The sequence below is a fragment of the Cetorhinus maximus genome, chromosome 6 (genome assembly GCF_964194155.1).
Source record: "Cetorhinus maximus chromosome 6, sCetMax3.hap1.1, whole genome shotgun sequence".
Classification (NCBI taxonomy): domain Eukaryota; kingdom Metazoa; phylum Chordata; class Chondrichthyes; order Lamniformes; family Cetorhinidae; genus Cetorhinus; species Cetorhinus maximus.
In genome coordinates this window covers 96,366,121-96,654,478 of record NC_135884.1, presented here as the reverse complement: position 1 = coordinate 96,654,478, position 288,358 = coordinate 96,366,121, and the positions used below count along the sequence as shown (strand labels likewise).

Genomic DNA, 288,358 nt, shown 5'->3' with positions numbered 1-288,358 from the left:
ATTGGTAGGGTGGTAAATAGTGAGGAGGATGGCCGTAAACTGCAGCAGGATATCAATGGACTGGTCTGGTGGGCAGAGCAGTGGCAAATGGAATTCTACCTGGAAAAATGTGAGGTAATGCACTTGGAAAGGGCTAACAAGGCAAGGGATTATGCAATGAATGGTTGGACCCTGGAAAGTACTGAAGATCAGAGGGACATTGGTGTACACATCCACAAATCCCTGAGGGTAGCAGGGAAGGTAGATATGGTGGTTAAGAAGGCATATGGGATACTCACCTTTATTAGCCGAGGCGTAGAAAAGAAGAGCAGGCAGGTTATGCTGAAACTGTATAAAACACTGTTAGGCCACAACAGGAGTATGGTGTGCATTTCTGGTCACCACATTATAGGAAGGATGTGATTTCACTGGGGTCGGTGCAGAGGAGAATTACCAGGATGCTGCCTGGGCTGGAGGGTCTGAGCTATGAGGAAAGATTGGATAGGCTGGGATCGTTTTCCTTGGAGCAGCGAAGGTTGAGAAGGGACCTGATAAAGGTGTATAAGGTTATGAGGGGCATAGATTGGATAAGAAGGCACTTTTTCTTTTACTAGAGGGGTCAATAACCAGGGGGCATAGATTTAAGGTAAGAGGTAGAAGGCTAAGAGGGGAGTTGAGGAGAAATTTTTTCACCCGGAGGATGGCGGGAGTCTGGAATTCACTGCCTGAAAGGGTGGTTGAGTCAGAAACTCTCGTAACATTTAAGAAGTATTTAAATATTCACTTGCATTGCCATAGCCTCCAGGGCTATGGGCCAAACGCTGGAAAATGGGATTAGTGTAGTCAGATCTTTGTTGACCGGCGAGGGCACGATGAGTCGATTGGCCTCCTTCTGTGCTTTAAATGTCTATGAGTCTATAATCACTGTGGTGAAATGATGAGGCTCCCCATTCACATAAAGGCAATATCCCCATTTGCTAAAAAATGCTACACCAAGTCTCCAATCTTCCTTGTCTCCTCATCCTCCCTTCTCTCCTGCTGTGACTGTACTGAATGAAGTCCTCAAGGTGCATGTGCCCATAGCATTATCCAGCTTTGTAATTTTCTTTCTAATTTAGTAATTATCAATCTGGTCTGTGCTACATGTTGTATGACTGACAACTTGTGTCCTGGGAATGAACCATGGTAGACCTGGGCATAATACAAACATCGCATCACTTGTCACTTTAAGGGTGCTGTTGTCAGATCATATATCATTACTGGGATAGGGGTTACAGGGTCTAGTAATAGTTTGTTGGGGAGAATTAGGGCCAAACAGCAGCATGAGGGGGTGGGGAGAGGGGGGGCACACTGGATAAGAGTGTTGGGAGGAATACTGAAGTGAATCCAACAAAACAGGAACTAGAAGTCCAAGCTAGAGATTTGAGAACACAGCAAAAGAGTCCTGCAAGCTAGGAATAGTGTAGAGGAGATTAGGGATGGATAGCAGGCCAGAGTCTGATGGTCACAATTGTTGATGGGTGATGGAATCTAGCAGTAATGGAGGCAATGGGGATGTAGGGGAGAAGAAGGGAGAGCAAACCCTGTAAGGTGATTAGGTGGTCAATAAGAGGAATGGAATCAAAACTGCCCTCAAATCGAGTAAGATTTGGTCCAGGGCCATAGATTACCCAAAAAGTGGGGGGAGGGGTTGAGGAGCCAGAAGTGATTGAAACTAGTTTACTGTGAAGTGACAGGTTAAGTACAACACAATCAGAATAGACATAGATATACGACCTATGATAGGCGAGAGGGTTTACCACTTTTGGATCGGATGGGCGAAACAGCTCAATCTCTGCTGCCTGCTGAAGCCATCTCTTCCACACTATTAGGCTGATCAAGGTTTAAGCTGAAGTTAGCATTAATCCACCCTAAAGAATATCTTCCCTTTCGTCCATGTTTTTCACTTCAGTGCCCGTTTATATTTTAGTTTTGGGGCTGGTGGTTGTCTCACTTGTTCAGTTAAGTCTTCCATTCAATTGTCCAATTACCTGGGAATAAGTGTCCAAGATGGAACCCTCCTGGCCTAGTCTCAACCCTCTGAGTTCATCTCTTGCTTATCTCTTTAACAGGATATTTTGCTACCTTCTTCCAGGCAGTTTGTATTAGACATGTGGACATATCCCCTCCACCCAAATACTTATCAAATACTTTGCGTAACTATGTTTACGCAAAGCTCTGTGCCTAGAATTATGTCCTGTGCTGCCTGTGTCTTTGTCAGCTCTGCCAGACCTGTAGAATCTTTCTTAATAAGGGTGACAGGGAGAGAGAAAGGGAACTTTCAGGTCACTGTTTGGTTCTGCAATGATGCAGACTAGAGGAAACAGTGCTCATGGCATGAGGGCACCTTGCAAACCTGGGCAAGGAAACCTCTGCTGATTCCCACCTACCATCCTCCCTTCAGCTGATGAATCAGTACACCCCCCATGTTGAATGCCACTGAGGATGGTAAGGGCACAGAATGTAGTTTGGGCGGGGGATTTCAGATTTCCATCACTAAAAGTGGCTTGGTGGTACCACTACTGATCAAGCTGGCTGAGTCCTGAAGGGTATAGCTACTAGGCTGAGTCTGCAGCAGGTGGTGAAGGATCCAACAAGAGGGAAAAACATACTTGATCTCATCCTCACCAACCTGCCTGCTGCAGATGCATCTGTCCATGACAATATCAGTAGGAGTGACCACTGCACAGTCATTGTGGAAATGAAGTCCCACCTTCAGACTGAGTATACCCTTCATTGTTTCGTGTGGCACTACCACCATGCTAAATGGGATAGATTTCAAACAGATCTAGCAACTCAAAACTGGGCATCCATGAGGCACTGTGGGCCATCAGCAGCAGCAGAAGTGTACTCAACCACGATTTGTAACCTCATGGCCCAGCATATCCCCCATTCTACCATTACCACCAAGACAGGGGATCAACCCTGGTTCAATGAAGAGTGCAGGAGGGCATGCCAGGAGCAGCACCAGGCATACCGAAAAATGAGGTGTCAACCTGGTGAAGCTAGAACAGAGGACTACTTGCGTGCCAAACAGCATACGCAGCAAGTGATAGACAGAGCTAAGCAATCCCACAACCAGCGGATCAGATCTAAACTCTGCAGTCCTGCCACATCCAGTCGTGAAGGTGGTGAACAATTAAACAACTCACTGGAGGAGGAGGCTTCACAAAAATCCCCATCCTCAATGATGGGGGAGCCCAGCACATCAGTGCAAATGATAAGGCTGAAGCATTTGCTACAATCTTCAGCCAGAAGTGCCAAGTGGATGATTCATTTCAGCCTCCTCCGGAGGTCCCCAGCATCACAGATGCCAGACTTCAGCCAATTCAATTCACTCCGTGTGATAGCAAGATACTACAAAGGCTATGGGCTCTAACCAAATGCTGACAAAAGTACTGAGGACTTGTGCTCCAGAACTATTAAAACTACTAAATTAAAAACAAATGATGAGGAAGATGCTCCATTTAGTCTAACATCTGGGTTTAAATTATGAAAAGGCGTCAAAAATTAAAGAGTTAATAGAAAATAAATGGAACAGAAATCCAGTGTGTGGTTTTATAATCTGACGCATGACTTACATGACTCTCAGTCAGCACTATTTAATGGAAACCCAAAGTCTCAGCAGAGCAACACACATACACTCTGCCTTCTGTCATAGGAGCTTTCAACAGGAACTAAAAGTGGGTCAGAGAAAACAGATCACGGGGAGCAGGCAGTTCGCACTTACATCAAAAATGCTTTTATTGTGCTTTTTGTTATGTAAGGTGAAAACTAGATTTACACCTTTGCAAAAATATCAACAATGCTCCTATTTCCAATAAATGCTCTTTGTAAAACTTACACAAGAGGGAGTAAGCACTTTTAACAGTGTTAAGTCATATTTGCAGAGATAAGTGTGTCGTTGGCCACAGCTGTTAGAGAAATTATAAAGACGCTGTAAACTGTCACACACTGAGGAGTCATTCCATGATCCAATTTACAGCTTCACGCGCTAAAGAGTCTCAATTACACATTTTATAATAGTTCCATGTCTTTCCTCTAATAATTTACAAAATGTACATTTACATATCATATTCTACCCTGTGCTCCATCTGGAATCACATTTAGAGACCCACTCACAGCAGAAACAGTCTGACTTCATTTTGCACAAAGCCCGGAAACACTGAAACTAGGATTGCACTTTTTAAAATAAAAATAAAAAATACATTGCAGTCCTTTGTAGAATTGGAATCAGTTTGCCACAATTTGGGGACCTTCAGGAATCAAAGAAGCAAAGAAGGTTTTGAAAAACACCCAGGCTTTATTCGCAAACGTGGTCCTATCCACCTCAGCCTCTGGAGCCAGAGGGGCCTCTGCGATTTCATTGCTTCCAGAGTTACTCACTCCTTCAAGATCTTGATCTGGTGTCCCGCTCTAAAATTCACACACCAAACAGATCAGATTAGTATTCAAGAAGTATTTCACATATGTAAAATTTGACAACGAGCCACATATTAGGACAGAGAGCCAGGTTACAAGAAGTGTCTTAAAAGTGCGCGCCCGAGAGAGAGAGAGAGGGGGAGAGAGAGCGAGCGCGTGTGGAGTGGAGGGGTTAGGGGAGGGAAGCTTTAGGGTCTAGGCAGCTGAAGGCATGGCTGTCAGTGGTGATGCAAAAAGAGCCAGGGACGCAGAAGGGACCAGATTGGAGGAAAATTGAGTTCTTGGAGGGTTGGAGGAAGTTACATAAATAGGGAGGGCGAGGCCATAGAAGAACTTAAAAAAGATGCAGTGACCACACTTGAAGCAGGGAGTATCTTGGCCATTAGGGACTGGGCACTAACCAGATTTATTTAGACAGGTTCAGTATCAGCAAAGGGAGCCTGAAGTCATCATGATGATAGCAGGATTACAAAAAATATAACATAGGAAGTGATGTAAGCTGTATAATAAGTACTGTAAGTTTCGATCTCTTGTTCTGCCACACGCTTTACATAGAGATACATAGAATACACTGGTTTGTAAGGTACAGTAGGAACATTGAGTGGACAATGGTGAATTGACAGCCCTTTTTACACCCCACCTGATTTCCCTTCTGAATGGAGTAGGCCATTCAGCCCATTGAACCTGCTCTGCCATTCAAAAAGAACATGGCTGATCATCTACCTCTTATGCCATTTTTTCCCACTGTTGAGTGTTTAGTTGACACTTTTTAAAGGGCAGATTTGGTTTTTCGAAAGTCCTCCGACTGTCGTCAATCTATTCCTGATGAGTAGATGGCCTGGAGATTTGCTCCAAGCCCTCCACGAACATGACTCGGCAAAGAGCACCTTGGCCCTCTCAGCCAGTGCCTGGAATGACTGGCACCCGGAATTCCCCTTTCCCTTCAGTGGGTGCACTCTGTATTCCCCACAACTGTAGTAAGCAACTGTCTTAACAAAGCCAGTGGATGGACTTTATTTGAACTCTGATCACCTGTCTGTATTACCATCTCCATATCCTCTATCCAAATAAACCAGGTGTAAATTCCACTGACCTCTTCTTGCACAATATCTTGGTGGTCCTGATTATCTTGGAGTTCTTGGTTTACGTGATTCAGATCAGCTGCTTCTGCTGGTGCGTCGGCATTTGGTATTGGCTGTATTGGTGCTGGATGCCTGAATGGGAACCAACCAGCACGATGCCTGCAAGGGAAAGCACAGGATACACATTCAGTTATCAAGCAAACAGGAAAGCACACAGCCCCCAGGAAGAAGGGCTGTTCGACAGCACAGCATTTAGTCAGCAATAAGTTACCATGACAGTGCAACAAAACTGAATACAAACTGGCAGAATAATCTGCTGGATGGTGTATGGATCTGAATGGTAACCAGACCATCTGTTTTCAACGGGAATTGGGAGGTTCAATAATGAAGTGCACCATTTGGTGTGGTATGAGCCAGACAGATCAGCATGCTGCTGTTCTAGGTGGATTTAGTTAAACCTCAGCAGAGGCAGCACAGAGATGCCACTGTTTCTGCATCTCTGGCCAAGGCTGTAGTGAGTTAATAACTAACAGGTGTCTTATTCCCTATCACAATCCCCCACCGGAAGCTTCATGTGGGGAACTTTAACCTTTTAGTTAGTGGGCATGAGCAAATCGGCAGTTTGTTCTATAATACTTTGTTGGAGAAGAGAAATCAGATGGGGTGTAAAAAGGGCTGTCAATTCACCATTGTCCACCCAAAATATCCTGACCCACACACTGCCATGTGTTGGTAAGTCAGCTGTGGGCAAAATTGAGCTTGTTTCATTCTCCCAAAGTTGAACAGCTTGCCAACATGGAAATCAATTAACTTTGCAACTACTTGCTCCCTATGGAGACTTTCCAGATATGGTAGCAAGGTAAAAAGGCATTAAGTCACCTTAGAAAAAGATTCTAGCAAAGTCTGTTCAAAATGATATATCTTTGCGATTCTTTTCCATACAGTTGATTTTAAGTAGATAAGATGTGGCAGGATTAGGGTAATTAAAACATTAAATAGCATAAACAAGGTGGATGTAAGCCAGCCATTTTACTTCAGCTATTAGTAACACAAAAATAGGGAACTTGAAAACAGCACTGAAACTAGTAAGCCTTAAATAAGATTAAAGACTAGAAGGAAACTCAACAGAACAGAATGCAGGCAGTAATTAGAGCTCCCCTATATGCAGTGTTTAGCACTGACCTCAGCAGTATGGATGAATTCTGTTTAATGATCTACTGGACTTTGCAGCTTTTAGTTTACTGAACCCTGACCCTTCTAGCCACAGCTCACTGAGATACGTCAAAGAGAACACAAAGTAAACAGGACAAACAAGCCAATTTAAACAAGCCACGTCATCGAATAAAGCTCTCTGTACTCCAACTCTCCAAGCTCTTATCGACGCTATTCCAGTTACTTCTGACATTCTCAGCTGTAAATTCCTCTAGAGAGAATTCTCTCTCCACTCCATACAACCCACACCAGCTTTCATCGTGTTAAAGAGTATTTCACAGGGCACCACTGCTTCATCGGGAAGGCAAACAGGGGCCAGAAGTTGGGACAATTACTCAAGGCTGCTCCATTCCCTTCCCATCAGTTTACTACAGACGGGATTTGTGAACTGTAGGGGTGTCATGGGTTCTGCAGAACAGGCAGGAAAGTGGAGTTGAGGCCAAGATCAGATCAGCCATGATCTTATTGAATGGTGGAGCTGGCTGGAGGGGCTGAATGGCCTACTCCCTGTTCTTTATGCTCTTAACAGCATTGACAAGGCATTGGTTGCCTAGTTACTCTCCAGGTAGAGAAGGAGGGAGTGGGGATGATGGGAGTGGTAGGAGCTAATAATTGAAACAAAAATACAAAGCTATTACGAACATAATTAACAATAACCAAACATTGTGTTAGGTTGTAAATCTACAATGATCTCTGGAAATCATGCTATTTTTAGAAATTAACCAATTGTTTTTAAAGATGATGCAGTTTAAAGAATCACTGTGGCCTGGTTCAATGTTTCCCAAGCCAATTGTCAAAGTTAGTAACAGGTGAAGGATGTAAATAATGTAGTCAGCACTGCAATGGCATCAAACATAGGTTTGCCAACTGTGACTGGACATATTCCTGGAGGAGTTATTATAAGGTTTCACACCTCCAACTGCCCTGGCCAGTCAAACAGCCTTCCCCTGACCCCTAGTGTTACCATAACTAATAAATTAAAGAGCTCAGAGAAAATGCCCCAGTTACTTTTTTTGCTACATTGCCAGGAAATGAAACTTTAACTCTTGGAGATTTCAGCTCTGGAGAGTTGATAACCTGACCACTCGTTTAGATAGGGTGTGTGAAAGAGAGCAAACTCCTTTCAAGGCACTGTGGAATACTCACAGGTATATCAGCAGAATGGCGCTCACCACTAACACCACACGGCTCAGGGATGAGTAGAAGTACACAATGCTGAGGAAAAAGCAGGCACGGGCAGCCAAGTAAAGCCAATCCAGCCAATCGCGGTTCAGCTCGTCATCATCATCCATCACTGGGCCTCCTTGAGCGTTCATCCGGAGGTTCTGGTTCGCTGGTGGGTTGTTGAGTTGAGGCAGGGGGGCGTTCCGATCTGCCGGAAGGTTGACCAGCGGGGGCTGGTTGGGTAGTGCTGGAGGCGTCCCTGGGGCAACCACCGGATGTTGCTGGGAGTTGGTGGCAGCAGCGGCAGCAGCAGCAACCGCAGCTTGACTGGAAAAGAAAACAATAAAATTCAGAAATAAATCCAATAATACCTGACTTGCTTTGTTACTGGGTGGATATTGACAGCACTGTACAGGAACAGACAATTGGTCAAGGGTTACAGAGAAACCCGAAGAGTTTTATTAGCCCCATGAGAATATTTCTGGCCACTAATTAACTGAAGGGATGATTGACATTGATATTTATTTTAAAAAGGAACTAGGAGATCTCCCTAAGCATTGGTTATTGGCATCTCGAGGCGTGCTAGCCTAAGTATAATGATTGAATGGTTACAGAACAAGGGGTCATTTGGCCCGCTGTATCCATTCCGCTCACTGCAAGAGCAACTAAGTCCCAGCACTCACTATCCCACCCCCAACCCCATAACCCTGCAAATTTCTTCTTTTCACATGCTTACCCAGTTCTCTTTTCAAAGTCATGAATGAATCTGCCTCCACCGCACTCTCAGGCAGTACATTCCAGGTCTAAACCACTCACTGCATAAAAAGTTTTCTCCCTCATGTCGCTGTTGCTTCTTTTGCCAATCATCTTCAACCCTGGTTCTTAACCCTTCTGCCAACGGGACCAGTTTCTCCTGGTCTGCTCTGTCCAGACCCCCTCATGATTTTGAGCATCTCTATCAGATCTCCTCTCAACGTTCTCTTCTCTAGGGAGATCAGCCTCAGCTTCTGGTGAAGAGTCATAAGGATTCGAAATGTGAACTGTATTCCTCTCCACAGATGCTGTCAGACCTGCTGAGTTTTTCCAGGTATTTTTGTTTTTGTTTCAGCCTCAGCTTCTCCAATCTAACCACATAACTGAAGTCCCCACATGGGTACTCTCCAGTGGTTGGAGGTTGGGTGTCAGATAGACTCAAATGAAACTGTGTTGTTTCCACCCAGGTTTCTACCATCAGCTCATTCAGCAGAGCTTCAAGGGCAGATGTGGACATAGGAACAAGAGTCAGTCATTCAGCGTATACTGTTGTACTATAATTCTATTTAATCACATTTGATCCAATCCCTCCACCAAGTAAAAACCTATTTAAGGATGTAGTTGCACTGGAGGTGGTTGAAAGAAGGTTCACTAGATTGATTCCAGAGATGCAGGCCTTGTCTTATGAGGAGAGATTGAGCAGTTTAGGCCTATACTCACTAGAGTTTTGAGGATGAGAGGAGATCTAATTGAGGTATATAAGATGCTAAAGGGGACAGACAAAATAGACATGGATCTTTCCCCTTGTGGGGCATTCTAGAACGAGAGGCCATAGTTTTAGGCTAAGGGGTGGTAGATTTAAATCAGAGATGAGGAGGAATTACTTTTCTCAAAGGGTCGCGAATCCGTGGAATTCACTAGCTCAGAGTGCAGTGGATGCCGGGATGCTGAATAAACTTAAGGAGGAGATCAACAGATTTTTAATTAGTAATGGGTTGAACGGTTATGGGGTGAGGGCAGGAAATTGGAGTTGAGGCCAAAATGAGATCAGCCATGATCGTAATGAATGGCGGGGTAGGCTCGAGGGGCTGAATTGCCTACTCCTGCTCCTAGTTCTTATGTTCTTATCTAGACCTTGAAGACTTCAATTGACCGATAATCCCCAGCCTTTTGGGGAAGAGTATTCCAGATTGCTTTTATCTGTTGCGTGTGAAAGTGCTTTCTGATTTGACTCCTGAAAGGCTGCCTCTCTAATTTTAAGATTGTTGCTCTTTGTTTTGAGAAAGCAGAGCAGTGAAAGACATGAAAACTCTTTCGTCACATTTACCATACACTGCGGTGTATACGTCGACCTGATGTATAAGACAACTCCATTTTCCAGCCCCAAAAATCATGGTTTTGCATTGGCAGTCTTCCTCAATCTTTCATTCCACAAATGGATGTTTTACTTCCCGGTACCTTGAAACTGGGCACAAGGGATCAAGCAGGTGAATAGGCTGTGTTGTGAAGACATGCCCACTTTTTGGATTGGATACCGGGGACATTTCAAACTGGCAACCATTCACACCCAAGCTGGCTGTTCACTTTTATACTCAGTGTGCAAGTCAACCCCCGTTTGTGGAGGGAATTTGTGACTTAAAAGTCAAGTTATACGCCAACATCTATAGTAAAGGGATGGGGATGAGTAAAGGGAAGTGGAAAAATATGGTGACAAAAATTCTGAATGCTGATGGCAAGACGCTAAAGACCCAATAGCTTAGCAGCAGCTTTTGCCAATGCTGAAGGAGGAGAGGATGAAGAAGTGACAGCAGTGGCAGATTTACCATGAAACAAACAGGGGGCCACAAAACTGAACACCAGACAGATCTAGCATACACTAGATTCTACAGAAATATGCTTCATAGTGTAACCATAAATACAAACAAAATGTTTCCATGCCCAATGAACTAGTGCCTGAATAATAGTTACAAAATTAGAATATAACCATTTATCCAATGTTACACAGGACTACTTGCATGCCAAACAGCATAAGCAGCAAGTGACAGACAGAGCTAAGCGATCTCACAACCAGCGGATCAGATATAAGCTCTGCACTCCTGCCACATCCAGTTGTGAATGCTGGTGGACAACTAAATAACACACTGGAGGAGGAGGCTCCACAAATATCCCCATCCTTAATGATGGGGGAGCCCAGCACATCAGTGCAAAAGACAAAGCAAAAACAGAATTACCTGGAAAAACTCAGCAGGTCTGGCAGCATCGGCGGAGAAGAAATCAGTTAACGTTTTGAGCCTTCATGGCTCTTCGGGGCCATGAAGGCTCGAAACGTTAACTGATTTCTTCTCCGCCGATGCTGCCAGACCTGCTGAGTTTTTCCAGGTAATTCTGTTTTTGTTTTGGATTTCCAGCATCTGCAGTAGCTTTTAGCTTTTTGTTTTTATCAAAAGACAAAGCATTTGCTACAATCTTCAGTCAGAATTGCCGAGTGGATGATCCATCTCGGTCTCCTCCGGAGGTCTCCAGCATCACAGATGCCAGTCGTCAGCCAGTTCGACTCACTCCACGTGATATCAAGAAATGACTGAAGGCACTGGATACTGCAAAGGCTATGGGCCCTGACAACATTCCGGCAATATAGTACTGAAGACTTGTGCTCCAGAACATGCTGCACTCCTGGCCAAGCTGTTCCAGCACAGCTACAACACTGGCATCTACCCGGCTATGTGGAAAATTGTCCAGGTATGTCCTGTACACAAAAAACAGGACAAATCCAACCCAGCCAATTACCGCCCCATCAGTCTACTCTCCATCATCAGTAAAGTAATGGAAGGGGTCATCAACAATGCTATCAAGTGGCATTTGCTTAGCAATAACCTGCTCACTGACGCCCAGTTTGGGTTCCGCCAGAGCCACTCAGCTCCTGACCTCATTACAGCCTTGGTTCAAACATGGACAAAAGAGCTGAACTCCCGAGGTGAGGTGAGAGTGACTGCCCTTGACATCGAGGCCGCATTTGACTGAGTGTGGCATCAAGGAGCCCTGGCAAAACTGGAGTCAACAGGAATCAGAGGGAAAACTTGCCACTGGTTGGAGTCATATCTAGCACAAAGGAAGACGGTTGTGGTTGTTGGAGGTCAGTCATCTCAGCTCTAGGACATCACTTCAAGAGTTCCTCAGGGTAGTGTCCTCAGCCAAATCATCTTCAGCTGCTTCATCAATGCTTCCTTCCACCATAAGGTCAGAAGTGGGCACGTTCAGCACCACTCACGACTCTTCAGATACTGAAGCAGTCCATGTCCAAATGCAGCAAGACCTGGACAATATCCAGGCTTGGGCTGACAAGTAACAAGTAACATTCGTGTCAGGCAATGACCATCTCCAACAAGAGATAATCTAACCATCGCTCCTTGACATTCAATGGCATTACCATCACTGAATTCCCCACTATTAACATCCTGGGGGTTAGCATTGACCAGGAACTGAACTGGACTAGCCATATAAATACTGTGGCTACAAGAGTAGGTCAGGGGCTAGGAATCCTGCGACGAGTAACTCACTTCCTGACTCCCCAAAGCCTGTCCACCATCTACAAGGCACAAGTCAGGAGTGTGATGGATACTCTCCACTTGCCTGGATGAATATAGCTCCCACACACTCAGGAAGCTTGACACCATCCAGGACAAAGTAGTCCGCTTGATTGGCACCCCATCCACAAACATTCATTCCCTCCACCACCGATGCACGGTAGCAGCAGTGTGTACCATCTATAAGATGCACTGCAGGAATTCACCAAGGCTCCTTAGACAGCATCTTCCAAACTCACAACCACTACCACCTAGAAGGACAAAGGCAGATGGGTGGGAACAGCACCATCTGAAAGTTCCCCTTCAAGTCACTCACCATCCTGACTTGGAAATAAATTGCTGTTCCTTCACTGTTGCTGGGTCAAAATCCTGGAACTCCCTCCCTAACAGCACTGTGGGTGTACCTACACCACATGGACTGCAGCGGTTCAAGAAAGCAGCTCACCACCACCTTCTCAAAGGCAACTAAGGATAGGCCACAAATGCTGGCCCAGTCAACAAAGCCCACATCCCATGAACGAATAAAAAAAAAATATTTGCAAGACTGAGTAAAATTTCCTTGGGATCTAACGGCCGATGTGAAAGATACAAATGAGTACAGAAACGCTATACAAAGCGATCAGTACAGCATGTGAAACAAAATTGAGAAACTGAACCCGATATCTCATGAAATACAACATGATCCTGTGTAAAAGATATGGAGGATCTGGAAAGAGACTGACAAACTTTCATGATCACATACGTAATATACATAAAAATGCGTGCTTTAGAAAACCTGATTTGAATTGAAACGGTCATAATTCCGAGAAGAATAACAACTAATTTATCAAAAATATTTGTACAGCAAATCCCTGGGAGATGTGGAAACTTTTACTATTCTCATTTTTTTGAGAGTGCAATTGATACTAATTATAACCATCTTTATACTAGTTAGAGAAACATTGGCTACCCTCGACTAAATATTTAACTTTCCAATATTGACAGTCCTTGTCCAACACTTCAAAGCTGAATAAACCATTCAAAATATTTTTGTTCACTGTATCACATAGTGGTTACACATCAATTCCACCGAAAAATACCTGCGTCAAAAGTGTGTGAGGGGGTTCAGTCAGCACTAGCTGCAGCTTTGACTGAGTTGCTACACTCAGAGTGAACTTACGTCCCAGACTGTGGTACATTCTATTCCAATGCTGACGGCTCCCTACTACTAGCAGGTTCAGTTTACTAAGAATTTCAATTCCATTCTGCTCTGTTTGCACAAGAGACGCAGGGGAGAAATTAAAACTAACTGTCCCATTATTTGAGTTGGATTCCATGTTCAATCTAAGTCTGATATACATTTTGGTCTCTTACTTTAAAGTATTCATTACTCAGATGCAAGTTGCTCTAAACATGTCACTGCTATCAATAGAAATGGAAAAATAATTCCCTAATTGAAGTCAAATGAACTGAAAATATAACAGTCCATAATATGCATTAAAAGCAATTTTGACAAAGTAAATAAACCCTTTCAATTTTCACTCTGTGTAATCCCATGAAGGCTGAATTTGAATAAGATACACCCATTTTCCCCTAAATGGATTTTGATCTATACCCGAGTTGTGGAAACGATTCGGGGATAAGATGCATTTTATCATGCATTTGCCTTCTACAACGTGCAGAAAATGTTCTTTAAATTACTGGCAAAAGCAGGATTTTACAATCCAATCTTATTATTTTCGAAAATTAAAGTGAACAGTTTCACACAAGTCTCAATTCGAACTGTAACTGGAGTATTAACCAGCTGTAAAATATTCTTGGCATGTTTACTGTCACCAACAACAATGGACAAAAGTTGGTAAATGCAATATGATGGATTTAAAATTAAACGAACAACGCAAAATATCTACTAAGTGATCATTCCACAAAATTAAATAAACCATTTCAATATTCACTTCATACAATCCCAATGAATCACAAAGTTAAGGAAAAATATTCCTGTTTTCTATAAAGTGATTTTGTTCAGCACTGGATTAGTGGAAAAAATTTATTCAGTAATATATCATTTGCGCTTCTAACAGTTCTTTGATTTACAAGCCATGTTCTTTAAACTAACTATAAAATAAGGTGTTTAGTATCCAAACACTTATCTAAACTAAAGGAAGATGATTCACAGGATCATATGTCATTTACCGTGTAAAGTGTCCGATAACAGCATAGGATGTTTCCCTGCCAGTAAACTGTTAACAGTAACTTGAGATTGATAATTAGAGATTAATTTTCAGGCGCCTCGAAAATAAAGCTACACACAAGGCTCCACTAACTCTAAATCCGCCACTGAGGGACAGGCAAGCATTTAGCCAATGGAAACCCGAAGTGCAGTCATGAACTAGCAGTCAGACAGGATTAACCTCTTTTCTGCTCCATGCCATGACCTCCATAGAACTTCCAGCATGCCTGAAGGAGAAGACAACAGATAGGAGGCCATAGCTGGCACTGACTCTGCCAGCCCTTTGCTGCATGCTAGCTGCAGGTGTGCAAGAAGCAAATGCTACAGCTCTATATCTGGCTCCATGTTGGTTCAAAATCAGTGAAGACAATATTCATGATTATCACCAAGGAGGTGCATCAGTGGCTGCTGATATAACTATATAACTGCTGGTCTCTTCTTGGATGAGGCCAGTCAGGCTTTCTAACCAGCTGGACATGCCTGTTTTCATCCAGATACTAAAAACAGCACATATCGTAATTGGGGTGGGAGAGGGGTGCTGAACTTTCAGATATCTTAGTGCTGCCAACGTTTCCTATCTCTTTGAGAATAGGAACCTCTGACTGGACTAATCACCTGCCAAAGGCAGGGAGAGGGCCTGTTCCCTTTTATCTGCAGAGGCGTGTGCAGGTACTAGTAGGAGCTTTCTCCCATTGGTTCTGTTGCTGCTGCAGCATTTCCCTACAGTCAAAGAAATTTGTTGTGGGAAGTGAGGCATTTCAATGCAATGGCACAGTGTTCCCAAACTGTAAACTTTTTGAATATTAATAATGCTAAATAACCTTCACTTACTTTCAAATTTCAAGTCAAGAGACATCTAAAATACAATAACTCATCAAGTAATGGGCATACTGGGTGTGAGATTATTTGGCTACATTCGCCATGGGGCAATCTCTCCATTAACGAATGGCAGTACATACAAGAATAGAAAGAGCATCATTCATTGCTTGTAAACATAACCAATCGATGGTCGTAATATTGTAGCAAAACTGGAAAAAGGTGCAGTGTGATCCAGGAATTACCCCAAGAAAACCCCTTCACATTTAAAGATAACCTGCAGAACAAGTTAAATACTTACTATTGCATATAATACTGCCTTGCGTACATCTGCTGGAGCCAAACGATTTGCTGAGAGCTGTACAGATTGTATGCAGCTAGGCCAGACATTCCCACTGGTCTCTGGGGCACTTCTCCTGCAGGCCTTTCAATGACAAATTGAAGACCAATTAAAATACATATTAAATGAAGAAAAACATCAAGTCTGTGATGAAGGAGACTCTCTTCATACTTACCAGACACCATATGCCCAAGGGAAGGATGCAGGCCCTCTGTGACGGAGGCCATCTGCAGCTGCTGTAGTGGGAACAGTGAGGGTTTCCTGGCCAGAGGCTCTAGGCGTAGCTTCTTCCTGCTTACAGGAACAAGAGAGAAAAAGAAAAGTCAACCTGCTACTCAGGCCTAGTAGAGAGTGCATGGGGAAAAATGAGCAGTGGACAGACGAACAAGCTGATGTCAATCAAACTTACTGTCTGACATTTTCTTTATTTCGTCCTTTAAATGCACTTGGGAAAAGTTAGTTTTGACCTATTCCCAGCACAGCAATAACTCACAGCTACAGCTCTGTGACAGTCTTTCCACTTTGCTCATTTTTTCCTCTAATCAGCAATCTATGGCTTACACTTTCCAATACCAAGAGTAGATATGCTAGAGTCTTTTTGTTGTATTTTTTTTTATATTTGTTCATGGGACATTGCCGTCGCTGGCTAGGCCAGCATTTATTGCCCATCCCTAATCGCCCCGAGGGCATTTAAGAGTCAACATATACGCCAGACAAGGACGACAGATTTCCCCCATTAAGGACATGAGTGAACCAGATGGGTTTTTATGATAATCGACTACGGTTTCATGGTCATCATCAGATTATTCCAGATTTTTATTGAATAAATACAGTCCTGCCATGGTGGGATTTGAACCCTGGTCCCCAGAACATTACCCTGGGTCTCTGGATTATTAGCCCGGTGACAATGCCACTACGCCATCACCTCCCCAGTATCTGCCCAATGTTCCATTTGACCCCAAAATGGAAGCAATTCACATCCCTGGACAAAACAATTGGTTTTAGGCTGAACGCTCGTTAAAGGCTTTGGCTCCGTCTCCTCAGCCACAAGCCTCAATAGGGCAAAATTTTATCTTGGGCTATAGCAGCCTGTTTTGCGCTTTGATTGATTTTCTACTCCATCAAAGTCAGCAGGCAGGCTACCTGTTACTTACCCACAATGAATGGGCGTCGTACCCCAATAACACTGACTAAATCCATTCACAAAAACTTAGATTTATTCAATTCCAATGCACAAGGTGTCAATTAAAAATTAAATAGTAGGATCCAGAATGGCAATAACTTCCAATTAGATTCCTCCTCTGTGGGATTTTAGCAGAAGACCGAAAGCAATTAGGATATAAATAACCTGCTCTCAGCTCATGACACAGCTGGGCATTTTGCATTACAAGTATGCAAATCTTCAGAGCAGGGGACAACATTTGTTGAAAATAAGTTTGTGTACTTTGCACTGCACCTGCTCTCATCCTGTGGGTGGCTTTCATGACTGTTCGAAGCAGAAAGTGAGAAGCTTCACACTCGTCTGACTGCATTTCTCCGTGATATATCTCAATAGTTAATCCTTTTCCTCCATAGCATAGTAACATACCGCTTTAAAAATACTCTTTGTACCTCAGTGCTACACTGTTCAACTCCCATAAGAATTGAACAGTTTCACCCTCAATACACTAAAAAATATAAAGCTGCAACACAGAACCACAGTCCTTAATCTTTTATTTCCATTTTATGTGTGTGGATCTATATTTAGGCATACATATCAAGTGCTGATGTTAACAAACATTCTGCTGCTTTGAAGTACGAGAAAAAAAATGACCCAAGCACTTCAAGGAGAAAGAGAGTAATTCCTGTTAAACTTTTGTGGAAGGTAAAAGAGGGAACAGAGGGTTTGGTCAAAGAGGTGGGTTTTCAGGTGGCTCTGAAAGGCAAACAGAGAAGCAGAAGTTTACAGGGGCAGTCCAGAGAGTCCCAGCACCTGAAGACTCTGCCACCAATAGTACAGAAAAAGCAAACTTGCTTGTATATAGTGCCTCTCACATCTCAGGACAGCCCAAAGTGCTTTACAGACAATTAACTGCTTCAAGAGTGAGTCACTACTTGTTTGAAAGGTAAACGTGGCAGTCAATTTGCATGCAGCAGGTGCCCACAAACACCAATGAGATAATGATAGTTAATGTGAATTAGTGCTGTTGGTCAAGGGATAAATGTAGACCAGGACACTGCGAGAAATAACCCTGTCCTTCAAATACTGTCAGGGTATCTTTTCCATCCACCTGAGGGGGCCTCTGTTGAATGTCCAAATCATTGAGATAGTGCAGTTCTGTACTGAAATGTCAGCCTAGATTACATGCTGAAGTCTCTGGAACTGGTTTTGAACTATCAAAGTCAGAAGCAGGAGGTGAAGAAAGGAAATTCAGACTGAAGGACGGTCGCAGAGGTCCTAATATCACCAGAGTAAGTGGCTTAGAGGAGTTACTAAAACTATATAGTTAGAGGGTGGTACCACACTGCCAACTCAGTCTCTTTCTCAGTTAATAATTCACCAATGCACACATTTTGCATCCATAACTTGCGAACCCAACATTATCCTCTACCCCATCCTCATTATATAAATTGTGGAATGGGAAGAACTGCACAAGAGGCCTCAGTGGGGCCATTTGTTCACTCGCTCTTTGATCATTTACCAAAGATCAGCTGAAGTATTAACAAGAAACTAATTAACTTCTGGTTCAGATTAGAGGAACGTGAGCTCGGCACCAAATCAAAAGACACATCAACACCGTTAGTGAGTCATGGAGGAGGTGGAATGGATAATGATCTTCTTTGATGCCCAGCTTCCTACACAAGAATGAGCAATCTGCAGTTCTTTGCTCAGTTTAAAGCTTCTAGTTTGCAGTTACTGTGGCAGTTTTTTGGTTTGTACAACAGTATGTGACTTACATTTTATTCAACTGAGTATCAAGCTAAACAAATGCCACAATTCCCTTGGTCTTGATCTCAGAGGATGTTGGTCATATTCCCATTTGCAGTGATGCAGCCTTATAAAGCTCCCCATGCTATACAGTGTGCATGCAGGTGCGTACTTCCCCTGCTTCTTCCCTTTTACCTTCACATTTGCTGCCTGTGTAGATTCAGATCCACTTCTCAAGTTACAGACCAGGTGAAGGGTGTGGTATTGGTCGCTCTGCAGGAGACAAATGAGAGAGGCAAGACAATTAGCACATGACCCACTCTAGGTATTTCTGGATTTCTGGCAGCAGCTGATTGGCAAGGCCTCCAAGGAATGCCCTTTAACTTGTGTATTTGGATTTATATTTCCCCAATGCCGTCAGTGTAAAGAAATATTTATTCTAAATCAAGACCCTTTAGCTTTTTTATGTAAAGAAACAATTTTGCTGAGGAAGAATTTTGTAAGTAACTAATATCTGAATATCACCATTGAAAAGGGAGACACCAACTTGTTAACATAGTTCGATTGAAGTCTTTAGTTTACTTCAGCTGGTACCAGGTGATGTTGTAACCCATTCCTGAGATATGTGTCCATGAATTCAATCATAAAGGTAAAAACCAGTGCTTATATAATAATGCATAGCTTATATATATATATATATAGTTTCAGCACATGGCTGTTGTAAACTGGGGAAGTTGCATGACCAGCTTAACTGAGAATAACCAGCAGTTACTTGTTTAGCATTACAGCTCACAAGCCTTTCATCCCTGGTACCTGGGAATAAATCCAGCCCAGAGATGAAAATCTCCTCTAATCAGATATGAGCTTGGGTCAATTCAAACAACATTCTTAGTAACCCTGAGACCATAGCATAATTCATTGCTGAGTGGCAACTCCAATTAGAAGGGTCATAGGCCTTTGCAAGACTCATTAGTGCTGCAGGGGATTGTAGCTAGAATTAAAGCTCTCTGCTAGGGAACTTTACTCTGCCTAATCTGTGCTGTAGCTGACCTGCGAGTACTGCACTTTATCCCTATTGCCACATTTAGTGTCAAAGTGTTGCACTGACATCATCACCCTGATAAGCAATAGATATTCAACCAAATCACACTAACTTAATGACAGTACTTCAATGAAACAACACAGTCCTGTGTCCCCACTCTCTATATGACTTCACACTATTGAGTAAATGCACACACATTACAAGGATTGAGAGAGGAACCAACTTGCATTCTTATAGCACCCTTTCATGATATCAGGATGTTTCAAAGTGCTTTACAGCCAATGAAGCACTTTTTGAAGTGTAATCAATCTTTTAATGCAGGAAATGCAACAGTCAACTTTTTTTGTTATTCTTTCATGGGATGTGGGCATCACTGGCTAGACCAGCATTTGTTGCCCACCCCTAATTACCCTCATAAAGGTGGCGATGAGCTGCCTTCTCGAACCGCTGCAGTCCATCTGCTGTAGGTGCACCAACGGTGTTGTTAGGGAGTTCCTGGATTTTTGATCCCGCAACAGTGAAGGAACAATGATATATTTCCAAGTCAGGATGGTGTGTGGCTTTGGGGGGAAACTTGCAGGTGGTGGTGTTCCCATGTATCTGCTACCCTTGTCCTTCCAGGTGGTAGTGGTTGTGGGTTTGGAAGGCGCTATTAAAGAACCTTGGTGAGTTGCTGCAATGCATCTTGTATATGGTACACACTGCTGCCACTGTGCGTCGGTGGTGGAGGGAGTGAATGTTTTAAATTGGCGGATGGGATATCGATCAAACAGGCTGCTTTGTCCTGGATGGTGTTGGAGATGCACTCATCCAGGCAAGTGGACAGTATTCCATCACTCTCCTGACTTGTGCCTTGTGGATGGTGGGCATTCTTTGGGGAGACAGGAGTCGAGTTTCGTGCACGCCTAAGATAAATCATCAGATGTGTTTGAATGATATCGGCTGAGGGCCAAATATTACCATGGAATCGTTTACATCTGAGAGAGCTTAACATCTCACGTGAAAGATGGCACCTTCAACAGTGCAGCACTCCCTTAGCACTGCGCTGGAGTATCAACCTAAAATACAGGTATGTGCTGTAATGGGACTTGAACCTGCAATCTCCTGACTTATAGGTACAAGTGCTACCAACTGAGCCAATGCAGATATAAATTTAAGAACATAAGAATAGGAACAGGACTAAGAGTAGGCCATATGGCCCCTTGAACCTGCTCTGCCATTCAATACGATCATGGCTGATCTGATCTTAGCCTTGACTCCACTTTCCTGCCTGTTCTCCATCACCCTCAACTTCCCTATAGTTCAAGCATCAGTCTTTCTTAAATATATTTAATTACCTAGTCCCCACAGATCCCTGGGGTAGAGAATTCCAAAGACTCATGACCCTCAGGGAAGAAATTCCTCTTCATCAGTCTTAAATGGTGACACCTTTTTCTGAAACTGTAGCCCCTAGTCCTAGAGGAGGAACACCCTCTCAGCACCCACTCTGTCAAGCCCCCTCAGAATCTTATATTTCATCAAGATCATCTGAAGACCTTTTCAGGGAGAGAGAAAGTTCTCACTCTTCTATCCCCATTAATTGCACACATTAAATCAATAAATAATTCCAAAAATCAGGCCGAACTCAACAGTTTTTGTGTTTAACTGAAAAATGCCAATATTAAATTATTTTCAGCCACACAAGCTGTTTATTGTGTGAGAAATATTTTGTTGCTTTCTTGCCTCTACTAGGGGCACACAGCACTGACCTTGCGTAGCACATCCCTCAGTAAAAGGTGGTCAGGCAGCAGCTTTCCTGAATAAATCAGCCGTTGCTCGGATTCAGCCTGAAAAAACAAACACAGGCAGTAGGTGATCAGTCACAGACACATTTGGCACTGGATGTGTGGAGTTCTTTCAATCCTCCTGACATTTCAATGGCACTCCTTTTATTCAAACTGCCATAAGCAAAGTGGTCTTGGATTGGCTCCGGATCTTATCTGGATGTGGCATACTGTGCCATAGCATAACAAATAACATTTACTTGTACAACAAGTGTCACTGTGCTTCAAAGTTACTTGCTTTCAACAAAGCACTTTTGAGACACTTCTGGGAGAAGTGCATAAGTGCTATATGAATGTAACTTTTACTCTTTAGGACAAATCAGCCAGAAAGCTGCAAGAGATTCTGGGGAACCTAAACAGTGATCGACGAGTGCTAACACAGCCATTGCTGCCTTAGGCTATCTTTATATGGTGCCTCAAACAGACAGACTGTCTTGTATCTATAATTGCACCACACCAGTCTCAGGGAAATGTAAAAGTGCTTCAGACAAGTTATTTTTCTGAACTGCAGTGAATGGCATTAGGCAAACACAGCTGCCAGTCTCTGGTCATTTATCTCCTTGCTGTTTGTCAATTCTTGATGTGCAGTCAATTTTTGGTTATTTCGTTGTGTTCATTGAGGGAGGAATGTTAGTTGGGGCACTAGGAAAACTCCCTGCCACAGTTGACTTGAAGAAGTATCTGAAGCATTAGAGTTGATGTTTCACTGATGAAAAGCAGCCACTGCTGTTAGCATCAGATTCGGTGTGCGTAACTTGCTTTGTTTGTATCTTAATGTATTCATTAAAAAATGTTTCAATTGCTTTAGTGATTCAGCAGGCTGTTTTCAATTTCTACTAACTATCTCTCTTTCTAACATACAGGGCCTGGTTGGTAAATAATGTTAGTTAAAATCACAAGAGTGCACTCTATGGAATTCTGCCCAACCTCCTCCCCCGAGTCATACAAACAACAGTGACACAAAGCCTGCTAATGTCACAGAAGTAGGGTTGACACTATTCCACCTGGCACAGTGTAGCAACAGTATCACATTCAGTTCCAGCTGTCTAGAACCTCTATCTGAAAGTATGTGTTTGAAGTAACATCTGCTTTCGACTGTTCTTACAAATAGATAAGTGCACTGAAGGCAGTTGGAAGACCATGCTGTATATGAAAGGGGAAATTTTTAAAGAAGTGGCTGAATATTATGAAGCATGTTACAATGAAGCATATAAACTGACCCAGAACGTTACAGAGCAGAAACTGGGCTGTCAGCCCATCAGATCTGTGGCACTGTCTTTATCCGTGAGCCAGCTACTCCAATTCCACCCTCCTGGCATGCTTGTTTTCCACACTAATATCTCAGTATTATCTGATTCTTTTTTAATAAGGTCCACAGACTGTGTTTTAACAATGGCTTGTAGTGAAGAATGCTACATTCCAAGCACCAGGCCATTTATTGTCAAGTGTGCTGTTTATACCTCAGCTATTCATTGATATCCACAGCTTTCAGCCAGCACACAGTGGGGACTACTCAATATTTGTTGTCTGGGAGAAAAGAGTTTTAAAACAGTTTTAAAAGGCTATCTTGGTTTGTGTTATGATGTGTCCATTGGCTCAGTTTAAACATTTGCCTTGCTGGGGAGGGCACAAATAATGCAGAACATTGGATTATTACACTGGGGGATAATGACTCAGTGTTCTCACTGGGAAGTGTAATGGTGAGCATGGAAAACCTCCACATTGTGCTCACTTGCCTATAATAACAAAACACACAATTACAGATTTTGTCTTCCCACAATCTGGGTTGTTTCTGGACAAAGCATCTACATCATGTCAGGCTAAGGTACCAATGGCTACATGTCTGCCACTGACTGTGCAACAATTTGAGGTGACGTGTTATGGGAATCATAAGGTGGGAACTTAAGCTAGTTGTCTTCAATGTTATGAGTTCGCCTAGGTTGTTTCTGAAGAAAGCAGGAAATGAGCCCAATGTTAGCATTGCCGATTTTACCCAGTGATGTAATCAACAAAGAGGAAGCCCAGTCATAATACTGTTGCTATTACCAGTAAAGCGAGTATGACATTAATTGAGCCACAATAGTGAGCTAGCCCAATGTTGGCACTGTAGGTATTACCAGTAATGTGAGAACACATTTTAACCCATGTAAAAAAGAGAATAATCTGTTATAAAAATGAATAAACAGTGAACACCTGCTTGATTCTCTGGCAACAATGACCATTTGCAGGTGACTACTTATCAACTCGGAGACAGCTGAGGGAATGGGCTAAGGTAGGAGTGAGTAGTATTATTTCTCGACTCTCAGATTAACTTAGGGGTTGGGAGAGGGGTCAGGGACATTTTATAGATTATTTTAAAATATTGCGGTGGAAACAAAAACTTTTTAAAAAAATAACCTCCAAAATTAAAAATAGAAATCTATTTCTAATATATCATTGGATGATATTAAGATATCATTGAATGTGATTGTATATTTTAAAGAAAGATTTTTAAAATCACTGACATTCAGCAATGCATAAAATGTGTAGCTGCTTCACATCTCTGGGCTTGAAAGCAAACTAAACCAATGCAAAGCCATCTAAGTTTTTATTTTAACATAATACATGCAAAAGTCTAGAAAAATTAGTTTTACTCAGACCAACTTTCACTGTAAGAGTGCATCAACTGATTAGACATTTCAGTCCCTTTGGTCCCAGGATATGAAACCTGTGTGAAAAGCTCCCAGTTCCTCTCAGCCGACCACATTCTTACTGACATAGATAAGTCTGCCGGGTAATGTGGTCTTAAGATAACAGCATCTCTTTTGAAAGGATATAATTTGTTGACGTTAAGTCAGTGTTGCCCATTGTATTCAGAGCAGAGAGAGGTAACAGTTTTCAGACTGAATGTTCTTGAAACAGATTCCACCTGATCCCCACTTTAAGGACTTACTGCTATACCTTACCAATTGGAAAAGGGCAGACTGTTTCAGCTCAAGTGTCTGCAATGCTAACTTGTGATTTGTACTTCCAAGCTTTTCAGATCCGTGGCAGCAAATATAACATTGCTATACTACTGTTACAGCTTTCCAAAACTTACATTTACAATTAGTTTTCCCTTTCTCCCTTCTCTTTCTCTCTGTTGAATGTGTCGGCTCCTGGAGCCCTCCAGTACTTCACCCAAATATCTTGTGCTTGATTGTCAACAGGCTATTGGGCTGTATAGTGCATCACAGCTATTCTGTCATCGTTTGAAGACTGGACATGTCCACTTCCAGAAGGGGGAGCTACACTGACCAGAAGGTGAGCTTGGGAGCGACATGTCCTCTTTCACCCAAAGACACTGAAGCCAATCAAAAATTTACTCGTATCACTTTGCTGGGACGCACCAAAGATGGGAATGCACCTTGTGATACATGTGTAAAAGTTGAATCTGACTGTACTTATGTGATGGTGATTTTGAAATGTTCTGTTAGATATTTTATGAATAAAGTATATTTTTCAACAAAAAAAAGCACCAAAGATTGGGAATTAAACCTGGGATTTTTCCGTGTGCTTCATCTGCTTATTGCCTGAAGCAGAGCTATCATAGGAACTTCAAAATACAAATAAAGAGGCAATGGCTGTGCATAAAGTAACAATTATTTCTTGTTTAAGGGGCAGATGCCAAATTAGGCAAATCAGCTTCTGTTCCATATTAGCATTCCCAAGGTTCAGAGAGCTGGATATTGGGAGTCGTAAAAATTGTACCCAGTGACTCTAGGATGCCCAAGAATTGTTAAATGTCAGTGTTCCTTACATTTCAGAGGGGAGATCACTGTACCAGATTGTGATCAGTTCTGCGATCAGTTATGAATCACAGTACAGTGGGCAGGTCAAAATTTGGGATCTAAACTCATCCTAAAGTAATGAAGGCTCTTAGCTTCTACACACAATCCTCATTTCAAAGAGGGTTCAGGGTATCTAGTGTAGAGTTAACTACATTTGGGAAAATTATACATGTATCTGATTTAAAAAAATCAAGTTGGGCATTTTCTGGAATTCAGAGATCATTTTAGAATCTATAGTCAATTGGAAGAAAAGCAAAAAACAAACTCTTGAACATATAGTTGCTGTAAACTGTATTTAACGTTCACTAAAGTTAGTACTGTTCCACCCCCACCCTGTATCATTTTGAGTGGTGGATAAGAAACTAGAACAAGTCAACTCTCTCTCTCGCTCCCCCAACGCCAGTTTCTGCTTTAGATTCCGTAGCTTGCTGGGAACGTGTCGTACAGGATTGGCCAAGGTGCACGAAGCTGAGACAGCCCCTGCTGGATCGCCGCCAAAAGGTTCGGTACTTGGCTGCTTTGCCCTGTTTGAATGTCTGGGGGCCTTAAAAGTTTGGGAAGAGCGGCTGTGAAGTGCCAGCTGAATCCCCACTGTCAGCCGCGGGTCTACAAGTTGACAGGAACATTGAACAAAACTTTACAGGGACGACCAAGATTTCCACATAAGCAATAAACTGGGCTCCCAGTCCCTGGCATTAAAGGCGCACGGGTTAAATGCGCCGGCCACAAGCTCGGTCAACTCTTTTAGTTCACTTACCGGGTGACTCGGGTACTTATCGCTCAGGTCGGTTTTCAGTCTCTTCACGGTCCAGCCCAGCTCCGCCTGGACCTTCTGGTCCTCGTACCGTTGGTTGGGCGCCTTAATGAGCAAGGTCACCGTCTCCTCGGCCGTCCCCATGACTCGGCTGGCGGGGCTGCTTTCTCTTCAATCCGAACAACCTTCCCAGCGACGCAAGAGCTCGCTCAGCCTCCAGGAAATACTCGGCGGGGCTGAGAGCAGCAGGATGAGCATAAACAGGAGTCCTTACCGCGAGGGGAGAGGGAGGGAGAGGGGAGGCTGGTCAAACTCTCTTTCCGATGGGGAGTCGAAGCTAGGCTGTGGGGCAAGTCCGGCAGCTCCGGCTCGAAGCAACTTTTCCTCTCCCTTTACTTTGAAGCGACTTCTCTTGTTTTCGTGTCGGCCCGTCCTCCGCTGCCAAAACCAGCGTGTGGCTGCCGGCGATTGGTCGACAGGAGGAGCGACGTGGAGCTCGGAGAAAAACACACACACAAAGTGCAGACAGGAGGGAGGGAGGAATCCCCGCCTTCTCTGCGGGGCTCAGTCACCCCGGGCCGGCCGGGCCGCCCAGCCCAGCGGCTGATGCAATGTCCGCTTCAGCTCAATCACAGGCTGGCCCGGGGAGAGGGCAGCAACAGCATCTCTCCCACCCCAGCACACCCCCTACCGCCCCCAGCACACCCCCTACCGCCCCCAGCACACCCCCTACCGCCCCCCCCCACCCCAGCACACCCCCTACCGCCCCCCCCCACCCCAGCACACCCCCTACCGCCCCCCCCCACCCCAGCACACCCCCTACCGCCCCCCCCCACCCCAGCACACCCCCTACCGCCCCCAGCACACCCCCTACCGCCCCCAGCACACCCCCTACCGCCCCCAGCACACCCCCTACCGCCCCCCCCACCCCGGCACACCCCCTACCGCCCCCCCCCACCCCAGCACACCCCCTACCGCCCCCCCCACCCCAGCACACCCCCTACCGCCCCCCCCACCCCAGCACACCCCCTACCGCCCCCCCCCCCACCCCAGCACACCCCCTACCGCCCCCCCACCTCCCCCCCCAGCACACCCCCTACCGCCCCCTCACCCCAGCACAACCCACCCCCTCCCCCCCCAGCACACCCCCCTCCACCCCCCCAGCACACCGCCCTTCTCTCCCCAACACCCCAAACACACACCTCCCCCACAACACACCCCCCAACACATACACACCCCCCAACATCCCCCCACACACACACATCCCCCCCAACACACCCCCCTCCCCCCAACACAAACCACCCCCCAACACACACACATGCCCACACACCCCCACACACACCCCCACACACACCCCCCTCCAACACATCCCCCCCACACAGACGCCCCTCCAACACAACTCCCCCAACAAACACCCCCAACACACCCCACACACACACACTCCCCCCCCCCAAACACACCCCCTTCCCCCAACACACACACACCCCCAACATACCCCACACACACACCCCTCCCCAACACAAACCCCCGCAACACATACAACCCCCAACAAACACCCCCCCCACACACACACACACCCCCAACACACCCCCCCTCCAACACGCCCCCCCACACACACACCCCACCAATGACCCCCAACACACCCCCTCCCCCACACACCCCCCCAACACACACAACCCCCAACACACATACACCCAACACACCCCCACACACACCCCTCCAAAACACACCCCTCCAACACACACCCCCAACACACACACCCCCCCACACATACACCCCCCCAACACAACCCCCCAACACACACACACATCCCCAAACAAACATACACACCCCCAACACACTCCTCCACACACACACCCTTCCCCCCAACACACCCCCCTCCCCAACACACAACCCCCCCCCAAAACACACACACACATACCCACAACGCCCCCAACATACCGCCCACCCCCCACACACACATATCCCCCCCAACACACACACACAACCCCCAACACACACACCCAACCCCCCAACACATTCATCCCCAACACACATACAACTCCCAACACACCCCCCCCCCACATACACACACCCCCCTCCAACACGCACCCCCCACACACACGCTCCACCAACACCCCCCCCAACACACTCCCTCCCCGCAACACGCCCCCCAACACACACACACACAAACCCCAACACACACACCCCCCAACACACACACACACCCAACACACATACACGTCCCCCCACACACACCCACACCCCGACACCCACCCCCGACACCCACCCCCAACACACCCCCTTCCCCCCAACACACCCCCCTCCCCAACACACAATCCCCCCCAACACACACACACACACACACACCCCCCCCAACACATCCACCCCCAACACACCCCCTTCCCCCCAACACACAACCCCCCCCAACACACATACACACCCCGCCAACACACATCCCCCCCAACACACGCACACACACACCCACCCCCAACACACCCCCTTCCCCCCAACACACCCCCCTCGCCAACACACAACCCCCCCAACACACATCCCCCCCGACACACATCCCCCCCAACACACACATACACACCACCCCAACACACATACACGCCCCCCCAACACACACACATCCCAACACACACACCCCCACACACACGCCCCCCCAACACAACCCCCCAACACACACACCCCCCACACACAATCACACCCCCAACACACACCCGCTTCCCCAACACACCCCCCTCCCCAACATACCCCCCTCCCCAACACACAACCCCCCCAACACACACACACACACATACCCACACCCCCCCCAACACCCCGCCCCACACACACACAGACCCCGCCAACACACATCCCCCCCAACACACATACAACCTCCAACACACACACACACACACACATACCCACACCCCTCCAACACCCCCCAACACACACAACCTCCAACACACACACCCACCAACACTCACACACACCCCCCCAACACACATACACGCCCCTCCAACACACACACACCCCCACACACCCCCCCCTCCAACACCCCCCCACACACACACGCCCCCCCAACACAACCCCCCCACACACATACACATCTCCAACACACACCCCCCACACACACCCCCCTCCCCCCAACACACCCCCCTCCCCAACACACAACCCCCCCAACACACACACACCCCAACACACCCCCCCCCACACACAGACACCCCGCCAACACACATCCCCCCCCAACACACACACACACACAACCAACACACATACACGCCCCTCCAACAGATACACCCCCACACACACACCCCACACACCCGCCCCCCCAACACAACTCCCCCACACACATACACATCCCCAACACACCCTCCCCACACACCCCCCTCCACCCAACACACACCCCCCTCCCCCCACACACACCCCTCCCCCAACACGCACCCCGCCCAACACACACCCCCGCAACATACACACACACAACCCCCAACACACACACCCCGCCAACACACACACCTCCCACACACACCCCCCCCACACACACATCCCCCAACACACACACCCCTCCCCACACACACACACCCCTCCCCCCACACACAAACCCTCCCCCCACACACACACCCCTCCCCACACACACACCCTTCCCCACACACACACCCCTCCCCACACACACACACCCCAACACACACACACACCAACACACACACACACACACCCTATGCACACACACACCCCCTACACACACACACACCCCTCCCCACACACACACACACACACCCACACCAACGCACATGCACACCCCAACACACACCCCCTCCAACACATCCTCCCACACACACACACAGCCCCCACACACACACCCCCCAACACACACACCCCTACATACACACACCCCCAACACACATCCCCCCAAAACACACACACACACCCTCACACACACACACACACCCACCCCCAACACACCCCCTTCTCCCCCACACACCCCCCTCCCCAACACACACACACATACACACACCCCCACACACACCCAACCCCAACACACCCCCTTCCCCCCAACACATCCCCCTCCCCAACACACATTCCCCCGAACACAGCCCCCCCACACACACAACCCCCTCCAACCCTCCCCCCCCACACCCCCTCCCCCCCCACACCCCCTCCCCCCCAACACACCCCCTCACCCCCAACACACCACCTCCCCCAACACACCCCCCCAACATACACACCCCCCCAACACACCCCCCAACACACCCCCCAACACACACACCCCCCAACACACACACACACCCCAACACACATACACGCTCCCCAACACACACACACACACACCCCCAACACACCCCCTTCCCCCCAACACACCCCCCTCCCCAACACACATCGCCCTCAACATACACACAACCCCCCCCCCCACACACACCCACGCCCCCCCCAACACAACCCCCCAACACACACACACCCCCACACACATACACGCCCCCTTCCCCCAACACACCCCCCTCCCCACAACACAGCCCCCTCCCCAACACACACACCCACACACATACACACCACCACACACCCCCAACACCCCCCCCCACCCCCAACAACCCCCCCACACACACATAGCCCACCAACACACATCCCCCCCAACACACACACACACACAACCCCAAACACACATACTCAACTCCCCAACACACTCACCCCACAACACACACCCCACAACACACACACACCCCCCACACACAAACCCCCCACACATCACCCCAACACCCCCCCCACACACACGCACACCCCCCACACATCCTACTAACATACCCACACACACACACACACCCACACACACACCCCCATCCCCAACACACCCCCACTCCCCAACACACACCCCCTCCCCCAACACACACACACACACTCCCAACACACACACCCCCCCAACACACACCCCCCTCCCCCCCACACACCCACACACACCCCCCCACACACACCCCACCCGCACACACACCCACCGCCCCCAACACACACCCCGCCCAACACATACCCCCGCAACACACACACACACACACACACAACCCCCAACACACACCCGCCCCCATGCACACACACACCCCCCCACACACACCCCTCCCCAACACACACACATACACACACTCCCCAACACACACGTACACCCCAACACACACCCCCTCCAACACATCCCCCCCCACACACACACAGCCCCCACATACACAGCCCCCACACACCCCCCAACACACAACACACACACCCCACACACACACCCCTACATACACACACCCCCAACACACATCCCCCCAACACACACACACACACCCCAACAAACATACATGCCCCCCAACACACACATACCCCCCCCCACACACCCCCACACCCACCCCCAACACAAACCCTTCCCCCAACACACCCCGCTCCCCAACACACAACCCCCCAACACACACACATACACACCCCGCCAAAACACATCCCCCCCAACACACACACCCCCACACACACACAACCACACACCCCAACACACACCCCCCTCCAACACCCCCCCCACACACACGCCCCCCCAATACAACCCCCCAACACACACACACACCCTGCCAACACACATCCCCCCAACACACACACACACAACCCCCCAACACACTTACCCTCCAACACACACCCCCCAACACACATACAACCCCCAACACACACACCACCCCCACACACACACACCCCAACACACGCTCCCCTCCAACACGTCCCCCCCACACACATACACACCCCCAACACCCCCCCACACACACCCCCCACCACACACCCCCCCCAACACACACCCCCCCAACACACCCCCCTCCCCAACACATACACACCCCACACACCCCCAACACACATTCCCCCCAACACACACACACACACACACAACCCCCAACACACATACTCAACCCCCCAACATACTCAGCCCCAACACACACCCCCCAACACACACACCCTCAACACATCGCCCCAACACACCCCCCACACACACACGCACACCCTCCACACATCCCACTAACACACCCCCCCTCACACACACACACCCAAACACACACCCAATCCCCAACACAACCCCACTCCCCAACGCACACCCCACTCCCCCACACACTCCCAACACGCACATACACCGCCCAACACACACACACACAGCCCGCACCCACCCCCCCTCTCACCCCACCCACCCACACGCCCCCTCTCACCCCACCCACCACCCACACGCCCCCCTCACCCCACCCACCCACCACCCACCCCCACGCCCCCTCTCACCTCACCCACCCACCACTCCATCTCACCCCACCCACCCACCCACCACCTCATCTCACCCCACCCACCCACCCACCACCCCCACTCTCCCACCCACCACCCCCACTCTCCCCCATCCACCCCCCCCCACGCCCCCTCTCCCCCCACCCACGCCCCTCTCCCCCCACCCACGCCCATGCCCCCTCTCCCTCCCCCCCTCCCTCCCTCCCCCCCTCCCCTCTGTTCCCCCCCACTCCCCCCCAGATGCCTAGGACACTGTTCTCGGAATCCCTGCAATGAATTCCCACGATCATTGACAGTTAGTGACCCTTCATCATTGGTTGAAAGCAGCCATTAAAAAAATGTTGATTCTGTTTTCACATCGGGTTACTTTGTAGAGAAGTGTGTGTTTGGTTTCCACCATAATTTATGTTTCCCAACCATTAACTTGTAAGCAGGGGTGGGGGCATGTGGTTTATAATGACGCCAACGGCCTTCAGGGAAAAAAAGGGACAACGGGTGGGGAAAGCAGATGAGAAATGAGACTTTTACAAAGAAAAGAGAGCAAGTCACCCGAAAAAAACAAAGTTTTCATCACAGCAGTGGGATCAAAGGAAACGTAGGTTCAAGAGAGATTAAAGAAAGAACAAGATTTGAGGTTAAACAAAATGACACAATAGAACAGGACTGTAAAGATGTTGGGGGGTGGGGGAGGGGGGAGAACTGGGGTTTGTCAAAAGAGCAACATTGAAAAAAACAAGAAAAAGTGAACACTACACCATGATGTCTGTGGGGGAGGGGGGGTGAAGTGGGGGAGGGGGGAACCGACTTTAAAATGCAAATAGTCTGTCATCGGAAAAGTTGCTGCTCGACTTTATAATGATGCAATGGGACTGGAAGGACCATATCATGTGATCTTCCCCAGCCCATGATTGGAAAGAATATTTGCAAAGATTGGTGTCACAGTGCTACCTAGTGGGAGGTTCAGCTCGGAGAACTAAATGAGCATTGGAATAACCTGGAAAATTGGGGAGTTGCAGAAAACGCATACCAAAATTATGACTCACAAAGTAAGGGTGACAAACAGGAACAGTATGCTCGCTGCATTTTAATATGTTATAGATAACTGTGATTTGTTTAAAATTGACAAATGGAAGAAAAAAAGTCACTTTTCAGCTGAAATCTCATTTTGCAATCTGATGCTCCAGATGGAATAATACGAGACAATAAGCCATCACTTCACCCCTGGGAATGGTAGGAGTTTGCTTAACAGAGTTTTCAGTCATATCACTAGAAGAAAGACAAGAGTATGCAATTATAGAACACCTTTCATCAGTTCCGGATGTCCCTGGATGTTTCACAGTCCATGAAATATTTTGAAGCATAGTCGCTCTCATAATTGGTTGGAAGTGCACACAGTAAATTCCCACAAACAGCAATTAAATAAATGACCAGATAATCTGTTTCGGTTTTGGTGGGTTGGTTGATAAACATTGTTCAAGACACCAGTGTAAAGACACTATTCTTCCTTGTAATGTCCCATGGGATCTTTTATGTTGATTTGAAAGGGCAGATTTAGCATCTCACCCAGAAGTCGACACCTCCAACAGTGCCACACTCCCTCAGTGCTGCACTGGAGTGTCAGCCTGTACTATGCATTCCAGTCTCTGGAGTGGCCTTCAAAACAACTGAGCCAAGGCCGATACCACAGAGAAAGAGAAGTTACCAGCGTGTAATCAAATGGCAACTGAATCTTAGCAAAAACGTAACAGCAGGCAGATATCAGATTCTGCTTTGTAATAAGAAAGGTTGAAATTTATTAGCAAAGATCAGCAAAGGTGGGAATTTGGGTAATGTAAATAGTACAAGTGGAGCAGTTTAGGTAATGCCCAGCCAAAAGAACTACAGTCACAGCACCAGAGGCAATAACATGGAGAACCATCAGCCAGAATGAAAACAATCACAGCATATCTAACCTAATGGTAAAGGCTACTTTCAACATCGTAAACAACAAATCTGGCACCCGTACAAAAGAAGGCTAGTAGAAACCAAATAATACCAATTTTATGCTCCAGTGACTTTAAGTGTCTTCAAAATGTTCATACAGAGGAGTGGAAATTGGATGCTGATCTGGGTGAGCTGTGCATGTTGCCCGCAGCTAATGAGAATTGTGGCAGGACCACAGTAATTTGGCTGACCAGCCTCACTAGGATTGCACCAGTCAGCAGTGGGCACCTATTGTTATCCCATGAGCTGGTCATGGAGTGGGGGAGGGAATTTGTTTCAGTAGCATGTGCTTTTAATGTTGAGCCAGTAGAAGCACTATGGTAAGTAAACTCACTGTCCTGGTGGCAGCCTTCTCTGGTTCCATTAAGGCTTAGTCACTGTGTGCCTGAAACACTGACTTTGGTAGGAATGGTGTCTCAAGCAGTCGGTCACAATCCAATTTCACAAAATGTCTGGAACAGGGTATAAAACAAACAATAAAGCTGGTGAAGGAGAGGAATTGTTTGGGTCCAAGCTAAGAAAACCTGGTAGTGAATATACACCCATGGTTCTTGGTAAGGTGGTGGTGATGCAAATTTTATCGCAGCGCTTTTTACTTCCGACAGCAGAAAGGTGGGAGATAATTTACCTTGGAACTACCCTTGTGTGTCTATGAATAGTGTACCACAAGACTAACAGTTAGCCTTTAAATACAGTATATTTCACCATCAGAGAGGCTTTACATATCTGGCTAAAACTAATTATTAACAAGTAAGATAATATATAAAAAGTAGTAAGAGACAGCTAGATAATCAATGCACTAACACTTGAAAATCAATAAATTACAATTGATTGGCAAAGAAAGGATTATGTATCCTTCCCCAGACAAGCAGTTGCCTCTCACCATTACATGGGAATTTTTTCTATGGAATGCAGAGAAGCAATTGTAAAGCAAGGTGGAATTTGTGGGAACTTACCCAGCCAACCGTCAGCTGTGAGCTTCCCAAGAGACTCAAAGCTTCCTTTAATGTTTGGTTGGGATTGCTCACGACAAAAAGTAAAGAGATGCAAGGGATAAAAATAAAACAGCAAATTGATTAACATTTTTAATGCTCACTCGCTTGGAAAAGTTTCACCAACTGTTTATGAATTGGTCAGTGGAGACTATCAGTATTTTCTGAATTGCAAGACAGAATCTCCAAATCTAAACAAAACATCCACTTGGCAAAATGCAGTAATTAAATCCACTCTGTGACGATTTTATTTCAATAGTGATGCTTTTGAAGAGCTTTAACCATGTGATTATCACATGTAAGCTTCCAATGAGAAGGCTGCAGGATTTGGACTCGAAGATGTAACATTAAGCAATCTCCCACGTTGGCAGCAGTGCAGTGTTTGACTGGATATTGTACTGAATTCTTAACTTTTCCTGCAGGGGTTTTGATTCCGGGCCCATGTTAGTTATCCCTTGCTGTCATTCTCCATTGAAGGAGTCATCCCGCACAGCACTGAAGTGAACCTGAGATGTGGTTATGAAATTAGCACGTGTATTTGTTGTTGTTGTGGAGTTTATATATTTAAAGAAATGCATAAGAGCTCGTATTCTTTTGAAAGGCCTCAAGAGAACCCATGCCAAGTTAGACCAGACCTAAGTCTCAATGAGGCTTTCTGAATGTCCCCCACCTTCACTATAGTGCAGTAATTCATCCTGAAGTAGATCAATCTCCTTCTCCAGTTGAAGTGGCTCCAGTGGGTGATGAAAATTTTTATTCAAAATTAATTTTTCTTGGACTCATTTTGGCCTTTAGAGAACTCTGCTGTGCCACGGCAGATGGTGGAATTTGAATTCAATAAAAATCTGGAATTAAAAGTCCAATGATGACCATGAAGCCATTGTCGATTGTTGAAAAAACCCATCTGGTTCACTAATGTCTTTTAGGGAAGGAAATCTGTTGTCCTCACCTGGTCTGGCCTACATGTGACTCCAGACCACAGCAGTGTGGTTGACTCTTAAATGCCCTCTGAAATGGCCTAGCAAGCCAGTCAGTTGTATCAAACTGCTACAAAGTCTCAATAAAGGAATGAAACTGGACGGGCCACTGGAAATGGCAACAGCAAACCCAGCCCTGTCAACCTTGCAAAGTCTTCCTTACTAACATCTGGGGGCTAGTGCCAAAATTGGGAGAGCTGTCTCACTGACTAGTCAAGCAACAGCCTGACATTGTCATCCTCATGGAATCATACCTTACAGATAATATCCCATACTCCACCATCATCATCCCTGGGTATGTCCTGTCCCACTGGCAGGACAGACCCAGCAGAGGTGACGGCACAGTGGTATACAGTTGGGAGGGAGTTGCCCTGGGAGTCCTCACCATTGACTCCGGACTCCATGAAGTCTCATGGCGTCAGGTCAAACATAGGTAAGGAAACCTCCTGCTGATTACCACATACCGCCCTCCCTCAGCTAATGAATCAGTGCTCCCCTATGTTGAACATCACTTGGAGGAAGCACTGAGGGTGGCAAGGGTGCAGAATGTTCTCTGACTGGGGGACTTCAATGTCCATCACCAAGAGTGGCTCGGTAGCACCACTATTAACAGAGCTGGCCAAGTCCTAAATGACATAGCTGCTAGATTGGAACTACAGCAGGTGGTGAGGGAACCAACAAGAGGGGAAAACATACTTGACTTCATCCTCACCAACCTGCCTGCTGCAGATGCATCTGTCCATGACAGTATCAGTAGGAGTGACCAGCGCACAGTCGTTGTAGAGACAAAGTCCCGCCTCCACATTAAGGGTACCCTCCATCGTGTTGCATGGCATTACCACTGTGCCCTGGTTCAATGAAGAGTGCAGGAGGGCATGCCAGGAGCAGCACCAGGCATACCAAAAAATGAGGTGTCAACCTGGTGAAGCTTTAAAACAGGACTACTTGCATGCCAAACAGCATAAGCAGCAAGTGATAGACAGAGGTAAGTGATCCCACAACCAACGGATCAGATCTAAGCTCTGCAGTCCTGCCACATCCAGTCATGAATGGTGGTGGACAATTAAACAACTCACTGGAGGAGGTGGCTCCACAAATATCCCCATTCTCAATGATGGAGGAGCCCAGCACAGCATTGCAAAAGATAAGGCTGAAGCATTCGCAACAATCTTCAGCCAGAAGTGCCAAGTGGATGATCCATATCGGCCTCCTCTGGAGGTCCCCAGCATCATAGATGCCAGTCTTCAGCCAGTTTGATTCACTCCACGTGATATCAAGAAATGACTGAAGGCACTGGATACTGCAAAGGCTATGGGCCCTGACAATATTCCGGCAATAGTACTGAAGACTTGTGCTCCAGAACTTGCCACGCCCCTAGCCAAGCTGTTCCAGTACAGCTACAACACTGGCATCTACCCGGCTATGTGGAAAATTGCTCAGGTATGTCCTGTACACAAAAAGCACGAGAAATCCAACCTGGCCAATTACCGCCCATCAGTCTATTCCCCATCATCAGTAAAGTAATGGAAGGGGTCCCCAACAGAGCTAACAAGCGACACTTGCTTAGCAGTAACCTGCTCACTAATGCCCAGTTTGGGTTCCGCCAGGGCCACTCAGCTCCTGACCTCGTTACAGCCTTGATTCAAACATGGACAAAAGAGCTGAACTCCCGAGGTGAGGTGAGAGTGACTGCTCTTGACATCAAGGCAGCATTTGACTGGGTGTGGCATCAAGGAGCCCTAGCAAAACTGGAGTCAATGGGAATCCAGGGGAAAACTCTCCACTGGTTGGAGTCATACCTAGCGCAAAGGAAGATGATTGTGGTTGTTGGAGGTCAGTCATCTCAGCTCCAGGACATCACTGCAGGAGTTCCTCAGGGTAGTGTCCTAGGCCCAACCACCTTCAGCTGCTTTATCAATGACCTTCCTTCCATCATAAGGTCAGAAGTGGGGATGTTCGCTGATGATTACACAATGTTCAGCATCATTTGTGACTCCTCAGATACTGAAGCAGTCCATGTCCAAATGCAGCAAGACCTGGACAAAATCCAGGCTTGGGCTGACAAGTGGCAAGTAACATTCGCGCCACACAAGTGTCGGGCAATGACCATCCCCAACAAGAGAGAATCCAACCATCGCCCCTTGATGTTCAATGGCATTACCATCACTGAATCCCTCATTATCAACATCCTAGGGGTTACCATTGACCAGAAACTGAACTGGGCTAGCCATATAAATACTGTGGCTACAAGCGAAGGTCAGAGGCTGGGAATCGTGCGATGAGTAACTCACCTCCTGACTCCCCAAAGCCTGTTCACCATCTACAAGGCACAAGTCAGGAGTGTGATGGAATGCTCCCCACTTGCCTGGATGAGTGCAGCTCCTACAACACTGAAGAAGCTTGACACCATCCAGGACAAAGCAGTCCGCTTGATTGGCACCACATCCACAAACATTCACTCCCTCCACCACCAACGCAGAGTAGCAGAAGTGTGTACCATCTACAAGGAATTCACCAAGGCTCCTTCGACAGCACCTTCCAAACACACAACCACTATCACCTTGAAGGACAAGGGCAGCAGATAGATGGGAACACCACCATCTGGAAGTCACTCTCCATCCTGACTTGGAAATATATCACTATTCCTTCACTGTCGCTGGGTCAAAATCCTGGAACTCCCTCCCTAACAGCACTGTGGGTGTACCTACACCACACGGACTGCAGTAGTTCAAGAAGGCAGCTCACAACCACCTTCTCAAAGGGAACTAGGGATGGGCAATAAATGCTGGCCCAGCCAGCAAAGCCCACATCCCATGAAGGAATTTTAAAAAATGGAGCGATGGACCAGCTGGGGTAGTGTTAGGTTCTAGTGGCCCACCCCAGCTGGATAAGGTCCTGTCCCTGTGATTTGGTATGGGATATCTTACTTTAGGTGAGGGTACTGTTTCACTGCACTTACCCCAATAGCCAGGAGCCCCTGATAGCTCCAGAGCTTTTGGTGTATCTCATTTAATAACTGTGCAGCTTCTTTAGCCCTATTTTTTAGATCCTGTGTAAATTTAAAGTAATGAAAAGGAAGAAATGTCATCTGGATATAAACAGTAACATATGCATACACATAAAAAGAGAATTAAACAACAGAAAGGTCTATTTCATCTTGTAATGGTTAATCATATTCACACATGGGAATTAGTTTCATTTGCTTACGTTACAGAGTTTACATGCCACGTTCAAAGGTTAATCTCCACAAAGATACCGGCCGCTGATTCCGTTTTTCAACCCAAGGTTGAACGTGGCCAATGTATTCAGATTCTGAGCTTTTGACTGACCTTTTCCAGATGGTTTGTGGAGGTACAGTGCTGATAAGCTCTAAGACCAAGCACCCCCCAGGGCTGACCAAACCCTATCCATCAATGTATTGTTATGTATTGTGTGACCTTATAAGGCAGTTATGCTTTAAACTGTCTATTTTAATTTAAGGTAAAACAGAAAGTCCTGGAATAGGGGACAGTGATCATATTGAACTCTGCCTGGAGAGAAGCCCATGTGATTTTGTCATGGGGACAGATGCCCAGACCAAAATTCATAGAAACTCAAGTGCCACCTTGACACAAAAGAGGGGCAGCTGGTCTTGCTGGACACAGACTATCAGACTCAGGAAGACAGAGAGACTTGGAAAAGAAAACTGAAAATAGCTGCTGCCCTGCTAAGCAGAAGGAAAGACTGTTTTTGCGTTAACCACCAAGCAGAATGCTGCTGAGAATGGATTCCCTGTTTGAAGAGTCGAGGCTCATAGAGATTTAAAGACCAAGGAGTCACCAGAAGCTCCCTTGTTGCTGGTGGTTCTTAAGAATTTGAGTCAAGGGAGTTTTAAAAGGAGACTGGAAGACTCGCCTTGGTGTGGCAGGGAGAACAGACCCTGTTAGAAAGCCAGAAGAAGTTTGTGACTTTATCTACAAGGCTTCATATCTGCTGAGAGTGTGGAGTAGTGTAAATGTGGCGTAGGGTTTTAAGTTGTGTAATTAGTTAATGGGGAAAGTACCTTCTCTGTAGTTTAATGTATTAGTTGCCTACTAATTAATGTTTAGTCTATACTGATTTAAGTTTGTTTGTAACAATAAAAGTCTTAAAACATGAAATCTTGTACGATTATTTGTTGGTTGCTGGGAAATTCATATCTTTTAAAAAGTTATTGGGCTCCACAGGGATCGTAACAGTAAGTGGAACAACAGTTAATCTTTTGAATTTTTCAGCTCTACTGGAGCAGCAGTAAAACAGGCGAGTCTCAGAGCTGGCAGAATTGTGGCTGATTAAACACTAATACAAGTAAAACACTGCAGATGCTGGAAATCTGAAATAAAAACAGAAAATGCTGGGAATATTCAGCAGGTCAGTCAGAATCTGCAGAGGGAAACAGAGTTAATGTTTCTGGTCGATAACCTCTGATGAAAGTTCATCTACCTAAAACATTAACTCTGTTTCTCTCTCCGCAGATGTTGCCTGACCTACTGAGTATTTCCAGCATTTACTGTTTTAATTTGTGACCGATAAACATTGGTAGTGATGGGGTGGGGAGGAACATAAATGGAACAGGCAGTTGTAAATTTTGTTAGATAGGATTGTTGGTTAAAGGGAACCAATTCTACCAAAATAAACAGTGTCTATTGTGCCTGAGTTTAGCTGTACACTTTATTTTTGGGTTAAAATAGTAAAAATATCTGTAATGTTGCCTTTAAATAACAAGATGATGAGTTTTTGCACATAGTGTCTGTGAAAATGTACCAATGAACTGATTACTACTCAAAAGAAAACCAAGTAAATACACTGATATACTAGATGGTGAGTAATGTAGAAGACATTCTGTGGTGTTTTGGTTATTGGATGAGGGTAAAAAGGAAATGCTGATAGGAAGTTTGAAAAGCATTTTGTTGGATTTCCAGAAGGCATTCGATAAAGTGCCCCATCAAAGGTTATTGCAGAAAATAAAAGTTCATGGTGTAGGGAGTAACATATTAGCATGGATAGAAGATTGGCTGGCTAACAAGAAGCAGAGAGTAGGCATAAATGGGTCTTTTTCAGGTTGGCAAGATGTAACGAGTGGTGTGCCTTAGGGATCAGTGTTGGGACCTCAGCTGTTTACAATTTATATAAATGACTTGGATGAATGGGATGATTGCCAAATTTGCTGATGACACAAAGATAGGTAGGAAAGTAAGCTGTGAAGAGGACATAAGGAGGCTACAAAAATATAGATAGGTTAAGTGAGTGGGCAAGGAGTATAATGTGGGAAAATATGAAATTGTCCATTTTGGTAGGAAGAATAAAAAAGCTTATTATCTAAAGGTGAGAAATTGCAGAGCTCTGAGATGCAGAGGGATCTGGGTATCTAAGTGCATGAATGGCAAAAGACTAGTATGCAGGTACAGCAGGTAACTAGGGAAGCTAATAGAATGTTATCATTTATTGTGAGGGGAATTGAATACAAAAGTAGGGAGGTTATGCTTCAGTTATATAGGGCACTAGTGAAACTATATATGGAGTACTGTGTACAGTATTGGTCACCTTATTTAAGGAAGGATATAAATGCGTTGGAAGCAGTTCAGAGAAGGTTTATCAGAGTAATACCTGGAATGGACGGGTTATCTTATGAGGAAAGGTTGGATAGGCTAGGCTTGTATCTGCTGGCGTTTACAAGAGTAAGAGGTGATTCGATTGAAACGTATAAAATCCTGAGGGGTCTTGACAAGGTGGATGTGGAGAGTATGTTTCCTCTTGTGGGAGTATCTAGAACCAGGGGTCATGGTTTAAAAATAAGGGGTTGCCCATTTAAAACAGAGATGAGGCAAAACTTTTTCACTTAGAGGGTCATGAGTCTTTGGAACTCTTCCTGAAAAGGTGATGGAAGCAGAGTCTTTGAATATTTTTAAGGAGAGGTGGAATAGAATCTTGATAAGCAAGGGGGTGATGGTTTATCGAGGTATGCGGGATGCAGATTTGAGGTTACTATCAGATCAGCATGATCTTATTAAATGGTGGAGCAGGCTTGACGGGCCGAATAACCTACTCCTTGTTTGTATGTTCATCGTGATATTTGAGCAAGCTAAACCTAAACAGCAGGCATGAGGAGAAGGCAAATAGTCAATTCATTTCTCATTTCATTCATTCAGCGGGTAGCTCTCTCACCTCTAAGGTGGATTCAAGTCCCACTTCAGAGACAGACACAAAAATCTAGGCTGACACTGCCAGGCAGTCCTGAGGGAAAGGTGCATTACTGTAAATTCTATCTTTTATTTGAGGCCCTGTCTGCTCTGTCAGTTGGATGTTATTTCAAAGGAACACAGGGGAGTTATCCCTGATGTTTTGGAAAATATTTCTCTCTCAATCAAAATCACCAAAACAGATAATCTGGCTGTTATCACATTGTTGGCTGTGGGAGTTTGCTGTGCACAAATTGGCTGCCATTTCCTACAACAGTCACCGCACTTCAATAGTACTTCATTGGCTGTAAAGTGCTCTGGGACATACTGTGGTCATGGAAGGTGCTATATAAATCCAAGTCTTCCTTTTTTTAAATTAATTGTACTGCCTCTTGGAACATTGTGGTTGTGGTGTTTTGAATAACAATTCATGTGATTGTCTAGATGCAGATCTGTAAGATGCAAAATTTTGCAAGATCCCAAGTGGACAGTGAGTTCTCTCGCGAATGCAATTAATCAGATGTGACAAAGCAAAATAGTTGCATTAGTATGTACCTCACAGGATCTAATTAGATAGCTGTTCTCAAAGTACAACTGTGAAATTCATTATAATATGGGATTCTTTATAATTATGCGCATCTCAGCAGTGTTTATTACCAGGTGAAGAGACACAGAGCCAATTAAAGCACAATATGACAATTCATTCTTTTTTAAAAATCTGTGTTCAGTTTTGTTCCATTACGGCCACTGCAGAGTAATTGCAGCCCACACAGGATCAAATACTTCTGCTTTTCATTCAGTTAAATGTTTTTGACTAACTGAATTCTTTCATTTGATAGTTTAAAATTTCCAAATTTCTTTATCATTCTGCACTTTGCAAATGTTCTGCCTTCACATTTTCTTACATCAACTTGACTCTTGCAAATACACTGGACTCCTCAGAAATGATTTTCGCCGATCAGGAGTTATGTGGATTTTCTGACACTGTGTTCACTGAAACTTTAAGTTGTGACAGACATTTGTTGGGATACCAAATTTTTCAACCATGACCTGACTGAAGAGCAGAACTGGTTTGAGGGGCTGAATGGCTCACTCCTGTTCCTATGTTCCGCACAGTTCTAATCTGGGAGCTGGTTGAAATTCCTGAACCTATGCCATTGGTAATTAAGTGTAGTTTAGGCTGAAATCATAGATAAGTATTTTCCTTGTATACATTATACATTAACAGGAATATGAATAATAAAAAATGATAGAATAAAATTTAATAGAAGGGAATACAATAGCTGCAGATTGAAAATCATTTGAGACAGAGGGAGGGTGAAGCTTGTTAAATAAGCATGCGCTGTCACAGGTCTTTTCTTTCCTTGGCTATTTTTGTGCTACATTTTCATAAGAACAGTAGGTTATTCGACCCCTTGAGTCTGTTCTGGCATTCAGTTAGATCAGGGTTGACTACCTCAACTCCATTTTAGGTGCCTGGTTTTCCATTTTTATTTCATATTTCACTCCTGGATTTAATTTCAGTATTTTTTTTGTGTGTTCAATCAAATAACAGTATTAAAGGGAATAGACTGGTATATCCCAGTAGGTGGTGCTGTTGACCCTATGCAGTTACTCAAAGGAGGGTCGGGTAACAAGGACATCAGAGCAGGGAGCTGGCATTAGTAGGAAATCATTTCAAAGCTTTCAGGTCTGGGAATAAATTTATTTCTCGAAATTATTATTAAAGGTTTTCTTTGTTTAGACACCAAAGCTTATCATTCAATTATTAGGTGCAACACCAAGATTTGCCATACAGTAATTGGGCAGTCTCAACTCCTTCAGGACCATTACAGCTGATGGACAGAATGAATTTGAGATAAACTGTGTTCCCAGGGGTTAAAGGACATCATATTCACACATGATTCCAATCAGGACCCCAATCGCCCAACTCTCCATGTACAAAAGGTGGGCATGTCCACTAATCCATCTGTCACACAAAATGAGATCAACAGCTTTCTCCTTGCTTCATTTTCCCAGTGAGAACATTTAGCCATGGATATAAGGCAGATAGGCAGCCCCATTAAGCAGATATGTTTTACTGCCTACACAATTCAAGACAGGAATATATACAATTCACTGAAACCAATAAAAAAAAAGCCAGATCACTTAGAATGTGTTAGGACACGTGCAGTGTCAAACCTACCATACTGGGGGATAACAGAAAAAAGAAACTGAAATCCATAGGGAATTTGTTTTCTAATGAGTGACATTAATGGGTCTTGGGAACAAGCTTTAGCTTTCTGGAGCATCGACTGCTCTTCACCTCCAGCCTCAGCAAAGACTGAGGATTGAAATGCCTACTGGCTCTTTCCAAAGGCAGTTACAATTATTAACCCTTACCTTTCTTTTAAAAGTCAGCTAATTGCTCATTTTTGATAGGGACATTAAACTACTTCCAAAACCATGAATAATTCTGGCTGACCCCGGAAAAACGCATGCCACCAGCACAGTGCCCTGATGGCGAGAGTGGGACTTTTCTTGGGCCATTTAGGAATAAATGCCACTCACTCCCCCAGCAGAAGATGTACCCCAATATTTCCTATCTTGTGAGTCTCAGTGAGCAAATGTCCAAGAGTGAACCAACAACAGTCCTGTACGTAGTAATCCCATCATTTTAGATAAGGTGACTGAGTCATGCATGTAAAGCAGGCATAATATAGGAACAGGAGTAGGCCATTCAACCCTCTTGCACCATTCAATTAGATCATGACTGAACTGTAACGATCTTGTTTGGTCCTGGAACCCTTAAATACCCAGGTTTAACAAAAATCTATAGGAACAGGAAAACCCCCTATAATCAGGAAATTAGTGGCTTATTATTATGTGTGCGAGCTAGTGTGTGCCCTCCATTCAACCTCTCCCATCAGGAAAATGTTAACATTACCCTCTCCACATAATATCCCGGGCCAGAACCTCTTCCAATTAATATTACTTTCAGTGTTAAAGTCATTACCCACATGTCACTCTGGAATTAGTGATCCTCTGACTCTCTCAATTGTTTTGGAACTTCCAAAGAGTTGCAATTTCAAATATTATGCTTTTGTTAACTTTCCTGGTGAGGAACACCCAACAACTCTTGGGAAAACGGAAGTGATTGAAATAATAAATGGATATAATAAATTAAAGAAGGATTGCTGTGAGGCATGTTCTTATTGCCCAAGAATCACAAGTCATCAGGCAAGGTACTCCTCTTAAGGAATGGTTTGCATATGTTAAGGTTGAATATTTCAGTTTTATTGAAACTCCCAGCCTTGCTTCACTTCCACTTGGCTGATCTGGCTATTTATCCGTTCTCCAGTCTTGATGGATCTCCTTAAGCCTCTTTTTTTATAAAGTGGAGCTGTGCTGTTCCGGATAATGACTATTTCAGGGGCGTTTATCTTGAGTGAAGATCAGATGCAAAGTCCCAGCACCTACATTCCAGGACTTGTTTAAAAGGGCAACCCAACTATGATTAGAGGCCCATTAATACAGTAAACTCCTAATTGGTTCCAACCAAACTGAAGCCAAGAATATAGCAGCATTGAGTCAAGTCCCAGCATCCCTGTAGTTGAATTGGCTAATTTCAAGGCAGGACATATAATTGCTTGGACTCTTTGGATTTATTTAGTCATTGGATAATCTCATTGACCAATCGGGAGAGCCCGCCTGCTAATTTCAAAATAATAATGAGTTACATACAGCACTGCACAAAAGCATCAGTGCTGCAAAAGCACTTAGAATCACAGTATAATAGAATGGCTACAACACAGGAGACCATTCAGCTCATCATGTCCATGCCAGATCTTTGCAAGAGCAACTCACCTAACCCTGCTACCCTCACCTTTTCCCCGTAGCCCTGCAATTTTTTCTCCTCAGGTAAGTTACCAAATTGTCTTCTGAAAGCCTCAATTAAATGTGCCTCCACCATACTCTCAGGCAGTACATTGCAGATCCTAAGCACTCGCTGCTTAAAAACATTTTTTTCTAATATTGTTGCTGCCAATCACCTTAAATAGGAGATAAATAGAACAGCCCATTTCTTCAACCTATCCATGCAACTGGAGTTCCTCATCCATGGAACCATTCTCATGAATCTTTTCTGCACTCTCTCTATTGACTTCACAGCCTTGAAAAATAAATGTCTCAGAATCTTTGAACATTCAGTGTAAACCCCCAGATGGACTAGCTTCATTCAGTTCAATCTAACTCTCCATATTGTACAATCTTGGACATAATGAAAATTGGGCCAAGAAATAAACTTTGATTGGTATTGTTCATTTTTCTGATTTACCATCTTTCACTTTTGTGAGTTTTGTAAGTTGATCAAATATGCATGCATTTTAAAGGCACTATGCAACCTAATTTCAAAATGGTAACAGTTGTCACAATTACCACCACCCTATGCCATTCTCCCCATGACAGCAGCCAAAAGTCATGCACTAGTGAATTTCCCTCATAGTCTTAACAAAACAATAAAAAGTTTAACAATTTTTTTCACAGGATTGGTTCAAGACTAATAATGTAGATGGTACACACTGCTGCCACCGTGCATCGGTGTTGGAGGGAGTGAATGTCTAAGGTGCTGGATGGGTTGTGGATCAAGTAGACTGCTTTGACTGGATCGTGTCCTGGAAACTTCTTGAATGTTGTTGGAGTTGCACTCATCCACTTAACTGGAGAGTATTCCATCACACTCCTGACTTGTGCCTTGTAGATGGTGGAAAGGCTTTGGGGAGTCAGCAGTTGAGTTACTCGCCACAGGACTTCCAGCCTCTGACCTGCTCTTGTAGCCATGGTATTTATACGGTTGGTCCAGTTCAGTTTTTGAAGTCAAGGGTAACCCCCCCAGGATGAAGGTTAAAGGGGGGTTCAGCAATGGTAATGCCACTGAATGTCAAGAGGAGATGGTTAGATTCTCTCTCATTGGACATAGTCCTTGCCTGGCATTTATCAGCCCAAGCATGAATGTTCTCCAGGTTTTGCTGCATATGGACACGGAGTGCTTCGGTATCTTAGGAGTCGCAAATTCACAGAATTTTAATGACATAGGAGGCCATTCGGCCCATTGTGTCTGCACTGGCCCTCCAAATGAGCATTATGACCTAGTGCCATTGCCCTGCATTTCCCCGCACCCCTGCATATTGATTCTACTCAAATAATCATCTAATGCCCTCTTGAATGCCTCGATTGAACCTGCCTCCATCACACTTCAAGGCAGTGCATTCCAGACCCGAACCACTCGTTGTGCAATGAAGTTTTTTCTCACTTCATATTTGCTTCTTTTGCAAATCACTTTAAATCTGTGTCTTCTCATTCTTGATCCTTTTACAAGCGGGAACAGTTTCTCTCTATCTACTCTGTCCATCTCCTCATGATTTTGAGCATCTCTATCTTAGCCACCTTCTCTCCAAGAAAAACATTCCCAACTTCTCCAATCTATTCTCATAACTGAAGTTTCTCATCCCTGGAACCATTCTTGGAAACGTCTTCTGCACTCTCTCCAACATCCTTCCTATAGTGTGGTGCCCAGAACTGTACACAATACTCCAGCTGAGGTCTAACGAGTACCTTATATAAATTCAGCATAACCTCCCTACTCTTGTATTCTTTGCCACTATTAACAAAGCCCAGGATACTATGTGCTTTATTACCTGCTCTCTCCACCTGTCCTGCCACCTTCAATGATCTATGCACATATACACCCAGGCCTTTCTGCTCCTGCACTCCCTTCAAAATTTCACTCCTTATTTTATATTGTCTGTCCATGTTCTTCCTACCAAATTGTGCTGAACATTGTACATCATCCGCGAGCATCCCCATTTATGATGGAGGGAAGGTCATTGGTGAAGCAGCTGAAGATGGTTGGGCTTAGGGCACTACCCTGAGGAACTCCTGCAGTGATGTCCTGGAGCTGAGATGATTGACCTCCAATGACCACAACCATCATTCCTTTGTGCTAGGTATGACTTCAATTAGTGGAGAGTTTTCCCCTGATTCCCATTGGCTCCAGTTTTGCTAGGGCTCCTTGATCCCACATTTGGTCAAATGTGGCCTTGATGTCAAGGGCAGTCATTCACTCCCCCACCTCACCTCAGGAGTTCAGCTCTCTTGGCCATGTTTGGACTGAGTCTGTAAGGAGGTCAGGAGCCAAGTGATCCTGGCGGAACCCAAACTGAGTGTTAGTAAGCATAATAAAAACAGAATTACCTGGAAAAACTCAGCAAGTCTGGCAGCATCGGCGGAGAAGAAATCAGTCAACGTTTCGAGCCCTCATGGCCCTTCAGCAGAACTGAAGCATAGTTTCAACAAGGGAGAAATATAAATTGGTTTAAGGTGGGTGGGGGGGAAGAGACACATTGAGGGTGTGGTGTGAGCAGATAATCAAAAGATGTCAGAGACAAAAGGGTCAAAGAGGTGTTGAAGGTGGTGGTCTTTGTCTGAGAAAAGTGCTAATTAAGAATGCAAGACAGGATATTCAAAGTACAGCTCTAGTGGGGGTGGGGTGGAAAGACTAAAGGTTTTAGTTTTAGATTTAAAAATAATGGAAATAGGTGGGGAAAGAAGAATCTATATAAATTATTGAAAAAAAAGGCGGGTGGGGGGGGGAAAAGAAACGGGGTGGGGATGGGGGGAGGGGGGTTTAAGATCTAAAGTTGTTGAATTCAATATTCAGCCCAGAAGGCTGTAAAGTGCCTAGTCGGAAGATGAGGTGCTGTTCCTCCAGTTTGCGTTGGGCTTCACTGGAACAATGCAGCAAGCCAAGGACAGTCTGTCCTTGGCTTGCTGCATTGTTCCAGTGAAGCCCAACGCAAACTGGAGGAACAGCACCTCATCTTCCGACTAGGCACTTTACAGCCTTCTGGGCTGAATATTGAATTCAACAACTTTAGATCTTAAACCCCCCTCCCCCCATCCCCACCCCGTTTCTTTTCCCCCCCCCACCCGCCTTTTTTTTCAATAATTTATATAGATTCTTCTTTCCCCACCTATTTCCATTATTTTTAAATCTAAAACTAAAACCTTTAGTCTTTCCACCCCACCCCCACTAGAGCTGTACTTTGAATATCCTGTCTTGCATTCTTAATTAGCACTTTTCTCAGACAAAGACCACCACCTTCAACACCTCTTTGACCCTTTTGTCTCTGACATCTTTTGATTATCTGCTCACACCACACCCTCAATGTGTCTCTTCCCCCCCACCCACCTTAAACCAATTTATATTTCTCCCTTGTTGAAACTATGCTTCAGTTCTGCTGAAGGGCCATGAGGGCTCGAAACGTTGACTGATTTCTTCTCCGCTGATGCTGCCAGACTTGCTGAGTTTTTCCAGGTAATTCTGTTTTTATTTTGTTTTGGATTTCCAGCATCCGCAGTAGCTTTTAGCTTTTTGTTTTTATCTTTGTGTTAGTAAGCATGTTATTGCTGAAGCAATTGCTTATTAGCAGCCCAGCTCAGGGGCTGCTTTCTAAACATGGCCTTCAGTTACGATGCCTCTTGCAAGCCCCCTATCCCTCCCACTTCACCAAAGATACTAGTGTGCCAAGACCTGTCACACATATGTGTGCCTCAGGGGGAAAAGGCATGCAGGGACATGGCTGCTCATTATCAGCCCATGCCATGTTGGCAATGCACACACCAACAGTGAGGCCACTCAGTCTTCATACTGCAAACCCACAACCAGAGTTGTCAATGCCAATCTCACTCGCCCCTACCCAGCATCAATCAGATCCAGCTAATGTTATGCAGTACACGAGGTGAGCATACAGGCTAACCATATGTAATCCCATGCCAGAGTGTCAGAGGACAGCCTCAGTTGAATGCTATTAACAACTCCCAGGTTTAGTAACCAGGACCTGGAGCTCCTGGCCCAGGCTGCCAATGGGAAGCAGGATATTATGTATCCAGCTGGGAGGAAACTATCCCTAGCCGATAACAGAGAGCCTGGCTGGAAATCGCAGATATCATGAGCACCTTGAGACACCACAGGTATACTTGGATCCAGTGCCATAAGTGCTTTGGCAAAGTGAATGGTTCCTTCAGTATACCCAGAGATGGCCATTTGCTGGCATTGCATTGTAGCTGGTGCACACAGGGCACATGCTTCTCTGCTACCTCGGAGGACTATGTGCAAAGACACTTTTTCAGCGCCTACTACTTTATGGTTTCACAACTGTTGCCAGTAGCCACAGTATGAGCAGCCTTTCTCCATGCTGTGAATTATATTCCTCTGCCCCTTTTCCTCACAGAAGAGGGAACATAATACCAGGGAGATAACCTGGGTCACAGATGGGACACCACTATTGAAAATAATTAGGGCCGTGGGGGAGAGGGTGTTGGGGATTGCGAGGGTAACCTGTCAGCACAGCATTGGATATGGCTAGTCATCCATTCCAGGTGCACATGGCCAAGGGGAAGGCACATGCAGCATAGTGTGGTGCTGGAGATGTGGGTGAAGGAGTTGCTGGGGTGGTAGTACCTGGGGGAGGCAGTAGGCAGGGAAGGGGGTGGCATGAATGGGTGCAGACATTGGCCTTGTGCCATGTGTAGTTTCATTGCATGCTGAGCAATGGGTGGTGTGGTACAGCCCACAGGGTGCCCAAGGCTAACTTTTATTATCTCATGTCTCTCACAGACACCCACCCCCATGAGCCAAGTCATTCCTCAAGCATGAGGAGGAGGAAGAGATGTCTGATGATCCAGCATCACATCAAACTAGCATATCATCAACCAGCGCAGATACCAGCAACTTGTGCGCATTTAGAGTCTGTCACTGGGTGAGGAGCAACAGTACCAGAATGCAGGAGGTGTCTGAGTCAGCGGTATCTGTGCAACGAGCGAACATTGTCCCTTCACCACTGACCACAAAATGCGGGTCATTGACACTGCTTCTCTCCACAGATGCTGCCTGACCTGAGTATTTTCAGCATTTTGTGTCTTTATATCAGCTTTAATAAAGAACTGGCTCAAAACTCGTGGCACGTGGCACCCATACCAATAGTTGGAAAAAGCTCAACGCTTCAATAGCACGAGCAAAACTCTTTCCCTTTGCATGCTTTTGGTGGTTAGTGGAGTGTCCACCAGTGGTGGTCTGACGGTTGGAAAGATTCCTCCAAAGGAATTGATCCTGTAGAAAACCAGTTCAAACTGATCTCCCTCTAAAGTCCCATCTCAGCTTCTCACATTAAATAAGCCAAGGGCAGAATAGAAAGATGATTAAGGATTTTTAAAACATCAATCCATTCTCAGATTTTAAAAAAATATTAGAATCACTGGTGAGGTGCACCAATAAAACAATCATTTATTCAACGTACATGATTTTTAGCAGAACCTTAATAGTGTTCAATAATGAATAAAAATAATTTCAAACTTTTGAGATCTGCAATTATTCCAATCCTGGGATAGAACTGCACAAGCATTCTATCTCGGAGATGGAGCGGTTTCTCTGTTGCTACGGATTGTATGGTTGTTAGATGGACCAGTTATCTGCGACTTTCTAACATGTCATATTGCTATCCTTGGTATACATGTCAAATTCTGCCAATTGCTCTTTCTAGATTCTTTCACTGTTGAGTAATGGCCCACAAACACACAATAAACATTCTTGGTAGTATAATATATTCAAAATATCCATGCTTTACAATTGTCATTGGGATTAGCAATACTATTGATTTGGTTGGGTGATACATCATGTAATGTATTAGATGAACACAGGTGGGCTGACTTTTGGTTTGTTTGTGTTAAAATTACTTCTCCATTAAGTAGAGATTTTACAACAATGACTTATATTTATATAGCACCTTTAATGTAAGAAAACATCCTAAGGCACTTCACAGGAGCATTATAAAACAAGTATGATACCAAGCAATATAAGGAGATATTAGGTCAGATGACCAAAAGCTTGGTCAAAGAGGTAGGTTCTGAGGCGTGTCTTAAAGGAGAAAAGTGAGGTAGAGAGGCGGAGAGATGTAGGGAGGGGATTCCAGAGCTTGGGGCCTAGGTAACTGAAGGCACGGCTGCCAATGGTGGAGCAGTTAAAATTGGAGATGTTCAAGAGGCAAGAATTATATAAGCACAGATATTGCAAAAGTTTGTGGAACTAGAGGAGATTACAGAGATAGGAAGTGGCAAAGTCATGGGTGAATTTGAAAACAAGGATAAGAATTTTAAAATCCAGGTGTTGCTTGACCGGGAGCCAATGTAGGTCAGTAAGCAGGGGATGATAGGGGAACAGGACATGCTGCAAGTTAAGAAAGGGGCATGACCTCGAGTTTACAGAGGGTAGAATGTGGGAGACCAATAAGGTGGTGTGTGTTGGAATAGTCAAATCTAGAGGTAACAAAGGCATGAATGATGGTTTCAGCAGCAGATGAGCTGAGACAGGAGTGAAGTCTGACGATATTACGGAGGCAGTCCCTTCACTGTTGCTGGATCAAAATCCTGGAACTTCCTCCCTAACAGCACTGTTGGTGTATCTAAACCAGAGGGACTGCAGTTGTTCAAGAAGGCAGCTCACCATCACCTTCTCAAAGGCAATTAGGGATAGGCAATAAATGCTGGCCTAGCCAACGATGCCCACATTCCGTAAATGAAGAAAAAACAAAAATATAGGAGATCGGAGCTCATCTCGGTCAAATAGGACACCAAGGTTATGAAAATACTAGAATCTCATTCTGTTGCCAGGGAGTGGGATGGAATTGGTATTTAGGGAATGGAGTTTGGAGCGGGAACTGAAAACAATAGCTTCAGTCTTCCCAATATTTAATTGGAGGAAACTTCTGCTTATCCAGTCCTGGATATTGGATAAAAAGTCTGATAATTTAGCACTAGTGGAGGAGTTGACAAAGCTGATGTTGAGGTAGAACAGGGTGTCGATGTACTTGATAATTAACACTGTACTTTTGCATGATGTCGCCAATGGCAACATGTAGATGAGAAATAGGAGAGAGCCAAGAATAGATCCTTGGGACAGGAGAGGTAATGATGAAGGAGCAGGAGCAGGAGCCATTGCAAGTGAAACTCTAGCTATGCTCAATTAGATAAGAACAGAGCCATGTGAAAACAGCCCTAGCCAGCTGGACGACAATGGGGAGTGTTGGAGGAGGGTGGTGTGGTCAACCATGTCAAAGACTGTAGACAGGATGATAAGGGACAATTTACCTTTGGCACAATCACATGGTTATCTAAAAAGTGTAAAATCACATCCTGTCAGCTTTGTTCAGTTGTTCTCCTTTCTTGGTTGTTTTCTCTTATGCTGGTCTTATATTCTCAAGTCACCCAACTCACACTTTCAGATCCTTAAACTAACAGATATACAAAACTTGATACAGCTTAACAGTTTTATTTCCAACATGCTATCGATTTTGTTGTGTTAAGTGTTTGTGCAAGTATTCAGTTCAAGTGCGTGTTAAAGTGAATAAATGAACAGTCCGTGAGCCAATGTCATTGACAGTAGAAGGTCAGGACATTTTGCTGGTTTCCTCTGATTAAGAGGACAGGGGCACGCAAGTCCTGAGAAAGTATCTCCAGCCACGCCAGGTACAGTGTGCTTGGGCATTTATCCTTTCTTGCAACAGGCATTGTACTGAAAAAAAATAAGGAACAACACAATATCACATTTCATTCAATAGAAACCCAACAATGTAAAATAGTAAATGTGCTCTTTTTGAGAATTCCAGGACCTCAAACATGTAGCCAGCACTAATTTGGTTAATGTAACTTAAATATGGAATCTCACCATAGTTATTCATTCTTTTTTTTCAGATCAAATCATTATGAATTATTATTTTAATTTTAATTTACTTGAAAGTTCCCAGTTGTATGAGAAGGATTTTACAGACCCAAAAGCAACACATGACTGATAAAGAACTGTAGCTATGATTTTTTTTATTCATTCATGGGATGTGGGCTTCGCTGGCTGGGCCAGCATACATTGCCCATCCCTAATTGCCTTTGCGCAGGTGGCAGTGAGCTCCTTTCTTGAACCGCTGCAGTCCATGCAGTGTAGATACACCCACAGTGCTGTTAAGGAGGGAGTTCCAGGATTTTGACCCAGCAACAGTGAAGGAACAGCGATACATTTCCAAGTCAGGGTGGTGAGTGACTTGGCGGGAACTTCCAGGTGGTGGCGTTCCCATGTGTCTGCTGCCCTTGTCCTAGATGGTAGCGGTTGTGGGTTTGGAAGATGCTGTCTAAGGAGCCTCGGTGAGTTTCTGCAGTGCATCTTGTAGATGGTACACACTGCTGCCACTGTTCGTTTGTGGATGGGGTGCCAGTCAAGTGGGCTGCTTTGACCTGGATGGTGTCAAGCTTCCTGAGTGTTGATGGAGCTGCACTCATCCAGGCAAGTGGGGAGTATTCCATCATACTCATGACTTTTGCCTTGTAGATGGTGGACAGGCTTTGGAGAGTCAGGAGGTGAGTTACTTCCTGCAGAATCCCCAGCCTCTGACCTGCTCTTGTAGCCACAGTATTTATATGGCTAGTCCAGTTCAGTTTCTGGTCAATGGTAACCCCCAGGATGTTGATAGCGGGGGATTCAGTGATGGTAATGCCATTGAATGTCAAGGGGCGATGGTTAGATTCTCTCTTGTTGGAGATGGTCATTGCCTGGCACTTTGAGGATAGATTGGAGAGGTTGGGACTGTTTTCCTTGGAGAAAAGGAAGCTGAGAGGAGAATTGATAAAGGTATTCAAGATCCTGAAGGTAAATAGTGAGAAACTGTTCCAAATCAAGACAGCGTCAAGAACTAGAGGGCGCGGATTCAAAATAATTGGCAAAAGGGGAGTAAATGTGATGTGAGGAAGAATATTTTCATCCTGGTTGGAGTCTGGAATTAACTTCCTGAGAGAGTGGTGGAGGCAGGTTCGATCAAGGTATTCAAAAGGGAATTGGATTGCTGTTTGAAAAGAAAGAACGTGCAAGGCTACAGGGTTAAGGCAGGGGAGTGGGACTAGGTAGAATGCTCATTCAGGGAGCCAGTGCAGACTTGATGGGCCAAATGACCTCTTCCTTCACTGTAAAGATTCTGAGGAGGAAGGGGAAAGTAGGCAATTTTGTGTGGCAGGGAAGATGTATCTCAGTCAATGGTACTTCCACAGCCAATACTTACAGTGAGTGGTAGACACCTTTTAAACAAGCCTTGGTCAGGGATTTTTGGGGAACATAACCTGACGTAATAGAGCAGATAATTTGAAGGAAAATGGAAACAATCATAACCCTAGCTCCGGGGAAAGGCCAAGAGAAGCATGGATAGAAACAGATGGTACCACTTTATCACTTGTTTTGCTGAGCAGCTGAAAACTTCATCAAGCTATAGGTAAATTATTTTATATTTTCCTGCCATTTCAATTCTATTTTTCAAACAAAGGTTTTTACATCTATAATAACTTCATACAATTTATTCAAATCCATGCATGTATATTAGGTTCACAAAATGCATGTATAATTGTACTCTCATAACTTATGAAGCCTGTTTTTCATGTTGTGTACCAGCGTTTTTTTTTCAAACATTCTCGTTAATTGGGATAATATCAGACACAACTAGTTTGGAAATATGACTGTGACTGATAACTTAATGGAGCTGAGCTGATATCAGTATAGATAATTATTAACTCTGTTTCAATAATCATGTTAGTTCAACCTTGTGCGTTATAATTTTGCTCGCTAATGCACTGGACTCAGTAACTCTACGCTTCAACAAAAATATTTAAATAACTAACTGACATAAAAAGCAAAATTGGTGTCAAAGTTGATCAGAATTCTTAACTGTTTCCACCCTCCCCCTTAAAAGAGGTCCAACATGCTGTTTAATTATGCAAATTTTTGAATGGTTTATTTCAAATATCCTCATTGTTCTAGAAGCTTTGATCTGAGAAATACAAATTAATTGCACTGCAGATATGGCAGCCTTCAGGACCCATGACAAAATCAATCAACCCACAGGGTAAGCAGCAACATCACAGCAGCAGCCATGAAGCAAGGCCAGAAATGGCAGATATCCACTGAGATTATTAATTTGATGCTTTTTAATGACAGGCAATGAATACTCTTGTAAATATGTATTATAAGTAGAACTTAGAGGAGAATTTTGAAATAAAATTCAATCCTTTCATAAAGTATCTAGCTACATTTGATAAATAAAATATAGTAATTAAATGTTCTAGTATGCAAATCTGACTGACTGGACACATTGCAGCACAGAGAAATTAAGGGACAAAAATAGTCAAAGATAGAGATCACAGAGAACTGGTTTCATACTTACACAACTATAAGCGCAGCATCACGGGAGTAATCCAATAAGATCTCATTCAGTCTCACCTGTCGGAGTGACTGCAGAGAAAACAATTACATTATGAAGCTCTCCCTGAACAATTATTTTCTCAAGGATTTTAATTCTATGCTTCCAGTTTAGCAGAAGCATAACCTTGATCTATGAGTATAATGGATACATAAATAAATCAAAGTGGAAAAATGTTGATGGTACATAATAGTATACAAGTCCTATTGCTGAGCTTGTTTAATTTGTTACACTGTTATATCTTGTTACCAAGCTAGGGCAAAACTTAGTGGTGATGCACGTATACACACCCATTATAACATCATGATATCCATACGCCAGAACATTATGACTATACGGTAAAATATATTTATAATTACATTCCAACATACTTTTCTGAGAGGAGATTGATCTGGGTTTCTGCATCAATATTGTCTAACTACTATCAAACTGATCCCTAAGCCATTCCAGTCCACAATCATTCTGGCATGAACACAACCCCAGCATATCCAGTCACCTTTGAATGAGCACCAGTAACTGAACAGAGTATCCAGCCTGATTTTTACATACTTTTGTGTTGCTATTCTTAATCTCCTCATCTGAGATCTTCCAAGGACAATCTTTCCTCAGCTCATTAACAACGGCTTCATCCTTGAAACCATCATTCAGTCTGTAGGGAGCGATCAGATCCTCGAACCTCTTTAAACTACAACGTTTGGGGGGTGGGGCGGGGGGAGAGAAATGAAAGAATGACTTATAAAATCAAAGAGCTGTAACTAGAATCACTAGCACTCTATGTTGCAGAGAGTTATAAAAACTACAAGAATTGTGCTGAAATATTCCTTACTGTTCAGGATGTGGTTTCTGGTTGATGTCTGGTAGGACATGGACCTCATGGAAACCAAGGCGGAACTTGCTTAAGAGAGTAATCATCCTAAAACATTAACAATTAACATTAACAATTGTTAATCCAGTATCTTCATCTGCTGATGTGAAAATTGTAGAATTTTCTTTTTAATCTTGGCAATGAGACCTGACCTAGGAGTGACTGACACCAATATTAAGGACCTTAAAGTAGGGACCAATCCACTTTCCAGTACTAATCTCCCGCACTCATTTTAAGGAGTACAAAATTAAACATCAAAATAATGTATTTTGAAAAAGTGATAAAGCTTGTAGATGCTGGTTCCATTCGATTTTTGATGACAGTTAATTACTCATAAAGTGTCTTGTGACAAACAGCAATAGCCTTTCTTCTGAAAAACGCTGAAAAGTAGTAGAGGCTGAGGGTTATAGTCCGGTGAGAATTGACTCAATACAATTTCAGCAAATGTCTGATTAGAAATACATGGAGCTAAAACCATAAATATATCTACATAATGATGAGTGCCAAAGTAAAGCAATGAGGACACAGTGATACACCATTTGATTTTGAATTGTATTCTATAACATGCCTGCTAGTGCAATTGTACTTAGGGTTATTTTGCTTTTTTGTAATATATTTAGTGGATAGGCCATAAAATTACTGTTTCATTCACAGAGAGGGTAAAGGCACTAGTAATCCAGAGTTATGAGTTCAAATTCCACCATGGCAGCTGGGGAACTTAAATTCAATCAATTTTAAAAATCTGTGATAAATAACTATTATCAGTAATGATGGCCATGAAACTACCAGATTCTTGTAACAACCCGTCTGGTTCGCTAATGTCCTTTAGGGAAGGAAATCTGCCATCCTTATCCAGCATGGCCGATATGCGACTCCAAATCCACAGCAACGTGATTGCCTCTTGACTGCCTTCTGAAATGGCCTAGCAAGCCATTCAATTGCCACCATCATGTACTCAAGGGCAATTAGGGATGGGCAACAAATGTTGGTCTTGCCAGCAGCTGGCACATCCATGATTTAATAATCTCACATCCATCACCATAAAACTCAGACAGTAATCTTGTGAAGAGCAGACCGTGTCTTCAGAAGGTTTGCATGGTGGTCACTCAAATCAATGCTATCATAGCTAGACAACAGGCACAAAATAATCCAGATGCAGGTGTACTTACGCCTTTCTCTCCTCATCCATACGATTGATCTGACCTCCCACAAATACACGAACCTTGCAACTGCGCCACCTCTTCTTGCGAGTGAGCAAATATGGGATTAAGAGGGTGAGGCCTACAGCAATGAGAAACAAAGATTAGTATGGCGACAGTGACCTTGGCTTCACATTTTGAGGTATCCTGGAATACTCAGTTGCAGCTCCATTCACTGCCCCACCGCAGTCATGTTGTTTAAGTGCCAATCATGATCGTGCTGTATTTCCGCACGACAGGAAAGGAGATCAGATGGAGATTTCGCAAACACTTCTGAGAGGCCAGTTCAGAACATCATTGATGGTGAAACAGGTTATCAGCCTATCTTAGAAACAGGTATTTCACCTCCCTCCAGGCCATGGCCAGTGTATGACCTAGGCCTGGAGGGATTAAGGAGGATAGGTCAAAAACAATTTAGAACATCACTATCTGTTGCTCATAAATATTTAAACAAAGCAAATTAATACAGGCATATGAAGACAAAGGCAGGGGTGGTGGGTGGGGGGGTGGGGGGTGGAAATCACCCAATCCATCACACTCAGCCCATACAGAAATGGTACAACCATGTAAAGCAGTGACCCACCTCCCTAATTGCACAGTCTCAATGTGAGAGACAAAAGACACTTGGCGGGGGGTGGTGGGGAGGAATGAGACAGATAAGAACATAAAATCTAGGAGCAGGAGTAGGCAATTCAGCCCCTTGAGCCTGCCCCGCCATTCATCATGATAATGGCTGATCTCATTTTGGCCTCAACTCCAAATTCCCGCCGTCTCTCCATAACCTATAAGAACATAAGAACTATAAGAGCGATAACTCTGGGAACTGTCTAACTCACTAAGATAGTAAAGCAAAGCTCCAGGAGAACACAATTACCCACTCCATGAAAGAAAGACTTGCATTTATATCAGATATTTTAAACCTGAGGATGTCCCAAAGCACATTACAATCAGTGAAGTGTTTTTTGAAGTGTAGTCATTGTTGTAATGGAGCCAATTTGTGCACAGCAAGCTCCCACAAATAGCAACATGATAATGAGCAGATAATGTTTTTGTAATATTGATCGAGGGGTAAATATTGGCCAGGACACACAGATAACTCTCCTGCTCTTCTTCGAATTAGTGTCATGGGATCTTTTGCAGCCACCTTAGATAGCAGACAGGGCCTTAGTTTAACACCTCATCTGAAAGACCGCATCTCTGACAGTGCAGCATTCCTTTAGTACTGCACTAGAGCATCAGGCTACGTATTTGTGCTCAAGTCTCTGGACTGAGAATTGAATCCATGACCTTGCAACTCAGAGGTGGCAATGCTACCAGCTGAACCATGGCTACCTTGTAACCACCAGTGGCATCAAGCAACAAAGAAAGCTAAATCAGGTGGATATCAATGATGTTGTTGATCTTCCTCCCTCAGTTGTCTAACACCTCATCTGAATCCCCTTCTCCAAGTTCTAGGCATAATTCTCAATTAAGAACAGGAAAACAGTTGATGGTGGATGAAAATTTGAAACTATGTAATATGGAGAAAATTGGCTACAAAGTAGGTGGAAATTAATTATAATGTTGTTCCTGGTGGAAGATTCATGATAGCGTTAAAAGAGATGAGTCAATCTTCTACAACACAGCTCATGGTGAGTCCTCTCCACTGTGGTTCTTGCCTGTCTACCTTTGTGTCCTTTGATCTCTCCGTATCTTTGTCTCACCCAATCTCTGCCTCAGCTGATGTATCTCTCAATTTGAATCTACTTCCATCCAGGCAGTAAGACTGCAACGCTGGCTGTACTCTGTAACTGTACCTAGCAGTAGTGCTAGGCCTGCTACATGACGAAGACCACAACAGCGAATAGGATGGGCTATGCCATTGAAGGGAGACCCACAGATATGACAGGAAATGATGGGCAAGTCACATCTTAACTTTAGAAAATCCCATTGTTGATGTTTAACTTTCTCTAGGATAGGGTGGGCAGCATACATATCAATTTTAATATATTGTACTCGATGACCTCTCTATAGATAACGTTAAAGAATTTATCTCATTATATTCTAAGCATTTGCAGTTGCAAAGGGCTACAAAACAGAAGATAATAAACAAATATACAACTCCTCCTTCTGTTATTTATGAACAATTCTGAATATTACCTCCATCATCAAAGAGCCAGTAGATGTCAATGGTCTTTTTGCCTTGCTCCAACTGGAAGATGGTACTGGCCTGTTGCGCAACAACAACAGCACTGGAGTCCACTGATTAAAAATAGACAGCAATGTTTTTTTTTACAAAATAGAATGAGCAAGTGGCAGAAGTATCATTCAGTTCAAACCAAAACAATCCCAGTGTGCTGCCATAATAAAAACTTCCAGTTCTGAAGGAGAGTCATATTGGACTTGAAGCATTGTTTCCTGTTCCTCTCCCCACAGATGCTGCCAGACCTGCTGAGATTTTCCAGCATTTTGTGTTTTCATTTCAGATCTCTAGCACCTGCAGTATTTTGCTTTTATCCCAGTAAGCTGCCATTGTTTGGTTATGAATTCCCATTCAAGATGGCTTCAGTTATTACAGATATATTTTCCCTTCAACTTTCTCCATTCTTTCCTTAAAGGCTGAGATTATAGTTGGATATGGTTTTGAGAGTGCCAGAAATCTTGACCTACTTCATGTGAGCACTGAGAGGAAGAAAGGTCACAGACTTAATAGGCAGAATCTAATGTTGGTGACAGAGAACCCGCCCGCCAGCTGGAAAACCAGCGGGAACCAAGTGTCACTTTTCTCCAGGAGGCACGACGCTATTCTAAGGCGATCAGGCACTTACCTGGGCAGCATCAGACCTTGCATTGAATTAGGCCCTGAGTAAAATGGAAATCCCGCCCCCAAAAGCTGCTGACCAATCAGAGGTTCGTAGCTCTCCTGTACTGGCAGCGCCACAGGGAATGGTGGCCACTGCCGGTATTGCACTCTAGGGGGGATTGTCATTGGATTCCTGGAGAGAGGCAAGTGTGGGCAGAGAGGGGGGATGCCTGCGAAAGGGTGAGAAGTGAGAGGGGTTAAAAGCAAGGGCACGAGGGGTGACTTTCTGCAGCCCCCATCTCGATGCAGGGTCCCTAATTGGGCACAGAGTGTCTGAGAATGAAGAACCCTCCCTAGTAGGCCACACTGACAGTGTGCTGAGTTGTCTTCCTGGATGGAAAGTTCCCACCCGCTGCTGGTTAAATATCAGCGGCGGTGGGTTAAGGCTCTTAAATTGCTACTTAAGGACCTCCAGGCTGGAAGGCTGCCCTCAACCCTTCCCATCCGGTGCTTAATCAGGTGAGTCGAGAAGGCAGCTGGGTGTCCATCTTCACCCTCTCACCACCGTGGCCCCCCCCGCCACCGAGCTTGCTTCCAGTGGGGGGATGGTGTATAAAGTTTCACCCTTAACTCGGTTTCTCCCTCCTGCCAGACCTGAGTATTCGCAACATTTTCTGCTTTTATTTCAGATTCCCAACTTCTGCAATATTTTGCTTTCGTATTTGTGATAAAGGTTGGATACTCCACCCACATCTCCATTGTAAAAAAGCAGAAGCATGGAAACAGCATGGCATAAACAGAATAATTCAGCAATGATTACACTAACAATGCACATTAAAAATGTAAATAACATCATCAATGCAAATTTACATCCTTCATTTATCATGTTTAAGTTATTGCAAGACAATTAATCTTTCACATTTTATGTTTTACTGCACTATATTTTGACTACTATATTATATAGTCTAACAATATAACTCACATGTGCCTTTAACCCCATTTCCTATAGTTTTCTCATCTTCATTTTCTTCAAATACAGCATTAAACATGGACGGTGAAGATAAAGAACCAAATCCATGTCAGGTTGGCAAACTGCATCATCAGCAGAAGAATCTAAAAACTCTGATTATTTTTACTCAGAAACCTACAGGAAGGGCCTGAAGGGCCAAGGCCTATAATGCAGGACACCACCAAGGTTAGAGAAAAGAAGGGACAGAGAAGTAAAAATTGGGTACTACTAAGCTTGTGTATGTCTGTAAATTGTTGGTAATCAAAAGATGGTATTGAATTCTATGAAAGAATGGCTTAGAGTATAAGGATAACATAGTGTCTTGATTTTAGCAGTGGTGATGATACAAGAATGAGAAAAATAGTAGTGTATTTTCAGCCTAGAATAGGCGAGAGAGAAATTCAGAGGAGCAGAGACCATATTAGTATGGAGAAACAATATAAAATGTGAAGCTTAGATAATTCTATGTTTTAAATTCCGCCTTCTCTTCATCCATTATTCAGCTTATGGGGTTTTAATTGTAGATTCAACAATGCAGATAAAAAGGCAAATAATAAATATCAGTATGGTGGATGTGAGTAGGGAAGTGGTCAGAACCTTCACTGGAAATTAGAGAAGTAGGTGTCTCAAATGCAGAACGCCCCTTAAAGTGACATTGGCTGTTGAAGGTGGTCAGTGAAACAATTAGAATATTAGATGAAGAATGAGATCTGAGATTAAAAAGGATTGGAATTAGGATTGATGGAACAGAAGAAGGGCAGGATCGTGTCTGAGGCAGTAGGAGAGTCTAAAGGATGTGTGACAAACACCAGGGACAGTTAGTCAGAAAGAGAATAGAAAGAATTAAGAGAGGATAATAGGGAAAGAGAAGCATAAAAGAGAGAAATATGGAATGGGAAGGGTAAGAGAGACAGGAGCAGAAAATGGACAGAGTAACAATGAAAGAGAAAATGTGGGGAAATATAAGAGCCAGAGATACAGAAAGGGGAATCCAAGATGGATAGATTTTGTTGTACAGGGCTTTGGTGAGATCACACCTGGAGTTTTGATCACCATACTAAGGGAAGGATACACTTGCCTTAGATGGGGGTGCAATGAAGGTTCACTAGACTGATTCCTGGGATGAAAGTGTTGCCTTTTAGAAAAATGAGAGGTGATTTCATTCAAACATATAAAATTGGAGGGGGCTGCAGAGGGTAAGTGTTGAAAGGCTGTTTTCTCCTGGCTGAAGAGTCTGGAATAGGGAGCTTGGTATCAGGTTAAGGGGTTGGTCCTTTAGGACCGAGTAGAAATTTCTTCACACAGAAGGTTGCGAATATTTAGAACACTCTACCCCAATAGAGTTGTGGACGCTCAGTTACTGAGTATATTCAAGGCTGAGATTAATAGTTTTGGACTCCAAGGGAACCAAATAATACAGGAATCTGACAGGAAAATGGAGTTCAGGTTGACGATCAGGCACGATCTTAGTGAATGGCAAAGCGGGCTCGAGGGGCCATATGGTCCACTCCTGCTCCTATTAAGTTTCATTGCACAGTGGTCATACTGTACATGTCATTGAGGAATTAATGAAACTCAATGCATGAGGATGCACAGACTCTGGGCCCTGAGCCCTAAATACATATTATCTGTGTTGAAATGTCTGTCATATACTCACCATGTGCCTGCATCATTCTTGAAATGTTTAGGCCATGCTTCATTCTCATCATGCATACACCATAATTAAAGTCGAAAGAGTCGCTATAATTCAAATACAAATTTTAAACATAGCAGCAGGAAATGTCAAGTAAATACAAAAGGTAGCTTTAGAGTCAGAAAGGTCACTTGGACTCTTTTGATCTCTAAGGCGATGAGGAACCTTCCAGATTATTATTATTTTTTTTGGTACAAATTGGCCCTGGGGTTTTATCTGGTTTTCCACCTCTCCCAAGAGGTTACATGGCTCTGAGTGGAGTGGCAAGTGTATAATAATATGATGCACAAGGCATCACTGTTGTGTGCAACAGTTTGGATGGACCAGTGGGTCTTTTCCTGTACGTCATTTCTAGATTTGATTTTATGCCTGTTGGATTAGGCTCATTAACCCTATACCATGTAGACTCGAGTAATAGTCAATCTCATGTAAAAGTTGATCCCCGAGTTTTCGATAAAAAAACCTTAATTTTCCATATACCTCCCTTTAAAGTTGACCCCTGACTTTCCAAGGACACACTGCTGTGACTCAGCTCACTGCCCCACTCTGTGCTCAGAGTGACACAGCAGAGGCAAGGTTTTGAAGGAGTTTTCTGATCTTTCTGCATCGGTGCTAGATCACAGGGTGAAACTATCCCACTGTGATATCCAAGAACTTCATTAAAATTTAATTTCTCATTGACATGACAGAGGTAAGGTTGGAACAAACTGCAGGGTCAGTGTGCACCAGCCCAAAAGGTACCTGTGCGGAGTATGTTCTCGTGTGGGACTTGATAGGGTGGATACCCAGAGAATATTTCTTGTGGGGGAGATTAAAACTAGGGGACCTAGTTTAAGAATGAGAGGTCTCCCTTTTAAGACAAAGATTAGGAGAATATTTTTCCTCTCAGAGGGTCGCTAGCATGTGGAATTCTCTTCCCCAGACAGCAGTGGAGGCTAGGCATTTAAATTTATTCAAGGCTGAATTAGATAGCATTTTGATAGACAAGGGAGTCAAGGGTTATAGGGGGCAGACAGGAAGGTGGATCTGAGACCACAACCAGATCGGCTGTGATCTATCGAGTGGCAGAGCAGGCTCAAAGGGCCAAATGGCCTACTCCTAAGTCCTATGTAGACAGCTGGTTGTGTGAGCATTGGAGTTGAAAGTATGCCCCTCGAAAACATTACCCTTGTAAAAGTCGACCCTTTTTAACTCTTTGCCTAAAAAATGGGTCTTAAAAATTTGACTTTTACAGGAGTATATATGGTGATTCCATTTACTAAATACAAAACAGAATCCTTTCACATTATTAATTATTAACAGCGTTGCCCCTTTAAGGAGAGGTACTTGGTTACATCACCATGGGGCTAAACTTTATCTGATTTTACATTCCATTTGGTCATTCTGAAATAGAACCCTTTCTTATTGTCCGAGATAGCATCTTTACATATGCACTGTTTATAAGGACAGAAACACTGTACCACGATGATATTGTTAATAACTTCCAATCAACCATTGTTAGGAAATAGAGACAGTTTAAGTAAGTTATGTGTGTATTTGTGGGTGTTAGGGATGAATTTTAGCTTTAACGTTTAAGTTTGATTTGTATTTCTGTATGTGTGTGTTAGGAAAAGGTCAAGTTGCGTTTTAGTTTCACTTTAAAAGGTGCTTACATTTCTAAATGAGTTTTACTACTCTTAAAAGAAGTTAAAGCAAACACAAGACTAGAAAAAAAAACAGTGTTGTTGACTAAGCAACAGGGGTCCAGAGAGGCAGGCCTCACCCACACACACGGAGAAAAACTAGACGAAGCAGTTTTGAGTTCAGTTTGAAGATAGCTGCCAGGAAAGACTGGACACTGGGAGAGGGAACTACAGAGAGAGTTGATTTCCCAAAAGAACCGAAAGATACCAAGGCCAAAGGAGTGAGACAGAAAACAGGAGAAAGCCCCAAGCAGACCTTCTAGTCAAAGGAAGGACAGGAACCTAGAAAAAGTCCTGTTAAGTAAGTTAAGAGTGAGGGGCAGAGAGAAAGGCTCCAAGCTTCAAGTTAAAAAGACGAAGGCTGCAGGAAGCAGATTTAAAGGGAGAACAGCTTGTGAGAAGCCAGAAGGTCCAAAGAGGCAACTGAAGGTCTGTAACTCTTTGCTATTGGCATGTGAAGCAGTGGTGTACTGCTGACGGCTGAGTCGGTGAGAGAGAGTGCGTGGAAGAAAGCTTGAATGCATGTGATGACCCAGGGGAGATGAACATCGGAAGGAGAGTTTGAAACCCTGGAGGTGGGCTTTTGTGGAAGGTGTCTGAAAGAAAGCGTCGGCTTGGGAGAAGATTCCAAAGCAACTTCTTGGTGTGTGGAGATTGGAAACCCTCATGTGAAAGATGGAGTTCAGTGTGACAAGCGTCTGGGGGCAGTTGAGGAGAGATCCATAGCATCTGTTTGGGGTGGCATCTGTCACTTGGTTTCGGAGTGTGGTGTATCTGACCATAGGCCGCCTATTGGTTTACATGGACCGCGTACTTACTGAGAATATTATAGCATAAGATAGCTTTTGTAACATGTATTATCCTTTCAAATCTATATAATCTGTAAAGTATAGTTGTGGGTGAAGGAATATTGTAATAGAGTTCATCTTTTCTTGTTAAAAGAATGTTTTATTCATTTGTTAGAAGTTCATCAGCTGACTCCTGTGATTCTGTTCATTAGCCACTCACCATGTATCTAAACAAACAAATAAAAGTTAGGATCTAGGTCAAGCCGGGTTCCACCCTGGGATCAGACTTGTCCAGTAGTAACATCAGCTAGGATCATATCACCACGCTGACAGAAAATTGACTGTATGGAGTCTCCCTCCTTCAAGTATTAATTGCTGCAGATTTTTAAAAATGGCAAACCTAATTTTTAAAAAAACTTTTCCTTCCTGTGTCTCTTTCTTAATCTCTTTCTTTCCCTCTCTATTTCTCAAACTAAACGTCCTTCTCAATCTTCCTGTTTATCAATCTGATTGGTTAAGGAGACACACAGTTGCTTGCCCTATTCACTCATGTCCCAGGTGCCTTTGAAATCTTAAGATTCAAGAGCAAGTTTAATTAACTAATGGTGTGGGGGAGATGGTGGTATAGTGGTAATGTCACTTGACTAGTGATATAGCGGCCCAGGCTGATAGTCTGGAGACATGGGTTCAAATCCCACCACGGCAGTTGGTGGAATTTAAATCCAATTAAGAAATCTGATTTACTAATGTCCTTTAGGGAGGAAGTCTACTGTCCTTACCTGGTCTGGCATACAGGTGACTCCAGACCTGCTCAGTTGGGGAAAAAAAAGCTGAATAGTAGTTTTAGCCTGTAGACAGTTGTCTCTTTTTTCATTTTCTTTAGTGACAGAAAACTGTGGTGGACCTCACACATAAGAACATATGAAATAGGAACAAGAGTAGACCATTCGGCCCCTCGAGCCTCCTCCGTAGTTCAATAAGATCATGGCTGATCTTCTTGTGTTTTGATTTTCACATTCCCATCTAACCCTGATAACCTTTGATTCCTTTACCTACCAAGAATCTATCTACCTCTACCTTAAAAATATTCAATGACCCCTTCTGAGGTGGAGAATTCCAAAGTCACACAACCCTCTCCAGCAAGCATTTACTACAATTCAGGGTTACCTATGCTCACCCATAATCAGTGGGTAGCAAAGATACAAGTTTCAGTTCATGATACAGTGTATAGTTTAGCCTTGCATGTGTTGGGAAAAGCCCAAAATATAACATCCTACAAATCAGAATACGATGAAACTTGTTAAAATTATAACACTTTGAAAAATAAATTCTCATTATCAATAGTACTTAAAGTCTAAAGTTACCTCCTTTTACAATTATTTGCCTTTTACTAAAGTAGTACAGAGTTGTTGGTTACTCACTAGATGATGCCAATGTAATTTTCCACATTCTGTGGATGATCAGATTGCCAATTCCTTTTAAATCCCATCACAAGTACGTTGGGCTTCATTCTCCCAAGACCTACAGCCTATTAAACATGTAATGTGATTTATTTTAATATATATGAACATTCTTACATGGTGGGGAAAAATAAGAGTTAATTTAAACAAAAAGAATTACATTTTTTGTAATAATAGTGAAACAGTCAGCCTCACCTCGAGTACTGAGTAAAACCAACAGCAAATTCTGACATCCGCGCGTATGCAGTTAAAAACAGGAATCTGGATTTTTTTTTAGTTTTCTGTAGCAATTTGGTACAACTGAGTGGCTTGCTAGGGCAGTTAAGAGTCAACCACATTGCTGGGGATTTGGAGTCACATGTAGGTCAGACCAGGTAAGGACAGCAGATTTACTTTTCTAAAGGATATTAGTGAACCAGATGGGTTTTTATGGCAATCCAATAGTTTCATGAGACTAGCTTTAAATTCAATTAATTAATAAATCTGTAATTAAAATTCCACCAGCTGCTGTGGTAGGAATTGAACTTGTCCAGTAACATCACCATGACGCCACCATCCAAATGCTGGGCTTCCAAGAATTTTCACATACAATGAAAGAATTAAAAAAAAGTTTTGACAGAGATACTCTAATCTTCCAGAGAGGGCGCCATAGCAATCTTTGCAGATTAAGTCAAAGCACAAACTATTCAGCCACTATTCTTGCCATGAGGATCAACGAAAAAGTTAAGTCTTACTTATCAGGCGTAACTGAGCTTTTAACATTGTACTACGTCATAATTATTCTTGAACAACCTCTCTGGCCTTGAAAAATGAATCCTATAAGTATGAAGTGTCATTCCCTCAGTAGAGCATTTAACAACTGCAAATTTAAAAAAACTTCTTTTTTGTTTTAAAGTTTAATTTCTCATATTTAAGTTTCACCTTTACTCTTGTGTGTATTTCCCAGTCTTTATTTTGCCTCCTGTACAAAGACTCAAATGTGATGTATATTCTCGGTTTTCTATTTCTAACTTTGCCCTCTGTGAGGATTCTTTGAAGTGATTAGCTGATCTTCTGCCTGCCCTGCTCCTGGACATCATGAATCCTTTGTAGAAGGTGTCAAATTCAAACTGATGTCAGAATAGATGAAGTCTGCATTCTGGAGCCTCTTAAATCTTTGTGAGCAGCTTTTTCTAAGGTCAGCGGAGGAGCCATCCTTCATCACTAACAGCAAAATTTGGTCCCATATGTTTGAAGATCATAAGTTATTCATACTGCAGTTGAAGTATTAAGCATAAAATAGCTCACACGGGACTGTTGCAGAAAAGCCATGATTTTTAAAATGGCAGCAAACATTCACAAATGGAAGTATAAGAAAGGTGGTTTGCACTGTGGCACAGTTGGATCATTTTGCATTTTTCAATTAGAAGGCATGCATAGAGTGCAGGATGATGTTCTTTTCTACCTCTTTCTCAATCCTCTTTACCTTCTACCATTCCTCAACCTAAGAATTTGCAAATAGACTATTCCAGGCCTCTGCTAAAAGTCCTATTCAGCTAGCTTGAGATTTCAACAAAGTATTAAGATGGACATCATCATATAGCATGTGAAATATCTGCTTTGATTCTTTAATTTTCACGCTTCTCATTTATTTATTTTTATTTTCCTGGGCAGGATTTTTCACATGGTTGGGGGTGGGGGGGAAGGGTGGTTTCCTGCCTTGCCACTGAAAAAGTCAGCAGGAAATGCACCCCTGCCTCTGACAGCTGTTCTGCAGCTACATAACAGCCTGTGGAGCATTAATTGGCTGAAGGCAGGACTTCTGCTCACATTTTGGGAGGAAGCCCTGCCTCAGAGCCCATTGGTCACCTGCTGGGACTACATCCAGTCCCAGCGAAGTGAAGCTAGGATCTGGATGAAAGGTGAATAGTGGAAGGTGTCTCAGTGGGGCCAGGGCTGGACAGGAAACAGCCCCCTAATTGGCCTCAATCAGAGCCTCAATTAGAGGGAGGGCCTCCCTAGGCCTCACCCGCCCTCCTGCAAGGTCAGGGGAGGGCGGATAGGCAGTGAGAAGGACACCTGCAGAATTTTACACATGCTGCCCCATCTGTAGACCGACCAGCAGAAGACCATAAAACTCTGCTCTTCGTTTCTTTTTTGACCATATATGTCTCTCTCTGTTGTTAACTTAATTTGAATGAATACAACTACATGCTCAATGGGGACAGATTTACCAATACTGTTCAGCAAAGTGAAGCCACTCGATATCCCATAACTGATTTTCTCTATGCTGATTGAGGCAAGGTTTAACCTTGATCCTTGGTGAATATAATCTAAATGAGTTTTAGAGCAGTTTCATTCTTCCTGAGTAGTTTCATTCTTGCTGAGTAGTACGGATACAGTCTTTTACCATTTGTTTGAAAGTAACTTTTTCTCAGTCAGTGGCAATAGGAGAACCATACCATTATTAAAGCAGATTTTTCCCAATGTGGGATTGAATACTGTAAATGACACAATAAGATATTGATAATTTTGTGCATACATTAAACACATAAAATACCCGAGGGAATTCTGGTCATCTATTTTAATTTGTTCTTGTGAAGAATCATCTTGATCTTTATTTTGTGCCACACTTCAACTCTGCGCCCCTGCCTCACCTCTGCTCTGCACCCCCGCCTCGCCTCTGCTCTGTTCTTCACCCCAACTTGCCTCGGCTCTGCTCTTCGCCCCCATGTCATTTCTGCCCTGTACCTTTCACATGTCATGCTTTTACCTGCATTAGCATTTGTGTTCCACTTCGTAAATCATTTGCAGCCACACTTGTATAAAAGGATTTGATCTTCCTCTTGGTCAACCACTTGATGTGTCCATTTGAGGATATCTCAGACACCTTTTCCTTGTGAGGACCCTTGGATTAAATATGGCATAATTAGACATGAAACTTATTGCTCCTCAGTGTATTTAATCGTTAGCAGTTCCAATGATTAAGCAGACTGAATAAGGGCAATTTGGTTTCCAAATGAATATCAGGTCCCCAAAGTTACACAAAACATATTGAAACTGTTCAGAAAACCAAGCAGTCTGGGTTTCTTTCCTGGAGACCTAGAGTCTCCCCTTATCAATTTCAGAGGCAGAGTGGCAGCCTGGTACCAGAGGGAAATTCCTCCATCCTGCTATCAGCCTAGACCCTCACAGAAATTCCAGACACCAGACACAGCCACATCCAACCATATCCTCCCCTCTTCTGACCACCCCATCCCATGTTCACTGCCAACAAAACTCTAATCTCGAGACATGTGGCATACAGCAACAGCAGAACTCCCAAGGTAATAGCATTGCATGTCAACAAGCAAAATTTACAGCTGCATCAAACTGCAAACCAGTATTTTTAAGTTGTTAAATGTGTCGATTTTCGGTACTGTGCTCCCAATTTGGACAGCCCATAATTCCTGTGCAGGAACTGCATAGCGCAAGAACAGGCCAAAATCCATGTCAATGTAGATATCCCATGTGTGCCAGGAGATAATACAGTCTAAGGTAAGGTCAGCTGTTCTTTTTTAGTTCTGCGCACACATAGCTATTATAGAAGATCTTAAAAAGGAACAGCTAAAGAGAGTGTGCAGCAGAATATTTATAAGTTAAACATATGGACTCTTAGTAAGGTCTCCCAAATAGCTTATTTTTACAAGGAAAGGTCACTACTGCACATTTTTCTAGAAAATGAAGCTTAAACTCCAAAGTTTCAATCACACTCACGATTAGCACATTACCGCACACCATCAAACTGTGGTTTTTGGTGACAGTCCCCACAAAATCTACCAATGCTGGACGAAAGTTAGGAGGACCAGTAAGAACCAAGCACTGAGGCCTGGAAAAAAAAAGAGAGATTTATGTTAAGGAAAATAGCATAGCTTGATTGGGACACAATCAAAACTGAGGGGGCCAGAAAATAACACACTGTGTATTTATTATGTAAGAAGCAGACTAAATACCCAAAATAAATGGACACGAACTAAATACTTGTCAATAGGTACACAACTAATTTACAACACAGTCATACTCAACAAAAGAATGTGAGATATTCAGCAGGATTATGACAAGAGATTCAACAGCATTAAACAGATTGGAGCAAGTATAACACAGTTTCTTATGATTATATAGTATGTCAAGCAGGCACTTTGTTTGAATTCTTGACTGCCAGTCAAACAGCCATTTTACCCCACTACAATATTTTTATAACTAATAAACAAACAGAAATGAAAAAAAAACAAACACTCTTTTTAGTGCCCATGATTGTTCTTCAATGTTGCTTACGGCAGTGTCTGGGAGATCAATCTTTAATTCATGCTCATTCCAGGGTAATGCTGGAGGATTGGCAATCCTAGTATCTGCCAATTACCCTGATGATCTTTACTTTCTACATGAATGCCACCAGTGTGATATGTGAATTATTTTGTCTGTGTATGGAATAAGAGAAATTAATAGATACCAACGCCTGAATCAGTGGGAAGGTTGAAGCTGAGATGACCTTCTAAGTTTGGTGACCAATTCCTGCTTAACTGAGCTTTAAGGTGGACAACAGTAAACTTGAAGAGGCAGCACCCTCTATGCTTGCATGAATTCAATTTTCTTGACTAAAAATCAATTGGCTCCTCTTCTGTTTAATTTAATGCAGAATCATTCTTCTGCCTGTTGTGAAATTATTTGTGAGGAATTGCTGATGATCCCTTGATGAGAGAAATAAATTATGCGCTGTGACTACCTGCTGCAAATCATGTGGTTATTTGTACATTACCTGTAATTTTTAATGTGATCATCCACTTCATTCAGCCCCACACAATAGGAGAGGGCCATGTTATAGGAACCAGCTTGAACGGATGACCCCCAATTTACAGCTGAAAGGGGAAAATAGGAGATATACAGAAAACACATTCATTATTTGTCTAAATATTTCTTCTGAAATCCCATTATGGGTTGGATTCTTCTCTGGTTTTAAATGGAAGAATATATTAATAATTGAAGCTCCTCATATAAAACTTGAATGGGACTACACTTCAACGAAGAATCAAACGCTAATATAAATACTTGAACACAATTCACCATTGACACAGCAGCTAAGTCCATCATTCAGGTAGCAAGAAAGAAAAAAACTTGCATTTATATTGCGCTTTTTTGCATGTCTCAGGATTTCTCAGAACACCTGATATACAGGGCTTTGAAATGAGCTGTTGTTGTATGTAGGCAACCTTCAGAAAAAGCCATAGTGTGCTTTTATTTATATGTGCTACCCAACCACAAAAGAATACTAAAAAATACTGGAAGCCGCTCCAGAATTCAGAGATATATCCAAATAAGTGAACACCTAATTAGTGTTAAATTGTATTAGTCTTTGGTGTAAAACAGAATGCAGTAATAATACTTACACTGGCAGCTTCCCTATTACTTACCAGGCTTTTTGTACAATGCATAAGCCAGAAGGAAGCCAACAATTCCAATAGCTATGAGGGCTGCCCACCACGTCAGCAAGAACATGATAACCACGGAAATGACTGCACAAAACAGGGAGGCCCACTTGTTGTAATATCTGAATGAAGGTCTCCAACCTTTTGAAAACAAAGCAAAATCTATAATTTAAAAGTGACGAGAGTGACTGGTACTCAGTGGATGTCATCTGTACGGCTAAACTGTATGGCTAGATATTTACTGACCATACAGATCTCTCTAGAGTGTCGTTGCTGCTCTAACTCTTACCAGGGAGATGGTGGTGTAGTGGTAATGTCACTGGACTAGTAACAAAGAGAACCAGGCTAATGGTCTGAGGACATCAGTTCACCACTCAGTTCAAGGGAAACAAGGGATGGGCAACAAATGCTGCCCTTGTCAGTGACACCCACATCCCATGAAAGAATAAATAAAAAGTCTGAAATCTACAGGAACATTTCCAACATTTTTTTTTTCTTTATTCTTGAACTGAGTGGTTTGCTAGGCCATTTCAGAGGGCAGTTAAGAGTCAACCACATTGTTGAGGTCACCTGTAGACCAAGCCAGGTAAGGATGGCAGATTTCTTTCCCCAAAGGACATTAGTGAATCAATGGGTTTTACAACAATCGATGATAGCCTCAGTGATGGTGACCATGAAACTAACTTTCAGATTCTATTAATTGAATTCAAATTCTACCAGTTGTTGAGGTGGGATTTGAACCAATGTCCTCACAGCATTAGCCTGAGCCTCTGGATTACTAGTCCAGTGTCATTACCACAATGCCACCGTCTCCCCCAGATTTATATTAACTGGGACATGATTAAAATAATTCTGAAAGGTGGTATTCTCTTACAACAATATGTACATAGTGCAGTAAAATACACAGTACTGGGAATATACATAGATTATAAGCAAAGAGAAAATTATTGATGAAAATATAACTTGCAGACCATAGAGGGAAAAGTTTACCTACAGGAACAATTATAATCCATTGACAGAAAACTCATGTGATTGTAAGAATATTGTGCTTCTGGAGCGCTCTCTCTCTCTCTCTCTCTCTCTCTATTTTAGCTGTGATTTTTGTGAAATGTTAGTTTTTTTAAATGGTATTCATTTCTTCCTCCAAATGTTTAGTTTTTTTAAAAAATATGTATCAAAAACCCACATTTTCTCTTAAGAGCTCAGGAATAATTATGGTTTCTGAACCACAAATGCTTTGGCTAGATCACACAGTCAGTGAGCAACCAGAGGAAGGAAATGGAAGGCTGTGATGCTCAAAGTACATGAGAACCAAAATGGCATATAAGAAACCAGAAAATTGATGAAGGAAGGGCACTATATTAGCACAACAAAAATAAAAATATCTGGAAAAACTCAGCAGGTCTGGCAGCATCTGCCGAGAGGAACACAGTTAACGTTTCGAGTCCGTATGACTCTTTGCACACTGTTTATCTCCGATTTCCAACATATCTTTGTTCTTGATACCTATCTTGATGTCAGAAATAATGACCAAATCCAAAATGAAACTTCTTGAGAAATAGAAAATGAAAACTTGCCTGGGGAGTTGGTAACTGAAGCATGGAAGCAGCTAAAATTGATGAGGGCGTATGAGCACAGGAAAAAGTTGGAGATGATGGGAGCAATCATATTCAGTTCCGCTGCATGTAAAAGAACATAACACTGGTTACAGGTGCTTTCTGCCTGTTGATACAGGACTTTTAGGATCCATTGTCTGTTGTCTGTATAATATATAGGAATATTGTATAATTTCCTTGAATCACAGCTGTATTGTTCTTGTGTCATGACATGACACAACTGAGGACTTTGATCATAACTGTGGTGTGTTTATTCTGGGAACTTGTCTCTCCAACCTATTGTCTTGATAGACATTTCCATAGCGCCAGTCTCTCTGTAGAACCTTCGTGGCTCTGCAGAACTTTGCAGCAAGTAACAGCTTGAAAATAAGATGCAAATATGTAACCTCTGGCCATTATATACAGTAATTGTTCTTCTAGAATGCTTGCCTTACAAAAATCTATTGATTCCTATAACAGCTTAAAATATATGCACACCAACCACAACTTCAAATCTGAGAGTAAATTAAATTAAAAAGCACACAATTTTTTATAAAGTATGTTATTAGGTACTTTTGTTCAAAGTTAAGTAATTTGGAATTCCATATTCACTTTTCACATTTTGAACTCAACAAATGTTGCTACAATTGCCTATGTCACCTGATGCAGGTATAACTTAGTGCAGGTACAGTTTTAGGCCTCACCAATCTAAGGTCAGAAAAGACATTATGAGCTACTTACCAATGAGAACGAAACCAACAGCAATGACATAGGTGAGGAAGTAACTGTAAATGGGCTCATTGTTCTTTCCAAAGCCCTTTCCAAAAAAGCCAATACCAGGGTAAAGATTATCTTTGCACAAACACTGTCGCGAGACAAAGGTGAAAAATATTGGTTCAATTGAACCACCTACTTTCACATAATAAATAACTTAGAATATTTGTACTGTTGATAGATATTATAGCACAAGAACCTTCACTCCATGATGTTCACTAATCCAGTATATGGAAAATAGCAGAATATAAAACTGGGAGTGAAATACAAGTTTGGGACCTCACAGGGTCAAGTAAAAGTAAAAAAGTGCTTATAAACATTATCCCAGCCCCTGAAATGGTTTGGAGTCTTAACTCACAACATGGTATGTAATGTATAAAATAGAACTCGATTTTAAAGCATCTCCATTTTAAAAAAAATAAAAGTTCCAGAGCTTCATAGCAGTTTGGGGCATCGCAATGCAAGGCTGTGTAATAATGTTTATTGAAGGATGTTCTATTCCTTTGTCTACCAGAAACTAATTCACTGTGGGCTACAGTAGAGGGCTGAAAATTGCATCAATGGTTTTGCACCAATAAGCCATATAGTTTGTGTGCATTTGGTATTATTTAAGTCAAAATATGTTTACAGTGTTATAAAAGTCAGGGTTAAGAACACGGAACATGATAGGTGCTGCAGAAAACAATGAGAATGAAATTGGTTTTGGGCCGTAGCATAGAGCGGGCAATAGTGAATAGGCAGCCCGTTTTGTATTCTGCCCAATTTTCTTTTCTGAATGGTAAGGAAAACAGGTGGAGTAAGACAAGCAGCTGGTTCACTATCACCTGGTCATGCCACCAGCCAAGGAAAATTTCACCCCCAACGTTCCTTTATACTGGGTTTTATTTATTTCCCAGAAGAATAGAAACCAGTACCTAAGTAGACCTTTTTCCCATTCCAATTTGATAGTACTAGACCAGTGCTACCCTGTACATTATAGCAATAACAACTTGCATTTATATAATGCTTGACAAACCTGATCAAACTATCCTTAAATACCCTCTCTAATACAGAAAGGTTAGACAGTCATCGCATGCTTAAGTGTGCTAAAAAGCATGCATATTAATGCAGGGAACAATGTTTCACATTATCTCTACAAGTTAATATTTGGAGAGGAAAATAGTTGCTTATAGGAAGTGTCTAATGTGACAAAACTAACTTTCATCAATCACCTCCACAATTCTAATTGAACAACATTACTGAGATGCACCACAGCGAAATTAACTATGGCGGTTAATTAGCTTGAGGAATAATACCTGGAAGACTTTGGGTGCAGACACGAGGCAGGCAAGAGCCGAGGAAAGGGTAGCTCCAAAGATCCCAGCTGTAATCAAAGGGGCAAATCCAGAAACTAGACTCATGGTCTTGGAAAAAAAAGGGGGAAAATATTTTTGTTACTTCATCAAATACTGGAATGACAGTACTCTCTTACAAGTTGTATTAATTTTAAACGAGATGGAAAATAACCATAGCGCATCACTCACTGAGTGTAGAACTGCACATGTGCTATAGGTCCGATTGAAAATAACCACAGCACAACACTCACTGCAGGTGTGAAACTGCAGATGTGTTCCAGATATGACAATGGCGGAATTGTCTGCCAGTAGTTTCTTGGCTGAGAAGTACAGTAGCAATTGTAAGATAAAGGTAGAGAGACTGCAAAGGGATTTGGACAGGTTAAGCGAGTGGGAAAAAATTTGGAAGGTAGAGTATAACATGGGTAAATGTGAACTTGTCCGTCTTGGCAGAAAGAATAGAAAAGCACCATACTATTTAAATGGAGAGAGATTGCAAAATTTGGTGGTAGAGCGGGATCTGGGTGTCCTGGTACATGAATCATAAAGTTAGTATTCAGGTACAGCAAGTGAGTAGGAAGGCAGATGGAATATTGGCATTTATTGCAAGAGGAATGGAATATAAAAGTGGGGAAGTTTCACTGCAGCTATATATGCCCTTGGTGAGACCACATCTGGAATACTGTGTACAGTTTTAGTCTCCTTATTTGAAAACAGATATAAATTGCTTTAGAAGCAGTTCAGAAAAGGTTCACTTGACTCATTCTGGAATGAGGGGCTTATCTTGTGAAGAAAAGCTGAACAGGTTAGGCCTATTTGAAGTTTAGAAGAATGAGAGATGAATTGATTGAAACATATAAGATATTGAGTTGACTGGATAGGGTGGATACCAGGAGGATGTTTCCTCTTGTGGGAACTCCAAGACATAGTAATAAGAGGCCTCCCTTTTAAGACAGAGATGAGGCAAAATTTTTTCTCTGAGGGTCATTACAGTGTGGAATTCTCTTCCCCAGAAAGTAGTGGAGACCGGGTCTTTAAATTTATTCAAGGCAGAGTTAGATAGATTTTTGTTAGGAGTCAAAGGTTATGGGGCACAGACAGGAAAGTGGAATTGACACCACAACCAGGTCAACCATGATCTTATTGACTGGAGGAGCAGGCTCGAAGGGCCAAATGACCTACACCTGCTCCTAAGTCTTATGTTCCTATCGCAGCAAAACTCTTCAGTCTCTACATATGTCTGTTGAGTTAAAACAAAGGAAGCTTTCAGGATTGATGTCCATCATTGTGCAATATGATTTCCTAATATATAATCCAGAAGGCAAAGGAGCCGATTGAGAGCAGAGTGGGATTAAAGGCACAACAGTATATCAGACCCCAGGCCAGCAGGAGCTGAAGTGGAGCAAGTCAATACAGGCAGAAATTTAGTCAAGTCAGTGCGGAAATGAATGACCGGCAGAACCAAAGGAAACTCATCAGTAAGGACGGTAAGTATTGAGGTAAGTATCTAAAATAAACTAGAATAATCAAAACTGGTTTAGCAAAAGTGAGATTAAGTTTTAAACATTAAGCTTGTTTATAAAGTCTTATATTTTATTTCTGATAGTTTAGTTGATAGTCTAATAAATAGTGACATGGCAGGGCACTTCCATCCTGTCAGATGCACATCCTGCTCCATTTGTGAACCATTGGACACTTCTTGTGCCCTGGACAACCGCGTGGGCAGGAAGAGCTCAAGCTCTGTCTTTTGGAGGTTGAACTGAAGTTGGTGTCACTACAGCATATCTGGGAGGCTGAGAGCTATGTGGATAGCACGTTTCTGGATGTGGTCACGCTGCAGCTTAATGGAATGGGCAACTGCCAGGCAGTCAAGGTGGACCAAGCAGATAGTGCAGGAAGCTGAGTGCATCGCGCTCTCTAACTAGTAGTTAGCTCTGAACACTGAGAGTGATGTTTCCTCTGCGGAGTGCAGCCAGAGCCAAGTCCACAGTGCCACAGGTGGTTCAACTGTACAGGAGGACAGGAGGAAGATTGTGACAGCAATAGTGATACTGGATCTAATGGTTAGGGGAGCAGACATGTGTTTCTGCAGCTGCAAGCATGATTCCAAGATGGTGTGCTGCCTCCCTGGCACTAGAGTCAAGGATGTCGCTGAGTGGCTGCAGGGCACTCTGATGAGGGGTAGGGTGAACAGCCAGAAGTCACGGTCCATATTGGTATCAACAACATAGGTAGAAAGAGATATGAGGTGTACAAGACGTAGTAATCCCCAGTGCTTCCAGTGCCATATGCTGGTGGGTACAGGAATAGGTGAATAGAGTGGATGAATGCATGGTGAACAGATAGTGCAGGAGAGAGGGTTTCAGACTTTTGAGACATTGGGACCAGTTCAGGGGGAGGTAGGACTAGTACAGGATGGATGGGTTGCATCTCGCCAGGGCCAGGACCAATGTACTGGTAGGACAGTTTGCTAGTGCTGCTGGGAAGGTTTTAAATTATCTCAGCAGGGGGTGGGAAGGAAGCTGTAGCATTAGAAAGAAAAAACAAGTTGCACAAGGATTGAGAGAGACAAACAGGTCAGAGTAAGAAATAGCATGAAATTAAATGGGGTCAGAGTAAGGAGAAATGCAATTAGGTTTACAGTGCATTTGTGTAACTGCATGAAGCATGGTAATTAAGGTTAATGAGTTGCAGGCACAAATGACCACACAGGAATATAATATTGTAGCAATACCGGAGACCTGGCTCAAAAAGGGCAAGATTTGGCGCTAAATATCTTGGATACAAGGTGTTCAAGTGAGTGAAGGGGAGAAAGAAGGAGTGGCAAAATTGATTAAGGAAAGCATTACAGTGCTGGAGAGAGGGAGAGGGTGGCCTAACGGGGTCAAAGACAGAATCTACTTGGTTTGAGTAAGAAATCATCGAGATGTCAGTACACTACTGGCTGTATTCTATACACCACCAACTAGTGGAAAAGGTATAGGTGAGTAAATTTACAAGGAAATTACAGAGAGCTGCAAGAATTCCTGAACAGTGATAATGGTAGGCTCTAATTATTCTAATCTAAATTGGAATAGTAATAGTGTCAAGGGAAGAAATGAGGAAGAGTTTCTGAAGTGTGTTCAGGAGAATTTTCTTTATCAATACTTTTCCAGCCCAACTTGGAAGGAGGCATTGCTGGATCTGGTTCTTGGGAATGAGGTGGGTTAAGTGGATCAAGAGTCAGTTGGGGAACATTTAGGGAACAATGTCATAGATTCAAAATGTTTAGATTGGCTGTGGAAAAGAACAAAGAGTGATCTAGGGTAAAAAATACCTAATTGGGGGTGTACCAATTTCCAGGGTAAATTGGAATCAAAGATTGGCAGGCAAAACTGTAACGGAACAATGGATTGCCTTTAGAGAAGAGATAGTTCAGTGCAGTAGAGGTACATTCCCACAAGGGGGAAAGACAGAGGAAAACCAGAGCTCCCTAAATGACAAAAGAGATAGAGAGTAAGATTAAATTTTTAAAAAGAGTGCGTTTTTGTGCATGAAAGATGTCAGGTTGATAAAACAAATGGGAACCAGGTTGAATGTAGAAAGTTCGAGGCGGGGGGGGTTGGGGGTGGGGGGGGGGGGGGGTGGGGCGAGAATGTAAAAGAAAGTTACAGAAACAAAGGGAGAGTATGAGAAAACATAGGCAGCTAACATGAAAGTGAATCCAAAAGTTTTCAATAGGCATGTGACTAGTAAAAGGTTAGGAGGAGGAGGGGTGCAGGGGCTGTTTAGGGGTAAAAAGAAGATCTGTACATTGAGGCAGGGAGCATGGCTGAGGCACTAACAGAGTACTTTGCACCTGTCTTTACCAAGGAGGAAGATGCTGCCAAAGTCACAGCGAAAGAGGAAATAGTTGAGATACTGGATGGGCTAAAAATTGATAAAGAGGAGGTAATTGAAAAGCTGGCTATACTTATAGTTGATAAGCCACCAGAACTAAATGGGATGCAGAAGATGCTGGGATGCAGAGGATGTTGAGGGAAGTACAGGAAGAAATTGCAGAGGCAATGGCTATAATCTTAATAGGAGGGTGGTGCCAGAGGATCCAAGAATTACAAATGTTAAACATTTTTTTGAACAAACGTGTAATGATATATCCAGCATCTATAGGGCAGTCAGTTTAACTTCAGCATGAGAATACTTTCAGAAAAGATAAAGCAGGACAAAATTAACAACTGATTGTGCAAATGTGAATAAATTACGGAAAGCCAGCATGGATTTGTTAAAGGAAAATTGTGTTTAACTAATTTGAGGTAGTATAAAGGCTTGTGAAGGGCAAAGAGGTTTCAGTAGTATACATTGAATTCCAAAAGACATTTGATAAAAGTGCCACATAATAGGCCTGGCAGAAAAGTTGAAGTCCTTGGAATAAAAAGAGGACATTAGCAGCATGGATATAAAGTTGGCTGAATGACAGGAAACAGCGAGCAGAAATGGTTGTTTTTGGTTTGGAGGAAGATACATAGTGGGGTTGCCCAGGGGTCAGCATTAGGACCCCTGTTTTTCTTGATATATTTTAATGGTCTACTTGGGTGTGCAGGGCGTAACTTCGAAATTAGCAAACAACGCTAAACTTGGAAGTACTGTGAACTGTCAGGAGGATAGTAATAGATTTCAAGAGGATATAGACAGGCTGGTGAAATGGGTGGACATGTGACAGATGAAATTTAATGCAGAGGAATGTGAAGTGATACATTTTGGTAGGAAGAGTGAGGAGAGGCAATATTAAACATTGGAGAAAAGATTCACAAGAATGGTTCCAGGGATGGGAAACTTCAGTTACATGGGTAGATTGGAGAAGCTGGGGTTGTTCTCCTTAAAGAATATAAGGTTCAGAGGAGATTTTATAGAGGTGTACAAAATCATGAGAGGTCTGAACAGAGTAGGGAGAACTTGTTCCCATTGGTGAAAGGGTCAAAAACCAGAGAGTAAAAATTTAAAGTGATTGGCAAAAGACACAGCAATTGTTTACAATCTGGAATGCACTGCCCGACAGGGTGGTGGAGGCAGATTCAGTTGTGGCTTACAAAAGGGAATTGGATGAGCACCTGAAGGCAAAAGAATTGCAGGGCTATGGGGAAAGGGCAAGAAAATGGGTCTTGCAGAGACTTAATGGGCTGCATGGCCTCCTTATGTACAATTACCATTCTATGATTAACTGAACTCCAGGGATGAAAGTCTGATTATCTTTAGAGCATAGAATTTCAACAGGACAAACTTTTTCCCATTCACTACCATGCATAGAATTCAAAACTCCCAGAATACTCCCATATATTTCAAAAGTTCAGAGATCCAATGCATCAACCCTTATTCGCATTCAATGCTATTACACACAATTCCAACATGTCAAACCATTGCCTTTGCACAGCATGTACAGTTCCAATGTATCACACTAGCTCCCATTTACTCCTGTTTTAGAGAATTTGAACAGACTCCTTTGCACTCTTTGGGCAGAAATTTCCCCCTGTCGGGGGGGAAGTTGATGGGCGGGCGCAGCGCCATTTTATGTGGGCAGGCCAATTATGGCCAGCCCAGCATGACGTCTGCAGGGAAGCGCTATGTGCTCCCTGTGTTTGTGGTGGTGGGGGTGGGGGGGAAGAGAATCCCAAAATTGAGTGTGCGCTCTTTCGCACATGTGCACAAAGGAGCGGAGTCATCTTGCTGAGGCTAAGTGCAGTTTCAGGGAGAGTGCCTCTACTTTTAAAAATATTAAAAATAGAAAAAAAAATTCCCTTACATGTCCCCTCATGTGACAATGTCACATGAGTTGGGACATGTTCATAATTTCAAAAAAAACTTTATTAAAATTTTTAAAACCCCACATGAAACCTCATCCCGCCTGTGGATGAGGTTTCATGTTTTTTCTAGTTGCCACCAACCTTAGGGTTGGACGGGCAGGTCCACTAATTACTTTAATTGATCTGTCAATGGCCTCAATTAGCCATTGACAGGTCGGCAGGCGTGCAGCTGATTTTGCTGTGCTCCTGCCTTCCTGAAAATTTAAATGGGTGTGGTGACGTCGGGAGTTCTGCCCGACATCATCCTGCGCATCATTTTACACGCATCAGCGATGGTAAAATCCTGCCCTTTATTTCCCATTCTAGAGTTTTTAAAGCAAAGCCTGCCATTTAAAAAACAAAACTGCTGTTCCAAGTGTTTTTACCTGGTAGTAGTTAATAAGTCCATATTTACAAGTACCAGCCTGAGTGCATTCGGTGAAGTTCCATCCATAATCACAGGCAAGGCCCTCACAATCCATTGACCCAATTGGAATGCTGTCATTCACACTTCCAGAGGCATCACGTATCATACAAGATCCTAAAATGGAGGGTGGAAGGAGCTATATTAAAGATGTATTTAATGAATTTCTAAACAGTACCATATCCTCGCCAAAGACACTAATTTTAAGGATGGTGCATGAGAAGCAGTTATCTCTCATGTTGGAGGGGAAGGGCAGAGTTCCTCCCAGAACCATTTTTAGTGCTTTTGGCAGTATTAGTGAGTGCCAAGACACACTCACGCAGAATCAAGATTGCAGCACAGGTTCCGAAAGTGTCAGATCTGTAGTATAAAGATTTGAAAGGTCATCTATACACAGTCACACACTGTGGTCACAATGTTTCTTCCCTCTCGTCACCAAAGATGGAATTCTGTGGGATACAAAACATGTGACTGATCGAAGATCTCTGTATTGCTGCTGATGTCAATGACGGCACACTTCTATGTCGTTTACCATTTGTACAATAATCAGGCATGCATTTGTGCAGCTTTACAAATCCACATCTCCATTTATTAAAAAAATCTCACAGCAAAGAACGAGCACAAATATAATTACTCTGAAGCAAAACAAACGCTAGAAAATTGGCATATGAAGTCTCTTGAAGTGTCATCATGCCATAGTGGCATTTACAAACATAATGACCAGAATCTTCCGTTCAGGGTCAGAACCCCTATTTCAGACCCTGATCAGAAAAAAAACTTACACATTGCCCTGAGAAATCAGAGGAAGGTAAAGGTTCTGATGAGGACCCTGTAGAACTCAGTCAGTGCAGGAAACATTGAAGGGAGCAGCGGAGAGAATCTGCTCAGAAACCACATCCCTTTATATGGCACCAGCTGCCGTATTCTGTAAGTAAAGAGTTTAAATGCCCCAAAGCTCCTTTGAAAGGCTACGGAGGGAAATAGGTAGGTAAGGGGATAGGATGGATCAGGGGATAGGGTGGGTGAGGTTAAGGGGATGCGTTGGCAGGTAGGTAGGGTGGCAGGTGGTTGAGTGGGTAGGTGGTTTAGGGGGTAATCTGGTTGGGTTGGGAGGAGTTGTCAGGTCGGGTTGGGAGGGGTTGTCAGGTCAGGAGCTGGTCAGGTCGGGTTGGGGGGCAGGGTCTTGTTGGTTGGTGAATCGGGGGTTGGTTAGTGAGAGTGATTGGGAAGTTCAGTTACCCAGGAGTTAACCAGATTATTTTCTGTCTAACATTTCCTGAGTAATTATCCAGGTAAATAAGTTGGAACTGTCTCAGAGTTGGAGTTTTTTTTCAGAGGGTCCCGGGGAGCAAGGGAATTGCCCATCAGAGTTCAAATTTCCTGGGCAAGTCCCACGGAGTCCTTGTGCTGAGACTTTCGAGGGGTCCTGTAGCACATCTTCCAGGTACGTCCGGCCTCTGACCATCTGGAGATCGGAAGATCTGGGCCATTGTTGTGTTATGCTGCCTTTCTTTCTTATAAAACATGCAACACTGACCTTAAAACATTTATTTAGCTTTAACTGTTGATTTGGTGTATAGCATGGTGTAAGACTGGAAATATTCCATTCTGAGAAACAAAATGTTTCAAATTGCTTTCCTCATGCATCAGAGCTGAATGCATTTGTGTAACATTCTTTTATCATTATTTTAACGTGTAAATTCATTTCAACAGGTTAACACCTGCTAAAACTTTCAACAAAGGAATATTACCGTAAACATGTTAAGTGTTCCTATACTCATATCAGTTGATCTTTTCTAGGTTTGTGCTAGTTTAGTTTAATTGATAACACTCTTACCTCTAAGTTGGTAGGTCATGGATTCAAGCCCTACTCTCTGCATCATTGGAGAAGCCAATTTTTGATTAAAATGTTAAATGGAGGCCTTGTCTGCACATTCATCTGGGCATAAAGGTTCCTTTTGCACTATACACAGTGAGGTTTCCCAGTGCCCTGGCCAACATTTTTGCCTTAACCCATACAACGAAGGTGGATAAGCTAATCATTGAACCAATTGCTGTTTGAGAGATTTATGTGCAAAATAGCTGCTTGCTCACAAACAGAAACTCTGCACTGTAAATGTAATCAATTGTATGTGAAGTGATTGGAGATATTTATGGGAGCTAAGTAAATACAACCTTTTTCTTGTATTGATGACTATTGCTTGCTATTAGGGATAAGCACTTGATAAATGGCAATGATATTCAATTCAACACAGAAACCTGGAAACAAATTATTTGAAATAAGCAACATTAAAGCCGAAAGGGTAGGTTATATTATTTTTATAGGTCAGGAGAGACTTGTAGAGCTGCATAGCAATGTGGTAGTGATAAATAGTAATTGCTCTGTATAACTTACCAATGGTAGCAGAGATTACAAGGTAGGAAAAGGCTGTCCAAAAAATGGCCGACAAGGTTCCCTTCGGAATGGATACAGCAGGATCCTATAAGTGCAATGCAATAGGAATGAGGCCATCAATACACAAGGAGGTTACTAACTACAGGCAGAATAAGACATTCACCTGATGAGTTAATAGTCATAGGTATTTAATTTCCCATTTCTTCTATTATTCACTTGTGGGATGTGGGCATCATTGGCAAAGCCAGCATTTATTGCTCTTGAGAAGGTGGTGCACGTACGGCCTTCTTGAACTGCTGGAGTCTTTGTAAGATATTGTAATGCTATTAGGCAGGAAGTTCTAAGATTTTTAACTAGCAGCAGTGAAAGAATGGAGATATATTTCCAAGTCAGGTTAGTGTGTAACTTGGAGGGAAACTTGGAATGATGCTCCCTTGCATCTGATGCCCTTGCCCTTCCTGGTAGAGGTCACAGGTTTGGGAGGTGCTGTCGAAGAGGCATTGCTGGAATGCATCTTGTATATGGTGCACACTGCAGCCACAGCTGAGGGAGTAAACCCATTATTTGTTCTTTTGACCTAATTAATTTTTCGTGTACATTTAAGCAAAATGAATTCAGAATGTAAATCATATATCTTCCTGGTATTCAATTCTGATGTTGATCATAAAGTCATATACAAGTTAGAGTGATTTCCCTAACCATCTAAAGACAGCAATACTAGGAGCACAGATTCCATCTTTCACAGTAGCTGGAGGATACTAGTTTCTGACTTAGTTTTATGGAGCTGAAAAATGGACTTGTGGACCTACCACAAAAAGGCCAACTGAAGAAACAACTAAACATGCTTCTGGAGGAAGAGCAAGCGATGTCTTAAAAAGGTGAGATGAGGAGGTTGATATTAACCAAAAAGGAACATGCTCCTTTGGCCAAACTACTTTTACCAACTCCTAAGCTTCTTTTAGGCTCTACGTTCTAAAAGTTAAAGTCACCCACCCTGGCTGTGTTTATTGAGTCAGGCAAGAACAGGCTTCATGAGCTTTACATCAATTTCTTATATTTCCAAAATGGAGTAAATATTTTGATTGAGATAGTCAGTCCTAGGCCAGATGAAAATTTCAGAACAAAGGCATAATTTTCCCATTACAATTAGAGTTAGACTTGGACTTGGTTTCTAGTTTGAGGAGCTACGGTAAGACTAGGTCTAACTGGCTTGAAAATCCAACGTAAAAGATTGATTCTCTCATGCTTCCAATGAACCTCATCTCCAACTTTGACTTCCCAAACCTTTTATCCCCTTTAGTGTTACTCTCCCAAAAAAGTTTGTTCATTCAATGAAGACATATTTTACACCCCCAATTTTGATTGGGTCAGGCGACCATTTTACACCCATCCAATTTTAAGCATTGCCCCAAATTCAAAACTAATTGATGGAGTTTTTAATACTGGCATAGAGGGACAAGAGAATTTCATTTTCCACATTAGCATTCATCACTTGATAAAGTGAAACAAATAAACTTGGAAATAAGTTGATCGACAGCTTTATAAATCCCTCATTTGCTCTCCAGTAATATTAACAAATTACATTATCAAGTATATGACAGGACCTAATCGTGTTGTCTTGTTACATGATGCAGGGGGAAGATTCTACACAAATACCTGGTCCATGCCGCTTCTGACCCAGAAGTTTAACCAAAAAACAAATAACAAGAAAAAAAACCCATTAAAATGCACCGTTATCTTTCTTCATAATACTTGGGAACATTTGTTAATTAAAATTATTAGAGCTCCTTTTAAAACACAAAAGCCTGAAATACGCTCCTTCATTCAGGAATCATTTAACATTATCATCTCCTACTAAATATATTTTCCTATAGTTGGGAATGTAGGTGAAGGCATTGCTACAAGTGCAAGTGGGAGTTCCTTGATTTATATCTGCACTGACTTCACAGCATTGAAATGAAAAGAAAAGATACTCATGGATTTATGTATTCATTCAGTGTTTGAATTACCTTCAAGTCACCAGAGATGTTTGCACCTGCCAGGATGCCAGTTGCTGAGGGAAAGAAAATGGAAAACATGCCAAAGAACGATGCATCATCACCTCGCCAGTTAGGCAAAAGGTTTTGGGCAAATATATCAGCTGTAAAGCAAAATCAGCACCAGAGTGAACAGTGGGGTTGGGCACCATTGTATGAACTAAACCATTCACCACACACCTGCATCCAACAAATACATGACCATGCTATAGGTGCTGCAATCAATTGTAAAACAATCTAAGCAAACTCGGTTGCTATAGCTTGAAGTTACTAATGTGACAACAATGCATAGCAGACTATTCATTTAATGCATCTTGATAGAAAAACATTTTAACAAGCATCAATGTTTCTTATATTGGTCAACACTACTTTATTCTGCGGTGCCTCTTGTTTTCTCTTCCACATGAGGAGTGAATAGAGAGAATTGTGTTTAATATCGTATCTGATTTCAGTCAAATTCATCAAAGGGTTCTAGTGTAAGAATAGAAGATTTAAATTAAAACCTTAAAAAGTTATACTGTTAACCCCTCACCATGCCTCTCCTCTCTCAAAGGCACCTACTCATGTTGAAGTAAAGTTTCATGGATTCAGGCTGCCCGACTGGCAAGTCCTGAAATTTGAGCTTAGATAGTGACATTGCCAGAGTATTCATCCCTGAGGAATCAAACTCAAACCGGTCCTCACTCAATAGCCATGCGTTCCCATTTTCCAGCAGAGGTCATTTGACAGCAGTTAGGAACAGGAAACAGCTCTGATTTTCCCATTCCCTAATCCAGGGCATGAAGGTCAGTTAAAACCTTCCACATTGAACACTAAATCTGCTGAACAATGGGGAGGAGAGGAAGTCTGTTCTCCACTGTGCCACAAGGCTCCTCAATAAATTGACCATTTTTATTTAGAGGAAATAATTAAAAGTGGTTTGGCATTAAGAAAATGTAGCTGGAAAATAAGGTGAGAAACATAAGTACACACCTCTATAACTAAAGAAGCCTTTGGCCTGTTTTTCTTTTGAAGCTGGGATAATGGTGCCCACGATGTAGTTTGCAAAGGAAATCATGATCACAAAGAAGAAGCCAACCTGTGCCTGTCAAAAAGAAAAAGAGAAAAGGGTATTCTTTGCAGCAGAATGGAAAATCACAGCATTGTTTCTTTCTGCTCCTGTTTATTTCTGTTATTTCCCATGCAAACTGCTAACCACTAAGTGGATCCATTGGGTCTTTACAACACCACTGATACGATGGGATGGAGAGTCAATTACGTAGAGGAATCAAACAATGCTAAATTTACACTTCCTTTCCCTCCCTAGGTGAAATCTATTGCTTCAACACAGACTGCATCTAGCAGCTCTGACAAGAACAATGAGATGTACAGAGTTACAAAAATATTTTTATTTTCTTGTATTGAATCTTATTTGAGAAAAAAAAGAACAGAATCTGAAAATAAGGTTCAATGAATAACCATGTTTATGGTGTCCCACCACAGCTTTCGAGGCCTTCAAACATTCTAACATCTTGGATCTACTCTGTAGAATTCTTTCCCTAAATACTCAGACTTTGTTCCTCAACCACAATGTGAGAAACCTTCTCAAAACCTGCAACTTTGACTATCACCTCCCTACTCTTCTCCTGTGTGAAGCACCTTGGAATGTTTTAAACATTAAATGCACCTTATAAATGCATATTGTGTTATGTCAAGAGTAATAACCCTGCTGAGTTTAGTCCAGTAGCCTTAGTTTAAACCTTATTTTAGCCTTTGTTCTATCCCCAGAAGCTCAAGAATCCCTTCTGTCCTACCCACCAGATCAGCAACAACTTTTGGATTCAAGTCGAACTAAGTTTACAAAGGGTAGAGATGCACATGGATGAAAGGGAAGATATCTCTCTGATTCTGTGAGATGTTTCTATCACATTCCTATTGCTCACCTATACCTGTAAAACTAATGCTGTTATCCCTAAAATTCAGAAGTAATACTCCATGTATTTCTAGCATCAAACTGGCAATGTCCATGGTCTCTAAGCTTTCAATGGGAGGACATTTACACAAGTAGTACTTGATAGCAATTATAATTTAAACCAACATTGGTCATCTTAGTGTTTTGGCACTTTGCACTGGTTGCTGGCTCCAAGGACCATACTATTACTGTTGTTGGACATGGGTTTGCAACTGTGATCCCACAAAAGTAAGGTTCCTGAATTCTGCCAGGGAAATTGTCAAGCATTGCTCAAGAATTTTTTTGTGGGGAGGGAAGAAAATTTGAAATGGATCAGTCACAACAGAGGTCTTTCACCTACCTCATCACAGCCAGCTAGGAAGCTGCAAAGATAGGGGGAACATTTGCTTACCACCCAAAACATGGGGGGTACGGTATGGTGCATGGGAGTGGGTGGCATAATAGGGAAAAGAGTATATTAAAAATCAAGTACAAATTAGTGGTAAATACTACCAGAGTCTGCAAAATTAAAGTAAAATTAAGGTGGATCTACAACACTTCTTGAATTGAATACAAAGGCTCAAATTTTATGTAATTTTACAGCTTCTGTGTCTTTACCTTTGCTTCCCATTCCATTCCAGCTAGTGAAATCCCAAGTAGCACGGTTACTGTTATGACTCCAATAATCCGGATATCATTTGTGGGATCCACAATTGTTGCATTGTACTCCTGTGGAAATGTTAATGTACTTAGATTAACAGGAGTTCTGCATGAAGTCACATTAAATCACAACAAAAATGAGAATATGCATTCGGGTCTTGAAGGCTACTGGAACTACACAGCTCCAATGAACATATTGTCATTATACATACATGCACAGTAGCAGCAGTGGACACCATCTACAAGATGCACTGCAGGAATTCACCAAGGCTTCTTCGACAGCACCCTCTAAACCCAAGACCACTACCATTTAGAAGGACAAGGGCAGCAGATAGATGGGAACACCGCCCCTTGAAAGTTCCCCTCCAAGTCACTCACCATCCTGACTTGGAAATATATCGCCGTTCCTTCACTGTTGCTGGGTCAAAATCCTGGAACTCCCTTCCTAACAGCATTGTGGGTTAACCTACACCACATGGGCTGCAGCAGTTCAAGAAGGTAACTCACCATCACCTTCGTAAGGGCAATTAGGAATGGACAATAAATGCTGGCCCAGCCATCGAAGCCCACATCCTGTGAATGAATAAAAAAAAACTCTCTTCCTCATCAGAAAAGCTATTCTTGGGGCTGCTAACAGCAGAGGCATCAGGGTCCCCTCACCCAGGAATAGCATAGTCCTGTAAAATGCTTTTTGCAACAGGTTAAGCTCAACATTGATCATGTGTAACACAACTGGCCAAATTCAGATTGGTTTCGTCCTGTGGGGTAAATAGGCCAATCACAAACAGATCATAACATATTCACATATGATGTTGTACTGACAAAGTCATTGAATGTTTGTGATTCTAACAATGAATTCTATTAGAAAAATAATGCAGAAACAGACCAGTTAAAAATCACACTCATCATGCTTATTGTCAACGTTTGTCATCTCACTCTGAAAACTGCTGTTATGCAAAGGCTAGTACTGACAGGTTCAGAAAACTGGTCGTTAAGCTAATCATTGGGGCTTGTCTGAAGCACACATTATTTTATATGATTTTTGGATAATTGCTGGCACCAGATAATGAAGAATTTCCAAACTAGTCAGCATTTTATGACTTATCTAGCAATTGATAAAAAAATAAATTGACAATAAATCAATTTAAATTAAACAGATAAGGCAGCTACTTCATTATTTTGTGAATTAGATTTTAATATAGTTCATAATAAAAGATTAACTCATTTATTAGATTTTTCATTCATTCATAGTCAAGGATTCTGCATGCATCTCACTTTGTTGTTGAGTATACAGAGGTTTGTTATTCTTGTTGCCACCAGCCCTTTAATTCTGGATAATCTTTGCAAATTAAGGAATGTGCTGGAATGTTGCAGGTTATCAAGTTAATACCGGTGCACTCATGACAGAACCTCAAGACTGCTTGCAGCTGATCTGCCCTTGACCTGTGACCTCTGACAGCCTTTCTGCTCAATGTGTCTCAAGGGTTTCATTCATAACCCAGATAGCTCTGAAATGTTGACAAAGATGAAATTTACCATCATTCCATCTCCTCCTGTTGTTTTCTGGCAAAAGAAAGCAAAGAAAGGCTATGAGGCAGGGCTATCCCAGCATCCAATACCAACAAAAGGACTCTTAAGAAATAAGATGTGTAATTTTAATGGTGTGTTTGGTCCAATGATATTCCTTACTCCTCACCTTTGAGGGAGTGCCAGGACTTCACTGAGGAACTGCCTATGGTGGAAAATTTGGAACCTGACATGGAAATCATGAATGCTGACCAGCATCCTATCAATCTGTGTCACACTGTGCTCGAGCATTCTTGAGAATGAACCTTAACAAGGCATTGATTGGTATTCACGGCTCTTGCAAAAAGATACTGTGACAATAATTTGAAATGAATCTAACTTACAATGAGCAGGTCTCTCACGGTCTCAGCAAAGCCAACAGTATGCATAGAAACTGCAACCGCATTTGCAAAAGCAAAGATGAGACCAATGGAACCTCCAAGCTCCGGTCCAAGGCTCCGAGAGATGAGGAAATATGTACCACCTGAACAGCAACACAGGAATGAAAGCCAGTTTACTGTAAGCACAGGCCGTGAAAATGTACAGTACAAAAACAAAGGACTCTTCAACGGGACCTGATTCAAAAAATAGATTCCCTACAATTACTGATTTAGTCTTGGGGAAATGTTAGCAAATGCCCTCGGTTTGTGATTTGGACTAGTTACACCGAGTCTTGTGTTTAATTTAACCAGGAGCTGCAATTTGTTTCACTTCTGCTGGCCCTGTCTACAATGTGTTCCTTTCTTACATTTCAGTTCAAAAAACAGAGAAATCTTGCCAAATGCAATTGGAACAAGAAAAAGCTGGTTACGCCTCATATTTATGTAAGACAGGATGGGTTGTTTGGACCTTTTATAAAACATGTTCTAGTGAAGCCAGATCTAATCGCCACCATCTCCATCTGCTCGCCCGCCACCCACCACCCCACCTCCCCCACTCCCCCAAACCACTACTGCTCTGAACGCTTGGCTTTCTAGGCTCACTGCCCCACCCAATACTCTCTCCAAGCTCATCTCGTCTTTGAGACCCACCCTTTGCTGACTATCTATTTCTCTTCATGCCACCACCCCAGCCCTCTCCCCTTCACCAACCCATGCTAGCTGACATTGTAAATAATTCCCTCGTCGGGTATTGCCCAACTCACTTCACAACTATCACTGCTGCCCCGATGTCTCAATAAAACTACCCTCAACCCCTTTGTCTTTGCAAACAGACAAAGGACCCATCACCAACTTATCTTTCCTCTTCAAAATCCTTGGAAGTATTGTTACTTCCCAAATCTGTGCCCATTTGTCCTGTAACTCCTTGTTTTAGTCCCTCCAATCAGGTTTCCATCCTAACCACAGCACAAAACTGCCCCTAACCAAAGTCAAAAATGTCATTCACAGAGTGTTACTTTGGTATCTTATCCCATCTCATTCTTCTCAACTTCTCTGTAGCCTTTGACATGGTCAACTATAGCACCCTGGATAAAAGGGTTAAATTATGAGGACAGGTTTCATTGACTAGGCTTGCATTCACTGAAAATAAAATAAGGGATGATCTAATTTAGGTGATTAAGATTATTTAAGAGTTTTGAGGAGTTAGATAAAGAGAACTTATTTTCTCTGGTGGGATAGTCCAGTAGCAAGGGATATAAAGATAAAATTGGAGTCAGGCCATTTAAGAGTGATGTCAGATAGTACCTCTTCAGGCAGTGGAAATCTGAAAATTCTCTCCTAAAGCGCTGTTGAGGCACCAGGGGCAATTGAAAATTTCAAAACTGAGATTGATACACTACTGTTTGGCAAGGGTGAAAAAGGTCGCAGAATAAAGGATGGTAGATGGGGTTAAGATATAGATCAGCAATGATCTCATTGAATGGCAGAACAGGCTCAAGGGTTGAATGATAGGCCTGCCCCTATCCTCTGCCAACGCCACTCCTCCACCATCCAGTTTTTGGACTGCTTTCCCTTCAATCCACTCTCACTTTTCCGATCACAACAGGGCATCTCCAGCAATAGCTTATTTCCCAGCTCTTGAAATATTACTTACAGAATTGTCTCCTCCATCCCTTGTCTTCAGTCTCATGGTAGACATGGAATCTGTTTCTATATGTACAGTGATGACATCCAATTCTACCTCTCACTAACTGCCAAGTCTCCACCATTGCCTCAGTGTTATGCTACTTGTCCAACATCTAATCTTGGATGAACTCCAATTTCCCTCAATTAAACATTTGGAAGACATAAGCCATTATCTTGGGCCTTCCCCAGAAACTTTGAACTTTTGCCAATAACTGCACACCCTCCCAGCCACTATCTTTGGCTGAACTAGATTATTTACAACTTCTGCATCCTATTCAACCCAAGTTGAGTTTCTAACTCTATATCCCCTCCATCACAAAGATCCCCTATTTCCACCTCTGCAATCCGCCTCTGCATCTATGACAGACCAGCTGGAAAAAAAATAAAGAACTGCATTTATAAAGCATTTAGTTATGCCCTTAGAGAATGAGGTTGGGGAAACAATAATGGGGAACCAGGAAATGGCAGAGGAGTTGAATAAATACTTTGCATCAGTCTTCACGATAGAAGATGCTAAGAGCATACCAAAAATACTAAATAATCATGGGGCAAAAGGTGGAGAGGAAATAAATACAATAACTATCACTAGAGAAAAAGTACTAGGGAAACTAATGTGGCTAAAGGCCGATAAGTCACCTGGATCTGATGGGTTGCATCCTAGAATAAAGGAAATAGCTGCAGAGATAGTGGATGCACTGGTAGGAATCTTCCAAGAATCCTTAGATGCTGGAAAAGTCCCAGAGGATTGGAAAACTGCCAATGTAATACTCTTATTCAAAAAGGGAGGGAGACAAAAAACAGGTAACAATAGGCCAGTTAGCTTAACATCTGTCATTGGGAAAATGTTGGAGTCTATTATAAAGGATGTAATAGCAGAGCATTTAGAAATGCATAATCTAATCAAGCAGAGTCAGAGTCATGAAGGGGAAATCATGCCTGACAAATTTATTAGAATTCTTTGAGGAGGTAACAAGCAGGATAGATAAAGGGGAACCAGTAGATGTAATATATTTGGATTTCCAAAAGGCGTTCGATAAGGTACCACACATAAGGCTACTTAATAAGATAAGAGCCCATGGAGTTGGGGGTAGTATATTAGCATGGATAGAGGATTGGCTAACTAATAGAAGACAGAGAGTTGGGATATGAGGAGTATTTTCAAGATGGCAACCTGTAACTAGTGGAGTGCCGCAGGGATCAGTGCTGGGGCCACAATTATTTACAACATATATTAATGACTTGGATGAGGGAAGTGAATGTACTATCGCCAAGTTTGTGGATGACACAAAAATAGGTGGGAAGGCAAGTGGTGAGGATGACATAAAGAGTCTGCAGAGGAATATGGACAGGCTAAGTGAGTGGGAAAAACATGGCAGATGGAATATAATGTAGGAAAATGTGAGGTTATGCACTTTGGCAGGAAGAAGAGGAGCTGAATATTATTTAAATGGGGAATGACTGAAGAAAGCTGCAGCACAGGGGGATTTGAGGGTCCTCATGCATGAATCCCAAAAAGCTAGCATACAAGTTCTGCAGGTAATAGGTAAGGAAAATGGAATGTTGGCCTTCATTTCAAAGGGAATGGAGTATAAAAATAGGGAAGTCTTGCTGAAACTATACAAGGCATTAGTTAGACCACACCTAGAATACTGCGAATATCTAAGGAAATTATCTAAGGAAAGATATACTGGCATTGGAGGCAGTCTTGAGAAGGTTCACTAGATTGATCCCGGGGAGGGAGGGATTTTCTTATGAGGAGAGGTTGAGGAGGCCGGGCCTGGGCCTGGGCCTGTACTCATTGGAGTTTAAAATAATGAGAGGCGACCTTATTGAAACATATAAGATTCTTAGGGGGCTTGACAGGGTAGATGCTGAGAGGTTGTTTCCCCTGGTGGCAAAGTCTAGGACCAGAGGGCATAATCTCAGAGTAAGGGGGCACCCACTTAAAACAGAGATGAGGAGAAATTTCTTCTCTCAGAGGGTAGTGAATCTGTGGAATTCTTTACCGCAGAGGGCTGTAGAGGCTGGGCTGTTAAGTATATTCAAGGCTGAGATAAGACAGATTTTTAATCAGTAAGGGAATCAAGGGTTATGGGGGAAAAGGCAGGAAAGTGGAGTAGAGGTTTATCAGTTCAGCCATGATCTCATTGAATGGTGGAGCAGACTCAATGGGTCAAATGACCTACTTCTGTTTCTATGTCTTACAGCAATTTTCATGACCATCAGATGTTTCAAAGTGCTTTATAGCCAATGAAATGCTTTTGAAGTGTAGTCACTGCTAAAATGTAGGAAATGCAGCAGCCAAGTTGTGCACTGCAAACTCCCATAAACAGCAACATGGTCATGATCAGCTAATCTGATTTTGTGATGTTGATTGAGGGATAAATATTGACCAGGAACAGTGGGGGAGAACTCCTCTGCTCTTTTTCAAAATAGTGCCATAGGATCTTTAACATCCACATCAACAGGCAGATGTGGCCTCTGTTCAATTTCTCATCCAAAGACAGCACCTCTGACAGTGCAGTACTCCCTCAGTACTGCACTGGAGTGTCAGGCTTGAGTTTTGTGCTCAAGCCTGAAGTGGGACTTAACCCAGAACCTTGAGGCTCAGAGCTGAGAGTGCTATCAACTGAGACATGACTTGACACAACTGCCAGTGATACACTCATCCATGCCTTTAACTATTAAAATGGTCTCCCATCATACATCTTGCATAAACTTCAGCTTAATCAAAACTCTTCTGTCCATACCCTATCCCGCAATAAATCTTACTCACCCATCAACTCCTTTCCTTGCTGGCCTATGTTAACTTCAAGTTCGAAAGAACAGGCATAGACAATGCAAGGTTCAGGTGAATGAAACAATAGTAAGTAGTGTGAGGAAGCAAGAACCAAAGAATACCTGATTTGACTTTGCCATTTGTAGATATTGCTGATACGGATAGACCTGTAATGCTGGTTACAATTACGGACATGATGATGATTAACCATGTTAATGCTGTAACGGAAGTGAACAAAACCAAAATTATTAGTGTTTTCACCACCACTGGGAAATACTCAGTACTTCGTACTTCAATGTTTATGTGACTATGTATCTAGAATGAGAAAAGGTCATCAGGCCCATAAATGCTCAGTGCATGCTTTGACTGATTCCCCAATTGTGTGTGTGAGAAATATGAACTATTGTAAGAGAGATCACTCCACACTACAAAATTTTGGGTACAAAACAATATCTTTATTTTGTGCCAAGGCTAATATATTAAGCTCTTGCTTTATACGCAAGTTATTATCCCTTATTGAGTCACAGCCGCGGAAGAGGCTGATTGGGTAAAATGAAGTAAGATGGTAGGAGTCTCAGCACAGACCAGTTGGGCAGAATGGCCTGTTTCTGTGCTGTAAATTCTATGTAAGGTTTCTATCTTACAAGAAATACTTATGTCCATGGATTTCTACCGATGTCAATAAGAAAATAAAAATTCTCGTCAATCTTCAAAAAAGAAGCTGTGATGAGGCCACACGAATTTTAACCCAACGACAGAACAAGGAGGAAAAAAAATCCTTTCGATCCAATGCAAGATGAGATTATTCATTCAAACTAAACAGCTAATTTAGGAAATAATTTAGGAAAAGCTGTGTAGGATGCAGGAAAATTAACATCATAAATTGTGGCAATGCAGAGCTATTTACATGCAGTTCAGTTGACTTAAATAGCAATCAATGCTGTAAATTAAATAGGGAATGTGAATCAAACAGGGGCCCCAGCAGCCGATATAACAACTGAAATAGATGAAGGTTGCTGATTCAGCGATCAGCTTCTTGCTGTTTTGGGCACAGCATGGAAGCAGGATGTGAGAAGTAGCTAGGAGATCGTTTTTGACAAAACAACTGACGTTAACCCCCTTGTCTACAATATAATGACATGGGTTGTCTTGGAGATGGCCATGACCCTGTCTCTCCCAACTTTTGCTCTGTCTTTTTTTTAAAAAGCTTGTTCTCAGCATGTGAACGGTCCTGACAAGATGCATTTATTGTCCATCTCTAGTTGGCCAGAGTAGGTAACGATGGGCCTCTCCTCGAAGAGGGTGGAGCTTTTGAGGTGAAGGAGCTCCGACAAAAATACAATGGCTTTGTTAGGCATGGATAATTCAACCTCGCCTGTCAAAAAGCTGCTGCGGTAGAGTGGCCAACAACCAACATACCCTGATTAACCACATCCATGCCATCTTAACATAGGGCAGGTCCTTACAAACCCAGCATCGTCTCTACATGCCCAAGTCATCAGAGAACCAAATGCAGCTGCCATGCAGCACAGCAACCTGAAACTAGGTTCCAATTCCTTGAAAGAGTGCTGCAATATCAATCCATGAGAAGGATGCCATGGAGTGGCACAGAGAATAACCCTCCTAAGCTACAGCCTCATGCAGCACTAGCGCTAATTCTGTAGCACTTGACTCGCTGTTTGAGGGCTATGTCACTTGTCTGCACTTTTTCTTTTCTCCTCATTTTCTCCAGTCACTTCTTAACTTTCCTTACAGCCCTGGCAAAAGTTGCTAATGGATTCAGGCTTTTATCAACTGATTATCATACACCTCCTAATTGTCCCTTTAAATCTTATCTAAATTACATTTTCCACTTGCACCACTATTGCATTTTTAGCACATGTCTTATACTTGGAGCTAAATACACAATAACATAGCTATAGTGAGATAGCCTCAAAGTTGGTAAAAATAACTACATCCATTTTTGTCATTGCAAACACCATTTAAAACCAGTGTATGCAGGGACATGACAGCTGAGCTCAGTCCTGCCCTGCCTTCTCCAAACATATGCATATTTTATCTGTGCAGTTTCTAAATTATAATCAGTAGAGGGGATCGTAACTGATTTTTCCCTCCTAAGTGCAAGGTCACTGAGGCTAAAGTTAGCTAACTCAAAGAGCAGGGACCATTACTAGCTCAGTGGTGCACCACCCAATTTATTTACCCACTGACTTTCCAGGAGGACATTCTTTTTACAATGTTTTGTGTACAAAGTGAATTATACTCAGTAGTGCTCACATCACAGTACCTACTCCAGATTTCTTCTCTTTAATTTTTTTACGTACTAAAATACTGCTCACCAAGTTGTATTGTTTTAATCTTTTTCTTCATTGGTACAGTAAATTCAAATTTTCATACAGTTAACTGCTTTATAATGAACACCGAAATATTACATATTTTGAAGTTCACAAATGTACCCTTACCTATTCCAGCTTGTGCAGTAATCCATGACAATCGCAAATACAAAATAACTCCCCAGATATTTAACATGCATCGAATCTGGGTAAATGGAAAGACAAACAATAATTACGTTGCATGTATTAAGGAAGGCATCACCTATTAAAGGAGAAGCCTCCTTTAGTGGATAACTGATTTCAGTGTAAAGCTCTTTGAATTATTGAATCATATAATGGCCCTCTCCATGCAACTCTATAAGAGCTACCCAGCTGATCCCACTTCCCTGCCTTTTCCCGTGGCCCTGTAAATTTCTCTTCAGATATTTATCCTATTCCATTTTAAAAGCCACATTTGAATGTACCTGCGTCAAACCCTCAGGCAGTGCATTCTCTAACCATTCGCTACATAAAATAGCTTTTCATGCTGCAGATGTTTCTTTTGCCAATCACCTTAAATCAGTGTCCTCTAGTTCTCAAATAAAAACAGAAAGTGCTGGAAAAACTCAGCAGGTCTGGCAGCATCTGTGGAGAGAGAAGCAAAGTTAACGTTTCAGGTCCAATATGACTCTTCTTTGGAACATTGTTTGAGAACTCAGGTTCTCAACCCTTCCACCAATAAGGACAGTTTCTCTCTCTTTCTCCACTCTTTACAGACCTCTCAGGATTTTGAACACCTCTATCAAATATCCTCTCAAACTTCTCTTCTCCAAAGAGTGGAACTCAAGAAGTTAGGTGAGAGTGACTGTCCTTAACATCAAGGTAGCATTTGACCGAGTGTGGCATCAAGGAACTCTAGCAGAACTGAAGTCAATAGGAATCAGCGGGGGAAAACTCTCCACTGATTGGAGCCAAACCTAGGAGGTCAATCATCTCAGTCTGAAGGCATTGCTGCATGAGTTCCTCAGGGTACTGTCCTGGGCCAAACCATCTTCAGATACTTCATTAATGACTTTTCCTCCATCATAAGGTCAGAAGTAGGGATGTTCACTGATAATTGCACAATGTTGAGCACCATTTGCAATTCCTTAGATACTGAAGCAGTCCGTGTCTATATGCAGCAAGACCTGGACTACATTCAGGCTTGGGCTGATTAGTGGCAAGTAACATTCATGCCACATAAGTGCTAGACAATGACCATCTACAGCAAGAGAAAATCTAGCTATTTCCCCATAACATTCAGTGACATTACCATCTCTGAATCCCCCACTGCCAACATCCTGTGGTTACTACTGACCAGAAAGAGAACTGGAACCTGTCATATATACTGGGGCTACCCGAGCAGGTCAGAGGCTGGGAATTCTGGGGAGAGTAACTCCCTCCCGACTGCCCAAAGCCTGTTCACCATCTACAAGGCAGAAGTCAGGAGTGTGATGGAATACTCTCCACTTGCCTGAATGAGCGCAGTTCCAACACAACTCCAGAAACTCAACACGATCCAGGACAAAGCAGCCAACTTGATTGACACCCCATCCACCACCTTAAACATTCACTCCCTCCACCATCAAAGCAGCAATGCATACAAGATGCACTGCAGCAACTCACCAAGGCTCCTTCAACAGCACCTTCCAAACCAATGGCCTTTACCACTTAGGAGGACAAGGGCAGCACCACCACCTGCAAGTTCTCTTCCAAGCCACGCACCATCCTGACTTCGAGCTATATTGCTATTCCTTCACTGTTGTTGGGTCAAAATCCTGGAACTTCCTTCCTAACAGCACTGTGGGTGTACCTACACCACAGGGACTGTAGTGATTTAAGGCGGCAGCCCACCACCACCTTCTCAAGGTCAATTAGGGATAGGCAATTAATGCTGGCCTAGCCAGCAACACCCAGGTCCCGTGAACGAATAAATATAAGAATGATGAGAACAGCATCAGCTTTGTCAATATATCTTCATAACTAGAGTCTCACATCCCCAGAACCATTCTTGTAAAGCTTTTCTGCACCCTTTACAACGCCTTCACATCCTTCCTATACTGTGTTGCCCAGAATTGGGCACAATACTTCAACTGAGGCTGAGCCAATGTTTTATACAGGTTCATCATAACCTCCTTGTTTTTGTATTCTATGCCTCTATTTATAAAGCCCATATGCCTTATTAACCACTTTCTCAACCTGCCCTGCCACCCTCAATGATTTGTGTACATACAGGTATACCTGCAGGTCCCTTTGTTCCTGCACCTCCTTTAGAATTGCACCCTTTAGCTTATATTGCCTCTCCTCATTCGTTCTACCAAAATTCTCCTATTAAATTTCATCTGCCACATTCCACCAGTCTGTCCATATCATCTGGAAGTCTATCGCTATCCTCCTCGGAGTTCACAATACTTCCAGGTTGTGTCATTTGCAAAATCTGAAATTGTGTCCTGCGCAGCAAGTCCAGGTCATTAATACAGATCAAGAAAAACAGTCGTCCAAATACTGACCCCTAGGCAACCACACTATATACCTTCCTCCTGTTCTGAAAGTAATGTTCACCACTACTTTGTTTCTCTTATGTCTCTTGTTCTCATATGTCTCTCACAAACTTGATTCCTTTATTAATTTTCAGTATACAACTTGCCTCAGAGAAAGGATATTTCACAATCCTAAATGGAGTGCAATTTATTCAGAATGGATTTGCTCAATGAGTCATCAGTAAATGCAGCCATCAGAGAAGAATGTATTTATTGGGTTTCTATCAACATGGAAAAACAGACCTAACACCAAGAACAAGTAAGATGCTCACTGAGAATACTCAGAATGCCAATACTCAACTGTGGTGAGGCCTAGTCTGAAATTATTCCCCCAACGGCACAAAATTAGTGGGGAGGCACCATGAGGACACTTGGCTCTTCAGCATAAGGAGGGGGCAACTGACAAGAAAAAACCCTCAGACATCCCCTACATTTCCAAGGGTAAAGATTTATGATGAATGACAAGTAATTTTTGTTTTATTCATTCATGGGATGGTTGCATTGCTGGCAAGATCAGCATTTATTGCCCATCTTGAGCAGGTGGTGGTGAGCCAACTTCTTGAGCCGCTGTAGTCCATGTGGTGTAGGTACACCCACAGTGCTGCAGAGAAGGGGTTCCAGGATGTTGATCCAGCAAGTGGAGGAGCAGCAATATAGTTTCAAGTCAGGATGGTGTGTGGCTTCGAGGGGAACATGCTGGTGTTGCCCTTGTAGGTGAGAGAGGTCACTGGGTTGGAAGGTGCTATCACAGGAACCTGTAGTGCATCCTGTAGATGGTACACACTGCTGCCACTGAAAGTTTAAAGTGGTGGATGGGGTGCCGATAAAGCAGGCTGCTTTGCTCTGGATGGTGCTGAGCTTGAATGTTGTTGGAGCTGCGCTCATTCTGGCAAGTGGAGAGTATTCCATCACACTCCTCAACATCAACATCCTGGGGGTTACCATTGATCAGAAATTGAACTTGATTAGTTGAATAAATACTGTGGCTACAAGAGCAGTTCAGAGACTAGGAAACCTGTGGCGAGTAACTCATCTCCTGACTCCCCAAAGCCTGTCCACCATCTACAAGGCACAAGTCAGGAGTACGATGGAATACACTCCACTTGCCTGGATGAGTGCAGCTTCAACAACACTCAAGAAGCTTGACACCATCCAGGGCAAAGCAGCCCCATTGATTGGCACCCCTTCCACAAACATTCACTCCCTCCACCACCGACAAACAGTGGCAAGTGTGTACCAACTACAAGATGCACTGCAGGAACTCACCAAGGCTCCTTAGGCAGTACCTTCCAAACCCACGACTGCTACCATCTAGGAGGATAAGGGCAGCAGATACATGGGAGTGCCACCACCTGTAAGTTCCCCTCCAAGCCACTCACCATCCTGACTTGGAAATATATCGCTGTTCCTTCATCGTCGCTTGGTCAAAATCCTGGAACTCCCTCCCTAACAGCAATGTGGATGTACCTACACCACATGGACTGCAGCGGTTCAAGAAGGCAGCTCACCACCACCTTCTCGAGGGCAATTAGGGATGGACAATAAACGCTGGCCTAGCCAGCAAAGCCCACATCCCGTAATTGAATAAAAACACTTCTGACTTGTGCCTTATAGATGGTGGACAGACCTTGGGGAGTCAGCAGATGAGCTATGCGCTGCAAAATTCCAAGCCTCTGACCCGCTCTTGTAGCCACTGGCTGGTCTAGTTAAATTTCTAGTCAATGGTAACCCCCCAGGATGTGGATGATGGGAGGTTCCGCAATAGCAATGTCTTTGAATGTCAAATGGAGGTGGCTAGTTTCTCCCTTGTCAGAGATGGTTATTGCCTGGCACTTGTGTGGCATGAATGTTACTTGCCACTTCAGCCCAAGCCTAAATGTTGTCCAGGTGTTGCTGCATAAGGTGCCACATAAATGTTACTACACAAAATAAGAGTTCATGCTTTTAGGGGTAACATTAATAGGGTTAGAGGACTGGCTAACTAATAGGAAACAGAGTCGGGATAAATGGATCATTTTTAGATTGGCGAAATGTAACTAATGGGGTGCCACAGGGGTCACTGCTGGGGCCTCAACTATTTATATCATATATTATATTAATGACTTGGATGAAGGGGCTGGGTGAACTGTAGCCAAATTTGCTGACAATACAAAGATAGGTAGGAAAGCAAATTGTGTGGAGGTTACAAAGAGTCTGTAAAGGGATATAGGTAGGTTAAGTGAGTGGGCAAATTTTGGCAGGTGGAATATAATGTGGGAAAATGTGAGGTTGTCAACTTCAGCAGAAAGCATAGAAAAGCAGAATATTATTTAAATGGAGAGACACTACAGAATGGTGTGGTATCGAGAGATGTGGGTATCCTCATACATTATTTACAAAATGTTTGTATGCAGGTAGAGCAAGTAATTAGGAAGGCAATGTTGGTTTTTCTTGCAAGGAGGATGGTGTATGAAAGTAATGAAGTCTTGTTACAACTGTACAGGGCATTGATGAGACTGCACCTAAAGTCTAAAGTACTGTGCACAGTTTTGGTTTCCTTTTTTAAAAGATACACTTGCATTGGAAGCAGTTCAGAGAAGGTTCACTGGGCTGATTCCCGGGATGAGGGGGTTGTCTTATGAGGAAAGGTTGAGCAGGTTGAGTTTAGAAGCATTAGAGTTTAGAAGAATGAGAGGCAATCTTATTGAAACATAAGATTCTGAGGGGACTTGACCAGGTAGATGCTGAGAGGATGTTTCTCCTTGTGGGGAATCTAGAACTAGGGGGCACAGTTTTAAAGTAAAGGCTCTCCCATTTAAGATGGAGAGGACTCTCTTCTCTCAGAGGATCGTTAATCTTTGGAATTCTCTTCCCCCGAGAGCAATGGAGGCTGGGTCATTGAGTATATTCAAGGCTACTTTAGGCAGATTTTTGATCTATAAGGGAGTCAAGGGTTATGGGGGACAGACAGGTAGTGGAGTTCAAGCCACAATCAGATCAACCATGATCTCTTGAATGGTGGAGCAGGATTGAGGGGCCAAATGGCCTACTCCAGCTCCTATTTCTTATATTCCTATGTCCATATAGGCACAGACCGCTTTAGTATCTGTGGAGCTGTGAATGATACTGAATGCTGTGCAATCATCAGCAAACATCCCCACTTTTGACTTAATGATGTAGGGAAAGTCATTGATGAAGCAGTTGAACATGGTTGGGCCTAGGACACTGTCCTGAGGAACTCCTGAAGCTAGGGCTGAGAAGATTGGTCACCAAGAGCCACAGCTACCTTCCTTTGTGCTAGGTATGATTCTAAACCAGCAGAAAGCCTTCCCCAGATTCCCATTGACTTCACTTTATCTAGGGCTCCCTGGTGTCACTCAGTCAATTGCTGCCCAATGTCAAGGGCAAATGTAACTTGCCACTTATCAGCCCAAATATGAATGTTGTCCAGTTCTTGCTGCATGCAGGCATGGACTGCTTCATTAATTTTTATCTACACCTGTTTAAAGATATTCCAAAAAAAAAATCCTGTCTTCTTTTACAGTTTAGAGATAATTTTTCAGATTTCTCCTATTAATGGGCATATTAAGTAATGGTTGATTATTCCATCGTAACATTTATCAACTGTATAAAATGTGCTCTGGTGTCATCAAGACAGTGAAATTACTTGCTGTGGAATATTGGCCACACAAAACTAATTGGCAGTCAAGAAAAATTGTTCTAGAACAGATAACCCCTCAGTGCATTTTTTTTATCTACGATAGTGGCGTAGAAAATAAGTTAGACATACCATAACACCTTTTATCCAGCCAAATCGGACAGGTTCTTCTGCAAGTTTATTGCCGTTCAATTGTACCTCCCTTTCTTCTTTGCCAAGTTCATCATCAGGTCTATTCTCATACAATGGGGGTGGATATTGTCCCATATCCTGAAAGATTATACAATAACTTCAATAATACAGTAACATGAATTAACAGTGCACATTCAGTAGAGAAGTGTAAGCACAGAAATCTGCTGAAAAAAAAAATTCTGCATCCAGCCTATACATTAAAAAAACAAAAAAAGCAGCAAAGGCTGAAAATCAGAAACATGACCAGAAAATGCTGTCCTGAGAGGGTTGCAACCCAAAATATTAACTTGTTTCTTTTCAAATTGCTCCTGAACCTGCCATGTATTTCCAGCATTGTGTTTTTACTCTCATTTATACAACTGCATGGTATCAAATTACTCTCCGCTCATATGATGATAACTTATTTAGAAGTACACACTCTCCGTTTCTAGGATAGATACAAGGCAGCCACCTGTCAAGGTCATGTTCATGGCTCTCTTCATAACTCATTCTCTGACTCGCTATTTGGATGGCTGCTCTCCAGTCATTCACACCTCATCTAGACACATCTTTTGTTTCTTTACTTTACCCATTACCATTCCCTTTGGCTTTTGTACCATGAACCCTTTTGTCATTTAATCTCTCCTGTCCTCCACCCTTATCACAACCCTTTCCTTTTGTTCTTCCTCTCCCCTTGCTCTTGTTCAAAGCCTATTACATTTCTATCTTTCCTCAGTTCTGATGAAAGGTCATTGGCCTGAAACATTAACTCTGTTTCTCTCTCCACAGATGCTGCCAGGCCTAAGTGTTTCAAGCATTTTCTGTTTTTATTGCAATAAGTATGTTGGCCAAAATTCCTTTAAATTAAGATGAAGCACGATAAGATGGGAATATGGATCTCTCATTGGAAATTTCCTTTAATTGGTTATCGTGACACTAGATCAGAAATCTGCAAGATAACTCAAATAAGAGGATTTCTTTCAATTTGTTATAGAATAAAAAAAAAGTTTTTTTTTAATAAATGAAAGAACATGCATTTATCTAGTGTCTTTCACATCCCCAGGTGTCCTTCACAACCAATAAATTACTTTTGAAATAATGTCACTATTGAAAAGCAAACACAGCAGCCAGTTAGTGCACAGCAAGGTACAAAATCAGCAATGACTAGCTGATCTGTGCTTGTGGTGTTGGATTTTATGAAAGCTAACACTTCTTCAATGGTCACAGAGATCCCATTTTCCCTGTTTCCTTTGCCAAAAGCTATCAGTATGAATCTCGTTCTCCGCTGTTGGAGCTGGACATTACTGCTAACTTCTAGAATTTGCATGCAGACCATTATAATGGCTACAGTTTAAAAAGCTTAACTTGTTTCCAGACAGTCAGAACCATGTTTACATTATGATCTTCCCAGAAACCAGATCACAGAGCCCCCTCCCCACAGTCAGAAATGTAAACATTAGTCTTCCTTTTTTTTCTAACACAAGTTCTGTTTGTTGTGTGTGTTCCAATTCTCTAAGGGTTCTGTCTTTGATAAAACTGATAATTTTGCCCTTCAATCTGTTGGGTAAAAAGAAGAGGGAGTTTGGGCTGGGTATGTTTGAATCGAGAAGCTGGTAAGAGAGTTGAGGTGAGACGCCAGAATAGCACCGGAATTAGGATGATTGATAGAGAAACAGTTTTTAAAATTTAAGAAAACTATTCTAAACCATACTTATAGCAACAGCCGTCACTGGATAACAGTCTAAGATCAGTAGCCATGCACCTCTACATGATCAGAAAAGAATTGGCGAACTGACCAGTGAAACTCGGACGTCTGCACTACACTAGAAATACAACTTTTCAACGGAGTATAACGGGACCTGGAAATCTGAATGACTGATGATTGGAAGACTAGCATTTGATTAAAAGAGTCACAATTTACACAATTATATATTTAAAAGAAGATGGAAGAGTGTTAAAGGATCCCAAAGCCAAGTGGAGGGGCAGAAAAGCTTAAAATAAACCTCAATTTAAAGGTGGGCTTTAAGAAAGTGGACAAAAAAGTTTGAAGCTCGTGAATTAAAGATGAATTGAAAAATTAGAAAACTATATTGAAGGAAGCGTTTTAAAATGTTAAAAGGAGAAAGTTAGAATGAACTAGATGTTGACAGTCTTGAAGAAACACCCTGCAGCTGAGTGTTTGGATAATCTACTTTGGAACGGAGATCCGACCCAAGACTGAAGAAAATGAGATGGACAGGTTTTAGCGGGGCTGGAAGTTGCTCAGCTGGGGAGACCCTTACCATGATGTAGCAACGGAGGTCTGCCAGGGTGGGTCTGTTTTTCTTCTCCTGCCCAGCCATGTGGGTGTTAGCATAATGTTCATAACTAGGCACTGCATCGAGGGTGTTATAGCCGAAGGTTCTCAGGTAAAAGGTGCTGCTTTGGGTCAGGTTGCTGGCGCTCAGGCTGTCGTAGGTGGGCTCGGGCTGGCAATAGATGCTCTTTGTGTCCTCTTCATCGCCGGTTAGGGTGCTGATGGTGAACCGGCCGTGAGAAATGCCTCTGCTATCCGAGCTAGGAACCTGCACTGGGCTCTCGCAGATTGTGGGAACTGCCATTGAATCCGCTCCCAGCTCTGGGCTAATGAAGGAATCGGAAGGATTCCCAACTGAAGCTGAATTGCAAGGTTTTTATATGATATAGAGGAACCGGTGCGGACCGACAGTGGACGGAAATTAAACCGGCCCCACAGGGCAGTCGCGGCTGGAGAAAGCCAGAAGATATAAAGTTTATTACAAAAGTCAGCTGCAATTTTCGATCATTAATCTGATAAACATCTTTTACATCGTCAAGAAAGCCATTAATGGGCGATTGGTGTTTAAACTTGATTTGCTCCAACTACTTCAGGGAAGAGGGGGGAATAACTGCATTTACCGCCTAAGGATATGAAAGCAATTGTGGAAGAAATCCAGAGGTGACTCTCTCCACCCCTGCCCCGTTATTAAAACACGTTCGATAAAACTTGTGTAGAGAGGCAAAGATAGACGAAACCGCGAGTACCACTGGAGTGCCTTTCGGGATGCGGTCAGGGTTAGGGAGGAGAGGACGTTGACTGGAGACGACATTCAATCATTTCTGCCAGGCATTGTGCAAGTGGACACTGAGGGCAGAATCAGATTCACCTGTATTCACATTACCACCATACCCCCAATTCCATGAATAACTCAACACCCATAGGGCAACTGACCAATTATCATGGGATGGACTATGCCTGTGGAACAGCACCCAAATATGTTATTTTAAAGAATTAAAATTATTCCACTTCCTAATTAACCCAATTATTTAGAAGTTTCCAGATTATCTTAAATGTATTTCACTCATGTTTCTTCAGATCTAACAGGATAAGCATTGACACAGCTTGTAAGAAATCAAAAACGTATAAAGAGGGAAGAAAAAAAATCTAAGTGTGCTGATTGGGTTCACACTTAATGTTTTCATGAACATGTGTTTGATCTTGGTTGGATTGTTTTAATGAAATGATTCATGAGTATAGCTTTTCTAAAGGCTGACCTTTATTGCTTTATGGCTAGTTTGAGTACTTTTCCCTACTCTGGAAGGCCAGTTAGAAGAGATAAGCACAAGAATCTATTATATCTCATAAATACTGAACGAGAGCTAATTTACATGGGAACAATGTGAAAACAAACCCTGTAACCTGTGCAATTTTCCTTTGGGAAGTCAGAATTAACTGATTTTATGCATTCAATGCTGCAGCATTTTTGCACTACATTTTCAATTGAAATGAAGTAGTGGTAATATTTCCTGTGGATTGATTACATAGGCATTCTATTTCCTTCAAGTTCTGCATTATTATGTTAAGCCAATAATAATAACATTTCATAATAAAAATATAGTCTGACTTTTTCCTCAGCTGGACCTAGTAAATCTAAACAAAAATCTTTAAAATACTTATGAAACATTGAAATTTAATTCTTACAGGCACCCCATCCCAAATTACTTTATAACATTAGCTATCAAATAAACCTGAAAAAAAGTGTTAATGATTCAACAACATTCTACTATTTACACAGGAGAATAGTTTCAATTCATTCTTCGGAGGGGAGTATCCCAACTCCCTTAAGGTGGTGGTGGTGAGTTGCTTTCTTGAACCACTGCAGCTCCTGTGCTGTAGATATACCCACAGTGCTGTTAGAGGTGTTCCAGAATTTTGACCTAGCAACAGTGAAGGAACTAAGTGCATACTTTCAAGCCAAGATGGTATATGGCTTAGAGGGGAACTTGCAGGATGTGGTTTTCTCATGCACCTGTTGCCCTATTCTCCTAGGTAGTAGACGTCACAGGTTTGAAAGGCATCGTCAAAGAATATTTGTTTCAGGATACTGCGAAATTAAAGAAAAAACAATCAGGTTCACATGTTACAGTGCAGAGCTGATAGTATCCAATTCTCACCATCTCTAGAGTAGCCACAGATACTTTATCAAATATATTTTCAAGTTGATTTGGATTCATATAACAAGAATTTATTTGCACTACTTGATTAAAAATTATAAATATTTGCTCACTTTCATTTATTAGCAAGTCCAAATTCATATTTTTGGTATAGTTTTATCTCTGATAACATTTGGTATGGTATGACCATCTGCTACTTTCTACCATATACAAATAAGTAAACAAAAAATCATCAGCTTTCAAAAGCAGGCCAGCACAGCCAACTTTAAATATATTTGAATAGACTGCCACATCATTTCAAACTTATAACTTGAATGTTTAGATGTAAATAAATCTAAAGATAAAGGTAGGTTTTTGCTAGATTATGGGGGAAATGTGCTTTGTGAATGCAGAAGGACTACAGTACATCGGAAACATTCTCACCAGAGGGATATATTTTGGGGGGGGGGGGGGGGGGGGGGGCAGGTTGTGGAGTAGCAGGGGGAATGCAGGAAGAGACTAGGATATATGGAAACATTTCCCCCAGAGGAAGGGGGGAGCCACAAACGTTAATAATGCAAATACTGCTGAACAAGGAGAGGACAATCAATTTATTATTTCCGACTAGCTCATTAAAAGTAAAAAGTTTATTATTATTAAGCAGTTTATTATTTTACATAAGATTGAATGTAATGGACTTTCGTTTTGACAGGAAGGGTAGAGGAAGTGAAGATAGCACAGAAAGAAATAGGCAACTTAAAGATTTTCAAGTAAACAGCATAATTATTTGCCGGCACACAAATTGCTTGATGCAATGAACATCTAGCCTTCCTGAACATCTTGTTGGGCCAAGGACCCTTGCTACAGATTTCAAAATGCTGCTCCACGCAGTTATCATTCTATGATTTCCATCTACACTATATTGCACTTCAACTGATCAAGTGCTGCTGGCCTTTCCTCTTGTCCACTTTAGCTCATTGGCTTCCCACCAGACTGAAAGGAGGCCAATAAAGAAAGCCACTGCAATAATCTCCAATTTTTCTGCCCTGTGTAAGAAACCTGGCTTCTGTTCACTTTCCTCTTTATAAAAATTGAGATGGGTAATCGCAGCCTTGAAATTGTGGCCTATTGCTCTCTAAAGAAGGGATTCATTGCGTCACTTTACACTCTGCAGACATGTTGCCAATTTTTCTTTTAAAAATAAATTGTCCAATTGCGTAAATAGAACGTAGTGATTTCCACTTACCCATCTGTCGTGATACACGGATTATTTTCAAAGCGATAGATCTTGCATTGAAGACAGTGGTATGACGCAACCCTGGTGTTGTGAAATAGCCGGATCGTAGCAGTTGCTTTTTACCGGCCTGATTCACAACACCAGCTGCTGCACCAATACCGAGTTCTGACTGATAGCGGCACATCAGCCAGCCTGCTTGGCATTTCTGTGAATCTCTTCCATGGTTGCTATAAAACTGAGTTATATAACGTACAATTTATGCAATTAAAATTCATCTGCTCATTTAAAAAACAGCAAAGAACTTTCTCTAAAGTTCTAACATTACAATCAAACACTTTCCTGTAAATACCTAAAATACACCAGCATAATTAAAGATAAAAGCAGTGTTCAGTTAAAAGTCTTTAGCTTGTGAGATCCAACTCACAGCTTGATTTAATGGTCTCCAACACCAGTTCTGTTTTACGTAGGCTTTCCTCTTATCTTGAAAGGTTCAAAGCAAGTCATTTGTAATGATACTAAATAGAAAGATCTCCTTGCCAGATAACTTACTTAGATAAACTTATATAAGTTTATACAGTGAGTTACAGCACTGTACAAGTCAGGAAAATTCCAGGTTTGATTTCCAGCTCGAGTTAGTGGAATTTGGGTGAAGCCCTGGTAGATGCAAAATTGTTCTTGGTACCATAGCTTGGAGGGCGGAGGCATGGGCAGATTAGTCATGCTTTCTGCTCCTATTATCTACCTAGTGACTCCTGCTATAGGGGCACAATAGAATGAGATGACTTGTTTTGAGTCCTCATACAATGAGCTACCAAATTCCATTATCCCTACAGGAAATTACATTGCTAAAGATGGTGGAAGGGATTGGTGCCAAGCTCCAAATGGCCATTCTTGTACAGTTCGCATCTAAACATAAATATAATAGTGACATTAAGACTGTTCCTCTCCAATCAGAGGGGAAATGAGGAGAAATCTTTTTTAGTATTTTGTTTTTGCATTGAGCTATGATTCTCCAGAATGCACTATGGAAAGGGTGGTTCAAGGGAATTGGATATATATTTTAATAATAAGAATTTGTCAGGTCATGGGGAATATGCAGGGGATTGGGACTAATTTGATAACTTTCAAATTGCTGAATAGGCATGAGGGGCTGAATGGCTTCTTTGCATGCCAAAAGATTCTTTGAGCAGGAATGATATTCAATTGCACCATTGCACTTTACATCAATAAGTCAAGCTGTAATTCCTAAAGAAAATCTGCTCTCAACACAAGGCAGATTAATGCATACGTGAAACTTTGGTGTAGAGAAACATCAGCGAGTCCATTTGACAGCAAAGTAATTTCATATCCAACTTACCCAAGGAGGCTATTTATTTATTTTTAAAATAGCCAGAACTGCAGTGACCAGTTTTGATGAACAAATTCTATGGTAGATAATCCCATTTCTTTCTCCTAACAATTGGCCACAGTTAATTGTCACACAAGAAGCACACAACAGATGAAGACCTATTTGGGGAACATTTTTGTTGTTGTGTGTAATTCAATAAAATGAATCACAGCCTCTTTATATTGTGATACCAAAGTTCAAAGAACAGATCTGTGATTTCGCCCTTATTTGACCTCTAGGGATTCAAATGAATAAAGACAAGCATTAAGCAGGAAAGATAATTTTATTTCCAATTTGAAAAATACAAAAAGAATTCTGAATATAAAAATCTATTACTACACCACTGGATTGCCACACCAGTGGGTAAACTCCCCACAACTTTGTCAGTTCATGAGGACCTCCATCTGCACCAGGCGTGCATTAGTGTCGCCAGCCATCCTATATGGTATCATTCCAGCAAACGTTATCAGGGCACGTGCCTGGCTTCTGAGTTGCTGTAAAGAAACCCAACAAAAAAAAAGTTAGAGATACTCCGTCAAGGCATCGGCAAAAAGGGTTTCCAAATGAAACAAGCAGCTGCTACAAGATGGGCTTCTAAAGATATTGCAAACACAGTTAACAGATTCAATTAAAAGGAAGTTTTACAATTCACAAAAATTATATGTGCAGCAAGAATTATTTATAAGCTGTTATTTCTCGTGTTCTCTTAAAATGACATTTAACCTGCTCTCTGCTTCCCTGTGTTGGTATGCAAGCATCAATGGGCTGCTGGATTTATGGCACATGTTCCACACACATTGCCAATCTGAGCTGTGGAAAGATACCAAACAGAGGTGTATACCCACATAAAAGGTCAAAATCAACCTGGGCACTCCTGTACTTTCTCCTAAGAGTGATTAGAAGCCTGGGAAAGGTGATTGTTCTTCTTCGCACTAAGGGAATGATGCATGGTTTTGGACAGGGAGAAAGGAATGAAACATTTAAATTTGAAAACACAACCCTAAGTTTGTTTTCTGTAATCTGGACAAACATTAAAGGCAACAATATAGTCAGGTGAAGTTTTGTATGAATCCGACATCTGGCAAAAAAATTGCATGCACAGAATAACAGCACTATTTGCAATTTTTATGCATTAAAGTATATTTTTCATATATTATATAAAAAACATATTATTTAAGATTTCTTAAAATTATTTCAATTTTGCACATATTGTGAATCTATTCTCTCTGTGAGTGCCCAACATCAACTTTATTCTTTGGATCTACAAATTCTGTTCAATTTCTAACTTTGTCTCACCAAAATTTCAGCCTCCATCCAGTTCTTTTGTGAATCATTAAGTTTACAAAAGCATATTCTATAACCCCTATGAAAGCTAAAGTTTGACAGCTTTCCATTACATCATTTAAGGTTTTCTGATTATTCATTAATCAGTTGACCCAATTTAGCATGTTTCAACAGCTCGAATAGACAGTAAAGTCTCTAACGACAACATGTTGCCAAATATAATCTTACCGAGTCTCTATCCTCCATCACATGCTGAGGTCTGGCTGGGGTGGCTGGGCTTGTGCCCTTCAATCTCTTATACTGGGTGAACAGAATATTCATGGTGGCAAGCAGCACTTCAGACAAGTTGTGTCTAATCTGTGTAGAACAGATTTGTTTATTAGTATTGCCATTAGTTGCTGCCCAATCTCCCCTTATCTCCTGTCTCTTGGGCAAGTAGACTAGACAGATGACAATGGCAGACACTCCAGGTTTTCTTGCAAGCAAAAATCTTCCGTTTTCCATAATGGAAATAATACTGGACATTAAAATGGTAAAAGCTTTCTCACATCCACAGACTATTTTAATGGCCAACCTTGATTGAGAGCTTGTTGTAACACTAGAAGCAGTGGATCAAAAGAATAGAAGAGTGAGCTATAAAGCTCTTTACCATAGAGTGCTACAGCACAGAAATATGACATTCATCCCATCCGCAATAGTCTTTGGAAGAGCTATCCAATTAGTCCCACTCCCCTGCCCTTTTCCCTCATTGCTGTGCAACTTGTTCCCCAAGTATTTATCTAATTTCCTTTCGAACGTTATTAAATTTGCTTTCACCATCCTTTCAGACATTCTGCCAAACAAGATAATGCTTTTTAAAAAAGAACTGCCCTTAGTGTATATTTTGATTATATTAAATATCCACCACTCGGCTCCAACCTCTCAAGAAAGGCCCCTTCAGTAACAATTTAATTTTTCCCCAAACAGCCGTTGATTTCCAAGAGGAAAGCCTAAATTTATTCTGTACAGGGACCTTATAGCTAGCAGTCTGAAGAATTTCATCCTGGATTTAGTGTGCCTCAAAACAGAATACAAAGCAGGCTAACCCATGCTACCCAGTCACAATTATTGCAACCTTTTAATACTCCAGTCATCAGAAGGTAGAGTCTCTGAGACAGAAAAGAATATAATTAAAATCTATGCTATGTTAAATTTTGCATCTTTTCAAAGTAGCACATAGAGTGCTACAGAAATTTGATCTTTGAATTTACTGTACTAGAAGCCTCTGGAATTATACACTCAATGACAGGCCAGAATTTTCACACCTTATGAAGGAACATGCACAATTACATTAAAGCAAGCTATCCCCAGTTAGAAAGCTTCTTACCTCATCACTGAAATTTCTGAAAGCTGCCACTCTCTCCTCAACACTCTCCTGACTGAGAGGCACAAGTTTCAGTCTCTCCATTACCTATGTGGGAAAAGGAGGCAATACAATTAGGCAGACCACCAAGAACTTTAAAAATCAAATACAATAATGTTGATTTTTAATTGAGAGGCTTGGAGGAAGGCCCATAATACAGGACATTTGAGGCTGAAATTAGTGGGTGGGAAGATCAGATAATCAAGTAATGGTTAAATGTTGCCAAGCTTGCGTTTTAAATGCCTGATAATTATAAGAGGAAAGGAAGATCAACAAAAAGCGTTCCTGTTACGATTTAGAACAAAAATAGGCCCATCAAGTTATCCTGATCAACATTACAGAAAATGTAAGTTTAAACTTGACAGCATGACAGTTTGTTGAATTGTCCAGTACTTAGAGAAGAGCAGCAAGTTACTGCTGCCCTACTTAGAGTTCTGTTGAAACCACTCCCTAACCAATGTTTGCACCACTGTCTTAGGACAGAAACAGCTTCTCAAGATAAACCTTTAGACATGACAGGAACCAGATTGGTTTAGTGAAGGGGAAGAAAAAAAAGAAAGACTTGCATTTATTTTATATAGTCTTCTTCACAATCACCAGGCATCTGAAATACTTTATAGCCAAATGAAGTACTTTTTGAAATGTAGTAACTGTTGTAATGTAGGAATGTTTACCATCATTTAATGAAGTGAAAACATAAGTAACTCACATCAATTGCTCTGTCAATATTGCCAGAATGGTATTCATCAAAAAAGGTAATTAGGTCCAGCAAAAGGTAGAAAGTGCTGTCAACTGATTTTTCTGCAGCAACTCCCCGATTCCGATACCTGCTCAAAAAGCAAAATGTTATCCTAAGGAACCGTTGTCTGGACGTTAGTGACACTGATTTCTTTATTTCATGGATCACTCCTGTGCTATCAATGCCATCTGACCTTGTTTAAATTCTCCAAGGATTCCTTGCCTCTAACAGCAACAACTTATATTTATATAATACTTTTAACATTAACCCCGGGTGCTTCAAAGGAGATTTCTAAAATATAAACACTGAGCCACATAAGGAGATATTAGGACCGATGCTGGTCAGAGAGGCAGGTTTTAAGGAACACCTTAGAGGAGGAAAGAGAGGCAGAGAGATTTATGGAGGGAATTCCAGAATTCCTGATGGCACAGCCACCAATAGAGGAGTAGTTAAAATAAGGGACACTCAAGAATGCAGAATTGGAGGATCATAGGTAGCTTGGAGGGTTGTGGGACTGGAGGAGATCAGAGATAGGGCACGGAGCCCTATGGAGGGATTTGAGAAAACCGATGACACTTTTAAAATCTTGTTTGACTGAGAGCTAATGTAGGTCAGGGAGCAAAGGGGTGATGGGTAAATGGGGCTTGGTACAAGTTAGTACACCTGCAACAGAGTTATGGATGAACTCAATTTTACAGAGAGCATAATGTGGAAGGCTGGCCATCAGCGTGTTGAAATAATCAAGTCTACAGGTAACAAAAAGATGGATGAGAGTTTTAATAGCAGATACACAGATGGAGCGGTGGAATTGGATGATGTTACGGAGGTAAAAGCTAGCAGTTTTAGTGATGGTAAGGAAATGTGGCCAGCAGCTCATTGAGGTTACATTCAAATCAGCCATGATCTTATTGAATGACGCAGCAGGCTTGAGGGGCCGAATGGCCTACTCCTGCTCCTAATTCGTATGTTTGTATATATGTTCCAGGTCAAATGACACAAAGGTTGCAAAGTCTGGTTCAGCCTCAGACAGTTGCTCTGGAGAGGGATGGAGTCAGTAGCTAGGACCAAAGACAATGTTGGTATAGTTAGAGGAAACATTTGCTCATCCAGTACTGGATGTCAGATAACCAGTCTGTCAATTTAGAGACAGAGGAGAGGTCAAGAGAGGTGGTGATGAGGTAAAATTTGGTATCAACAGTATAGATGAAGGAAGTGATGCTGTGTTTTCAGACGACATTGCCAAGGGGCAGCACGTCCATAAGAAATAAAAGTGGGCCAAGGGTAGATCTTTGGGCACACCAGAGTCAAGGAGGTGGGAGTTGGAAATTATTGCAAATGATTCTCTGGTTACAACTTCATGTGTAAGAGTGGAACTAGTGCAGTCCTACCCAGCTGGATGAAGATGGAGAGGCACTGGAGGAGGCTGGTATGGTCAAATGTCAAAGGCTGCAGATAGGTTGAGAAGGACAAGGAAAGATAGTTTGCCTTTGTCACTGTTACATAGGATGTCATTTGTGACTTTGATAAGAGCCATCTTTGTGGCGTGGTGAGGCATAAAACCTGACTGGAGAGATTCAAACATGGAATTCCAGGAAAAATGGGCAATGATCTGGGAGGAGATAACCATTTAAGGACTTGAGGGGAAAGGGAGATTGGAGACTGGATGGTAGTTTACAAAAGCAAAATAGTCTCAAGGCTTGGTAACTTCCTACAACCATCATATATCTCTCGGTCCTTCTGTTCCTCCGACTCTGGCCTCTCCTGCCAAGCAGCCATACTTTCAGACACTCAGACTTCTACTCTAGAATTTTCTCCACTAAATTCTTCTGCCTCATGTTCCTTTAAGTCCTACTATTAACCCACCTTTCTAACCAAGCCTTTGATTGCTCTAATATCTCTTCCTTTGGTTCAGAGTCTTTTTTTCCCCTCTTGTATCTCAGAAGTGTCTCAATCTGTAGGTATTTATCCAACTTAAAGAAAAAGATGTTTTCATCCTGCTGGCCTCTGTCCACCTTCCAAAATTTAGATTGTCCAGAATGGCATGGCCTGCTTCTACTCTAGCATATCCACCAATGCAGGTCATGACAAGTTCCATCATTTCCAACAAATCAATTTCAGGATTCTTATTTTCAAATTTCCCCACCAGTTAACTTCACCCAGAGTGGAATCCACCCCCCCGCCATACCTCACTTATTGCACCCTCCACTCCATCACTGGGGGCTGATCTATCAGTTAATAAAAATAACGAACCTGGAATTATATTGTGCCTTTTAAAACCTCTTACAGCCAATTAAGTATTTTTTGGAGCATGGTCACTGTTGTAATGTAGGACACAGAGCCAATTGCACATAGCTAGCCCCCATGCACAGCAATGTGAACAATAGGCTTCTAGTCTCTTGAATTATCTAAAACTATTTTATGCTCTGTGTCACAAAACTATTGGAGATGTTTTTCTTTATGCAATGAACACTATGGAAATTAAAGATTTTTTGGAAAAATTAATGGACTATATTTTCTGCACGACACAGAAATAGTTCAATATCCCAACAATCACTGATATGAATTGTTTGAAAAATGACAACCACTAATGTGTAATTTACTGGAATCTTTCAAGATCCAGAATTGTTTGCCAATTAGCTTCACCACCAAGCCAATATATATTATCCAAGCAGTGCATTTTACTGACCGTTTCACTTGCTCTGAAGGCGTCTATATTGATGAGTCAGAAAAACAATGTGACATTTCCTTCTAATCACCTTGTTTTTAAAAAATATCCATTCTTAGCCATTTTAAATCAGATAAGTTTTAAACAGCTGAAAACTCAGTTCAAATTATGCTTATGAGCTGCTTGAGATAATTAAACCCAACTGAACAAACATGCAATGCATTTTCAATGGGACTACTGAGTGCGAGTTATGACGCATTGGTAAATAATTAACAGCCGATTTTTAAATAAGGCATTTTCCATTACCTCGATATAGGAGTTAAGATAAAGGCAAAAACACTGGCAGAACCTACAGCTCTTACCTCTCAGCTACTGAAAGTGCCATGTTTTTCAATCGTTCTTTGTTAGACTGGGGTGCACTGATTTGTGGTATCACAGGACTCAACAGTTTGTTCATCAGCTCCAGGACCTTGTCTGGGTTCTGCAGGGGGTTCGTTAATGAAGTATTAGCATACCGATTAAAATATTCTGTACATACAAAATCTTGATACATGTTTCTGCACTATAGATTGATCAGGTTTTCTGAGCTGTATCTGCCACAGAGATAAATTTCCTGCACGGAAAATAAAAGACAAGGGCTTAGGTGATTATCTACATTGTTGTGATGATGTGGAATTATGAAGTTTCCAATCTTGAGATTAGAGCCACAGACCCCAATGCCTTACATAATTGTGCCTCATAGCTTTCATTGGAACTTTAGATATCATGGGGTGTATTTTCACTTCTACTGCCTAGTTGAAATCAGGGACAGAAGTTTGGCTGCCCTCTTTCATTTCCATTGATCAATGAAGATCGATCAGGTCATCCACTATTGCTGCTTTTCTACTTGATGCAGGTGAAAATTCTCTCCTATCAGTCATAGTTCATCATTTTGAAAACAAAAGTCTACAGAGTTTACACTAACATCCCTTACAATAGCAAAAGAAGAATTTGGATGTAAACTGCTGGCACTGATGGATAAAGTGAGCCATTCTTTACTGGCTGAGCAGCAAAACGGTTTCAGAATTACGATTTTTAATTTTATTTCCCACTTCCTTGGGCGTCTCATCGTTTGACATTTGTAAAGTGAGAAGGAGAGAGCAAACTGGCCTCGGGTTTCTTGACATCAGTTAGAAAGAGGTGCAAGGATGATTTATGATAATTCTCCCATCTTGTGGGAGTATCTGGCCTCTGCTCTACCATCCCACAAGAGTCACATGGAAGATTGTGAGCTGGGTGAGTGGACAAGTGCAGACACAAAACTACATTCTACTATCCTTTGGCACACTGCATTGGGCTCCAACAGATTCTGCTGTTCAAGTAGGACTGACATGTGTTTAACAACCTCCTGGGTCCTACTGCAGAAACGTAAAGCATGCTTTCAAGGAGGGAGGGAGGCAGAAAACAGGAAACTATAGGCCAGTTAGCTTGACGCCTGTTGTGGGGAGGGTGTTAGAATCGATCATTAAGGAGGTTATAACTGGGCACTTATAAAAACTCAAGGTAATCAGGAGGAGTCGGCATGGTTTTGTGAAAGAGAAATGATGTTTAACCAATTTATTGGAGTTCTTCGAAGGAGTAACATGCGCTGTGGATAAAGGGAAGCCTGTAGATATACTATGCTTGGATTTCCAGAAGGCATTTGATAAGGTGCCACATCAAAGGTTATTGCGGAAAATAAAAGCTCATGGTGTAGGGGGTAACATTAGCATGGATAGAAGATTGGCTAGCTGGCAGAAAACAGAGTATGCATAAATGGGCCTTTTTCTGATTGGCAGGATGTGATGAGTGGAGTCCCACAGGGGTCTGTGCTGGGCCTCAAATTTTTACAATTTACATCAATGGCTTAGATGAGGGTAGCGAAGGCATGGTAGCTAAATTTGCAGATGACACAAAGATAGGTTGCAGATGGATATAGATAGGTTGAGTGGGTGGGCAAAAATCTGGCAGATGGAGTATAATGAGGAAAATTGTGAAGCTGTTCACTTTGGCAGGAAGAATAAAAAGTCAGAGTATTACTTAAATGGAGAACGACTGCAGAATTCCGAGGTGCAGAGGGATCTAGGTGTTCTCACGCATGAGTCACAAAAAATTAGTTTGCAGGAACAACACATAATCAAGGCGGCTAATGGAATGCTACCCTTTATTACGAGAGGAATTGAATATAAAAGTAAGGGTGTTATACTTCAGCTATACAGGGCATTGGTGAGTCCACATCTTGGATACTGTGTGTAGTTTTGGTCTCCTTATTTATGGTAGGATGTAAATGCGTTGGAGGCAGTTGAGAGGAGGTTTACGAGATTGATACCTGGAAAGAGTGGGTTGTCTTATGAGAAAAAGTTGGACAGACTGGGCTTGTTTCCATTGAGTTTAGAAGAGTGAGGGGTGACTTGATTGAAGTATATAAGATCCTGAACAGTCTCGACAAGGAAAGGAAGTCTCCTCTTGTACATGAGTCTAGAACTAGGAGGCGGGGTCAGCTTTTTAGGACAGAGATGAGGAGAAATTTTTTCTCAGGGTTGTGCGACTTTGCAACACACTGCCTCAGCAGGTGGTGGAGGTGGGGTCATTGAATATCTTTAAGGTGGAGGCAGATAGATTCTTGTTAAACAAGGGAATCAAAGGTTATCGTGGGTAGATGGGGATGTGGGATATGAAACACAAACAGATCAGCCATGATCTTATTGAATGACGGAGCAGGCTCAAGGGGCTGAATGGTCGACTTCTGCTCCTATTTTGTATATTCTCATTTCACTATAAGTCACAAAGAAGGATTGCAGACATCTGTAAACAACTGAAAAGGCCCTCATTATAGTAATGTGTTCTGACTCACTGAAATTGTGGGCTCAGTACTTTAATACTTTATTAAAGCTGTAGGCATCTTCCTGTGAAAGGCGTTGAAACCCTGTAATAAACGTATAGCTTTACTAGCCGAAGGAAATGAAAGGCTTTTTGAAAACTATCGTACCAACATTCAGGCAGATAGTTGTTTAGTAGTACAGAACTTGAGTATTGCTGAAAAAAAGAGACATGCCAAAGCTTTTCATCTTGTGCTCTTCAGGACACTTCACAAGAATACCAATACAGGGGAAAGGCAACAATTTATACTGTATATGAAGAGTATGCTGATTGGTTGTCAAGTGGCCTCCAATTGGTAGAAGCGTTGCCATGGAGAATGCAGTTAACTGATAGTTAACTGCCAAGCATTGTTTGAAATTTAAACCAGGCAGCTTTACCCTGATTGGTCAAGGCATTGTCCTGATGAATGAGTCAGCGAATGTCTGTCACTTATTTAGTTAAGCTGAAACAGGCGCAATGTATGTACATACCCTTTCTGCCTGCAAAGAACAGGGCCTTGTGTATTAATATGTGTAGCTTCAATATTACGGGATTTCAAATGACCTGTCTGACATTCACACGCAGCGCGAATGTCTTTCGCCATTGCAAGGCCTTAAGGCTGTCTTGCCCACATATTTGTCCTTGGCTTGCTGCATTGTTCCAGTGAAGCCCAACGCAAACTGGAGGAACAGCACCTCATCTTCCGACTAGGCACTTTACAGCCTTCCGGACTGAATATTGAATTCAGCAACTTTAGATCTTGAACTCCCTCCTCCATCCCCACCCCCTTTCTGTTTCTTCACCCTCCCTTTTGTTTTTTCCAATAATTTATATAGATTTTTCTTTTCCCACCTATTTCCATTATTTTAAATCTATACCTTTAATGCCCGGTTAGTCTTTCCACCCCACCCCCACTAGAGCTGTACCTTGCGTGTCCTGCCATCCATTCTTAATTAGCACATTCGTTTAGATAATATCACCACCTTCAACACCTCTTTGTTCCTTTGTCTGTGACATCTTTTGATTATCTGCTCCTATCACTGCTTGTTTGTCCCTACAGCCACGCACCCCCCCAACTTCTCTCCCCCCACCTTAAACCAGCTTATATTTCACCCCTCTCCTAATATTACTCAGTTCTGTTGAAGGGTCATGAGGACTCGAAACGTCAACTCTTTTCTTCTCCGCCGATGCTGCCAGGCCTGCTGAGTTTTTCCAGGTAATTCTGTTTTTGTTTTACACATCAGTAAACCTGACAAAGGGACAGGAATAGTCATCCTTAACAAGTGTGACTATGTCAACAAAAGGCATGCCATTCTTAATGACAGATCCAAATTCGGATGCATTCAACCGGCTACTCAACATGACCGGACAGCCTTGCTCAAAAGTAAGCCAAAAAATGCTTGCAGGGCTTGTGCAATCCCGCAATACGCATGTGCTAGATCAGCTAGGCACACTTCCAAGGATTCAGCGTCTTCAGTGGATGCTGGTTTATGACAGGATAGTTGGGAGTAGAGGAGTTTGAACTCAGCAAATACCCCTTCTTGTTTGATTTGCGATGAAGACAGACCAAAATTGAAACCATGCGCAAGATCAAGTTCCTTACTTTCCAAGAGTATGTGGTCAGAGAGGTTTGTTACGTGTTTAGTGGCATCATTAATTGCATTGCCAAACTGTTTCTGCTTAAGCGAGTTTATGGTGCAGACCTGTTTTAAACAGGTATTATTTATGGTACAGTCATCTACTGAAGCAACATAGTGGCATAAATGGATCAAATTGAAAAATGAAACAAATTTGCACACCTCAGACCAAGTGCAGCTCACTTGAGATCCGCCAGAGGGTTCTCTACCACGGACTACCACAAGAATACCTTCACTGGTCAATATATGCATTGGGGTTCTTACAGTTCCACACACTATAAGATTGGTCTTATCGGCAACCTTGTAAATAGGGCTCGAGTCATTTGCACACCATGCAAGCTTGATGCTGAAGTAGGGCGCATCAAAGGCATCCTGCCAGATAACAGTTACCCTGATCAGATAATTTCGCCCTGTATACCAACAAACAAAAGGGCCTAAAGTCATCACTTTCGGCCCACAAAAGTGTCCAGTCTACCTCAGGTTACATAAATACTGTGGCTACAAGAGCAGGTCAGAGGCTAGGAATCGTGCGACGAGTAACCCACCTCCTGACTCCTCAGATCCTGTCCCCCATCTACAAGGAGTGTGATGGAATAGTCTCCACTTGCCTGGATGAGCGCAGCTCCCACAACACTCAGGAAGCTTGACACCATCCAGCACAAAGCAGCCCGCTTGTCTTGGCACCACATCCACAAACATTCACTCCCTCCATCACTGACGCACAGTAGCAGCAGTGTGTACCATCTACAAGATGCTCTGCAGGATTCACCAAGGCTCCTTCGACAGCACCTTTCAAACCCACAACCACTACCATCTAGAAGGACAAGGGCAGCAGATAGATGGGAACAGCACCACCTGGAGGTTCCCCTCCAAGTCACTCACCACCCTGACTTGGAAATATATCACTGTTCCTTTAGTGTCGCTGGGTCAAAATCCTGGAATTCCTTTCCTAACAGCACTATGGGTGTACCTACACCACATGGACTGCAGTGGCTCAAGGCAGCAGCTCACCGCCACCTTCTCAAGGGCAACTAGGGTTGGGCAATAAATGCTGGCCCAGCCAGCGAAGCCCACATCCCATGAATGAATAAATAAAAAAATTCCCTGGAAGGGCAAGGAACCTCAAAATTTGAGCGACAGGTGAAGCTAGCTGTTTCATGCTGTTACTATGTAGTAGCAACATGAGTGGTATTCACCGATAACAGGATGCTGCCATCAAGCCAAGAAAACGTTCTGCCTATCACACAAATGAGTAATGTGGTATATGAATTTCAGTGCCAGTATGACGCTAGCTAGGTATGTAGGCTATACGTCACAAAGATTGGTGGTTCATATCAAACAGCATTTCTCAGCCACTGGCGAGGTACAGACCATACCCAACCAGCCTGAGCTTGCAAAACTCAAAACACAGTGTCCAACATAAGATGTGATTCCACAATCGGACAACATCTGCTAAATAATCCTCAGTACGCTAAGAATTACGATGACAACCAATTTAAGATAGTCAGTCAGGCTTGCTGTGTGGCCCATTTGCGTGTACTGGAAGCTACATATATTAATACACAGACCTCTGACAGAGAGAACATGCGTATACATTGTGGCTGTTTCAGCTAAACAAAATAAGTGACAGTCACTCGCTGACTCATTCATCAATCGGGGTCAAGCTGGCCGGTTTAAATTTCAAACAATGCTTGGCATTTAACTGTCAGTCACCATCACTCCATGAGAGAGCCCACTTGCCAACCAATCAACACTCTCTTCACATATAGTATAAATTGTTGCCTTCTCCCTGTGTTGGTACTCTTGCGGATTGTCCTCAAGGGTGCAAGATGAAAAGCTTTGACATGTCTCTTTTTTCAGCAATGTTCAGGCAGATACAAGAAACATCAGAATCAGCTCTTCCAAAGGCTTACACTGTTACTGATGGTCTAGCAGATTTGGATCATTATGCCTGGGAAAATTAAAGGCTGTGAAAATTGATGTCAGCATAGCTACAGGCTCCACTACTGAAATTAACGGAACTGGGAGTCACCAGTAAATAATGCCTACATTTCCATTTAAAAATTGTTAAAAGCCAAAGATAATTATTCTAGTAAGGACAAGTGCCCAAATAAATGCCAGGGAGGTGTGTGTGTTTTGGTGGGTGGCAGGGGGAGTGTGGTAAGGTGCGCTAGGATTACCTTTCAATAAAAATGAAAAGAAAGGCAGAGTTTCAGATAAGCACAACATGTCTGATTAATGAGAACTGTGATCAGTCAGTCATAATGTGGCACGTGTTCCAACTATTCCCAGAATTGTTCATCTTGCATGAGAATGTTTTCAGTATTTCCAAGCCATAGAATCATTGATTATAATACACAGGATGACTGGCAACAAATGGACAATAAACAGATAACATTCAGCCCGCTGTACCAGGACATTATAAACCAAAATACTTCATTTGTTTTCAGCATCTTTGTTTAAAAATCCACAAAAGACATGTTACAATGCCTCAGTCACTGGTTTTGAAATAAAGAAATTAATGTAATTAAGACTGGCACAGTCAGAGGGATTGAATAAATACCACAAGGTGACCAAAGAGCTGTAGAGCAGAGGGTACCTGCCCATCATTCCCCACTAAATCAGTTTCTGGTCTTAACTGGGATATTATAGGGGAAGCTCCAGGGAAGAGGGAACAATTGAAACAACTCACTCTGCATCACCTACTGCAGTTAGTGGCTGAGCCTGGGAAATGTACCCATTTATTCCCTCCTCCCTCCCAAGCTGGGAAATATTACTTGTCACAAAACACCTGAAAGAGCAGAAAATGGTTTTTTAAAAATTAAATTGCCCCTGGAATTCTGGATGGGAAAAGGATGAGAAATATTTTTAAAAAAATATTATGCAACATACAGCACTGTTCAAAATTTATCCAAATAATTTTAAACATCTATACTACGAAGCCATAATTTAAATGCAGTTTGGAGGAAATCTTATCGTCTTCACATATATCTATACTTAGATACTTTGTAGTTCCTGCCTACCTTAGCCAGGTCATAAAGCTTCACAGCCTCTTCAAATAAGCCCTTATTTTCAGCCACTGAAGCTACCTTACTGATAACAGCTCTTGTGTCTCCAGCAAACTTGTCGATTACACCAGGCTGATCAGTGAAAGAAAATGGTTACAGTAAGAGAAATGGCATTCTGTAATTAACTTCAATTATTTACATAATCCCACTGAAATTTTCCACGGCAACTAGGTAACAAAGCTTATTTAAAACGACTATTTAGAATGGCAACTGAAGGGTTAGTACAGAAAATGGAAATTTCGCTAACAGTGCAGCAGCGCAGAACATCTTCCGAGACTGGGGATAAGGGACATCATTCATCGAGAATAAAGTGCACTCTGTGCCACATTTAAACTTATTAATCTTGTTCAGTGATTATTGAACATGATCACTGGGCATTAAATACAGGATAATTAATCCCAGCAAAGTCATTCTCAGAGTGTAAAAAAACTATGGATTTTTAAACAACAGAACATAGATTAAATATCTAGAACATTAAGTACAATTACAGCTTACAGCACCGTTGCTTAGAAACACAGTTTAGCTCCAATGCCTAGGTAAGCACTTAAGGGTTGTGCAACATTCAAAAGTCATAGTCAGGTAATTCTTGAAAATAAGTGTGTACAGCAATTTCCTTTCATCAACCAGGTGTATGACACAAACACATCAAGTTGCTCAATAGTCTCCAAATCGAACTATGGAGAAATCTACATAGCTTGAGTTTCTGTTTGGTTATACTTTCTGCCCCAAGGACACTTCCCACTTACTGTGGCACAGTGTTCACTGCAGGTGTGCAAAGCCCAAGACTTAGGCATCCAAGTATGTGTTAGGATCCTAAAAGTGCACAGCTTACCAGTAAAAAGCACAGGTGAGCTTTAAATATACATACGCAATGGCTTTCTTAAAGGGAAACAACTCCAAATTAAAGCTGTTGTCAAGGTGATTTTTAAAAAACTGTACTGGTTCTATTATATTTCAATATTGTAACAAGAATACATAAGAGGATATGGTTTCTTACAGGATATGGTTTCTTACAGAAGATAATTGTTAGCATTAATAACCATCCAACAATTCAGAAAGATACATTTTAATTGGTTAGAAAGCAGTGAATGACATTTTCTCCATAAAGCTGAGCACCTGTTACATGTATTCTCAGTGAAGAATTCCTTTCCTCAGTGGTATCATCATCTCAAAACAACAAGGCATGAAGTATATCCATGGCTCAACAGAACCATGCACCAATCGATATGCTACAGAGCCAAGCAAAGGGTTTCATCCTTGGTCAATACTGAATTAGCTGATCTCAACACGGAAGTCAACAATAATGCTACAATAGCCCTCAGTCTCCCTACACTTTTTTTGGTGAGGTGCTGGTGGGGGGTTTCCATAGTGGCAGCCAGGGCCCATGGTCCTGATCAGTGCAGAGTGGTCACCACTGCATGCGAGAGTTTGGGGGCCAGAAAGAGACAGAATGAGATTGGCAACAACGTCCATTGTGGCCAGATGACAGACAGTCACTGACCATGCTGCCATGACCACTTGGACATGCAGTCTGAATGCTGCCAGCATTCATGGCATTACACCCCAGCATTAGTCGCTGCCTTCAGAGAAATGGTAAAGGGAGAAAATGGGAAGAAAAAGAAATACAGCAAAACAAAAACAATCCAATTTGAAGCCTTGGTGGAACTGCAGGAGACTTCTAAAACCATGTTACACAAATGGATGCAGCAAAACTGTTTACACTCTCTTCAGCCCACACATCCTTAAAAGAAGCACTCTTCAAAATAACACCTTTAAAGAGAACGGGGAAAAAATTTCTAGTATCATAGCAAATCTCATCTCACCTTTCGACTGCCATCTTTCTCTAATCGTCCAAGCAGCATGTCAAACTAGAAACAAGGAATAGAAAAGTTAATTTAAAAAAAACAGAATGTACCACGTTACAGTATTTCAGCACGTCTCAGTTGGTACACTGCTTACCTCTCGGCTTTCAATGACAAGCTCACTGACACATCTCATGAACATGTTTTCTCCATGACTGTCATTCTCATTTCTACATGAAACAGCAAACAGAATGAAATAAGCATCAATCCGATGTGACAGCTGAGTTACAGAGCATATTGTACAGGTTGGAAAGCCATTTTCTGGTTGCTCTCTCCTTTTCTCTTCATCACCACGCAATTTATTCTGACTGAAATAGTACCATTAACAGTGACGTGCAGCCAGTCGAACTCTTATCAACCTCCTTTAGCAATTGGCCATGCACTGAGCATTTACATGACTTTGAAGGTACTGCTTCTCAATATTTTATTCAATAGTCAGGTCATACACAAACGTCTGTGTGAACTACCACATTTGAAATTTAGAAACCTGATAACTGAAGAACTGTGTTAATGTTTCGAGCCTATATGACCCTTCTTCAGAGTCTCTGAAGAAGGGTCATAAGGACTCGAAACGTTATCTCGGTTTCTCTCCCCACAGATGCTGCCAGTCTGCTGAGTTTTTCCAGCATTTTCTGTTTTTGCTTCAGATTTCCTGCATCCACAGTATTTTGCTTTTAATTGAAGAACTGTGTGCTGATTGATGAAATAATTTCATAACCATATTAAATACTATAGAAATTCTCTGCATAGAACCATAGAACACTACAGCACAGAAAACAGGCCATTCGGCCCTTCTAGTCTGTGCCGAAATATTATTCCGCTAGTCCCATTGACCTGCACCTAGTCCATAACCCTCCAGACCTCTCTCATCCATGTATCTATCTAATTTATTCTTAAAACTTAAGAGTGAGCCCGCATTTACCATTCAGATGGTAGCTCGTTCCACACTCTCACCACTCTCTGAGTGAAGAAGTTCCCCCTAATGTTCCCCCTAAACCTTTCCCCTTTCACCCTAAAGCCATGTCCTCTCGTGTTTATTTCTCCTAAACTAAGTGGAAACAGCCTACTCGCATTTACTCTGTCTATACCCCTCACAATTTTGTAAACTTCTATCAAATCTCCCCTCATTCTTTTACGCTTCAAGGAATAAAGTCCTAACCTGTTTAATCTTTCCCTGTAACTCAACTCCTTAAGACCCGGCAACATCCTAGTAAATCTTCTCTGCACTCTCTCAATCTTACTGATATCCTTCCTGTAGTTAGGCGACCAGAACTGCACACAATACTCCAAAGTTGGCCTCACCAATGTCTTATACAACCTCACCATAACATCCCAACTCCTATACTCAATACTTTGATTTATGAAGGCCAGTATGCCAAAAGCTTTCTTTACAACCTTGTCTAACTGTGACGCCACTTTCAGGGAATTATGTATCTGAACTCCCAGATCCCTTTGTTCCTCCGCTCTCCTCAGTGCCCTACCATTTACTGTGTATGTTCTACCTTCATTTGACCTTCCAAAATGTAACGCCTCACACTTTTCCGCATTAAATTCCATCTACCATTTTCTGGCCCATTTTTCCAGTTGGTCCAGATCTCTCTGCAAGCTTTGAAAGCCTCCCTCGCTGTCCACAACGCCTCCAATCTTAGTGTCATCACCAAACTTGCTGATCCAATTCACCACATTATCATCCAAATCATTGATATAGACAACAAACAACAATGGTCCCAGTACAGATCCCTGAGGCACACCACTAGTCACAGACCTCCAGTCTGAGAAGCAATCATCCACTACCACTCTCTGTCTTCTCCCACATAGCCAATTTCTAATCCAGTTTACAACCTCTCCATGGATACCAAGTGTCTGAACCTTCTAAACTAACCTCCCATGTGGGACCTTGTCAAAGGCCTTACTAAAGTCCATATAGACAACATCCACATCCTTTCCTTCATCTACTTTCTTGGTAACCTCCTCGAAAAACTCTACAAGGTTCGTTAAACACGACCTACCACGCACAAAGCCATGCTGACTATCCTTAATCAGCCCTTGGCTGTCCAAATAATTATATATCCGATCTCTCAGAACACCTTCCAATAACTTACCTACTACTGACGTCAGGCTCACTGGCCTGTAATTACCTGGTTTACTTTTGGAGCCTTTTTTAAACAATGGAATAACATGAGCTACCCTCCAATCCTCCGGCACCTCACCCGTGGCTAAGGACATTTTAAATATTTCTGCCAGGCTCCCTGCAATTTCTACACTAGTCTCCCTCAAGGTCTAAGGGAATATCATGTCAGGCCCAGGGGATTTATCTACCTTTATTCGCTGTAAGGCAGCAAGCACCTCCTCCTCTTTAATCTCTATATGTTCCATGAAACTACTGCTCGTTTCCCTTCCTTCCTTATACACTATGCCAGTTTCCTGAGTAAATACTGATGCAAAAAAACTGTTTAAGATCTCCCCCATCTCGTGAGGCTCCACACATAGACGACCACTCTGATCTTCAAGGGGACCAATTGTGTCCCTTACCATCCTTTTACTCTTAATATACTCGTAGAAACCCTTCGGGTTTGCCTTCACATTATCTGCCAAAACAACCTCATGTCTTCTTTTTGCCTTCCTGATTTCCTTTTTTAGTATTTTCTTACATTTTCTATACTCTACAAGTACCTCATTTGCTTCTTGTTGCCTATACCTGCTATACACCTCTCTCTTCTTCTTAACCAGATCATCAATATCCTTTGAAAACCAAGGTTCCCTATGCCTGTTAACTTTGCCTTTAATCCTGACAGGAACATGCAAACTCTGCACTCTCAAAATTTCGCCTTTGAATGCCTTCCACTTACTGAACACACCCTTGCCAGAAAACAACTTATGCCAATCCACTCTTCCTAGATCCTTTCTCATTTCCACAAAATTGGCCTTTCTCCAATTTAGAATCTCAACTCGAGGACCAGACCTAACCTTATCCATAATTAGCTTAAAACTAAAGACATTGTGGTCACTGGACCCAAAATGTTCGCCTACACATACTTCTGTCACCTGACCTGTCTGGTTCCCTAATAGGAGATCAAGTATTGCATCCTCTCTTGTTGGTACCTCTATATATTGATTTAGAAAACTTTCCTGAACACATTTGACAAACTCCAAGCCATCCAGCCCTTTTACAGTATGGGAGTCCCAGTCAATATGTGGAAAGTTAAAATCTCCTACTATCACAACTTTCTGTTTCTTACATCGGTCTGCTATCTCTCTACAGATTTGCTCCTCCAATTCTCTCTGACTATTGGGCGGTCTATAATACAACTCTATTAGTGTGGTCACACCTTTCCCATTCCTAAGCTCCACCCATATGGCCTCTGTAGACGAGCCCTCTGGGCTGTCCTGCTTATGCACAGCAGAGTAAACATTAGTGAGCAACAGAAGGTCATTTTCCAATAAACCTGCAGTAATGGCACCATTAGTAATCCCCTTCTGTGATCATCAGCTGAAATCAAGGACAAGAAGCTCAAACAATTAATATCTGCATCTTTATTTTTTTTCTGGCACTAAAACAAAACTGCCTTATTAAACTTAAGATATATTATAAACAGGTACAAGATAATGCTTTCAAGATTATTTTGCTCTCAATGATAATGATTTGTCATTCTAAAAGCCTTGCTCTCAGTTTACCCTGATTAAATTATTGCTTTTATGCACACATTTGGATTTCCACAATTTTCTGCATTAACTATCAACTCACATTTACAATGTCCCCATCAGAACAAAATTTGTACAATGGATTGTCTTGTAGTGCACTTGAAAATGTTTTAAATGAATAAAAAAAGTTTTGCTATTTAAGCATTTCAAAATTTTCTAAAAAGGAATAGAGCATAAACTATGCATCTGAATTTTCCAAGATTGCAATAGATAGATGTTAAGGAATATTACCTGAGGAAGTAGAAATATTGGAGTGCTTCTCTTGGATCAGTAGGCTCAAATTTTCTAGTGTACAGCATTAGCAGACGGATGAAATTAAGGCGCCGTAATGGACGGGGATCGGCATTGTCCTGACTCACTGTTACGAGATTATAAAAATGAATTATAAAAGATTGAAAAGAACAGCAATGTTGAAACAAAGTTTAAAAAAAAATTAAACTGGGTATTCCCTCCAAAAAGCAAAAACAGCATGACAGGCCGGGAAAATCTCAAGAAGAAAATGCAAAAATCTGCCACAAAGAGAAATCAAATTTAAGGTATACGAGTGCAGCAATCTTGAGAGATTAATTTGGGGCATGAGACCTTCTGCATATCATATGTATTACGGGAACCAGCAGCTCTTGCTACAAAAACATCAGAGCAAGAGGAGGAAAAATCTTGAGCAAAATACCAATAGTGTGGAAAATTCCATGTTTGGGCTTATGAACTAATGAAACATATTCAATGACTTTGGAACAAACTAGGTTAATTACACAAAGATTAACATTGGCTCATGATTTTAGCTACCAAGTCATTTTCCACTGTAAAGAGGTATCCATCCAAATCATTGGATTAGAAAACTAGGGAAATTTTCATTAGGCAACCTAAATTTCAGTTGGAACATCTCTGTTTTATTGCTAAGAATATTAAGATAAAACCCTTTCGACTGTAATTAAGTAGTCTATGATTTCTGGTAGATCGAGTTTGTCCCCATGGTAGTAAATAAATGCCTACTAAGAATTTCCCCAACGATTCAAATGATCAAAGTATTAAGGAGCTCAGCCACACAAAGTAGGAAGAACCCAAGTTCAATCCCTGGTCTGTGCCAGGTTGCTGGACGTTAATGCAGCCAGTACAATTAGCCTCAGCACCCAAGTTAGGGATACGCCCCATGGGATAAACTGGCAAGGGTTCCCGAAATTGAATCCAGCAGCCCCCAGCTAGAGCATGTGTCAGGTGAAAGAAATGGGATTTGGCTGCAATTAACCTCACCATTAACTAACCACCAAGCTCAATTATCAACAACCACTTGAACAAGATATGCTGTGGGTTCATGTCCCAATCCCGGAAAACCAAGAACTGTGATTGTACTCGAAAGAGTTGCAATCTGTGACTGTTGATAACTTGAAAGAGTTTGAACAAGGTATGTGTGTGTGCTTGGAGTATCAACTCCTAAGTGAGTGCAAATAGTGGTGATAGGAAATGAATGGCAAATTTGATAAGGCCCGTGTCCAAATGCTTTGAGCCAAAGCTTAATTTGTGCAGTAAATTCTCAATGCTTCTGTTACACAAAGCCTTCAGTCCCATCTAGGTGCCATGGGCAGTTTTGGATGCTGAACCTCAGCAAAGTTAACATGACCTTGGGAGGGGCACAGCCAGATTCACCAGCTTTAAATGATTAAATTAGAAGGGCAGTTTCCTGCATTTATAAAGATATGGGGTGATCTAATCAGGATCTTAAAAATTATGATACAGAGGGCCAAAGGGCCTGTTTCTGTGCTGTATGACTCTATAACTCTGATGAGGAATCTAGAACAAGGAGGTAATCTTAGAAATAGACTAAGGTCATTCAGAAGCAAAATCAGAAAGAACTTTTTTCACATAAAGGATGGTAGAAATTTGGAATTCTGTCCCCAAAAGGCTGTAATTACTGGATCAATTGGCGCTTTCAAGACCGAGATCCATAGATTTTCATTAGGTAAAAGCATCAAGGGCTGTGAAATAAAGGTGGGAAATGGAGTTTAAGTACAGCTTTGAGGGTCTGATTGGCCTACCATCTGCTCCTATGTTCATCTATCACACTGTTTCCATCAAATATACAAAAATCAACTATTTGAAAGCATTATGTTACAGATATAACTATACTAAGTACAGGCCCTGGAGAGGTGCAGAGGAGATTCACTAGAAAGATACCAGGGATGAGGGACTTCATTTACATGAAAAGCCTAGAGAAGCTGGGTTTGTCTTTTTTTTTTAAAAGAGCAGAGGGGGTTAAGGGTTAATAGAAATGTTCAAAATTATGAATTGTTTTGAGTAAATAAGGAGAAACTGTTTCCGCATGCAGGAGGGGAGTTAACCAGAAGGCACATGGCCTGATAGGGTGGTAGAAGATGATTCAATAGCAACTTTCGAAAGGGAGTTGGAGGCATACTTGTAAAAGGGAAAAATTGCTAGGCTAGGAAAATGGAACTATTGGACTGATCTTTTACAGGCGCAGTGACCTCCTTCAGTGATGTGTGGTTCCGTTTCCTCAGAAGTGGCGGTATATTCAACAAAACCAAGAGCTCACTTCCAAACAATTAAAATTATACTTATTCCAATCTGGTCATATCAATAATACTTTGGTGAAAATCACTTTTGTTGGAAAAGTTGGCAGTGACTGGGATTATGCTAAATTCTTAAACTTCTTGATTGATTGAAACATTAATTGAAGAATGCCAATATAAAACTTATTTCAAACTAGCTAAAGGACTTATAGTGGACAGTTTTGACATTGTACTTACACAGCTGTGCACTTTGGGCAGATGATTTCAGAAGAAGTTTTAACTCATAAAGAACCAATGCCACATGCACTGCATGACAACGCAGTCGATCCATACGGAAGAGAAAGGCAATTGCTGCCTCAAATTGGGCTGTAAGGAAAAGGACTTGGAAGTACAGGAAAGGATGCTGGTTTGCTGAAAAGTGCGATTCACCTGGAGGAGTAAAAAATATATTTAGGTGCATGATCGCAATGAAAGACTTGACTGACTGCAGCTTTGTGAATCAACAACTTATGGAACACAAAATTAAGTGGTACAGAAGCTGAAAGTTGACTTTATTTCTATGATTAACTTATCAAAATTAATGTAATAATCAAATTGCCCTGGAAAGAAACAGAGTAAAGTTGGAATTGAGACAGGGCATGAATAAAACTTTACATATGATGAACTGTTGAAAGGCCTGCAATGCTTGCAATTGTCAAGACTATTTTACAACAAACACTTGTTTTCCAGTTATCATAAAAGCAATTTTGCTGCAGGTGATGCACTCTACATATCTTCACTGTAGGTACAACAAAATATGTATTAATTTTCAGAAGTTAGAGCTGTAGATTGATTCTCTAGAATAAATTATTTGCCTAGAGTTCTTTAAAATGTAGTTTTATTAAAACCACAAAGCTACCCCTAGTACTCACCACCTGCACAATGAACAGATGGTAGAGATCTTACTGTGGTGGTATTACCTGTGACACCAAACCAAGTGCCTTTTTTCAAAAATTGTGTGCCATCTGAACGAACTAACAAAGGTGCACTCCACTTTACATTACCTAGAGGAGCACTGGCCAGCATAAAGGCTTAAATACACAAATCACTAGGGTTAAGTGCTAGCAGATAGCTGGGCGTGTCAAGTTGAATATTTAACACAGGAAGCTTACCATATTCCTCCAACAGTTGGCTCTGCAGCTGTGGCAGGGTTTGCCTGTCCTGAGGAGAGCTGGTGCCATCATCTTCAAAACACACTTGATTCAGCTGAAAACACAACACGAGAACACACTTAGTACAACATAGAAAGTTTCAGCAGAAAAGGGCATTTCACTCACTGGATATCACAAGTAGGGTTAACACTAAATGACCCAACAACAATACCAAATTCATAACAGTATCCCTTGCTACTGGTCTGATGTTTTCATTTCATACATTATTCATTTTGTGTTTTGTGTTACGTGACCAATTTGATGTTAAATTATGCAATCTGTGCTCTTGAGGAGCTAGATTGAACTGCACAAGCCAAGAGCACTTAGGATCTTTGCAGTCAGCACAAAAGTAGCTTTTAACTAGTCACCTATGCTGGAATGAAGTTTAGGTTGGTGAATAACTGCATTCCAGCACATTATACTATCCAGTATCTTGTAAATTCTGTATTTACTGAAAGCATCACTTTTCAAATGATTGAAAGTGTTACTTCAGGTATTTTTTTTCACTATGCCAGTGAATCAAAATCAATGATTTAAAAAAAATACTTGGTATAGATAAGCCTGTAGTTCCAATGAAATTTCTTGATCCAAGTTATTAATATTATAGATTACTTGCTTGCCTCAATACACTTTTATTGGCAGCGTCTAACGAAGCTTTCGACTGTTTGGTGCAGAACTTGGTAATGCATTGACTCATATTGCCACTAACAGAGAACTTTGACAAATAATTTAACTGAAACAAGCGCACACAGCAATCTGGAGTTGAATTCTTGATGACTTAGTATTTTCAAAAGTTAAATGATACTTTACAATTATGTACTGAAAATACAAACATGCTATATATTCAGCAATTTTGAACAGAGTAATTAATCAGAGGCCATATTCACAAATCTTAGGAAGGAGGGAGACACCGATCAGGTCAATAGTAAGGTGAAAAATATGACTGGGTTTGTCAACCTCTATCCTTTCAGCCATGCAAGAAAGATAGGGAAAGAATGAAGTGAGCGCTAATACCTTTAGCCAGAGGTAGTCGTCTGTCTTATCAGCAATTTCACTGTGGTTGTCAGTAACATCACATCGACCAATCAGGCAGTAGACTGCTCTTTTATACGGGTCTGTGCTGTTCCGCAGAGCACGGCGGTAATGTAGGCGAAGTTTGTTCTCTGTTGTAGGAGGCAACCTAGGAAAGACCAAACAAGTCCAAACAGAAAAAGAGAAGTCAAGAGGCAGGGACATCATTTTGAATGTGTGTAATTAAACACATACAAAACTTTCAACCTCTCCAGTTGTACACAAAAACACACAATCATTTCAGCTGAGATATACTGTACTTTTTCCCTCTGATTTTTTTTTCCATCCAAGCCAATGCTGGTCTACAAAGGGTCACTTTCTATCCAGGTTTTTATCCCCTTTAGGCTCATATAAGGATTATCTATTCAATGTACCTAATTCCCTTTCATTAAAAACTGTTCTAGGCTAAAGAAAATTTGACTGCAAACCTTTTTCTCTGCTTTCATTCTGAAATAGAATATCATTCTGATATAGCATTTTATCACGCCATCACAATATCTCAAAATGCTTTAAAACCACTGGGTTATTTTTGAAATGTTTGAAATATACCCATTTGAAGGGTAAGTATGTTGTATGTTGAAAACTTAATTTTGAAAATAGCTCTTCTCACAATTTCACTATATTGATAGCAAGGCTAATCTATTTTTACAATTCATCATGAATCTCTAGCTTAACATGGCACTTACCTTCTGTCATCGCCTTGAACATACTCCTGGAACCAATTGCTAAATTCCCCGAGCTGATGCTGTGCACGGTTCACCACCTGCATTGCTGCCATTAAATCTCCACAACGCAAACAATAGTAGATGAGGGCCCAGACTGGCTGACCTTCAACCTCACCATCCTAGATTTTAAAACATCCTTCTTAGAACATTATCCACTATGATTTTTGACCATGAGTATTTAAAATACAAACATTGGTTATCAATAAGCAGCTCAGAGTATCACATTATTCTATACAATAAATCTACAATTTTTAGTTTTTAATTAAAATGGCTCAGTATACATGGTGTTTTTCCATCTCCACAAATTCCTATATCACTGGCCATCAGATGATGCGATATACAGAAGTTCCTATGCCCCATCAGCCATCTTCGAAAGAACAATGTACAAACCCTCTTCAACACCCTCTCTTCAGGCACCATGCCCTGAAAGGGCATTGATAACCATGGACTTAGGTGTTGGTTCATGGTTATGTTTGGCTAGGTATTGCAGAGGTTTGCCATTGCCATCTGCAAATGGCTGGCTAGGAAACTTGCCCTCTCTTACCACCTGCCATAGGTGTATCAGGAGGATTTATAGTTGAATATCAATCTGTTTGGCTGCATTATGAATGCACCTTTTGTGGCCATCAAGACTTGGGGGGTGGGACCTGAACCCGGGGCTTCTGGCTCAGAGGTAGGGATGCTACCCATTGTGCCGCAAGGCACGTCCCTCTTCAACTAATTAAATTAAGTCAACTGCTGTTCAATTAACAAAAGGGAAGGTCGGTGATACAGTGGAGTGATGAAATGATAAAAGGGACAAAGGCACAAGGAAAATGGAGGAGATGATAATGGGACTAGTGAAGAAACAAAAGATGGGTCAAGAGAAGACATCAATATAAATAGTAGAATCACCACTGGCATTTGCCATCTGAAAAAAAAAATGGGGGCAGAGACAATGTGAAATTGTTGAGTTAGATGGTCAGTCTTGAAATAAATTGCCTAATTGGAAGATGAAGTCCTGTTTTTTTAAACTTATAGTGAGTTTCATTGAAATGGTGTAAGAAGCTGAGGGCAGAAAGGTCAGAGTGGGAGAGGGGCAGAGAATTAAAATGACAAGTGACTGGATTCTTAGGGTCATGCTCGTGAACTGAATGGAAGCATTCCTAAAAACAGCTACCCAAGCTATGCCTGGTCTCCCCAATGTAGAGGAGTCCGCATAGTGAGCAGTGAACACAGTATACTAAATTGAAAGTGCAGTTAAATTGCTATTTCGCGTGCAAGGAGTGTTTGAGACCTGGATGGTAAGAAGGAAGGAAGTAAAAGGGAAGTTGATGCATCTCCAATATTTGCATTGGAAGATCCTGAGAGAAGGGGTGGGGGTGATTGAGGAGTGGACAGTGTGTCATGGAGGGAACTGTCTCATTAGAGTGCTGAAAAGGGAAAAGAAGGAAAGATGTACTTGGTAGTGGCATCATACTGGAGGTGGTGCAAACAGTAGAAGATGTTGCGTTGAATGTGGAGACTGGTGGGGTGGAAGGTGAGGACAAGGGAAACCCTATTGTGATTTTGGGTGGCTGGAAAAGGAGGAGAGCAATAATGCAGGAAATGCAATGGACACACTCGAAGGTCCTGTCAACCATACTGGAGGGAAATCCTTGGTTGAGAAAAAATGAAGACATTAGAAGCACTGTTATGGAAGGTGGAATTGTCAGAACAGATGTGACAGAAAAACTGGGAGAATAGAACGGAAGAGTCTTTACAAAAAAAAATGGCAGGACGAAATGCAGTCAAGATCCCTAGGGAAGTCAGTGGGTTTAGTGGGAAAAAAACTATTTTTGGCACTATAGATTAATGTAATATGTGTGGCTTGAATCCATTTTTACACTATTCCCAAATTGCCTTGATCTGTGCAGATGCAGTGAAACATTCACCACTCATTAACATAGCTTTGTCCATTTTGCAAGGAAGCAGAGAATGTGAATTTTTTGCATTGATGCCAGTTCTGCAAGAACATAAACGTACACCTAAAATTTTAAGTGCAACTGGATCCAAAATCATTATTTTAAAATACATTTCTCCACACAAACCGACACTCTATTTTCCATATTTTTGAATATATTTTCACCACCTCAAAAAATGAGTTACATTAAAAATTGAAGTTTCTACAATTACATGTTCTTGAATGTGTGCCTAATGTGCATTAAGGACTGTTTGATGGCATCAAAATTAATAATTTTCACACATAAAAGGATTAAATTGTGCACTCTAAGGTGCCTCCAATTGTTACTCTGATTTTGGTTCATTTCACAACAGTTTTTACGTTTTGACAGATCCTAATTAAGTTTCAGCACAAGGGGCCAATGGCAAGATCTCTAAATTTTGGCCTGAATTGATTACATTGTTTCAGGAAATTCCAGTCCACTGTAAAATCCAGGTGTGGTTAGAACAAGTTGCAGGTTGCAAAACAGGCTTGAGGTTCCTGATGACTATATAGGCCCTCAAAGTTTCTTACAGGTGAGGACTTCCAAATATCTGAGATTGATGTTATACACTCCAGACTGAAAGCCCATTCCAACCCAACCACTGTTTTAGAGTTAACGCTGATACTATTATAAAATCAGCACAGCATAAGCAATCACTTGGTAAGGATACTAATAGCTCTTCTGGATGGCTGGTTTGTGATGCAGAGTGGAGCCAACAGCATGGTTCAATTCCCGGCTGAGGTCACCTTTCCCAACCTCACCTGAGGTGTAGTGACTCTCAGGTTAAACTCACTACCAGTTGTCTCTCTAATGAGAGAGCAGCCTAGGGTCCTGTGGGACTACGACAGCTTTCACTTCAGCTAACAGTCTAGGAAATTTTGGTGTGTAATGGAACTATCAAGAGGAATCCAAACAAATGGTGATTCCAAGTTCCCAAGTTTCACGTAACTGTCTTCACATCCCTTTGGGAATACAAATTCAACACGAGTACCACATTATTTTCCAAATGATCCCTAAAACAGTGACTCAGGAAGGGTCACTTTAATGGGTAAGAGTAAAATCCTGTGCACTAACTGGAAGTGATAATAACCATCATATTCACATGGCTCATAGAGCTGGTCTTTTAAACTTTCCACTAGTACTAATATTTTTACTTTGGCTACTGAGCCTATACCACTGAGGCTCCCACATGCTGATGATTATTCCAAAGATCTTTTGTCATATTTGAAGTTTTGCTTTTGTTTTAAAAGAGCCAAATAGATAGAAATAACAAAATGAGAGACTTGGGGATTAAAAATCCTGAACCTTAAATCAAATTTTCCTTTTATTCATTTATGTTTTAATATTGAACAAAATGCAGGAAGCATCTCTAGTATTTTGAGTAAAAATACCTGAAGTCCTTGCAAAGGAGCTGGCAGCTTAATATTGAGAAAGCTACGGACGAGTTGGTAAGTTCCAGGTACACCACCTAGTTGAGCCTGGTGCAGGTTTCCATAGACTGTTGCCATTACATAGTTCTTGTAGCTACAAATGAAAACAAAAGAAAATAAGTCAGGCAGTGGTTGGCACTGTTGCTTATGCTCCAACTCTATCATTATGGCCTTGAGCAAATAGCATTAAAATGAACACCATTTGCTCTGAATAAATAACTGGCAGCTATGAAATAGTTCTCAGACACATTGTTTTGTGCAGTTCCAAGATGTAATATAAAAGATGCTTAAAAAGTTAGCAGCAGGATGTTAACCATTCCTCAATAGACCATGTCTCACCTCTGCTCCAGAAAATGTAAGGCTTGTCTTACAAATGCCATTTGCATCTCCAAACTGGTACGGCTCAGTGCATCAGTGACAGGTACCAATGGGACATCAGTCATTTGCTTCACCATTGTCCACAGTTCAGAGACATTCTACAATCAAGAAATTAGTCAAATGAGTGCAACAGCCTTCTATTGTTTCATAAACCTTGTCCTGAGGCAGATATATTCCTTGAAAATAATGCTTACCTTTTCTTCCTGGAAACTTTACATTAATATATCAGGTATTATATCAAGTAATTCCATGAGCAGGCAAAATAATCTTTTCCCCAATCCCATGTTTTAAAATCTATTTTCATTACTTTTAAAGCACCTTTCCACAGCACAAGATACTATTCCCTTGCCAAAAGGGAAGAATAGCAAACTTTATCCATTGCTTCTCTTCAATCAACAACTAGACACGGCATAGATCCACAAGTGGGTGGTGGGAGGAAGAAACAAAGGTACTCAGTCTCCACTGGTTATGTTTAAGACTCAACAGAACTAAATGTAATCCACAACAAATGAACCCACTCCACTGTCAAACACAAAACCATTACCTGGATTTGTTTCTGATGATAGCCAAAACACAAACTAATGCTTCAATGATCTACAGCTCACTTCAGCAATTAATATTTATACAGTGCTTTTAAAAGAATAACACGTCCCAAGGCACTAAGCAATACAAAGAAGTTGTATGGCTTGAGTGGAATAACTTTAGGCCAAATTGAGCAGTCTCTAAATCTTGTAAGATTCCTAGGTTGTAATCAATGGCTGATGGGTGGGTGGATCATTTCCACACAGCAAATTCATCAGAAATGTTTCCACTTTCAGGGGTGCTACAGGAGCAAAGAGAGATTTGCTAAAAAGATGAAGGTGAGCTGTATGCAAACAAAAGAAAACAAATCCAAGAGAAGGTGCAATAAACCCATTGTATTTCTTTAGCTTCCATGCAAATTTAATATCAAGGAAACACATGGATTGCGCAAGATTCTAGAATCATAGTATGATACACAGTCTCAACGACAGTAATCTTTGAAATTACTAACTTTAAGAAGTTTAAACAAAATCTAGGACTGAAAGTGCAATACAACAACAAAAAAGCACAGTTTAAAACAAATCAACATTTTGGGAAGGTCTGACAGCATCTGTGGAAAGAGAAACAGTTGACGTTTCGGGTCCGTATGACTCTGAAGAAGAGTCTGTTTCTCTCTCCACAGATGCTGTCAGACATGCTGAGTCTTTCCAGCATTTTCTGTTTTTGTCTCAGATTCCCAGCATCCGCAGTATTTTGCTTTTATCAATATTTTAGGCAATGTTTAACACTAAATGGCTAAATACAAATGAATATGACAATTGAAATTTTTAGATCTGAGTACCTTGTCATCCAAAGACTCAGCTACAGTGCTGCAAAGGTCCCCCAGGTTCGGCTGTAGATGCCCATTCACTACCTTCTCATTATATACATAGATCTATGATGAGCAAGAAGGACAGGAAACATATTGAAACTCAGCTTTAAGACCGAGGGATTTTGCATGAATATTAAGGGAAAAAAAACAAATGCACAAGGTACATAACTGCATCAGTCGTTCATATTGGCCTGGACTTTACAGTTCTAGTGACAGCAGAACTTTCGGTGTTCACTGTCATTATTCTGTGAAACTGACAGAAATTTCTGGCGTCTGCACATGCACAGTTAATTACAGAATTCCAGAAGTTTCTGTCAGTGTATCTTTGATCCTCCATAGGGTGAACTGTTGTAGCCCCTGCAGCTGAAATTCAATTAGAAATCGCTCATTTGATAGTTTTTACAGAGAAACTAATAGTATGAAAAAGTTACGCCTTGTTCAACAGGGTAACTGGGTTTTTAACAGTGTACTAAGTCATGATTCTTGATGAACAGTCCCTCTTGTTCTAAAAAAATTTTTTATATTTGTGGAATGTCAAATCTCTCCACTCAAGGATAATTTCCAGAGATCTTTAAAATGATTTTTTTTTAAAGTTTATGATGTTAAACATTCTACCTTAATCCTGTGTGTATGTATCAACCTTTACTCCACTTTCTTTTAAAATTTTATTGGTCTCTCTTCAATGTATTTCTTACAAATTTTTTTGTGGTCACTCATACCATTGGCCATTTCTTCATGGGAAGGCAAATTGATCCCAGAAAACAGTTGTACTATACATATAGACATACACATACTAGAAAATATGCTTTCTCTTTAAACTTTAGCACATATCTCACCAGATCTAGTGTGTACAGAACAAACCTCACGAAAAAGACAAATCTGAAAGTATCTCTTAGTGTAAAATTTGTCCCAAGTGGAAATGACTAAATGACTTGCAATCTTGCCTTTCAGCAAGGGGATGGGTTTAGTGTGAACCACCAGGACTGAAAAATATGCCCGACCTAAAAAGTTAAAACCAGCAGATACAACATAGCATTTACATACCTGTCGAGCATATGCCACTTCCACACTGTCCATTGCACTTCGTCCTGGCGGCCCCATTTCACTTACAAAACTTGGCTGTTTATACAAAGGAAGAGTAGACATTAAGCTTTACTAAGAATAATGTTTCACATCAATTTATGGATGTCCATGCCAAAAACACTTACTGATTAAACGATAGAAGTATACCCAAAAAATTCTTATTCTGTCCTTTCTTCTGAACTTTCAACTAGTTTCTGACAGCCATTTGAGTGATCTAGTATGTCATCTAGTAGAAGTATGTACTTCTACAGTGTTCTAGTATGTCATAGCATTTTTATTGCTAATTTTCTCTGCTCCTCTCCTGAAGTAATGAATGCTTGAGATAAATTCCGCAGAAATGAAAATGTGGTGACTGATCAATTCTTATGTTTACATAAATGATGAACTGCTCAACCTTAACTGGTTACAACTCAGCCCCAATAGCTCACTTAACATCCACACATTTGTCAGCAAAAGTCACTAGATAGACAACAGGAGCATGGATGTTGGCTGATTATTTTCCCCTTCATAGCCAAAGGCTGATGCCCACTGCAGCAGTTCAGTGGTGGCCTCAGGAAATATCAGCTAACCCATCACACACTGGGAATTGATGTGATGACATTCTAACTGATGTAGTTATATACCATCTTTGTCCACCAGCCCATCAGGAAAGGTTCTTTTAATTAGTGCTTTTAAGCTGTTTAAGCAAATTAACACCATCTCTTTGTATCCTAAATTTAAGCTACCTTGCAACTTACCTCGGCTTCCTGTGTGAAGTCAAGAGCATCCTCCCCCGATGTCAGAAGAGTATGGAGGATCTTCTGCTTCTCATGTTCCCATTCCACCAGCATGGACTCCCAGTGGTACCTCTCTGCCATCGCAAATGTCTGTCAAAACATACACAGGGAACTAAGAAATCTTTTTGAACTAGTGGACAGAAGGAAATGGAAAGTTTAATATAAATACGTAGTGGTAAAACTATTGGTGTGGTCTTGAATTAAATTTGAATTGTAAACCCCAGTCAGCAAAGCCATGCAAAAAGAATTTGATGGGTATACTTGCTTGATTAGTTTCCTGTATGATCTTTGTAATCTTGATGCACAATATATCTGAGATTACAATTGAATAATGCTCCATAGTGAAAAAAAATTGCCTCTAATAATTTAAATTTGAAATCTATATAAAAAAACCCTACCTTGCAGAATGGATGTTACACTTCTGGAATAGAGAGATAACATGGAGCTGGTTGTCTGGTTTGTAAAATGCTAATAACCACCAGCATATTATAATTCTAAAGATTAAAAAAACAGCAATACCAAATTTCAAGTTTACATTTCAAAGCAAATACATTTTGAACACGTTTTTGTTCAATGACCATCTCATTGGAACATATGTAACTTTCATCAGTAGTTTGATCACCTTGCTGGAGTATCAGAAATATACACCACAGATCTGAGGGGTAAGTGGAGTTGAGATACAGGTCTGTTACAATCTAACTGAATGGTGAAGTAGGCTTGAGGGGTTAAATGGCCAACTCCTGTTTCTATTCTCCTGGTAAGCAGATCTTCGTGGACTGTAGGATTCCCCTGGAAGGCAGGTTGAGCTAGATGGGCTAAATATGCATTAAACTTACTTCAAAAACAAATTTCAATTAACAGATATTTTGCTGAACCAATGGGTTTTAACATAATATTTGCTGTTAATATTTTATCTGAAAAGCAGGAATGAGTTCATTGAAGAAAAATACCACTACGCCATTATAATGCCCAAAAGGTTGTTTGTGCCTTTTCATTTACCACAGTTGGCTTGCTATTACGATCTGTAAAAATACAAATCACAACCATGGGTTTGTACACATGGACTGCACTTCTCTCTTATTTAACTTGGCAAATCCTACTGGCTAACTACTACCTTCATAGGTGCTTTCCTTCAATATAAACAGAAAATTGCATTATTAGTCATCTAATTATGCTAAATGTGTTCTCACTTCTGTATGTTCCGATGGTTATATAGCAAATTCTGAATCGATTATAACAGCAATGAAGATACCTAAAAAGGCTCAGCACAAGTTGACAACTGACTCGGCTTGATAAAAGGAAGAATTTTTCAAACAAGTTACAAATTTAGCAATTTTTATTTTATTTGTAAATCTTAATTTCTGTAGTTTGCTCTCTAAGGTCACTTGATAGCAATCCATATTTAAAGTGGATTTAGAAGCTATATTTTCAGCAATGGGATGCTGATCTGAATGTTAAAATTATAATTCAAGGGTACAAGTTTAAAATACTGTTAAGTGTACAGGAAAAGCTTTATTTATCTAGTTGAGTCGAGCATCAATTTGTGCTGAGCCATTTTAGATTTCTTCACTGCTATGATCTCTACAGATTAGAAAGCTGTGGAGTCAACATAACCTGAATCACCTGCAAATCAGTCAACAGTTCAAATTCTCATTCACAAGATCAATAAATTGATCTTTGCAGTTTACGGACTAATTATCCCAGGCTGCATTCAAGCTTTAATTCAAACGTTACATTGATTCAGTTTATTTCCACAGTCTAAGCACAACTATTGTCAGAACTTTGAAAATGCTGCTGCGATTTTGTTTCACAATATAAGCTTCAATCCTACAGATTTTGAACTCTTATCAGAAGCCAACTATTATACTCATGCAAGTAGCGCTGGGAAACACCGTTTAACTATAGGATCCATTGAGAGAGATAATATCCTTCACTTACGGGAGATGCTGGTGTAGTGGACTAGTAATCTAGAGGCCCAGGCTAATGCTCTGGAGACATGGACATAAATCCAACCATGGCAGCTGGTGGAATTTAAATTCAGTTAAAAAATCTGGAATACAAAGCTAGTCTCATTATAATGGTGGTGACCATGAAACTATCGATTGTAGGAAAAACCCACTTGGTTCACTAACATCCTTTAAGGAAGGAAATCTGCTGCCCTTACCTAGTCTGGCCTACATGCAATAGCACGTACAGATTAACAGCAATATGGTTGACTCTTAACTGCCCTCTGAAATGGCCTAGCAGTTTCAAGGGCAATTAGGACAACAAATGCTGGCCTTGTCAATAATGGCTACATTCCATCAAAGAATAAAAAACTTTACAACGGTAGCTAAAATTTTGAGACACTGGACTTCATATTCATGAATCACTATTTAAACTCCAAATTACTCTGCACTTCTCACTATGAAATAATAATCCACTGATAAACTGAAAGTGTTATTAAAAACAAAATATTCAATTCACATCAACACCAAATAATTCATCTCACATCCAACAAAAATCCCTAATCAATAGAAGAGCATTATTATTAGACAATTTATATTTTAATGCTCAACTTGGTATAAGTTTATGAGCTGTCTAGCCAGGGGAAAATTATGATTTGAACAAGTTGGGTCTTGTTCAGTACAACGGCATCATATTACTATGTAAGACAAGAAATTCATAACGAAATTACTCTGTGATCCATTATGAATGTTCAATCATTTTAACATTCAACAGAATACAACAAATCCTCACTTAAAGTTGTAGCTACATGCCTGAAAATCATGACTTTAAGGGAAACATAAATTCCCAAAGGAATCGATGTTAAAACTGGAGTTAGGTTTTGTAGGACCTTCCTCATCACAGAGAAAAAAAATTATACCCTGTAAGTTAGAATAGAATAGAAATGCTAAATTCCTACACTGGTAAACGAAATAACTTGAATTAAAATAATTTTATATGATCAAAAAAATATGACTTTCTACCCTGTTCCCTGATCATCCCTCCTGGTTGCTGCAAATACTCCATCCCTGACCGCCTGACTGGTGGACTCTCCCCGTCTCTGACTTGTGCCTTCTTCCCCTTCCCGACCTCCGACTCTCAGCTTCTCCCAGTGCTCAAACCACCCTATTGCTGGACCTCCTGCTCCCTGACTCGCTCTTTCACTGCTTCCCTCTCCCGAATCTCCGTTTCCATTCAACGTCCAGATCCGATTCAATGCAGGAGCTCCAAGGCTGTGAAAGTGAGAGTCCCGGTGGTGCAGAAGTGTTGGGCTGGGGCTGTTATAATCCAAATGTTTTTTTTTAAATGCTCCCGCCCGCTGCTTCCCTCTCCTGAACCCTCAGTGTGAGCGAGGACTCTGGAGATCAGTGAGAGACAGGAGCAGCTTAGCGTCATTTAAACAAAAATCTTGGATTTTAAAATTTTTTTTCGCCAACATTAAAGTGAAGCAACGTTAAACGTGGACTTACCGTAGTTATGTTTTATTCAGTGCTGCCCTCAAATACTACTGTGCTTTGGACTAAGCTCGGTTAATATTATGGATGTAAACAAATCTTCAAAGTCTCAAGAATGCACCCTACGGCCATATAATAAAATCAAAATTCTGGAAACACTCAGCAGGTCTGGCAGCATGTGGAGAGAGATTTGGAATTAACGTTTCGAGTTGAGTCCGACTATGATTCTATCCTGGAAGATGTTCAATTCAGCTACTCTGAGCATAGGATGTTGGGTCACATCCTCTCAATAACACTCAAAACTACAAAAAATCATTGTGTTTTTTGACCCTTTACAAGTATCAGTAAGGGCAGACATTTAATCCCATATTCTTTGGGAGGTATTCAAAACAAGGTGAAAGATTGGCAACGTCCAGATGGAAAAACAAAAGGTAATATTCTATTTATCTTAGTGGGTCATAAGTACACAAAAAACTTCAGAAGCTTATTTTGTGAAGCACCAAATCAGCATTAGCATATCCTTTCAACATATCTCTGTGTTCTCAGCATTAATAAACACTAATTAAGTAGTGACCAAAATTAGAATGTCTATTTCACTATAAAATGGGAGACTGTTCATTTCAAATCATTTTCAGAGGAAGCCCTGAAAGACTTGGATAGGTCATAGCTAGTACTACTATTTTTGGACAAGATTAAATTTTGTAGTTACCAGGGCAAGACATCCTGCTGCAGTTGCCGAGTTGGAATTAGCTTTGCAATTTTCACACTATCCCAATGTAATTGACACAAACATTCCCTGCTAGAATCAAATTTGAAGTTTGGATAGCCCATTCCAGCACTTACAAAGCATTGGGTTCCAGCTCTTTAGGAAATACATGGATGAGAAATTATGGTTATAAGTGTCGGAGGTGAGCATTAAAGGAGCAGCTTGTTTCACCTATTTAAATATAGTGGTAGAAACTGTTCACAAGTACATGACCTGTGAAAGCATTTAGGCACTCACAGGACCCCCTAGGCTTCTTGAAATTTCTGGCCAATTGTATTGCTTTCTCCTGGATTGTCATGCAACTTCCATCTGTCATATATAGGACTTTCCTTTCAACTATTTGGAAAGCTGAGTGAGTTCTGACAAAAGCTCTGTTTCTCTCACGCCACAGATGCTGCCAGGCTGGACTTTTTTTTTTGCAGCGTTTGTTTTTATTGCAGAAATATTTGATCAAAGTTTTCTTTTACACCTTCCTGGATCGAGGGGGAAATATATCCCTCCCTGCTCTTCCTCCTCTCCAGACCCAGTTATCTATTAAATATATAGAACTGTGGAACATTATGTATGTTCTATTGGATGATGTAAGTCACAATTGGTTTCTTCAGATCAAGTCTGGAAGCTATTACATGCTAAAACCAGTCTCAACTGAGCATCGCCATCATGGATCAACTTAGAAACAATTTATTTTAACCTCACTAAGGAACAATGCAGCACAAGCCACTGGATGGTGCCGCAGTTGCTTTTTTTGGCAGATGTTCTCAAATTTCATACAACCTAAATTTAAACAAAGTTATCATGTCGAAGCTTTTCATCTTGCACATAATCTGGATGCTTCGCGAGAATACCAATAAGAGGAAAACAACAATTTATACTGTATGAGTGAGTGCTGATTGGTTGGCAAGTGGACTCTGATTGGTAGAGACGTCGCCATGGAGAATGCACCAGTTAATGGTGCCTGACAGTTAGCTGCCAACCTATCAGCAAAAATATATAAACTGAAATGGTAAGAAGGTTGGATTACAGGTCGATGATATAGATTTACTATATGTGAAAGGTATAACATCCACTAAGCAACCTACATTAGCTCTGCTAGATTAACCTGACATTTTATTGCAGGTCCATTCATGAATGTTCATTTAAATTTAAAATTATTACATGCTAATTGAAATAGGGTCAACCCCATTTTTCCATTGCATAATTGCCCTGAGTAGTCACAATTTGTTGAGATAACACAAAATATCTCTTCTCCAGAAGACGATGACTCATGCTGAGATATGATTCCATGGGTGGTTAAGTGATACAGCCATTTGCCAGATATAGGCTGACACTATCAGTGTTAGTATTTAGAAAGAAGTGCAAACAGAGAGGAATTAGTTACTTCTCTTTGATTGAAGTTTTCAAAAGATTGTGTCACTGCCCACTTTTTGCGGGTACTTTTTAAAATTTAGGTTCTTATGTTAGCACACAAGGTGCTTAAGAAATAAGAGTAGGCCATTCAGCCCTTCAAGCTTGCTCCACCATTCAATAAGGTCATGGCTGATTTGAATGTGGCCTTAACTCCATTTCTCTGTCTGCCCCCCCACAGCTGACTCCCTTGTAGATCAAAAATATGTCCAGCTCAGCTTGAATATATTCAATGACAGCTTCCACTGCTCTCTGGGGAGAGAATTCCAAAGGTTAACCGCCCTCAGAAGAAAGTCTTCTCCATGGGATACCACTTATTTTGAAACTGTGGCCTGTAGTTGTAGATTCCCCCATAAGTTTAAACATTCTCTCAGCATCTCCTGGTCAAGCCCCCTCAAAATCTTATGTTTCAACAAGATCACCTTGAGGGTTATGGTGGCAGACAGGAAAATGGAGTTAAGGCCACATGCAGATCAGCCATGATCTTATTGAATGGTGGAGCAAGCTTGAAGGGCTGAATGGCCTACTCCTATTTCTTAGGTTATGTTAGCACATAAGATGTTTAAATTAAAAAAGTACCAGCAAAAAGTGGACACTGACATGCAATCTTTTGAAAACTTCAATCAAAGATTCCTCTCTGTTTGCACTTCTTTCTAAATACTAATACTGACAGTGTCAGCCTACATCTGACAAATGGTTACATCACTTGACCACCCATGGAATCATATCTCAGCAAGAGTCATCATCTTCTGGAGAAGAGGAGATAATATTTTGTATTATCTCAACAAATTGTGACTACTCAGAGTGATTATGCAATAGAAAAATTGGGTTGATCCTATTTCAATTGGCAAGTAATAATTTTAAATTTAAATGAACATACGTGAATTGATCTGCAAGAGTTTAGCACTCAAATGAGTATAGGTCCAACCTGCTCAACCTTCCCTCATAAGACAAATCGCTCATCCCAGGAATCAGCTAGTCAACCTTCTCTGAACTGCTTCCAATGCCAGTATGTTCCTCCTTAAGTAATGTGAACAAAACTGTACATAATTACTTTAGGTGTGCTCTTATCAATGCTCTATATAGTGGTAGTAAGACTGTACTGTCCACCACTTTTATACTCCATCCCCCTTGCAGTAAAGGCCAACACTCCATTTGCCTTCTAAATTACTTGTTGTACCTGCATGTTGTCTGATTCATGTACAAGGACACCCAGATCCCTCTGTATTGCAGCATTCTATAGTCTCTCTCCATTTATATATTCTGATTTTTGATTCTTTCAGTCAAGCAGATAACCTCTCATTTTCCCCACATTGTCTGCAAAATTTTTGCCACCTCACTTAACCCATCTATATCCCTTTGCAGACTCTATCCTCCTCTCCTCAGAACTTGCTTTCCTATCTAACTCCGTAATGTCAGCAAATCTGGCTATAATGCTGTTGGCCCTTTCATCCAAGTCATCAAATATAAGTCATAAATACTTGAGGCTGCAGCACTTATCCCTTTGGCACTCCATTAGTTAGTCTGCAATCCTGAAAATGACCCATTTATCCTGAATCACCGTTTCCTATTAGTTCACCAGTCCTCTATTGATGCTTATAATCCACAATACCATAAGCTCTTAGCTTCTATAGTAACCTTTTGTTTGACACCTTATCAAATGCATTTTGGAAATCCAAATGCACTACATCTAATGGCTCCCCTTTATCCACCCTGCTTGTTACATCCTCAAAAGGGAAGAACTTCCATTTCACAAAATCAAATTGACTCTGGCCGATGGTATTACGATTTAAATGTCCTGCTACTACCTCTTTAATAATGGATTCCAGCATTTTCCCTATGACAGACATTAAGCCAATTGGCCTATAATGTCCTGCTTTTTTTCTCCCTCCTTTCTTGACCAGGTGTGTTACATTTGCGATTTTCCAATCCGCTGAGACCTTGCCAGAATCTAGGGAATTTTGGAAGATTACAACAATGCCCACTACCTCTGCAGCTATTTCTTTAAAGGCCCTAAGGTGCAGGCCATCAGGTTCAGTGAACATGTCAGCATCAACTTCCATTAGTCTTCTAGTACTAGCGATTGTTTTAAGTTCCACTCTCCCTTTTTCCTCTTGATTTTCTACTACTCTTGGGATGCTTTTTGTGCATTCTCCTACAAGGAGCAGTGTAATGAGAACATAACTATCTTAAGTACAGAAAATTTTGATAAATTACTCAAAACAAAATCCTTTGTCCAGGACTCTGCCAGGCTAGCCCCATGAAGTGCACAAACTTATTTTATTACTTTCTTAAAAAGTGCTTTCTAAAACATAGCTAAGACTCATCACAGATAAAAAAATATATAATTTTTGGAGGTATGGGGCTTTTTGAGTGTTTAGAGAAAAAAAAACATTTTTTTAGGAAGGAAAACTGAAGTCGTCATATCATGATGTCAAAATCAAGTAAAAGAACTGACATCCATTATTAAGACTATCAATTCTGCCAGCAAAACGTTAAACAACACGCACCGCTGGTTGACTGAATATTATTTCTAATTCTAGTTGTGCAGATTTATTTGCCAGCTTGTTACAATTTAGATTTGAATCGAAGAACTGGGGGCTTCTCAGGTTAATATATACATACATACTTAAACAAGACTTACACATATTGCACTTCAAAGACAAAGGGCTGAATTTTCACAGCCCCTTGGTGGTGGGCAGCAAGGAAAATAAACGCTTTGAGACCATTCCCAATGCATTCCAGCCACAGGGGAACTTTCCCAGGGTGGCCTGGGAAGCAGATTGGGTGCCGCTCCATGGAGGTGGGCAGCCAATTTTCATAGTTAGGGCCCCAATTCAGGTTGATTATGTGGCACTGCCGGCATTCTGCCTACATAGGAGCAGCCCCCTTCACCATATGCAAAAGTTTGCAGCTCAAGGCAAGTGATTTCCTTGTGGCAGCTGGAGGCTCTATGTAGCAAAAAAAGAAACGGCTACACTTATAAAAGGTCTCGATAGTGGCTGATACCAATCCAGCTGAGGGGGTTTTCCCTCCACTTTACTTGTCTAGCTCCCAATTTTTTATTGAATGCTGTGCAGCCCAGCAAGGGAGCCTCCATGTTGAGGCACCCTCGCTGTCCTCAACCTACTTCAGCACCACCCACCTCTCCTGGTGGGGCTGCCAAGGCTGCAGAAGTGCAGGCTGTCAGAATGGGTCAACAGCATTGGGAGATTGCCCGCTGTCCTTCATAAGATGACAAGTGCAGAGATAGCCAATTAGGAGTCACCTCTGGGAAGATTGCTCCACCAGTCTCGCTGCTGGCAGGTGTGGGCTTGGGATCCCCATTTTGTCCTGATGTCAGGGTCTCAATACTCGTGGTAAAATGTAGCCCAAAAGGTTGATAGGAAATATTAAGCTGCTGTCTTATACAAAGTATATGCCTGACAAAATAGATAAGCTATAGATTGAAAAGGCAAAAATAATTTTTAAATAATATAAATTGTTGGCATATTGCTAGCTCAGTAAGCGAATGGTCTGAAACACTGAGCTATATATAGATTACAAGTGTCTCAGGTTTGACTTCTGCTCTGTTCTTACTTAGCTGAATCTAGCCATGGCAGCAGGAGCTCTGCAATTGACTTCAAATGTTCAGAGACTGGAAATGAGAAAGACTTCAAGCCATGACACTCGCTTCTGATAGCACTCCAGTGACCCCTGCTGGAAAGTGCACTTGCGTGGGTGCACCAGGTAAGAACAACATCAGGTTCAGCCATGATGCCACTCAACTGATCAATGTCGCCTCTGTACACACAAAGGACAGCAACTTGGGCGAGATGCCAAAGGGCTAACAAGCATCAGTGTCAAAGTATAAATCAGTAGGAGCTAGGCAGCTATAGGAAGGAAAGAAAATTAGAACTATTTTGTTTTAACACAGCCAGCACCAGTTAATAAATTAAGTCATTATTTAAAGATATTTCCAAATGTAATTCCTGCAGTCTTTAATTTAGAGAAGGAAAATATTGCAGAACAAAAATTCAAATCTGTAATCTTTCCATCACCTATAACAAATATTTTTTTCTTATTTCAGCTCCTTTCAATGGGATTAAATTTAGTTGAATTAAATGTTTAGAAATGAAAAAAGAGTCCACTACTTAAAACAGCACTGTATCCTTAATATTCAATTTTCACAATTTTGTAAATGGAGATTGAACTTAAGTTTTAAAAATCGCAGTAATATTCTCTTTCAAACAACCCACGCCCCATTTTTTTTGTCTTTTCCAAGCATGGTATTCCAAGTGTTTCTGAATGTTTCCAAAGGATTTCAGACTCAATTTATTCATTTTATTGAAAGGAAGTAGAATATATCCTTTAGGTGGAGATGATAAACAAACTGGCCCCATGGACTTCAACAACATTACAGTTGTGTTGAATTAACAATTTACAATGCAGCAAGGGAGCTCAATTGCCAGCTCTTCAATACAATATGGTGAGCCACCTAGAGACATGGTACAGAACTGACAAAGCTGCTCCCAGATTCGAGGCAGTGAGCTTGTGCGCCATCAACCGCAGGCACTCAAATCTTCAATTCTGCTGGTGTAGGGTGTATCCATTATTGTTCCACTAAGACGCCACACCGTACAGTTTTAGATCTTCAAAATGGCTGCACATTGCACAACACAAGAATATAGCTCAATCTGCAAAAAGGACCAAGCATCTTATTTCAAAAGTAAATCAAAACCAAGTGTCTTTACACGTTTTTATAGAAGGTATCCAAGCTCTCAGTCATTCCAACGTAAATCAAAAAAATTTGCTATTTTATCAGAAACTGAGAAAAATTGGAAACGTGTGGCACGGCACGTATGAACACCATAAATTGTTTCATTTTGTCTGTGGTTGGTCGATTCCAAAATAGCATTTTGCAAATCTGATAGAATTAAAAAACAGTATTAAAATGTTATTGCAAAATTTCACTTACCCTCTTCCTGGACTCTTCAATAGCTGACAGCAGTGCATTATCGCGCTCATTCTTCAGAAAACCCTACAAGGTAAAGAAAGTCACATCAGTGCCAGTGCTTGAAACGCTGTCACACCAGGCTTCACTACGGCATGAACTAACAGCACATCACTGCACAGTCTGCATAATTAGTAAATCCAGAGAAGGTTCTAAAAAAAAATCCATAGCATATTATCAACCTGCTCAAAGCAGTTGTCTATGAATGCTTTGAACAATTTGTGTCACACGCATTCTGCACATCTAGGCAAAATCTAAAATTATATCCTGCTAAAAACCATGATTCGTTGATAGTGTAGCCGACTACTAAGCATACTCAATAGGGACGTGGAATTATCTTCATCTATGCATTTAACTAATGATGCTTACCATTCATTTACGCTGTGGAGTTGAGAATTTAGTCTATTAAGACAATACAATCCTACCTACTGCTTCATATTTCTGGCAAAGCCATTCTGACATGCACAAAAACTATTATAGAAAAATATGAGGTGAAACGGCAGCTTCCCACCAGTCTCTCTCCCTCTGCAGGCATCTCCATTACTCCTTAACCTACATATAGAACATCACTGGCAAAGACAAGTGGAAAAAATGCTAATTAACTTTATCTTCTTCAATGTCATTTCTCATCCCCAAACTGTACAGTTGCCTTCATTTGTCCCCCTGCTCTTTGCAGCATGTGCTCAATGGTGCAGCAATCATTCAAATGACCCCACCCCATCTCATAAGTCTGATGGACAATGACTCATGGCTTGGTTTAGCAATTATAAGGATCCTGCTGCAAAGTTGTAAGTTTTTAATCTAGTGCAGGAAATGATATAAAATCGCCACTTCCTGCACCTCAAAATATTAAGCATCATGTTAAAATAACTTTGGTGAGCAATTTCACATTTAATTTGTACTGTACATTTCTAAAGGATATGACAATGTGGAAACTAAATATCAGAATTGGATTAATAATGAATGCAACTGCAATTTCTCCACACTTATCCATTCCAGTTCTTTCTTCACTCATGGAGGCTGTTTTTCCTAACCTTGCTATTATACTGGAAGCAAAAATGTAGAAATGGGTCCAAACTGCAAACAGGCTTTTCATGACGCAGTTACTTGACACACCCAAGTCTTCAGAGTCAAATCCTTGGAAACAATGGATAATTAGAATATCTTTGAATGGATACCTTTTAAATTAAAAGGGAAGAGTGCAACCAAGTCACTGAAAATAGTCACAATGCACAATCATAACTAGCGAATAAAAGTTGTTAATTACAAGCTTTAGTGACTATTTTACAACTTCTTGCTAATGTAGCAATTCACATTTACAACTAGCTAACCCTGAAGCGGGATCAGATTCAATTTATTTCAAGCGATTAAATAACAGATTAATTACCTTTGAATAAAATTAAGAAAAATGTGTCAAACATTTTGCACTAATTTTTCAAAATTAAAAGATCGAAAAGCAGTTCAAACCTTCTGTATTGTTGCGATTTGATAACCAAAGTAAAATTACACATTTCACAAGGCTATACTTTACACAGTCTTTTTAAAATTAGAAATTTCACTGATGAGCTTAAAAAAATGCAAGAGCAATTGCATAGCCGCATTTAAGCAACATCCTCCTGTCAGCTTTCTTAATATACTAGACCAGAGGAAATAGTTCAGTGCTAAAAATAGGAAACAAAAGACCAGATAAAGGGGGCAAAAATAGCATTAGCAGTCTGAGCCATCAATACAGTTTACTGATTGTATCAGGGGATGATTTAGAAAGAGGGGGTAAGTGAATGGGGTTAAGAAAAATCAGATGATGAAGTGAATGAAGGAGCAGAATTAATGCTACTGGTCCAGCATCTATACAGCTGCCATTTGCAGTCATGAGAAAGCCTGGACAAAGAATTGCTTTTAAAGGACTTACTATATGCACCTAAATGAATACGTCCCACAGCCAAACAATTTAAAAAATACATAATTCAAATGATTAAAAAGGCACAGTAGTTCATTATAGTTACTACACAGTAAACTCCTTGAAACAGAACAATTGAAAATGAAAACTGATAAGCAGACAGACGCAATACGAAGCTTACGGATCCAAGGCGCAGCATGACCCCGCCCTAAATTTGTCACACATTGGTTCCTATATGGCCACAGCATGACTAAATAAATTTAAAAATCAGCTTCCTTACCTGGAGAGTAAGTCTTTTGTTTATGTAATATGTAAAAAAGGAACTAATTCGAGTTCAACAGTCGTACTGATGGAGTTTGCTCGGTCATATATACAGCAATGCTGTACTTAATAAAACATTTAATGCCTCGAGGCCTTTCTGGGATGCTTCACGCTCCAGATCAATTTCTGATGCTGCTTAATGTATATCTCATTGCTGGAGCACCCCTTGTACAGCAAAGAGAGCACAGAGGTTCTGAGAACTGTTGATACAGTCAACAGTCCGGGAGCATAATTAACAAGCAGCTCAGCGTCTAGGGAGCTGAAAATCAGCTGAGTCTATTTCACGAGTGCGTACACTGCAGTTCACCCAATCCACAGGACTGCAAAACGTGAATTCTATAACCACCTCAGCAGTCCGAAGCTGGCTGCTCTGATGTGTGCTACGGTTTTAGGGTTACACAGGGATTTTTTATTGTTAAAGGACTGTACCATATCAATTTGAAGGTGGAGGGGGTGGGGGGAGAAGAGCGGGGAGGAGACAGAGATAGGGAAGGGTGGGGGTGTGATGGAAAGATGATTCAACCTTTTTCCTCCTTTGGCCCACTGCAATTTATGATAATGGGAATTTTTGATGACTTCCGACATCCTGCCTTGAAATCAGGCTAATAATCCTTTTAGCTGTCATGTTTTGTTAATGAGGTAAATGCGGCTGCAGAATGAACACTGGGAACTGCACAATTTAATCACAGATGTGAAGCTATTTTCTTAAGCTAGCAGCCTTTATTAGCATATGTCATGCAGCATGGAGTAGAGCTGTAGCATTTTCTCCATTCCCTTATCCAGCAGCAAGGCTGACCAGCTTCCGCCATTTAAATAAGCAATAATAAGTGTCTTTTCTAACTGCTGGCCAAGCGCTGATGAAAAATGCAGCAGAATTAATAGTCACTGCCCATTTGAGCACAATTCAGCACTGATTTGTTGCTGCATGGGAACTAGATCATACTCTTGCTCTGAAAATCAACAGTGCATGCCACCTTAAATAATCTTGTACATTCTTGTGTTCGGTCTACAATAACATTCTTTGTAATACTGCAGATGTTACAAAAATTAACCTTCAATATCATGGATGACAGATGACTGCATTATTATACCAGATATCTTGGGGCAATCACAGTAAGTATGTGATAAAATTTAGGTAGATTATAAATTAAACTGGAATATAAATTATATTGGTAGAATTTTTCTTTAATGGAGATGCACATTACTTAATGTAATGAAAGGATCTCGTATTACTGTCAACATTGCAGGTTGCAAATAGCATAGTGTCAATCTGGCTATTAAACCCTTTAATCAGAGTTTTTCAAGCCAAAGGTGGTATTATCCCAAGCTAATTTGGCTTTGGTCAGTAAGGCTGTGATTTTACCAGCTCCGCATTATTGGGCTATTCTTACATATTGATGTTCTAGTAAGGTAAAATAATAATGCCTCACAGATCAGACTGGGGGGAGGGGGGCGGAGGTGGGGCTATATCTAGATGCAGTGACAAGACCTAAAGCAAGAGCTAGCTAGCCTCAATGATCATAATCAGGCCAGTTTATTCTATACAATCAGGCAATGGCGCTGTCATCAAATTGCAGAAAGCCAGAGAAACTTCTAGAGACACCAGCACTCATTCAATTCAGTTTCCAGTGAAGCATTTTCTTTAACTAACTACTGCACAAAACTGATGGCACGAGTCCATTTTTCAAATTTTTAAATTTACATTGTATTTATTTTAACTATTCAACTGCTTTGTGTGTGAATTCCATGGTCTTAAATTAATTAACTGGTGAAAAGTGATACATTTCATACTAACAAAACAGCAGTTCTATTAACCTATTTTATACCCAGAAACTGGACCAACTGATGCAACTTAAAAGATGCAGTCCTGTAACTTGTATATAGGTTTTCATTCTCAATCAATTTACAACAATGGTAAAAATAATTTGATTTATTGAATTATACTGTGAATCTCACTGTGCAATTATTCTGCAGCAATGTCAGCAGTTTTTCACCTACTAAACCAACAGCACAGCCAGAATGATAGATTTATGTTTCTAAAGACAGGATCAGCATATCTTGTGAAACACAACAGGATTGGTTTTAGGGAGCATAAGACAGTAATTAAATTTCAGGGTTCAGACGGCAATGAACAGCACTTGCTGCTCTCAGAATTCATGGTATCATCTGAACCCTTGGTTTAAATTACGGCCTCATTATTCAATCCTAGCCAGTCAATCTGTGTTGTCACTGCAGATTGCTAAAGGCATAAAACTCCTTTTAATCTAAATCAACAAATTTGAAGAGCAGAATTTCTGCAATCACAGTATTAATTGTTATAACTGACAATAATTAACATGTTGAAAAAAAGCTCACGCCTTAGTCTTCATGATAATCTCAAAGTCAAATTTTAATTTCCGGAGTAACATTTGGCTGCTTATGATTCACAAGGATAGGTCAGCCATGTCAGCCATTTTACATGTCACAGACATGGAAACTTTGATTTCGTAAGGTCAAAGTGGGGCAAGCTTCAATTTGATTCTAAACATTTGCCATTTAGATATTTTACATACCCTCGAGCTCCAAGATAAATGGCATCTTTAGAACCTACATGAAACCTGCAAAACTTAACATTTATGGTGTTTGTGATGGAGCCAGGGTGGGGAGGGAAGGTGGTAAGAGACTGGGTGATATCAGCTAATATCCTGCTTCTTCATCTCAAGTTTGGTTTGAGTCCGGTCAAGGTTACTGAAAAACTTTGACTGAGATAGAATCAAGTGGGCACAAAATTGTCCATAGTTTTTCCTCATTCTTTCAGGAGATGCTGTGCAAGGGATGTCACACTGATATAGCAGATGATACACTGCAATTCTGCTATGGCACATTAGGACAGCTCTACTGGTCTCTGACCTATCAGTGTTCAATGCGGATACTGGTATCCAAAAAAGAATACTCATCCCCCAGAACAGGCGTCCCTCATCTTGAGAATGGCAATAAAGCATTTTTTCCATAAGTGTTTCCAATCAAATATTGATCACAGATTCAGAGAACAGTAATAGGGGTAAATCTCTTTGTGGTAAAACTGCTCTCCAAGCTATAACAACTACAGTAGCGATGAAGATTAGAATTAATTTCAGTAATTCTAATGTATGATAGAGAAAAGTTTTACCATATATAGAGGTTATAGCAAAATGTGCAATTACGAAAGTTTTGCAGTCTATTAGAAGTAACTTCACAAATTAGGACCATGCCCTCCAATCTAACAACTAGCCTTAGCAATCCTGAGCTTAAGGGAGGTGGGGGTGGAGGGGAAGGAAGTGGGTGATACAGGTTTCCTTTCATCTCTAGAACCTGGTAAAGAGAAGCATGAGAAAATGACTAACTCATACAGTTTCGTACTGCTATTATATATGGGTCAACACAAAGCCAGAGGGTTGCAAATGGGAATATGTAAAAAGGGTACAAAAAGACATACCCATTACTCAACGGGTTACTGGAAGGACACCATTGCAAAAAAGTCTTGCTTCAAGGAAGAAAGATATTCTTCCGTTCTTGTCCTTTCCACGACTGAAATGTCAGCACATGCAAGCTGAAAATACATTTGTTATGAAAATCATTCAGGTTCAATTCAGAAGAATTTTTTTGGGCGAGACAAAAACACGAGAATGTACAATGGTCAAAAATCACTGCATTTTCTTGAAACTAAGGAAGCTCATTAATATAGGAAAATGCTGAGAATATATTAAACCTGATTGGCATCAATTTCCTCCTCTATTCCTAATTTCCATGCCAATGACACAGCAACTTTTGTCATGCTGCAGCTGAGCAAGTTCATGTTCCAGTACAAAGCGAGCCTGTCTGCACATCCACGTCAGCAATTAATGAATCTGACCTGGCAGCAGCTTTAGGCTACCATTAAGTTATTAGTGTGAATTTAAACACCAACCCCTCCCCCCACCTCCATTTTCTCTACATACTGTAGGTAATACTATCCTTCCGGCTTTTTCCACCATCTCCGATGCATCATCTGCCTCATTCCCTATTAGCAAGATTTTTTTTCGTCCCTTGTGATTTATTAAAGGCTTGAGGGCAAGGTCGATGCAGCCACTCTTTGTGTGACCTACTGATAGTGTCTTTGCACCACTGTAAATCCCACATGATCATACCATACAATCAAAGGTGGCTTATTTAAGCTGTAGAAAAAAGGCCGACATCCCATTTGCAATCTACTCTGAAGCAGCAGCCCATGGCTGACATCAGCAGATCACACCATTTCTAGTTATGGTTTGCCTCACGACTGCATTTTAATATGCAGTCCAGTTAGGAAGAGATTGTCTTTTATTGTGGACAGACGCCTATAGAAGCTATGGAAAAGTCAAAACTCATGTCTGCACAAAAGCCTCCTGCTTATCGATCAGCCACATCAGAATAATCAGAGTACAGTAAGTACAACAATACTGTAGAGATTCATCAATAGGCTTCCTTTCAAAATAAATGATGAGCATTATTGTAGACTTGCATCAAACCAGAGAGAGATGTAGATATTCTGGCTGTATTTTTGAAAGAAGTTTAGTGCAGACACTAACATAATAGAGATATTTTTTAAAAAAAGGATTATGACTCGAGGCACCTTGGTGGTGCCTCATTTCCCTGTGGCCCAATAACCCCTTACCCAAAGTTCCTGACAAGCTGATATTCAGAAGAATTTGGGGGCTTCTTGCACATGAATCAAAGTTAACATGTAGGTATAGCAATTAGGAAAATAAATGGTATGTTACACTCCTGTGATGGCATCCTTCCATCTATGAGATGATAGGCATGCAAACAATCCATTTCGCTGGGGCTGTCAAGTGACATTGTGGGTTGTTGTTTTTGGCATTGGCACCCATTACCAAACTGTTGTAGCCAATGATTGTCGCATACCAATCCACAGGAAGTACTGCCCTCTTTCACCAGCTAGTGACTCCCAGGTGCGATAGTCGATGTTTAGGATTTTCATATCATGCTTGCAAGCATCCTTGAAGCAGAGCCTTGAGCCCCACTGGTCATCTGGTTCCAGTTACCTCACCATACAGGAGGTCTTTGGCTATGTGACCATCTTCCAACCTGCAGATGTGCCCCATCCACCGAAACCTCCTCTGTTTGATTGGTGCTAACAAACTTGAGAGCTCTGCCTTTGAGAGGACTGCTACCCTCACAATTTTTGTCCTGCCAGGATATACCTATAATGTGCCACAGACAGTGAAGATGGAAATTATTGAGCTTCATTTCCTGATAGCTGTAAGCTGCCCATGTTACATTTGCTGAGAACACAGGCCCTATAAACTATCAACTTGGTCCTAAGTGTTATCTTGGTATTATCCCATGTGCATCTTTGCAAGACAGCCAATGACAGTGCTTGCTTTCCCGGTGTGTATTGAGTTCTGAGTCAAGGGAGAGATTGTTCGTCATCACAGACCCAAGGTAGCAGAATTTGCTAACCACTTCCAGTGGGGTGTTATTTAGTGTGATCAGGGGGGGGGAAATGCAACACATTGTCCCATGACCAGTTTTCTTGATGCTTATAGGGAGGGAGAACAAGTTACAGGCATGGGAGAGAGACCCAGGGTAATGCTCTGGGGACCCAGGTTCGAATCCCACCATTCACCAGATGGTGAAATTTGAATTCAATAAAAAATCTGGAATTAAAAGCAGTTTGATTTGATGACCACAAAACTATTGCTGACTGTCATCAAAACCCATCTGGTTCACTGATGTCCTTCAGGGAAGGAAATCTGTTGTCCTTACCTGGTCTGGCCTAAATGTGACTCCAGACCCACAGCAATGTGGTTGACTCTTAAATGTCCCCTGAACAAGGACAATTAGGGATGGGCAATAAACATTGGACCAGTCATATAAATACTGTGGCTACAAGAGCAGGTCAGAGGCTAGGAATCCTGTGTCAAGTAGCTCACTTTCTGACTCCCCAAAGCCTGTCCATCATCTACAAGGCACAAGACAGGAGTGTGATGGAATACTCTCCACTTGCCTGGACGAGTGCATTTTCCGCAACACTCAAAAAGCTTGACAACATCCAGGGCGAAGCAGCGCGCTTGATGTGTTGCCACATCCACAAACATTCACTCCCTCCACCATCGACGCACAGTGACAGCAGTGTGTACAACCTACAGGATGCTTTGCAGGAACTCAGCAAGCCTCCTTAGACAGTGCCTTCCAAACCCATGGCTGCTACCATCTAGAAGGACAAGGGCAGCAGACACACGAGAACACCACCACCTGGAAGGTCTGCCCCCCTCAAGCCAATCACCATCCTGACTTGGAAATATATCGCTGTTCCTTCACTATCACTGGGTCAAAATCTTGGAACACTCTCCCTAACAGCACTGTGGATGTACCTATACCACAGGGACTGCAGCGGTTCAAGAAAGGAGCTTACCACCACCTTAAGGGCAATTAGGGATGGGCAATAAATGCTGGCCTAGCCAGCACTGTCCGCATCCCATGAATGAATAAAAAAACATGGCCAGTATATCTCACTGTTAAGCACAGTTAAGCACGAGAAGGTGGGAGAAGTGAGATATTGCAATATTAACACATCCAGGTCATGTATGCAAGGCAGGGGCTTTGGTTTTAATGATTGAAAAAACAAGGATGGAGCTAAATAAATGATTTCAAAGCCAGTCAAGTTGAGATGGTCGTAATGGGCAAACCGCAACCAGCTCACTACCCCCAAATACCCCCATGATGTAAAATTCTTTGATTTTAATTCATTGTGAGAGAAATTTTGAGCACAAATCCCCAACATTGCCGAGGCCAATAGGACTGTGGAGTAGTACCAAACATTTACTGCATCAAAAATGTTCACAATTAGCAGAAATTGGGTTTGCAACTGTTTTAAAGCTTAAAAACCCAGTTCAGATCAAAATCCTGTTACAAAAGGTGCAACTCAGTTGTCAGTCTTCAACAAGAAGTAACCCTTCAGGATCCAGTGCAAACGACTATCCTACTTTAGGACCGGGTCCTAATTATGAATATTCAATGCTGACCAAGTATGAATCCTATAATCGAATGATATGGAACTTTCTGGTCCTAGAAACTTCCAGATTGATTTAAAAAAGCACAATTATTTGTTGTGAAGGCAAATATACTGCTTAATGGCAAGAATCCATAATGGATATCTTTTGACACCTGTAACTATTCTTCCCCAGAACTGTGCAAGAACAGTCATAAAACATTTTCCTCTACAAACTTTGAAATGATTTATTTTTAGGGCCTGGGGAGGGGAGAAGTACATTAAACTGAAAACAATCCACTGGATTAAAAAACTCAATTTAAATTTTATTTTTAACACAGGCACAGACAGAGAGAATAATTAAGCAATCGTGATTAATTCATTATTCTGGCTAATTTGAAGCAAGCTCAGATGGTTCAGCAATAGTGCAGTTATTGAGATTTTTTTTTACTTGCTAATCGCAAAATAATGTGGTCACTGAGGTAGCTGTTAATAAAGAATGGCTGGCACAGTTGTTTAGCACACTGTCCTTTTACCGATATAGATTTCAATCCAGTCCAGACTGACGGAACGAAAATCCTCTGTCGATTTGCTGTAAGGATTTCATGTGAAATCAGTTACTGCAGGCTCAACCCACAGGACAAAACCAGCCTTATTTTGCACAGTGTCAATCTCACTCAGACAGTTCACAGAATAGCTGCTGTCAAAAATGTAAAATGCCATACTGGTGCAGTAGGGAGTGCTTTTTGAGATAAAAAAAGCTGAAATAAAACCAGAATTGGAGCCAGTCTGTCTGCATCTGTAAACAAAAAGATATGAAAGATCTACACCTGAAATGCTTACCTGAGAACTGAAGCTCATTCCAATAAAAAAAGGTTGCTGAAAACAGGCCTAAAATATTATATAAAAACAAAATAGAAAATGCAGGGGGAACACAACAGGTTAATCAGTATCAATGGAGAGAAGAGGCTCCATTTCAGTTACATATATTTTTTAGAACAAAGAAATAAGAAACAAAGAGCATTTGAATACAATCAGAAAAGAGGGTGAATGCATACTTGAATTACGAGTTAACACGTCATTGAAGATGCATCAGTGGAATTACATATCATTTAAATAAATTAAGAAATAAAACACATTAAAAAATCAAAAAGTAGCAGACATTTGTGCGAGGAGTCTTGTTATCCTCCTCTTGCTTATTTATATACTGGTCCTTGCAGGCATGGCTTCAGCTTTCACTTGTATCCTGGTGACACACAGCTATATGTGTCCAATAGCTCTCTTGACCCCTGTAAGGCCTCTGTGGCACCAGGCTCTCCGTTCATCATCCAGCCTTGAAAGAACCATAATATCTCCCAGCCAAAAATTGCACAAAAAAAATCTCTAACTTTTGACCCCCAGCACAAACTATGCAATCTTGCGACCAACTCCATCATCTCATGATCAATATCTGAAGGTGAACCAGCTTGCTTGCACACTTCAAACACTATTTGATCCCCTAAGTTTCCAGCTTTATTCCCTCAATCACACAAAAAAACTACTTATACCTCCATAACATTGCTATCTCCAACTCCCACCTCAGACCATCTGCCATTCAAATGCTCATTCACATCTTATGGTTTGATAACTTCAATATTCTTCTGGTAGGTTTCACAATCACCAATTACTGTAAACTTCAACTTACCCATAACTCTGTTCTATCCTGCACCAAACTGTACTTGGCTATCACCCCTGCCCTCGCTGATCTACTTAGCTCACAAAGGCTCAAATTTAAAATTCTCACTGCATTTAAATCTCTTTATGGTCTCATCATTTCCCACCTCCAGCAATACAATCTGAACCTTTGTCCTTCTTGTGATTCTTGTCCACTGTGTATTCCATCGTCTTTGTTCCACCGCTGGAAGCCCTGCTTTCAGTGGCCTGGGAACCATACTGAAGTTCTCTCCAAGACCACCCCTTCTTTTAAGATCTTTCTTAAAGCCAGCCTTTTGACCAAACTTTTGGTCCCTTCCTAACCTTTTGTCTTAGCATCTGTTTTTTTAATTCTTGCACTTAAAATACTTTGGGATGTTTTTCTCCATGAAATGTACTATACATATGCAATTTTTCATTGTCAGAGGCAAATAAAGAGAAAATGGGGTGGGGGGTGCTGAAGAATAGAAAACCTGGGAGCTACTGATGAAGTGAGTGTGGAACTCACTACCACAGGGAGTGTTTGAAGCAAGCAGTATGGATACACTTAAGGATAAGCTAAACAACTACAAGAGGGAGAAGAGGATAGATGGTTACGATGATAGATTTAGATAAGAGATGGGAGGCGGCTCACGTGAAGCATAAACACTGGCCGAGGCTGGTTGGGTCGAATGACCCGTTTGTGTGTCATATATCCCGTGAAATTAAAGCCAGTTACAAATTTAGAATATAGCTGAACTCTGAGGCTACTGAAGTCAACGTTCAAATTGTTAACCTGCGTCTTCTCTTAAGAGTTGTGTAAAGCCAGCACTTTGCGCTTTCTTTTTGAGATCGGGAGCAGGGTACATGAAACTCCAGGGTACATGAAATCGCATCGACCAGTGTTGTACTTGACCTGGCTGACATGCTGACAGAAATGGAAAATGGTTCATTTCTGTGCTAATGTCCCTCATCATAAGCATGAAAAAAAACCTAAGAGAAAGTCACCATTTCTACCCTATCACAAACTAATTTACAAACTTAATTCTGGTTCACACAAGTATAGTTGTGTTTTAATTTAAATTTTAATTAATACAATGCAGTAAGAAACCAGCTCTCCTCTTATATTCCCACTGTCCCTGTGAACTGAAAAATATGTTTCAGCCTACAAATGATTTTCACCGTAAAACCTTCCTGGCTACAAAATCGTGCCAAACCTTGAGGGGATATCATTGGTATATTTTGAGGTTAAAGCCACAGGCATCTCTCATTACTTGGTTAGTTCCTAGTCACAGATTCAGTAAAGCAATTGCTTTATCTGAAATATTACATAGATCCAAGGTGAGCATTGTATGTACATTATTCTGAATCCAGGCACCTACTGTCTAGCTCACTGAACTGCTCAGCGATGAGCTACTTGGAAAAAAAACAGGACTGTATTGCCATCTACACAATCAGCAGTAAGAATTAATTAGAATACAAGGGCAATAAAAAGCCAATCTTTAATTTGTGCAAACGCACTTTATTTCTAGTCGGTACAGTTACTGAGTCATGCAAGACTTGGAGCATAAATTCAGATCATACACGGAGTAAATCAGTATTAGTTCTATGGAGATTCTTTCAGCTCTCATCGACCTAGCAACTGAATATTGATCGCTGATCTCTCTTTTCCCAGTAACATTGCAGACTTTTAAAAAAAAAATTGTTCATCTTGGCTTGTGCACTTCTAAAGTGACCTTGCCCTCATGTGTATGGGAGACAGTCAAGCTGTGTTTAGGTGCAAATAAAGCCTAGCCCAGCCAAACAATTGGATTAGAGAAATAGTGCTTCAGAGAATGAGTACAGAATATCAAGGTGGATCAGCCATTTTGTGAACTCAGCAGTACCCTTGAACTCTTATCTAGAAGAGTGGAGAGTTTATTGCAGTATACTAAGTAATACTGAGACCAGTAACTTGACAGGCTGCTGACTCTGCAGTTATGTAACAACCCTCCATCCATCAGATCTGCAGATTTTCACAATGCAGAAATCTATTAATAAATAATCAATTCAGGGCTTCTAATGAGTTTAAGTGCTGAACCCCAATTATCAAACTAAATACTTTTGGAGTAGGAGATCATCAAGTAGATGAGAGACAGAGCCAGACTATATTTGAAAACAATCTTGGACGAAATGATAGAAAAGCTATTCGTTCTTCAGAGGCATTAGCTTCTATTTAAACAGGCAATATTCTTGGTCTGGTTCATTATGCATTATACTGTATGATAGGATTTTCATTTTGGTCCAATGTACAAGAAAGTAGAAGCTCATTTATACATGTTTTTCAAAGCAATTATTTCTTTTGTTCATAAAATGGTCAAGATCCTTTGAACTGTATCATTGTATTGGCTTTTGAATCCAGGTATAAGTAGCATAGATATTTCCTTTTGGTCATTAATGGGCAACTTTGAAAGTCCATTATATAGATGTAATGTGTGGACACTTTGGGGCATTGGTAAATAAGGGGTAGTCAGCTTGAATTTGCAGAGGGCAGGTCTTGCTTGACTAACTTAAAGTGAGGAGAATGCAGTGTGTTTCAGAAGACACATGGAAAGGTATCACCTAGCAGCTAGCTACAAAAATGTATACAAGTATTAAAAGAAATGTGGTCATATGAAGAGAGGTGACTAAGAGGCAAAAGGTAAGGACAAGTGAATGGTTTTGGATTGCAGAACATGGGTAGTGGGTTGCCCCAGGGACTTTGCTGAAAAACACAATTGTTTTTAGACAACAGAATTGAACATGAGTATGAGATGAATCATATCAAAGTTTGGTGGCAGATACAATTCAATGGAGAGAAATAAGAAGTACATTTGGAGAAAGGAGGTTAAACAACCAGTATCTTAAAGAAAATCCTTAAGAATGGGGGCAAGAGAAATTGAAGTACACAGGTGGAAATAATAGAGCCAGGTTAAGAGATACACTAGAATACCAGGATAAAGTGGCCGTGTTCTTTTCAAAATAGCAATAGCTAACAAGCAGAAATACCCAAACTCATCAATCTGCATAAGGTCATCATCTAAAATAAAAGTCTACAGGTAGACTTGGTGTTGTAGGATCCTAAAGGAGAAGAAAACCTTTAAAAATTTGCAGGAAATTTTAACCTACAGCTAGATTGAGAGGTAAAACAGTACAACTAGGAAAGAGAATAGATTTATTGAATACAGTAAAGATAATTTCTTAAAGCAGCAGGGTCATCAATCCAACAAGAAAGCAGGTGATTCTTGATTTAGCTATAAGTAATGAACCAGAAATAGTTACCACTTTACCCAAGATTTTCAGTGCGGCCAGGAAGTAGCTCTGAGTCCTGAGCCTTCCACTGGGACATTTGTCCATGTCAGTTGGCAAAATGTTGCACTGCCAGTGGCAGAGATACTAAGTGTATATTTAGCAAGGAGTCCAGTACCGATGTTACCTAGGAGTTTCTAAGCTTCACGGAGAATCAAAACAAAGGAATTGATAAAGGGAGAGCTATTGGCAAAAATATAAAATACAGATTAGTTAAAGCTTGAATTAACAAAAATTCTGTTTGGAAGTTATCATCTGGAAAGCAAACCCAAAATATAAAGCACTGGAATTTATGAAATAATTCCTTTAGATCAATCAATTCAAATTATTTCTCAGGATGTAGGCAACATTGATCATATGGACTGCCTATTCTAGATTCCTTGGAAGCTGGTGGACCTTTTTGTGCTTACCCACATCATTAATCAATCTCTCATGCTTAAATTGTATTAATTACAGCTTTCAAAAGCATCATGGTTTCACTGCTCAAGGGAAATGGCCCAGTAACAATATAGCCAGGTGTGCAGTCATATAGTGCAGAATGTATACCATTAACTCGAGTTTGAACTTATTCCAAAAAGCATAGGATTCTTTACTAGTTACAACTGGAAGTCAGATGAGAAGCCCATTCTGGTCAAGACATCTCCAAACCTTAGCAAGAAAAACCTGGAAACATCCAAAAGGTTCTGACAGAACTTGAGAACCCATATCTTGATATATCTTAATCATTCTTTGTGCTTCAGCTTCTCCCAGGAGTGCTTTTCTCTTCAGATTGCACAAGCTTTGGGATTTGTTGTTTGTTATCTGTTGCCTGCTGGATTGAATGATGTAGGTTTTGTACCTTGGGTGTAGATTTTGTTCGCTATTAGAATCTCAGATGTTTGCTTATCTCTATTTCTATGCAGTACATTTGTAAAAATACAATGTTTTACATACGCAATTTTTTTAATTTAAAAAGTGCTAAAAGATTTCACTGCCTTCAGAGTTAAAAAATGAAATTTGTCCCGTTTCAACTGTAATATTTCGCTTTATGAATGAATTTTGCTTAGATTATGTATAATGTATAACATTTTCATAGTGAGATGAACCACAGAACAAAAAGTTTTTGCTTGAAATCCTCAAAGATTTGGTTGTGTCTACATAATTACATCAGATATAACTTTTCTGGAGGCTTGGTTTAACACTACAGATTAGCAACTGCTTCAAAATGCAGAAATAATACAAGTTTAAAAACTGGTACAGACCAAAAGATATATGGTTACAATAACTCTTCATAAATCTATCACTAACTTTTATCAAAGATGGGGGAGGGGCAGCAATGGGAAGGTTGCCATTACATTCTCTCACTGGTTCAAAGGGGAATTTTACCTCAGATAGTTCAAGTTCTAAAAATATGAACAATTCCAATGACATTCTATAATTTTCCAGGTATCAGGTTCTTGCTCTTTTGTTTCTGTCTGAGAGCATTCTGTCAGATGCAAGCTGCAGTGCCCAGGACAAGATAGCATGGAACAGCAGTTTCCCAGAACCTTGATTTACCCAATAACTCTGCTGTCACCCACGTCTCTTTTCTCCCCAACCCCACCTTCAATCTTGAGCTGGACATTTTTTCCACTCGCCTGACAGGGAATGCAAAGAAAAATACATAGTCGTAATACACAATGCCACACAGTTTTTTTTTAAAAAAATCACCAACACTGGGCATAAAGTCAAACATATACTTTTGCTCAAAGGGCATAACTGATGTATATTTAGATATTATCCACTTTGATTTCATAATCATTTTTAAAGAACCATTTCTGTTGTAAAACAAGCTCAAGATCATTGCCTAAGTACCAAATTCTACAAATCTAAACTGATTTGAGTACAATTGTACTCAATCTCTGAGGCAACAACTTAACCAAACTGGGCTTCAAGTGGCAGGTTTTCTATTTTAATCTGCAGTGCAATTTTGCACTTCCACCATTAACTTTTTTTTGCCTAAAAATCAAAACCCCTGCCTTGCATACACGACCCAAATAATTACCTACCACTAGTGTTAATATCACAATATTTCACTTCTCCCATCTTCTAGTACATAACTTGCTTAACAGTGAGATATACAGGCCAAGTGTTTTTTTCATTCATTCAGAGGATGAGAGCTTCATTGGCTAGGCTAGCATTTATTGCCCAACCCTAGTTGCACTTGAGCAGGTGAGGGTGAGCTGCCTTCTTGAACTGTTGCAGTGCATGTGGTGTAAGTACACCCAAAATGCTGTTAGGGAGGAAGTTCCAAGATTTTGACCCAGCGACAATGAAGGAACAGCGATATATTTCCAATTCAGGATGGTGACTGGCTTGGAGGGGAACTTGAAGGTTGTGGTGTTCCCATGTGTCTGCTGCCCTTGTCCTTCTAGATGGTAGCAGTCTTGGGTTTCGAAGGTGCTATCTAAGGAGACTTGGTAAGTTTCTGCAGTGTATCTTGTGGATGGTACACACTGCTACCACTGTGCGTCGAAAGTGGAAGGGAGTGAAGCGGGCTGCTTTGTCCTGGATGTTGTCAAGCTTCGAGTGTTCTAGGAGCTGCACTCATCCAAGCAAGTGGAGAGTATTCAATCACACTCGACCTGTGCCTTGTAGATGGTGGACAGGCTTTTGGGAGTCAGGTGGGTGAGGTGGGTTACTCGCCATAGGATTCCTAGCCTCTGACCTGCTTTTGTAGCCACAGTATTTATATGACTAGTCCAGTTCAGTTTCTGGTCAATAGCAACCCCCCAGGATGTTGATAGTGGGGGATTCAGCGATGCTATTGCCTTTGAATGTTAAAGGCGATGGTTAGATTCTCTCTCGTTGGAGATGGTCATTGCCTTCTGTGGCGTGAATGTTACTTGCCACTTGTCAGCCCAAGCCTGGATATTGTCCAGGTCTTGCTGCATTTGAACATGTATCTGAGGATTTGCAAACAGTGAATATTGTGTAATCATCAGCAAAAATCCCCAGTTCTGACCTTATGATGGAGTATGAAGCAGCTGAAGGTAGCTGAGTCTAGGATGCTACTCTGAGGAACTCCTGCAATGATGTCCTGGAATGGAGATGATTGACCTCCACCAACCACAACCATCATGTTAGGTGTGACTCCAAGCAGTGGAGAGTTTTCCCCCTGATTCCCATTGACTCCAGTTTTGCTAGGGCTCCTTAGTGCACACTTGGTGAAATGCTGCCTTGATGTCAAGGCCAGTCACTCTCACCTCGCCTCTGTAGTTCAGCTCTTTTGTCCATGTTTGAACCAAGGCTGTATTGAGGTCAGGAGCTGAGTGACCTGCCAGAACCCAAACTAAGCGTCAGGCTTGGGCCTGAAGACTTGTGGCAAGTGGCAAGAAACATTTGCACCACACAAGTGCCAGGCAATGATCATCTCCAACAAGGGAGAATCTAACCATCGCCCTTGACATTCAATGGCAATACCATCGCTGAATCCCCCACTATCAACATCCTGGGGGTTACCATTGACCAGAAACTGAACTGGGCTAGCCAGATAAATACTGTGGCTACAAGAGCAGGTCAGAGGTCAGGAGCTGAGTGACCTGCTGAAACCCAAACTGAGTGTGTGTGCAGATTATTGCTAAGCAAGTGCTGCTTGATAGCACTGTTGATGACCCCCTTCCATCACTTTACTGATGATCGAGAGTAGACTGATGGGGTGGTAATTGGCTGGGTTGGATTTGTCCTGCTTTTTGTGCGCAGGACGTACCTGAGCAATTTTCCATATTGCCAGGTAGATGCCAGAGTTGTAGCTGTACTGGAACAGCTCGGCTAGGGGTGTGGCAAGTTCTGGAGCACAAGTCTTCAGTACTATTACCGCAATATTGTTAGGGCCCATAGCCTTTGCAGTATCCAGTGCCTTCAGCCGTTTCTTGATATCACATGGAGCGAATTGAATTGACAGAATGCTGGCATCTGTGATGCTGGGGACTCTGGAGGAGGCTGAGATGGATCATCCACTCAGCACTTCTGGCTGAAGATTGTGGCAAATACTTCAGCCTTATCTTTGCACTGATGTGCTGGGCTCCCCCATCATTGAGGATGGGGATATTTGTGGAGCCTAATATTATTATTTGGTGAGAAGATTTAATTTGTTTCTCAAAACTAAAACACAAGAAAGTGCCAAAACAGCATATGCCTCAATGTCAATGCCAATATGCTTCAAACAAAAGCACATACACCAGCCTTTGGTGTCTGTCGTCACCAAAAAGAAAGCCAAATGAACCAGCCCATTGAAACTGAAAAAGCACCAGAATTAAATTGATCAGTTAAGCTGCAGAAATTATAGTTAATTAATAGCCAAGCTACTGAAAGTTATTAAATAAGTTACCGGTACAAAGGATATAATTGTGTAAAAATTAAATTTTTGAGACCAATTTTTTAGGCCAAAAGTCTAGGGGCTGACTTTTACCTGGGTAATGTTTTGAGAGTTTAACGTGCATGTGATTTGGTCCCAAAAATATTGTTGCAATAGAATAAAGTAAAAACCAGCACTGATGAATTCATATTATCATTCATGATCATTTTAATTTGAGTAAATATAAACAAAACTTAAATGTGGAAATGTTTTAAGCATTTACCTTATATTTATTTTAACAGTACTTATACATTTACAATGAAACTGAATTGGTAACATCCCCAGGAGTATGCTTTGGTTCAGAAATTTTTGGGCTTTGATTCCTGAAAAAGTGTTGACTTTTACATGAGGTATATGAAAATTACAGTTACTTAGGGCAAAAATCATGGGGGGTTAACTTTTACGAGATCAACTCCTACATGAGTATATCCTGTAAATAGTCAAGATAACACACATCTGCATTTTGACACCTATGGCACCTCTAAACTTGGCACCTAATTGAAAATGGCAATGAGCTACAGTCTCAATAGAGATGGTGTGCACCAATCAATATAAACCTTCAATCATGGCATATCAGCAAGCGGATTACTAGAATATCAATATTCACCAACTGAGCAGCTGTAGCTCTCCCAGCCTGTCAGAGAGGTTGGTGACATTCTTTTTGCCTCCGTTGACATATACAGACCTTTCACAACCATTGGAAGGGGTAGCTGGACCAAACCAAAGAAGTGCTGTTCATTCAAACAAAGCAATTTTAACAGCGCTGGCAAAGGGGGCCAGAAGTACATCTCTATCGGAAACGCAACATCAATTCTATCAGAACATATACATAACTGTTCTTACTAGGAGGTCATAGTTACTGTTTAGAATCTTTTATTTATAAGGATTTGGTAACTGTAATCTATTTAAGGAATTCAAAGTCACTTGCAAGCTTCAATGGAGATCAGAAAAATTAATCATTCTGACCTAGCACAATTGAAAACAATTTTTGAAATGCAGTTCAACAGTAGAGGCACAGCCAGCAATTTGCAATGCTAATAGCTCTACTGGTCAGACCATCTCAGCAGTCAGATAAACATGGTGATCACTTATACAACTAAATCACAGCACTCAGATGATTCATGTCCACCTTCCTGGAAATGCAATGATTCATCTGTCAGAAGTCAAACTCAGCAAGCTACTCCTGATGTGCAATGCAAAGTAAGATCTTCCAGCCTATGCAGACTCCCTAAATTTAAGATAGTCGCCGTCAAACGCCACAGTAAAGCCCTAATTCTTGGATTTCCAAAGCACAATGTCATGCACTCCAGAATTATTATTTTTATACGGGTGCTCCACTGGTTTACATCAGCACTGAAAAAAGTGAACCAAGTTAAAAATGTGAACTGAAACAAATGTAAGTATCTCATTTTGATATGCTGTAGTCTCCTCTGCAGTTAAAGGTAAATGGGAAATTAATTGAAGTGTATGCTAAGCATTTCCATTTGCTGCATATTTGCTGTTTTTAAAAAATAAATCAGGAAACATACTTCAGTCACAATCTGCCATTTTGAAAACAGCCATGTTTTAAAATGGCAACTGGGAGCAAAACATCTGATTTGCTGCGTTGCTCAAAGGGGGAAACAAATGTGGCAAAGAACACCGATTACTTTTAACCTCAACCAGAAACCGGAGAAAGTGCATATATTTTATGTTACACTTATTATTAATCCCAATGACAATTGTTTCTATATTCTCTTTTGGAAGGTGATAAAGGAAAAGAGAGTCGGTATGGTGAACCTGTCACTGAAATGCTAGTTTCACTGCACCCCAATATTATTTGTATAAATGCGTCCATAAAGCACCACAGTGAGCTGTATCATTGTGCCATGCTATGGTAAGACAAGTTCATTCGCACCATATCCCATGTTGTATTCTTATTTCAGATAGCATAAGAGGCAGGGGGCAAAAAAAACCCTCACTAATTTTACCCTTTGTTTGCCATTCTTACATCAGATCATCAACAGTATTAGTCAGAGGCAGAGGAGCAGATCCTGCCTCGGCCTCCTGCTGGCTGCAGAAAAACAATGTAGGGAAGGGAAATGAAATAACTTAAAATGGTACAAAATAAACACTTGCCTGAATACATTAAGTTCACAGTCAGAACCTATATTGTATTATTTATTTCCAATAATCTCAAATTTGCTTCCAAAAAATATTTTAGGTTCTATCCTCCAAATTGTTTTACTGTGGAGGAAAGAAAATAGGCGCTCCTGCCATTTTCATCCCCTTAATTTCTTTCCCTGTCTTTATCCCTCCTCTTTTGGCCCAAGCCAGAGTACAGATCCACAGGACTAAAACAGATAATGCTGGGAAGTCAGGTATGTCATCATCTGTGGAGAGAAAAGGCAAGTTAACGGTTCAGGTGTAACCCTTCATCAGGATGACAAAAACAATCACAGGTGAGCAGCATTTATAAAGGAATAGAAGGAAAGGGAGGGGAAAATAAAAACAAAAAGCACAAGGACTAAAGAATGACCCATAAAGTGCTTAAAAAGAAAACAAATTGTTTATATGGTTGAAGTAATAACATGAAATGATAGGAAAAACATAATGAAAGTCATTTATGGGACACAGGGAAAAAACAAATAGCTGATCCAGTTTTCTGGGGCAAGCGGGGGAAATAAAGCAGGCTTGAAATGAAAAGAAGCGCTAACAAGTGGAATAGAACCCTGTGTCCGGGGTGGGGTGGGGGGGCGGGGTGTGTGTGTGTGTGTGTGTATATAAAAAAAAACAGGTAAGCGCTCAAGGCTACAGATTGGATGACCGGCAGTGTTCCAATGGACGGTCACTACTCTAATAATCAAAGGTTCAGGTGAACTGTTACCAGTAACTTGTCTGCTCCCTCCATTGATGTTGACAGCTGCTGTCTGTTTCCACCACTTAAAGTTTACTATACTTTTTATTTATTCCACTGGTCCTCTGTCAATTATTCAGTCAAGCAACCACTGTTCACCTCCAATATTCGACCACGAGAAAGAGCCACAGCCAAATCTGATCCTCATTTGATAACTGCACAAGTACACTTCCTTCAGGGACCACTGTATAGTTGTCAGGAGGGGAAAACCTGTTCAATTTTAAACTCCCTAAATCACAGATAATGTCATCAATTGTACCATTCCAACACTGCCTTGCCAGAAATCTGCTGACATAACAGAGCAAGAAATGAATCTGGGATCTACCTGGTCTGCCATATATGTCGCAGTACAGCGCCACAGGTGCAATTACCTATCAGTCCTTTGAAAAGCATCTCGCCCTTTAAAACTCTCCCTGATTCTTTTCCTTTAAGGGTGGGGTAAGTATTCGAAATACACAACATTGCTGAAAAGAGAGGCATATTGCCGAAACTTTTTGTCTTGCACTTGCCAGGACAAACGGAAGAATGCCAAATTTCAAAAAGGTCACAACAATTTATACTATAGGGGAAAAGGGTGCTGACTGGTGACTTGGCAAGTTGACCCTGATTGGCCGATGCATTGCGATGGAAAAAAGCAGCGGGGAACTATAGGCTCCCCAATCTCTGGGGTAATTCAAAAAAATGTGCAAGGCTTGAACATATTCCTGTTGTTTGCAGAGAATGGGTCCCTGTGTATGAATACATGTCACTTCTAGCAAGTGTAAATGGGCCAAGTTGTGAGCTCGACTGATTATCTTAAATTAGTAAATACATAAAGAAACACTACTTGTTCCACAAGGAGGTCATGCAATATATTTCTGTCGACACCTGACAAATGCTTGAAACATTCATATTACGCTTTAAGGCATTAGCAGACTGAAAGTCTATCCTTATGATAACACCATTCTTGACTTTATCCCATTATGATCCAACAGCAGTCAACAGTAAATAAATGGAATGAACTTTGGAAGTACCTCAGGTTCCTGCTTGCTGAGATCATACTATTTTATCTCATCAATTTGGTTTTCTCCTCTCTGCAAGAACTACTTTGAAAATTGCCAAGTATAGCCTGTTAAATAAAGGAAATTGTGTATTTCATGAATCATCTGCAGCTCTGGCTGAATTAGGTCTATAAAACACCTTCCAAACCTGCAAACTCTACCATCTAGAAGGGCAAGGGCAGTAGATACAAGAAAACAACAATACCTGCAAGGTCCCCTCCAAGTCACACACCATCCAGACTTGGAAATATATCGCCGTTCCTTCACTGTCACTGGATCAAAATCTTGGAACGCCTTCCCGAACAGCACTGTGGGTGGACCTACACCACAGGGATGGCAGCGGTTCAAGGCAGCAGCTCACCACCACTTTCTCAAGAGCAATTAGGGATGTGCACATCCCATGAACATACAAAATAAAAATTGTAGCATAACAAACATATACGCTGAATGAAGTAAAAAAGGCTAACCACTTCATGCGACATTGCGTCCAGAAGTTATAATACAAATAACGCAGGATCATTGGCCCTGGAGGCACGGAAACCTATTTCAATAGCCAAGTTTCCAACGGCTTCTGTAGAGAAGCAGAAATCACAGCTTCTGTTGCTGAACACTACTGGCTGATATTTTTTTCACCTTGCATAAAACAAACTCTCAGCTCAAACTTAAAAGCTCAGGTTGTTGGCTTGTTAGGCCCTCGCCCAAGGATTAGAGAAAAATCGCAGCCAGAAAAGTCGTCCCAAATGCAACTTACCTGCATTATGGAAACTAGTGCTGTAAAAAAAAAGGGGGCGCTGCTTCCTTTCACCCAACTCTACTGCACTCAACTGAAGGCTTTGGAACCTGCTGCACTGCACTTTTCTCAACTGGCCAAGTCAGAAGATCAGGCAAGAAAGGTGTAGCTGCACTCCAGTGCAAGTAAATAGGAGTGGAGTGGCAATCGGACTGTGACTGCCACTCCACTGAAGTTCTGGCCCAATGATACACTGCTGCAGTGTGGAGCCAAGTTTAGGGTTGAGCACATTATTGGCATTGGCATAGAGCAGGAAGAATTTTTCTGACCTGGAAGTGCTTGATGCTGGCACCAAAAACTACCTCTTACACAACTGCCAGTCCATATCATTTGGTAAGTGTGCACATGGAACATTTATTTTCAGATATTACATCAGTGTAATTACGTACATACACAAAGTTTTCTCATTCCATGTTTATCAGAATTAGCTCATTGCATATGTTCACAGAAATCTCAACTTTACAGCATGGAAGGGAAGGAGGTCATTTGGCCCATTGCATCCAGCCAACTGACAAGTAGTCATCCACCCTTATCCCATTTTCCAGCTCTTTGTCTATAGCCTTGTAGGTTACGGCACTTCAAGTAAATATCCAAGTACTTTTTAAATGTTATATAAATGTTATGCAAGTTTCTGCATCTACCACCCTTTAAGACAATGGATTCCAGATCCCTGCCACCCTCTGGGTGAAACAATTCCCCTAGAGTCCCTTCTAAGCCTCCTACCCTAAATCTTTGCCCTTTGGTTATGGACCCTTTTGACGAAAGAGAATAAGGCCTTCCTATCCACTTTATCCAGACTCCACAATTTTAAACACTTTAATTAGTTCTCCCCTTAGCCTCCTCTGTTCCAAAGGAAACAACCCTAATCTATCCAATCCTTCCTCGTAAATAAAATTCTCCAGGCCAGGCAACATCCTTAAATCTCCTCTGTACCCTCTCCAGTGCAATCACATTTTTCTATAGTGCAGTGACCAAAACTGTACTCAGTACTTCAGCTGTGACCAAACTAGCATTTCACACAGGTTCAGCATTACCTCCCAGCTTTTGTATTCTATGCCTCGGCTAATAAAGGCAAGTATCCGGTATGCCTTCTTGACTACCTTATCTACCTGTCCAGCCGCGTTCAGGGATCAGTGGATTTGCACTCCAAGGTCAATCTGTTCTTCTAACTTCTCAGTATTCTACCATTTATCATGTATTCCCTTGCTTTATTAGCCTTCCCTAAATCCATTACCTTGCACCTCTGGATTAAACTCAATTTGCCATTGTTCCACCCACCTTACTAGTCCAATTATATCTTTCTGCAATCGTTGGTTTCTTCTTCATTACCAATCACACTGCCAGTTTTTGCATTATCTGCAAACTTCTCAGTCATATCCCTATATTGAAGACAAAATCATTGATATATACTACAAAAAACATGGGACCTAGTACTGAGCCCTGCAAAACACCACTAGAAACAGCCTTCCAGTAAAGACCACCCATCAACCACTACCCTTTGCTTCCTGTCTGAGTCAATTTTGGATCCAGCTGGCCATTTTGCCTTGGATCCCATGGGCTTTTACTTTTGTGATCAGTCTGCCACATGGGACCTTATCAAAAGCCTTGCTAAAATCCACCGACTATTTCAACCGCACGACCTTCATCGACTCACCTGGTTACCTCCTCAAGAATAATCAATGTTAGTCAGCCACAACCTTTTCTTAACAAATCCATGCTGACTGGCTTTAATTAATCAGTGCCTTTCTAAATGAAGACTTATCCTGGTCCTCAGAAATTTTTCCAATGCTTTTACAAATATTGGAATGATTCTCCTAATCAAGCTATTGGTTCCTCCCTTGTGCCAAATCCATGCCTTATTTCCACAACTGTTATTCTGATTACAAACCCATTGGTTGACTCATTTTCAATAGTACACAACTTATCCTGTTGAAAAGTTTAAATTGCAATCCCTGTAGTTACACAATTGACCCAATGTTGCTTTTAAATCTAATTATAATACAGCTTTTAATTATGACCTCACAACATGTGCAGTCCACAAAGAAACAGTATCCTCTTGCTCATGTTCTCTACGTACATTACAAATAAATTATAAACCAGCACCGTTGGAGGAAAAATGGTTTCAAATGCTTCAGTAAAATAACCATGAAATCCATGCAGTACGGTTAAAGTTTAGAAATAATATTTGAATATTCTTTTAACTAAAATCCTACTTACTCAACATGTGGTACGTGCAAAATACATAATTAAGCCACTGAGCATAATTTACTGTTAAATTTCTCTGAAGATTTATCAGGTGAGCCCAGTAATGCAATACAAGCTATATCCTACAGATCTTCCCTGTGTATCCTCTATATTTTTTTTTACGTTTAGTGTACAGGCTGCCTTCCTGGTCCTGTACAGATACTACATGCAGTCTTGTTTCTCACTTAATACATGTACCCACTAAGTAAGAAGAAGCCATTAGTAGAGAAGCCATAAATCTCATAAGTGTATAACAGACACTTAAATATTTGCTTTATTTACACTTAAGCAGTATATCAATTAAATAGAATAAACAGACAAATAACTACAATTATTTGAAGCAAAGAGAAAGGCTTTCTCTCGTTAATCGTTCCAAGAATAAAAAACTAATTTCAAGTGGTACAGACTTTGTCCGTAGCACAAGGTCAAACATGAAGAATGGAAAATTGAAATGCCAAAAATACATTCTACTAGAGGGAATGAAATAAAACATTCAGAATGGGATTAAGTTCACAGCTAAGGTAGACAAGAGGAGATATACATTGTGCCATATCAGAACTCCTTGCAGCACTGCAATCTTCAAAAGTGAACAAAAAGCAATTAATAGAAACAAGAATTCTAGCATTAAATCTATGTGCATTGTAATTAGATGAATAGCTAAACAGGGACAAAGCTATACCAGGATATGCAGTTAAAAACTATGTCTTTAGTTGCTAATGAAGCCTCAGGGTACCATTGTGGTCATTGTAACAGGAAGCGAGTGACTATTAAAACATAAAAATTTTTTTTTTTTTTTTTAAATAGCAGCTAATGCAATAGTACACGTGTGAGCAGTACAGACACTGCAATATCCATTAGCAATTGCTTGGACTTACTCAAATTGAACTGATCACTGCATTTCCCCCTTAAGTCAACCCCTGAGTACCATTCATTTATAACTAGGATATCTAGCTTTTTTCTCTCTATGTCTTTTAATTTATTAACACAGCTGAAGAATGGCTAAAAAGTCAAGGCTTTATTGCTGCCTACCGCTTATTAACAATGAGAACACCAGAGGAACATCAGCTGATATTACATTAGGTTTTAAGTTATTATGACCCACCAAGCATTAGATAATTTGAGGTCACCCAGAGGGGCGAATTAGGACAATAAAGGCAGTAAACAAGATTTAAAATTGGTCTTTAGCTAATCAGACACCAAATGCAAATATGAGCATTTTCAGTTCCAAAATTCAATGAATTGATGGAAGAAGAGGGAAACAGGTTAAATTTAATTAACAAATAGAAATGTGAGAACAAGGGACAAGGAAGAGGGAGATGAGGGGGGAATAGGGTGTTTTATATTGATGTTATGCCACTATAAAACTTTGACCTTGAATACTTTGGTGAATTGTTAATTGTTGATGGCAATTCTACATTAATTGTCAATTTCTTCAGATTGCTCATGCTCAGTACGGTAAACTTTTTTGAATGAATATGGCCTACTCCATCCTCTACAAATGTGAATGCATTCTAGCCAAACGGTTAGTATAAGATACTGATTGGGCCAGCACAAGATATGAGCCAGACCTTAATCTTTATGCAGATGAATTATTTCACATCTCAACAGTACTAATCAAGGAGTTCAAGGTAGAACTTTCATACACTTTCACTTTTTCTGGACCAGCATCTTTGGTCAAATGTAAATACAACTAATGGAGCCACTACAAGTGTGGTCACAGTCATACCTATTGCATCAGCTTCAATAGTTTGAATACAACCATCAATTGTTGGTCCATTGCTGCTGGAGCATCCCTTCCACAAATGGGAAATCTGTAATTTGCCTGTTGATTACTTGGTAAAATTTTACCAAGTCTTTGTGGGCAAAGGGACCGCTAAGTTAAGGTTTTGAAACAGATGTTCTTGTTGCTGTAATCTCCAGCTGCACTCTGCAATTAGTATCAGATATAAAAGTTGCTATAAGGTTTGCTGGGCTAAATTTGAGGGGAATATATAGTATTCATGCTGACATAGGAGGCAAATGAGCCAGTTTATTATAACATTTAAAACACATAGTAAGGGAAACATTAAAAATTTCTTGTCAGAAACTAATGCATCCCAGGAACTTGGAAATTAATCTAATGCAAGAGAACAGTCTGGATAAGAAACTGATTCATTCTTCACAGAACCAAATCTGCTGGGAAAGAGCGAGGATAACCACCAACTTACCTGCAAAGGCTGAGCAAGCTATTCCTTACTCAAGGTTCACACTGCAAACCTGTATGATAGAAAACAATCAACAGGATTTGTTAAATAGCTCAGAGAAGGAAAGAAGCCTTGGGTATGAGTAATCAGTTTAAATTGTTCTGGAACCTTCAGCTTTTTACATTTGAAAAAAATATCGTCTTCAAAATATTTTGCTTGGACTCTTCCAATTTGCTATTAGTGCAGCCCAGTAATACATTTAAAGGGCCATTTTATAAATTAGGAAGGAAATAACAAAGGGAAACACCACTTAATAAGCCTTTAACACCAGTGGTTTAGATTTCAAAGAAAAAATATATGCATGCAACAGACTTTTCTGGCATTTAAGAAAATTTCCTATACAAAGCAATTTTCAATCTTCATGTTAACTCTCTCAGACAGTAACAACTCCTATAAATAGTACATAAAGCCTTAAGGGAGGACCCTCTTTTGTGCCCTTACAATGCTAACAGGCCAGTTGATTCTTGCCTAGCACCCACAAGCATTATAGGAAAAAAACTGCTGCACTGATATATGAAGACCTTAAGTTAAAGAACAAGCTCACACGGTTAGTTCATTCCACATATCCTAATTAGTTAGTTTTAAAATATGGCATTGTGAAAAATTCTCTTATTTAATGTTTTTTTCTTGCTACTAATTAACATTAGCATTGGATGGACTGTAAATCAGATAAGTGGCTTAATGAACAGCATTTTGAGCTATGCTCTTGAATTCTGGGAATTTAGGAGGAATTTAGGAATCAAGAACTCTTTGAAGCCCAGGCAGTATTCTTAGAACAAAGGACACTTACAACTACCGATTATTTTCAATTAAAGACTGAAGCTCAAATGATGGTTGGGCTGTGCTCAGTAGTTAATAAGAAATAAACCAGGAGTGACCAATATAATCTGATGCGGTGCTGCCTATTATTTAAGGTTGAATAAGTCAAAAAAGTTTTACCAACTACTAGCATTTTCTTCACTGAAAAACAAATTTGTTTATTTTAAGTCACAAGTCTCCATCTGTTTGAAATGATTGACACCTAAAGTGACTCACCGCAAGATGAGTGACCTTGATTGGTCAGATTGTGAATAGAGGGGAAATGGGTCTCAAGTCCAGAAGGCACAGACTCAAAAGGATATGGTGGACAACTGGTTTAGCCATTCATCACTAGATTTGGCTGGACTACATATGTCATTATTGGGTTCTGCTCTTATCTGCTAAAATGGGTCATCCTGGAATACAAAGATAATCCCCAGATTCATTTCTCTACTGCAAATCACTTTATTAAACCCCTTTGCTCTGTCACTCCAACCTCACAAACAATAAGTGCAAGGAGCTCATCGACTTCCTTGCCACTAAGATCGAAATCTTCCATTCCGTTCCTACATCTTTCCTCTCCACTCACCCACTTGGCCAAACATGCTGTACATTCTCTGATCCTTCCCCGTTGCCCTAGTCGCTGAACACACACCTTTCTCTACTTTCATTCCTCATGCTCTTTGAGCTCACCTTGCCCATGAAACACATCTCTCAACTCCAATCCCACTAAACTGCTAACTACCCAACTTTCCCTTCTGGTCCCCATGTTAGCTGATATGGCTAAGGCTGTCCCTCTCTCCTTTAAATCTGTTATCACCCCTCTCCTCAAAGGACATCCTTTGACCCCACCATTCTTGGAAACTGTCGTCCCATCTCCAAACTCACTTTCCTATCCAAAATCCATATTGTTGCCTCCCAAATCCATCCTAATTTTTCCCCGAACTCACTCTTTGAATTCCTCCAATCAGGTTTCCACTTTTGCCACAGTAGCAAAACAGCTCTCAAAGTCACAAATGACATCCTATGTGACTGTGACAAAGATAAACTTTCCCCCCTCCTCCTCCTCAATCTGTCTGCAGCCTTTGAAATAGTTGACCACACCATACTCCAAATGCCTCTTCAGCCTTGGCAACATCATTCGAAACACAGCTTTAGTTTTTGCCGACGGCTCCCAGCTCTACCTCACCATCACCTCATTTGACTCCTCCACCGATGCTAAATTATCAGACTGCTTATCTGGATCAGCAGAAATTTCCTCGAATTAATATTAGGAAGACTGTTTTTTGGTTCTCGCTCCAAATCCATTCCCTAGCTACCAACTCCATTCCTCTGCCTGGCAACAGTCAGATTGGAACCTTGGTGTCACATTTGGCCCCGAGATGAACTTCCAACCTCATAGTCGTGCCATCACTAAGAGCCTATTTTCAGCTCTGCAACGTTACTTAACTTCTCCTGTCTCAGTTCATCTGTTGCTGAAACCCTCATTCATGACTTAATTACCTCTAGGCTTGACTATTCCAATGCACTCCTGGCTGGTATCCCACATTCTTCCTTCCATAAATTTGAGATCATCCAAAATTTTGCTGCCTGTGTCTTAACTTGCATCAATTCCCATTCACTAATTACCCTGTGCTCACTGACCTGCATTGGCTCCAGGTCATATAATGTCTTAACTTCAAAACTCTCATCCTTGTTTTCAATCCCCTCCATGGCCTCACTCTACCCTATCTCTACTCTCCTCTAGCCCCACAACCCTCAGGATTTCTGCGCTCTTCTAATTCTGGCCCCGAGATGTTCCCCGAATTTCATTGCTCCACCACTGGTGGCTGCACCTTCAGCTACCTTGGCCCTTAAGCTCTGGAATACCCTCCCTACACCTGTCTTCGGTTTCCTCCTTTAAGACACTCTTTAAAACCTACGTCTGACCAAGTTTTGGTCATCTGTTCTAATATGTCCTTATGTAACTCAGTGACATTTTGCTTATAGTGCTCTTGTGTAGCCCCTTGGGACATTTTATTATGTTAAGGGCACTATATAAATATAAGTTGTTGTTGCTGCTGCATGTTAGAACTCATGCTCCATCTGGGACTCATGGAGAAGAGAAACGAATGGGACAATTTACCAAATAGAATTTAAAACTCCATGCTCATCATCAATGCTTTGGAATATAAAGCAATTACAGCACTATACAAAATACTGTAGTGTGCCAATTACCAGACATACTACCTCTTCTAGATTAAGCATCAATTTAGCTTAAGTGATTTGCAGTCTTTCCTAAGTTATAAGGTTTTAAATTCAAGCTCAACTCCAGAACTTGCAACACATAATTTGACAAGTCAGTGCAGTATTAAGAGAATGCTGCCTTGTTGGATGCAGTGTGTTTTGGATAAGTCATTAAATGAAGCCTGTAACTACCTGTTGAAGTAAATGTAAAGCGTCTTACGGTATGAGTGGTATACTGAACAACATTTATACTGAACAACATTTATCCCACAACCAACACCACCAAAACAAATGATTAGCCATTTATCTGATTTGTTGCTTGTGTGAGGCTCTTCTGTGAAAACTGGTTGCTTCATCTGTCTACATTACAACAAATTACATTTTTATTCAAAAGTTCAGTAATTATCAGAGTTAAGGCTCCCCATACATTTCCTAACTGTCATTCATCTTATTTACAGTTAGTAGGAGCTTCAATGTGCAGATTGGCTGCCACATTTGCCAGCATAATAGCAGTGACTACACATCAAAAGCAATTCATTGGTTGTGAAGCACTGAGATATCCCAAGAATGTGATAAGAACTTATATAAATGCTAATTTTTTTCTTTCTAGCCAACTTGATGGGCACAAAATGACTTTTTCACTGCAAGTCACAAGATTAGTGAGAGCTTCAGTTCAACTCCAATGCAGGCATCATGTCATATAATATTGTGTCCCCTAATAAAGAAAAATGATGAAGCAGATTGCTATGTTGGCTCTGAGGACACTATGCACCAGCCTTCAGCTGCAATGCTTTAAATATTTGACCTTAGGAAACACACAGTAAAATCCTGCCCACAGCTTTGCATAAAATATGTTGATCATTTGTGTAGGTGGCTTTTGAGGTGCCAAAATTGGCACTTAAACTCTCTCACTTAACCTCATCATTAGTCGCAGACCAGCAGCCTGACTATGCAGGTAATTCTTTTGATGCCTTTATGCATGCACCAAATATGAATTCCAGGTATATACTTTACTGAACAACTCGACAATATGGACTTTATTTGGGATAGTTGGGATAAAGGACTTGATTGCTTCTGCAGGTGCTTTTTTTGAACCTATAACTAACTCTCATAGCACAGAGCAGGAGTTAACTCACCTGGATATAGACTACCAGTGCTGTCCATGAGATACTTGCCTTGCACTATCACAACCTGGTTTCACATTTTAACACCAAATGTCAGGCAAATGTTAGAATCACATCCACCTTCAGACATCAGCATATCAAATGACACAGAACTAGCTTTTTTCTTACCAAGTCCAATGAAAGAACTTTGTGCCATTTTATAAATGGAAGACATGCAAACATACAAATTAGTTACAGGCCATGTGGCCCCTCGAGGCTGCGCCGTCATTCAACAAGATCATGGCTGATCTGATTGTGGCCTCAACTCCACATTCCACCTACCCCCGATAATCTACGACTCCCTTGTTCATTAAGAATCTACGTCTGCCTTAAAAATATTCAATGACCCTGCCTCCATTGCTCTCTGGATTAGAGTGTTCCAAAGACACTCTACCCTCAGAAAAAAATTTCTCCTCATCTCAGTCTTAAATGGGGAACCCCTTATTTTTAAACTGTGTCCCCTTGTTCTAGCCTCTCACACAAGGGGAAACGCCCTTTCAACATCCACCCTGTCAAGGCTACTCAGAATCTTATATGTTTCAATAAGGTCACCTCTCATTCTTTTAAATTCCAATGGATACAGGCCCAACATGTCCAACCTTTCCTCATAAGATAACCACCCCCATCCCAGGTATCAGTCGAGAGAATTGCTTCTATGCATTTATATCCTTTCTTAAATGAGACCAAAATTGTACACAGTACTCCAGACATGGACTCACCAAGACCATGTACAAGCGCAGTAAAACATCCCTACTTTTATATTCTATTCCCCTTGCAATAAACGACAACATTCCATGCCCTCCTAATCACTTGCTGTACCTGCATTTTAACTTTGTGATTCCTGTACCTGGACACCCAGATCCCTCTATACTGCAGAGTTCTGCAATCTCTCTCCATTTAAATAATATGCTGTTTTTCTGTTTGCCTTACCAAAGTGGACAAGTTTATATTTGCCCACATTATAATCCATCTGAAATTATCCATTGTTCATTTTGGCAGGAAGAATAAAACAGAAGCATATTATCTAAACGATGTGAGATTGCAGAGCTCTGAGGTGCAGAGGGATCTGGGTGTCCTAGTGCATGAATCACAAAAAGCTAGTATGCAGGTACAGCAAGTAATTAGGAAAGCTAATAGAATGTTATCATTTTATTGCGAGGGGAATTGAATACAAAAGAAGGGAGGCCACATTTGGAGTAGTGTACAGTTTTGGTCGCCTTAAGGAAGGTCGTAAATGCATTGGAAGCAGTTCAGAGAAGGTTTACCAGACTAATACCTGGAATGGGTGGGTTGTCTTATGAGGAAATGTTGCACAGGTTAGTCTTGTATCCGCTGGGGTTTAGAAGAGTAAGAGGCGGCTTGATTGAAACATACAAGATCCTGAGGGGTCTTGACAGGTGGATGTGGAGAGGATGTTTCCTCCTATGGGAGAATCTAGAGCTAGGGGTCGCTGTTTAAAAATAAAGGGTTGCCCACTTGAAACGGAGATATGGCGAAATATTTTCTCTCAGAGGGTTGAGAGTCTTTGGATCTCTCTTCCTGAAAAGGCGGTGGAAGCAGAGTCTTTGAATATTTTTAAGATAGAGGTGGATAGATTCATGTTAAGCAAGCAGGTGACAGGTTATCAAAGGTAAGTGGGATACGGATTCCAGGTTATCAGATCAGCCATGATCTTATTAAATGGCAGAGCAGGCTTGAGGGGCTGAATGGCCTACTCCTACTCCTTGTTCGTATCTGCTAAATTTCTGCCCACTCAAAGGATCTGCAAAGGGATACAGATAGGTTATGTCTGCTTCACAACATACTTTCCTACCTGCGTGTCATGCCTATATTAAGGGTATGAGATGGGAAATATGTTTTAAAATATCTATAGTTATAAATAAAAAGCTGAACAGTGACCAAAACAAAGCATCTGGAGTATCTCATTCCCACTAAGCATTCCAAGATTTCACCAGATTTAATATGCATCTTGGGTTTCAAGGTTACCATTCACTTGGTTCCACAATCAAGTCATTATTAATGGCTCTATAAGTTATGCAATAAAGACTGCCACGTTTAGAATCATGATTGTAGCTCAATAGTAAATATTAATTTTTAATTTTTTGGCAGTACAACAGATTCAACTTAACTATTTCCAATCGATAGGTAATGGCCCCAATGTGCCTGTAAATGTGGTTGATTGATTCTGACCTTGTTTTTTTTACATTTATAAAAAGATGCTGACCAAAGATATCTTCATTTGATTACTGAAAATAAAACTGCTGCAGCATTGCAAAAGTCTGATTTCCTGATAATTCACTTTTGATGTGGTACCGAGACATCTAGACCAGGAAAATGCTGGTTTTACCGAGATAGCTAATCCTAGCAGGAACAGCTGTAGCGATATTACAATTGCCTCACCATCCCCAAAGTATGCAGGTTACTCCTATCTGCCAGTCATATGAGTGTGTGACCTTGAAACCTAAAAAGCATAGTGTAGCTAGTAAAATCTTACAATGCTTAATGGTGAGGAAGTGCCCTAAATATTTTATTTTGATCACTTTTTATATAAACATTGTAGTGTGGTGAAAGTATAATAATTTTCATAATATTTTTCTAATTTGTTGTAAAGTAGGTTTAAGGGTGAGTGTGTAGATGGTTCTGAGAGATTTAATTACATTTGGAGTCCAGTAGACCGCAAGCTTGAAATTATCAAAAGAAGCTAGGTGTAGAGATGTATTTGAAATGCTAATAAGTAAATATGGATGCTATCTTAGCATGTAAGGTCGGAAGGGAATTTGCATTTCTAGATAAGTGAAGGGATTGTTTGTATTTCAAAAGGATGTCAGTCCGTTTACAACTAGCCAGATAAGCAAGGTTAAGTGATGTGTTTATTTTTCCCCAAAGGTTACTGACATTGGCAACATGAAAGTTTTTATATTATGGGAAAGGTACAGTTCCAAAGACCTATGGAACAATGGAATTTACATATTAAAAAGAGAGCAACATATGTAAAGGAGAATGAAAGGCTATATTGGGGGCCATGTAAGATCTAGCAGGAGTGTGTGAAACAGCCTTGAAGAAGCCTCCAACCATTTGTGCATAAGTCTGTTGTGTCCAGTAACTAAAGTTGGAGAAAGCCATTTGGAATTCCACTGTCAAGTGGGTACTGTGTTAACCTGTTGTTTTTTAAATGTAAAATCTATTTTGGACTGTTGCCTTAAAGTGTAATTGGGAATAAGGTTAATTAGGAATTTTAGGGGTTGTTATAGTATTAAGTAATTGTAGTCTTATGCATGTGCCTGAAATCTTATATTTTGTTAATAAATATTTTAATTTAATTTTTAAAATCTCAAAAGTCTTAGTGGACTCATTGCTTCTGAATTCAGTGCACACATCATCTTGTAATAAATATAAATTGCAAAACCGTTGTGATAGCATAACCAATTTTCCCTTGTGGATTTAGTCTGCCTGGCACACATCATCTGCCATGTCATAACTACTGCGAATGTGGATGTGTGATCAAGGCATAATCTGGCTCAGGCGATCATTGTTACTTTCACTCCGCTATACTGATATTCTATCTTGACACCCCCAGATGAAGAATGGCTACTTCAGCAAGGAATCAGAGGGCCATCGGTGCCAGTAAAAACGGACCACAGCTTTAGCAGGGTGAATCAACACTTGGGTTTACTGTACCCATGCACAGTATGGGGCCCTGGGCAAAACTCAATACAAACAAATCTGTATACAACCACTGAATCAGTTTAACTTTTGCATAATATATTCAATAATTTTATTATTAATGTATTGTATAGACATTCTACAGGCACATTTCTCCATGCATTTTACCACATGTTTGTGTTTTACTCGGTTGGGGAGGGATGTGCATGGGGCGTGGAGAGGCCTCAAATGCTCGGGGTGCCCAGGGCCTCAAGAATCCTTTATCTACTTCTGACCATCAGCGAACACCTTTAGCAGACTAAGTCAAAAACATGGAAAAGTTTGCATAAAATAATGCACATGGTCTTTTTTTCAACAAATCCAATGTAATACAGTTCTTCAATTAACTTCAAAAATGAAATCAATTGATCTAAATGAACGCAACTTAAAAAAAAAAATCCAAAAAACAGCAGCTGTATTATAAAATTAACAGTGCTTCAGCAGTAAGCCCATAGTGCCCCATTACACCATGCAGCACAACACTGTGGTAAGTTTAACTTTGTTTTTAGTTCCATCAGATTCCCTTGAATAAAGCAGGGCAAAGCTTCCCACTTGTTTGGCACCCCATCCACCACGTTAAGAATCATTCCCTCCTTCACCAGCACAATCTGCAAGTAGAGTCTACCAGCTACAAGATGCACTGCAGCAACTCATCAAGGCTTCTTTGACAGCACCTCCCAAACTTACGACCTCTACTGCCTAGAAGATATGGGCAGCAGGTGCTAGAATCAGACTGGTAAGGTGAGTAACTTAGTAATATTTTTCCCACTATTGCAAACTGAAGTGTAGCTTCCCATTACATCAATTGGACCAACACATGTTCTTTTAACAGGAGGCCTAATTTGACTTTTGGAATCTCAATAAGTTAACTTGTGTTAATTAAACATAAAACAAAATTCAAAGAGTTACTCAAAAAGATATGGTTCGGGTTGGGTAATGACATGCATACTGCATATACAATATTTACATCTTACTTCAGTATTAATTAATCTCACTGCTTACGCATCTCCTACTCTTACTTTACAATTCCAAATCTAGCTTGGCTCTTTGCTACTATCCATAATCATCCTAAATGCTTTTAGCGCCCATGCCAAGCTTTTTGGTGTTTCAATTTTATAGAATTGACCAAGTAAAATCCCCAGTGTAAAGGAATAACAGGTTTACGTGGAAGGTCTGAAAGATCCAGTTTCAGCTGATCATAGTCAAAGAGCACTTGAGAGCAATACAAGAGAACACATTCTCCAATTAAATGTAACTTAGCTCTGCGCTTAATTGAAACTTAAGTTAATGCTGCAAAATGGAAGGAAAATGTAAAAAAAAAAATTCTATCATAGCAAGGTATTTAAAACACAACTTTTCAAATATAATTTAATTCAAAATTTGCTCTTGGAGGCAATGCAAAAAAAAAAATTGATTTTCTATTGAGAAGATTCAAGGGAACACAATAGTCTTTGAAAATAAGCACTTACACAGGCTTATTCCTGTTCTCTTGAGAAAGTATAGCCAGGGAATGCAAAAGCTATACAGCATGAAGTCTTTCTAATGCACTTACTTACCACCTGCAGAGGCCATGTTAGTTGGCAGTCCAGCGACTGAGCAACACAGTAACACTGTGCATTGGCATGCCAACCTAAAGATTTCATGCTTCATATCTGTTTTCACAGTGGAACACCAGTGGCGCAAGCACAACTATGAAAGAAACTTAATGGACTTAAATGTTTTAAAAATTGTAATGGAGGAAATACTGGGATTTAAAAAGATAATTCTCCAGGACCTAATTTAATACAAAGTTGGGGAAATAGAAGGAGGACAGTCATTAATTTACAATGCTCACTAATTCAGGAATTGTGCCATCAATTGGAAAATTGCAAATGCCACTATTTAAGACTGGAGAAAAGAAGAAACCAGGTAACCACAGACCTGTCAGATTAATATCAGTTGAGAGAATGTTACAGTAATCTATTACCAGGGACAAAGTGACAGTGTATCAGTATCAACAAATCAGCATGGATCTGTGATGAGGAAGCCATATCTGATTGATCCAGTTGATTGTTTTTGTGAGGTCACTAGCATGGTAGCTACTGGAATGTCTATAAACTTTGGGCTTTGAGATAGTGTAAGATTCCAAACACGAAATCATCAAAAATGAAAGTGCACAAAATTAAGATAACTTCAGTTGAAAGGTAGGAGGCACACACTAGAAATAAACAGAACATTCTTTAATTGATGGAACGTGAGGAGCGGTGTGCCCAGGGATTTGTACTGGGGACCTTAGCTTTTCCGCTTTTGTATTAATGACTTTGAAAAAGGAAGGGTGTTATGTATATCCAAGTTAGGAGGCGCAGTAAGTTTTGTAGATAGGAGTTATAAGTTACAAAGGGCAATAGACAAGACTAAACGAGAGGATAAAACAATGCACAGATGGAGTTCTGAAACGGGGCAGGTGTGAGGTCATCCACCTCGATCTGAAAAAGACAACTTGGAATATTTTCTGAACATTGAGAGGCTATTCAGTAAAGAGGAACCAAAGGAATTTAGGTGTCCAAGCAAACAAATCACTAAAATCCAGTGCACAGGTGGAGAAAGCAATCAAAAAGGCTAATGAACTAAAGAGGGCGGGAATACAAAAGTGAGATGATAACTCAACTGTTGGTAAGTTGGGCCCTGGTCAGATCTCATTTGGAGTATTGTGCACATTTTGGGAACATCACTGCAGCAAAATGCAATTTTTAAAAAATTAATTCTCAGGGCCTGGTCGTCATTATCCCTAGAACTGGCTGGCACGCTAGGCCACTTCAGAAGGCAATTAAGAATCAACCATATTACTGTGAAACTAAAGTTGCACACAGGGTAAGCCAGAGAAACTGTGCTCCTTCCCAGTTTTAATGGTAATCTAACTGTTTCATGGTCATGATTACTAATCCAGTCACATAATCACACTACCATATCCGCAGATTGGCGACAATTAGCCGTAAAAATTCAAACCACTGATAACCTCGCAGTAAAATATAATCTTCTGTTCAAATCAGTTTTCCTGTTCCCAAAAAGCAGCAACAATACAGAGTATTCGAGCTTAAATGCAAACATTTTGCACAAGCCTCATTGTTCTGATCAGTATCATCATCTTCAATGGGAGATTAAGAGATACTGGAGGGTTACAAGATAACAGAATTGGGGTTTTTGTCTGACAACGCAACAGAGGAATTGCAGTGTGTGGGTTTGAGTGATCGATAGGCTCAATATTAAACGACAAATGAATGTGTAATGTTTTTGCCCAACTGCAGTATTTAAATTACAAAGCAAAGCCGCACTCCTTTGCGAATCTAATGCACGATATCCAGTTTGTAAGCTTTCTGAAAATCCTCCTTTTCTCTATGTAGCTTCATACTGTAAATTGCTTAGATGAAATTATACTGAAATTCCATTTACAGTAACTTCCTGTTTCTCCCATCCACCTCCCACATAATAGCCCTTCAATTTGAACTTGTTTTACCTCACTCCAGCTTTCTAATCCCCAATTGACATGATCTGCATATATTATCCTGCACTTTTTCACCTTTTCACATGTTTTTGGAAACCTATTCACAGACCAGAAGTGAATCAGGTCCATTAAACACTTCTGAGATAGAAGTTAGTCATGCATTTCCATTATTTTCTTCAGTCCTCATAAGCCACTTAACTTCCAGTTCTGAAGAAGGGTCTCCAACTGAAATGCCAATAATTTCTGTAGCACTCCTGAGTTACGAAGGAAGGAAAGATACATTAGACTGGAGGTCAGAGGCAGAGCGTGACTGTGAAGGGATTTGGAGGGCACAGGTCAGAATCTGGAGTTGATTCTAAAAGCACATTACTGCAGATGCTGGAAATCTGAAATAAAAACAAAATCCTGGAAACACTGAACAAGTTAAGTAGCATCTGTGGCTAGAGAAACAGTTAAGATTTCAAGGTGATGAGAAGCAGAACTGGCTGAGATTAAAGAAGAAAACTGTCTGGGTTCCAACTTCTGAAAGCACTCGTGTGTTGAAACAGTACATGTATGAGGTCAGGATTAATTTTGATCCTGATGCCTGCTAGGAAGGAAAATACAATGGAAGTCTATGTCATTTCAAGGCTGTCCACGCTAAGTTAATTGCTTCAGTTGAGTAAATACTGCTAATTCTTAGTTAAGCCAAATAGAGTGCCACATTAAACAAACTCAGATTTATTTTACTCATAAACTTCAATGGTATTACATGAACAAACTAATATGTAGGCAATGCCTTTGTACCTCCTTGGATATCCCAAAACACTTCACAATAAACTAATCTACTTTTGAAGTCTAGTCCTCATTGTAATGCAGGCAAAAATGACAGTAAATTTGCATGCAAATTAAAATAAATGGCCAGCTAATCTGCTTTTGATAGTATTGGTTGAGGTATAAATGATGGACTGCACACCAGAACTCCATTTGCAGCTTCAAATAGAGCCACAGAAGCTATGTTCACCTGCAAAGGCCCATGGGACCTTGATTTAACTCACTTGAGAAACACCATCCTGCAAAACAAATGCAGCACTAACATAACCTAAGCTGTGTGTTCAAACTGTTTAAATAACAGCTCAATTGTAATGAAAAGGAATGGGAGGTGATCAGACTGCTCGTATTTTTCTTAAACTGCTAGAGACATCCTTTACTCAAACTATGTATGCGAAAAAATGCTTAAGTATAAAACAGGCATCTCACCAGCAGTGGCAGACACTTCAAATACTTTCTGTTAAGTGGCTGTGCAGGATAAAGACAGCATTAATAATGTTATGCAATAAGCAAGGTTTGCGATCTCTAAAACATCCAGGCAGAAATGCACCAAGTTGTAGTCTTGCAAAGTGTAAGTAGCAAATAATTATTTGACAAGGACAAAAAGAGAGGATCAAGGGTTTACAAAAAACATGCTGGAAATGCTTAGCAGATTTGGCAGCATCTGCAGAGGAAGGAGCAGAATTAACATTTTCAGTATTTTCTGTTTTTTTATTTCAGGTTTCTAAGGATCCAGTCCCGGGGAGTGCTTTTTTCATTCCACAGGAAAGGAAAGACTGATGCAGGCTATATTCAGGAGTTACAACATCTCAGAGGGACACTACCTTTTACAAAACATTACTTTCATGAATGCTCAGATTGTGTGCCCACTCCTTCACTGCATATTCACAGAGAATTCAGAGTGAATAATAAACATATGGGGAGTATTTTGCACTGAATGCACTCTCCCTCCTGCTTTAAGCATGTAGATTTTAGCATTCTCTATTTCAAGCCATCTGCTACTCCCACGCTGCATCCTTCAGCCACTAATTGAAATTACTAGAGTTCAGGTTTCTCAACATTTTGAGTTGCAATCTGGTCAGCTGATTTAAGGTGCATTTCTGCTAGGAATTTGCTTCTGCCTCCTCCTCACCCATCCTTTAAAAATCACTCAGCTACTTTTCACTAACTGGGTAATCAAGTACAGAAGATGATCCTCCAATTATAGTTATGCCAATCAACACAGACTTGAAAACTGCTAGTCCTCTGGTTGTAAGTAAAAACAATATCACCAGAATAATCAAGGTGCCACATAAAAATTGGTATTCAGAATTCTTACTAAAATCAACAGTTACAAGTCCCTAATGAAATGTTGAATCAATTCAGAACACATCTAGGAATTAGCACCATTTTAAAGAAAAAATGGAACCATATTAAGGATATTCAAAGATTAAACATGAATAAAACAACAGTACCCAGTTTAAAAACAGCAGAGAAATGCATCAGCAGCAATCTTAAATGGCAATAACATTTTAATAGATGACTGCTGCCAATTTTAATCAATGAATTTTGATCGTGACAGGAAACTGCCCATTTCATGAGTAGCAGAGAGCTGGCTAGAGCTGTAGGATGCAAAAGCTTGAAAGCTTTTCCTGGAAGACCATATGTCGTCCTTATTTATTACTGCCTGACCATCACCTACCAACTATATGACTCCCCTGCCACCCCTGCCTCAGCCCAACCAGACCCAAATTGAAAAACTGCTTTTTGGTTTGCTAGGTTAACCTGTCAACTCATGTGATACAAAAATGTATCACATAATACAGGAATGAAAGTACTATGCTGCCTTTTTGAACTCTCTTATTCAAACTGTTTCATTTATTGAAACCATTGGGATGCATTTATATACAATAATTGACCTTAATTGGCTAACAAAGAGTCTGGTTAAGGTAAGTTTTAGGTCATGTCAGTATGGTGCAAACAATTGTGGCACAATGAAGGGAAATGACAGTACCAAATGGATCCAAATTCAATAATGCCTTGAACTGGCCATTTTGGCATACAAATTATGAAGTACCAGTGGAAGTGGAATATGATGCCTTTTCAATGTACAATGCCAGACATAGCATGATGTGGCCTTTCACTGGATTACAGTTATCATCACTGGATTATAGTCATTGTTACTGCGGCACTCAAGAGGAGCCATATTTTGCTCCATATCTTGCAGCATATTGCTTTGCTGCTGCAGTATAGCGATAAAAAATCAGGAAATAGCTACATTCTGTTCAATATTCTATCAATATATTGTTATTTTAGAATCACAATTATGGTGTTTTTATGGGGAACGGTAGCATTGTGGTTATGTTACTGGGCAAGTAATCTAGTGGCCTGGACTAAGGATCTGGAGACATGAACTCAAATCTCACCAGGGTAACTGTGGAATTTAAATTCAATTTAATTAAATAAATTTAAAATTAAAATGCTAGGATCAGTAATAATGACCATGAAACTACCAGATTGTCGTAAATGCCCTTCTGGTTCACTAATGTGCTTTAAAAAAGGAAATCTGCTGTCCTTATCCCTTCTGGCCTAAAGGTGACTCCAGGCCCATACCAATGTGGGATGACTCCTTCCTGCTCTCTGAAATGGTCAAGTAAGCTGCTCAGTTAAGAGCGATTAGGGATATGTAATAAACACTGGTCTCGTCAACGACACCCACACCCTGTCAATGGGTAAAATAAAATCCATCTTTTATATATTGCAACAGCCAATGTTCTAGATCATAATGTAGAAAACAGCTTTTGCTCAATGATATCCATGAAGTATCAGTACAGGCCTCTCCTAATTCATTGCTACCAGTGTGCTATAATTTTAGGATATTTTAAAAAGATGTTCACTTTTGTAGTAGTTTCACCACACTTCCCATAAGTCAGAAATCATTGGTACCCATTGCATCATATTTCTATCCAAGCTACTTCAAAAGATTGTACTAACAACACACCGTGGATTAACCAAATAAGAAATTAAATCAAAAGCACATTGACAGCAATAAAAGCTGTTCCTTAATGTTCCTGCAGCAGTCACAATCTCTTTACCAACACAATGCAACACTTCAAGCACTTGCTTTTGGTTCCACTTGGGCCACCATGTGGGTTAGTCTTTTAATTTTCTCTAATTCTTATCAATCCTGTCTCCTACCCATCTCAAGAGGCAGAAATAACTCACCATGGCTGTACAGCATCAAAACAACTTAAAGTAGTTACAGATGATTCCAAGTTGGACAATCCAAAGGATGGAATTAACAGCACTTCCCAAAATTGTATCTTTCCAACTTAATGAATACATCAATGCTATCCCAGAAACTAGGACTAGCAAAGCTAGTGGTCATCTTACACCTCACTTAGTCTTTCCATTCAAACTAAATGCAATAAATTCACACATATAGGTATACAGGAAGGTAGTTCTACCTATAGTGACAATACCATAGAATCTGTTACTGAGAAGGTAGCTAGTCCTAAGTATGAGAAACTGGCATGTATGAACAATTAACTCATCGCCATAGACTGAAAAACACTTCTGAATAAAAAGAAGAACTAGAATAAATGAAGAGGGCAAAGTACAAACCTCCATCACCGTGTGTTAACTCAATGGTATTTGTGCTTCTTTGAGGCTCTTCCCTGCCTGGCTGATGCTCTGTAACTACAAAGCTGAAAAAAGAAATCTTTTTATTAAGACTTCCCCTCTCACTGATGAGGCTTCAGACCAACTCACATCCAATAACCTGCTCTGAAAACTCTGCTCACATTTTGACACCCGTGACAAATTGCGCCATGGAAGCTGAGAAAATCCACAACATTCTAAAACAAACATTCTAAATAAACAACCCACAACATTCTTAAAAAAGTCAATTCGTCCCATCTCCAAATATTAATGGATCCTTTAAAAAATTCCAAGATCCAGATCCGTATCTTCACCATAAACTAATCATTCTTCCTTGGGCTACACCCTGTGTACCAAGTTTTGTTGAAATCCATCCATTAGTTTTTGAGATACAATAGTTACAGACAAACAGACTAAAAAACAGGTGCAAAAACATTACTCCCACCCATCTTCAGTGGCAGAGGTAGCGATAGCAACCAAATATTTGCGTTTGTAAGCATCAGCATGCTTATTGATCTACCCAAATAAACCGATTCAAGTTCAAAAAGCTCAGCGATTAGTCTAAATATTTTAGCTTCTTTTCGATAGAGGCGTTATTGTGAAAATAAATTGAGTGCCTTTGTGAAAACAATGAACTTTGAAGCTGCCATGTAAAACTACCAGCATATTTATTAAAATAATTATATAAATATTCAAGCTTCAACAGGCACCACTTTGCTCTTTCCAGCTTCTCTCAGAACGCAGGAGTCAACTGACACTACTTTTGTGGTTTGTTGCTTTTCTGAGCTGAACTGCCTTTTTCAGGTGTTACAGAAACTTTCATCAAAGTAAACAGCGAGAGGGGGCTAGCAGCTTAGATTTGTCATGAAATTCTTCTTCATACTGATTACTCCTGATGAAAAACTGTAAAGCTATTTGTAAAACTACAAACATAAAATCAAGCAAGCCTCCTTTAAAAAGCCAAAATTAGTAGGAACATGATGCTAGAAAGACTATGGCATTGTTTATTGTATAATGACTGGATGCAGCTGAATCACTTCAATGTTCCAATCAACCCTGCAAAGACAGACAGAGACTTATTATTCTTGTTTAAAATTCCCTTTGGAACTGGTCCTGAATTTCAGCTAATCCTATAGTTTCAGTACACAAATCAAAATCTGTTTGATATGATAATGACAAATTCTATACACCAAGAGCATTAAGTTTCTGGATAAGTGTGGAGGAAAAAGCATAACTGGACAATGATAGCTTTTTAGTTCAACATTGGCTGCCATGTTCATCTACAAAACAATAATGACTTTACTTAAAAGTGGTAATGATTGTAATAAAGTGCTTTATAATGTCGAGCATATGAAACAAACTATTAAATATTAAAGTTGTTTCTTTCCTGATTTAACTATCAGTACATACATTGCTTATGGCAATAGCACCTATTGTTAGCCAAGTTCACAAATGTCCATGGCAAGGAATGAAAACATACTCCACTCAAAGTATTAGAGAGATTTAAAGCTCAGTTGGAGGGTATGTGTGCAATTTCAAAAAAATTAGATTGGTTGTGAAGCAGAGGGTGACACTTACAAATATGATGCATGGTGGACAGGCAGGCCATCAGCCAGAGATTGTGCAAGCCAACAGGTTGAAGAGCCTCAGAAGAGCCATCAATATTGGTGCACTAGTGCCAGTCAGAGATTCAGGTGTAGCATTCAACCAGAATCAGGAGATTTTCAGGGCTAATTAGGGGTTGGCAGGGCAAGGAAAGAAAAGAATATTAAGGGGCTACCAACATGCAATTTGGAGGAGTCACTTTCAGATTATAAATGCAGGCCTTCGGGCCAGATGGTTTTTTTGGGTGTGTGGGGTGGGGGACAGTGGGTGGATGTATGTTGTTCAGGCCTATCAGGAGAAGTCTATATCAGCAGCAGGAGTTGTTGGTCAGTTTTCAAATAATGTTAGTAATTACACTCAAGTTAATGATTTCCATCATCCACAAGCACATTACCATTAGAATATTTTGATCTCACAACTTTTAATTTATATTACATTGCTGAAAATAAAAGACATTTTGTCGAAGCTTTTCGTCTTTCATCCATCCGGGCAATTTGCAAGAATAAATTGTAAGAGAAAACAACAAATTTATACTGTATGACAGGAGAGTGCTAATTAGTTAGCAAGTGGACACTGATTGGTAGAGGCATCGCCATGGAGAATGCACCAGTTGGCAGTATCTGATAGTTAACTGCCAAGATTTGTTTAAAGTTTAAACCAAGCAGCTTTTATTCTGATTCGTCAAGGCACTACCCTGAAGAATGAACAAGCCAATGGCTGTCACTTATTTTGTTTAGCTGAAACAGGCACAAAGTACATGCTCTATCTGCAAAGGACAGGGTCCTGCATATTAATATATATAGCTTCCAACACATACAAATGCGCCACACTGCGAGCCTGACTGACAACCTTAAATTGATTGTCAGCATAATTCTTAGCACAGTGAGGATTATTTAGCAAATGTTGTCCAATCACGGAATCACATCTAATGTTGAACACTTTGTTTTGAGTTTTGTAAGCACGGGCTGTTTGGATATGGTCTGTACCTTGCCTATTGTGAACAGTGGAAGGGGCATGCTGTTTGATGCGATCCGCCAGTCTTTGGGACGCATCACGCAACAAAATAAGTGACAACCATTCGCTAGTTCGTTCCTCAGGGCAATGCCTTGACCAGAGTCAAGCTGCCTGGTTTAAACTTTAAACAATGCTTTGCAGTTAATTGTCAGTCACTATCAACTGCTGCATTCTCCATGGCAACGCTTCTCCAATCAGAGCCCACTTGCCAAACATCCAGCACTCTCTTCTCATACAGTATAAAATTTTGTTGTTTCCCTTGCATTGTATTCTTGCAAATTAACCCAATAAGTGCAAGATGAAAAGCTTCAACGTCTTTTTTTTTCAGCAATATTCAGTTCTGTACTACCAAATGACCATTTATATAACATTATGCATTGCAATAAATGCCTTCCGTTTGAGTATTTTTAATTTGTTTCTTTTTATTGGATATTATTTATTGATAAGAACAGAGTGAGAATGCATACAGTTTTGGGCACCTTAACACTGGTTTGTGAGCTGGTAACTCAAGGTCCTAAAATTTATAACAAAGAATGAAGGGGACAAATGGAGATTTTTGCTTTATATCAGGAATGCTGTTAAGATATGGAATGCCCTAACAAAGTGACAGGGAGCAGAATCTGTACTAGCTTTCAAAAAAGAAGTGGACAAATATCTGACAAAGAGAAAAGAAAAACTTTAAAAGAGTATGGAGAAAGGGACAAGGCAAATTACTCAGCATAGGTTCAGTGTGGCCCAATGGCTCCTCCCATGCTGTAAAATTCAATAATTCTAGGTTTCAACCTCTTGCATATACTTCTGAAGTACAGGGCATTCATGATCACTGTACAGGCCAAATAACTTACTCATATACCAGACCAAGAAATTTCTGAAAGTTATGTTGATAATCATGTAGCAACAATGCTACAACCTTGTCTCCTATGCGAGTGGCATCAATGCAAGTCAACACTGGATCAAAACCAAACGAATTCACCCATAAAAAAACAGAACATATTATAAAAGTGGTAAATAAGGTTTCAAACAGAACTGTTATTTTTGACATTGACTGAACCCTTCCTTCAGATTACTGCTTTGTAATTCCAATAAACTTTTACCTTAAAGCAAAAGCTCCATCTCTGAAATAAAATTGTGTACAAGTAGTGACATTTGAGATAAGTGATCAAAAACAAAATGCCATAAAAAAGGAGTTAAGTTCAAATTATTGAACTTTTGGCTCCACAATCAAAACAGGCAGGCATCGTAGTTCAAGGACTGCCCAAAACCTGAGCTTGTTTCTGATTTGATGTTTTTATCAGTACTCAGCCTGATGAAACGCATCAAGTCACAAACATTAGCGAGATATTTCACCATAGCAGGAGGGGTACAGCTGATAATATTTGTCCAATGCTGATAATCAGAGCTGACTATAACAGCTCATAAGTGACAAGTAGGAAGATTTTTTTTTAAGTACATCTATTCCACACATTTTTCTTGCCAATATATGATGAAATGAATTTATTTTGCAATTATTTTAAACTCAATATTTTCAGTCACATCCCCTTTATCCAAGACAGCACACTAGCAGAATTCCATTTACCTGTATATCGGTGTCCTTCACTGGCTCAAGGGGTTCAAAAGTTGTAGCTGCACTCAGACTTTCTAATCGTTGAGAGATATGAGATATGTCTAACCCTTTAGAGCCTAGCAGAATGTACCTATTTAAAGAACAAAAGGTAAAAAAAAAAGAAACTCAGCATTCACAGCTTACATATCAACAATTATTGCACCCTTCACCTGTTCACGTACAGGGCTAGCTTTAGGCATTGACAATTACACAGTATCATGTTTATGTTCCATTTGATACAAAATCTTTTCGAATGTAAAGAGAACATAAATGCTACAAGTAGCTCATTATGTGCTGTTAAAATAGAATAATGGGGGAATGATAGCACTGCTTTGGTACAACATATTAACACATGAAGAAATTTAGCATGTGGCCACGCCTTCCCAATTTCAGCTGTACCTATAGCAGAAGCTAACTCTCATTTGCTGCTTGACAATGGATTATGGAGCAGGGGAGATGATGGCGCAGTGGTAATGTCACGAGAATAGTAATTCAGTAATGCCCAGGGGACACAGGTTCAAATCCCACCATGGAATTTAAATTCAATTAATAAAATCTGGAATTGAAAGCTAGTCTGAGCAATGGTGACCATTTGGTTCATGAATGTCCCTTAAGGAAGGAAGTCTGCCAACCTTACCTGGTCTGGCTAACTCCAGACCCACAACAATGCAGTTGATGTAGTTGACTATACACTGCCCTCTGAATTGGCCTAGCAAGCCACTCAGTTCAAGGGCAATTAGGAATGGGCAACAAATGCTGGCCTTGCTAACAATGCCCACATCATGGGCATGCTCACATCCCATGAAAAAAAAGGAAAAAAAACTGAAAGAAACCAAGCAGAGGATTGCTTGTCTCAGTAACAGGGTGTTGCTTGGCACAGACAACCCAGAGGTGAAAACCAGGTTATTTTTAAAAGTGCATATAAGATAAACCAAAGATATATATATATATTCTTTATACAGATTGAAATTTAGCATCTAAATATTTGTTTAAGGTGTACACTTTCAGTAAAACGAACCCAATGATTTTCCCAAGAGCCTGTGTTAGTTACTGAAGTAAGGACTTTCTCCCAATTTAAGTCACAATATATTTCTGTTCATGCAGTTTTCTCACACTCACCACAAAGCTGAAGTCATACTTGTTACAGATACAAATCAATTTGAAAGAGAAAGGCACATTACTGACCTGGAGTCTGACAATTAACAAGCACCTTCCAATCTTCAAATTTCCCTCACCTAACAAATTAAACTCTAATTGATCAGCAGCAGCATTTACTTAACATTAAGGCTTTGTAGCCTTTGGTGGGGGGGTGCGCTGGGTACAGTTAGCTCAATTGGCTAGACGGCTAGCTGTTGGCACTAACCTGATTCCAAACCCTCTAGCTGAGGTGCATTCAGGGCCTACCCCGCCCTAGCCATAATTTTTAAAAATCATAGCGCTTAAGAGTGGAACATGCTGTACAGAGAAAAGTTGAATTCTATTGCACTGTAATTTTCCATTTTAAATGTTTTGCCCGCAGGCTGTACGCCTGACATGGAATGCATATTGTAAATATCAAGAGTATTGCAATTGTACTAAGTCACCAAAGAGTGGTACATGTTGTATAGAAGCAAGTTGAATTTTATTCCACTTCTTTGTAATTTTTCCAAGTCAAAACATTTTGTAATGTACTTTTACAATTTTATGAATGAAGTATATTTTCGGAAAAAAAAATCACACCACTTTGCTGTGCATCGACAAATAATCGCTAAGGACCTGATTTCAGGCACAGAACTCAAGGAGCCTTAAAGGCTCATGTTTCCACCTTAGCAGCAAAATAATGAATTGTTCATTAAACGGCATAACATTCTGTCCTCATAAAAACAGCACATCATCTGACTTGATGAGCACCACAGGAGTTCATTTCATATTTTATACAAATTGGCCTCCTGGTAAAGGCAAGTGGAGTGCTGTTTCAGTTTGTATCACGAAGTACAGTTTTACACCAAAATGGTGAAATGTCATTGTCAAAACATTCTCAATGAAATATCTGTTAAACTACAGTAAGAATTCATGATATTCCTCAGGAAACTCAGCCTTTAAACTCACGCTTTGACATCTGCTGTCTCCTGTGATGTGCGAGTCAGGGTCCTGGATCGCAAGACCTCACCAGCCTGCTGAATCTCCTGCAGGTTTCTTTCTACATGTGGAAGCTCAGACACACCTTCAGTTTCTGCTGCAAGCTGCTCAGCCTGCTGCAGCAGTTCTCCAAAACCTTCCATGTCCATAATAAATACTGAACAGATTCTGCAGAAAGAAAATAAAATTAGCGATTCCAGTGCACTCCATCGTGTTAATGTACATTGAGAGGCAGCTCACACACAAAACCTGCACTTGCACAGTGCCTTTAGCACAGAAAAACATCCCAAGGTGTTTCAGAGACAATCAAAAAGCAGGCACTGAGCTAAAGATGGAGGCCAAAAATTTCAAAGAGGTTAGTGGAGAGGCAAAGGGCTTTAAGGGCAAACTAGTGCCTATGGTTAATGAAGAAACAGAGGATGCACATGAGGCCAGAGTAAGAAAGGAGGGTTTAGGGGCACAGTGAGGCTGCTGAAGCTGGTTAGAGATGGGCTGACACAAGATCATAAAACAACTTAAGTGTGAAAACTAGAAGTTTAAAATAAAAAATTGGTCAGTGAGGATAGGAGCGCAATGGAGAGTGGGATGTTATATGGGATAGCATATGGGAAGCTGAGCTTTTGATGAACTGAAGTTTACAGAGGGCCAAGGATGACAGGCTAACCAGATCATCATTGGAATAGTCTAATTTGGAGGGGCCAGAGGCATGGATTTGTTTCATCAGCCAATAGAGTGAGTTAACAGTGGAGGCAGGCCATGTTATTGAGTTAGAAGCAGGCAACGTTTGGGGAGAACTTAAAGTCAGGGCTAAGCTCAGGATAAAATAAGGCTGAGGTTTTAAAACAGTTCATTTTAGCCCAAGAAAGTGGCTGGGGAGGGGACTGGAATCAGTGGCATGGGGGTTGAGGCAAGGGCCAGCAGACCAGTTTTCCCACAGCTTAATTTGGAAAAAAATTGTGGCTCATCCAAGACAAAATGTTGGACAAATGCACTGGCAACACAAACGAGGCATCAGCAGACGCAGAGTTGAGTCAGATGCCGCACATCACAATGCTGCATAAAATAAAAAATTATCGACACTGTATTTCCAGCTCAAACATTTAAATAAGGCCTGTTAGACATAAAAGAGGATAGTGAATTCCTTGATGCAGAATATCGGAAGTCACAAGTCACCAGAGTCGCAAGTATTCTGAAGGACAATAAGTCACATGTTATAAGAAATGGGAGGAGTAGGCCATACAGCAACTCGAGCATGTTTTACCATTCAATGAAATCAAGGATGAACTTTTACATCAACTCCACTTTCAATCCCTCTTTTGAAATTTGATGATATTCAAACCAGTAGAAATGTTGAGTTATAATTTTGTGCCTAGACATGATATTAAGTGTAATTGAACTCTGCAGATAGGCCAAATACATCGCATCTTACAGTTTTTTTTCCAGCATTCATGACTGAGCTTGAAAAAAATCTATACTCATTCCTCCTTTGAATAAAGACCGTTTTAATCTAATTCCCCCTAAAATGTTTCCTTTTTGGAGACAAGTTGTCTCCAAAGTTTGTCTGAAATCCATAGTGTAAATATGAAAACTCCCTTCCTCCAACAGGATATCATGCAATTCCAAAAACTTACTGTCTGTAAGAATAACTATGGATCCAATTATGTGAACTAAATTTTAAGAGGTAAGAATAGGATACAGTCAGGTGTACTTGCTTTAATTTAATGTGAGACAGATTGTCCCTAGGTGTCTTTTAAACTGTAATCTTGAGTTGAAGGTCATTTTAAACTCCTGATGGTTACTACAATTTACTAGTGAACCATACACATATCCAGTCACACAAATATAATGTTGCCACATTTTTCACTACTAATGAATATGTTGAGAGCTGTGAAGTATCTAACCCCCTTCCTCCGTATGCAATACTTCTTGTAGGCTCTGCAAAATGTGAGCAAGTGTGAAACTTCTATGTTAATGCAAGGGCAGAGCATTTGCAGCAGTTTTCCAGGCAATATCTAAAATTCTTGAATGTGCTACTTCAAATTGCAACATTTCATGCTGAATGATCCACTCAGTAATCATATCCGCCAAAATTTTTCCACAGGAACCAAAAAGCTTTAATTGTACTGAAAGTGCACAACGAAAAAGCCACATGAAAGGCCTTCAAATTCTACCGGATTTAAAACATCCAAAATGTTTCCTCACCAACTGAAAAATAGAGAAACCTACTTATGAATGCCTTGGTGAATAAGTGTTCAAAATATGGCATTTCAAATTTATTTTTTTCTTATGAAATTAAATATTTCTTTCAGGAAAGGAATTTTATGAAATAGAGCCATATTGCACCAGAACAATTAAAGAATTTTTAGATCGAAGTTTTCAAACTAGCCACAGATTTCAGACTTTGAAATGGGATATAATTCTCTTAGGCAGTTGAAAACCCAATCATCAGTCTTCATGCGCCAACTTCCATGTCACCAAGGATGCTATTGCTGTTTCTTTATGCAATGCACTGTGTGAAACTTGGCATCATTACAGCCAGTCTGTTCTGAAACACTTCCAAGTGAATTGTGACTATTTTTCCTATCTATCGTGCACTAAAGGGAATGTCAGTCCAGGACAAGTGTTCTGCAATGTACTCTGAACATGTTAATGCTTGATTTTCCTGCTGGTTGCCAGAGAAGAATAGTGCAAAAAGAATAGGTTGAAAAATGGCAGGAAAGATCCCAGATAGTGTCAATGAATAAGAACTCTCAGAAACTGAATGGCAACTAATGGCTGCATTCTGTGCAGATTTCTTTTGCCCCTGTTGAAACATTGCAATATCTTAATCTATTTATTTAGCTTATGTGCTGCACCTCTCTTCCCCAACCCACCTCCACCCCCCCACCCCACCCCACCACCAAGCTATTGGTGCAAATATCTGTGTGGGGGTACCACAGTGGTGTTTCCCCAGGGGTCAATATTAAGATCACTGCTCTTTTTCATATACATAAATAACATACACTTGGATGCACAGGATACAATTTCAAAGTTTGCAGATAGTGTGAAACTTGAAAATGTAGGAAAGAAACAGATTTAAATTGCAGTAAACAATATGGACGAAACAGGCAGATGAAATTTAATGCGGGGAATTGTGAAGCAATACATTTTGGCAAGAGGAATAAGACAAGCAATACAAACTAAATGGTACAATTTTAGAGGGGTGCAGAAACAGACACACAGGGGTGTATGTATGAAGGTGGCAGGACAGGAGGAAAAGACTGTTAAAAGAGCCTCTAGAATCCTTGAATTTATTAATAGAAACAAAGTACAAAAGAAAAGCCGTTACGCTAAACTTTTATAAAATCACTGAATTGGCTTCAATTGGAGTAGCGTGTTCAATTTTGGTCAAACTTTAGGACGTCAAGGTCATAGAAGATATTAATTGGTGTTTAATTGCATTCAGATGGCGTCATTCATTAGAGACTTGGCTGGCTGAAACTGGGGTTGTTGGATTGTCAGTGCACGAAATGTTGTCTCTAATTAAAAAAAGTGTGTAAGTGTATAAAAGTAAGGCTCCAGCTCTATCCTTCACTACATGGCTATCGGAGTTATAGCAGACGTTACAAAAGAGATTTATGAGAATGGTAGCAGAGATGTGTTACTTCAGTTGTGTGGAGGGACTGGAGAAGCTGGAGGTGTTCTCCAGAGCAGAACGGGGTTAAGGGGGAGATCGGATAGAGGCATTTAGGGGTTTTGAGAGAGTGAATAAGGAAAAACTTACCAGTGGCATGAGGATCAGTAACCTGACGACATAGATTTGAGGTGATTGGCTTTTTCAGGCAACTTTTCTTGTTGGAAACATTGAACGTTATTTACAAGACAGCAGGATGTGTGCATCTCACTCTATAACTAAAGAAGAACTCTCTCCTAGAGGTTTCCCCATGCTGCTAACCCATTGGTTTACACAGATCATGTGATCTTGGAACAGGGTTATTCTTAAAGCTACAGTCCTATGTTTATCAAAACTATAATTACTACATTCCTCCCACCTTTAACTTTTCTGTACATTTTATATTTACAAGGGTGTTAATCACATTACGTTACAATATTTACACAGGTTATGAAATTACAAGTTCAGTCTTTCAGGTGTTTTCCTGATCTGTGTGGAACGTCATAGCTCCACGACTTCCGATTCTTTTGCAGGAACCACATTCTCTGGAACTGCAATATCAGATACCTCATTAGGCATACCACAGTTCATTGTCATCCACTCTGACAGAGACATCAGGCACATCTATCATTGGTTGAACAACTTCAACAGGAACCACAGGTTCAGCAATGGTTACGGGCGGAAAATCATTTTGTTGGGCTTCCTCCCTGCTTCTTAAATGATCCACATGCTTATGGGTGATCCGGCCCTCCACTTCCATGTGGTACGACAATGATCCGGTCACAGAGCTTACTTTACCAGGTAACCACTTCGGTCCTCCACCAAAATTCCTTACATATACTGCTTTTCCAACAGTAAATTGTCACTCACGACCATGCAAATCTTAAGTTGCTTTTTGGTTCCCTTGACTTTTCTCCACCTTCCCCTCCAAATTTGAAGTGTCAGGCTTAGTCTTGTTCGAAGACAATGCCTTATCAGTAACTCTGCAGGTGTTGCACCTGTCGTAGTGTGGGGGGTTGTTCTATAGTGAAATAGGAAACGAACTAGTTTAGTTTCCAATGATTAACCTGTTAACTTTTTCATTCCCACCTTTTATTGTCTTTTCCGAGCCTTCTTCCTTTTTGTCTTCTTCTTTCTACCACAGAGATTAATCTCGGCCTTCTTTTTGACTTCATTGTCGGCCAGACTTCTCTCAGGTGAAATCTCAACTTGTCTTAGTTCAGTAGTTGAGCTACCCATGATTTCATTATCTACTCGCATCTTGGAAAGTTCTACAACTTTTGCTTTCAAAGCCCTTTAAGCTTCATTTAGCTGATTCTACAGCTCTTCTGTCTCCTGCTTGTATCTGTTGGCTTCCTCCTGGAACCTTGAACATTGCTGCAACTTCTCTGCCAACTGGTTCTTCAGTTTGTTCAGAGTGACATTAAATTCTTCCTGCTTCTCTTCGTAATTTTGAAAAGGTACAAACTTTGACCTGAGGGATTCCTGTAATTTGTGAAGTCTTTCAACAGGTTTTCCTTTTCTTTGTGAAGCTCACTTGCTTCATCTTGAATTCTGTAATTCAGCAGAGTCTCCTTGGGTGTCTTCTGCTGTTCTTCCATGTTGTTGTTTAAGACAGTCTTCATTTCTTCAGGTTGCTGAATGCTTACACACTCCTTTTTCATCCTGTTGTGGTCCTTGGACTCTCCAGGCTCTTTCTGAAGTACCTTGTCTTGCTCCTTTTCCAACTCAGGAACTCTTCCTGCTCCCTTTTGAAATCTCACTGGCCAATCAAGGTTAATTTCCCTCAACCAATTTTGACCGAGAAGGCTTGGTCCTCTACCTTCTAATACCATCACTGGTAGTTGTGCTGTTTGGTGTCTATAATAAACAGGTACTCTGGTGATACCTTTCACCTGGATTTCTTCACCTGTATATGTTTTCAACTTGGCGGAGGGTTGTTCCAAATTTAATCGTTGAGCACCTTTATTTAAATATCTGAAAGTGTGTTCTCCGACTACAGTAATAGAAGCACCAGTGTCTACTTCCATTTTTAAGGGTTTACCATTCACTTGCAGTGTGATAGTAATTGGCTCTGTCTTCCCAATTTTCAGGTTGAATAAGGAATAAATGTCAGAATTGGCCATTTCTGGCTCTTCCACGCTATATACTTCATTGGACTTCGTTTGTTGACTGGAAGCTCGTTTTAATCTCGCTTTGCAATGTTTAAATATGTGTCCTCTTTTGTGACAAAAATAACATTCCATCTTTTTAAAATTGCCAATTGCTAAGAGTATGATTGTTCCCACGTCGATCAAAATTAATTTTCGAATTTGCTTCCTCTAAATTTTTGGTTTCCCAATTTGTGGAGGAGTCCCGGCTTTTAGTGCCACTTTTGGGTGACCATTCCCACCCAACTAGGAAAATGGCACAACTTTGCACACCTTGAATCGCTCGTGCATCCCTTACAGCGCTTACCATCACAGGCACTATTTCTAACGCTTTCTTAAAATCAAGATCGACTTCAGCCAGCAATCTTCGCTGAAGAGCATCCTCTTGCACGCCAGAGACAAAACGATCCCTGAACACATCATTCATGGTTTCACTGAAATCACAACATTGTTAGTTGTTTTAATTTCACCATGTAGGTGGGAATGGTCTCCCCTAAGGCCCTATTCCGTGAATTTAACCTGAATCTCTGCATTGTGACTAAGAGCTTGGGTTGAAAATGTCACTTAACGAGGGTTATTCATTGAGGGTCTTTGAATAAAGGGCACTGGGGGCCATCAAGCTTCGAATTAAACTGTAGGTTTTGCTCCCAGAAATACTCAGGAGAATCGCTCTCCTCTTTTCCTCCCCCGTGATTTCGTTGGCTTGAAAGTAGAATGCGAGACGTTCTATTTATTGAGACTAGTTGTCTGTGGCTGGCTCAAAGGGTCCGATTCTGCCACATTGTGACATTTCGGATGAGTAAATCTTCCTTTCTTTTTGATTATCTTACATACTCACAATTGCTGCGCGAGGGACAGCACTGGATCTGATTTATCCTTGTCACCAGTTTGTTATAGAGTTCATTTTCCAGGCAACTTTTCTTGGTGGAAACATTGAACTTTATTTACAAGACGGCAGCAGCATGTATGCATCTCACTCTATAACGAAAGGAGAACTCTCTCCTAGAGGTTCCCCACACTGCTAACTCATTGGTTTACACAAATCATGCGATCTTACAACACAAGATTATTCTTAAAGCTACAGTCCAACGTTTATCAAAACTATAATTACTACAACTTGAAGGGTAAAAAGATTACAGGGCTGTGTAGAAAAAGCAGAGGTGGGATTAATTGGTTAGTTCTATCAAGGAACCAGCTCAGGCACAATGGGCCAAACAGCCTCCTCCTCTATGGTGCTATGAGCCCTTTGTCCAAGCTTCCTAAAGATACTGTCAGCTACACAACTGAAAACAATGTTATTGTTCCAGAAATTGTGTTTTCTAAGTCCCATGTTCCAATGTCACTGCGTAACAGAAATAGCATGCTCTTAAGTGAAAAGCACTTAAATCTGATGGCACCTGGAATCCCTTCACTGATTCTGTTTAGAAAACAGGTCATAATCTTTGTAACGTTTTGGGCTGGGTAATTTCAAAATGTCAGGTTTGTTTTAGTAATAATTACAGAAATTCAACCCAAATCCTACCATTGTAAACTACCTACCTGCTGGTTCTTCCAGTTTTACAATACGATTAGTGTGCTGAAGTGTGAATACAAGGCAACTACAATTAAATTGACTTTTTGTTAATAAAATATAATCCATAATACATCAGCACTTGATCAGAACCTGTAGAACAGGAGTTTCTGAATAAGTGGTTATAATGGAGATTTAAAACAATTTGGTTAGCATAGCCACTCTGCCTAACAAATGCAGAATATAAGCTGGCACCATGAATTCCTGAAGTCTAATTTTTATGCCTATAGATTCAAAGCTCCATTGTGATCAGGTTCTATCTCGTGTCCTCTAACACATGCAACTGTACAGTACCACTCAACTTTTTAGATCAGGTTGCCCAGTAAGCACAATACTAATGTATATAGCTACTCAAAGCTGAGAAATTTTTCAGACACTGCTTCTTTTTAAAACAAAGGTAAAAACAACATGCAGAAAGCCAAAACAATTTAATTGATGAGCTTCAGTTCAATCACTAAACCAATACAAAAAATGCAAAGGATTGGATATGTGAGAAAAGGGATAATTCAGGATGCTATATACACATATAATCAATAATTATTTCAGTAATCTCCCAACATTTATTCACACAGCAAAAATTTGGGTCATTCTTATAAAAGTACAGTATTGAAAACAAACTAGTTTTTTTTTTAAGCAATTTCTTCCCTGAAGTAGGTACATCCACACCACCCAAACGTGAGGAAATCATGTTTCTAAAGAACGAACTTGTACATACGTATTGCCTTAATCGCACATTTCAGAAACATCCTGAAATGCTTCACATAGAACAAATTACAATGAACTGCAGTTACTGTTATTGTATAAAGGAAAACAAAACTATTCTGAAGTGTGTTATATAGAGTGCAGATGACAAAACTTTGAATGATGCAGAGCTCCCCAAGTATGTTTCTAAACCAGACAAACCAGTGTAGTCCCAGGTTCAATCCCTGTTCACGTTGAGTTACCAAATATAGTCTGGGAAAATAACTAGATGCTATAAATTAACCTGGGGTTAAGAAAGGAAGACAAAACAAAATAAAATCAGCCAGAGCTCCTGTACCCAAATGCTATACAGTGAGCTTTGCTTTAATGATATTATATGTGGACAGTCAGGTGAAAACAGGAATGGAACAGGGGTTTGGCTGTTACTGAATTCAAATTTAGTAACAATACATATTCACTGTTAAATTCATGCATGAAAAAGGGTAACTTGGGTGAAGCACCCATGCAACTATGCCCCAATATGAATCAGCATAGAAGAGTAGAGAAAAGTGGGTGCTGGAGAGGAAGGGGTTAAGTGGCATAGGTGAAATCTCAAAAGCAAAGCAAGAATTATTTATCAATATCTTTTCAATCCACAACTTGCTACATCTTTCAAGTAAACTTTTGTTGCTGGTGGTCTTTGTACAAGACAATACAATGGGGTGAATGCATCCTGACTTGGCAAATTCTGTTGCCAGAACTAGGAGATGATGGCAGACAACAGCCTCAATTAATTTGAGTGAAGTGCCTTTGAACTGAAACAGTGCATATAACAACTGAATAGTGTGTGTATTGTTATGATATGGCAGGCGGTATTTGCAATCCACAGGGAAACTTGGCCACACTATCACAACAAATTTGCAATTTGTATTTATTATGAGAAGGCTTGTGCACTCAAATCAGGAATAATGAGTCCACTACCACCTTTAGAGATTTTAAAGATTAAATTATTCATTAAAAAAAGATTTAAAAAACATACACAAGATTACAGTTATAACAGTTCCCAAAATTTCTATTTAACCAAACCAACTACAAATCCACTTTAAGGCAACAGTCCAAATAGATTCCAAATTTATAAAGTCATCCAGCAATTTTACCACTAGCACCCACTGGACAATGGACTTCCAAAGGCTCAACTTTGGTTACTGGAACAGCAAACCTCCGCAGGGTAGACAGAGGGGCACCCCCCCCCCCCCCCCCCGCCCTACAACCACTCTCCCATCAAGGTCTGTTTCACACAGTCACCTTTCCAGATTTCACACAGCCTTCCATCCTTCTTAAAATATGTTTTAATCGCTTTTGATTTGTAAATCCCATTATTTCCACTTGTCTTTAGAAGTTACTTTTCCCAGAAATAACAATCTTTCATGTTCTCAATATTGTCAGCACTTTTGGGAAAAATCAGCGTAATAACCTTGCCTTATTTATCTTGCCAGTTGTAAAAATCTTCCATGTCCCAATGAAAATCAAACACTTCTCCACTTCCCTAAAATTGCAAATTTCATTCACATTGTCTCTGTTGACCTCACCCCAGCTCTACTCATCTTCATTTCAAATGCCTGTTTTACGCCTCACTTCTTTGATAATTTAAACCTTGCAGTCCACCTGTCTCCAGCCCAATTAAACCAACCACATGCACACACACAAACCTGCTTTAAGATATCCCACAATATTATGACAAATATGATATATACTGTCAAGAAACTATGGCAAACAACTTGCACTTATACTGTCCTCTAATGTAATATCTCCCAAAGTGCTTCTTAAAGGAAAGATTTAGAAACAAGTTACAGTAACAAAAATTAGATGAAGTGATGAAAGTCTCGGTCAAACAGATGGGCCCTGAGAAAGTTTTTAAAAAGGATGGAGGCAGAATGTTTAAAGAGGGGTCTTGAGAGAATAGGATTGAAGTGGCTGAACACTGCCAATCATGAGAGTAAGATATACATTTATACAATGCCTTTCATGACTACCGACACCTCAAAGCGCTTTACAGCCAATGAAGTACTTTTGAAGTATAGACACTGTTGTAATGCAGGGAATGCAGCAGCTAATTTACACACAGGAAAATCCCACAAATAGCAGTATGAGGCTGACCAGATAATCTATTTTTGTGATGTTGATTAAGGGATAAATATTGGCTAAGACAAGGGTTAACTCCAATAGTGCCACCTGCGGGGGCAGAGCCTAGGTTTAACACCTCATGCAACAGATGGCACCTCCCACAATGGAGCACTCCCTCAAGTACTGCACTGCAGTATCATTGCTGATTTTTGTGCTCCCATATCCTGCAGTGGGACTTGAACCCACAATCTCTTGACTCAGAGATGAGAATGATACCAATTGAGCCATGGCTAACACACGTGATTAACAGAAAAGGTAGATGGAAAATAACAGTCAGGTGACTGAAGAGCATTTAAGGGGATCAAGGTTGGAGAAGATGAGTTCGTTGGAGTGCAACAAAACCTTGGAGGGGTTGAAGATGAAACAAGGATTTTACAATTAATAAATTAAGATACAGAGACCCAATGCAAGTCAGGAAGAACCAGAATAAGGAGACATAGTCTCAGTGGCAATAATACAGTATTTCTACCAGAAGTAGAATGTAATTACAGCATGACAACTTGACATTATTAATGTGGAAATAGGAATTCCTGCCAACTTTTTGTCACATTGCCAGGTGCAAGCAAACACAAGAGTTTTGTTTAACATATAGGGCTATTTGCTGGATTGTTGGGAAAAAATTGTTTCTCTCATTTGTATTTGTTTTTACACCATCTGTGTCAATGTCTCTCTTCTGCTTTTCTCCACTTCCTTCTGTCATAGTCTCCTTTTTCACCTTCCTTTCAAATGTGAGACAAGAGGCAGCACAACGTAGCGTGGTGAGGAAGGCAGCCTGTAAATGTTGCAGTTTGAGTTTGGGTGGGGGTTGTGGGGAAAATGTGATGTTCTGTCTCCTACCCCCATCCACCTCACTACCACATCCCTGCTCCTTCACCTCTCAACCTTCACTGCCATCATCATGCCTACATCTTCTCCTTTGAACTATGCAATCAACTGTTGTATCATTCCCTTCACGTGTCCTTTGACATTGCAATGACTCCACTCTCTTTTTCCACTCAGTCCCCTCCCAAATACAGGTGACGAGTGGCAAGAAGCTAAGGGCCCCTTCACTTCAATCCATTTCCCTCCGTGCCTTTCTCCTCTTACACCACTTACCTCTTTGATTCTCTCCAAAACCAACTTTTCCCTTTAAAATTAAAGGAAACTACCTTCCTTTCTCTCTAGTTGTAGCCTTGTCTGCATCTCTCTCTGCTCCCCTTCTTTCTGTTGCTCCATTCCTCATCTTCTCCCTCCTTCAACTTTTCTCCCTCCTTGAACCTCTTATTAATTCCCTCCCTCAAATATCCAACACAACTTCCATCTCGTGTCTCTCCCCTCAATCCCCCCACCCTTTGATAACATTCCTCATAATTCTTCTCCCACCCCCATTCACTCTACCCAAATTCAGCTCAAGTCACAATTGTAATGGGGAATGTTAACAAGTCCAGTGCCTTCAAAGAAAATAAAATAGCTAAATTAATTGATATAAAGTACACTATTTTTTGAATTTATTGGGAGTTGACTTTGCAGCCTGGATTGCAGTCATTGAAGAACACGCCCAATTTCTGTTCCATGGAAATCTAATAATTAATCTGATTCTTTCCTACTACCGACACATCTTGATCTTGCAGGACCTAATGTGGTGCCAGGCTGTGCACACAAACAAGAGACACAAAAATACCATGTAACTTGCTTTCTATCAGCCTTTTAGACATGAACAGATCATCAGATGAAGTAGAAGTCATCTAGCTAGACTTTTAAGTCGGATGAATTTGGAAAGAGCACCAACAAGTCCTCTGTGGTTGTAGATACATTTGTGCAGTGAAGCTGAACAAATATTTACTATACCAGAGAATGCACCATAAAATGGCCAAGACCAATTATTTTCCCAATATCATGAAATATACTGCTGAATCTAGTTTATCTGTAATCATGTGCCATAATGGCAGAATGGCTAGAATTGATCTGGCAGTAAGTGGGTTTGGAGTGATTTTCTTGTAAAGCTTAACCATTTTCAGACTAGTTTCATTTTATATTCACTGTAATAAGCGAATAAGGTCAAGGGAGCCATTTTAAAACTAACATGTGGCTTCCTACAGCCATTTTACATTCTACTATCTTTTTTTATTATTCACTATATTAATTTTGTATTTAGGGCCAGGCTTGTAACAAATGATCTCTTCAAGGAATGTACCTTGATTAAGTTATAATTAATAAATTGAAGCAATCAATAAATATATGAGACACATTGGATTCTTAATTTTAAAATAGTACAGTAGAAGCTTAAATGTTTCTAGAAGATGCAAACAGAAAATGTTTTAGAGAAAGTAATTTTCTAACTTTATAAGCCATAGAACATCATGGTCTGCTAGGCTCTGGCTCAAGAATAAATCTTGTTGCTCACAATCTGATCAAAATTAATACAATTAATTAAAATTGTATCTTTGGAAGGTGTCATTGAAGAACCAATGAGCTAACAAATTGCCTGACCTGGTACGGCATGATGTCTACTGAAAGGGATAAAAATAGGATCAAGCTAGCTGGAAACTGGAAGATAGCTGATTCTTGACAAAGGGGTACCAGGGGGCTTATGCTTCTGTGGCTTGATCAGCAGATGTTGTAAAAGCCTGTTTTTGGATTTCATAAGTATATCTTTTTCCTTCTGTATGGATTGTACATAATTCAATCATAATTGGGTCTGGTTTGGAAAGGAAGTTGTGAACTGATCGTAATTTGGACGCTCAGTATATTCAGTTAAGAGGGTTTATCCATATAAACCTCTCATCCACTCAGATTTAATTAACTCTCTATCAATAAGTATTTTATAAAAAAATAAACTTATTTTGAATTTGCTATCTGAGAGTCTTGTCCTACCTTGCGGTTGAAAGTCTTGTTCAGACCTGATTGAGTTAAAACAAATCACTAGAGAATTGGGTTTATCACAATTCAACTTAAAAATTTTAATAAACCATCCCAAATTCTTACAGTTGGAAAGCATACTTCTATAATTAACATTCAGCACTTAGAAAAGAGCTAACACTGTTTTGCCAGAATCTGCAATGCAGCACATTAAAGCAAGTGTACACCCCAGTCACAGGAACCTGGGCCAACCCTGATATTAAATTCAATATCGATTTCTTTGTACAACACGTTCCCTACACAGCACAGTCACACTCGCCCACTAGAGGAAAATAAGCCATATGAAATGCAGATCCTGATCCAAAGCCAATCTTTGGTGAACAACAAAAATCAAAACACAAATTAAAATTTTACATCTGTTGCTCTGCACTCAGCGGTCTCTTTTTAATCAAGAAGTGGAAATAATAAGAACATTCAAGAACTGTCCGGAGCAATCATTTAAAGGAGTCTGATTTTTGCTCTGACATTAAGCTGACTTTTACTATAGAAAATTTATAGGCAAGGACAAGGTAGAGGAGGCTGCAGCCATAGAGAGACAGCCCCACTTATCTGTCAACTAACGTGATATAGCTTACTGTATGTAGTACTACTGTGGCAATGGCATAGGTACCTTATGTTTGCAGTAACTTCAAATACACAGAAATTAAAACATTATTTTAACCTTTTTATTATGGCCGGTAAGAAAATAATATGCACCTAAGCAGACAAAAAGCTTCGAAGAGGAACAGGCAAATTATCTCTGGTGTCCTGGCCGAATTTACCCCTCAATCAGCATCACTAAAACAAAGTGCTGTAATGGCTAAGGTGCCACCTTCCAGATGAAACGTTAAAGAGGCCCCACCTCTCTCGGCTAGACAGAAAAGATTGCAAAGCACTTATTTTCAAGAAGAGCAGGCGAGTTATCCCACGTCCTGGCCAATTTTTATCCCTCAACCAACATCACTAAAACAGGTGACCTGGTCATTATCAAACTGTTGTTTGTGGGAGCTTACTGTGCGCAAATTGGCTGTCCCGTTTCCTACATTACAACAGTGACTATACTTCAAAAGTACTTCATCTTTGAGACTTCTTGATCATTAAAGGAGCTAAGTAAATACTAGACTTTCTTTTTACCTGCTAGTGCTGCCCAGAAGGGACCATGAGGGACAAAGTAAAATGGAGTATTAGAATTTTTCTATATATAGAACCAGATTGATACCTGGATGAAGCAATTGCCCCGAGCGGGATTAAGTGGACTAGGGCTATAATCTATAGAATGAAGAATGAAACTTAAAATTCTTAAAGGGTTTGATAGGGCAGATGCTGGAAAGACATTTCCCCTGACTGGCAAGTCTCCAATAGGGGCCAGATTCAGAATACTTATAAGGGGGTGGTCATTTATAATGATGGTATTTTATTCAAGAAACACATTCACAGCCCAAAGGCTGAATTGCAGTATGACTTATGTCGGAACATTCATACGTAGACTAAGTAATAGGTTAAAAGTGTGAAAACATGTAATAATCATGTGGTAACAAAAATAGACACACAAATTCAGCAGGTAACAAGGAAGAGGTGGGCAGAATATTGAAGGAAAGGTAATATTAAATCCAAATTATATTAAAATTAAAAACCAATACCTATGTTACAAGCACTGAAGAACATATAGATTTCATCATCATTTGAGTACTACACTGAGGACCCAAGCCATGTAAGAAATGGTCATGTAATGAAAAGGGCTACGTTGGTGCCTTTCCTTCCTGCATCTTAACATGGTTGAATTTGGTCTAACCAGAGTTACCTTGATTGCTCTGGGCATGGTGGGGATAACCAGTTCTAAAATCGGGTAGACTGCATAAGGAATTTTCCAAACTTAGTACAAATATTAACTCTTCTTGTTTGTAGAGTTCTGAGCTTCATGACATGAAAGGCATTGTCATATGACTGGTGAAGACTTACGATCAATCTCAACAAGCGATTTTGTATTCAATTGATCTGGGCAACTTGCGCCAGGGTGCCACACATGCACTAAATATTCATGGATCGAATGTAGCCAGTGTAGATCAACAGCAGGTTCTGGACACAGAACCTGAAAGAGCTGAGGGATCTGAGAATGAACATCTGTCCGTTTTTAAAAAAATATATTGTCCACTTGGCCAGTCCATTTCATGTTGGCTTAACGCATATACCCAGAACTTTCAAGGCATTTGTGTCAAGAGTGCAATTGCCTCAATGGGTATGTCTACTGAGGTCCACCTGCATAGCATTACATTTAGTAATATTTAACCGCACACTGCTTTCTCCACATTATTCATTGAGGGTGTCAAGAGTTTCCTAACTCTCGCTGACTGCAACCTCGACTCCACGACTGTCATATCGTCTATGTATTTCCAGTATTTGATGTCAAATCAATGAGAATTAGCAAAAGAATTGACCCTAGCCGAGTACTGAGGCACACCTGCTGTTAACTGAACACTTTTGGATAGATAGACAGACACTGAATGAGACACATGGAGTGCAGTTAATGAGGAAGTCAGCATCCACTGGACAAGGATCTGTTGAGATATCTGTTACAATAATGGCGGAGGTTGTTCCAAACTTATCGGAGTTTTTACAAAGGAAGTTCACAACATCAACCAGAGAGTAGGTTGTCAATCTTCCAGCTCAGCTACTAAACTGACGGCAATTAACTAAGGGATTGAAGCATGATGGTAACCACTTAGTCGTGAACCATTCCACAATCTTAGAGAAGTAGTCTATCACTGTGATGGGGCATAGTTTACCCAGTATTGCTGGTTGTTACTTCAGCACTGGAACAACAATTGCTTGCTTCCATTGATGTTGAAGCCATCAGCAAAGGAAGCATTCAAGACATTGCATAAAGGAACACTAAACTCAAAAGCAAAGAAACGGATAAGTTTAGCTTGAACTCTGCCATGACCAGTCAGGTTTAATTCTTAAGAAGTCTCGGAAGGCTCCCCATGGTTGGTTCATAGGAGGATCCCTCACTGGTAGAAACTTGAGTAACTGGGAAATGTCCACAGATGACATATCGCCAGCAATGTCTGCAAAATATCTATTAATGGCTTTAGAGTGGCTGGGACTGATCTCCATTAGGAACTACAATGATCGAGAAGACTGGGAAGATAACATCATCAGTTTAACGTTTCGATACCACGATGGTGGATTATCCTTCTGCATTACTCGGTCACGACAGAATATCCTTCTGCATTACCTGGTCATGACAGAAGTGTGTGTTTGTAATGGCACGTTGAACCTTGTTACAGTACACAATCCACTCCTAGGAGTCTGTGCTGCAGAAAAATGTTTGACATTTACCGATAAAAAACTTCACCTTAGGTGTAATTCAAGCTTTGGTTGCTTTGATAAACATGAACACTCTTACAACGAAAGTAAATATTCAACGCTGACAGCAAGGTGGTGTAAAATGCATCCTGGTTGAAGAAGCAGAAGAAGAATTGGGCATCTCATGCCAAGAGTGGGAAGATATCCAGTGACTGAACGTTCAAGAATCAGAGTCCCTGATCCCATGACACTGATACACTGTGCCATGTAGGGTTGGCAATCGGGGAGACCAGGAGAAAGTTATGATCACTGTTGCCAAAAGGGCACACAACTTCACTTTATTTGAGGGGATGCAGATTGGGTAAAATCTTATCCAAAACTGTATTGTTTCTTGTAGGTTTACCTACTATCTGTTGAAGGGCAGCAAATAAGGTCAGTGTCCACTTGATTGAAACCCCCTAAGAAATTCGACCTCTCGGGTGACCAGACTGAACTTCGTCAACCGTCTTCATTAATTCAGATTCCTTATTGCAACTAGTTGGTGAGTACATGGCAGTAATGTAGATTCCTGAAATATCTCTGGGCAAACAACGGGGGCACACTATTTCAAGATCTGCTGGAACTGTAATGTTGTCAAGAGAGATTGAATTGAGTTCATATTTAGCATATATCAGCACACCACCACCCTTTCAAGCTGAATGGTACTTTGAGAAATGAAGAAACCCATCCATTGAAAACTCACAGGACTGTGAATCTTTGGAATTCTCCAACCCAGAGGGCTGTGGATGCCCTGTCCTTGGAGTATATGCAAGAGAGATTGGTAGATCTTTGGGCATTAAGCAAATCAAGGGATATAGGGATGGTAGGGAAGGTAAAGTGGAAGTAGAAGATTAACCATGATCTTATTGAATGCCAGAGCAGACACAAAAGGACAAATGGCCTATTTCTTATAAAAATATAAAAACAGATCTTCATTGTATTTTAATTTGCTATCGTTCCAATTCATCCATTTGTCTTTTACTATTATTCATTCGTATCATTATTCAACATTAATCCTCCAACACACAATGCAAGGTCACCTTGACAATGCATATCTGAAAAACATGAGCATTTGGCTCGGAGTGACTTTCCTGTACTGAATCTCCTCTTCTCCCTCCACCTGCTACTTTTATAAAGGCTACAATCAATCAATCTCCCCTCCTCCCTCCCCAGTAACACAACCCCTGCCTTCCTCCTGCACACATCCCCTCATGCACCTCCCTAACCCATACCCTCCTTCTTGGCCTCCTCTCCTAAAGTCACTGGCTGTTGTATAAATGCTCTGGGGCACAATGTCAATGTGCCACCTGACAGCAGGCAGGAGTGAAGATAAGAGTCTAGACCAAACCTGTCCTCACCATATCATGACTGAGAGTGGAAACCCTAGCCAATTTTCCCTCAAAAGGGGGAATCCAGGGATGCTGAGCCCAATCATAGTACAGTTGTGAAGGCAAGCTGATTCAGCACAGCCTTATAATTAAAACTGGAAACTTCCTAGAGCTGCTGGAGGAGTTGCTTTCTCAAGACAGGATTTGTAGGTGACAGCAATCCAGCTTTGGAAAAAACTGAAAGTGAGAAAAGGGAAGCAAGAGCACTGTAGCTTGGAAAGAGGCAGTAAGTACATATTGAAAGGGGCTGTGGTCTAACAATTCTGCTTGTACTTAGAGCCACGCAACTGTACAAATCTTGAAAATTGTGTAATACAAAGGGGTGCATATCATCTTGGAGCTAGTCCCCTTTTGAGCATCTGATTCTTTCTCCTCTTCCCCCACCAATATTACAGACAATGAAGTCAGGAAGAACCTGTCCTTTCTCCTTCACTGCTCAAATCTGTTTTAAGTTTAATGTATGAAAATTACAGCATTCAAATATACAATCCCCTGGTCTACACAAATCAAGGTCTTCATTTTTCATTTTAAAATGTCCAATTTGAGAGAAAGGGTTAATCGATTGGTTTGGATCCTAAGAAACAAACATAATCCTTAAAACAGCAGGTACCTAGAATCTTACTATGAGAGCATGCATTAAAGGGCTAGTAGGCTAGAAATGCATGCATCGCTGTATGGAATTTGATGTTCAACATAAATCAATTTAGTCCTTTTAAAAGGCTTGAAAATTAACTTGTCAGATATTAGGAGCAGACCTTTTACCCCCCACAGTTTACCAGGGACAGAATTTACATTTATAAACAAGAGATCTGATGAAGTAAAAACAATAGATTAGACAGGGATTCAAAGATTATGGTGGGCCAAACTTAAGTGTCTGAGACTCCAAGCCTTTTATGTTAAGTAATGGAAATCAGGTGCAAATGTAGGGAATTGCATCCCTAAGCTTCTCACAATGAAACACTGGCCCAAATACTTTGTCATTAGCTGCAGGAGATAATTCTTCTCCAAATGAAAGTGCTCCACAAATTGAGCTATTTAATGCTAATCTTACATTTCCATCTGAGTTTGTGTAAAATGTGGGTCAAGAATTTCAAATTCATGTATATTCTTGGCTACAAATAGGTTAGGCTAAACCAGATAATATAACCAATAAACAGGAGATCGTAGGGAGGTTGATCTGGCATTGCAGTGGCTCTCATGATGTGGGTGAAGAAAACTCACACTGACTGTAAACATACTGTATGCATATATAATTAGTGTGCTCATCTCCACAATGCAATAACTGCTGTGATTCCAACATCACAACTCAAGTGTTCAGAAATGTTTTCTACATTTGTGACTTCACAAACCATCTGGTCTTTTATAACTGAATTGCTGAAAATGTTATCTTCAACTTCATTACTTCCATCAACCTAAAAATTGCTGCTGCTTCAATTCTCACTTCAGAATTTTACAAAGAACCAGAATTTAAAAAGCTTGGAAAAACACTAAACCAGTTCTTTATTATGCTTACTGCACACAGGCACGCCAGGGCAACTTTCTAGTGACTTAACTCAAAAGTCAAAATCAGAAAATAGGGTTACTGTGCAATTTACAAGTATATTTCTGAGGCTGATTTCTGCAGATGACAGAGCTATTTGTCTCCCTATAGCTAGCAGGTACACTGTGAAAGTGTAAATGATTAAAGAGTATAAAAATAAACAAACAGCTGGCTGTGAATCACTCCCATTTCCAACAGAGAGGGAGGAGCCAGGGTGGCTGAACATCATTGTATCCAATGCTCATCCTGGAAACATCACATATGAGCAAAATCCTGGAAAATGCACTTATCAGTTAGGTTCTACTAAAGGCTCATAGGGACCCTACACAAGTGCTTGTATCTATGAGCAACTTTTTAAAGTAAAGGTTTCAAAAATCAGGACAGACAAAACCAATGAAAGGCTCATCAATTGAAAATCACAGTAGATATCAAATAGGATAGGGAGTAACGTTATAGCTGCAATTGTCACCAATGCCCTTCTCTTTTCTGTTCCATTCCCCATGTGTGTGTGTTTAGATTACATTATTTATAAATTTGCAGTGTAGCTAACCAGAATAACAAATATCTTAACTAGATCAAAGATTGTTGTTATAACTGCCCCTTTTTGTGTTCTGTGTACTAAGAGACCTTCAAAATATCTTGAATGGTGACTTGTTCCTTCCTTGTGTACACGCTAACTCTCGACATCAACCAGAAAGATGGATATCAGTTTTGATATTATTCGCAGATGACAGTTAGTTGTAACTCTCCAACACTCCCAACACTTCGGTGTTGACAGGCTGCTTTCCCAACATTCAGTCTTAGGTGAACTTCAATTTCTTCCAGTTAAACATTGGGAAGACTGTTGTCTTCAGTTCCTGTAGTGTACCCTCACCATATTCTAACCTCCTTGATTATCATCTCAGGTTGAAACAGACAGACAAACTTAGTATCCTATTCAATCCTGAGTCAAGCTTTTGATCTCATACGCTCTATCCAGCTACAGGTCACCTACTTCTTACTCTATCACCCACCTCTGCTGCACTCCTTCAGTGCCTGAACCCTCAGTTCTCACCACCAGGTTCAATTAGTCCAATGCTCTCCCGTCTGGTCTGCCATTCTCCACCCTGCATTAAATTCCTGTTCATCCAAAACTCTGCTACAGCTAGTAGTCTATCCCACACCAAATCTCATTCGCCTATCAATGCTATCCTTGGTGATCTACATTGGCTTCAGTCCACAAACACCTATAAATTCAAACACATTATTTCGATCCCTTCCCCCCCCCCCCTGCTCGTCCTGCTTTCTACCCTTAATGTCATCATTAGCACATTCCTCAGCTAATATCACCACCGTCAACACCCCTTTGTCCTTTTGTCTATGACAACATTAGCAATCTCTTCTTTGCCTCCACCTATCACTGGCCCTCTATCCAGCTTCACCTGTCCCACCCCCCCTTCAACCAGCTTATATTCCACTTCATTTCTATTTTTCCTTAGTTCTGATGAACAGTCATACGGACTCGAAATGTTAACTGTATTCCTCTCCGCAGATACTGCCAGACCTGAGTTTTTCCAGGTATTTTTGTTTTTGTTTCAGATTTCCAGCATCCGCAGTATTTTGCTTTTACATTATATTTAAATCTATTCATAACTTTTCCCAATCCCATCTGCGTGACCTCTTTAGCCCCATAACACTGCCCACAAGCTCTTCATCCCTTTGACTCTGGTAACTGTGCATCTTCCACCTTCTCCACCCCAGAATCAGTGGTCATGTCTGAAGTTACATAGAATTTTACAGCCTGGAACATGCCATTCAGCCCAAGAGGTCAATGCCAGTATTAGTGCTCCACACAAGAATCCTCCCTCTATGCAGATTACAACTTTAAGAAGCACAGCAAGACATTTATCCACTTGTAAACGTGTTACCTAAATCAAGTTGTTGTTGTTTTGTGTTAAGGAACACCCATGTATTTGCCCAAGGCAATCTTAATTCTACATTATATTAGCTTGCCATTGACGACTCCGCCACAGCCCACCTTTCCCTTGCTGACACTGACTGTTCTCATAAAAATATTCATTAATCCTTTTGAGCTTTCACCAGTCTTGCAACCCCAAGTCAGTCAATTTACAACCCCACCAGCCACCCTTCACCCCACCAAGCTCCCTGAACATTAATCAAACAGGATCACTCAGGAATTTAAAAAAAACAACTTTCTTGGGTCAGGGGCTCCTACACTCAAAAGCCAACTAACTTTAAAAAAAACAGTATCTGAAACTCCTCCATTTCTTTAAAATATTTACTTGCCCAAAATAAGGGCCAAAAATAAAACATTTTAGATGACAGGCTACATTCAACCTTTATAAACCAATTCCCAAGAGGACAGGCAGACCACTTCCATAATTTTCCAGGATCCAGCTGCTGGTGAGCAGCCATTGTCCAGCTTTTATTTACTGTGCCCCCTTCACCCACCCCACAAAAATAAGGCGGCTTCTGGAACAATTTGGAAAGGTCAAAAGGAAGACACCTCCAGTATACCACTGTATACCAGCTGGTGAAAAGTCCACAATTTTCCTGCAATCAGTTGTCAAACATCACAGAACATTCTTACAATCTGGAGGATACAGAGACAAAATTTTAACGCTTACATAAAATCAATTAGAAAAGTGATGGGTTGGTATACAGGCAGCAATTCTATTTGTGCTTAGGACTTAAGTGCAGGTCATGACGGAAATATCTGTTATTTGTACAAAGTACTGAATAACTGAGAACTTACACAATTTTCATTTGCTGAATTTTTCTTTTAAAATGTAAAGGAATGTACATGTTCTTAATGTTTAAAACTTGTCAACGTATATTCATTAAAAATCAAGTTTCATTGGAAAGCACATGATCGACATGCTGCCCAGGTACAGTATAAGTTAGTCTTGCATGCATTTTATTGTAATTTACAGCATTTATTATATTATATTTAAAGTAATGCAAGATAATTAAGAGCATTCTAGTATTGAGCAACTAATGATCCATAGTAACTTGCATCATAAAAAACAATTTAGCTTGTTAAAAGGGTGAGTTTTAAACACCAATTGGACATAAACACATCATGTGACAGTATCTCTTCAAAAAAGAAAACTAAAGAAAATCTTGTCTTGCATGAAATGGCTGAGAAAATTGCTATATCCTGAGTAAACGTCATTACTAACATGGGCACCATTTAACAAACTCATCACTCAAGGGAGAAATGCAGAAAATACAAATCTGACAGTCCAGACAAAACCTCCAGCATTTTCCGTCTTCATTAAAGCAAAGAATATGTTATAGTTGAACATTTTAAATAAAAGTAGGTCAGAAAATTGCTGAGCAAAGACAGGGTTGCCATCTTAGAAATTAAGATATCAGGATTGAGTAGTAAAATATCTAGGAATGCGTAGGTGATTTAATAACACTGCGGACAAAGGCTGAGCCAATGTGACAATTTGTAACACATTCTCTAAAACACAACGTAACTCGAAAAATCAGTCACATGCAGAAAGCGACATCTTAATTCCAGTTACAATACAGTTGGCATTATAATGCAACAATTCTGCTGAATCAGTCTCTCACTACTCAACAATAACTATAAAAGGTCATCATCTCTTCTGAATGCGCACTGCTCAAACAGTTGCCTGCCACTTTATAGACGCAAGACAACATGCTCCCTAATTACATTCCTCAAAACAAATGATCATGATCTGATTAATGAAAATCAGGCTGTCTGATGATACAAAGAAGGGTCTGCAGCAAGCTATAAATTTTGAACACTCATTCATTGGGGTATAGAACAACATTGCAAATGGCCCAAGATCCTAAAATATTTCATGATGTGTTTGGGATCACCAAGATACAATTCTGTGTTACTTAGGAATTGCTAGACAATAACAAAACACCTTAGTCCATCTACACCACCTGCTGCAAAACTTCATGTCAAAATTTAATGCATTCATTTATTTATATAGCACCTTACTACATTTCCCAGGCACCTCTCAAAGAGGTTATGCACTGTGAAATACCCTGGAGTACAGTAACTTACATAGGCAAACATGGCAGCCATTCTGCATACCAGATCCAACAAACAATATGAATAAACTTTTGATCTGTGTCAGCGATATAAACTGAAAACATTTGGCAATATTCCTGAGAATTTGATTTAAGGTTTCAGGTTACTGAACATTTTTGGCTATGGAAATCCGAATAGAACCAATGTTCAAAATTACTCATCCCCCAAGCCATACAGATATGAACATTCAACATAGGTTAGTCAACATTGTTAACTATGCTGAATGATACATGTTATGGAGCAATAAAATTATCTTCTACTCAACCCTTATAGTTAGAGCCAAATCATCTGCTGATCTTGATGCAAAAGAGCAAGATTATTTGCATCCCAAAGTATATTATATATATTTATGCAATGTACTGGATGAACTACATAATCAGAGGCATTAGCTCTACAGCAACCTAGAACAAAACTGGCAAGGTATCAACATTGATAAAACAATTTAAATACATCCCTGCTTATTTTGGTACATCGCAGTGTACCACCAGGGTTAGCCTGACAAACAGTTCTCTCCTATTCTAAAACCAATCAGTTTATGTCTTGCATTTGCGATGATCCATTTATATTAAATTGGCAGAGAGCACATTGAATTGAGCTAGTTTAATTATACTGTTGGCTTTCTCAGCAGGCCAACTCTGCAGCTATCTATTTTTTTCCTGTACATGCATTTTAGATGCTGCACGCACAAAATCCTGCATTCTCATTTCAGAGATAACTAATAATGGATGAAATGAAATATGTACAGCAGGCAAAGCTCAAGTAGGAAAGACTGGTCATATTTGTGTCTCCAGGTTATACTGTTTTTCAACTAAATCAACACCAGAATAAAAAACTTATGCCAAGCTTCCAGTCCTAATGCTGATCCAGCTTGGATAATTGGCCATATTTAGATTTCAGGCAATTTCAGGTCTGGCAATCAAAATGGGGTACCAATGACAAATATGTAAAATTAATACAATGCTGAATAAAATGGAAAACTTTATAGAACCTACAGTAAGCAATAAGACATGGCCTGGTAAGTTGAAAATGTATGCACATTCTGAAAGTTTACAAAAATATATTTTGAAGGGTTGGCCCATAGACCATACAGTTCAATCACTCAAATATTAATTGATTTGGTTTCAGTAATTATGGTAAAGCATTCTCCAAGCAATGGAAGTAACCTCTCACTTTTTTACTCATTTATAATTTTGAAATCTTCTATTAGATCCCTTTTCATTCTGTGAATATAACCCTAATCATATCCACTCACTTCTGGCATTGACCTTGTAACACACAATGTTTTACACATGTCCAAGATCCTTTCTTAAAAGTGGTGCCAAAACTCCATGCTGTAGAGTCCTTAAAACCTCCATGCTCTGTATTCAATATCCCTATATAACCAGAACTTCATTGTCCATTTATAGCATTTATTACATGTTGTGCTATTTTAATCTTCCTAACAATCTGTGTAGCCCCATCCCTAGATCTCTCAGCTCTATTGAGAATTTTACTACTTGTTATATTTCAGTTTCTCCTAAAAAAAAACACTGCTTCACATTTCTCCATGATGGATTGCATTTGCAACTTTTCTAATTCTCTAACCTGTCTACATTCTTCTCTGGTCTCTCAAATACATCCCCCATTTCCCATTCCCTTTAACTGTCCAGTATCATAAGAAAATATAGCACAGAAGACCCTCACTATGATCACCATGCTAATGTCAAGACTTCAATTGACACCACCTATTCGAATCTCAATTCCTTGACTTCTATATTATTTCTTTTCAAACCTAATTCTCTTTAAAATTATAGTCAGTTGCAATAACACGTGACAATCCTCTATCTGAAATAGCTCTTCTAATTTTTCACCACTCTAAAGAAGTCTTGCTGCAATTATATAGGCTTTGGTGAAATGACACCTGACACAGTGCATACAATTTTGGTTGCCTTACCCAGGAAGGATGTTTTTGCCCGAGGGGGAGTGAAATGAAGGTTCATTAAACTTATTCCAGGAATGAGGGGATTGTCCAATGAGGAGAGATTGAGTACACTAGGCCTACATTCCCCTCCTTTCTTCTAAACTTTAGGGAATCTCATTAAAATTCTTAAAGGGCTTGATAGATGCTAGGAGGATGTTTCCCCTGGCTGGATAGTCCAGAAATAATGGTCAAAGTACCAGCAGAGGGGTCAGCCATTTAAGAATGAGTTTGAAGAAACGTCTTCACTCAAAAGGTTTATAGATCTCCAGAATTTTCTACCCCAGATGACAGCAGATAATGCAGTTCTTGAGCATATTCAAAACAGAGATCAACAGATTTTTGGATACTTAAGAGGATTGAAGAATGTGAGGATAGTGCAGGAAGCTGGAGTTGAGATAGATCAGCCACAATTGTATTGAATGGTGGAACAGGTTTCAACATCCTACTTCTGTTTCTAACTGTTAAGTAATGATAATCCCGAGTCTAAACCTTATTACTGATCTGTCAATCAATACAAATAATACTTCACTATATACCTTCTGAAAACCTTTCAATCTTAAAATCCTCTATTAGACTTCCCCCTTAACTTCTCTGTTCTAGTGAATGAAGCTACATTGTCACATTCTTTCTTCCTAACCATAATCTTCATGCATGGTATCATTTTATTGAATCTTCATTACACACTTTAAAATTTACATGGCTCAAATATCCTTTCTAAACTGGAGTGCCCAAATCTGCACATTATATCCTTTCTCTTTCCGAAATTCATTATTCTCTTCAGATTTTTACATTATTTCAATATTCCTATCTGCAAAACCCAGAATCTTTTTTCCCTTTATAGCCTACTCTACCAGAGCACACAGAACTTTAAAGATCAATATATTTAAAAATCTAGATCTCTCTGTTCCTCCATACTGTTAAGAATACCACTGAGGACATGTTTTATCACACCAATCTTTTCTCCCCAAAGATGTACTGCATTTCTTTCTACATTGAGTTGAGTCTGCCACCATTTTACAAACCTGTTTATGTTGACCAGCAAGCTCCCTCAGTTGGCCATGTTACTAATTTTACAGTAGCAATCTTACAATAGCTTTAATTTATGTCATTTTTAACATAGAGAAGACCAATTAAACTTTTTGAGCAATGTTGATTGAGGGATAAACATTGGCCATCACATCAAGAGAACTCCCCTGCATTTCTCTGAACGGCATCATGAGATCAATTATATCCACTTAAATAAGCAGGTGGGAGCTTGGTCAGCACTCCGACAGTATAGCGCTTCAATGTCAGCCAAGGTTATGTGCTCAAGTTCTGGAATGGTGCTAAAATCCTAGATCTCCCTAATATTTGCTCTTTTTCAGCCTGACGTGTTTTTAAAAAAGCACTTCCATCTATTTTAACAGTAAACCCAGTTACATTTGATGACTCAGCTCTAAATTTCTTTCCCTTCAGATTACTTCATTGCCCTGAACTAACTCACTAGACTTGCTCAAGTACTGAATTCAAAAACACTCCTAAATGCATTATTTAAACACACCCCATTTTGGTTACTTCTGGATAGATTGTTCAGGGAGGGATTATGAGGACAGGATGCACTTATTACTCAAACGCGATCATCCCCACATGTCAAAATTTCACCAAGACACATCCTAAATTCTCTATACAGCTTGAAAAAGGATTGGCTTCATTGCACTTAAGTATGCATTTTTCATTTTTATATTGATATTTTCTCTCCTTTCCACTGATACACACTCCCTGCACTAGCATTAGATAATACAAAAATCCCAGCACAGAAATAATTACTACTATTGGGATTCTTCCAAAACAGTGCACATCTGTATATGTTTTTCTCCGAGTATTGGACAACTTGTTGCTCCTCAACTGCTATCTTGAATGGTTCAGTTAACTTGGCAGAACAGGGAATAGAAACTAGAACTTTCAGATTTATTTAACTGTGTGCTGAAGCAACTTTAACTCAACAAGGTTAACCCACGAGGTTTGATTTTAATGGGTTACACTGTTAAACTCTGACTATTACAAACTATTTGCTGTTGCAACCTAAATGCTTTCAAGAATAAGTACAATGGAAGTGACACACTGTTGCCAATTCATGGAGAAAAGACTCTTTCTTGGAATAATGACAGAATCTTGGTTTAACATGTTGTCCAAAAGACAGAATACCTCTGCCAGCACAGCACTCCCTGGGACACCCCCACCAGCACAGCACTCCCTGGCAACCCCTACCTCCACCAGCATGGTGCTCCCTAGCACCCCTCACCTCCGCCAGCACGGCACTCCCTGGCACCCCCCACCCCCACCAGCGCAGCACTCCCTGGCACCCCCCCCCACTTCCACCAGCACAGCCAACTCCCTGGCACCACACCCACTTCCACCAGCACAGCCAACTCCCTGGCACCCCACCCACTTCCACCAGCACAGCAAACTCCCTGGCACCCCCCCCCCACTTCCACCAGCACAGCCAACTCCCTGGCACCCCCCCCCCCACTTCCACCAGCACAGCCAACTCCCTGGCACTCCCCCCACTTCCACCAGCACAGCCAACTCCCTGGCACCCCCCCCCCCCCCACTTCCACCAGCACAGCACTCCCTGGCGCCCCCCACCTCCACCAGCACAGCACTCCCTGGTGCCCCCCACCTCCACCAGCACAGCACTCTCTGGCACCCCCCACCTCCACCAGCACACCACTCCCTGGCACCCCCCACCTCCACCAGCACACCACTCCCTGGCACCCCCCACCTCCACCAGCACACCACTCCCTGGCGCCCCCCACCTCCACCAGCACACCACTCCCTGGCGCCCCCCACCCCCACCAGCACACCACTCCCTGGCACCCCCCCGCCTCCACACCACTCCCTGGCGCCCCCCACCTCCACCAGCACACCACTCCCTGGCGCCCCCCACCTCCACCAGCACACCACTCCCTGGCGCCCCCCACCTCCACCAGCACACCACTCCCTGCCTCCACCAGCACAGCACTCCCTGGCACTCCCCACCTCCACCGGCACAGCCAATTCCCTGGCACCCCCCACCTCCACTGGCACAGCCAATTCCCTGGCACCCCCTACTTCCACCATCACAGCCGACTTCCTAGCACCCCCCCACCTCTGTCAGCACAGCATTCCCTAGCATCCCCCACCTCCAGCAGCACAGTACTCCCTGGCACCCCCCCCACCTCCACCAGCAGTGCTCCCCAGCACACCCTGCCCTGCACCACTGCTGTGCCAGTGCAGGGGTCCCCTTGTACCAGCTGCATTCTCCCAACACCAATGTCCTGCCAGCATAGCACACCCTCAGCATTACTGCTCTGACAACACAGCACTTCCCCCAACACCAGCAGCACTTCCCCCTAGCACCTGCATGGCATTCCCTTGGTACCAGTAACCATCAGAATGGCAGTTCCTCCACCCCCAACACCCCATCAGCACAATGCTCCCCCAACACCAGTGCGTTCTGACACCACCAGCATGGCACTCTCTCCCCCACACACCCCACCCCACCAGCAGTGGCACTCTGACAGCACAGCACTCCCCAACGCCAGCAGCACTCCTCCTGGCACTGCCAACCCTCCAGCACAGCAGTCCCCTGGCATTAGCACCACTCCACCTAGCCAGCCAGCATGCCGTACCCTCAGCTCTGCACTGGAGCGTCAGTCTCTGGACTGGGACTTGAACCCAAACCCTCTGACTCAGGGGCGACAGAGAGACCAACTAACCCACTGCTGGCAGACACACTATCTACCTGAGGATGTGCTGACAACAGAAGCCGTTTAAACAGGCGGCTTTCTCGGCAGTGGCCGCGAGGAGCCTCAGTGGGTGTCAGCGTGGAGCAGGCTGGGGATTCCCTCTGTTATTACCGGGGGGTGAGGAGCGATGGACAGAGACAGTGAGCGAACAGGCCTCCCTCCCCGAGCTGCCGTTACCTTTCTGTCCACACAGATAAGCTGCTGCCTCCCGCTGCCTCTCCCGGCCGGTACCAACTCACCACCACGCGGGCCGCCCTCCCATTGGACAGAGCAGGCACCCGGCAGGCCCCGCGCGGCGCCCTCGCAGCCCTCTCATTGGCTCTTCGGGACACCCAGCAGCCATTGCGTTGACCCCCCGCCTCCCCTCCGATTGGTCAATAATCCGTCCCAGGAACAGCCGCGCCGCGTGCGCGACAGCAACCCCCCCTCCTCAGGAAATCTCATTGGCCGAGAGGTTGAGCGGCTGGTCGACCAGGCCAATCAAACAATTCACAACCATTGGATTGTAAACTCACTATTCTGAGGGACTGAGATAACTCAGTTCAAATAGGGTTCTCAGTGAGATAGCTGGAGCAGCTTTTAGGGAGGAGGGTGTGTACAGCTGGAAGGGCTTCTAGATGTTCTGATGCATCCCTGAGTACTGCTCCTTTCCTGGACAACTACCCAAGGGCATGAAGTGTTGCCAGCTGCAGGTTTCTGGAGTTTCTATACAGGGCCTCAGTGAAACCACATCAGTATTACTGTTGTGAACAATTTTGGTGTCCTCACTTGAAAAAACAGATACGATTGCATTAGATAAAGGCAAAATACTGCGGATGCTGGAAATGTGAAATAAAAACAAAAAATGCTGGAAAAACTCAGCAAGTCTGACAGCATCTGTGGAGAGAAAGACAGTGCTAACATTTTGAGTCTTCTTCAGCTCTGAAGGATCATACGGATGCGAAACGTTAACTCTGCCTTTCTCTCCACAGATGCTGTCAGACCTGCTGAGTTTTTCCAGCATTTTTTATGATTGCATTAGAAGCTGTTCAGAGAAGGTTCACTCGGCTCATTTCTAGGATGAAGGGCTTATCTTATGGAGAAAGTTTGAACAGGTTAGGCCTTTATCCATTGGAGTTTAGAAGAATGAGAGGTGATCTTATTGAAACATAAAAGATCCTGAGGGGATTTGATAGGGTAGACACTAGGAGGATGTTTCCACTTGTGGGAGCGACAAGAACTAGGGGACGCAGTTTAAGAATAAGAGGTCTTCCTTTTAAGACTGAGTGAGATCTTTTTTCTCTAAGAGGGTTGTTAGTCTTTGGAATTCTCTTCCCCAGAAAGCAGTGGAGGCTGGGTCATTGAATTTATTCAAGGCTGAGTTAGACAGATTTTTTGATAGACGAGGAAATCTAGGGTTATGGGGGGCAGACCACAACCAGATCAGGCATAGCAGGCTTGAAAGGCTGAATGGCCTACTCCTGCTCCTAAGTCCTGTGCTCCTATGTTTTGGAGCTTGAGCAGCAGCTGGAGTCACTATGGTGCAGCCACAAGGCTTAGAGTCACATGGATAGCACATTTCTTGATGTGGTCACCCTGCAGTTTAAGGATGTGGAGACAGAGGGATTAGGCGACCACCGGGCAGTGAAGGAGGACCAAGCAGGTAGTGCAGGAGTCTTCTGAGTGCATCTCACTCTCCAACAGGCAGTAAGTTCTGAATACTGATGTGAGTGATAGTACATCTGGGGAATGCAGCAACAGTCAAGTCCATGACAATACGGTTGGCTCAGCTATGCAGGTAGACTGGAGCAAGACAAGTAATCCAGAGGCCCAGGCTAATGTTCTGGGGATATGGGTTCAAATCCCACCACAGCAGCGGATGGAATTTGAATTCAGTTAATAAATCTGGAATACAAAGCTAGTCTCAGTTTGATGACCATAAAACTCACCAATTGTCGTAAAAACCATCTGGTTCACTAATGTTCTTTGGGGTAGGAATCTGCTTTCCTTACCTGGTCTGGCCCACATATGACTCCAGGCCCACAGCTATGTGGTTGACTCTGAACCACCCTCTGAAATGGCCTAGCAAGCCACACAGCTCAAGGGCAATTAAGGATAAGCAACAAATGCTGGCCATGCCCAAATCTCATGAAAGAATTTTTAAAAAAAGGTTGGAAAGGCAATAGTGTTCAGAGATTCAATAGTTAGGGGAACTGACAGGTGTTTCTGTCGCTGCGGACGAGAACCCAGGATGATATGTTGCCTCCCTGGTGCCTAGGTTAAGGATGTCACTGAACCACTGCAGAGCAGCCTGAGTGGGGAGGATGAACAGCCAGCAGTTGTGGTCCATATCGGTACCAAAAACATGGGTAGAAAGAGGGATGAGGTCTAGGGAACTAGGAAGAAGACTAGTGAGCAGAACCTCAAAGGTAGTAACCTCCAGATTACTCCCAGTGCCACGAGGTACTGCGTGTAGAAGTAGGAGGACAGAATAGATAAATGTGTGACTGGAGAGATGGTGCAGAAGGAAGCGCTTTAAATTCCTGAGACATTGGGACTTGATTTGGGCAAGGTGAGCCAGGCCAGATGGGTTGCACTTCAACAAGGCCAGGGTCAATTCCTCACAGGCTGGTTTGCTAGTCTTATTGGGGAGGGTTTAAATTAACTTGGCAGGGGGATGGGAACCAGGATATAGCATTGGGAAGGAGAAACAAGGTGTACAAAGGATTGGGAGAGAGAGACAGCACTTGAGTAAGAAATAGCAAGATAATAGGTGGGGTCAGAGTAAGACGGAATGCATTAAGGTCTAAAATAAAGTTTACTGTGCATGTACATAAATGACCCTGTTTGCCAGGAAAGGTAAGGTAGAAAGGAGGAAGGATGACTAATATTCTCCTTAAACAATACTGTGCTGAAGAGAGGATGCCACTGAGAGGTCAAGAACAGAATCTATTTGGTTAGAGTTAAGAAACGATAGAGGTACCATTACACTACTGGGTGTGTTCTATAGCCCACCAACTTTAATAGCAAATTTGCTGAAGAATTACAGACATGAAAACTATGGAGCAGTGATAATGGTGGACTTTAATTATCCAAATATAATCTGGGATAGTTGGTTGAGTGACAGGAACCTGAGTGAGCCATGGATGGGTCTTTCTTGCTGAGTTTTTGTTTTTCAATGCAATGCATTTTTGTTGAACATGTTGAATTGTTTTGAAGATGCAGAAAATTTGGATTTATTTTAGAGTGCTAGCCAGGACCAGCAGCTAGGGCACCAAAGCATACACAGACAATCACAGTCTTACATGAAAGCTAAAAACTTGTACAAAGGGCTCAGCTGTAAATTTGCAATTAGGAAATGGGAGACACACGGACAGGGACACGGGATAACTCAATCAAGAAATGGGGAAGGCCATTTTGCACCGTCTGATAGCCATCTTCAAAAAAGACAATGCCCAGTCTCTGCACTGCAATTACTGTACAAGGACACAATTATCAGCCCACCTGGGGGTCATTGTGCTGTGGCCTTTGTCTAACTAATACCATTAAGTTGTAAATGATAGTAAAAGATATATAAACTCTGCTCATTTAAACCTCGGTGGAGAAGTGCCTGGATTACCCAGCATTTGCTCCCCGGAGGCGTAATAAAAGAAACGCTTGAATATTGCATCTGGACTCCGAGTGTTGAAATTTTGTACCAGAGTATTCCTCGGACCTTTCAGTTTCTTTATGTGTCTCCCACTGTTCATTTACCATCATACCCTTTTAATCTATTTACCCAATTAATATTAGCCAGTTCTCCCCTCAAACCTAAGTAGTTGGCTTTGTTTAAGCTTAAGATTCTTAAAATAGGAAGTTTTGATGAACCTTTATAAATCACTGGTTTGGCCTCAGCTGGAATATTGTGCCCGATTCTGGGAACCACACTTTAGGAAGAATGTGAATGCTTTAGAGAGGATGCAGTAAAGATTTATGAAACTGATTCCAGGTACGAGGGACATCAGTTATGTGGATAGACTGGAGAAACTCGGGCTGTTCTCTGAGAAGAGAAGGTTGAGAGGAGAGTTGATCGAAGTATCCAAACTCATGACAGAGTAGATAAATGGGGGAATGGTCAACAACCAGAGGTCACAAAGCGAATGGTAAAGGAACCCACAGTGACATGAGTAAAAGCTTTTTTACACATCGAGTGATTAGGATCTGGTATGCACTGCATGGGAGTGTGGTAGAGGCAGATTCAATTCTGGCTTTCAAAAGAGAATCGAATAATTATCTTGAGAGAAAATAATTGCAGGGCTACGGGGAAAGGCAAGGATTGTAGGACAAGCTGATTTGCTGTTGCGAAGAGGCAGCAGGGACACAACAGACCGAATGGCCTCCTTCTGTGCTGTAACCATTCCAAGATCCTACAAGGCACCATCATCTTTGTTGTGGCATGCATTTCCTCATGTGGGCAAAATGGTGTATATGGGGAATGTGGAAGCAGGCAGGTGTGAAGTGATCTTATTTGATGAGCCAAATTTTAGTTATTAAACATTTTGGGATCCAAGATCACAGAATCACACAGTGCAGAGGAGGCCCTTCGGCTCATCGAGTCTGCACCAACACGTGAGAAACACCTGACCTACCTACCTAATCCCATTTACCAGCACTTGGCCCATAGCCTTGAATGTTATGACGTGCCAAGTGCTCATCCAGGTACTTTTTAAAGGATTTGAGGCAACCCGCCTCCACCACCCTCCCATGCAGCGCATTCCAGACCGCCACCACCCTCTGGGTAAAAAGGTTTTTCCTCACATCACCCTTAAACCTCCTGCCCCTCACCTTGAACTTGTGTCCCCCCATGACTGACCCTTCAACTAAGGGGAACAGCTGCTCCCTATCCACCCTGTCCATGCCCCTCATAATCTTGTACACCTCAATTAGGTCACCCCTCAGTCTTCTCTGCTCCAATGAAAACAACCCAAGTCTATCCAACCTCTCTTCATAACTTAAATGTTTCATCCCAGGCAACATCCTGGTGAATCTCCTCTGCACCCCCTCCAGTGCAATCACATCCTTCCTATAATGTGGCGACCAGAACTGCACACAGTACTCCAGCTGTGGCCTCACCAAGGTTCTATACAACTCCAACATGACCTCCCTACTTTTGTAATCTATGCCTCGGTTGATAAAGGCAAGTGTCCCATATGCCTTTTTCACCACCCCACTAACATGCCCCTCTGCCTTCAGAGATCTATGGACACACACGCCAAGGTCCCTCTGTTCCTCAGAACTTCCTAGTGTCATGCCGTTCATTGAATACTTCCTTGTCAAATTATTCCTTCCAAAGTGTATCACCTCACACTTTTCAGGGTTAAATTCCATCTGCCACTTATCTGCCCATTTGACCATCCTGTCTATATCTTCCTGTAGCCCAAGACACTCAACTTCACTGTTAACCACCCGGCCAATCTTTGTGTCATCCGCAAACTTACTAATCCTGCCCCCCACATAGTCATCTATGTCGTTTATATAAATGATGAATAATGGGGGACCCAGCACAGATCCCTGTGGTACGCCACTGGACACTGGCTTCCAGTCACTAAAGCAGACTTCTGTCATCACCCTCTGTCTCCTACAACTAAGCCAATTTTGAATCCACCTTATCAAATTAGCCTGTATCCCTGTAGATATTTTTTACTTGCTCTTGTTTCAGACTTTCCTGTTCTTCTGCCTCTCCTTGTGCCCTGAGGATGTCTAACTAAGATTTTGTTGTTGTGCAGACCTGGTAAGTAAGTGTTGACATGTACAGCACAGCTACTTTTGATAATGCTGGTACCTTATAGGATTGCCAACTGTGATTAAATATAATCCTGGAGGTTTTATCACATGACTTGCCCCCAAACTCCAGCCTTTTGTGAGGCAGCATATTCACCTGGCAACTCACTGCCTTTCAATGCCAATTGGATAACAAAAAGATTCATTACCCATTGGATGATGCTTGGTGATCAGCCAAATAGCCTTTTTTTTCCCATTTTCAATATTTTTATATCTGGTGAAGAGAAGCATTCAACAAAAATGACAAAAAAAAACATTTTTCAGGTCCTAATGATTTTCTCCAGGGTTGCACACAATAATCAATCCTGGAGATTGATCTTCAATTCATAGAGATTCCAGGCCAATCCTGAAGGATTGGCAACCTTAGGCATCTAAGAGCCTTCAATCTGACTTATTTCATATCTTCACCTTCCTCCTCTTCATAAATAAAGGTAGTTTAATTGAGAAACCAGTATGGGTTCAAAGTGGTACTTTGAATGCAGCCAATAAAAGATAAGTAACTGTTAAATTTTAGTTAAAAGCCAAGTATATATAAAAGTAAACTTATTTATAGGGAACAAACTGGCCTAACTCAAAAAATATTTAAAATTTGACCTATGACAGCACCAGCAACATAGAGCTTGGAAGAGCAACAGGACCACTGGCAGGACTGAAAGCGAAATGTACTGGGAATTAATTATACTTTATAATTGAAAGTAATGCCATAATGTTACCTTCAGGTACGACAAAATCATGACAGGGGAAGTAAATATACAAACAGGAAGGACATGCTGGACACAAAATATTTAATAAACAATGGATTTTTATAAACAATATGAGATTTGTTTGCTCCATTTTTACTTAATTCTATTATGATGGAGGTTGACAGCCAGTACTGCGTATGTCTTCATTGTGCAATGATAGTCACATGAAAGAATTAGCAGTTCTGCTGAAACCTCTTCCCATTCATTGAGTGGCAATCAACAATTGTTGACTGGAAAATAGATTTAGAACATTTATTTATCAGAACTTTTGCAGGGATGCCTCAAGATACATTAGTGTTTTAGGCTCGATAAGCTGAAAGGTAATTTTGTACTTCATCCAATGCATTTAATTCTCCAGTCTGCTCTCTCTGGCACTTCACTGCTGAAGTTCTATTCACCACTATATGATATGGTGGGTGCTGCTTGCGCATTTAGATTCTCTTTAACCCACAGAGGTAGTGGGAGGGAATTTCCTGCTTGTCCAGACTCCCCAATCAGAATGAAGGTGCGATGTGAACATAGACTCTTTCTATCATTTCTATGGAAAATGGGCAAATGTTGACTACATTAATTAAAACTGACTTTCCTTACAGTGAGGAGGTCAGTAATACAGGTGTGGGACGGGTTGAGATAGCGATAATTCAACATTCACATACTAGAATTAATTAATTAGGTAAAATTTTCACCATTCACTGGGAGCTCTCTGAAATTCTACACAAGGTTTTCTTTTACAAATAATCAACGCCTGGATGTTGGGAACAGTGAAGGAATTTTTAAGTGTCTGCTTTTAGTTCAGGATTTAAGTTTATGATCATGTAATAGAGGTTTTCTGCCAGCAGGTGACACTGCCACACTTTGTTAATCACATTCTGTGTGCGCGCGCGCGCGCATTGGGGTGGGGGACTTCTGCAAAACTGTCACAATGCGTACTCCTCACTGCTCCAAAGTCAGAGCTACAGCAACTACAAACAATCCCTGGCTGGTGTTCCAACTCACAAATTTGGCAAGAAAATATTAACAAAGTTTTTAAAACAAACTTTACGAACAAACTTCATTGAGGTGGATGACAAGTTAACGTGTATTTGGTATTGGTTGAGGAAGGACTGTTGCGCAGAAAAATTCCCTGCTTTTTTTTAAATAGACCTTTAACATCCTACTGAGCCACCAGATAGGACAGATGGTTCATCTTTAATTTGAAGGAGACTGTCTCCAAAATTGCAGTACCCCCTCGATTATTGCATTGAAGTTGCTGCCTAGATTATGCATTCTAGTTAACCAGAATGATAACAATAACTTGTATTTATATAGCACCTTTAGCATAGTAGAACGTTCCAAGGTGCTTTACATGACCATTTTCAAAGACAATTTGATACCGAGCCACAGAAGGAGACATTAGGAAAAATGACTAAAGGCTCGGCCAAAGAAATAGGTGTTAAGCAGCATCTTAAAGGAGAAAAGATAAATTTAGGGAGAGCATTTTAGAGGTTAGGGACTTGACAGCTGAAGGCACAGCCACCAATATGGTGCAATTAAAATTTTAGAGCAATGATAGGAAGGGGCAACTTTAAAACAAGGATGAGAATTTTAAAATCGGGGAATTGCTTAGTTAGGAGCCAGTGTAGGTCAGCAAGGACAGGGGGTGATGAGTGCATGGGACTTGGTGTGAGTTAGGACACTGAAGATGCAGAAAATTTGGATTTATTTTAAAGTACTAGCCAGGACCAGCAGCTAAGGCACCAAAGCATACACAAACAGTCGCAGCCTTACATGAAAGCTATAAACTTGTACAAAGGGCTCAGCTGTAAATTTGCAATTAGGAAATGGGAGACACACAGGCGGGCCACGGGATGACTTGATCAAGAGATGGAGAAGGCCATTTTGCACTGTCTGATAGCCATCTTCAAAAAAGACAATGTCCAGTCTCTGCACTGCAATTACTGTACAGGAACACAATTATCAGCCCACTGCGGGGTCATTGTGCTGTGGCCTTTGTCTAACTAATACCATTAAGTTGTAACTGATAGTAAAAGATATATAAACTCTGCTCATTTGAACCTTGATGGAGAAGTGCCTGGATTGCCCGGTGTTTGCTCCCCACATGTGTAATAAAGGAACCACTTGAATATTGCATCTGGACTCCAAATGTTGAAATTTTGTACCAGTATTCCTCAGACCTTTCAACACAAACTGCAGAGTTTTGGATGACCTCAATTTATGGAGGGTTGAACATGGGAGGCTAGGCACTGGAATAGTCAAATCTAGAGATAGCAATGGCATAGTTGAGGCTTTTGGCAGCAGATGAACTGAGGCAGTGCTGGAATTAGGTGATGTTATGCAATGAAATAGGTGGTCTTAGAGCTGGTGGAGATATATAGTTGGAAGGTTATCTCTGGGTAAAATATGACACCAGGCATAGTCTGGTTCAGTCTCAGACAGTTGCCAAGGAGAGGGATGGAGCTAGTGGCTAGGGAACCAACATTGTGTCAAAGACTGATTACAATGGCTTTGGTCTTCCCAATATTTAGTTGTTAAAGTGCTTTTATTGATTTCCAGGAGGTAGTATAATGCCTTTCACATACCAGTGTCAGTGACAGGTTGTTCCCTCACTTATATCCTTGCATATTTTCACAAAACAAACGGCTTTGTGTGGTTATAACTGCCTACCGTAAGCCGAGAACTGTATATCACTGCCTGTCACAGAAACAAAAGATCACCTGCTCTCTTTTTTCAAAGACAATACAGTCCATGAGAGATACAACAGGTCATAAGCCCCTCAAACATCAGCTTGTTCACCATTTGCAGATGGGAGCTTGTGTGGAGAAGCCCCACCAGCAGCATGCAAGGTATGTTGGAGGTTGGTTTCACAATAGTGCAGGTCACCTGTTAGCATGTGGCATCTCCAGGTACATCTGTAAAAGAAGCCCTAAGAGGAGTCTATACTTTGCATGGCTGTTCGGATTGTTACCATAGAGTCCTGGAGTACCAAACTAGACAGGGCGGTAGATAGAATTGAAACATAGGAAGTTATACTAAACCTGCATCAAACCTTGGTTAGACAACATTTAGAGTACTGCATACAGTTCCGGCCACCATTTAATAAAAAGGATGTGTAAGAACTGTACAGGGTGTAAAGAAGATTTGCAAGAATGACACCAGAATTGTGTGGGTACACATATCAGGAAAGAATTGGGTCTCTTTTCTCTTTAAAAAAGAAGGCTGAGGGGTGACCTAATAGAGGTGTTTAAAATTATGAAAGGTTTTGAGAGTGAATACAGAAGGTATGTTTCCTCTTGTGGGGAAAAGCATAACTAGAGGACATCGTATAAGATAGTCACCAAGAAGCCCAGTAGGGAATTCAGAAGAAACTTCTTTACCCAAAGAGTGGTGACAATGTGGCACTCACTACCACAGGGAGTGGTTGAAATGAATAGTAGAAATGCATTTAATAGGAAGCTAGACAGGCATATCAGGGAGAACAGAGGGTTAAGATGGCAGATTTAGATGAGAAAAGATGGGAGGAGGCTCGAATGAAGCATAATCATTATTTGGGCCAAACAGCCTGTTTCTGTGTTGCATTTCCAAGGTAATCCTCTAAAACCACTGCTTCTGTTTTGTTTTGGACAGCAATTGCTAGTAATGATTTGGCTTTTGTTATTTTCAGCTTCTCTTGCCCTGTGCCATCATCCCTTTTGTCATTAATCACTCTTTTCAACCTATCACAGACATTCCCTTCTGTCCTCGCCCCCCTCCCCCATTTCATTGTCTCTGCACTTGCTTAAAACCCATTAAATCTCTAATTTTTTCCAGTCCTGATAAAAAGTCATCAGCCAGAAACATTAATCCTGTTTCCCTCTCCACGGGTGCTTCCTGGCCTACTGAGCATTCCCAGCACTTTCTGTTTTTATGTTATATTTCCCTGCTTTGGTGTTTGATGGGTTATAAGCAATCATGAGGAAGGGCTGCGTTCATCTCATTGATGCCATCATGTCTGCTGTCCCACAGATCAGTAGCCATACTGAGCCAGTACTGTACTACTGGTACAGCAAGATTGAACATGGATAATAATGTGTCTCTCGGGATAGCAGCACACATGAGCTCTGCTGACGGAAGAGTATTGCATCCAGTTCTGGTCACCCCTCTTTAGGAAGGAAATTAAGGTCCTTGAAGGCAGAAGAGGTTTACCAGAACGGTTCCAGGGATGAGGGAATTTAGCTATAAGGCTAGGTTGGAGAAGCCAGGGTTCTTCTCATTCGCACAAAGGAGATTGAGAGGAGGTCTGAGAGGAGTGCAAGATTATAACAGGTTTAGATAAGGTAGACAAAAAAATGTTTCCATTAGCTGAAGCATAAGAACATGTGGAGACAGATTTAAGATTCTTGGCAAGAGGTACATGGGGGATGCAAGGAAGAATGTTTCTATGCAGCAAGTGGCAATAACCTGGAGCTTGGTGCCACGAGGGTGGTAGAAGTGGACATGATCAAAGATTTCAAAAGGAAAATGGATGGATACCTGAGGGAAATAAAATTGCAGGGCTATGATGATAGAGCACGGGAATGAGACTGACTTGATTGATCTACAGAGAGCCAGTATGGACTCAATGAGCTGAATGGCCTCCTTCTGTACCATAATGACTCTATGACTCCTCCCAGCCCCTTCCGATGCCTACATATGTAGCAGAAAGCAGGCTGGGCAGACTTCCCATTCAGCAGCATCAGAGGTGCAGCCTGTAACAGCTTTAACTCAGAAATAAGATGGAGCCTCAGTTCCAAGATATTCAGTTAGCACTTAGGAAAACCACAAGATTAGGTTTTAAGGGTGCACACATCAAAAGGAATAGTTTGCTATTGCCTCCTTAGTGAATCACACTCTTCTAATACATAACTCTTCACTAAGTTCCTCATAGACTCAGTGAAGATTGAGGAATCCCCATGGAAAAGACTGCAGTTGTTCAAGGAGAAAGGCCACGTCAGCCTCAGAGTGATACCCATTTATGGGTGACAAATGCAACCTGCCAGTGTAGAAGAATAATGCAGATAATCTGTCTTCCCAGGCACTTGCTAAAAGTCTGCCATTTTGTTTTTGAGGTATGATAGGGTAAGATCTTTTAAAGGGGAAGATCCAAAAGCCTTTGATTCTCCATCCCCTCTCTTCTGAAGGCAGTGACCCATGCTGAGATACTGTTCCACAGGGAATGACTGCCCTCTGGCACCTTTCCCAAGCAGTCATTCTTATGTGTCAAGCTAGACCATGAGCTTAGTCAGGCTCAGATGTGAAGGAATGGAGTATCAGCTCAACCTGAACAAACCCTCGCCCAATACACAGGCAAGTGCACCTTCCAACTGTGAGAACCCGTTAAAATCTACTTCAGGCTTTCTTAATAACTAAACAGGCTTACAACCAAATTACTTTGTAGTTTCAAGATTCTACTGCATACCTGTTGCACAACGTATGATGAATCCTGATTACACTTATGTTTTTAAACCTGTTGTGAAATACCCTGGGTATTTTAGGGAGAATGTGAAGGCATTGGAGAGAGTTCAGAAGAGGTTTATGAGCATGGTTCCAGGGATGAGGAACTTCAGTTATGAAGATATATTGGAGAAATTTAGACTCTTTTCCTTGGAGAAAAGAAGGCAGAGAGGAGATTTGATAGAGGTATTCAAAATCTTGAGGGGCCTGGACAGAGTAGATAGGGAAAAAGGATCGCCAACGTGAAAGGATTGAGAATGAAAGGGAAAAGATTTAAAGTAATTGGCAAAAGAAGCAAAAATGATATGAGAAAAAGCTTTTTCACATAGCGAGTGGTTAGGGTCTGGAATTCACTGCCTGAGAGTGTGGTGGAGGCAGGTTCAATCAAAGCATTCAAGAGGGAATGAAATGATTATTTGAAAAGAAACAATTTGCAGGGTTACGGGCAGAGGCAGGAGGATGGCGCTAGGTGAAATGCTCATTTAGAGAGACAATGCAGACATGATGGGCCGAATGGCCTCCTTCTGCGCTGTAACAATTCTGTGATTCTATGACCTAGCTGGGAGGTAAAATAGTGGAAAACCAAGGCCTGTGCCTTCACTGACTAAAATTAAAAGACAAACCTCAGCAGAATAAGAAATTGCCAGCCTGTTCATGAGGCTGAAGGATAACGAATTAGTAAAATTCCACAGATGCAGATAAGAGACAAAGGAAAATTTAATGTCTTGAGTCTCAGACAAGATAGCTGAGTGCCAAGGACACCATGTCTCCTTCCTAAACCAGACAGTGGCATTGGTATATTAACAAGCTGATAAGGGTCCAGGAGTGGAAAACAGTTAGTGTCAGGCTGTACTGTGTGACAAAAGTATAAGAAAGGATTCTCCAAGTACAAAGATTTAGTCAGGGGCATATATCAGGGGCTTGAGACCTTCCAACAGACATAGCCAAGATAGGGACTCAGGTATCCCAAAAGTGTCACATCAACCAGAATAACACACCTGGGACACTGACCAACAGGGGTAAACTCAGGAAGATCACAACCTCTACCTAGGGTATAATGTGTAATATAACTCAGGATTGAGCCTTGTTAACTACTGCTCAACTACTTCAAGGTATCAAATCTTGTTTACACTGAAATCACTGTCATCAATAGTTGAATCATTAGGAATTTAGATACAAAAAGGTGTATTGGCCAGAACACCAAAACTCAAACACAACGGAGGCCATTGAATCTGGGCCATTCTGCTTTTTCCTATCCCTTTCTGTTGCTTTGGCTGAGATCAGCATTTTCTACTGATCAGGATTTAAAACCAGGACCTTCTAGGTTTGTATGGCTGAGTTCCAGGTTGGATGGTGCATTTGTCAATTAAGCCAACAGGTAGCTCTTAAAGCAATAATGCACTGCACTTGTCAATAATACTGGTGTTTGCATAGTGCCTTTTAGATCAAACTATCTCAAGGAACTTTCACAAAGATATTTTTAAAGGGAAGTGCTTCATAGGCAAACTGTGTCAATTTCATTAAAGTCTTGCATCTGGGTGAACTTGGTTGCATGTGTTGTCCTGGAGAATCCCTCCAAATAATTTGATTCCAAAAGCAGAGACCATTGTCCTTGAACCAAGCACCAAAGCGTAATGCACTGACCACCTTCCATCAGCAGACCAGCCCTTTCTGCTGCTGAGTGCTCCTGAGATGAGTATGACTGAAGCTGTTACTCTTTGCCTTGCTTATATTTAAAACTAACATATCCCGCAGTTCACTGGAAGCATCGTCTCTGATACATTTTCAGAATTTGATTTCCAGGCTTTGGTGGAAGCTTGAAGGTAATGGCTTTCTTGGCCACCAATACAGTGGAAAACTGCTTCTTCCCAAACCTAATGACATAACTTTGAAGCACTGAAGTCATGTCATGTCCCCTTCTCTTTCCTCTTTCCTATGTTTAGTACGATTTTCCTTGGCATAGATTATCCCAGGATATCTTTTCAATAACCATTGAAGAGGATAGTGAAGTTACACCAATTGGCAAGTGGGCATTCCTAAAGTAACTTTCCTCTTTATCATCCACTTTATCAAGCAATATTATCAGGAGTCAATTATCTATAGGTTCATTTTTTAAAACTTTTCTGGAAATATTTTGTACTTTACCTACTATATTTCATCTTCTTTCTTTTTAACTCCTCTTTTTACTTTTTTTGCCAAATTTCTGTCTCCTTCTCTATGGATTGACTGCAGGCCCCTTCGGGTTTTGGTTGTTCTCCAATACCTTGTCCAGAAGTCTGTTCTTCACATATGAACCTTGATGTTGATTGTTGACAGGCCATTAAACGGTAGGACATCACAGGAAAACCCAAGCCTGTCTTCATCTGACATTTAGAACTGGTCATGTGGGTCTTTGAATATGCAGAGATTCATCACCACACTTAACAGCTCCTAAATCCATGCAAGTAGATTTCCTTATCCAAATTCATAGAGTTTAGACACACCTTGGCAAAAACAAAGGCTTAGAGTTTGCAAAGAGCGAATGGGATACTCCTGGAATTTAACCAGTTAAGATCACACAGCCTACCAACATAAATAATTCATAAATGTCCCACTCCTTGTTCATCCAGGACCATCCCATTCATTACGGCATTGCCTTGCAAGATTCTCTGAAGCTAAATGGAAAGAATCCCAATTTCCTGCAACAAGCCTAATCCTTCAAAAATAAGTAATGAACCAGGATGGCTGGTCAATCATTAACAATACTCTGGAGCACTGTGACCTTCACTGGCTCAGTTACAGCAAGCCTGCATGGGCTCAATGGGCCAAATGGTCTCCTTCTGTGCTGTACTGACTCTTTGACTCTATGACCAACTCTGCAACTTACGGTTAACTATTTTAATCTTCTATTGACATACGTATTGCCCTGATATAAATGGAGCAGTGAGGGTATGGAGGAGCCCAGCAGCTGGTGCAAAGCCAGGCTGTGGATCGACAGGGCCTCAATTTAATAAATCAATGCAGACTTCAATCTTACAGCTGAAGAGATCGGTTGCCAGGCCTGCAGGCAGGAGAAAAATTTAGTGCCAGGGGGCCACAACCTGGGGACCTAAGGGAACAGTCTCTGGTAGCCAATAGCAGGGAGGTACCGGGGGAGTGGTTGGAAAGATTACACCACAATCAGGATGTGGAGATGGGGAACCTGTGACCTTTGAGCCACAGTTGGGGCTGGGGGTCAGGGCTCCTTGTGAGGCCTTTGGGGAGCACACCTCCTCCTCTTGGCCAAAAGGAGCTTAAAACCAGGTAAAGTTCTAAAACATACGTGGGCCTCTTCTGGCCAGTCAGTCCTCCTATGAGGGGTAGGATTTTTGGTGCAGCTTTGTAATGGAGACAAACGGGATCTGGAAATATGGGTGCTGGCCGGAGTGCTGATTTCCTGGCACCATTCCCAGCTTAGGCAATTTTGGGGGGATGCAGGTTCAGGGCCTGGAAAGACTGCCCATCCCCACGAGATAGGCCGCCAATTAGTCATGTTCGGAGTATGATTAACAGTAACTAATGGAGGCGAACTGGGATTTTCCAATTGGCCTCCTGTTTCCTGACACAAGTGGGCAGCAGTTCAACTGCCTGGAGGTGCACACCCAGAGGCTGGCTGAGGGGCCAGTGTTCCTGGCAGGCCTACAGGCCTTCCCTACCTGCCTGGGCGATGGACAAATTGCCCTGATATTAATGATAGCAGCCAAAGATTGCCCTGTAGAGGGATTTCCCTCCCACCCCCAACCAACCCCAACCCCACAGTGGTGGCCTGGTTGGTTTTTCTTATCTTTTAATTAAATTTTTTAAATGTTGGTGAGAGGGCATCTTCATGTTGAAGCACCCTCTCAGCTGCTTACCATCCATTGCAGGTTGCAGCTTCTGTGAAGCTGGAAGGCCTCTGATTGGTCCTCCAGCTTCAAGTACCTGCCCACTGCCCCTAATTGAACAGGGAATCCACCTCCACTCCAACTATGGGGGAGGGGGTAGTGCCCCAGTTAAAACCCCAAAAAGTGAATGTTTCCATCCTGGAAGTGAAAATTGAGCCCCTGTTGTTCGACAATGCAGGACCCTCTCTGTTGTGGGGTTAAAAATAGGTCACTGTGCCAATGGCATTATCAGGCCATAATTTTTGCATGTCAAGTAGTCTTCCTTCTTTCAGTGAGAGCCTGCTGGAAAGACTGAATTCTAGCAGCGGGGTCAAGTTGGTTGATCCCAAACAGCATTTTAAATAGCCGCTTAACCCCACTTTGTAGGGGGAATTACAGCCGGCGCTATTATCTGGGAGGCATATTAACCCGAGAGAGGCTCTATTTACTTCCTATCCCAGGCATCTAATTGCTCACCTGACATTCCCTTCTGGAAACTCTTTCGAGTTACCAACAGTCACAGATTGCAACTTCTTTCGAGTACAATCACAGTTCTTGGTTTTCCAGGAGTGGGACATGAACCCACAACCCTCTGATTCAAAGGCGAGGGTGAAATGAACTGAGCCACAGTTGACACCTACATGCATGTGTTGACCATGCCTCTGAACTGGAGAGGGGTTTGTTGGACTGTCTCCGCATATGGACAGGGGTTAGGAATTGTCTCTGAATTGGAATTGGGGGGAAGGCGGGGGCAGGGTTAGCTGGGGTTAGAGGTGAAGAGTCTTGCATGTGAACTCGGAGGTTCTCGGGGAGATTGTTTTTGTAAACTTGTGCATTAGAAGAGGTTAATGTCCTTTGGGTCATCTTTGACGGGGAGGATTTGTTTTGGAGAATTGATGATTATGTGAATAAACACTCATTGTTTTCCTGTTTTTTGGACCCTAAATATATCAATTGTGAAATAAGAGTATTTGGAAGTTATCTAGAATATAATGCTTTCATGTTACATCTTCCGGACAGAATGTTCTGGGAATTTCCAAAAATGTGAATCGGTAAATCTGGGCGGATTGGAAAGGGTGGAAAGTTTTTTCTAAAATCTTTAATTTAGTTTGGTTAATTATTTAATTTAGGTTGGCGCCTGTGGACAACAAGGTTGGTGGCGAATGTTTTTTTTAAATTTTAGGTGGATTGAGTCAATTTTAAATGAATGCCCTTTCCCCTGTGATCATTTCATTCAGAATTCGATACAGTTTGTTATCTTCCTGAACGTGAGTTGTGAAAACGTGACGCATTTCAATATAGGTGTTCAAAAGTTCAAAACAAAGCTCTCAGAGCGGCAGAGTTTCCTAACAATTTACACAGGGTTCACAAAAGCTGGAGATCGCCAAGCCCCGAAGCAAGAGGCTGTTGCTCAAACGTTTCCCGTTTTGTGTTGCTTCAGTGGTTCACATCGGTATTCCCCTCGCGTCTAAACGTTCTTACCACATCCCCTTGTTAGCAGAACCCGTGTGGAAAAAGCTGGCGCTGCACTCGGGCTGTTGCCTGGTCCCGGCTCTGCAATACGGTGTCGTGTGCAACCCTTGTGTACTGTACACTGGGATATAGGACAAAGGCTCTGGCCGCCTCATACCGTTCATTTATTTACCCGGGAAATCTTCATGACATGGGCGGGGGCGACCTACTTTAACTTTAAGATCACACTCACTGCAGAGACCCACTCCACTGGCCAAAACAGATAATTTATAATCAGTTACTTTAGAAAGTTGCAACTCATAAGACGGCACAATCTTGAAAGGAACACTTTAGTCTCAGAGGAGGGTACGCGTGTGAAGAGTCGGAAAGGGAGAGAAATCCTGGCAGCAGTCTCAGGGTTCAAGATGGGGCGATTAAGCCCCCCCCCCAAACAAAATGTGGGCATATACCCCTCCTCCCCCGTTGGTGGGAATGCACGGGTTTTTTTAATGTACCAGATATTGTGGGCGGTTTCTAAACAGCCAGTGTGGTTATTATATTTTTAAAATTGCATCGCGTTTTGTTTTCCTGACTGCACATGTTCCGGTGAAAGTAGCAAGTGCACAGTCACCAAGATTACTGCCCCCTTTAATAAACTGATCCTCAAAGGTAGACAGTGCGGGTCCAGGCTGCGCTCCTGCAGCTGGCGACGTGCCTGGTTTTGCACACAGCGCTGAAGCTGGCACCGTGTGCACTGGTCCAGAGCTTTGCGCTGGGTTTGCAGTTTGCACTCGGTCTTGGAGCTCGGCAGCCACCTTATAAAGGGCAGCCGGCAATGAGCGGATCACAACCTCGACAGAACAAAGCGTATCCTCAGAGAACAACCAGAGAAAGCTGATAGGATGTCTGACGCACCTTGCACGTGTAACCTGGGTAAATGATGTGACCTCATGTTTGGAGCTGCTTTGCGTTTTTAATTGACAACCTTCATGTTTGTAATTCTGTTTTATTTACTGAACAGGCGGCTCCTGTACTTGCGGAGACAATTGCAAATGTAAAGACTGCAAGTGTACATCGTGCAAGAAGAGTAAGTATTTACCGACTCCGGAGGTCTGAGCGTTTCGGAAATGCTAATATTTCTTTTTTGGAGTCCGGGTGGTGGGGGAATATCAGATTTCGTCTACATAAACCCCTCTCTTTTTAAACTGGGTAGTTGTTTTCAAAAGTTTTTCCTGTAATGTGGGCTTATAGTGTGGGGTGATAGGTTGAGGGTTGTTTAATTATTTCTGGATAATTTCTACACGGCACTGGATTCCCACAGCGTCCTGTGACGGGAGGCGAATGGAGGGACAGCAATCGGGGCTCCTGTTCCGTGGCGGTCTCTGTAAGGAACTTTGGAAATTGGCGTGCTGGGCTTCATCGCTTGTTTGTTAATTTCTCTCTCTCTCTCTCTCCAGGCTGCTGCGTCTGTTGTCCCGTCGGCTGCAGCAAATGTGCTCAGGGCTGTATATGCAAAGGAACCAGTGACAAATGTAGCTGCTGTCAGTGAAGATCGTCACTGGAGACTGTTTTGTTTTATAATGTGAACTGCTGACTTTTAGTCCTTTGTATGATTACTCATAAAAGGGAAGGGGTTATTACAATTAATATTTTAATGCATTTTTGTACTTTGTTTTTGGACATGTTCAATTGCACCTGATTAATAAATTCTGTTTCTAAAAACCAACGTTAGACTGTTTTGTAAGTGCCGAGAACGGCATCATCACAACGTTGCCACATGCTCTGCTACACACGCACCACATGGCACTCGAAATTTAAGATATTTTCATTTAACTTCATCAATGCGACATAAACAGCATCATTTCGGTAAAACATTTTTAAAAGCGAGTTCAGTGGAAAAATCTAGTTTTACCTGGCCACGTCGCGAGTAACCTTTTGTAAGTTTGGAAGGGATCGCTCACTTCAGATAATTAAAAGCACCATTTTTCCTCAGCTGGAGTTGGAAATTTACAAGCCCCTCATTATTTTAAAATTGGCCTTGCCTTACCTAGACTCCTTCCCTTCCTCTGATACTTGACCTTTTAGAGGAGCAATCAGCTTAGCAACCAACCATCACAGCTCTAATTCCAGACTGAACAAGGCAACAGAGATCAGCAAGCCTGTATTTACACATGACATAAATATTGGGCAGTTACAATGTTGTACTTGACAAATGCAGTAGATTATCAAGGCAGGTAGACAGTAATTGAGTGTGTGACCAACAGTTGCCAAGGACAAGCTTTTCCCCCCAAAATACTGTATACGTTATTCATAACATTTATGAAAGTAAATTACATGACTGTTCAAAGTTGACATTACAGAAAGTGCAAAACAAATCAATTTATTTCAGTACTACATTTAAAATCACAGTTAATATTTACAATATTCATTATATGTCAAACCAGGGGTTTTACACCCCTTTGGCATGAGGGCCTTGGATAGTGGCCTTTCCTCAGTGAGCCTTTGCGGTGGCTACCCCAAGCTTTGGTGTGTCCCTCAGTACATAGTCCTGGACCTTGGAATGTGTCATTCTGCAATACTCAGTCACTGACAGCTCTTTGCACTGAAAGACCAACAAGTTTCAGACAGACCAAAGAACATCTTTTACTGAGTTAATGATCCTCCAGCAGCAGTTGATGTTTATCTTGGTGTGCATCACTGGGAACAGTCTGTAGGGCTCAGGCTCCTGTGTTATGGAGCTGCTTGGGATGAACCTCAAAAAAAGCTTTGTCAAGGCACATTCCAAAAGGAGGTGGACGATGGTCACCCATTCCATCGCATCCACGTCAAGGGCAGCATATGGAGGAGATGAGACTCCGGGGACACAGGAAGGGCCTGACAGTGCCCTTTCTCACCACTAGCCCAGTTACATCCAAGTGCTTGTTTGAAAATTCTGGCCATGAGGCATTCTGCCAAATGTGTGCTCAGGGAACCATCTGACAGGATTCACCATCTCCTTTTCCCACAGGGTCTCAAGCGAACCTGTCTGATGGACTTGTGGTCAAAGGAGTTCTGAATAAACTTTTCCACATGGGACAGGTGGTGTGGCACAGGTTGACTGAATGGAGCATTCTGTGACAATGTAACCAGGCCCAGCCTTCACAACACCTGGGGTAGGTGAACCTCAGCACATAGTGACACTTAGTGTTGGTTTACCGAGGATCTATGCACAGCTTGATGCAGCTGCACACAAGGGTGACCATCAGGATGAGGGCGATGTTGGGTACATTTTCTCCCCTTTATCTAGAGGTTTGTACATTGTGCCCCTGAAGACATGGTCCAATATCATTCAAGAGGTCTCAGATGACCTCCATGGTACAGGAGTGAGGTATGGGCCAGACTTGTGCCACACAGATCACCTCCCATCTGATGACTAGTTTCTGACTTGCAATGGAGAGGGAGCATCACTCTCATGTACCCAGTTTTTGTTTTACCACAGCTACATGCTCCTCCCAGTTTTTGGCACACCCCCAGCCCCTTCAAATAATAACCCCAGCAGCTTCAGGTAGTCTGACCTGATGGTGAAAGGGACAAAGAATCAGTTAACAGACTCTGGACTGGAAGATGATCTTGGAGATATCCGCAGAACAGAGCAAGGCCTGCTAGCTCTTCACCTATAGAGATCCTCCTTAACATTGACCTCCATCGAATGCAGCAGGAGCAGATTCTGCCTGCTTATCCGGAGTTGGGACATTTCCCTCTGTCTCACTCTTGCTTTCTGAACACCTTTGAGGATGAAGAACTTCTTGATGTTTGCCTTCAGCGCTTCCCACAAGTGTGTCAGGGACTCAAAGAGGGGTTTCATAGATCACTAACCTTTCAGTTCATCAATGTTTTCTGAGGTCAACAGTTTTGTGTCCAGTTTCCATGCCCTCTTGCCAACTCTCTGGTTTTCCTGTAAATGGCATTTGGTCAGGAGGAGGCAGAAGAATACTGACTTGTCTTGGTGGGTATGACCACAAACACGGGGGGACACAAACAGGAAATCTATCCTGGAATGGACAGACCCACCAGGCCTTGACCAGGGTATCTGTGTGATGATTCATTTAAAAGATTCCTGAAGACATCGCACAGTTTGGCATCTTTTACCGTTTGTCTGGATGTGGTGACCAGTTTGCTGTCAACCCTGCTGATTATCAAGCTGCATTGAAGATGCAGTTGAAGTCACCACCTGGAAGGAGCAGCCTGGATGCTGCCAGCAGCAGTGGGCGCTGCTGGAGGATGGCCAACTGCTCGCTGTTCTGAGCCAGGGCTTACATGTTGATTAACTGGAGCAGAATGCTTTTGTGCATTAAAACTGCTACAAGGATGTGACTACCCGCCACCTCCTTAACTTTGGAGATGGTGAAGTTGCTGAAGTCCCCACAGCTGAATAGTCAGGCCAGAGGAACGGAAATCATTTCCTCCTGACCGGATTGATGGCCCATGGGGCCAGCATTGTGGCCATTGTTGGAGCTGAGATGTGGTATTCTGCACTCCTGCTGAAACAGCTGGTAAGCTTTGACCTCAGTTTGGGAACAGATATTTTGCGTACAACTTTCCTAATAATTCCCTCTCTCCTGACATCAGGTCAAACATTGTATTACTAGAAGAAAGTCACTATGTTCAAGTTTGTTACTTTATGAATGTAAGTGCTGTCACTTCCATTCATAGAGTAACAAAATTGAACATAGTGACTTTCTTCCAGTAATACAATGTTTCCCACTCTAACTGAGTTGGGAATATCTGGTAGCTTGGTACATTGTACAAATCTGTGGTCAGAGGAAAAAATATACACAAAATAATAAATAACTTCCTTGGAGAAGTGCAGCAAGGGACTGATGGAGCCTTGGAGTTTGAACTTTAGCTTTCTTCTGAGGGTTTATAAAATTTCAATATTTTCATTACAACGTCCAAACTGTCTATCACTTTACTTATAAAATGCACAACATAATACTATTTGGCAACCACTTCTTTATTATGCTGGTAAAGGAACAACTTGTACCCAAATTTGTGAGGGGGCTGGCTGCCCTCACAATTTTCAAAAGAAAAGTACAGTGTTGAGGACTTTGAATTACTGGCACAAAGCCTGTAATGTAGGCAGAACTGAGTACCCTTCTGTAATCTCACAATGGGGAGCAGAATATCAGTCATGAGTCTGATCATGCGCTGTGATTAATCAGTACTGAAATAGAACATTCATTAAGTACAGGTTCGGAAATGTTTTTAAATGATTGAGATGGCTTAACAGCATTTGTTATGAAAGAATAACATATTTATAAAGTGCCTTTCAGGACCTCAGGATATTCTGAAGTGCTTTACAGGCAATCAAGTGTTTGTTGAAACACATACCCCACTATTGTAATGTAGGAAACATAGCAACCAATTTGCACGCAAACAGCAAGGTGATAATTACCAGGTAATGCGGTTGTCAGCTGAAGGATAAATATTGGCCAGGACACGGGGTAGACTTCCCCTACACTTCTTTGAAATGGTGCCATGCGATCTTTTACATCCACCTGAGAGAAGGTTTATTTTATTCGTTCTTGGAACATGATCATTGCTGGCAAGAACAGCATTTATTTCCCATCTCTAACTGTCTTTGAGAAGGTAGTGGTGAGACACCTTCTTCAATTGCCACAGTTCTTGTGACGTTGGTACACCAACAAAGCTGTTAGGCAGTTCCAGGGTTTTGACCCAGCGACAATGAAGGAACAGCGACATAGGCCTGAATTTTCCCATCGGCGATTTGGGGGCAGGGCCTGCTCGCCGACGGGAAAATGATGAAGGATGACGTCGGGAGGAACCCCCTTTAAATTTTTAGGAAGGCGGGTGGACAGCAAAATCAGCTGTCCGTCCGCTGACCTGTCAATGGCCAATTAGGGCCATTGACAGGCTAATGAAGATAATTAAAGACCTGCCCGTCCAACCTTAAGGCTGGCAGGCAGGCCAGGAGCCCCAGCAGGCTTCTGATAAAGCATGAAACCTCATCCACTGTCGGGATGAGGTTTCATGTCCATTTATAAAAAGCCTAATAAAGTTTATGTCATTTTTATTAACATGTCCCATCTCGTGTGACATTGTCACATGAGGGGGACATGTTAATAATTTTTTAATTTTTCTATTTTTTGACTTTTCTTACCTGTCACTAATCTCCCTGAGACAGGACTTTGCCTCAGGGAGCAGTGCACTCTTTCACACGCATGCACGAAAGTGCGCACTTTGACAGCTGGGGAAATCACCCCCCACCCCCCGCTGGGCAGGCCTTAATTGGCCCGCCCACTCAAAATGGCGGTGGGCCCCGTTTCGGTGGCGGGGGTCAGCTGTCCGCCTGCCGCCGAGCCGGTGGGGCCTGCCCGCCATCCGAGGGCAAGATTCTGCCCATAGTTCCAAGTTGAGATGGTGTGTGGCTTGGAGGTGGTGGTGTTACCATACATTTGGTTTCCTTGTTAAACCACAAGTTTGGAAGGTGCTGTTGATGGAGGCTTGGTGAGGTGCTGCAGTGCATCTTGTAGATCATGCACACTGCTGCCACTGTGTGTCAGTAGTGGAAGCAGTGAATATTTGAGGTGGTGCACGGGGTGGTGATCAGTGGGCTGCTTTGTCTTGGATGGTGTTGAGCTTCTTGGGTATTTTTGAAGCTGGAGATGGTCATTACCTGGCACTTGTGTAGCATAAATGTCACTTGCCACTCATCAGCCCAAGCCTGAATGTTGTCCAGGTCTTGCTGCAAGCTGGCATGGACTGCTTTAGTACCTGAGGAGCTGTGAATGGTAATGGACACTGTGCTGGGTATAAGCTATGAAGCTGGTGGCAGGGTTAACATTGCAAATGATTTGAACGAGTGGAAAATAGAAATGTGCAGTCAGAAAGAGAGTTTAAACATAAGCTGTAGATCTCAATAATATTATTGTATTCATATTGAATACAGAAACAGGTCCAATTGGTCAATGTTGGTGTTCATGCTCTACATTAGCTTCCTCCCATACCTGTTCATCTCGCCCTAACAGTACTATTCTTTTTTTTCCTCATGTGTTTATCCAGCTTCTCCTACCTTATTGACTAAATAGAGTGTAATAAACCCAATCTTGTTTAACTTGCATTTACATCAGAGTTGTGTTTACCAGTTTCTCAACCAGATGCCCCTTTTTATCTACAATTAAAACTTTAATTCCTAAAACTAAAAGTTATATTTTAAAACATATGAATTATGAACTAGTATTTTTGCAACACTATCTACTCTGTCCAGACCCCTCATGATTCTGAATACCTCTATTAAATGTTTTCTCAAGCCTAGCTTCTTGAAGGAGAACAAGCCCAGCTTCTCCAATCTATCTACGTAACTGAAGTCCCTCATATCTGGACCCATTCTCATAAATCTTTTTTGCAACCTCTCTAAAGCCTTTGCACCTTTAGGTTTATCACCAACCTCCTCACAATTCGCAAGCTTTGTGTCATCCGCAAATTTACTAAATCTAGAATGACATTGCACTGTTGGAAGTGCCATCTTTCAGATTAGACCATAACTGAGACCCTGGCTGCACCCTCAGATAAAGTTAAAGATCTCATGGTACTATTTTGAAAAAAAGAACATGTAAGTTCCTTCAGGTGTTCTGAACAATATTTGTCATTCAACCATCACCATGGAAACAGTTTTCTCTTCAGTATCACCTTGTTTATTGTGAGACCCTGCCATGTGCAAATTGTTTGTCAAGTTCCTGCATTACAATAGTGACTACATTTCAAATTATTCCTTGGGCTGTAATAAAAAGAAAGGTTTCCATTTCTATAGCACCTTTCATAACCACCAGACATCTCAAAGTGCTTCACAGCCAATGAAATACTTCTGACCTTTACTCACTGTTGTCATGTAGGAAATGTGGCAGCCAATTTGTGCACAGCAAACTCCCACAAACAGCAATGTGATAATGGCCAGATAATCTGTTGACTGAGTCATACATATTTACCACGACACCAGGGATAACTCTATTGCTCTTCTTTGAAATAGCACCATGAGATCTTTTACATCCACCTAAACAGGCAGATGGGGCCTCAGCATAATATCTCATGGAAAAGACAGCACCTCCAAAAGTACTTCCCTGGTGCTGCACTGGAGTGTCAGCTTTGATTTTTGTGCTGAAGCCCTGGGGTGGGACATGAACTTTTTGACTCAGCAGTGAGGGTGCTATCAACCATGGCTACATACTATGGCTGGTACTCAAGGTGCTAAAAGGCACTATATAAATGTACATATACTCTTTTATTGAATATATGTATATATGTTTTTCATTGAGAATGGAATATTGATCAGGAAGTGGGAGGGTTTGCTGCTCTTATTAAAATAGTGGCAGGGAATCTTATATCTTGACCTGAGGGGAAGTGGTGGTGTAGCGGCATCATCACTAGCCTGGTAATCCAGGAAAAACAGCTTAATGCTCTAGTGACCCAGGTTCAAATCTCACCATGGCTGATGTTTGAATTTGATAAAAGATCTGGAGTTAAAAGTTTGATAATGACCATGAAACCATTGTCAGTTGTCATAAAAACCCATCTGGCTCACTAATGCCCCTTAGGGAAGGAAATCTGCTGTCCTTACCTGGCTCTGGCCTTCATGTGACTCCAGATCCACAGCAATGTGGTTGACTCTTAAAAAATGCTCTCTGAACATGGGTGATAAATGCTGGCCTAGCCAGTGATGCCCACATCCCATGAATGAATATTTTTAAAAATGGGACCTTAGTTTTATATCTTTGACATTGCAGCACTCCATTAACATTGCACTAAAATGTCAACTTGGACTATGAAATCAGGCACTGGAGCAGGCTCCAACACACAACCCTCTGAATCTGAGCCAAGACTGCTATCACCTAAACTGTGTTCCTTTCCGCAGATGCTGTCAGACCTGCTGAGTTTTTCCAGCTATTTTTGTTTTTGTTTCAGATTTCCAGCACATGCAGTATTTTGCTTTTATCACCTAAACCAAGCTTGGACACAAGGCTGTAAAGTAAATCCCTTCAAGTATGCTTATGCCCAACTTGTACTTTTCTGATTTTCTTATGACCCAGTCAGTGTCCATCTTTCTCTCTTTCTCTCTTTCTCTAATACATTTTGAGACATTGTATGCTACATGGGAGCAGTCTGAAATTGTAAGGCGTTGTGGTAGTTTGCAATCTTTAAATACTGAAATGAATGCAAAGAACTTGCATTTCTGCAGCACCTTTCCTGACCTCAGTACTTTTGAAGTGTAGTCTCTGTTCTATTGTGAGAAAACAAAGCAGGCAATTTGCATACAGTCAAGTGTCACAAACACCAATGGCAGAACGACCTGTTTTGGTGATGATGAGTGAGAGGTAAATGATGGTCAGACCAACAGGAGAATTCCCTGCACTTCAAATAGTAGCCTGTGTTCTTTAGCATCCACCTGAGAGGCCAGACATATCATCTCTAAGATGGCACCTTCAACAGTGTGACACTCTCTTAGCACTCTCAAGATTATGTGCTCAAATCACTGGAGTAAACCTCAGACCTGCTAGAAGTGTGCGAGAGTATAGAGTTGAACATGATTGTACTCTTTGTGACGGCAATTTAGAAATGTTTTGTAATGTTCTTCCAGATGTTTTATGAATAAAGTATATTTTTCAAAAAAAAAGTGTACAAGAAAATGCTTCTGGCTGGCAGCATGCCAGAGTCCATGAGGAAAGGCATCATCACCCTCATCTACAAGTGGAAGCGGGAAAGGGACGAAATTAGAAATTGGCAACCCTTCTCACTGTTGAATATGGACTATAAAATTCTGTCCAAGGTCATCGCCATTTGGGTCAAGTCTGCTCAGGAGTTGGTGATCCACCCTGACCAGACCTTCCTGGCAGGAAGATCTCTGACAGCCTCGCGCTACTCAGGGATCTGATTGCCTATGTATGGGACAGGGGTGTGGACACCTGCCTCATTAGCCTGGACCAGGAAAAGACCTTTGATAGAATATCACACACCTACATGTTGGATGTGCTCTCCAAAATGGGGCTTGGGGAGGGAATCTGCAACTGGATCCAACTGCTCTACACTGACATCAGTAGTGCAGTTTCAATCAGTGGGTGGGAATCAAAAAGCTTTCCAACTAAATCTGGAGTCAGGCACGGCTGACCTCTCTTCCCTGCCCTGTTTATGTGTTGCTTGGGGCCCAATCCTGAGTCCATCAAGAAGGACCTGGGCATAAGAGGAGTGACAATCCCAGGCAGTGGAGGCACTCAGGTCAAAGCCTCCCTGTACTTGGACGATGTCGCCGTCTTCTGCTTGGATCCACTGTTGGTGCACAGACTGATCCACATCTGCGACCAGTTTGAACTGGCCTCAGAAGCCAAGGTAAATCGTGGCAAGAGTGAGGCCATGTTCTTTGGGAACTAGACTGACTGATCCTTTGTCCCCTTCACCATCAGGACTGATGGGCTGAAGGTGCTGGGGATAAGGTTCGGAGGGACCAAGACATGCGTTAGAAGCTGGAAGGAGTGAGTGATTATAGTGAAAATCTGGGCGTGTGGGAGCGACACTCCCTCTCCATTGTGGGTAAGAACCTGGTCATCAGGTGTGAGGCACTCTCGCTGTTGCTATACGTGACGCAGGTCTGGCCCATTCCAGACTCCTGCGCGATGGCGATCACCAGAGCCATCTTTCGCTTTATCTGGAGGTCAAAAATGGATTGTGTTCACAGGGACACGATGTACAGGCCTCTAGATAAAGGGGGAAGAAATGTGCCCAACATTGCCCTCATCCTGATGGCCACCTTTGTGTGCGGCTGCATCAAGCTGTGCGTAGACGCTCAGTACGTAAACACCAAGTGTCACTACGTGCTGAGATTCTAACTGTCCCCGGTGTTGCGAAGGATGGGTCTGGCCACGCTGCCGCGGAACGCTCCAAGTAGTTGGACCATGCCGTACCACTTGTCCCTCATGGAAAAATTTATGCAGAGAAGCACCTTTGATCTCAAGTCCATCGGGCAGTGGTCGGCACATAATGTCCTAGAGACCCTGCAGGAAAAGGAGATGGTGGATCCTGTCGGATGGTTCCCTGAGCAGACTGTCAAAGTCATTTGGCAGAATACCTCATCGCCAGAACTTTCCAACAAGCACCAAGATGTATCTTGGCTGGTGGTGAGAAAGGCCCTCCCCGTCAGATCCTTCCTACAAGCCAGGAGTCTCACCGCTCTGCACGTTGCTCTCAAGGTGGCTGTGGTAGGGAAGAGACTGTTGTTCACCTCTTTGTGGAATGTACCTTTGCAAAGAAGGTCTGGAGAGAGATGCGGTGGCTTTTGTCGAGGTTCATCCTGAGCAGCTCTGTGACACAGGACTCTGTGCTCTCCAGGCTGTGCCCAGGGACACACACCGAGACAAACATCAGCTGCTGCTGGAGGATCATCACCTTGGTGAAAGATGCTTTTTGGTTTGACAGGAACTTATTGGTCTTCAAGTGCAAAGAGTTGTCCATGACTGAGTGTTGCAGATTGGCACATTCCAACGTCCAGGACTGCATGCTGAGGGATGCACTAAAGCTTGGGGCAGCCACCGCAAAGGTGCAATGGGGAAAGGTCGCTGCCTAAGACCTTTCTGCCATAGTGCACTGAGGGGCTGGGAATTGTATAGACCTCTCAGGCTATATGACTCACAGTGAATGTATGCAGTGAAAACTACACGTGCACAATTGTATTGAAGCACCTCAGAGTGTAACATGATCTATGTCACTAACTTGAATACTATTGCACTGTCTGACTGTCTGTAATGACCATGTTGAAATGTCTGCAATGTTCATTAATTGTATTGAAGCACCTCATGTGGAAAACTTGAATACGATTGCACTTTTTGTGATGGCCATTTTGAAATGTTTTGTAATGTTCTTTCAGACATTTTATGAATAAAGTATATTTTTCCAAGAAGTGTATATATACCTGATTCAGAGGCAAGAGTGTTATCCCTGATTTAAGTTGTTATCTTTCAATTGTCATATCAGAACAAAGGAATTTGATTCCATCAGGATGGTTTGTGAAACTTATTTTTATTGTAAATTATTTTTAAATGACTGACTAATGTATTCCACAGGATCATACATAAATCCAAATATAATAAAAAATCATTACTTTTACACTTATTAATGTCTCTGCGGCTACACTTCAAACGCACCTAATTGGCTGTAAATTGTTTTGGGATGACCTGAGGTTGTGAAGGGTACTGTATAAATGCTCGTCTTTCTATTTTTTTCTGAGTCACCTCTGGGTATCACAATTTAAGTCTGTTGATATTGATAGAGTGGAAGGAGGCATTCAGAACTCCCACTGAAGGCCACCATGGAGCTTTACCAGTGTTTGTGAAAACTTTAATTCGAATGCAATAAATACAAAATATTATTTTGTTTTCAACCATCCCCATGTGCTGCAGGTATCCAACAGGAAGCAGGTATCGTACCCTTTTATTGTGCCCAATGAGCTTCGTCCTGGTATTCCTCTTTTAAAAAAGCAGAGGAATTAATACATGTGCATTAGTATTCACAAAGCATAGTTTCAAACCAAAAGTCTTTAATTGTTTCCATTGCCTGAGTGATGAATACTGATTGTGAACTCCAGTCAAAGGGAAAGGCATCCTTTTAAACACAAAAGACTATTTTGTTATGTTCCCTTTAGTTTTACTTCCATATAAGAAACATCATTCTCTGGCTGAAAGGGTGTCCTAGAAACTAAGCATTTGCCAGTCCCAATCTTCACGCTGACACCTTGGTGCTGGTGACAGCAGCCTGACTTGAGCTGCGAAGTAAACAAAATGATTCTGGGGCACATCTCAGGAAGTAAATATAAACATTGGAACCATAAGAAAGCCACTGTTTAATTCGGGCTATGAATGGGACAAGCAGTCAGGCCACTTAAGAAGAAAAAGAATACAATTTCACGCTGTTCAGTGTTCAGTACCATTCACGACTCTTCAGAGACTGAAGCAGATTGTTCCTGCATACAGCAAGATGTGGACAACATTCAGGCTTGGGCTGGTAAGTGGCAAGTAACATTTTTCCCACACATGTGCCAGGCAACAAGAAAGAATCTAACCAGATCCCCTTGATGTTCAACAATATTACCATCGCTGAAATCCCTACCATCAACATCCTGGGGGTTACCATTGATCAAGTACTTAACTGGACCAGCCAAATACTGTAGATTGTGGCGTATAAATTGATCTTTGAAGCCTTGAAAAATCCTTCCAAAAACAGGGCGTTGACTTACACACCAATTATAAAATATGAACCGTGGGTTTTGGTATAAGTAGTCAGCATTCTGAAATATGAAAAAAAATGTAATTTAACTGGTAATTTAAATTAAATCAAAGTGACACATTTTATTGAATAAATTAATCCTACAAGGATAACTTTAACCACAATTGAAACATTTAAAAACTGTCACATTCATTGTCTTCGGCATCCAACGCAGAGAGTTCATCAAATTCATTTTGAGTCATTTTGGCTTTGGCATCATCTTAAAGATCCCACTCAGATCAGATTTGGTGCTTTTAGTTTCAGAATCATCCCTCTACCACAAATCGTCTTCCTCTCCATCCATTGAATTGGATATTCTGCATTTTTTGAATGGTCTGATGACAGTTTTGTGCATTAATAGCATCCCACAATTTGATGATGTAACCACGGAAAATATCCAAGTGATACAGCATGCATGTTTCCATTCTTTGTGAAAGTTTTTTCTCTGTCAACCATATACCTATTCCATTCTGCACAAACATGTTCCTTGAATGGCTTGTTGAGGCACACATCCAAAGGTTGAAGGACAGATGTTAGACCCCTGGTATAACTGTAATTTGGGTGCTATTTCTTCCAGGAGCCTCTTGATCTGATTGGTTATGTAGGACCTGAACATGTCCCACAAGAATAAGCTGCATTCTTTGCTTAGGCCACTGGAATGCCTATGTGGACATTACTGATCCAAACTTCATTCCATCCATCCAACTGTTGTCATGGACAAGCTCAAAAACTCCAGCAGGGAACTTGATTTTCGGCAAGGTGTTACATTTGAAAATTACCATAGGCTTTAATATTGTTCCGTTGGCCATGTGGGCTAGTACCACCGGGAATCTTGTCTTCTCATGTCCTATTGTTTTCACTAGGACTGTCTGCAAACCTTCCCACTCCACAGTTCAGCTGCTGGGCATATCAAACTTCATGGGCATTCCATCCATGTTGCTGATGTGGCATACTGGTGTAATGGTATTTTTGTCTAATGGCGTTTTTCTAATGGTGTTTTTGCAGCAGTCAGATGATGAATTGCTGGAAACTTATCATTTTGGCATTAAGGTATTTTATAGTCTCTGAGTGACCTTGATTTTCTGCGCAACACTAAACATTTCCATTCCATAAAGAGACTATGCCAACTAGGTGTTGCTCTGAAATCTTTGCTGAACTCAGGGTTTGATTTGGCCCCCTTAAATGTATATAATCATTTCTGATGACAATATAATCATTCTGATCTTTTCTGAGGACCTATTCCAATACATGCTTTCATTCTTGCACCATTTTTTCACGAACACTGAATTTCTTCGTTGCAGCACAGTTATGTGAGTTACAACTTTTGACATGAAACCAACTTCATACTTCATTCTTTTTGCTGGAGGCCCTATTTCTGTTCATCATTTGCCATGCGCAGTCTGCTCTATGTGGGTGCGTCTTAAACTCCCAGGCATCTTCTTGGCAACACGGCCCATATCATCTGCTCCATCCAGTGTGCTGACATTTAAGGTGAGTAAAGCATACATTTCTGAGGTGAAAAATTGAGGCTGATTCTTAATGCGGGTCTAGCTTTTCTTAGCAGAAAAGTGGGGGTGAAAAGTGGGGTGGTTGATTTACCAGTATAGATCTAAACATGACTTTTATTGGCTTATAGGCTGGGCCAACTTATACACCATAACCTATGGTACATACTGTGGCTACAAGAGGAGGACAGAGGCTGGGAATTCTGCATTGAGTATTTCACCTCCTGATTGCCCAAAGCCTGTCCACCATCTACCAAACACAAGTCAGGAGTGTGACGTAATTCTCCTCACTTTCCTGACTAAGTTTGGCTCCAATACTCAGGAAGCTTGACACCATTCAAGACAGAGCAGTCCACTTGATCAGTATTGCATCCACCACCAGCACACAGTGGCAACATGTATGTACCATCTACAAGATGCAATGTAGCAAGTTGCCATGCCTACATTGACAGCACCTTCCAAACCATGACCTCTACCACCTAACAGAACAAGAGCAGCAAACACATGGGAACACCACCACCTGTAAGTTCCCTTCCAAGTAACACACCATACTGACTTGGAGCTATATCGCTGTTCCTTCACTGTCGCTAGGTCAAATTCCAGGAACTCCCTTCCTAACAGCACTGTGGGTGTACCTATGCCACGTGGACTGCAGCCGTTCTGAGGAATTAGGGATAGGAAATGAATGCTGGCCTTTCCAGTAACAGCCACATTTCATAAATGAATAGAGAAAGATTAGGAGGTGTCCTGCAGTCTATGAAGAACGTGTAACAATTATAAAAAATTCTAAATCATGACTTTTCAAACTGTACATGTATTAGATTTGACACATGTAGTCTGTGATCCAGCCTTAAGAACATAAAATGAAATTCCACGGTTCATGCAGTCTAGGGCTTTATTGCATGAACAGTCCTTGATATAATGGCCAATAGCTCTTGTTTTAGAGGGTGTGCATAGGACACACCAAGCTGACTCACAAACTGATTTTCATGCTCCCTGGAGAAGCACAATGCCTCTTTGTATTGAAATAAAATGGAGATACGTAGCATCCATGCAAAGAAAAAAGCAATGGGTGCTGAAAAGATTCAAAATGGGGAAAGAACAGAGTCAAAGATAATGGGGTGATTATTTTGATGGACATGGATGAAAAACAATCAGCCTGCAGGGATTGTTTAGGCTAATTATTGTTCTTATTTCATATTTCTAGCATTTTTGTTTCCACTCAAATTGTCTTTTCTGTACAGAGGCACTGGTGTTCATTTTCTGGTATTATTTAATTGTTATTTAATTACTTCAAGGTCTATGGGACTCTAACAGAGTCAGGATGAATTCAAGGGTAAGTATATATGTGTTCAGAAAGAACAAGCAAATGTTTTAGATTAACCAAGATTCTTGCTTTCTAGCGTAACCATCCCAGGGTTAGAAACAAGCTTACACAGATCAAAAGCAAGTTCTGATGAAAGGTCATCAGCCTGAAGCACCAATTCTGTTTCTCTCCATAGATGCTGCCTGACCTGCTGAGTATTTACAACACTTTTGTTTTTTATTACACAGATCACACTTGACTTCCTTTTTCTTATTCTGTAAAATAATCATCAGGATATAGACACTGAGGACATGCAGCTTGTGGAATACAATACATATGGACAATATTTCATCTATTGTGCCTGAAGGGCCTGTTGTTCAGGAACAGCAGCTACATTTGTCAGAGGGATTCCCTTTACACACACAGCCATTGGCACAGTTCGTGCATCCTGCAGGACAGCAAGGGCAGCAACCTGAGAGGAGAGGACAAAGACAGAAATCAGGAACAGTTTAAACCCCTCGCCACATCACAATGGGCAAGAGAATTGATGGGGCAAAATCATCAAATTCGTGAAGCTTGACCCATAGCATTTGTGAACATCCCTGTTTCCATTATCACGGTGGTGGGTTTTGGAGTTTCTGAGTAATACAATCTGGAGAGACAGCTCTGTTTAATTGATCAGTAAAACAGAAGAAAAATTGACATCCATTTCATGTGACTGGTTAAAAGTCAGGAGTCCTGATATGAGTAAAAGCTGAGTGCTGACAGCTCCTTTCTCAGTTCCCTCTGCAATACGATTTGGTGAGATTACTCATTGAGAAACCTTTGTATAGTTTGGAGGAGATCATAGAGAACATCATGATGGCTGGCACCATGGCTGCCTTTGAATGGACTTCAGACAATGGAACACAATCAGCATTATCAGCAGCAGGGGTGTGCTGTGGGGGGACAGCAGGCTCAGTGTCACAGGAGGCACTGAGCACATCACAGTGTTTATAGACAGAGGTTCAACTGACTGAGGGCAGGATTTTCTGCTCCCACCAAAGCCATTGGAGTTCACATGTGGCAATCTGAGCAGCCCCGGAACAACCAGGAGCTTTACATTAATCCAACACCGCAACTTGTTCATACCCTAGACCAGCCTTCAAAGAGGCCTGATAGGTGGCTAAGGAGCACAACAGACTGTGACATCAATTGACAAATTTTTGTGGAGGATTACTCACCCCCTCTGATTTTGTGGAAAGTACGCCTTGCTGGCCAATAGATTGCACAGTTGCTGCTAAGCCTCTATCATTCTACTCTTCAGTGATGGCCCACAGGTTCAGCATCTATGTCCAGCTGAGCAAAGTGTGGAATGGCGTGCCCTCTCATGCCAACTCTCCACAGCTGACTCCACCAACACTCTCCGCATGTGCTTACCTGTGAACTGTGATTCACAAATTGAGATCCCACCTTATTCTCACAGAACCCACCAAAATGTAATATCTGTGCTGGTGCCTAGTTTGCATTTGTCCTGTGGTGGTGCACCCTCAGAAGGGATTATCTCCTCTGAGGAAATGTTGTCTGCAAAAGACAAGAGTTGCTGTTCTTCACATGATAGCTCTGGAGGAGACGGATGTGATTTAGCCATGGGAATGTGAAAATGCTGAAATGTATATGATCAAAGTAATCATGTTTCATTCGGTGCTGAATTCAATTTAACATGGTATAGTCTTGTATTGGTTGTGGGTTGGAGATCCTTAATGGTGTCACCATGCAGCAGTGAAGTTTAAGTCTCTCCATCTCTAATACTCAGGACACTTGTGACCCACTTATCTCCATGGCCTCGTGCTTAGCAGATGTCAACTGGCGATTTGTGGGCATCCACCTTCGATCCTCTCCTTCCTATTTTCTGCCTTTTCACCTGCAATGGGGCCGAATAAACCCAAGAGCGTCTGTTAGACATGTGGGTATCCGAAGGATGCAATGTATTCCATGCTACAAGACTCATACATTACGAGTGGCACTTGAGTTATTGGAGGATGTGTGCTGAGAATTGGGTGCGCTAATCAAGCTGTTTTCAAGGATGGGGGTAAGTGGCAGATCTGGGAAGGGGGACGTGAGGGAGTATATTGAAAGAGAATTTGAAATATAAGTGGGTGTGAGGAGTGATGTGATGGAGTATGTTTGACAAGAGTGAGGTGGGGGTGGGGGGGGGGAGGTGGGGGTGGGGTGGGGTGGTGGTGGAGGGTGGGTGGATGGGCGGTAATTGCATTAAAAAATTTAGGTAAACAGCAACTGTACTCATGGCCTAGCTAGGCTGGTCATTAACAGGTCCAGACAGCAGGCAACCAAGGGGGTCGTCCAGCCCAACTGTCTGCCCCTCTTCCACAGTTACGTTCGGGCCCGAGTGTCCCTGGAGACGGAGCATGCGGTATCTACCCGCATGATAGAGGCCATTCGTGCTCATTGGGGACTGCGGCGGTTGGGGTGCTTTATAGGCCCCCTTGACCATATTTTGGTTTGATGTTTGTAAGTTTCCTTTAACATTTGACTTTTTGTTCGCTGTATCCCTTTAAGGGGCTGCATCTTGTTTTGTCCCTCTTTTTTCTTAATTTAGTTTAATTGGTTTGTGCCAAGGTTAGGTAATTGAAGCATTTCCTACTCTGTGTCCAGGTTCAGAGCTGTACACTCCTCCTGCTCACCACTTCAACCACACAAGCAGGTGTCCTCAAGCCATCACTGGGGAATAGAAGCTCTATAGTCCTCCACCCAGCACCTCATTAAACCAGGTCTATCTTCGTACCTTCTGACTCCATCTGTAAATATTTTTCTCCACGAAAATGTTCCCAACTCCTCCAAATTCCATCTGCACCATTGGTCCTGTAAATAGTCAAGGTGAAACCATGTCATACAGGTGTGCCGGAAATACCCAGGTGCTGACAAAACTGTGAAGGAGAGGCAGCTGGAGTGAAAAGCCTCACTGACTGCACTCTACTGGAATTATGGCCGGGCCCAGGAGCACACCCATGAGGAGGTCCTCCCACTTGCTCACTCCACTCAGCACTGGAGTGGTCAAAAATCAGGAACATGTGATTGAAGTGCAGCCAGAAACAGAGGAGCAGTCCCTTCAAATAATGGAAGAGAGTCTGGAACCTGTCACACTTTGTGTAAATACATAAAATAGTTTCATCCAGGTCACAAGAGTCATAGGCAGCTAGGGATCTGGGAATGGTAAAAATCATTAAATGACACTGCGCCATTCAACACTCTCATCAGATCCCCAAACGAACAGGAGACCATTCCTGTATAGAGAATCCTCCACTTGGGACCCCTGGCTCTGCTGCAGGGTAGGATAATATGTCACAATGTATCTGGATGGGAGATGAGGGCAGGGCGTGCCAAGTGCTCATCCAGGTACTTTTTAAAGGATGTGAGGCAACCCGCCTCCACCACCCTCCCAGGCAGCGCATTCCAGACTGTCACCACCCTCTGAGTAAAAAAGTTTTTCCTCACATCACCCCTAAACCTTCTGCCCCTCAACTTGAACTTATGTCCCCTCATGACTGACTGTTCAACTAAGGGGAACAGCTGCTCCCTATCCACCCTGTCCATGCCCCTCATAATCTTGTACACCTTGATCAGGCCACCCCTCAAGTCTATCCAACCTCTCTTCATAATTTAAATGTTTCATCCCAGGCAACATCCTGGTGAATCTCCTCTGCACCCCCTGCAGTGCAATCACATCCTTCCTATAATGTGGCAACCAGAACTGCACACAGTACTCCAGCTGTGGCCTCATCAAGGTTCTATACAACTCCAACATGACCTCCCTACTTTTGTAATCTATGCCTCGGTTGATAAAGGCAAGTGTCCATATGCCTTTTTTACCACTCCACTAACATGCCCCTATGCCTTCAGAGATCTATGGACACACACGCCAAGGTCCCTCTGTTCCTCAGAAATTCCTAGTGTCATGCCGTTCATTGAATACTTCCTTGTCAAATTACTCCTTCCAAAGTGTATCACCTCACACTTTTCAGGGTTAAATTCCATCTGCCACTTATCTGCCCATTTGACCATCCCGTCAATATCTTTCTGTAGCCCAAGACACTCAACCTCACTGTTAACCACTCGTCCAATCTTTGTGTCATCTGCAAACTTACTAATCCTCCCCCCCCCCAACATAGTCATCTATGTCGTTTATATAAATGATGAATAATAGGGGACCCAGCACAGATCCCTGTGGTATGCCACTGGGCACTGGCTTCCAGTCACTAAAACATCCTTCTGTCATCACCCTCTGTCTCCTACAACTAAGCCAATTTTGAATCCACCTCATCCTACATCACCAGATCACAAGATAAATGGAAGTGATTCACTCCATGGTAACTCATATATCCAAAATGAAGGAAATTTAAACTTAACCTATCGCATTATCTGACTCTTAAAAAAGATTAAGATTTTCACCCCCTCTACCCTACCTAAAAAAACGTTGTGGATCGCTCTCTGTTTGATAATGCTCTTGTTAAGTGCCTTGGGATATTTTACTATGTTTGAACCATTTGTGCCCAAGTTGGATTTGTTTTCTGAAATAAACTATGAAAGATCACACTTCGCCCAATCAAGCTGGAATGATTTGCGAGCTGGTAGATGTAGACCCAATCAATTGTTTTTGTTCAAAATAGTGTTACAACTGGGACGAGGAGTGAATTGGTTCCCCTTCTATTCAGCCCCCTTGGTTGGTCACAACAAAGGATTTAAAATTTATTTTCCCTGTAAGTGCCTTATGTAAATGTATTTATTTGTTAATAAGGAACCAGTGAAACCAGGTTTTCTTGAGTTAAAGAAAAAGTAAGTTTATTAGGTACTAAACCAGAGAAAAAATAATAAAGACGTGATGACATACACATGGATATCATAAGTAAGAAAGTTAGAGTCCAATTAAAAGTTTTTAAAAAATATGATTAATCCTTCACTTGTCTTTGAAGTATAGATTGTGGAAGTGTAGATTGTGGAATGTTGTCACCATTTGAAGTTAGGTGAATTTCTGTAGAATTCTGGAGTTGACTTTGTTCAAGTCTGCATTCTGTTGAGAACACCCTTTTAGCTTCCAGAGAGAGAGAGAGAGATCTTTCCTGCTTTTTTCCAGCAAGGCTTTTAGATGACTGTCATGTTTCTTTCTCCCCCTGCATGTTCTTTCTCTGATTCTGCTTGACAGAACTAGTTTTTAAACTCCTGTCTTTAATATTTCCAGAAGGGAATTCGATTAACATGTATTGCATTCGTTGTTGTAGAACAAATAATCCCATTTCTTGATCTTCTCATTTCCAAAACCTTTGACATATTTCAAGATATTAATCAACAGGAGTTAGGGGGTTATTTTGTCCTTCACAGGGGGTTTTAAATTCCTGATGAGTATCTGATCAAATAACAGCACTTTATATCTTTAATGCCTTCCTTTCAAAAGTGTCCCTGTTTGAAGTGGACCTTGACACCCCCTAGGTGTGAATTTCCATGTAACAGCTCTGCAGTGCAATTCATATAGACTTTCCAGAGAAGTGGTCAGATTTACAGTATCAGCTATCAGGTGACTCATGGCAGACATTTTTGATCAGTGTCTCCTCTTACATTTAAAAAAAAACAGATCTTCTTTAAACAGTTCAATATGTGCTTAAAGTGAAAGATGGAAGGCTAAGCAAGGTTAACTACTTAAACGTATAAAATTCTATACATCTGTAATTTAATTGTTCACAACTTTTAGCATGGGAATAAAATAATAGAATCATGATCTAGCAAAGACATGCATACAGTTCACATTAATAATGAACAAGAAGACAACTGACAAAGACAGCATTGCCAATGGGCTACGAACATCTGCAAAGGTAAAGTTGACCATCCCAGAGGAAGTAATAACATCCATTGCACTAAACACTGAGCTACTAGACAGCCAAAGTTGTAAGTTGTGCTTATGTCACTCTGGGGATATGTTAATTCGCAAAGCTTGGTGTTTATCAGTGATTTAGTGGGTACAAACTGTAGCTGTAAAATAACAAAGTTGGAATTTAGAAGAATAAGAGGCAACCTCATTAAAACTTATATAATGTTTAAGGAACTTGACAGAATAGATGTTGGGAAAATGTTTCCCCTTGTTGGGGGCCTAGATTTAACTCTCCCCCGCTGACAGGTTTAAACATGGGGGGCCACACTGAATGCAGTGAGTGGCCTGCCCTCCCCCTACTCACCCTCCCCTGCCCCCATTGCAATTTTGCCAGCGGTGGGGTGACAGGTGGCATCTCGCATGCCAGTGGGCCAATTAAAAAAAACATAAGAGAGGACACTGATCAAAAATGTCTGTTATGAGTTACCTGATAGCTGATACTGTAAATCTGACCACTTCTCTGGAAAGTCTATATGAATTGCACTGCAGAGCTGTTACATGGAAATTCACATCTAGGGGGTGTCAAGGCCCATTGGTGGGCAATTAATGCCCAATTGAGGGCCTCATCACGCTGTCCCTGGGATTCAACTGGTGGTTTCCATGCGCAGGCTGATGGTGAGTGGGGGATCCTCCTTAAACGGCCCCCCTAGGACCCATCGGAGGGTCTCTCAAAGGTGTTATCCCCAGGTTCCCCTCTCCTCATGGCATCTCAAGTCCCTGCTAGGTGGGCACCTTGCGGTCCCCCTCCCCGTCCCCGAACCCCAAATACAAAGCTCTGATCCGTTGCTGAATGCCTCCTCAAGCCCCGAGTGCAGTACCAGCAGTGGCCACAGTGGCACTGCGGACACTTGAGTGTTGCCGACCTCTGCTGTCTTGAGGAGTGATGTCCCGTCTCTGAGGGCCAGAAATCCTGCCTGCAAATGATTGCCAGGCAGCCGTTCTTCCCCTGGGCGGACTCCCCAACTGACCTTTTGGTGGAGTGGTGGGGTGGGAGTGTGGGGACTATGGCACATCCCATAATTCAGCCCAGTGAGTCTAGAACTAGTGTCACAGTCTCAGAATAACGGGATCAGTCATTTAGTTGTTGAGTATATTCGAGGGAGGGTTTGATAAATTTTTAGATACTCAGGAAATTAAAAGATACAGGGATACTCTTTCGAGTTATCAACAGTCACAGATTGCAACTCTTTTGAGTACAATCACAGTTCTTGGTTTCCAGGAGTGGGACATGAACCCACAACCCTCTGATTCAAAGGTGAGGGTGCTATGAACTGAGCCACAGCTGACACCTCAAAGATACAGGTATAATGCAGGAAGGTGGAATAGAGGTAGATGATTAGGCATGATTGTATTGAATGAGGAGCAGCTTGCAGGGCCGAATGGCATACACCTGCCCTTACTTATTACGTTATTATGTTTGATTCCATGCTGTAACATTGTAAAGCTATAAACAAGAGAACTCAGCTATTAAAAAGATATCATGATTCACTTAATTCATAATTGTGCCTATAATTACATAGTATCTTTCATCAATCTTTTAAATAAAGTAGTATTAGTTAAAACACCTTTGTATCTGTCTTTCTCCTTCCAGTCTCTGTAAAAAAAAACAGTTAATTGATTTCACCAAGTGCCTAATGTGATGCCATGGTGATTGGACTAGGTACAGCACTGCTAGATGTGAGGGGAATGAATTAAGGAATATTATGAACTGTAGAAGTAAATAGCAGATTTCAGTTAACTTTCTCTGTTAGGAAAAAGGATGAAGATTGGTCAAACGCCTTTAGTGTACTGACTAAATATTGCAAATTTAGCAAATATATTCTGCACATAGATGGGGTAGAATTTAGTATTCATTCTGGTTCAAATTCTGAATCCTGATCATCAGTTTCATATAAGACCATAAGACATAGGAGCAGAAATTAGGCCATTCGGCCCATCAAATCTGCTCCGCCATTCAATCATGGCTGATAAGTTTCTCAACCCCATTCTCCCGCCTTCTCCCCGTAAATAAGACCATAAGACATAGGAGTAGAAATTAGGTCATTCGGCCAGAAATTAGGCCTATCTTGTCTACTAACAGTTCTCTCCTGTTATTTGAAATTGTGACTACAGGATGTTCCCTCTCATTTCCCTGAAAGGCATTGAGTTCTAGCTGGTAGTGATTTTCTCAGCACCCTCAAAAGCACATGCACATAACTACCCAAAACCCATCAGCACCCTTATAGGTTACATCTAGACATGTTAGAACTGTGTCATCCAGTTTTGCAGTCAATTACATGGCAGATTTGACAGCATTCATTGTGGTTCTACAATAGCCTTGAATGTGGATTGTGACACTTGACATTTCACAAATATTTGGACAAGTCAGAAGCCACAATGTTAAGTAGGTATTGACATCTGGTGCATTTTTAAATTCTTTCACGGGATGTGGGCATCACTGACTAGGCCAGCATTTTTATTGACCATCTCTTGAGAAGGTGGTGGTGAGCCGCTTTCTTGAACCGCTGCAATCCATGTGTCGTAGGAACACCCACAGTGCTGTTAGGGAGGGAGTTCCAGGGTTTTGACCCAGCGACAGTGAAGGAATGGCAATATAGTTCCAAGTCAGGATGGTGTGTGGTTTGGAGGGGAATTTCCATGTGCTGGTGTTCCCATGCATCTGCCCTTGTCCTTTTAGGTGGTGGAGGTCGCAGGTTTTGAAGGTGCTGTCAAAGGAGCGTTGGTGAGTTGCTGCAGCGCATCTTGTAAATGGCACACACTGCAGTTAATGTGCTACAGTGGTGGAAGGACTGTGTTTGTGGATGGGGTGTCAGTCAAGCAGGCTGCTTTGTCCTGGATGGTATTGAGCTTCTTGAGTGCTATTGGAGCTGCATTCATCCAGGCAAGTGGAGAGTATTCCATCACACTCCTGACTTGTGCTTTGTAAATGGTGGACAGGCTTTGAGGAGTCAGGAGGTGAGTTACTCGCTGCAGGACTTCCAGCCTCTGACCTGCTCTTGTAGCCACAGTATTTATATGGCTGGTCCAGCTCAGTTTCTGGTCAATGGCAATCCCCAAGATGTTGATAGTGGAGGATTCAGTGATGGTAATGCCATTGAACATCAGGGGAGATGGTTGGATTATCTCTTGCTGTAGATGGTCATTGTCTAGCACTTGTGTGGCATGAATGTTACTTGCCACTTGTCAGCTCAAGCCTGGATATTGTCCAGGTCTTGCTGCATTTGGAAATTACTGCTTCACTTTTTTTTCTTTATTCTTTCAAGCATTGCTGGCAAGACCATCCCTAATTACCATTCAACTGAGTGGCTTACTTGGCCATTTCAGAGTCAACCTCATTGCTGTGGGGTCTGGAATCACATGTAGGCCAGACCAGGTAAGGATGGCAGATTTCCTTCTATAAAACCAAATGGGTTTTTACAACAATTGACAATGGTTTCATGGTCACCATTACAGAAACTAACTTTTAATTCCAACTTCATTAATTGAATTTAAATTCCACCAGCTGCCTTAGTGGGATTTGAACCCACATCCTCAGGATTAGCATGGCCTTTGGATTGCTAGTCCAATGACATGGCCACTACACCACTGTCTCTCTCTAATGACATGGCCACTACACCACTGTCTCTCTCCCCAGTTGTAAATGGTGCTGAACAATGAGCAATCATCATCAAACATTCCCACTTCTGACCTTTTGATGGAATGAATGTCACTGATGAAGCAGCTGAAGATGGTTGGGCTTAGGACACTACCCCGAGGAACTCCTGCAGTGATAACTTGGAGCTGAGATGATTGACCTCCAAAAACCACAACCATCTTCCTTTGTGCTAGGTATGACTCCAGCCAGTGGTGAGTTCACCACCTCCCCACACCCCTCCGATTCCCGTTGACCCCAGTTTTGCTAGGGCTCCTTGATGCCACACTCGGTCAAAGGCTGCCTTGATGTCACGGGCAAGTCACTCGCACCTCAGATCTTGAGTTCAGCTTTTTTGTTCATGTTTGGACTAAGGCTGTAATGAGGTCAGGAGCTAAGCAGCCCTGAGTGACATAAAGAATTTACAACAATTATACTTTCACATTAATGTTGAAAGTAAGTGCAAAACTTAACTGCCACCAGCCTGCACAAACTATTCCACGGAAGGTTCTAGGCTGTGTTCGGGACAGATGGGGCGGGATTTTCAACACTGATGAGTTCTCAAAGAATGTTTCCAGCAGGTGAAAATGCAGTGCAGAAAGCAGAAACTTATAACATTGTTCTATAAATATGAATAAGAACATGTCCAGACAGTCCTCTATTTGAGTAAATGCTGTTTGATTTTAGTGATTGGTGTTGAAATATTTGAAATGTGATGCAGCGGATGCCAAGTCCGCATTGAAGTGGCTCACAGAGAAAAGGGTTGGGCTTCCTTGTTCTAGCGACATTGGTAATTCAGACCATGAGTGTGCATGTCATTAATATATGATTACACTATATTAATTTTTGTGCACTAATACAGTGCGTTTGAATTTACGGCACCTTGCATTGGGCACCATCTTTGATGTGCTAGAGCAGGCCCCCTGCGGTACAAATAGAGGCAAGAGGCGAGATGGAGGTGCGTTCTCTCCCCTATATGCAATGGCAGGATGAAACTTCTTCCATGCTGAAGAAGCTTCTATTGGCTGTGCAGCTTGGAGAGCCTGTCCACCATCCTTAATTGGACTTTGAGAATGTACTTGGCCAGCAATTGACAAATCCGTCCAAAAACATATCAGCTGACTAGTGCTGAATTGGTGCTCAGTCGAATGCTAGATTTGATTGCGATTTTGTGATCCTGTCCCCAGGAGGGAAGTCATGCCAAAAGACAGTAGTTCCCAACCTCCTATCTTTTGCTAGTTTGAGGCTGAAGATGTAAGAGTATTTTAGCCCACATGAATTCCCAATAGCAGAACAGCAACACCATTGAATCATTGACTCCACGACTCCGCACACTGCGCCACACGTTTTAACCTCTTCCACCGCACTTCACCAAACAGCAAGGGGCCTACACAAGATCATTTTACGCAATGCACCCGATTCAGGTTCTAACTCTTTCTCTGGTGACTGTGCTGCCGTTAGAAAATACACTTATTTAATCAAGAGAATGGCACTTAAAATAGATCCTGAGAAAGTTTATTTTATTATCTGATACAAAAATGATCATTTCAAAAATAATTCATTCATTTCCATTACTTCTTATAAACACAACTCATCAGGATATAGACACCGAGGACATGCAGCTTGTGGAATACAATACATATGCACAATATTTCATCTATTGTGCCTGAAGGGCCTGTTGTTCAGGAACAGCAGCTACATTTGTCAGAGGGATTCCCTTTACACACACAGCCATTGGCGCAGTTCGTGCATCCTGCAGGACAGCAAGAGCAGCAACCTGAGAGGAGAAGACAAAGACAGAAATCAGGAACAATGAATGAATTCACCGAATCACCCCCTAGGCCTCCCATTACAGCCCTCAGCTCCTCCCTCACAAGCTAATCTGTGTCAGATCTCCAAGTTACCTATGTGAAGAGGCTCAGCGTCACATAATTGTGTGTGAGAGAATTTGGGTGAAGATGTCACTGTCTCTACAACACTATTTCTAGTGAGATATTAATAATATCAAAACTTCCTGATGTAAAACTAAGACACTTCTTTAACCAGCAGGGTTCTTGTCTCCAGATTCTTTCGATTGGACATTGAATAAATCTGATGGGAAATAAATCAGGTGAAATCACTGATCTTGTACTTTTCTATCGTGGTCCTCTCTGAGTTCTGCCCAGAACTATCTGTCACATAAACACAATGTGAGGAGTTTCAAACTCTCCCACAGTTACTCACTTTTCCGGCAGCGTCCAGCTTTGCTGCTGGGACATCGGCAGTCGGAGCACCTGCAGGTGTTTTCACAGGAGCAGGATCCTGAAAACAGGAAAAACACAGACACTGAGTTGTGGGAAAACCATGAGAAATGCCCCCCGTGTGGAGGAGGCCCGGCTCTTTGTCACATTCTCTTCTTCAGTGACTTTCAGAAACAGCCTCCCCTACAATGCTGCAGCCCCTCAGTGAGACTGAGCCGGGACACTGTGCTGAAAGGACTGACACCAGTCACCACTCACCATCCAGGCACACACAGGGCTTCGAGTCAGACATTTCAGGAACTTCTTCTTCAGCTTCGAGCCGTCACCCAATCAGCGCTTCTCGATCTTGTGCCGTTTGCTGAATCGGAGCCGAGTTTTATGGGCTTGTGATCGGTGGGGAACCGGCTGCAGAAGCGGGGAAGGGGCGGGTCTGTCCGGGCTGAATGCACACGGGGCACCGAAGTGATTCAACGGCTGAAAGTTTGAATTGCACCCGGCTCCTTCATTCACAACACGGCCCAAAAAGATTTCTCAATGACAGCAATTTCAATCGGCTCCTTTGTGTTTGTAATTATTTCCAGAGTAACTAAAATCACACTTCAGTCTACAAGGTGGATATAGGATCCTCTCCATTCCCCCAGGTCCATCCTGATCTCAGCAATGGGTATGACAGACAACTGGTTTCACCACTCACCGCCACATCTGGCTGCTCCAGATTACACATTATCCGCTTCTCCCCCGCTCCTTCAAAACTGCTCACCATCCCAGAATCACCCTGGAATACAAGGATAACCCTTGGTGTCTTTTTTCTCCCACTAACCTTCATCTTGGAGAACACCCCAAGATATTTTCTTTCTTGTTTATCCAAGAGATGTGGGCACCGCTGACAATGCCAACATTTGTTGCCCATCTCTAATTGCCCTTGAGAAGGTGTTGGTGAACTGCCTTCTTGAACATGTGCACTCCATGTGGTGCAAGAACACCCACAGTGCTGTTAGGGAGGGAGTTCCAGGATTTGCCCAGTGAAACCCAACCTGAACATCAGTGAGCAGCTGATTGGTGAATAAGTGACCCACGATAGCACTGCCCATGTCACCTCCCATCACTTTGTTCACAGTGAAGAGCAGGCTGCTGGCACAGTGCTTGGCAGGATTGGATTTTTCCTACTTTAGCGTTTTGGCCATACTTGGACATTTTTCTACATTACCAGCTCGATGCCAGTACTGTAGCTGTACCGTAGCAGAGCATTCCTTAAATGGTGAGAGGTTGGGAAATTCGATCTCTAAAGAAGCCTGGGTGTCCTTGTTCATGAGTTACTAAAAGCTAGCATACAGGTGCAGCAAATAGGTAGGAAGGCAAATGGTATGTTGGCCTTCATCTCAAGGGGATTTGTGCACAGGAGTAAAGATGTCTTGCTTCAATTGTACAGGGTCTTGGTGAGACTTCACCTGGAGTATTGTGTACAGTTCTGGTCTCCTTATCTAAGGAAGGATATACTTGCCTTAGAGAGAGTGCAATGGAGGTTCACCAGACTGATCCCTGGGATGGCAGGATTGTGTTATGAGGAGAGATTGAGGAAACTGGGCCTGTATTCTCTAGAGTTTAGAAGATTGTGAGGTGATCTCATTAAAACTTACACAGTTCTTACCAGGTGTAACAGGGACGATGTGAATAGGATGTTTCCCCTGGCTGGTGAGTCTAGATCCAGGGGGCACTGTCTCAGAATAAGGGGCAGGCCATTTAACACTGAGACGAGAAGGAATTTCTTTACTCACTGTACGGTGAATCTTTGGAATTCTGTACCCCAGGGGGCTGTGGAAGCTCAGTCATTGAGCATGTTCAAGACAGAAACCATTACATTTCTGGAGCCTAATGACATCAGGGGAGATGGAGATATTGGGAATACTGATGTAGAGGTAGATGATCATCCAGGATCTGTTTGAATGTCAGTGCAGGCTCAATGGGCTGAATGGCATGCTCCTGCTCTGATTTCCCATGTTCCTATTCCCTATGTTCTTGTGTAACAGCATGGCTAGAGTTGTGATTGGATGTAGAGCACAAGTCTCAGTGCTGCTCCTGGGGTGTCATAGACTTTTTACTGTGTTCAGTGCCTTTAACCATTTCTTTATACCACGTGGACCAAATCAAATTGGCTTCAAATTGGCATCTGTGATGCTGGGGGCTACAGGAGGAGGCCGAAATATATTATTCACTCAGTACCTCTGGTTGAAGATGGTTGAACATGCTTCAGCCTTGTCTTTTGCAGTCATGTCCTGGGTTCTCCAATCTTTGAGGATGGGGATATTTTTGCAGCCTCATCCTCCTGTTAGCTGTTAAATAGTCCCCCACCAGTAATGACTGGATGTGGCAGGACTGCAGAACTAGAATCTGACCCATTATTTATGACATTGCTTTATTCTGTCCATAGAATTCACTAATTTTCAGTCTCAGCGACTTCAACGAGGGTCTGGAGTGATTGCTACCTCCATCTGGATTCATCATGTTCTCTCCCCTCTCAGTTCACTGACCCCTGATCATCCCATAATCTCTCCCTCCATGTCAAATCCCCAATCCATGTTCACAGACACCACCTTGACCTCACCATCTCACAGGGTCTCACAACTTCCACCGCATCTATCCAAGGCCATCGTTGATCACTTCTTGGCCTCACTCTCGACCAACATCCCGCATCCCCATTTTTACTTTCTGCCGTATCTGCCTCTGAAAAAATCTACCCAACAATTTATTTACAGCTGCAATTTCAAAATTCCAACTCTCCAGCCTTTGGCCCTCCACTCGCCATGATAATGCTTCGGGTTGATTTGCTCACCTGCACTCTCACCTGCACCATTGATCCCCTAGTCCCAATAAATCCATGACTCTCTCTCACTTTAGCTATTCCACCCGGTAAGGACCTCATCCCTGTTCCTTTAAGCTGAAGGCACAGGAAGCTGAATGGACAGTTGGGTAACGTCCACTCACGTCCTGATATTGCTGCACTAAATTACACAATAATGAGTATGTTAAAACTGTTCACTACTCCAGGTTCACTGCGGAATGTAAAATTAACCCCTATCACCTGTCCCCTACCGCAAACCATATTTCTAAACTCCTCCACCTTGCCGAATCCACCCTCACCTCCAACAATCAGTGCCAAGGGCTCACTGGCTTCTTTGTCTAAGAATGAGTGGGCCGAATGGCCTCCATCTACCTCTGTGACTTATCTCATCAGATGCCTCTGCAGCTTCAACCCGTTCCACCAGCCCATCAGGCTAAAATACATCTCACTTATCCCCCCGCCCTCGCCCTCAACTCATCGTTTAAAAATCACATCCTAGTTTTCACAGGTGTTGCCTTATAAATTTCCGGTGAAGTGTCTTCGGATGTTTTTATGATACTAAAGGCGCTATATAAATACAAGTTTTGTTGTCGTGTATAGAAATTTAGCCTTTAAACCGACAGGAGGGTGCATACTGTCCAAAGATCACCTATACTCCTGGCTCCTCATACTGATCTGACAAAACTGATCAATTCTCATCTCTCCAAACACTGGGGCTTTGAAACGTGCTGCCCATTGAAAGCACAACATCAATGTAAACTCTGTTAGACATCAAAACAGGTGAGAAACTCTCTGGGGCACAGGATCTGGCAGAGCAATGAGAAAGCAGCAAATATCCAGAGTGAGAGCAGGAAATCAACCTTAAGGCAGAGAGTGCAGTCCTGGACTCCCCCACAGTGTGGGGTGAAACGTGTTGCAGACGCTCAGACACACGCTGACTCCACAGGAAATGTTGAGAAATTGCTGTCACTGAGAAATCTTTTTGTGCCGTGTTGTGAATGAAGGAGTCTGGTGCAATTCAAATTTTCAAACCAGTTGCACCATAATCTGGTCAGTTTCTTGACAAATCTCACCTGCCTCCAACGCAACTGGATTAACCTTTAGAAGCAGCTCCTCTCGTCATTTAGAATCTGCAATCCCACACACAAGTTGGTCTCGAAGTATCTTTTCTGGTGTTATAAAGTGGAACATGCACTTCATTGACATTTTTATTTGTTCTACAATATTGGTTGTATATTTCACTAGCATCTTGAATTCTCCTGTTGAACATCTGTATAGGTATGTTCTTATGTGGCTTGGAATACTGAGAGAACTTCCTCAGCACTGGCTGTATCTTGAACCTGAGTTCCAGCTTCCTCCTAGTTTGTCCATGTAGGGTAGCCTTCAGGTGTTTCTTCCTCATTCACTGTGAGAAATTTCAGCACCTGCACAATTTCCTTGTCCTGGTCAAGATTTGTCAAAAGAGTTGAGCTTTTGCAGGCTCACTCAAATCTCCTCCATTCTCCACAGCATTCACATTGTGGACTTGCTGTTGGCTACCGATACGCCCAAATCCAAAACAGTGAAAGTCGCGTTAAACAATCACTACCAACATGTGTCCATACCTCTTTAAATACTAGATATAGCCATGAGTTGTTAAAAAAGATTATCAATGTTTTATTAAGCACATGACATGAGTGAACTTACAGGAGTTTCAGAAGCTCCACAGGTCTGTTGCTTTGCGGATTGCACACACACACACACACATTCACGCACACATACATACACAAACACACACACACATACATACACACAAACACACATACACACACACACATATACACAAACAACATACGCACACACATACACACAAATACACATACACACAAATACATATAGGAGAGCGAAAAAGCAAAAGAATAACATGGGGATGACTCAGATAGCATGTCCATACAGAAATATATGCCCCGTATCTCAGTCTGCAAACAATGGGTCAGAGTGGTGCCATGTGAGGGTAATGGCACTGAGCAAGGCATCAAGAGAGAGGGGATGGGGGATGTGTGATTGGCTTTGTTAAAGGCTGCAGGGAGATTGTGGAGGGTTAATGGAGTATGATTACAATCACAGAGGATGTCATTGTGACTTTAGATAGGGTCTATGCAGGGATGTAATGGAGTGAAACCTGATTGGAGAGCATCAAACAGGGACTTCTGGGAAAGATGTGCGTGGGTCTGTAAAATGACACTTTCAAGGAACTTGGAGAGTAAGGGGATGGTTGGAGATGAGATAATTTACAAGGGCAGAGGGTGTGCTGAAAGTGAAATTTGAAAGACGAATTTACTAAATTTGCAAAGTCCCTAACTGTTAAACATCCTGCCAGTAACACAACAGTAAAAGGGCAGTCAGTGAGAGTGAAATGCTTTCAAAGAATAATCATTATTGCATTACAAGGAAATACCAGAGGATATTTGCACATAGCAAGATCCCATGAATAGCAATCAGTTAAATGACCAAGAAATCTGATTTTAGTGATGTTAATGGAGAGGTTCGTGGCAGCTAGGTAAACTCGAATGTAGCATTTTTAATTTTGGAAACTTGATCACTTCCGACAGATTTCGGACCCTCTCTCTCTCCTCCGCCAGTAATTGTAGGTTTGCATGTTTTATGAACTTAATTGATGGTGGGGAAAAGCCAAAGGACACATCCAGGCACGAAAAGATCAGAGACAACCGTGTGCACCAATGAACAATTGACCAGCTCAGCATTATTTCAAGGAGCCAACCGTTCATTGTAGTAAGGAGCAGAATTAATTGGAACCTGCAGAGGCCTGTGCAGTTGTTTCAGACAGAAACTGGTGCCAGGAATTGAGGAGAGATTAGTAACTGCTTTAAGGGGATCTAACATCTGAGATTTGTAATTGCAGATTTGCAACGGGATTCTTTCTGACTGTAGATATTTACAGAGTGAATAACAGACTCCAGTGTAATTCAGCCTTTAAACCGACAGGACGGTGCAAACGGTCCAAAGGTCACCTGTACTCTTGGTTCCTCACACTGATCAGACAAAACTGATCAATTCTCATCTCTCCAAACACTGGGGCTTTGAAACGTGCTGCCCATTGAAAGCACAGCATCAATGTAAACTCTGTTAGATATCAAAACAGGTGAGAAACTCTCTGGCACACAGGATCTGGCAGAGAAATGAGAAACCAGCAAATATCCAGAGTGAAAACGGAATCAAACTCCAAACAGAGAGTGCAGTTCTGGACTCCCCCACACTGTGGGGGTGGGACGTGTTGCAGACGCTCAAACACACGCTGACTCCACAGGAAATGTTGGGAAATTGCTGTCATTGAGAAATCTTTTTGGGCCGTGTTGTGAGTGAAGGACCCGGGTGCAATTCAAACTTTCAGCTGCTGAATCACTTCGGTGCCCCGTGTGCATTCAGCCCGGACAGACCCGCCCCTTCCCCGCTTCTGCAGCCGGTTCCCCAACGATCACAAGCCCATAAAACTCGGCTCCGATTCAGCAAACGGCACAAGATCGAGAAGCGCTGATTGGGTGACGGCTCGAAACTAAAGAAAAAGTTCCTGAAATGTCTGACTCGAAGCCCTGTGTGTGCCTGGATGGTGAGTGGTGACTGGTGTCAGTCCTTTCAGCACAGTGTCCCGGCTCAGTCTCACTGAGGGGCTGCAGCATTGTAGGGGAGGCTGTTTCTGAAAGTCACTGGAGAAGAGAATGTGACAAAGAGCTGGGCCTCCCCGACACGGGGGGGCATTTCTCATGGTTTTCCCACAACTCAGTGTCTGTGTTTTTCCTGTTTTCAGGATCCTGCTCCTGTGAAAACACCTGCAGGTGCTCCAACTGCCGATGTCCCAGCAGCAAAGCTGGACGCTGCCGGAAAAGTGAGTAACTGTGGGAGAGTTTAAAACTCCTCACATTGTGTTTATGTGACAGATAGTTCTGGGCAGAACTCAGAGAGGACCACGATAGAAAAGTACAAGATCCATGATTTCACCTGATTTATTTCCCATCAGATTTATTCAATGTCTAATCGAAAGAATCTGGAGACAAGATCCCTGCTGGTTAAGGAAGTGTCTTAGGTTTACATCAGGAAGTGTTGATATTATCGACTTCTCACTAGAAATAATGTTCTAGAGACAGTGACAGTTACATCCTCACCCAAACTCTCTCACACACAGTGTTGTGATGCTGAGTCTCTTCAGATGGGTAACTTGTAGATATGACAGAGATTAGTTTGTGAGGGAGGTGCTGCAGACTGTAATGGGAGGTCCTGGGGGTGTTTCAGTGAATTCATTCATTGTTCCTGATTTCTGTCTTTGTCCTCTCCTCTCAGGTTGCTGCTCTTGCTGTCCTGCAGGATGTATGAACTGCGCCAATGGCTGTGTGTGCAAAGGGAATCCCTCTGACAAATGTAGCTGCTGTTCCTGAACAACAGGCCCTTCAGGGACAATAGATGAAATATTGTCCATATGTACTGTATTCCACAAGCTGCATGTCCTCAGTGTCTATATCCTGATGAATTGTGTGCTTACATAAAGTAATGAAAAGTGTCTGAATATTGTTGAAATTCTGATTTTTATATCAAGAATTAAATGAGTTTTCAGTATTTGAAGTCCAGTCATAAGTGTTATTCTGTTACTTAAGGATGTCATATTACTAATAACAGCACAAAATGTAGGAAATGAGTTGAGTTTAACTTTCCCATTGAGACACATGGCATAACATAAGTCACATTACCATCTGTTACATTCTGGTCAATGAGGTTAAACAATGTGATGATGGACGACTGTCAGAAATGGTGGAGTTAATGAATCAATGGCAGTTCTGCTGACCCTCTAATCTACGAGTGTGGCAACTTGCTACTGTCAAATATACTAGAAATTGGTTGTAAGCCAGTCACATCTGCCTGTTAACTGTGCATCCTAAGGGTAATTTTAAAATATTCTTTGGAACTATTGGCAGAAATGCAGACTCCTTCAGAGATTTGTGAACTTGATTCTCCAGCTCTTGCTGTTTCTGCACTCCCTCTAAAGTTGTATTATTTATATCAGATTTTATCTCCACATTCTTTGTTTAAAATCTATCAAATCACATTTCCTTGCCTTAAATTTAATCTGTCAGATATCTGCTCATTTTACCACTCTGTTTCCTTGAGCCTGTATTTATCCTTCTCATTGTTGACTACTACATCCCCTCAAGACCTTTTAAGGTTTCTAACTTGAGGAAGGCCAAACCTTTAATTCCTGTTCTCCAATTTTCTCCTATCCAATCTTAACTTCTCTACTACTGCTACATCGAGAACATCTTTCTTGACAGAGAAGAAAGTGGCAAAAATACAACTTGTACCTTAACCATTCCTCTGCCTCCAGACAAATGTTGGCTTTTCAGTTCCTAATCAGCCCCACACATTCTGCATCGACTACTCTTTCACCACTGATGTGTTTAATGGGGAAAATCCACATTCTGAGGAACTGCGATCATAATGCACCCAAGGGCTGAAAGATATGGAAAAATTTCTCAGATGTGTGCACCAGGATATTTCAGACCTGAAACGTAAATGTATCTTTTATCTGGGAGGGAGAAAGTTACCTGGACACTTTGTACTGGGAAGCAGTCACACCCTTAGAATAGGGTCTTTTTATTTGGTCAGTGGCAGGGAGAGGAGGGTGTGACTGCGAATGAGGCAGCTATGGGGACACAGAAGGTAGGACTGGAGGAGATTCATCTTTGCAATTGTCCAACAGGTTTGATGTTCTTGCAGCCTGTATGGATGAAAGTGGTGGCTGCAGTGTGGATGAGCAAACTGACCATGGCACCATGGTACAGGAAGACATTCATGCAGGGGGAGTTAATGGGAATGTAGTGGTAATTGAGGATAGTATAGTCAGGGGGGTTGACACAGTTCTCTGCAGCCGAGAGTCAGATTTCATGCAGCTGTGTTGCCTGCCTGGTGTCAGGGTTTGGGCCACTGCTCTGGGCTGGGGAGGGACTTGCAGTTAGAGGGGTAGGTTGCAGTGGTCATGGTCTATGTAGGTAGCAGTGACATAGGGATAACTAGGAAATAAGTTCT

At 41.6% G+C, this 288,358-nt stretch overlaps 4 protein-coding genes and 2 long non-coding RNA genes across 10 annotated transcripts; 2 read left to right on the top strand and 4 right to left on the bottom strand.

Annotated features, from left to right (window-relative positions):
- Positions 1-3,737: 3,737 nt before the first annotated feature.
- Positions 3,738-26,373, bottom strand: herpud1 (homocysteine-inducible, endoplasmic reticulum stress-inducible, ubiquitin-like domain member 1). 2 transcript variants are annotated; one of them, XM_078544133.1, is made up of 8 exons: positions 25,940-26,373; positions 21,299-21,376; positions 18,704-18,781; positions 15,776-15,891; positions 15,562-15,684; positions 7,881-8,225; positions 5,534-5,681; positions 3,738-4,434 (listed from the first exon to the last, which is right to left on the bottom strand). In XM_078544133.1, exons 1-8 carry the CDS (start codon positions 26,078-26,080, stop codon positions 4,252-4,254), a joined length of 1,212 nt encoding a protein of 403 aa, XP_078400259.1. In that variant the 5' UTR covers positions 26,081-26,373; the 3' UTR covers positions 3,738-4,251. The 2 variants fall into 2 exon arrangements, with proteins under 2 accessions (XP_078400259.1, XP_078400258.1); XM_078544132.1 differs by having other exon boundaries at positions 15,776-15,894; positions 25,940-26,205.
- Positions 26,374-52,326: 25,953 nt separating this feature from the next.
- On the bottom strand, positions 52,327-108,227 carry slc12a3 (solute carrier family 12 member 3). The gene is made up of 25 exons (XM_078542956.1): positions 107,910-108,227; positions 105,589-105,726; positions 99,391-99,466; positions 97,051-97,146; positions 92,428-92,567; positions 90,476-90,586; positions 88,900-89,011; positions 87,901-88,031; positions 85,892-85,976; positions 83,459-83,613; positions 77,218-77,325; positions 75,890-76,013; positions 75,131-75,232; positions 73,539-73,694; positions 72,887-72,986; positions 71,848-71,959; positions 70,865-70,999; positions 68,074-68,180; positions 64,147-64,229; positions 60,838-60,939; positions 58,669-58,780; positions 57,461-57,547; positions 57,184-57,319; positions 56,599-56,666; positions 52,327-53,918 (listed from the first exon to the last, which is right to left on the bottom strand). Exons 1-25 carry the CDS (start codon positions 108,225-108,227, stop codon positions 53,777-53,779), a joined length of 3,036 nt encoding a protein of 1,011 aa, XP_078399082.1. The 3' UTR covers positions 52,327-53,776.
- Positions 108,228-112,946: 4,719 nt separating this feature from the next.
- Positions 112,947-251,594, bottom strand: nup93 (nucleoporin 93). 4 transcript variants are annotated; one of them, XM_078544128.1, is made up of 22 exons: positions 251,574-251,594; positions 204,981-205,178; positions 202,866-202,983; positions 155,021-155,083; positions 144,415-144,543; positions 143,639-143,713; positions 142,565-142,657; positions 141,163-141,299; positions 140,785-140,917; positions 137,391-137,548; positions 136,648-136,813; positions 135,595-135,688; positions 134,681-134,872; positions 132,150-132,276; positions 128,314-128,386; positions 128,178-128,222; positions 126,310-126,426; positions 119,135-119,253; positions 116,078-116,195; positions 115,333-115,416; positions 114,195-114,323; positions 112,947-113,176 (listed from the first exon to the last, which is right to left on the bottom strand). In XM_078544128.1, the coding sequence occupies exons 2-22, from the start codon at positions 205,157-205,159 to the stop codon at positions 113,066-113,068; spliced, it is 2,460 nt and encodes an 819-aa protein (XP_078400254.1). In that variant the 5' UTR covers positions 205,160-205,178; positions 251,574-251,594; the 3' UTR covers positions 112,947-113,065. The 4 variants fall into 4 exon arrangements, with proteins under 4 accessions (XP_078400254.1, XP_078400255.1, XP_078400257.1 ...); XM_078544129.1 differs by lacking the exon at positions 251,574-251,594 and adding an exon at positions 241,679-241,699; XM_078544131.1 differs by lacking the exon at positions 251,574-251,594 and adding an exon at positions 234,377-234,461.
- Positions 251,595-252,345: 751 nt separating this feature from the next.
- On the top strand, positions 252,346-253,265 carry mt2 (metallothionein 2). Its single transcript, XM_078544127.1, has 3 exons — positions 252,346-252,476; positions 252,565-252,630; positions 253,001-253,265. The coding sequence occupies exons 1-3, from the start codon at positions 252,446-252,448 to the stop codon at positions 253,090-253,092; spliced, it is 189 nt and encodes a 62-aa protein (XP_078400253.1). The 5' UTR covers positions 252,346-252,445; the 3' UTR covers positions 253,093-253,265.
- Positions 253,266-278,706: 25,441 nt separating this feature from the next.
- On the bottom strand, positions 278,707-279,885 carry LOC144681948 (uncharacterized). The gene is made up of 3 exons (XR_013576889.1): positions 279,706-279,885; positions 279,431-279,508; positions 278,707-278,984 (listed from the first exon to the last, which is right to left on the bottom strand). It is a non-coding gene; the product is annotated as an uncharacterized LOC144681948 (long non-coding RNA).
- Positions 279,886-285,320: 5,435 nt separating this feature from the next.
- Positions 285,321-286,905, top strand: LOC144681956 (uncharacterized). The gene is made up of 3 exons (XR_013576900.1): positions 285,321-285,893; positions 286,092-286,169; positions 286,622-286,905. It is a non-coding gene; the product is annotated as an uncharacterized LOC144681956 (long non-coding RNA).
- The last annotated feature ends 1,453 nt before the right edge of the window (positions 286,906-288,358 follow it).

What these genes read in the sequence shown, in the direction of transcription:
- nup93 (XM_078544128.1), bottom strand. Translation starts at nt 205,159, where the DNA reads ATGGACATGGAAGGTTTTGGAGAACTGCTGCAGCAGGCTGAGCAGCTT. An exon ending in TCAGAAATTTCAGTGATGAG is followed by an intron (nt 114,324 to 115,332) that starts GTAAGAAGCTTT and finishes TGTTCTACACAG; the next exon opens with ATTAGACACAACTTGTCTGA. An exon ending in TGATGGAGGATAGAGACTCG is followed by an intron (nt 113,177 to 114,194) that starts GTAAGATTATAT and finishes GTTTCTTTACAG; the next exon opens with CAACTCAGAAGCCAGGCACG.
- mt2 (XM_078544127.1), top strand. Translation starts at nt 252,446, where the DNA reads ATGTCTGACGCACCTTGCACGTGTAACCTGG. An exon ending in ACCTTGCACGTGTAACCTGG is followed by an intron (nt 252,477 to 252,564) that starts GTAAATGATGTG and finishes TTTACTGAACAG; the next exon opens with GCGGCTCCTGTACTTGCGGA. An exon ending in GTGTACATCGTGCAAGAAGA is followed by an intron (nt 252,631 to 253,000) that starts GTAAGTATTTAC and finishes CTCTCTCTCCAG; the next exon opens with GCTGCTGCGTCTGTTGTCCC.
- herpud1 (XM_078544132.1), bottom strand. Translation starts at nt 26,080, where the DNA reads ATGGGGACGGCCGAGGAGACGGTGACCTTGCTCATTAAGGCGCCCAAC. An exon ending in ATAAGTACCCGAGTCACCCG is followed by an intron (nt 21,377 to 25,939) that starts GTAAGTGAACTA and finishes TTGTTTTTTCAG; the next exon opens with GCTGAATCCGAGCAACGGCT. An exon ending in CCTTGGGCATATGGTGTCTG is followed by an intron (nt 15,685 to 15,775) that starts GTAAGTATGAAG and finishes TGTCATTGAAAG; the next exon opens with GCCTGCAGGAGAAGTGCCCC.
- slc12a3 (XM_078542956.1), bottom strand. Translation starts at nt 108,227, where the DNA reads ATGGCAGTTCCCACAATCTGCGAGAGCCCAGTGCAGGTTCCTAGCTCG. An exon ending in CTGCACCCAAAGTCTTCCAG is followed by an intron (nt 76,014 to 77,217) that starts GTATTATTCCTC and finishes GTCTCGCGACAG; the next exon opens with TGTTTGTGCAAAGATAATCT. An exon ending in TGTGCGGTAATGTGCTAATC is followed by an intron (nt 71,000 to 71,847) that starts GTGAGTGTGATT and finishes ATTTAATCCAAG; the next exon opens with GGTCCTCACAAGGAAAAGGT.